This window comes from Dama dama, chromosome 15 (assembly GCF_033118175.1).
Source record: "Dama dama isolate Ldn47 chromosome 15, ASM3311817v1, whole genome shotgun sequence".
In the NCBI taxonomy this organism is placed as follows: Eukaryota; Metazoa; Chordata; class Mammalia; order Artiodactyla; family Cervidae; genus Dama; species Dama dama.
Genome location: NC_083695.1, coordinates 88863224 through 89145784, shown reverse-complemented (window position 1 = coordinate 89145784; position 282561 = coordinate 88863224). Strand labels below are relative to the sequence as shown.

The 282561-nt window shown below is 47.8% G+C and overlaps 2 protein-coding genes and 1 pseudogene across 3 annotated transcripts; 2 read left to right on the top strand and 1 right to left on the bottom strand.

The window, feature by feature from the left end:
* The first annotated feature begins 70142 nt into the window (after nucleotides 1-70142).
* Nucleotides 70143-204807, top strand: CPXM2 (carboxypeptidase X, M14 family member 2). Of its 2 annotated transcripts, XM_061162854.1 has the most exons (14): nucleotides 70143-70440; nucleotides 81957-82055; nucleotides 102248-102357; nucleotides 125557-125696; nucleotides 161022-161106; nucleotides 162083-162233; nucleotides 170561-170649; nucleotides 180131-180254; nucleotides 181832-182028; nucleotides 183163-183342; nucleotides 190401-190698; nucleotides 195935-196074; nucleotides 197951-198050; nucleotides 203461-204807. In XM_061162854.1, the coding sequence occupies exons 1-14, from the start codon at nucleotides 70143-70145 to the stop codon at nucleotides 203712-203714; spliced, it is 2265 nt and encodes a 754-aa protein (XP_061018837.1). In that variant the 3' UTR covers nucleotides 203715-204807. The 2 variants fall into 2 exon arrangements, with proteins under 2 accessions (XP_061018837.1, XP_061018838.1); XM_061162855.1 differs by lacking the exon at nucleotides 81957-82055.
* A 20570-nt stretch (nucleotides 204808-225377) lies between these two features.
* On the top strand, nucleotides 225378-234633 carry LOC133069910 (polypeptide N-acetylgalactosaminyltransferase 11-like; annotated as a pseudogene).
* A 20393-nt stretch (nucleotides 234634-255026) lies between these two features.
* Nucleotides 255027-279147, bottom strand: GPR26 (G protein-coupled receptor 26). Its single transcript, XM_061163185.1, has 3 exons — nucleotides 278480-279147; nucleotides 268309-268422; nucleotides 255027-255258 (listed from the first exon to the last, which is right to left on the bottom strand). Exons 1-3 carry the CDS (start codon nucleotides 279145-279147, stop codon nucleotides 255027-255029), a joined length of 1014 nt encoding a protein of 337 aa, XP_061019168.1.
* Nucleotides 279148-282561: the final 3414 nt, after the last annotated feature.

The following is a 282561-nucleotide window of genomic DNA, read 5'->3' as shown; positions in this document are numbered from 1 at the left end:
AGCCACGCCAGCCTCCAGTTCCTAAGGGAGCAACCCAGGCAGCCTGCATGGACCTTAGGATGCTGGCCAACTTCCCCTAAGAGAGCACGCACCTCACCTCTGCTGCACATTGTCTGTCTCTCTGCCTTTGCTCGAGTCATTGCACCACGAGGAGTGCCCACCCTCCCCATTGTTCAACTGAGTCAACTTCATTGCCCCCATCCCAAGGCCAAGTGCAAGCATTACCTCCTCCTCCATGACGGCCTCCTGGATTCCACCCTGTCTCCCACCTCCTGACCTGCTTGAGGACTCTTCCCCTCCTTGTCTCACCCCTGTCTAGCATGGCGCTGATTGCTTTCTACGTGACTCAGTAGTCTCCCGTCTAGACAGCGGATCCTGGGGGTACGCAGGCTGTTCCTTCCTCCACCCTCAGATACCCAGCCATGGAGCAATGTTCCCGAGAGGGAGGCCGAGAGTGCCTGGAGAGAGAACTGAACTGGGAGCTTGGTAATCTGGACGACCCTGAGCAAGTGGTTTGAATTTCTCTGAGCCCCTGTTTCCCCAGCTTCTGAGCAGGGTGGGGGACCTGGAGGATTGCAAGGGGCCTTTTCAGATCTGCGTTTCTCTTTATTGCCTTTTGAGAACTTGCCACTTTCCCCAAGCTGCTTCCATGCCCAAAGTGTTTTGCAGAGAAAGTGTCTGGAGAAGGGATTGGGGCGGGTGTGGCAACCCCCTCCCCATTCTTCCGGGAGTCCAGGAAGCCCGCCCAGGGAGTCGGAGGCACCACTGACATGCAGCCCTGTGCTGCCCCCGTGTGACCCGTGTGGGCACTGCACCCGGGAAACCTTTCTCACCAACTTCTCCGAGGGCCACCCTGAGAGATGCCCATCACCAGCTCCACCTCCCTCTGTCTTCCTGCTCACCTCTCGCCTAGGCCAGGGAGCTCCTGGCGACCAAGGGCCATCCTAGGATGAGGACGTCCCAGGGTGGAAAGACTAAGATCTCCAATCAGCTAACCAGGCGAGTTGTTCTGGAGGTGCCACTGTGTGGTGGAGAAGGGATTACAGGGGCTCCCAGAGGTGCTCACACATGCTTCTTGGTCTCCAGGCCCTTCCCAACCTCCTGTCTCAGCCAAGAGGCCTGCAGGCCGGGTAGGATCATGCCTGTCGTGCCTTCAGGGAAAGGGAGGCTGGGGAAGGGCCAGACTGACTCCCAGCCCAGTGGTCCATCCACTCCATCCGGGGCCACCAGGACACAGCGCCCGATGCCCTGAGCTGAGACCCCTCCGCCCTTTGGGGCTGTGGTGGTCAGACACCCCCCAGTAGCCGCTCCCCATCTCGGTCCTTCCCACGTGGATGCCTCCCCTTCTCAACCCTGACCCTCCCACCCACCAGCCCTTCCTAGTACCCTGTCCTGGGTGGACCTGAGCTTGGGTCTCATGCACCCTCCCAGGACAGTGCACGGCTCAGGAGAGCCTGGGGGAGCCCTGACCCCCGCCTCCAGGGAGCCCTCAGAGGTGGGAGTGGGGGTGAGGAGGACCGGGCTTGCAGCTTCTGCCTGCAGACCTAGAGCTCCTTCCTCACCCATCGTTGTTCTGCCATCTCCCCTCCCCACAGCATCCTTCCTGGGCTCTCCTCTCTTCTTGCAAAATGGCCCTTGAGGCTCCTGGCTCCAGGGTCACCTCCATAAGCCAGGCTTTGTGGCCTCTAGGCCCACCTAGGCAGGCTCTGCTACCCTTGTCCTTCTTAGATGTGAGGGGGTGGAGCTCAGGGATCCAGGGGGACCCCCTTTCCCCAGGGGATCCTTGCTGATACCTGTCCTGCCTTAGTGTAGGCCACTGAAGTCCTGGACCTCCCCGTGGTGGCAGGTACTCCTCTGGCTTGACCTGGCCTTCCTTCCCCCTTGCTTGCTCTCCCTCCTGCAGTGAGGCGTGTGCTGGATGGAGCAAAGCTGGGCTGGGCTGGACTTGTGTTCCAATAGGCAGGTCTGAGACACATCCACAAGGCAGCTCTGGGAGTGTCCAGGGTGTCAGTGACAAGCCAAGCTTGGCACAGCCCAGAAGCATTGCTGTGCCCACGCTGCCAGGACCTGCAAAGAGACACTGCCTAACGAGCAAAGAAAAGGACCGCACTTTACCAGCAGCTGCTGCAAGACACGTTGGAAGGGTCCAGTTTGTCACGTTCCCTCCACTTCCTCACAGCTGTCTCCCTCGGGCTCCGCATCCTCCTGCTCCTCTGTCCCCGTTGCTCCAGGAGGCTTCTCCCTCGCCACCTGGGGACTGCCCTTTCCAGAGCGTGTGGCCTTCTCAGCACCCCCATCAGCTGAGAGCCGACCCTGTCCAGGCTGCTCACGTTTCAGTGGCCAGAACTCGCCACGTGCCCCCTCCAGCCATGGGACAGGCAGTCTGCCAGGAGCTGGAAGGAGAGTTGATGTCGAGGGTCATCTCCAGTGCCCCCAGTTCCCTCAGAATCCCTACAGGTTCCAGTCTGGCCCTTCTTAGTCATTTTCCCACCTCTCAGTCTCCGTAGGATTTTCTGCCTCCTTGTACCCGCACTGCATTCTGTGAAATTCTCTCCCGTTTATGTCTCAGTTCACCAAATCTTTCCACTTCTCTACATCACCAACTCTGGTCTCTAAACTATTAAGTTTTTCATTTTTAAATGACATTTTTGGGTCATTTTCAATTGTAGAATTTCAATTTGGTTCATTTTCAAGTCTGTCTTTTTTTTTCATAAAACTTTGTTTTTTTAAATATGGGTTTTGTCCCTTCTTTATGTCTTTAATCATTCTAAACATGATTTATCATTTCATTTGAACTTCTCTGTTATTATAAGTGCTTGGAGGATTAATCATTCTGTTTTGTTTTTAATCTGCTGAGGTTCCCTTGTGAATTGTTTCCATGTGTAGGTTGTTATTTTAAAAAATCATTATGAGTTTTTCTTGGGGTATGTTACCATTTTTTCCCCCTAGGAGATCCCCACGTGCCCTGGGATTGGAGCTATTTGCAGAAAGGGCTTTTATTTTTGCTTTAGTCTGGACCCAAAAGGTCACTTCTCTGGAAACAAAGTTTGCAATAACTTTTGGATTTGGGATGCCCTTGCTTTATAGAAGGTATAAATTAAAGCTGTCTATGTGATTGGGAAGGGTTTCTTTTTGTTGTCACTGTTTGTTTATTTGCTGTTTGTTTTCTGTTTTATTCTAAAAAAAAAAAAAAGTTTTTTCTGGAAAAAATCCGACACAATTTATTCTGCTTCCTAGGCTAGGAATTAGAGGACATTTATTTAAATATTTAAAAACAGCTCCCAAACATTTTGATGTCCTTTGCAGCAGAAAAGATGAAGCAGCGCTTTGTCGGCCAAGCTGGTCTCCCCTCCGCGGAGAATGGACCGCAGGGGCCTGGGAAGGGACTGCGGGGAGAGAGCCGGCGGCCGCGCGTCCTCCAGGGGGCGCTCCTGCCGCGAGCCCAGACCCTGGGCACCGTTCTCATCCCTGGTTGTGGGTTTGCAGTGACTATGGGACGCTGAAATTCAGAACGAAAGGAAAAATCCTTACCACCTCTCACTCCCCAAATACGTCTACGTACATTTGCATCGATTCGACTGTGTTTTTCAGCATTTGCCGTGTTTTCCTGACTATTTGAGAGATTTGCTGAATTGGCTGGGGAACCAGGACGGGACACCCGTCCCACAAGCCCAGCTTATGTCCTCTGCTGTGACCCTGTTCACTGGTTGTGCTGCTAAAGAAGTGTCAGTGTCCCTCTTCATCAGACTCATGACCAATACTTCGTATATTGCCTTGTGTTTAAAAAATGCACACAGTCAGGCAGAGCTGGGTTTTCAGGCTTTCCAGTCTCCCCGGCTAAAACCCTCAGGCCAGGACTGAGAAAGGGAGGAGGAGGAGGAAGAAAAAGTGAAATCTTGTGAGTGTATGTATGTGAGTGAGTGTATGTGAGTGTGTATGTGTGTGAGAGTGTGTGAGTGCGTGTGAGGGTGTGTGTGAGTGCGTGAGTGTATATGAGTACATGAGTGAATGTGTACGAGTGCGTGTATGTGTGAGTGAATGCATGTGAGTGCGTGTGTGTGAGAGTGTGTGTGAGTGCATGAGTATATATGAGTGCATGAGTGAGTGTGTATGAGTGCATATCTGAGTGCGCATGTGTGTGTGTGTGAGTGTGTATGTGAGTGAGTGCATGCTTGTGTGAATGTGTGTGACTGTGTGAGTGTGTGGGGATGTCTTCTACCCCCAAGGCTGCCGGGCAGAGCCTGCAGCCTACAGGAAGGAGGTTCCTTTCAGTCAGGGTCCCTGGGCCCGGCAGTGAGACCTGCGTTCACCTCCAGGACAGGTAGGGGAACAGGGCGGGCCCGCGGGAGGGCCCGTCGGCTGCGTTCAGCCACTGCATGCCCACCGGGGACAGGGACGTGTGAGACCAGTGCCTGCCTTAGAGGAGGTGATGCTGTCCTCAGCGGACAGGACACCAGGGTGTAAGCGGCCGCGGTCGTGTCTAGGGCAGCTGGGTGCTATGGAAGCTGGGAGACAGGTGGCTCGGGGCGGGGCGGGGGGAGCTGGAGGAGGGGTGTTACCTGGACATTTGTGTTGATGACAGAGGTGCGGGGGGCCAGACTGCGGGGGGAGGGAGAGAGAGGACAGGATGTCACCTGGGCTGACTTTTAACCTCAGTTCACGTGTCCGGCACAGACTTCTCTGCAGAGCCCGTCTGCCCCCTGACCATCACCACCACCCACCCCTTTCCCACCCCAGGGGCCAACATCTCCATCCTCCCCATGGCCAGGGCCCCAGGCTAGGAGCTGTCCTCAGCTCTCTCCCACCCCACGCTCCTCTGGCCTGGGACCCCTCCGGCCCATCCCTTAACTAAGACCAGACTCTGACCCCCTCTCATCATCTCCACACTGCTCCCCAGTGGCTGGGCAGTGGTCTGCCTGCCCTCAGTGCCCACGCCTGGTCTCTTTACAATCAATCAGCCAGAAGGAGACTTGCAGGTGTGAGCTGGGGGCTGTCACTCTGCTGGAACCCTGTCCAGACATCTCCTCCCCTGGACGACCACTGAGTCCTTCCTGTGGTCCTCCAGCGCTGCATGACCTGCTCTCATCCTCTGCGACCTCCGTTCCTGCCATATCCCCTCCCTCTTTTACCCAGGCCCACGGAGCCCCTGGCCAGTCCGCAGTGCCCAGGATCTCTGCACTGCTGATCACCCTGCCTGGAACTGTCCCGTCACTTGGCAACAAGGCCACCCTGAAGGTTGTCATTCCAGGTCCCTCTGCCTCTCTACGTCACAGCACTTTTCATCTTCTGTATGATCATCTTTCACTGATGAACTTGGCTTACTCTTTTCCCGTCTCCCACAGGTCTTCCCTCGTGGCTCAGACAGTAAAGAATCTGCCTGCAATGCAGGAGGCCGGGGTTTGATCCCTGTGTCAGGAAGATCCCCTGGAGAAGGAAATGGCAACCCACTCCAGTATTCTTGCCAAGATAATCGCATGGACAGAGGAGCCTGGTAGACAGCAGGCCATGGCGTTGCAAAGAATCGGATGAGACTGAGCAAATAATACTTTCACTAAGTAGCACCGTGAAGGGAGGAGTTTTGACTGTAACTCCCTGATATTTCCTGTCTCAAGCTCCCAGGTCAGTGCCCGGCACAGGCTGGGGCTCAGTAGATGCTGCAAATGTTGGATGAACAGGGGGCGCTGGCTGGTCACTAAAGGAACTGGAATTTTTTTCTGGTCACCAGAATAGAGGATGGATGAGTTTAAGCTAAGGTGTCACAGTGAGCTGGGAGGAAGCAGGGACCACAGAAGGAGAAGTGTCTCTAGAACTGAGACACTGCTCCTCCCTGACTTAAGCCTGAGGTGATGGGATTCTGTTAGCTGTTTTTAGATATATAAGGACTTGACTTTCCAGATACGCCCAGGTTTAGAGAACTAATACCCAGGGTGCTGGCCGAGGGAACGCCTAACTAGGCTTTCTTCCAGAGCTACTCAGATAGTAGCAGCTGATTGGAAATCAGTCTGAGAGACTGAGATTTCATTGGTGATTAAGTCTGGGTCATGAAAAGATGTAAATGAGCGAGATGTCTGGTCCTCTGTAACTGTCCTGTGAGATCAGAGTGGGTTTGTAGAGCTTGGGGCAGATGGAGCCAGACTTAAACAATGAAATTACCAGAGGGGGAAAAACATCTCTCCACTAGCAATGTGCTCTCTCCTTAACAGACTGTCACCCCTGTTGGCTAAGCCCTGAGTCAGGAGTCTGGGATCTTAGGTCTTCAGTGCCAATGGCTTTGGAACCTGGGCCACATCTTGCATCAGAAGGTCTCTGACTAAGAATTTGCCAGCAGGGTGTCAAGTGGCTCTAACTTTGAAGGCAGAGCGACACTCTTCTTTCCATGGAAGCTTGAATGGACTTCAACACTGGGGTGGGGGTGACCTGGAGGCTACATCTCTATCCCCTGCTCCTCATTCCTCCCCTCTCTACCCCCAGCTGTGACCAAAAAAAAAAAAGTACCACTCACAGATTTTATACAACTCAAGTAATGGTTTCATTGACACGTGCAATAAACTAAAAGTTCTAGCCCAAAGAAATGGTCAGAATAATGACGAGTGTGTAAGCTATACTGTACTGTGCTTCTGTGCATTGTCAGTTTCTGAACAAGGGCCGAGGAGGGGGCTCTGAGAAGCCACCCGAGGGTGCAGACTCTGCTTCCCCGTCCCCCGATAGGCCCAGCAGAGGGCAGGCTGCAACTGGGGATGTGCTGGCGCCGCTGGGAGTGAGTGGCTGCGGCTTGCTTCCCCGCATCTGGGCCAAGTCCAGGGATGCAGGAATCTGACTCCATCCTAAGGCCCGCTCCCGGCCCGCTGGCCCCCGCCTGGACCCGGCTTGCTCCCCATCAAGGAGATAGTTTCTGAAGGTTCTCGGCCAGCTTCCCCTCCCATGTCCTACAGTGCCTGCTCGAGTCCACCCACTGGTCCGGGCTGGCCTGGCCCTTGGGGGCTGGAATACTGGGCCGGGGGCTGGAGAGAGGGCTGTCCCCCCTCCTCCCTGCTGTCCTTCCAGGCCAGTTCACCGAGTCACCACTCTGTCTGCAGCTCGTAGCCAGCTCCAGACCCTGAGCCCACTTGGCACCCCTGAGCCAGCCCCGTTGCCCACCTGAGCTCCAGCCCTGGGCTACCCAGACAGCCAGGCACAAAGGGTAGAGGCTGGGCTCAACCTCTGGCTCCACCAGTGGCCGAGGGACCTCAGCTCCCCACACCTTGATTTTCTCATCTGTAAAGTGGGACTAAACCAGGTAATATTTGAGAAATGTTCAGGAGAGTACCTGTGATGTCATGCGTGAGAGATGGATAGATAGTGTCAACTGAAAAGAAAATGCACAACCTAAAAGTTGGGAATTATGTTCTATTTGGCAGGACAAAACTGGGGACTTAAACTCATGATGTAGCTTCTCAGATTGCTCAGATGGACTGCTTCAAAGAGGTGAGGGAAGAGCCGGGTTATACAGGAGCTTTTGCAAGAGAGACCGAGTAGTCAGAACATCCAATGATTACCGTTAATTAAAAGAAAACCAGACATCTCAAGCTAATGAATGTAACACTTCTCTGTGTATGAGAAGATGCAAGAATCTGGGCTTGTTGACATCATTCCTTCCATGTGCACTTTGGCCATCTGGGGCCACTATCTGGAGCTTTCTCATCCTGAGTCCTCTCGGGGCTCATTGTTGGTGGGGGGTGGCTTGCAGGGGCTTGATGGCAGCAACATCCTTTGTTTACTGATGAGGCAGGCAACACTTTTCATTCACAATAGATATAAAATTTTCTTAAGCTGTAGAACACTCTGTTTTTCCCATGACACTGTGAGCCAGGGCTGACCCACTCATCAACCAGCACCCCGCTTTGCCTGGGCTGAGCCAGCCCATGGCCAGAGCAGGTGACCCATGCCGCTCCTGGATCTCTGGGCTTCTCGGTCCAGGGCAGCTGATGTATTTCCTTTGGGGAGATTTTAAACTGCAAAGCTCTTATCCCAGTATGCTGTGGAAGGGAAGGGGATGGAGTTTTCCTCCTGTTGCTTTTCAGTGCTCAGAGGTTGAGTTTCCATCCCAGACGCTGGAGAAGTAAGGAGACCCCGAGACTGTATACAGGTCTGGATCATTCCAGAAGGCCCCAGAAGGCCCCAGAGGGTTGCAAAGCTGCTGAGCAGTACCGGGAGCTGCTGGGCCTCCCCTCTGACCTCGCTGACACCGCAGAGATGCTCTTCCGGGTTTGGCTGTGGCCAGAGGTGGGTAGGGCACGGACGAGGCAGAGGACGCTGTGATGTGGGCATCACCGCCCTCCATTTGGGTCACAGTGCAGCAAACTGGACTCTGCATGCAGCCCCTTTAATCTCCCGGGCTGGTATTTACTCCTGAGACCCCTGACCCACCCCACCTCATCCTGGGCAGGCCAGTCTTTCCAACAAAGTTCCCTGGAAGCAGCTCCTGCTCCCTCTCTGCTGAAACAACAAGGGCTGGCCTCTGCTCTGTCTGACCACGTTTCAACAGGCTTTTTATTGTGGAATAACCCCAGGATGTGTGCACCATGTGAGTTTCAGGACCAAACCTTTCTGGTTTCATCATCTTCATTCCGTTTGGTTTCCTCTGACTCATATGATCAAGTGAAATGTTAATTACAAGGGGAAGGCTAGACGCAGAGAGGTGGACATGATTTGGCCTGGCTGTTCCATTTAACAAGGAGGAAACAGGCCTGGGGTAGGGGTGGGGAGTAACCTGGTTCACCTGGGGCCTCCTAGGCCCCATCTTGTTCCCTGGGGCTTCCTTCTGTTTCTCGGCTGACTTGGTCCACATCTGTGATACTGGTTTTCCCAGCAAGTGGCAAAGCACTAGAATGACCTATGTCCACAGGAAGCATCTGGTTAATCTGGAAGCCTCGGGGGTGGTGGTGGGGGGAGCTGGACCTTCTTGGAAAGGAAGCCTGGGGTGGACAGAGGCCACTGTTTGAAATGGCTGTGGGACAAGAGGGAGGCACAGATTCCTACCTTCCCTGCTTGAGTCATTTATTGCAGGGACATCCTGGGCTCATGGGGGACGTGGATGAGGTCCCCATGTCATGGGGACATGGGGATGTGAAAGTGGCAGGTCTGCCCTCAGATTCCATAAGGGAACCCATGCTGGCGGCCGGTGCACGTGACTGCGAGACCGCAGGTACGCAGCGCCATTCACAGCATGCGTGGGGCTGGGGGTGGTGGTGGTCCTTGGGCCAATTAGGACCCGCATTTCCCATCCACAAACAGAAGAGGGGGTCACGTTGCAACTTGTTTCAAGGTGTTGTAATGATAAGATCTCTGAGGTTTCTTTCCAGTTGTTTTATCACAGCATCCGCCCACAGGTCCAGCCCTTTTGGGTGGTTAGAGTAAGAAATTGAAGGATCATGTCACTGATGTAAAAGTAATTAAATCAGGAGGCCATAGACTGAGTGGCTCTGATGCCTGGTAGCCCAGGTAAGCTAGCTGAAACCTCAGCCAGGTCAATGCACTGGAATCCGGGAAGATACACACATAGGAACAAACAGCCAGCTCACTTTTCACCAGGGCAACTGCTAGGGCAACTGCCTAGGCCACATCGTTTCCTTGTTTTGTGTCCAAATCTTTTGTATGAAAACCTTTTCCCTTCTTCCTGTCGGTGGCCGGCTCCTAACCATCTTTGATTTTAATCAGTGTATGCTCAAATGGCTTCTCAGCAGTGAAGAATCTGCCTGCAGTGCAGGAGTTTCAGGAGACACGGGTTGGATGCCTGGGTTGGGACGATCCCCTGGAGGAGGGCATGGCAACCCTCTCCAGTAATCTTGCCTGGAGAATCCCGTGGACAGAGGAGCCTGGTGGGCTACAGTCAGTGGGGTCATAAAGAGTTGGACACAACTTAGCAACTAAAAAACAATGGCAACAATGCTCAAATAGTCTTTTGAAAATTCTAAAGCGCCTCTGTTTATCTCTTACCACTGAGCACCTTTCACAGGCAGACGCCAACAGACTCGTCTACTTCCTCTTGGGGCAACAGGACTCCCTGGGGAGACGAGGCGGGTCTGGCCAGGCTCAGAGCCCTTAAGGTTCTCAGCCCTGGACACCCACTTCCAGGAAAGCCTGCTGGAGCCCTGGTGTAGCCTCAGGTAAAGCTTCGTGGGTGCTTCCCATGCCCTCGGGGCAGGAGGGTCTGTGGCTGAATGCCAGCATAGCGAAAGCTGGGAGAAGCACTGGCTGGCCCCTTCCTTCTGAAATCTGAGGATCAGGCAATGTTTTGTTGTGGAGTTCTGCAGGGCTGGCCAAGAAGTGGACCCCAAGTGTCTGAGGGTGGAAGTTTCCGGGTTCGGGGCAGGCTAGGAGCCACTTCTGAAATGCAGGGAGAATAGATCCAGAATTGGACTGAGGTTTCGTGTAGGGAGGACTTGAGGATTTGGGTACCAGGTGGGAGCATGCGTGCCTGCTCAGTTGCTCAATTGTGTCTGACTCTTTGTGACCCTGTGGACTGTAGCCTACACCTCTGTCCGTGGATTTTTCCAAGCAAGAATATTGGAGTGGGCTGCCATTTCCTTCTCCTGGGGATCTTCGCAACCCAGGGATCAATCCCCTCTTCTCCTGGGTCTCCTGCATTGGCAGGCGAATTCTTTATCACCGAGCCACTTGGGAAGAAGGTAGACACTAACCTTGGAGACACAGAGCATGGACACCCAACAGAGACCCAAGAACCACACCGTGTGCGCTGGACGTTCCTCCATCTGATCAAACCAAGCCATGGACAGTCAGCATCCCCCAGTGGTGGGCGCTGGCCTCCCTTAAACAGCCATGGCCCGAGTAGTGTGTGTGTGTGAGGGTTTTATGGGGTGGTGTCTCGGAGGCGGGGTTGGGAGCACATGGCTTATTCCACATTTAGAAAGCAGTTGTGTGGGAAGATGTCGAGGGCACTGTGGGAAGGCACGGGCTGGTGCATCTCAGGGCCTCAGATGAGGAGTTCTTCATCTGCACCCCGCTGTCTCCAACCACGTGACCTCGGGGAAGCGTTCCCTCTTGAGGGTTTGGTTTCTCATCTGTGTCGTTAACCAACGTTGCTGCAGAATCTCTCCCAGGGCTGGGGTTTGGGGTGAGAGGGGGCTGCCGGGCTTCTTGGGGGGCCAGGTGTCTGGTGGATGGCATCAGAGGAGCCCTAGGGTCCCAGCTGGTCCTTATTCTTCCGGGGCGGCAGAGTGGGGGTGAGGTGGGCTACAGGCTCCGGTCCTCTGTCCACTGGAGGTGCCCCAGACTGTCTGTTCAGTGCTCCTCCTATAAGTTTTCATCTGGATAAGGACTCTGCACTTCTCTTTGTTATTTGGAAACCCTTGGAGCTCAGAAGGCTCTCCTGAAACCTAACATTTGATGATTCTGCAATAAGCCTTTGTTCTCGGATAACAGATCTTCCCCACTTTCTTTGGGACCCAGAGTTTCCTGGACGAGACTCTCAGTGCTGAGACTTGGGGTATCCCAGGCAAGTAAGACGAGCCGGCCACTCTATCACGTTCCCATGGTGCAGCTTTATCTTTCGAGCCACACTTGCTTTGGAAAGCCTCTTTGATGCTTGCATGCCAAGAAAAATGGGATTGGGAGCCCGATCCAGTAGTAAGACTGGATGAGAGGGGAGGGAGGCCCTCCCCATCTCTGTCCGGAAAAAAGCAGCATTTACTTTAATTTGCAAATCACAGAGTGGAAGCCAACAGGGGCCTTCGGCTGGTGTGACTGATGGGAGCCCAGGGGAAGGGGAGACTTTAAAAGGGAGAGGAATTTCACACTGAATCTCTTAATGTGTTTTTACAAAGAGGCTCATAAAATCTTCAAATATAGACTTGGGATCGTCATATTTATAGACGCGGCATCAGCAGCAATGGCAGTGCTGGAGTGTGACCAGAAATTACAGAAACACAGCAGGGAGCGACGTGGATGAAAGTGACAGAACCACCTCCAAGCAGGGGAGGCGGGTCAAGCCGGATGGCTCAGTCTGGCCCCCTACTGTACGGAGGAGGCTGAGCGACAACCCAGTCTGAGGCTCAGGGTCACTGACTCTTGTTTAAGAGCTTGGTCATGACCATCTCTGCCAAGTCTACCCAGGGAGGGGAAGGCAGCCTAGACCTGAGTAAGGTCCTGCTCCCTGAGCGTTTCATCTTCTAGAGGAAGATGAGTGATGTCAACTCTAGACCAGCAGACACTCTTGTGATGGATGTGAGCTGGGATGAAGAGGGAGGTGAGGCTGACTGTGTGGAGGGGGTCCCTGAGGCTCCTTGGGGGGAGGGCTTAAGCTGGGCTCCAAAACATTCGTGAAGGTACAAAGGGAGGGCATTGCAAGCAAGGGACAAGAAGAGCTTTTCGACCAGACTCATCTGGGAGAGATGAACTTGGAAAAGAAGGTGCAGGAGAGGTACCTGCCTGTATCAGGGAGTGACCTAAGCCCACCGAGGCTGAATATTCAAGCAGAATTGGGACAAGTCAGGTCCAAGGGCAGACCTTTCAAATCTAGTTCTCCTCCACTCTTTCTATGTGTTCCCACCACCGCCCGAGGAATCTGGGCCTTGGCATGACTCTGTTAACATAGTGGCTTTTTAATTTTTCCTGTTACATGCATTAAAGAAGTGATTTCCAAACACTGAACTATGTGGAAAAAATGAAGAATCAAGTGTTCCCTGCTCTAAGGCGAAATGTGAAAAATAAAGAAAACATAATGAGTTTTTCATAAAGGTAAGTTGATTCAGCTTAAAGGGGTACCCTCCACACTGATAGTATGTGATTCCTCTTTTTGTCGTTCGGCTGACACCTTCGTTCTTTAATGGGATCGTGGTGATGGGTGGAGGGCAGTTTGGTTGTTGTTGCTTTGTTTTGTTTTTTGTTTGTTTTAAACTGTCAACCCAATGTCAGTCCCCAATTTAACTTTAAATGAAAAGCACTGCTTCTGGAAATCCTAAAGGCTAGGAATGATTTATTAGACTGCTAACTGTCTCCCTGGCTGGAGTGTATGTTGATATAACATGGGATTTTGACTTGCAGGCTATAGGCATCAAGGAAACAGCAGAGTCTGGATGTGGGAGACCAGGATTAAATAGCTGTGCTGGAGAACATGGGATGTTCAAATAGAAGGTGGGTCCCTAAAAGGCGAACCCCACAGCTTCTCTCCTGTTTCCTTGGTTCTGTCCCCTGGAAGATGTGTGCTATCATGGTGGTGGTAGATGGGGATGCATTGTGAGGGGTTTAGCGATATTGTAAGACTGCTGTTGTTTGAGACACTCATCGGATTGGCTGGGAAATCGGGCAGGACACGCTTCACATGAGCCAAGCTTGCGTCCTCTGCTGTGTCCCTGCTCCACGGTCCCACTGCTTAAAGAAGGGTCAGTGTCACTCCTTATCCCACATCAAACTCACGATCAATAGTTAATATATTGCCTGGTTGTTATTCAGTCTCTCAGTCGTGTCCTATTCTTTGTCAGCCCATGAACTGCAGCATACCAGGCTCCCCGGTCCTTCACTATTTTCCAGAGTTTGCTCAAACTCATGTCCATTGAGTTGGTGATGCCATCCAACCATCTCATCCTCTGTCATCCCCTTCTCCCCCTGCCTTCAATCTTCCCCTGCATCAGGGTCTCTTCCAATGAGTTGGCTCTTTGTATGAAGTAGCCGAAGTATTGGAGCTTCAGCATCAGTCCTTCCAATGTATATTCCGGACTTCCTTTAGGATTGACTGGTTTGATCTCCTTGCAGTCGAAAGGACTTTCAAGAGTCTTCTCCAACACCACAGTTCAAAAGTATCAATTCTTCAGAGCTCAGCTTTCTTTATGGTCCAGCTCTCACATCTGGACATGACTGCTGGGAAAACCATAGCTTTGAATATATAGACTTTGGTCGGCAAAGTGATGTTTCTGTTTTTTAATATGCTGTCTAGTTTTGTCATAGCTTTGACAAACTGTGAGATTGGTATCAACAAAATCTTTGTGAAAGTTGGTTTATGTGAACTTGGGATGGGGAAGAGTATCCTCTCCCTTGTCCCAGACACAAGGGAGATCAGACAGAGTCTTGAGAGGCCGAGAGCTGGCCCACTCTGACTCTTCTGTGTTGCCCCTCCCTGGCCTTCCCCTGGCCATGTCCATTCCCAGAGGGTCAAAGAGGCCAAAAACCAAGTTGACATGCCCATCTGGAACCTGTACCCCCTTCCCTCTGGCTGAGGCTTTATTTCGCAGAACCCTGGAATTCTCTGTCTAAATTGCTCCCACTTCCAGGGCTTATACTGGCCTCCTTCCTGAGTCCATCTCCCCCAAGTGGGCCTTTGGTTGGATGAGCATTTCTAGACCCACAACACTGCCAAGGAAGTCTATTTGCAGGATGGGGGAAACTGCTTAGAAGATGAAGAACTTGGCAGTAATCATGTGACGAGAGGTGGTCCAGGGTAAGCCAGGTGTGGGGAGTGAGAGAGAGAGGAGAGTCTGGGGCAGCTGTGACCACACTGCACATCTAGTGCAGAATCCCAAGGAGGACTCTCGGGGATTAAAGACATGGTAGAATACCTATGGCTGATTCATGTTGAGGTTTGACAGAAAACAACAAAATTCTGTAAAGCAATTATCCTTCAATTAAAAAAATAGATTTTAAAAAATGGGAGAAATACATGTACACAATCTACAGAGGAGTCTGAAGAAATTAGAAAAATGGAGGAAGAAAGGAAAATGGGGAAACAAAGGCAAAAAGAAAAGGAAATTAGCAGGTCAAATTAGAAAGTCTAATATCTACAGGAGAAAACCAGAAAGAGAAAAGCAAAGAAAGTGGAGAGAAGAAAAGTATCGAAGAAATAATTCTCAGATTTAGCTGTCAGTATGATGCCTTCATTTGGGTGAGAGGAAGCATGTCAAGACAGTGGCCAAAGCAGAGCTCTGAGCCCTCCCCCATCCCGCTCCCACTGGTAATTCCCTCTAGCCCAATGAGCGTCTCCTCTGATGTCTTGAGGCGAGATGGGCAGGCCCAGGATGGAGAAGGAAGAGGAGCCCACGCCCTCCTGCCATGTTTCCCTCCGTGACCACCTTCCAACTCAGGGAAGAGCTGCGGGTGGGCGGGGTGGACAGCCACACTTCTGGGTGTGAGTCATTGGCAGAGTCACGGCTCCAGGAAAAGGCTGGACTTGATTAGATGCTTTTATGCCTTTTTTCCTACTCACATCTATTTTTTCAGGAGATAGCTGAGCCCATCAAGCTGAGTGACAGTCAGAAAGGAATCCACATAAAACTTATGCATAGATACAGCAAGAATGCAAACAAGGAGGAAAAGGATATGAGAAAAAGTCAGGTGAATAATGTGCTTCTAAAGAGGGGTTTATCTTCTCTTTCTTGGAAGGAAAGCTGTGATAAAGCTAGATAGCACATTAAAAAACAGAGACATCACTTTGTCAACAAAGGTCCATATAATCCACTATATTTTTTCCAGTAGTCATGTTGGGATGTGAAAGTTGGACCATAAAGAAAAGCTGAAGCTTTTCTTCAGCTGAGCGCTGAAGACTTGATGCCTTCCAATTGTAACTGTGGTGTTGGAGAAGACTCTTGAGAGTCCCTTGTACTGTAAGGAGATCCAATCAGTCCATCCTAAAGGAAATCAATTCTGGATGTTCATTGGAAGGACTGATGCTGAAGGTGACGCTCCAATACTTTGGCCACCTGATATGAAGAATGGACTCATTTGAAAAGACCCTGATACTGGGAAAGGTTTAGGGCAGGAGGAGAAGGGGACGACAGAGGAGGAGATAGTTGGATGGCATCACTGACTCACTGGACATGAGTTTGAGCAAACTGCAGGAGACAGTGAAGAACAGGGAAGCCTTCAGTTCGTAGGGTCTGCAGTTCATAGGGTAGCAAAGAGTCAGACACAACTTAGGGACTGAACAACAACAAAGAGGGGTTGTTCAAAGAAGGATGGGGAGAGATCAAATGAATCCTACACAATCCAAAGCAGCTACAGATACAATGGGCTGAAAAACTGAGCTCCAAGGACATCTGTGTGCATTTCAGGGAAGAGATTCTATAATGACAGAAAGAGATGAGAGACAAGTTGAAGCTTAGGAAACAAGTGGGAGGAAAAAAATAAAACACTACAGAGAAGGAAACTGCATTCGGAGCAACAAAAACCTGAAAATACACGTTTGAAGAAATCATGCAAAACAAACCTGTGCAAAGATGCAGAAATGATAGTGGCAGTGATTTACATGGACGGGAAAGGATTGTGGTGCTTCCAAAGAAGAGAACAAAATGAAAGGAAAATGAGACATAAACTCACCAGAAGAAGGACTCGAATCTTCTATTCAACAAAGTCATTGTATTCCAGTAAAAAATGCACAGAGTGATCAATTCTGAATCATAACCTTGTTTAGCTACTGAACACCATGACAAAGGCAGAATCCTCTAAACAAAAAAGCCAAACGAGACAAAACAATACAAAAATCCCCCCACAGTGTCCCAGTGCCTGAGAACAGTGGCCAGGATCTAGAGTTTGGCAAAGAAAGGAAATGCGACCCAGAGCTCCCTGGGTTGTAAAGACAAGGACATTTTAAAATATGAGCACAGTGTTCCTAAAAGCCTTTTTTCTTTTTTTGGAAAAAACCCTGAGGAATCACCTGGTGGCTCATAAGTAAACAATGTGCATGCAATGCAGGAGATGTGGGTTTGATTCCTGGGTCAGAAAGATCTCCTGGAGTAGGAAATGTAACCAACTCTTGCCTGAAAGTGTTAGCTGCTCCGTGGTGTCTGACTTTTTGCGAGACCATGAATTGTAGCCTGCCAGCCTCCTCCGTACATGAATTCTGCAAGCAAGAATACTGGGGGGGATTCCCATGGACAGAGGAGCCTGGTGGGCTACAGTCCACAGGGTTGCAAAGAGTTGGACATGACTGAAGCAACTAAATGGCAACAACGCCTGAGGAGTCAAACTCCAGATCTCAGAAATAAGGCACCATCCTCAAAAGATTGGTGGCGAGCATAGGATTCATTCTACTCTGGAATTAAGACTCAACAGTTCTTGGAATGATGTTATAAAACAGAATGAAAGTGTTAGAGATCTGATTCATGTAAAGGATGATGCATGGAAACACTATCATATCAAAATGTAACATCCTCAAGTTCTTATCCTTTTATACTCCTTTCCTCTCTTAACTTTGAAGAGATCTTTCCTTCTTTTATATATTGCTTAGATTTTGAAAAAATGATCATGTTTTACTTTAACAGCAATAACAAGTCATTATTCTTAAAACATTTCAAGTTTTCTCTTTTCCATATGGTTTGCTTCATTCAAGGAAAAAGAAGAAAGAATTTCCATGCCTTGGAAGGCTCCAGGCCTAATTCAACATCCTCAGGGCAAGGGAGGAGCTGAGGGCGGCACACCGGAGCCCGTGAAGGGTGGATGGGGGTCCTCTTGCTTCCTGCTGGCCAGGGCTCAGGGGGTCTGGGCTGGGCTGGGGAGCTCTGTGAGCACCTGGTCTGAAGAAGAGTCAATGGCCCAGGGCGGAGGGGGGGCGGTGGTGCCTGAGCTGGGATGGGGCTTGTTTTGTCGGGCAGGACCCTGCGAGGTGGGCAAGCAGAAGGTCAGCTGCAGGCCTTCTGGGAGGAGGTCTAGGCCCCTCCTCCTGCTCCTCCCTGATTCCTGCATCAGTGGGCCCTCTGCCTCTCTGGACCAGGTGTGTGGCTTGGGCCTCAGACTTGCCCTGAGCAGCCATCCTGCCTGCTGGCCCCCTTTACTTCCATTTCAACTGTGCCCCCGCCCCCCACCCCCCAAACTGGAGCCTGAGCAGAGAGAAGCTGGGGGTATGTGGGAGGGAAGGGAAGCAGAGAGGGAGAACCTTTCCTTCCTCCTTCCCTTCATTCCTGTGCTGAGCAGCCTCATGTACAGCCCTGTGCAGTCTCTGGGGACTGAGATGGCTCTGACACTCTCAGGCCTCGTGGCTTCTCTGCTGGGCGTGAGGAGACCCCCAGGGAAGCCCTCTCGTGGGACTCAGGGCCCCGAGGGAGTTGGCGGGGGGCGTGGGGTGGAGGGGTGGTGGTGGTGTGCCAGGTACTGTTCTAAAAGTGAGCAAGATGCTGGCTCCAAGCTGGGAAGAGGGTGGCTTCCCTGGAGGACGGCTTTCTCTGTTGGATCCCAGAGGGTAACAGTGCAGTGGGTCACATTGGGTTTCTTCCTGGCTCTTCCCTGGCAGAAGTGCCAGGGCCACTTCCAGCATCCCATGTCTCCCCGCCTCCAGGCCACACTGATTGGTCCAGTGCTGGGAGCACCTGATCTGCTTGGCCCAATCAGACTGAAATGGCAGCAGATTCTGGTTCAGATTCCAGCTCCCTGACGGATTGGTTGGTGAGCTTGGGTAGCCAGTACCTACTCTGTGCCTCAGTTTCCCAGTATGAACATTGGCTTTCAGGAGGATTAGGTAACATAAAGCTTGTGGCACCATACTTGGCACCTGGTAAATAATGACACAGATGCACCTGGAGAATTGGAGGTGACCTGGGTCCCTAAGGGCACACCCGGCCCTGGTTCTGATTCTTCCAGAAGCTCAACTTGTCTCTAGCTCCTGGAGTTCATAATCCAACCTGTATTTTTACGATCAATTCCTCTGTTTGGCGATGGTAATGGTGGAGTTGTGTCACTTGCAATGATGTCCCAGACCGGAGGATGGGGGTGTGCAGAGGGTGTGGGCTGTGGGATGTTTTTTACGGTTTGATGGGCAGGAGCAAAGCCAAGCAAGTTTGGACTCATGCCATTTATCTGGAGCTCAGAGTACTGGAAAGGGCAGAGACCCCAGGACCAGATTCTGAGTGTTGGACTTGACACATGGTAAATGCTCAATAAGAACTGGCTTCCACCCCCTTGCTGTCTGCATTCTAGTGAGCCTCTGCACCCCCAGATCAGTCTCTCCTGTAAGAAGAGATGATCTCCAAGACCATTTCCAGCCAACAAACTTAGTTCTCTGGGGCAAGTGATATATTTTGTGTATGTGCTGTGCTAAATTGATTCAGTCATGTCCAACTCTGCAACCTCATGGACTGCAGCCCACCAGGCTCCTCTGTCCATGGGATTCTCTAGGCAAGAATACTGGAGTGGACTGCCATTTCCTTCTCCAATATTTAGTGTATACAATTTATAAGGATATAACAACACATGAGATGCTTATCTTGACATTCCTGCACAAGCATCATTCTATTTGATCCTCATATTATTATACCCATTTTATAGATGAGAAAACTGAAGCTCAAGAAGTGAAATCACTTGCCCAGTAGTAAGTGGCAGAGACATTTTTACCTGGGCTTTCTAACTCCACATCCCTTGGATTTAATCAGTATATTTGTTTGCTTGTTTGTGACTTGCTTAAATAACAATTATTTTTTCCTTCCAACTGATGAAAAAGAAGGTATCAAAGGGGAAGAACTGCTTCCCTGGTGGCTCAGTGGTGAAGAATCTGCCTGCCAATGCAGGAGACACTTGTTCTATCCCTTGATCGGGCAGATCCCCTGGAGAAGGAAATGGCAACCTACTCCAGTATTCTTGCCTGGGCAATCCCATGGACAGAGAGGCCTGGTGGGCTACAGTCCACGGTGTTGCAAAGAGTCAGACAGGGCTGAGCGCAGCACGGCACAGCAAAGCAAAGGGGAAGAACCAGTCAATTCATGCAGAAAGGAGAGCGGCCCGGAGGAAGGGAGCTCGTAATGAAGGGCTGTGTCAGAGGAGAGCTCTGCCAGGGCCATTTCCCCTTAATTGAGAACGTGTTTGGAAAATACTCCCCTCTCTGCATAATGAAAGGCTGGAGAAACTGGCTTATTTTAAGGGACCATGAGCTAATGCATATGCATGCGAACACTGCTTTGTACAAGCTTGTGTTATGTCTGCCTTTTCATTTGTTTTCTCTGGATGTGTCTGCATTTAATATACATAACAAAATGCCTCCATTGTAATCTGTTTCTCGTTTAAAGGAAAAAAAGAAAGAAAAAACCCAAGTTAGAAACCCAGTATAGAACCAAAAGCTTTTAACCCAGCAATTCCATTAAAAAATAATAAAATCAAATTATTAAATAAGGCGCCTGGTCCCTTAAAGAAGAGGGTGTCATGACGGTCCTGGCCAGCTCCCTCTGTGGGCCGCCTTCCCCATACTTCCCCCCTCCCCCGGCTGTTATTACTTGTCGCACAGAGCCTTCTTGGCCTGAGCTCTCAAGCGGGTATTTGCTGTGTGGATACAGAAGAAATGAGCTCTCTCCTTAGAGAGATGCCAACGATCTGACCTTTTGTACCAAAGACCCATCTGGAGAACCGTAATCATTCCAGCGGAATTGCTCTCGGGTGATCTCTACGACAGCTTTTTAATCTCCGTGATTATGCGGTTTGATTATCTCTCGTAGGTGAACAAGGATGCCGTCCCTGAGATGTTCATTATCAGCGTGGGAGCCAGCGTCCCGTAGTCCGAGGAGAGGATGGTGCGGCTCTAGCTGAGACTGTTTCTGCATCTCACTTCTAAGGAACTGAACTGCACACTCAACCTTGGTTCTTTCAGCCCTGTTCTTGTTGCGGGATACTACCCTGACCTTGCTGGGTCCTCTTAAGCCTGCACTGGTTCCCGCTGGCCAGTGGAGCAGCCAGCATCGACCTACCCATATTAACCCTCACCACCCCTGACCCCTCCCAGGGCACTTCTACAGGTGACCTGTAGGCGCTGGGTGAGCAGGGGATGGTGGGCATCGTTTAGCAAAGGCTTGGGCAGAGACAAGCCGTGTGGTGGGGAGGGGATGGGCATAGTGGACACTTCCAGCAAGAATCTGCCATCTTTCCCAGGGCTGACCTGCCTTTCAGGCTGCCTGCTCCAGGGCCCTCGCTTTGGCCTCAGTTTCCCTCTGGCTTCTCTCAGCATTTCCCTCTTGATAGCTGAGGCAGAAGCATCTGTGACTTCACCTCTGGCTCCTCCAGGGACAGCCCCCACCCCACCTCACATCTCCAGATGCAACGACCATCCTCAAGGAGCTCACGGGACAGTCCCCAGGGGCCCGAGGAGCACAGAGGACAGAGTGTGCAGACAGAGGCAGTCTTCTGGAGGACCAGATGCTGAATAGAGCTTTGAGGGGTGAATGGGAAACCCCTGAGTGAGGAAGGGAGACGGGAAGAGTTCCAAGCAGAAGAAACGGTATGGAAAGGTCTAGAGACACACGACTACACAATTGGGATTCCGGGTGGTTAGACAGAAAGCTCCTGTCAAAGATAGTGACAGGTGAAGTCGGAGCAATGTGGGGCCCAAAGACCTTGAAGCTCCCTCCGAGTTACACCCAGGACCTCAGGGGACAGACGTGTGGGTTGTGCACTGCACCACAGTGGCAGCCTGAAGGACTGTAGGCAAGAGAGCGACCGGCTATAAGCGTGGCTGTGCAGAGTGGCTGGCAGAGACAAGCGTGAAAGCAGGAGCACCATGGTTGGGGAGCCTTGGTAATCCAGGTGAGGCGTGCTCTCGGCGGTGCTAGGAGAAAGTGCGGGGGTGTACTCTGCTCTTGGAGCCTGACAGCATCAGTGCACCAAATAAAGAAAACACCCATCCCTTGTGAAAACCTTCAGTGAACAACAGACTGGTAAAATTAGCTCCCATTCGTCATTGATTTTGCCCCAGGTACTTTCCAGGATTTTTGTCCCCCACACTTTCAATGATGCTTGAAAAAGTTATTTTGCTTATTGCAGATAAAATGCACACTTGGAGGCATATTAAAAATTTTTTTGTTGATGTATAATATTATATAGATTATAGATTGTATCAATACGATGTAATGATTCACAATATTTAAAGGTTATATTCCATTTATATTATTATAAAATATTGGCTATAGTTCCTCTGTTATACAATTTATCTTTGTAGCTTGGAGGCATTTCTTTGTTTCAATATCTCTTCCACGCTAAGATTCAATGCCTTTTCTCTTTTGTGTCTCAGAGTGTTTCATGATTCCTACTACCCTCATGCCATATTGATTCTGGAGCTGCAGGAAAATGTGGATGCTTGAAATGGAAAAAGGCAGCAGAGTCTGGTAGAGTCTGACACCATGAATCTCCCACCCCCACTCACCCCACACAGGGATCAGCCCCCCACCTTCAGCACCCAATGGAGTGATTTCCTCACCTCCTTTTCCTCTCCCAAGGCTGCCCTGGAAACGATCTGCCATGCTTAGTCGTCTACTGACTCGGATGCTCTGCATGGCTGAGAAGGAGGGGCCGGAGTTCCCGAGGGCGATTCAAGAGGTATCAGGGAAGGGTGGAGTTGAAGGGAGGACCCAGCGAGATATGGGGAAAACGAAGGGCTTCTGACAAAGAAACACAGTTCCCATGTTAGTGTGACCAAACAACCAGAATGCCATTCAGATGGAAATACGTGTGGTTGCCTTGGGACTTTCTGTACAAATTTATGTAAGGGAGTTACTGTCACAACAAAATCCAACAAGTAGTCATTTAATACAGGGCAGTTCACTTCCTGCTCTCAGATCAGCCTGGAGGTGGGGAGTGGCTGTCCTCCACGTGGTCACTCAGGGACCCAGGCTCCTCGGTCCCAACCCCATCACTCTCCACATCTCTAAGGGTGAAGAGGAAAGGTCTGGAGAAGAACATGTGGGCAGGTTTTACAGACCAGTCCCGGAAATGACATGCTCACTTCTTGTATTTATTTTTTCACAACGTCATTGAGGTATATTTTATTTATCATAAAATTCGCCCATTTCATTGAGTGTGTCATTGAATGTTTTTTAGTCACTTTAGAACATTTTCACAACCCCATCATTAACCCTGCATAGGATTTCTTGTATCCATTTAATGTTTCTACCTCACTGTTGTTAATTAGTCGCTAAGTCATGTCGGACTCTTTCGTGACCCCATGGACGATATAGCCCATCAGGTTCCTCTGTCCATGGGATTTCCCAGGCAAGAATACTGGAGTGGGTTGCCATTTCCTTCTCCAGGGGATCTTTCCAACCCAGGGATTGAACCCGAGTCTCCTGTATCTCCTGCATTGCACGTGGATACTTTACTACTGAGATACCAGGGAAGCCCATTCCCACCCCATATATAATCACTAATCTACTTGGCATCTGGCTAAACCTGCCTATTCTGAACATTTTGTGTAAATAAAATGATACAAGTTGTGGTCTCTGTGTCTGACTTCTCTCACTGAGCATAATGTTTTTGAGGTTCATCCTGACATAGCTTGGGTCAGTCCTTTGTTCCTTTTTAATGTCAAAGAGTATTCTATTACATCCCTACACTGAGCCAGGGTCACGTCTGCTCTCTTTCCATTGGTTAGAACTCAAGTCATGTGATCAAATCCCACTGCAAGGGCAGCTGGGAAATGTAGTCCATGTGCCCAGAGGAAGGGAGCCTATTATGGTGAACAGGTAGTAATCTCTGCCCAAGCACTCCCTCCTTGACTCCAATTACCTGATAAAAATCTATAAACACACAAATGCCATGCACGAGTTGGGTGTGTGTGTTTTGGGGGGCGGGGGGCAGAAACTGCAGAGTCCTGGTCTGACCTGTTGCCAGTTCTGTTTCCTTCCACAAGCAACAGAGGGTGTACTTGGGAGGAGATGGGAGGGGGCACAGACAGTAAATTGAGGGCCAGAGATGACCTTGAGGACATTAACATAACACCTTCCCTGCCTGCCCAGAGGCGTGGACTTCAGGAGGACAAGGATAAGTGCAGATCTTACCCAGTTCCTGGGAGGCAAGGAGAAGCATGGGTTACAATGAATGAAATCCCTCCAAATGCACTTGAAATAGATCGTGAGAGGGACCTGGGGGCCGGGGGTAGGTAGTTCCAAGTCCGTCGCTTTTGTGCTCTTGGATTGTCACATCAGCAACCTCTTGTAGATTCAGCTTAACTGTTGATACAGACGCATCAGCAGAGCTCCAAGTCTGGAGGCGTAATTTTTAGAAGAAAATATGAACTCTCCTTGCATTCTTAGAATAGTTGTCAAGGGGGAAATGTCTTCCAGAAAAAGCATGGTCTTTGCAGGAGGGTGAAAGGAATTGCACTCCCAGACCTTTCCTGAACGTGATGCTCCTACCAGAAGTTCAGGGTGCAGAGTGGTGTGAGGTGCAGCCCAGGAGTTATTTCAGGACACGTCTTGCCCCTGCGATTCTCAGCAGTGCTTTTCACTTAATATTTTAATCATCTGGCAGAAATGTGGAGGCTGATTCTTTTCATGGAGACAGTGAGTTTCCAAGCCAGAGAATTCTATCACCTTGAATAATAGGCCCAGCCGCCTACACAGACCTGCAGTTGGCTGGCTTCTCTGGGACAGCTGAGTCCCCGCACCTGCTCTGGGAGCCCACAGTCTGGCCTGGGATGCCTGACAGTGGCCAGGCATCCAAATGAGAGAAAGAAGTGCTGCCGTTTCTTCTGTTTGGAGGCAGAAGGCTGGAAATGCAGCCGAGACTCTGTTTTCCGGAGGGAAGTGGCAGCGGGGAGGGTTTAGAAAATTCTGCAGATAACTCTGAGGAGCCATCCTCAAATAAGCTCTGCCCTTCCCAGACATTTCTGTTGATCTGGGGGGCAGGGGTCAAGAGGGAAAGAGGGTCGGGACCGATTTTGTTGAAATCTTGCAGTCCTTCCCTAGAAAACAACTCAGCTTTCCCATGTCCTGACCAATGGCAAGGTGGGATGCTGGAATTCCATTCCTTGTTCAGGTCCCCATATTTTAAAGATACAGAGAGCAGACACGAGTGAGTTTGTGTCAGAGCCAGAAGTAAAACATGGTAAAATCAAGTGCTTTGAGAGCCCACCTAAGACTTCCTATTTCCATCCTATGGAAGGAGCAGGCATCAAAGATCTAGGTAGAGTCTGCTGTGAACCAGGAACACCTCCTATGTTCTCAGGTCATCCCACAACCTGCCAGGGGACACACAGCTGTTATTCTGCTTTATAAACCAGGTAATTTGGATCGATCAACCCCCTTGAGGTCACACCACAGGGAAGGAAGAGAATTTCAGTTTGAACCCAGGTCATCAGCTTCCCACCCAAGCCTGGGCTTCACAGTGGCTCAGCAGGTAAGGAGTCCGCCTGCCATGCAGGAGACACAGGAGACGTGGGTTCCATCCCTGGGTTGGGAAGATCCCCTGGAGGAGGAAGAGGCAACCCACTCCAGTATTTTTGCCTGGAAAATGCCATGGACAAAAGAGTCTACAAAGGACACTACAGTGCATGGGGTCACAAGGAATCAGACCCGACAGACTGACTAACGTTTTCACTTTCGCAGCCTCCAGGCCCCATCATGGATGAAGTGAGTGAGTGTGATGTTTGAGACTTGTGGGCCTGGCATATCCTGTTATGAGCTGTGGAGCCTTGCAGGATGGCCCCAGGTAGAAGCAAAGCAAGTGACCAAGACCTTGGGTGTCTGTAATTAGACCTGCCCCCTCTGCAGTCCTAAGACAGAAACACCTTCTCAAGTCATCAGCTGCTCAGGCTCTTCTGCTCCGTGGGTCAACAGGAGTCTGACCCCTCCATCTGAGGAGATGAGCAGGAGGGTGAAAGTCCTCCAGGCCCAAGGCGGGCTGCGCCTGTCTGGCCAGGTGGCTCTGTGGCACTGGACAGTCTCTCCAACAGCCTCGTCCTGGGTCTCCACCCACCGGGGCTGTCAGCAATGTCTGGCAACCTGGCTCCAGCCCATTGGCACACACAAAGCCCAATCACACAGCCAGCTGGGATGTTCTCAAAAGCCTATTTGTTATTTTTCAGACCTAACCTCATCACTCTGCACTTCGTGAAGCTGAAGTGCTGCCCTTGGGGAGGCCCGAGGGGGCGTCTGGCCTCCCCACAGCCTGCTGGCCATCTGAAGATTTATCCCTTGCTGATCACTTAGCCTGCTGCTGCTAAGTCACTTCAGTCGTGTCCGACTCTGTGCGACCCCATAGACGGCAGCCCACCAGGCTCCCCCGTCCCTGGGATTCTCCAGGCAAGAACACTGGAGTGGGCTGCCATTTCCTTCTCCAATGCATGAAAGTGAAAACTGAAAGTGAAGTCGCTCAGTCGTATCCGATTCTTAGCGACCCCATGGACTACAGCCTACCAGGCTCCACCGTCCCTGGGATTCTCCAGGCAAGAACACTGGAGTGGGTTGCCATTTCCTTCTCCAGTGCATGAAAGTGAAAAGTGAAGTCGCTCAGTCGTGTCCGACTCTTTGCGATCCCATGGACTGTAGCCTATCAGGCTCCTCCGTCCATGGGATTTTCCAGGTGAGAGTACTGGCGTGGGGTGCCATTGCACTTAGCCTGAGCAGCTGACAAATCCTTCTGAGACAACGCTGGAGAAGACAGAGTCCCCTGGAGGTATCACTTCCTGATGGGATCATTATGGTGCAGCTGCTGTCATTTGCGACCACCCATGTCTCAGCTCGCCAGGAACTTGGCCATTCCGTGCTTTACCCTGCGGCCCCGGTAAAAAGATTATTTTTTGAAGGTTAAAGTCATAGATCTAGGAAAATAAGAAATGGGCATGTCAAATTAATTTAACTCATCGTTTAATGAGGAAATCAATAGTATGTTATAACCAGTTCAAAGAAAAATTAAAAGAACAAGCCTAAAGAGGCCTTGAGGAGGCTAGACACAAATTTAGACATTGTTGCAAAACCAGTTGATAGTCACAGGACAAGAGTCTGTGCTATTCCTCTGGACAAAATCCACCAGTTGGTGTATAGACAAATCATTTCCATTCTCTAAGTTGTCTACAACTTCCAGAGCTGTCAGCTGGCTCAAAGACGATGAGAAGTGCAGGCCCCTAGGAATCCGACATCCCAGAAAGCACACCCACAGTCTTGTCCGCCCTCAAATCCTCCCACGTGTGTGCTTATGAGTCCTCATCCCTGCTGATGGCAGGTTCACATCTTGTCGCTGCTTTCTGCCCAAGACAAGTGAGATAAAGAGAGATCTTCGGGCTCCAGACTCCGGCTTTTGAGCTCTTCTGACCTAAGCAGTCCCCCAAGGCAGAGGAAGGTGAAGGACCTCTGAGGTCCCGCCTGCTGCGGGTGTGAGGGTCTTCAGCCTCTGTTCCAAGTCTCTTATTCTGCTTCCACGACCACCACGCCCCAAGGCTGGGCCCAGTCGGCCCTGCCTGTAGAAGGGAAGGGATGCCAGCCGACTGATCCATCAGCTCCCTGTCTCTGAGCGTTTCCCGCAGAGAGCCGGTCATGCGGCTCCCAGTCCGGCTTCCCAGGCAGTGTAGGTCATGTACACTGGGCCCATTTCTAGTCTCCAGCATAGGGATTCTCATGGTAGCTTGAGAACGTACTCCATATTTACCTTCATCTCATTTTCCTGTCTGCCAGGGCTGGAGGGAAGCCGCAATGCCAGCCCCTCTGTGCCCATGGCCTCTACACCCCCCAGACCAGACGCTGGTCCTCTGGCGGCTTCCGTTCCAGGCGCCTGGCTCAGCCCGTCACATATGCAGTCTTGTTTACATGCTAACAATCCTGCAAGTTGGGGTCTATGAGATCGATCCCTGGGTCAGGAAGATCCCTGGAGAAGGAAATGGAAACCCACTCCAGTATTCTTGCCTGGAAAGTCCCATGGATAGAGGAATCTGGCGAGCTACAGTTCATGGGGTTTGCAGAGTCAGACACGACTGAAGTGACTTAGCACAACATTTCATTGGCAAGCACTCTGTCTCGCGGCCGCCTGGGCGACAGGGAGCCTGGGAGAGTGAGCACAGGCCCCTAGGAATGCCTTGCTTTTCTCCCCTCATCATTGAGATGGAAATCGAGGCCGAGGTAGTTCAAGGTCACACACAGGTCAGGGGCCAGGGCAGAACTGAATCCAGGTTTGCCTAACTCCAAAGCTGGGCTCCTTCCACATGACGCTGCTGAGAGCTGCTATGTGACCCAGGAGGTCCAAACCCACCAGGGCACCCGGAGGAGGGACTTTGGGAACCACCCGCCCTCCGCCCACTGGGCTCTGCTCTCTATGCTTTAGTGGTTTGGCTAAAACACCTGGGTCTCGTTTCCAACCTCACCCGAGGCGGGCCCAGGTAGAAAACATCACCAGGGTAACCCTTGTTTCCAAGGGGCCGCATGTTACTTCTGGGAAAAATGCTGCCTTGGTTCCCAACACTTAGTGCCCTGTGGGTCTGCGGGGCGAGTTTACTGGGCACCGCTGCTCACGGCTGGCTCAGCGGACGTGCTTCTCGGCTTTATGTCTCTGTTGTGGTTTCCAGGGAAGCATGTGTGTTTGCTCCCGGAAAGGAGGGAGCCTGGGAGCCGGGGTGTGTCATCTGCTGTCTGATGAGACGGCGGTCTGAGAGGGGCTGGAAGGGCTGGTGCTCTCTCTGGGAGGTGGGGGCACCTGGGCTGTGTCCCACCTGCATCCCAGTGCCACTGCCTGTGTGTGCTGAAGCCTGGCATGACCCCTCTCGTTTGCACCGACCTCTGAGACAGAGAATACAGGAGTGGTCTGGAGCATCTGAAAGACGGCCCTGGTGGACACGGCCGGCTGCTCACCAGCGGCCCTTTACGGTTCTCACTTGCTGAAGGCCTCTGCCATGGTGACCCCTGCTTCCCCTCACCAGGTGCTCACTCTCCCAGGCTCCCTGTTGCCCAGGCGGCCACGAGACAGAGTGCTTGCCAATGAAATATTGTGCTAAATCATTTCAGTCGTGTCTGACTCTGCAACCCCATGAACTGTAGCTCGCCAGGTTCCTCTGTCCATGGGCTTTTCCAGGCAAGAATACTGGAGTGGGTTTCCATTTCCTTCTCCAGGGATCTTCCTGACCCGGGATTGAACTCCCATCTCTTGCATCTCCTGCATTGGCGGGCAGCTTCTTTGCCACTAGAGACACCTGGGAAGCCCAGTGAGATATCAGGGGATGTCTTCTGAAGGTTTCTGGGGGAAGATTATCCCCTTTCTTATAAAAGGAACAGACACGGGGAAAAGAGCCCCTTTCTGCCTCTTGTCAGGAGTCACTCCTGGAGGATTTGCAGTCATCTCAAGACCAGGAGAATCGCAGGCATTGACCATGTGTGTAGACGGTTAAGCTGGAAACAGCCCTGCGTCTCTCACCCCCTGACTTCTTGCTTTGTGACCTGATGGAGTACCTTTCATGGTCTGAGCCTCTGCTACTCCAAGTGTGATCCCCAACCAGCAGCTTTGGAACCACTTGGGAGACACGCAGACTCTCAGGCCCAGCCCTAGACGGACTGATCCCGAAGATACAGTGAAAAAGATCTCTGAGTAACTAACGTGACAGAAACCATGAGGAAGGAGAGAAGAGGGGGTGGGGTGCGGAGGGTGGAGAAACTATTTTTGGAGATTTGTTTTCTTGGTATTTGGTGTTTATGCCTCTCTGAGCTACGAACAATGAAATCGTAACTCTATTTAAAAGGAAGGCAACGCTTCCTCCCTCCTCCCTGCCCTCTAGCCTTTCACCCCATCCAGCCGCAGGGGCGGATGGATGATGGGGTTCTTGCAGGCCAAGGATAGAGGGGCATTTACATTTGGCTTACTGCTCTCAGGATTAGATCTTCCCTCATCCTCTCTGAGTCACTTGGACATCAAGGAGATCCAACTAGTCAATCCTAAAGGAAGTCCTCAATATTCATTGGAAGGACTGATGCTGAAGCTGAAGCTCCAATACTTTGGCCACCTGATGTGAAGAACTGACTCATTGGAAAAGACCCTGATGCTGGGAAAGATTGAAGGCAGGAGGAGAAGGGGATGACAGAGGGTGAGATGGCTGGATGGCATCACGGGTTCAGTGGATGTGAGTTTGAGCAAGCTCCAGAAGTTAGTGATGGACAGGGAAGCCTGGCGTGCTGCAGTCCATGGGGTCGCAAAGTCAGACACGACTGAGTGAACAATAGCAACATCCTTTCTGAAGTCTGGGCTTTACATTTAGAAAGATTAATCCAGCGTGTTCAAAACAGGGGAGCCATGAAAAACAAAAAAAATGCCTGGGGCACTTTGTTTCAAAAAGCTTGTTTCCCTCCTCAGACAAGCCATGAAGATGCTCAGAGAAGAATACGTTGTACATTTTTAGCTTCCAGGGACTGTCAGGAGGCTTTGTGGATGGGGAAGCGCCCTCTTTAAGGAGGGCGTTTGGTTCTTGGAAGAACACATAGAGCTCGGATTCCAGTGCAGCTTCCTTCCACAACGCCGGGATTCGAATGTTTCGCTTTCTTTTTTCTTTCTGACAGGGCTGAACACCGGAGAACCACGCTAGCTCATAGGAGTCTGGCGGTGGAGGGACCTCAAAGTTGTAGACCATGAGGAAGTTTTCTCTGTGTTACAGCAGGGAGGCCCCTCAGCTTCGGCCTCGCTCCCCCCACGTCTGAAGCTCTTAGGGGAACCGTGGCTCTCCAAGCTCCCTTGGCCGGCAGGGGTGGAGTCAAGTCTAGAACCCAAGTTCAAATTCTCCTCTTTACATGTCAGCACCACCCCCATCCCTGCCCCTGCCCCCGCAAGTTATTATGGGAGGAAATTCAGGGTCATCTGACTTGACCTCAGGGTGTCAGGGAGGCCAGGTCCCTGAGACGAGGTGATGCTAGGAACTCAGAATTTTGACAGAGATTCCAACTTGGGCTTCTTCTAACTGACCTTGGCCTCTCTGAACCGCGGTTTCCTCATCTGACTGAAATGGGGAGACGAGATGCCAGGTTTACCCCTTCCTGTCATCTTAGAGAATAGAACTTGAATGGCTGGACTTCTGAATGAGCTGAAGGCGATTGATCAGTCCCATGGAGGAAGAGAGAAGGGTGGCCATGGACTCCAGGACCAGAGTGAGGGAGCGTGGGAAGACAGAGAGGAGGGCAGAGCAGAGGGAAAATGTGGCTGGGTGTAAGACTTGAGGAAAGAGCATACATAGCTCAGTTGGCAAAGAATCCACCTGCAATGCAGGAGACCCTGGTTCAATTCCTGGGTTGGGAAGATCTGCTGGAGAAGCGATAGGCTACCCACTACAGTATTCTTGGGTTTCCCTGATGGCTCAGCTGGGAAGAATTCACCTGCAATGTGGGAGACCTGGGTTTGATCCCTGGGTTGGAAAGATCCCCTGAAGAAGGGAAAGGTTATGCACTCCAGTATTCTGGCTTGGAGAATTCCATGGATTGTATAGTCCATGGGGTTGCAAAGAGTTGGACACGACTGAACGACTTCCACTTTTCAGAGAGTGTGGGAAAGAAGCTTGGAGGGTCCTAAGATGTGGTTCTCCCTGGAGGCAAGAAATTCAGTGAAGACCTTTGTTCCTTTGCAATACTCCTATTGGCAATGCATTTCCATTCTGCTTGGATGCATCTTGGCATTGGTTCATGCCTAGGAGGGGCTTCCCACAGGAGAACAGAGAACCGTGCCCCCTCTTTAGTTTCCCCAAGACAGTCCAAATTAGAAATCAGGCCTGCTGGGCATGTGGTTCACAGGATCTGTTCTTTCACTTGGGATTTGTGGTGCATGGAATTGTGACACCCCCCCACCCCAACTCCCACCAAAATCCATGCCTACCTGGAACCCCTGAATGTGACTTTATTTGGAAGTAGGGTCTTCACAGGTATAATCAAGTCAAGATGAGGTCAAACTCAACGTGTGTAGGCCCGACCTCTGGTGTGACTGGTGACTGCATTAGGTGAGGGAAGCTGGGATACAGAGCCACAGACACGGGGGTGAGAAGGCCGGTGGAGACAGCAGCCAAGCCTGGAGCTACACATCTGCAAGCTGAGGATGGCTGGTCGCCACCAGCAGCTGGAAAGGGCCAGGAAGGATCCTCCCCCGGAGCCTCCAGAGGGAGCACGGGTCTGCCGACACTGTGCTTTTGGACCTCTGGCCTCCAAAACCACGAGAGAATGAATTTCTAACATTTTCAGTGACCAGCGTGTGACGCTTGGTTATAGCAGCCCTGGGACACAGACATAGGCTCCCCTCGCATGTCTCATCAGTTGCCCAGCCTCGTGTCCCCTCCTGCTCCTTTCCTGACACGACCTTCCTTTCGCTCAGAAAGCACCCCCATTCCACGTCCGTATCCCTGGTTGTTAAGCCTCTGTGCTCCCAGTACAAGGGGCATGGGTTCAATCCTTAGTTCGGGAATTAAGATCCCACATGCCTCATGGCACAGTCAAAAAAAAAATTGTTTCGAGCTTCCATGATAGCTCAGTTGGTAAAGAATCCACCTATAATGCAGGAGATGCTGGTTTGATTCCTGGGTCAGGAAGATCTGCTGGAGAAGGGATAGGCTACCCACTCCAGTATTCTTGGGCTTCCCTGGTGGCTCAGCTGGTAAAGAATCCGCCTGCAATGCGCGAGACCTGGGTTTGATCCCTGGGTTGGGAAGATCCTCCGGAGAAGGGAACAGCTACTCACTCCAGGATTCTGGCCTGGAGAATTCCAAGGACTGTATAGACCATGGGGTCGCAAAGAGTTGGACACGACTGAGCAACTTTCACTTTCATTTTCATAGGACTAAAGTGGAGCTGCCTCATCCCACCCCAGTAACCACCCTAATTCCCAAGAAGAGGTCTGATGCCCCCACCGGTGACTGGTTCTGGAGCAGGCATGAGCCAGTCTGGCCAACAAGAGACGAGGGAGTTTGGAGGGAAGGTTTCTAGGAAGGCTTCCTCTCTCAGAAAGAGGCTTGGGAGGAGGTGCTCCTTCTTCTGCAGTCTTTGCATCCCATTAAGGCTGCCCTGGCCTCCCCCAACCCATCTGGGAGTGTGGAAGGGAGGAGATGATGCAGGCAGGACTTGGCTTCCAGTGTGATAAGATATTCATGAGATCATGAATCATCACTGCTTAGGCCATTGTGGGTTGGGAGTTCCTTCTCTTGCAGCCCAAGGCATGCTTACGACGCCCCAGACCTGGGTGCAGAAGTGGTCAGGTGAGAACAGATGCCATGGCCAGGTAGGGGAGCATAAGTCACTGGTAGGCCAACCCCCCCGAAATAGTTGCTGCCCACATGCCGGTGGGCTTCTTCGTTTGTTTCTTGAAGAACAAATGCGGTAACATCAGTTTTCGATTTTCTTCTTGATCCCTCTGATAGCTCATCCATCTCAGGATATCCCCCTCCCACACAGGCTCAGAACATTTGAGGCTTATTAAGTCCCAAGGCAGCCAGTCCTGGGTCAGCGCTAGTTAAGAGGGATTGGGTGCTGGGTGGTCAGTGGACTGGTTTGCCTCCTGCCGCCATGTGGTGTCGCTGATGGAGGCTGGATGGTCCTGCTTGTCCGTCACTGTGATGTCTTTGCTGTTCATTCCTTGTTCAGGCCACAGTGCTGGGTTCCAAGGTCACATCTAGTGAAGTGAGTGAAAGTTGCTCAGTCACGTCCGACTGTTTGCAACCCCATGGACTGTCCATAGATTTCTCCAGGCCAGAATCCTGGAGTGGGTAGCCTTTCCCTTCTCCAGGGGACCTTCCCAACACACACATCTAGGGTGACCTTTAATCTGCACCTCCTTGGTCAGTTTCCCTACCTAATGCACAATCGTTGCTCCAAGGTGGCTTCACCCTGCGATCTCCCTGACTTTGCCGTGGGTCTCAACTCCAGCAGGTGCCAGAGACATCATCTTGTGGAGTTGCGCTCTCAGAGTCCTGTGGTTATAGCTTGCGATGCTTACAGAGCCAGCCCTCCCCGTGAGAGCCATGCACACTCTGTTGAGTCTGGGCCACCAGCTCAGCGTCCTCCTCTCTCCTGTACACTCCCAAGGGGGGGCCTTGGTCTATTTTGCTACCTGCCATACTATTAATGGGGCTTCCCTGTGGCTCAGACAGTAAAGAATCTGCCTGCAATGCAGGAGACCTGGGGTTGGAAAGATCCCCTGGAGAAGGGAATGGCTACCCACTCCAGTATTCTGGCCTGGAGAATTCCATGGACAGAGGATCCTGGTGGGCTACAGTCCATGGGGTCGGAAAGATTTGGACACGACTGAGCAAGTATAACACTTTCACTTTTCATACTATTAATAGAAAAGCATCTCTTTTTCTCCCTCACTTTCCACACTTGCAACTTATGATACAGGCACCGGAGTTCTAGACCCTCCTTCTCTAGAGGCTCTTGTGTTCCTTGTACAAATTGGTCTACTTTGTACTCGGAGCCCTGTGTTCCCAGGGAGAAGCAGCTCTCAGAGAACACCGTCTTAGTGCAGTTGGGGATGAGACCTCGAGTAGGGTGTGGCCGGTGAAGCCCAGGGAAGGATGGAGAGTCAGCACAAAGATGCATCCTTGAGGGGACCAGTGCACAAGGCCCTGACAGCCTGATCTCACAGACCTGCTGAGACATCCATGGAATGTGCCTTCAAACTGTCCACCCAACAAACAAAGGGGGACACTCCTGACGCCATCGATCAAGGGTGTCCCTTGGGCTGTTCACTTGCAAGCTGGGAGTAGGGGCTCTCCGGTAGTTCAAAGCCCACCGAGAGCTGGTTGCTGCAGCCTAGGTGAAGTGAGTGGGGGGCTGAGAGGCCCCCGGAAGGGTGCTCCATGACAGGGCAATACTCCCTGCCTGCAACACATGACAGGGTGCCTGGCAAGGGTGTCTCCTAACCTCGCAGTTGCTGACCAAGGCCTGAGTCTGGACAAAGCACTGGACAAGGACAAATGGCTTCAAGGTAACTGCTGCTTCTGCCTGGAGAGGTGGTAGGCACCATCCTTTGGCAGTTACACCTGCGCCTTCCTAGACTAACACCGTCTCTAACTTCATCAACACCTGTCCTGCTATTTAAAACAAACACATGCAGGCTTACGCTCTGCATGCAATCCTAAATCCAGATTTTTTGTTTCTTAATACTCAGATTCAGTACTTCTCATGTGATATCAGACGCTTGTGAATTTCATCCCTGGTGGCTGCCTGACTTCCTAGTGTGGCACCTGGTCTGAGGAAGGCGGTGCTCCTCTCAATGGTACTCTTGTGACCATCTTTTGCAGAAAGTGTCTTAACTTTGTTTAACTGGTAGAGGGTGACTCTGTTATAATTAGCCTACTGCAATTTGTCTCAAATGAGTGCAAAGGGCAGAGCTGATAAGCATGATCGCCCCTTTTTGATGAAGTCCAATTTATCTCTTTTTGGATATATCACTTCTTTATGTATTGGGAGCTGGCTGCTCTCTCCCAGGTAGTGGGGCAGGAAAGAAGCCAGAATTCTGTCACAATACCAGAAACCCACCAGCTACATCCTCACTCAAGCTTGTCAATTCCCCAGAAGGGCCCTGAAACAGGCTGAAAGCTGTTAAACTCACGATCATGGTTTATTACAGGGAAAGGAGATGTTAAAATCAGCCAAGGGAGGAGGCGTCTGGGGTGGAGTGCAGGAGAGTTCCAGGCATAAATCTCCCCGTGGTCTCTCCCCATGGAGTCATGGGCTTCTTCTGGCAACGATGTGGATTTCACACATGAGATTTTGTCAACCAGGAAAGCTCACCTGAGCCTTGGGGTTCAGAGTATTTAGGGGTGTGCTTGTTGACCGCCCATAGCTGATCTCAGTCTGCAGCCCCTCTGGGGGCTGAGCTGACAAAGCAGGTCCAAAGAAAAGTGAAAGTGTTAGTCACTCAGTTTTGTCCAACTCTTTGTGAACCCATGAACTATAACCCACCAGGCTCCTCTGTCCATGGGATTTTCCAGGCAAGAATACTGGTGTGGGTTTCCATACCCTTCTCCAGGGGATCTTTCCCACCCAGGGATCAAACCTGGGTCTCCCACATTATGGGCAGATTCTTTACTGTCGGAGCCACCAAAGAATAAACCACCATAAATCACACTGTTAGACTATCCACTGTGGACCAGGACCCCCAGGTAAACCAAGTCACTTACTAGCAGGATGTCCCAAGGGCTTAGAGGTCACCTCCTAGGAGCCAAGGGCAAAGCCAGATCTCTCTTTGAGTGAGGTTAATTTCTTATGACACAGTACCTAAGCAGAGACATGTCCATGGACATGCCAGTCTATACACAGACATCCAGGGACAGAAGTTCCATACATTCTGGGCTGTCCAAGGAGTCATTTCTCAAAAGGCCCCCTTCCCCTCCCTGTCACCTTTGTTAAGTAACAAACAGACACCTGGGACTCTCTTCCATCCTAGTCCCCTCCCACTGCTGGTCTCTTGGCCAGACCAGGTGGTGATCAGTTCCTCCCCTCAGGTTTTCAGGACCCTCCTTGACTGATGTCTTAGTTTGCTCAGGCTGTTACGACAAAACACCACAGACTGGGTGGTTTATAAACCAGAGAATTTATTTCTCCCAGAATTGGAGGCTGACTGTCTGAGATCAGGGTGACTGTGTGGTTCAGTGGGAGCCCTCTTCTAGGCTACAGATTCACTGCATTCTCCCCTGGAGGAGAAAAGGGGAGGAAGGCAGGCTCTTCTGTGGCCCTTATCAGGGCACTAACCCCCTTCAGGGAGACCCCACCCTCATGACCTCATCTAATCCCAGTTACCTCCTAAAGCCCCATCTCCTAATACTACCATACCGGGGGGTAAGATTTCAATATATGAATTTCTAGGGGCACAAACACTGAGTCATAACTGAGGGCCTCATTGGTCCATGCAAACTTTTGGGGGTCAGTTGTTGTCCCCATGGATGGCTGAATCCTCAGAAGCCTGGGCCATAAACCAGGACATCAAGGCTCACCCAGTGTGGGTAAGTCCCACACCCCCACACCCCCACCTGCACTCAGACCTACTGTTGTGCAGAAGGAAGATTTATTAGCTCATTACCAAGCTCTGGTGACTTCCTGGGCCACTTATGCTCCACAGTTGTGAGAGGACAGTGATAATTGAACATTAAACTATCCAATTAAAATTGATGTCAGGAAATGCCATTGCGAATTGTTTTGGGAGCATTCTTTTAGTGAGTCGTTGGAGCCACGCTTTGGATGTCTATTTTCCCCCTGGCTTTTACAGCAACAGGGAAATTAAAAGCACATGGCAACTCTCAAGCATGTTTTGAGTTTTTGAATCCCAACCCTCAACTAGAGGTTTGAGTGCTTATCATCTCTGGGTCATGTGCAGTTGGTTGGATGGCGCTAGAAGGCCAGGCTGCTCTAAAGGCGCAATTGCCAGCCTGAGTGAGCTCCAAGAGTCCGGTGAGGGGGCTGGCAGGAAGCACCCTCCCGCCAGCCACTCCTGCAGCCCTGTCCCTGGCAGAGGGAAGGTTGCGTTCCTTGGGAATGTTTCAGGCCCAAGATAAACGAGCTGGAGCCATGGGGCTGCTGGCAGAGCGTGCATACCCCAGTGTTTTCATTCCACTGACAGCACCTCTGCCTGGAGTTCAGATGGTGTGGCAGGAGCCAGCTGATGGCTTTCACATCAACAACTCAAAAGCAGGTCTGGGAGGTGCATGAAAAGCTTATGGGAAGAACTGGGAGTTGCTTTATTGGCTCCCAGTGTGCAAGTGGGCAGGGCTTTTCCAAGGAAGTTTATGGAGCCATCAAGGAGTTCATATGTCAGCCCATCTTTTATTTATCCAGGGTGGGAAGGGGCCAAGGTGTTAGCTGTGCTGAAAAGAAGGGCTGAGCGGGGCTGAGCTGGGCTTCCCAGGGAAGGCAGTCCCCTCTAGGGTCAGACCACGGTGTGTGGAGGGTAGAGGTGGAGGTATTTGTCAAGTGTGCTTCAGCCGGAGCTCGAGGCAAACCGTGGAGGCCCTGGCATGGGGAGGCAGGACAGGCATCTGGGGCTGTGTGTCCCAAGGTCTTACTTTGGCATTCCAGCGCTCTATAATGAGAAGGACATCTTTTTGGGGGGTTAGTTCTAGAAGGTCTTGTAAGTCTTCAAAGAACCGTTCAGCTTCTTCAGCATTACTGGCTGGGGCATAGACTTGGATTACTGTGATATTGAATGGTTTGCTTGGAAATGAACAGAGATCACTCTGTCATTTTTGAGATTGCATCCAAGTACTGCATTTCAGACTCTTTTGTTGCCTACGATGGCTACTCCATTTCTTCTAAGGGATTCCTGCCCACAGCAGTAGATATAATGGTCGTCTGAGTTAAATTCACCCATTCCAGTCCATTTTAGTTCACTGATTCCTAAAATGTCAATGTTCACTCTTTCCATCTCCTGTTTGACCACTTCCAATTTGCCTTGATTCATGGATCTCACATTCCAGGTTCCTATGCAATATTGCTCTTTATAGCATCAGACTTTACTTCCATCACCAGTCACATCCACAACTGGGTGGTGTTTTTGCTTTGGCTCCATCTCATCTTTCTTTCTGGAGTTATTTCTCCCCTGATCTCCAGTAGCATATTGGGCACCTACTGACCTGGGAAGTTCAACTTTCAATGTCCTATCTTTTTGCCTTTTCATGCTGTTCATGGGGTTCTCAAGGCAAGAATACTGAAGTGGTCTGCCATTCCCTTGTCTAGGGGACCACATTTTGTCAGACCTCTCCACCATGATCTGTCCATCTTGGGTGGCCCTACACGGCATGGCTCATAGTTTCATTGAGTTAGACAAGACTGTGGTCCATGTGGTTAGATCGGTTAGTTTTCTGTGATTATGGTTTTCATTCTGTCTGTCCTCTGATGGAGAAGGAGAAGAGGCTTATGGAATCTTCCTGATGGAAGAGACTGACTGAGAGGGAAACTGGGTCTTGTTCTGATGGGCAGGGCCATGCTCAGTAAATCTTTAATCCAATTTTCTGTTGATGGGCGGGGCTGTGTTCCCTCCCTGTTGTTTGACCTGAGGCCAGACTATGGTGGAGGTAATGAAGACAATGGCGACCTCCTTCAGAAGGTCCCGCATGCACTGCTGCGCTCCGTGCCTCCAGCCCTGCAGCAGGTCACCAACGACCCATGCCTCCGCCAGAGCCTCCTGGACACTCATGGGCAAGTCTGGGTCAGTCTCTCATGGGGTAACTACTCCTTTCTCCTGGGTCCTGGCACACATGAGGTTTTGTTTGTGCCCTCCAAAGGTCTGTTTTGCAAAAGTAGGAAGTTGAGAGATACCTGGAGTAACAGGCAAATTTGGCCTTGGAGTACAAAACGAAGCAGGTCAAAGGCTAACAGTGTTTTGCCAAAAGAACACACTGGTCACAGCAAACACACTCTTCCAACAACACAAGAGAAGACTCTACACGTAGACATCACCAGATGGTCAATACTGAAATCAGATTGATTATATTCTTTGCAGCCAAAGATGAAGAAGCTCTATACAGTCAGCAAAAAGAAGACTGGGAGCTGACTGTGGCTCAGATCATGAACTCCTTATTGCCAAATTCAGACTTAAATTGAAGAAAGTGGAGAAAACCACTAGGCCATTCAGGTATGACCTAAATCAAATCCTTTATGATTATACAATGGAAGTGACAAATAGACTCAAGGGATTAGCTCTGATAGAGTGCCTGAAGAAATACGGACACAGGTTCGTGACATTGTACAGGAGACAGGGAACAAGACCATCTTCAAGAAAAAGAAATGCAAAAAGGCAAAATGGTTGTCTGAGGAGGCTTTACAAGTAGCTGAGAAAAGAAGAGAAGCCAAAAGCAAAGGAGAAAAGGAAAGATATATCCATTTTAATGTAGAGTTCCAAAGAATAGCAAGGAGAGATAAGAAAGTCTTCCTCAGTGATCAATGCAAAGAAATAGAGGAAAACAACAGAATAGGAAAGACTAGAGATCTCTTCAAGAAAATTAGAGATACCAAGGGAACATTTCATGCAAAAATGGGCACAATAAAGAATAGAAATTGTATGGATCTAACAGAAGCAGAAGATATTAAGAAGAGGTGGTAAGAATATGCAGAAGAACTATACAAAAAAGATCTTCATGACCCAGATAGCCAGGATGGTGTGGTCACTCACCTACAGCCAGACATCCTGGAATGCAAAGTCAAGTGGAGGTGATGGAATTCCAGATGAGCTATTTCAAATCCTGAAGATGATGCTGTGAAAGTGCTGCACTCAATATGCCAGCAAATTTGGAAAACTCAGCAGTGGCCAGAGGACTGGAAAAGATCAGCTTTTGTTCCAATCCCAAAGAAAGGCAATGCTGAAGAATGTTCAAACTACTGCACAATTGTACTCATCTCACATGTTGGCAAAGCAAAGCTCAAAATTCTCCAAGCCAGGCTTCAACAGTATGTGAACCATGAATTTCCACATGTTCAAGCTGGATTTAGAAAAGGCAGAGGAGCCAGAGATCAAATTGCCAACATCCACTGGATCATTGAAAAAGCAAGAGAGTTCCAGAAAAACATCTACTTCTGCTTTATTGACTATGCCAAAGTCTTTGACTGTGTGGATCATAACAAACTGTGGAAAATTCTTCAATATATGGGAATACCAGACCCCCTGACCTGTCTTCTGTATGCAGGTCAAGAAGAAACAATTAGAACTGGACATGGAACAACAGACCGGTTCCAAATTGGGAAAGGAGTACACCAAGGCTGTATATTGTCACCCTGGTAATATAACTTACATGCAGAGTACATCATGAGAAATGCTGGTCTGGAAAAAACACAAGCTGGAATCAAGATTGCCAGGAGAAATATCAATAATCTCAGATATGCAGATGACATCACCATTATGGCAGAAAGTGAAGAATTAAAGAGCCTCTTGATGAAACTGAAAGAGGAGCATGAAAAAGTTGGCTTAAAACTCAACATTCAGAAAACTAAGATCATGGCATCCAGTCCCATCACGTCATGGCAAATAGATGGGGAAACAGTGGAAACAGTAACATCTTTATTTTTTTGGGCTCCAAAATCACTGCAGATGGTGACTGCAGCCATGAAATTAAAAGATGCTTTCTCCTTGGAAGAAAAGCTATGACCAACTTAGACAGCATATTAAAAAGCAGAGATATTACTTTGTCAATAAAGGTCCATCTAGTCAAAGCTATGGTTTTTCCAGTAGTCATGTACAGATGTGAGAGTTGGACTATAAAGAAAGCTAAGTGCCGAAGAGTTGATGCTTTTGAACTGTGGTGTTGGAGAAGACTCTTGGGAGTCCCTTGGACAATGAGGAAGACTAACCAGTCCATCCTTAAGGAGATCAGTCCTGAATATTCATTGGAGGGACTGATGCTGAACCTGAAACTCCAATACTGTGGCCATTTGATGTGAAGAACTGACTGGTTTGAAGAGATCCTGATGCTGGATAAGATTGAAGGTGGGAGGAGAAGGTGACTACAGAGAATGAGATGGTTGGATCGCATCACTGACTCGAGGATGTGACTTTGAGTAAACTCTGGGAGTTGGTGATGGACAGGGAAGCCTGGTGTGCTGCAGTCCATGGGATCACAAAGAGTTGGACATGACTGAGCGACTGAACTGAACTGAACTCTCCCAAGGTCTTGCCCCTTCCTGGCGTTTAAAGACAGGATATTGGGTGTGAGTGAGAGCTGGCAGGGGGTGGGCTGTGCATGTGTGTGGTGCATGCTTGTTCCAGGAAAGACCTCTTCTCTCTCTGGACTATCATGCAGTCCACAGCTATCTTCCTAGGCAGCAGGTCATGAGGATGTTGCCATTTGCAGATAAGGCTTGTGGGAAGCAGAGGAACACTTCCAGAAGCGGAGGGGGAAGGTGGAAGAGCAACAACCAGAACTCTGGCCAGAGCACTTACTTCAAAACAGGACCCAACAGGGGTGTGAAGCCACTTGTTCAGGGACAAAGAATTTTCTGGTGTCCAGTCTGCTGGCTTCTTGAGGATTCTCCAGTTCAGCCTCCATGTGGCAGACTGCCTGTAGGAGTGCCCCCCGCTCCACTTGGGATCTCGTGGAGCTTCCCAGGCACCCACTGGGACAGCCCTGTGCCCGGTGAGTGTGATTAGCCACTCAGTCATGTCTGTCTCTTTGTGACCCTTTGGACTATAGGCCCTCCAGGCTCCTCTGTGCATGGGATTCTCCAGGAAAGAATACTGGAGTGGGTAGCCATTCCCTTCTCCTGGGGATCTTCCCGACCCAGGGATCAAACCCCAGTCTCCTGCACTGCAGGGGGATTCTTTACTGCTGAGCGACCAGGGAAGCCCGCCTATGCCCTAGTTACTGCTATTGGGTAATAAACTGCCCCAAACTTAGTGGCATAAAACAATGACTTGGTAATCCTTGCAGATTCTGTGGGTCAGGAATCTGGAAAGAAGCCTTTGGGGATGGATGGCTCATCTCTATTTTCTGGCTTGAAGACTCAAAGGTTGTGTTACCTTGGGCAAGGCATGTCACAGCCTGTGTCTCAATTCCTTCATCTGTGTGGTGAGAATGATGCTAGTACTTATGGGGTCTTGGAAAAGGGTAAATGAATCAGTGGTGTGTAAAGGGTTTCTAGGTGTGTCTGCAGTGAGGGCTTATGCTCAGCTGATTGTCGGTTAGAATGATCTCATTCAATTCTCACAGCATTCCTTTGAGGCAGGTACTGTTAGGCTGCCCGTTTTATGGATGAGGACAGAGACACAGGGGTCATTTTGTTGCCTTAGTACCATTGGAGGGTGGGACACAGGAGACTTCTAGAGAAGGAGTCTCAAGGAGACCTCAAGGGAGATCAGGAGAGAACATTCTTTCCATAAAGGGGGCATCGTTTGCCAAGCCCCAAAGTTGAGCTGGTGCATAGGGTACATGTGGAGCTGCCTGTGGAGTGTGGCTGGAACCTCAAAATCAAGAAACAGTAGTGGTGAGAATGAGGAGGAAAGGGTGACAGGCCTTGATGAGGCCCATGTGCTTATCCACAGATGAACATTTACTGGTTCCTATTATGTGCTGGGCCTTGTACTAGGTTTAAGAATATATTAGTAAGTCCCTCCTGTCTCTATCAGTTAGGGTGCATTTGGCTGGGACCCAGGACACCTGAATAGCAATGACTCAAGGAAATAAAGGGATTTTCCTCACATAACACTAAATCTGGAGCCAAGCAGTACAGGGCTGATGCAGCAGCTCAGAAGCCACTGGGTCTCTATCTTCCTCCATCTTTCTGGTACACCAGATTTAATTTGTGGGGTCCATTCTCATAGTTGCAAAATAGCTTCTTCCCCTCCAGACATCACATTTTTAATCCAGGCATAAAAAGTGGGGGAGAATAAAGGACAAAAATAGAAGACAGTTGAGTTAGCTGCATCTGTCCTCTTTAAGAAAGCCCTGCAGAAAACCAGACTATGCTGTGGGCCAGCTGAACTGCGAAAGAATTTGGGAAAGAGAATAGTTTTGTCCACTTTGCTGGAAAAAAATTGATGTCCTTTAAGGTTTGAAGGAGTGGGGAATGGCTGTCTTGGAGGCAGTCAGTATTTTCTGTCACAGGAGTTCAGGTTGAAGGAGAGAGATATACATGTGAACAAATTATTCTAGTAATATGGAAGAGGTAAGTCAAGGGTGCAGGGGAGCTTCAGAAGGGCTGTCAGACCCAGGGAGGGCTCCTTTGGCTAAATCTTAGGAACAGCAAGAGTGAGCAGAGAAGGAGCGCAGAAGGCAGGGGGAAGGGAACCCACCGTAAGAGTAGTCATGGGAAGGTTGGGTTCACGTTCCCAGCTCCTTACTGTGCCTTGATTTGGGATTGACTGGTGACTTCACTTGGCCTTTGGACCACTAAGAACATGATATGGGCACTGCTGGGTTTGCCCTCTGGCCCTCTTGGGACCTGCCATGAGAAGAGCATGTCCTGGGTAACTTCTCAAAAGAAAGGAGTGGAGGATTCGGGAGACCATTTTAACCCTGAAACCCTGCCTTACTTTTAAACGTTATGCAGATGTATGTTTCCCCATGAATTTCATCGGGAATCAACAAAAACAAGGCATTTTTGCCTCATGTACACATCTTGGGGGTTAATTTTGACCATGTTAAACTTATTGCAGTTTGTTGTGGTTCTATCTCTAAATTCCCCAAGTTTTGTTCATCACCCTAGTTTCCAGAACCTTGGTGCTTAACAGGTTGTCAGTAAATATTGGATAATTGAATGGATGAATGATGCACGAGCAGCTCTTTCATTCTAGAGGGAGAGTGAGACAGGAAAATGGAAGATGGAAGCAAGGTATCTTAAGTGTGGAGGGTGGAGAGGCACAGTGCTGTGGGAGCCTCGAGTTCTACCTCGAAATACGCGTAAGAGAGATTGGGAAGATGCCAGTTTTGTGAGCTGTGTGCAACTTACAAATATATTTTGGCACAGGCAGAAGATTTCCAAGAGGATGTTTATGAATCGGAGTGTTTTTTAGATTTACGCATTTCAATTAAATTCAATCTATTATGTGAAATTGTTGTTGCAGCCACTCTCTGTACACTAATTAGCAATCAAAATGCCGACAAGTTGTGCAGATTTAGCAAAGGCTGGCAAAGATGATCTCTGATTTACTGGAAAACAAAGTTAATAAGCGTGTGAGAGTCTTTCTAATAATCTCTGCTTAATGAGTTCTGGAAACTTGCCGAAGATCTAGGCAAGCATTCAAGCCTGATTCCTCTCAGATTTTTCAAAAAGTAGGTGCTGTTTTTATCTGTCATAGATTACACTGAATAGAGAAAAATGGTGAATGAACCCCAAAACTCTCCCTGCTAAAACTTTGTGGGTGAAGGGGTAGAAGAAGTACCAGATGGGGACTTAGGTTGATTCCAGGGGCCACATCTCCCTCCCACCCTTCTGTGGGTGGTGGGCTTCCTCAGGTCAGGGGCCCTGCCAGCCGAGCTTGAGGTTACCAGCTCAGGTACAGTGCTGGGCTTACAGAGCAGGTGCTCATTGTCATTGTTGATTGGATATGTGATCTGTTCAGTCTCTAAGTTGTATCTGACTCTTTGCGACCCCATGGACTACAGCACACCAGGCCTCCCTGTCCATCACCAACACCCGGAGTTTGCTCAAACTCATGTCCATTGAGTTGGTGATGCCATCCAACCGTCTCATCCTCTGTTGTTCCCTTCTCCTCCTGCCTTCAATCTTTCCCAGCATCAGGGTCTTTTCCAAGGAGTCAATTCTTCACTTCAGGTGGCCAAAATATTTGGAGCTTCAGCTTCAGCATCAGTCCTTCCAATGAATATTCAGGGTTGTTTTCCTTTAGGATTCACTGGTTTGATCTCCTTGGAGTCCAAGGGACTCTCAAGAGTCTTCTCCAACAACACCACAGTTCAAAAGCATCAATTCTTCCGAGCTCAGATTTCTCTGTAGTCCAACTCTCACATGCATACATGACTACTGGAAAAAACCATAGCTATATATATATATGTGTATAGATATATATATGAATTACTATGGGAACTGAAGCCCTTAACCTTTAAAAAAAATTGTCAAACTTACAGAAAAGTTGAAAACTTGTACCCTTTACCTAGATTCAGTTCAACATTTGCCGTATTTGATTTCTTTCTTTCTATAAGACTGTATCTGGGCCTCTATATCTACTGTACACAATACACCTATATGTATCATGTGGAAATAAATTCTGAGTATTATGACATTTTGCACCTAAATCCTAATCCTTTACTACAAATCTCCTGAGAACAAAAATACTTTCCTAGATCATCACAGTAGTTTTTCCATTAAAAATAGCGATTGTTTTCACTGTATAATATCCAGTCTGTGCTTATAGTTCCTCAGTTTCTCAGCTCTTCTAAGAATGTGTTTTATAGCTTTTTTTTAAATAATACAAACCAGAATACAGATAAAAACCAGAATCCAGTTCAGACACATGCATTACATTTGGTTGTTGTGTCTCTCATTCTTCTAAACCCAGAATGGTCCTTCCACATTCTTTTTCTTTTCTAAGATATTCCCTTTATAACGTGTGTAGGCCAATTGTCTTGTAGAACACCCCACATTCTTGATTTAACTAATTGTGTCCTTGTGGCCTGACTTCTTCCAGCTTCTGCGTTTCCTCTGCACTGGGAGTTGCTCTAGAGTCTTTGCTCAGCTTCTTTGGTGAAATGATGCTAAGTAGGTGCAGTTGCAGGCGTCAGAGAACCTGGCCAGCATCAGGAAGCCCACAGTGTTGGACTGTGCCACTGGCGGTGATCGCATCACTTGGGTAAGATGGCAACAGGGAGATGGTGCCGTGTTAAGATTGCCTTTTCGTTAGTGACTACTCATCCGTGGGGTGGTACGTTAGCATCCTGTGAACGTCTTCTTCCCAACAACTTCTCGCCAATGATTCTGGTCTGAATCCATGACTGCACTGGGGTTTTGAAAGGGAGCCCTTCTGTTCCTGTTGCATTCTAGAGCTGGGAATATCTCCAATGGAAGAGCTTCCCCACCCCCAGGCCCACCCACTTGAGAAAGTCCTCTCACCTCTTTGAGCCACCTTTTCTCTGGGAGATTAATCTCTGCTCTCAGAAATGTTGTGAGCCTCAGTGAGCCAAAGTAGTTTACCAGCTGGAAAGTTCTGTATTTGCATATGCAAACTGGAGAGATGGTTACAGACTGATCAGGCTGGTACTGAGTGAGGAGCATTGGAAAACATCACGTAATGAGTGTTGTTTCAGTGAATGATGAGTCCCCAAAACGCAGGTGTTCCCGGAGAATAGCAACACATTAACATGGGGAAAACTGCATTATAGCCAGATAGAAGTTTACCCATTTTACATTACAAAAATCTTGAATCTAACATTTTTTTGACCTTAATTCCCTGGGCTCTGTGAATCTCAGCAACCATACCTGTGGTTAAGACAATTGGACCCACCCCTTACTCTTCACCTGGCGGCTCAGACAGTAAAGCATCTGCCTACAATGCGGGAGACCCGCGTTCAGTCCCTGGGAGGGGAAGATCCTCTGGAGAAGGAAATGGCAACTCACTCCAGTATGCTTGCCTGGAAAATCCCATGGATGGATGGAGGAGCCTGGTAGGCTACAGTCCCTGGGGTCACAAAGAGTCGGACACGACTGAGTGACTTCACTTTCACTTTCTTTCACTTACTCTTCAGAAATCATTGCCCATAGGGTTTGCAAAATGGGCCAAACACTAGGATTCAACCAGGGTGAATTCTGCCACCCTGGGGACATTTGGTGAAGAAAGCCTGGATGCATTTTGGGGGGCTTCCCAGGTGGTTCAGTGGTAAAAGAGGAGACACAGGAGACATGGGTTCAATCCCTGGGCTGGGAAGATCCCCTGGAGGAGGAAATGGCAGCCCACTGCAGTACTCTTGCCTGGAGAATCTCATGGACAGAGGAGCCTGGCAGGCTACAGTCCATGGGCTCACAGAGTCAGACACGACTGAGCGCACACGCAGGGACAGGATTTTGGTTGTCACAACTGCATGTGTATCTGGAGGGTAAGTGCCACTGTTACCTGCTGGTTCGAGGCCAGCTGTTCAGTCGCTCAATCGTGTTTGACTCTTTGCGACCCCGTGGACTGCAGCATGCCAGGAATGCTGCCCAACACCCTACAGGGGCCAGGGCAGGCCCACGACTACGGAATACCTGCAGCCAGATGCAAGCAGGGTGCAGGTTGAGAAATCCTGGAATGGAACTTGAGACAGTCTGGTTTAAAGGGAATCGATTCAAGGGGCTGTGCAGGAAAACATGGGGGACAGGGGGCGACCTTGTTGACTTCCTTGCGTTCTCACGCACTCCCCAGGACTGGGTCTACCATGAGGGCAGAGCAGCTAGGAAAGAAAATTAGCAGGCATCCCTCCCACACACTCTCTGAGCTGCAGGGCCGCTTTCCAGGCTCCACCAGTCAGAAAGAACACTTCCCTCAGAGTTTTAAGTGCCTGAATGGCTGCCACGCCCTCTGATGCAAAAAGATTGCCGCTTCACAACTGGAGCCTGTTCAGGGCAGCGCTGGGAACAAAAGGAGAAAAAAAAAGTAGAGCAAAATGGAGTTTTGTCCCCAAACTCTGCATTGCAGGGGCAGCCTTGCTGAGTCTCTGCCCGGAAAGAGAGGATTTCTCTTGGAATTTATACTCTGTTCACATCCGCTGCACAGTTTGGCTGCCTTAGTGTCTAAGACGGAAAATACAGGGGCAGGGGGTGACCCCAGGGCATTCACTGCCATTCTCTGCTCTGCTTGTCATTATTTGCTTTTATTTTGATAGCTTTTCCCACTATTCTATTGGAGTTTTTAGTGGGAGAGATAGAGGGGGTGTACCACCTCTCCACCAGAACTGAAGCCTGTAAAGTTATTTTTCATGGCTCTATCATGTTTCATCAAGCCCATGTGTCATGTGCTTGGTATTTTCTCCTGTTGGGTTTTAGGTCATTTCTATTTGCTTTCATTATTATAAATAAGCCTCCGTGAATATCTTTTTCTGTATTAAGAATTACTGTTCTTGAAGCATCAGCTCCTGCCCAAGAGCTTTCAGCCTCCAGGCCTGCCCTCCAGAATTCAAACTGTTCAGCCCCTCCACGCGTGCATGCCTGCAAAGTTGCTTCAGTTGTGTCTGACTCTTTGCGACCCCGTGGACTATAGCCCACAAGCCTCCTCAGTCCACGGAATTCTCCAGGCAAGAATATTGTAGTGGGTTGCCACTCTCTTCTCCAGGAGATCTTCCCGACCCAAGGATGGAACCCAGGTCTCTTGCGTTGCAGGCAGATTCTTTACCATCTGAGCTGCCAAAGAAGCCCCTCCAGCCCCAAAGCAACATTTGATTTGTTAGAAGACTATTGTCTAATAAATGAAAGGTATAAAAGCGCTCTGAGAAAGCTACTTCATGTAAAAACAAAGTTTAAAGAAGTGGGGGAAAATAATTATTGTCTTACAATAGATATTTAGGCAGGAATTACTAAGAATTTAGGCAGGAGCTACAAATAATATGAACATTTTTAGATCCTTGTGTTTTCTTCTGTCTGGAATGCTCTGCCCTATATTCCTGCAATTGGGCTATACTTGTCATTTATCTCAGTTTAAATATCATCTCCTCAGGGAGACCTCTAATTCCTCTACACTTGCTACATAAGCTTTCTTTTCTCATTGTTCTTTTTTTTTTTAAATGAAGTATGCGTGCGTGCATGCTTTGATACTTTAGTCGTGTCCAACTCTTTGCGACCCTATAGACTGTAGCCCACCAGGCTCGTCTGTCCATGGGATTCTCCAGGCAAGAATACTGGAGTGGGTCTCCATGCCCCTCTCCAGGGGATCTTCCCGACCCAGAGATCTTCCCGTGCGTGCATCTATTATGTCTCCTGCATTGGCAGGTGGGTTCTTTACCACTAGTGCCCCCTGGGAAGTCACAAATTGAAGTATAGTTGATTTATAATGTTTCGGGTATACAGCGAGGTGATTCAGTTATATATACACACACATATATATTTCTTTTCAGATCTTTTTCCATTATAGATTATTACAAGATAATGAACATAGTTCTCTGTGCTATACAGTAGGTCCTTGTTGTTTTCTATTTTATATGTAACAGTGTGTATCAGTTAATCCCAGCTTTCTAATTTACTCCCCTCCCCCCACCCACTAACATGCTCTTGATCACATCGCCCTGTTTTAATCTTTCCCTGGCTCAGATGTCCATCTGAAGTTGTCATGTTCATTGAACGTTCGGACTGTGTTCCCATCATGACATCATCCCTTCCAGTGCAGGGGCCTGCCTCTCTCACTCATCACTGTATCCCCAGCACCCAGCATTGTAGCGGGCACGTAGTAGATAATCAACAAAAACTTAGAGAAAAGATGATATAACACAGTGTTTAAACACATGTTCTTAGTCACTCCAGGTTTGGATCCCGGCTAAGACCTCAGAGGTTGAAAGTGAAAATGAGGTCGCTCAGTCGTGTCCGACTCTTTGTGACCCCATGGACTGTAGCCCAGGCTCCTCCGTCCGTGGAATTTTCCAGGCAAGAGTACTGGAGTGGGTTGCCATTTCCTTCTCCAGGGGACCTTCCAACCCAGGGATAGAACCCAGGTCTCCTGCATGGCAGGCAGATTCTTTACCAGCTGAGCCTCGAGGTTGATGGGGGTGAAAATGACAATGTATGAAAGCTCAGTGCCCCAGGTCTCCTGAGTGTTCTAGGAACACTGGTGTTACTGTACTGTCCTCAAATCTCTACTTCTGTAAAAAGTGGCTAGTGATTCTTCTTCCCTCTTCAATGGACAAAAAGAGGATGTCAGTGAGAGCATGTTTGGTTGTTAGAAAGGAAAGGGCCATTCAGATTGGAAGCTTTATGTCTTTTCACTATGCATATAACATAGCGAGAAAATTTACAGTGGATTGGGAAGCCCATTACAGCCATCTGCCAAGAGTGGCAGTTAAAAGGAAGTTTCTGTCCACAGGCTCACTCCAACTCCCTGATGTCTTTGTAACGTTTCATTTTTAAGGAAAGTGTTGAAGAAAGTCCAGGCTGGGTGTAAGAAATGACTGTGTAATTTCATTATTTTTAATGACATTAAACGTGTTCGTCACTGCAACTTGCCTTTGTGTAGCTGAGCACATCACAGCCAGCCGATCCTTAATTAGAAACGGAATGAAGGCCTTCTTCTATGGGTTTCTCTGGGGAGACGTTCTAGGAAGACGCATGAACTTCCCAGTATTCTGGCATCTGGTGATTGTATGGATCTGTTTCCACCCCCACTCTCGCTTTTTGCCTCAAGCTCTTTCTGAATGTCTGTGCCTCCACCCAACCTCACTCAGTTTCCTGAAAGCCAGGCTCAGCCGTCCTTGCTTCCCTCCAGCCTCCTCTCTTTCCTTCTATCCTTCTTCCTCTTCATCCCCCCCTCCTTCTGGTTCCCCCAAAGGTCCCTTCACCATCAAAGGGCAGGAAGAGGCAGATTGAGGCAGCAAGCTGGAAAAGACCCTTGTGATAACTTGGCCAGACCAAACCCACAGTGACTTTGATGCCTACTGTATGCCAGGCTCTGAACTAAGGGAGGCGTGAGACCCGAGGTCTCTATCTTTGGGGAGCTTCTGAGTTAATGAGATCAGACACCCCTCTGCGTGCACACACACACACATGCATCCCACATACACCGGAGTTTTAACAGGTAGAGAAAGCTTAAGGCAGTTCATGATACATGGCCAGATTCAGTGGATAAAAATTCCTGTGGGACTGTGGGAAGAAGTGACTGTGATTCCTGGCTGGCGTGTGTGTGTGTGTGTGTGTGTGTGTGTGTGTATGTGTTGGGGGTTGCATTGAACTGCCTGTCTTGAAGCCTTGGTTGTCTCAATCTAGACCTGGGCCTTGGATCCCAGGAGAATCCAGTGCCTTAGCCAGCTCACAGCTTGCCAGGACCACTGCCCTAACCCCAAGGGCTCCATCTCCTCCTCTCCAGTCACTAGCCCGCCCATTTCAGGTCCCACAAATAATGGCACTTTGCCCCTTCCCCCCTGGGATGCAATTCCAGCTCCCAGGGTTGGAAATGAGTAGTGGCTGAGATGGGCTCCCATCTTGCAGTAATTCATTTCCTCCCAAAGCATTAAGTGGCCCTGTCAAAGTCTAAGCCTGAGGACAGAGCAAGCCTTATGATATGTGCCCTGGAACCCACAAGCTTCCAGAGCTGATGCTGGTCTCCCAGAGGGCATGGATATAGGCTTTGATCCAGGGGTTAGGCTCTGGTTTAAGGGGCAGGAACCTGCTCAAACCCAGGAAGGGCTTTTCTGGAAGAATCTTGAAGTCTTCAGTGGAACTCCAGGACCAGGGATGCACGCCAGCTTCTAGAGCAATCAGAACCAGAGCTGGAACATCTGAAGAACACTTTCTCGGTCTCCTGTTGTCTCCTGTTTAGCTTTCAGAATCATATTCATTCAGAGTCTACTACAGACAGTGCAGAGAATCAGACACAGGCCCTGTCCTCAGGGAGGTACAGACTAGCCAGGATAGCTGACATTATACAAGGCAACAAGCTTATAAAAAATTCCCAGTTGAGTTAAGTGCCAAGAAGGAAACAGACAGGTGCCCGAATGGAGAGCAGTGGATGGGGCTTACTTTGGATAGAGAGGTGGGAGGAGGTCTCCCTGGGGGATGACGTGCAGACTGAGATGGATGAGGAAGCAGCAGGTGTAGGACAGGCAGGGCAGAGGCAGAGGAATGGTTAGTGCAAAGGAGGGCCTGCCGCGTATTTGAGAAAGGGAAAGAAGCTGGTTGGGAGGGACGCAGAAGAGTCCAGAGCAGCAGCTGTGGGGGGAAGGACCAGGGTGGGTCCAATCACCAATGCCTGAGAAAGGGGTTCACACTTTATTCTTTTGTGATTATTTATTTTTTAAATTGAAGGATAATTGCTTTACAGAATTTTGTGGTTTTTCTGTCAAACATCAGCAAGAATCAGCTATAGGTACATGTGAAGTCACTGAAAGGGGTTAAAGCTGGGGAGAGATATGATTGATCGGTTGTGAATTGATCCTCTGGCCGCTGCTTGGCAACACATTTCAGGGAGTAAGAGTAGAAGTGGGGGCAGTTAGGAGGCCATCCAGCAAACTCCGGCTGGAGAGAGTGGCGGCGTGGATGGGAGTAGCAGTTTGAGAGATCAGCATGGTACTCAGTCATGTCCAACTTTTTGTGACTCCATGGACTATACAGTCCATGGACTTCTCCAGGCCAGAATACTGGAGTGGGTAGCCTTTCCCTTCTCCAGGGGATCTTCCCAACCCAGGTCTCCCACATTGCAGGTGGATTCCTTACCAGCTGAGCCATAGGGAAGCCCAAGAATACTGGAGTGGGTAGCCTATCCCTTTTCCAGGGGATCTTCCTGACCCAGGAATTGAACCAGGGTCTCCTGCATTGCAGACGGATTCTTTACCAACTGAGCTATCAGGAAAGAGAGTCAGAGGATAAAACAGACTCATGGTTCATCTTGGAAGCTGAATCAACAAGATGTACTGATGATGCTCTCCTGCGTGTGTGGAAATAAAACTGAGTTCCGGGTTTTCTGGCTTAAGTCATCAGCTGGAAACAGAATAGTGTTATTTACTGAGAGGAGGAAACGAGTTTGGGGGAGCAAATAGGGAACTCAGTTAGGACTGAAGTTTAAGATGTTGTTGCGACATCTAAGCAGAGACATCCAGGAGGCCGTGGACAAACCAAACTGGACTGCGGACCTGGGATGCAGGGTCGTGTGTGGTATTTAAACCCACAGGAGAGGAAGAGATCCCGTAGAGAGAGGAGGGGAGCTGGAGGAAGAAGGGGCCACCCAGGGCTAAGAGCATGACCCCCTGAAAGTGAAAGTGTTAGTTGCTCAGTGGTGTCTGACTCTTTGCGACCCCATGAACTATAGCCCACCAAGCTCCTCTGTCCATGGGGATTCTCCAGGCAAGAATTCTGGAGTGGATTGCCATGCCCTCCTCCAGGGGATCTTCCCCACTCAGGGATCGAACCCGGGTCTCCTGCACTGCAGGCCGACTCTTTACCATATGAGCCACCAGGGAAGCCCTAGGGTGTCCACAAAGGATGAGGAGACAGAGCAGAGCGCCCTGGCCAGGGTGTGGGAGGAAAGCTGAGGAAGTGTGTTATTCTGGAATCCACCGTGGTAGAGGGTTTGGGAAGCAAGCCATGGTCCTCCGTGTCAAATGTTTCTGAGAGAGTGACTAAGAAGAGGACGATCAGGTTTAGCCACATGGAATCCATGGCTGATCTTGCAAAAGGTCAATGGCCTCGACCTTCAGTTTGACCAAAACCATTTTTCCCTGCTTCTTAGCCTGTAGGGAAACTTAGAGTTCCTCCGGGGTTACACGCTTCATCAACAGGTCCAGCCACCAGCCAACACTGACTGCCTGAACTCCAAACCCCCAAGTGAGAGAATGTGCAGTGGTCCCCCAAGGCCCATCGGCTGTGGTCCAGGGCTGGGGAGAGGTGTAGTGCACGGGCTGAAGGCAGCTCCCAGCTTCCAGTGCCAGGAGGATGCTGCCTCCAGGGTTGGACCGACGCTTGGCAGTGTACCCACTGCATCCAGTTAAATAGTCCATGGCATCTTCCAGAGCCTTATCTCTGTGGACCTGAAGCTGCTGGTCACCATGGAAACAGAAGCTTTTTGTTCACCACTTCCTCTTCTCTTTTCTCCCCCTCCTCCTCCTCCCATTTTTCTTTCCTTCCTGTCCTTACACCTACTCCCTCTCCTCCCTCTATTTTTATTCCCCACCTTCTATCTCTGATTTATCTATCTCACTTGTCCTGATTTCTTTGTCTGTTTTTACTTGTTCTATTTTGTGTAGCTTTGTTAGCCACCTTTAATGTCTCCTGTGGAAATAAGGTGGCAGGAACAAATATTCATTTAAACATCTGCACATACCCACCTACACACATAAACACGTTCACAATGCAGTAATTTCAGAGCTCTTCTTCCAAGTCAGTGCTACCCAAACGGTTATTAGGAAGAGAATCAAGAGTGGGGGAAATACATTCTAGCCTCGTCATTCAACAAATGCTACTTGAAATATAAGGAGTTTCGTCTAGATTATCCTGAGACCTGCATTTAGATGAGGCAGCAGTTCTTTGGCATATCTGAGTATAACTTAAACCAGCCAGGGTTTGATTGCTCCTATTTTAATAAACACAGCAATCCGTCATGCTCAGCTAAAAATACCCACAGCGCATCTTTTATTTTATGTATATACACAACCAATCCAGATTCTTCCAAGAATGGCTCTGCCAAACGCTATACTCATTAATCAACTCAGGGCAGAGAGCCCAGCAGCTGACAAGTCTAAGAAGCATGTGGATTTAGAGTTCCTCTCTCCAGTGCCGAACCCAGGACCACCTCCATCACTAAGCGATCTTCCAGCAGACGGGCATTTCTGGACCACCAAGCAACTGAGTGTGGACTGGTCTTGTTAGAGTTGAGGGTCAAATACAGAAGGTGATAAAGAGACAAAGGCCCTTTAGGACCTGCGGGGCCAGATGAAACCACAGCCACAGAGTGATTGAACCTGCTATTTGACTTTAGAGAGACAAAAGGGACTAGGGGGTCCACTAGATTGAGGATGTTTTCACAGAATATATCAATAGGTCCAAGTGGAGGGAATGGCGAGGGTGGATTGTTTCGGGGGGCCTGACATGAAGGGAATTAATGCCTTAATTCATGGCTAGGTTGAATTGGGGCTCCTGACCCCTGGCAGGCAGTGCTCCCCAAAGAGGGAAACCCCAGAGGGTGTCAAGGTGAAAACAAACTCTGGCCTTCCTTTCCCCTGCAGGCACGGGACTGTCACCTGGGCTTTGGAGCAGAGTCCCAGAGTCCAGCCTCCGCTGCCCCTTGGGGACCTCCAGTGATGAGCCTGTTTCTTCACGTGTGCAGGGGCCATGAGAACCCCTCCAGGGCTCCGTGGGGGGCCCCGGGAGGCAGCAGTTGCAGAGTTTGCCCACAGCAGGTGGGCAATAGTGGTCCCTGTTATCTGAGGCTCTGGGAGCCCTGTTATAGTGAACATGAGCACCTCGGAACTAGAACTGGTCACCAAGCCTCTCTGCAGCCTCCCTGCTCTCCTACTCTGTTTCAGCCTTCCTGTCTCCCCTGAAACTCCTAAAGACACTAGTTCAGTTCAGTCGCTCAGTCCCGTTGGAATCTGCGACCCCATGGACTGCGGCACGCCAGGCCTCCCTGTCCATCACCAACTCCGAAAGTTTACTCAAACTTACGTCCATTGTGTCAGTGATGCCATCCAACCATCTCATCCTCTGTCGTCCCCTTCTCCTCCCACCTTCAATCTTTCCCAGCATCAGGGTGTTTTCAAATGAGTCAGTTCTTCACATCAGGTGGCCAAAGTATTGGAGCTGCAGCTTCAGCATCAGTCCTTCCAATGAATATTCAGGGCTGATTTCCTTTAGGATGGACTGGTTTGATCTCCTTGGAGTGCTTGATCTCAAGAGTCTTCTCCAACAGCACAATTCAAAAGCATCAATTCTTTGGCACTCAGCTTTCTTTATAGTCCCACTCTCACAGTTATACATGACTACTGGAAAAACTATAAGCTAAAGACCCTAAGCGTCTCCCATTCCTAGGCTCTTGAGACTCCTTCTGGACCTCTCAGACTGGAGAGCCAGAATCTGCCCCAGTTCTCAGAGCCATCATCACTTCCTGGGAAGTGGCTTCGATGTTCCAGGACTGGGCAAGGAGCCCCGCCTGGTGGAGGAGCTGCCCTGCCCCCAGTGAGCATCCCTGAATTACACTTCACCTCCGTTATCTGCTCCCTCGTCCACTGGACTGAGAGGCCTGGAGGCCAAGAGGCCCCACCAAGTAGCATGGTGCCTGGAACACAGTAGGTGCTCAATAGATGCTTGTTCAATGCATTAGTACATGAAAGAGTCACCCAGGTAGGTAAATATCAGGGGAAAAAAAGTCATCCAGATCTGTTATGGGATGGAGTGTGTCCCTTCAAAAGGTATGCTGAAGGCCTTGCCCCCAGTATCTATGAATATGACCTTATTTGGAAATAGGGTGTCTATAGCTTTAATCCAGTTAAGGGGAGGTCATCAGCATGGGCCTCCACCCAGCACAAATAAATGCAGTCCTTGTAAGAGGAGGGTGATTTAGCCACAGATTTGGACTCGTGGAGAATGGGATGTGAAAGCACAGAGATGCAGGGAGAAGTGAGATGGTGATGTGAAGACGGAGGCTGAGGCTGGGGGTTCAGAGCCCCAGCCAAGGAGCACCCGGGGCTCCAGACACTGTAAGAGGCAAGAGGGCACCTCCTCTGGAGTGCCTGGGGGGGCCGTGGCCCGGGGACACCCTGATCCCAGACCCCGGCTTCTGGATCCATGAGAGGGTGAACTCAACGTGTTTGAAGTCATCCAGTTCATGACACTGCGTTGCAGCAGCCCCAGGAAAGTAACACAAGGTCCATGGTGAGTCAGAGCATGAGCATCTTTGGATGAGAAGCTGTGGGTACCCGTGCCTTGCATCTGTTACAGTCTTGGTCATTTCCACTAATACTTGTCATTGACTCTTCTGAGCCAAACCAGGGCTTTTATCTGGTGGGCAGTAGTGGGAAGCCTGCTGAGATGCAAAATTCTGGAGCCCGTGGAACTGGGGGGCTGCAAGAGTGCCCCCATCTGCGGGCCTGTCTCTGAGGTGAGGCAGGGACTGGGGGCCAGGGAGCCAATCTCCAGAACCTACGGGGAGGGGAGTGGGCCAGTTTTGATTAATGCTGAGATGACACTGGGAGGGCTCTTTGAGGGTAAGAGCTCATGGTCTTCGTCAGTCACTAAGAGGAGCCCCACATCCAAAGCCATGCATGCACAGAGGGAAGTGGAGTAAACGAGCTCTCCCAAGGCAGGGGCCCAGTTGTGTGGTTTGGCTGGTGTGGCGGGGTTGAGCTCAGAGACCCACCAGGCACTGCAGCCTGGTCTGCAGAGTGGGTCTGTGATGGTCCTATCTACTGACCTCCCCATGGCCCTCCTGGCTGGTACCATCCCTGGACAGGGGAAAGGTCCGCATCCCCCCACCCTCTCCACGATCAGAGAGCTCGGGGCGGGAAGAGGGGGCGTGGAGAGAAGAATGGTATAATCAGTCACTTACTTGTGCTTGGCCTTCTTTGGCTGCTTCTAAATGAAATCAGATGCCTTGCTGAAAGCTGTTCCATGGGGAGCTTTTACTGGATTTCCACTTGAGTCATGCTGTAGACATCGGAGACTGACCGTCAACCTCTGCATTTGGGGATGTGTCAGCGGAGATTTAATAACATGCGATTGGGAAGAGAAATATTCTGGGGGCTTTGAATAACCCAGCAATTAAGCCTCATCGGATCCAAGCAGCCCCGGACCAGGGCGCTAAGAACCAAGTGAACGGCTGGGGAAATGCAGCAAGTGGCAGGTCCACAGGCTTTGATCTATCCAGTGTAGCAGCACAGAACATAAATTACACCGCTGCTTTCTGGGCACGGCACCAGTGAATCACTTTCTTCAGCCCAGATTCTGTACTTTAGCAAAAGATGGTTCTTTAAAAAAAACAGTTGAGCCTAGTGTGGACTGCAGTCTGAATTTATAGAGACAGAATTTGGGTGGGATGGATTTTGCTGGACTCCAGCTGTTCTGGAAGACTCCACTTGGTTGCCTGGTCCCCCTGCAGTGTCCCTGGCGCCTCAGGCAGACGCACGTGGTGGTCCTGAGACTTCTCAGTGAGGGCTTCCCCGCCCAGTCTCATCCCAGACCGGACTCACTCCTTTTCTACCTGTTGGAGAACCTGGTCTTCCCTTACCCTCTCCACCCTCTCTTCTTCCTTTATTCATTACCCATCCTACCTCCATCTCTCATTTCCTCTCTCCCTTCTTTTTCTTTTTAAAGTATTTACCCAAAGCTGTATGTTTTGTTGATATGTTGGTTTATTGACGTTACCCCTTTCCCCTCTAGAACATAAACTCTCAGAGGCAGTGAGGAGGGGTTTGGGGTACCTCTTGGGCACATTGGTGTGTCCTAAACTCTCCCAGGGTCCAAGCCCTCTCAGCACCAAGCCGACACTCACAAACTATTTCTGAGTGCACGAATGAACCTGTGGAAGAGTATCTATGGGGTGATCACTGGAAGGCTGGAAGAACATTTAAAAGTTCATTTCCTGGTTATGTCAAGGCTCTCAGGGACGCTTCAGTTCAGTTCAGTCGCTCAGTCGTGTCCAACTCGTCGCGACCCCATGGACTTCATCACGCCAGGCTTCCCTGTACATCACCGACTCCTGGAGCTTGCTCAAACTCATGTTCATCGAGTCGGTGATGCTATCCAACCATCTCCTTCTCTGTCATCCCCTTCTCCTCCTGACCTCAATCTTTCCCAGCTTCAGGGTCTCTTCCAATGAGTCAGTTCTACACATCAGGTGGCCAAAGGATTGGAGTTTCAGTTTCAGCATCAGCCCTTCCAATGAATATTCAGGACTGATTTCCTTTAGTATTGACTGGTTTTATCTCCTTGCAGTCCAAGGGACTCTCAAGAGTTTTCTCCAACACCATAGTTCAAAAGCACCAATTCTCCGGTGCTCAGCTTCTTTATGGTCCAACTCTCACAGCCATACATGACCACTGGTAAAACCATAGCTTTGACTAGATGGACCTTTGTCGACAAAGTAATGTCTCTGCTTTTTAATATGCTGATTTGGTCATAGCTTTTCTCCCAAGGAGCTCCTAAGAGACAAGTGCACAGGGATGGCCCCATGTCACCCCGTGATCCTCGGCAGGGTCAGGGTGGGCCGTGGGGTGGGGCCAGGGGGCTTGTGGTGGTGACACTGGCCTCCCTCTGCTGTGTGGGGTGGCCAAGGACACTGCGGGTACCCTGCTCACACCCGCCCAGGCGACGTGACTTGCTCAGTGTCTTGTCCATCCCAAGTGAGAGCATTTTGATAATAACATTGTATAAAGCACAGAGATTTGAAGAGAAAGAAAAGATCTGACTTGAATAATAGCCTCTGTGCTAATGATAGAAAAGCTGATGGTTTGAAAGGAAAAGAGTTTTCCATTAGGAGGCCTCTAAAAATAGTCATTGTGATTTGAACCACCTTCTTCAGTTTCAGCCTGAATGTTAATTGCATTAGCAAATCATTCTGGCAGTGGGAACCGGTATCCAGCCTCATCTGGGCTGCCTCCTGTAAACACTCCACACAGAGGGGAACCCCCCCCCCCCCACCCCGGAAGTCCAGCTGTTTGGAACACACAGACACACACATGCACACACCTTTCTAGGGCTTCTCACAGGTGTCTCTCAGCATGAAGTTCACTGTGCTGAACTTGCAGGGGCAGAAACTCATAAATCCTGCTGGTGAGCCCCAGATGGTTAGCAGACTTCCATCCGGCAGCTGCCGGGCAGTCGGAAACTTCCAGTAGAAAACAAGGGCTGGTTATTGCAGGGGAGGCAGCCACGTTAGCTCTGCTCCCCAGCACCATTTGGGGTTCCTTTCATCATTCTGGCGCTTGCTGGTTTGAGACCCTGCTTTGTGCTCTCCTTCTAGAAAATGCTCAGGCATGGATTGAATCCTGAGGGAAATATGAGAGGTTTCCTGCAGAGATTTCTTATCTGTGGAAGAGCCCCAGTCCTTGGGGGAACAAAGTTGGGGGAAATTCAGTGCCCGTGGCGTAAAATGTAGTATTTATTTAATAGTATTTTTTTTGGTTTGACATCCACGGAAGGGTATTTGCAGTGTGACTTTTATGAACTATTGGAGTTTCTGGATTTAATTTAGACAATTTTGATATCATGCACACGGGCCCAGAGGCTCAGAGACAGCTGAGGGAGGTTGACATGATTTATATCGGGGATGTCTGGAGAGGGGCAATCTAGCAGACCCCTCAGGATCCTTAGCTGCTTGGAACGAGAGCTGCTACATCTGCTGGAGTGCAGAGGGCTACTGCGGGTAGGCAGGAGGGATAAGAGAGCCTCGGCTTGGCACTGGCCTGACATTTCTGTGGGGTTTCCAGGGTGTGAAGCATCTTTATTTTGGCTCTCTTCTGAGCTAGGTAGGCATGACTGTCCCATTTTACAGATGAGGAAACAGAGGCTCAATACAGATAATCGAGATAAGTCCATGGTCTTGTCCATGTTCCCCTTCTCTTTCATGTTTCTGAGGAGACTTCTGGAATGAAATGTGGAGATGTGGGAGTCTGGAGTGGGAGCAGGTGGAAGGGCTGGCTGGGGGACGCTTCCTGCAGTTGGTGATGTGGTTCCTGGTGGGGGATGTGGGTGAGCAGGAATGGGGGGAACCTTGGGGATGATGTGACCTCATTTCTGTATCTGGACATTGCTGGTGGGGTGGAGAGTTGGGGGGAGTGTTGGGAGGTGGCTTAGTGCACGTGGACCCTGCGGTTTGGGGACTGTCCTGTGAATGGCCGGGAAGTACCCGAGGGTGTATGCCTGTCTGCTGACTGAGAAGGTGGGGAAATTCAAGTTTCAGGGAGAGAAGTCTCAAAGCCCGATGGATGGAGAATGGAGTTGGGAGAGGCTGAGGGTGGGAGGCAGGGCGGCGGTGAAATGAGGGACATCACTGGGCTGGAGGGGATGTGCTGGTGACACTGGGGTTCACAGGTACCGGGGAGGGGTCGCTGGGTGGACATGAGAAGCCAGATGCAATGGGCAGGGCTGACGAGAAGCAGATTAGACCTGGGGGCAACCGGGAAGCCTCGAAGTCTCTCTCCCTTAGTGAATAAAACCGAGAGGCTAACAGTGGGGGTGAAAAGGGCATAATCTAATCCTTCCCACAGTGAGACCCTAAACTCAGCACTTTACACCAATTAACTCATTTACTCCCAACAAATCTGTGAGGTGGGCCCTATTTTTATTTAATTTGATTTGTTTATAACTTAAAAATTCTTTTCCACTAGGTTTATGACAGGATATTGTATATAGTCCCCTGTGCTATATATACAGTAGGATCTTGTTGTTTATCCATTCTACATATAATAGTTTGCATCTGCTAATTCCAGACTCCCAATCCAACCCTCCCCCACTACCCTTATTTCTTTATGCATTTTCAACTGAAGCATAGAATTGATTCACAATGATTCAGGTGTACTGTAAGGAGATTCAGTTGTGTGTGTGTGTGTGTCCTCTGTCACCCAGATATGTCTGTCTCTTTGCAGCACCGTGGACTGTGGCCCACCAGACTCCTCTGTCCACGGGATTATCTTGGCAAGAATACTGGAGTGGGTTGCCATTTCCTCTTCCAGGGGATCTTCCCGATCCAGGGATTGAACCCACGTCTCCTATGTCCACTGATCCAGGGTCCACTCTCTCAGTTAGCCTCTCTCTTACTGACTCAAGAATCGGAGCCATCAGAAAACAGTGACAAGGTGTTCTGGGTGCCGTGAAGGAAAAGAAGGATGCAGAGCCAGGAAATAAGGGGAGAAGTCCTCTGTGAGACTGAATTTTCCAGGACGGGCTCTCTGAGCAAGTGACATTTAGCCAAGACCTAAAGGCTGAAAGGGATTTCATTGATACAACTAATATCTGTAAAGGTTTCATCTGAAGAAGAAAAGCTTGTATGCTGATTTTCATTGTTATGCTATTTTCATTTCACTTTATAAGCCTCATTTTTTCTTTTTTTCCAAAGAAGGAGCTGAGAGCTGCTTTAGCTGAGATGGGACAGACTCACAAAGCTCTTCTGACTGGGTGGGAATCAATGGGAGACGGACAGGTCCAGCCAGGCTAACCCATGCCAGCGGCCAAAAATCTCCTATTTTTGTCAAGTTGTAGCTGTGTCTGGCAAACCTTGTTTAATTTGGATCTCTGGGTGTTAAAAAATTTCATTGCTTTGGCTCCGACTTTTCCTCCTTTCCTCCTTCAAGAACAAGATCCCTTGTAAAATTTAAAGTGGCCGGGACAGCTGGGGAGTGCTCTCTGTACACAGTGAAGCCTCTCCCCCAGCTCCTGAGTTCCACCACTGGGAGACAGGGAGGAGGGTTCCCTGGTCTCTGGTCTCACTGAAGTATCAGGGTTTTCTTCCTCACATGGGGCACCCATCCCTAGGAGGGCTTCACCCATGTCAGCAGAGGACCAGAGGGCCGGCTGGAACAAAGGTGCCACAAGATGATAAAGGATAGGTGGGTGTCTCAGGTACCAGGCTGCACTGGAAGGCTGGATGGGTCACTTGGAGAAAAATGCAGTTCGGGTGATATGAACTTCGAGAGTCGATTTCAATGCATGACTGCTTACTGAGCACCTCCAGTACGCCAGGCACTGGGACAGGTACTGAAGGGGCCCCAGAGAGCAAGCAGGCTTTTTACGCTGCTAAGAACTTTTCATGCAGACATGCAGCCAACAAGTACCAGGCACCTTCTGCGTGTGGGAGACAAGCCGGGTGCTTTCTGCGCCCTCTCCTTAGAGGAGCTCGTGGGGCAGTGGGAAACTCTCAGCTGCATGATGGTCGTGGGGGCCACGTGCAGGGTGCTGTGCCAGCCTGGCGGGAGGGGAGAGGACCTGCAGTCAGGGAGGGCTTCCCCAAGGAGGGGATCTTGAAGTACAAGCAGTTTTCCAGGAAAGGAAGGGCCAGAGAGCATCCAGGTAGTGGCAAAATCTGTGCAGACGTCAGGGGGAGGAGCGTGGCAGGAAAGATGAAGTGCACGGTGTGGGATCTCCTTTCTCCATTAGACGGTGATGAGTGTGCACCACGTCCAATATGACAAGATACATACAACAAATAAGAGCAGCAGCTTCCCTTCCCTTAGCACCTACTACGTGCCAAGCTTCAAGCTAAGCAGTTATGTGCATCATATTATTAAAGTCTTACCACGATTCTCTATTAGGTCAGGATCAGATTCTCCCACTTCACAGATGCATAAACTGAGGCCAGGATGGCACAGTCGGCCCCTGCTCCAGCTAGTGAGGTGTATACTCAGGGAGAGACAGGCCCTCAGGTCCACCTTGGTCTGCCTCTGATGGGTAACCTATAAGTGCCCTGGGCTGCAGGTCCTCGGATGGGCCTCTCCTGGATGGGTAATCATGTTTGGAGGCTGTTTATACACATGAAATTTAAACACTTGAATATTGAATAGCCCTCACCCACCCTTGGGATGGAGAATGGAAACAATAAACAAACAGGCTTTCTGTTTTATCCACTGGACTTTGGAAGCTTGGTTTTAAAAGAGATTTAAGAATTTTATCCAGGTCGTTATGGCGGCTGCCAATTTTGGCTGGATACACAAAGGATCAGATTTTCAACCTTCTTAGAAGTAGAAATCTGGATTCTTAGCTACAGACTTTATAAGTGAATGTGACGACTTACCCTCCTTTCCACATGGAGGAGAAAACGTGCTGAGGGGAAGGGAAGGGAAGTGATCATGGCTCCCAGGAGCTCCATGCTGTACACCTGAGCCCCTCTAAAGCACTCTGCTTTTCAGCCTGTGATTCACAACTTGGGTCAAGTCATCAGTGAAACCCAGGTGTGAAGGAATGTGCCAAGATTTTTAAAAAAACCGTGTTTCCTGATTGTGCCCTTAAGGGTAGATGTAATTAAACTGAATAATAAAAAAAAAACTACTCTGCTCTGCTTTGGATATATGATCAGTGTTGTGATCTCAGTCAGGTTACTGTAGCTTGAGAACAGGATCTACTTTTTTTTTTTTTTTATTGTTCAGGGTTACTTACATAATACAGTCTCTGCATGGCAAAAGAGTATATATTACAAAAACTTTTTAATATATTGCCCTATTCCTATATCTATTACTTCCTAAAAGTCAATAGAAAGTTATGGAAGAATAAAAGGTTAATTGGCATTACCAAACCATTAATTTTGGCTGACTCTAGAAGATGGTGTCATGTACTTGATTGGTTTATTCAATTTGGTGGAAAAGAAAAAAACCAGTTAAGCTGGTCTTCTGTGTTCAAATGGCAATGTAGACATTGTTTCTGTAATCTGCATCCTGGTTAATACAATATTCTCTGTTGGTACAAGCATTTTAGGGATTAAAAAAAATACTTCTCAGATAGATTTTTCTTTTCCATTGGGTCCATAATCTTTAATGTCTTCTCTTATACAAATAAAGAACACAGGTACGGTGGGCATGAGTTCATTAGGAATGCATTAGGGAAAATGAGTCTGCCTTCCAGATGAAGGTCACCTGCCCCCTTGCCCACCTGCCAAGCTGGTGAGGGGTGGTGGTTGTCCTATAACCTCATCACCAGCACTGGACACTCTCCAGCTTTCTCATTTCTGTGCAGCTAATAGTTGCCAGTTGATGCCTCATCATTTAAATTTCTGTTCCTCTGGTTACTAACAACTTTGAGCATCCTTCTCTCTGGCTGTGTGGTATGCAGGATCTTAGTTCCCCAATGAGGGATCAAACCCATGCCCCCTGCAGTGGAAACATGAATCTTAACCACAGACCCCAGTGAGCTCCCTTTCATGCAATTAGTGATTCCACAGAGATTAATGCTCTTTCTCTTTAAGGTTTCACGCATTAAGTGACCATAGGAGTAGCTCCAGAATTTCCAAATTTGAGGAATTTAGATCCTAAGCAATTCCACTGGAAGGTGGGGCTAAAGATGTGCTAGTGGCTAAAGCCACCCCAAGAATCCTTTGTGACCAGCACCAGGGGCCTGTGCCTAAGTGCATCGTGGACCAGTGATGGGCCAGAGACTAGTGGGAGTAGGCTTAGGTCTACAGGAAGTCATTACTGCCTATCAGCCTGCAGAACAGGAGCAGAGGAAGAGGCTTCCAGAAAACACTAAGATGCAGCCACCAATTGCATCCCTGGGGCCAAAGTGGGGAGGGATGTGGAAGAGTTGGGGGGAGGAGAAGTACCTAGATCTCTCTCTCCCCCATCCTCCTATCTCCTGCTGACACCTCTCACTGACCATAACCAATCAGAAATCATAGGGCAAGGATGCTCATTACAGCAGGATGCAGACAACAGACCACCGGACGACAGACTCACCAAGAGGGATGGAGATGGGAGGGGATGCACAGAGAGAAACCCTCACAAAGGTCAGAGGTGTCATATCTAACATATTATCCTGTACATAGTAGGTGACCAAGAAATGCTGAATTTCCAGGGATGCTAAGCAGCCTCTGACTAATCTGAGTTCAACGTCTCCCCAGGTGTCTGTTGGTATGATTTCTTAACAGTTTTGACAGCAGCATCTTAGTGTTTACAAGTGGAATATCTCAAGCCAAGGCAAGTTTCCCCAGGTCAAACTAAAAATGAAATCGCAAAGCAGAGGCAGTACTGAAGAGAGAAACGGAGCAGCAAGGGGAGGAGGAACCATGAACTAAGAATAAGGCTTATCAAAAGATGCCAAATCTATAGCGTCTAAGAGTGAGAACAAACATGCTGAAAATTAAATATGAAATGGGTAATTATGCCGTAATGAGATTGAGGATATTACAAAGGACACTGCCATTTAAACCACCACATCTCAACAGAGTAATGAACAGGAAAAACCCTGCAGCTTTGTAATTATAATCATCGTTGCCATAACAACTTAGTATCTCTCTTTGTGAGCAGCTATCTTGAGACTATATTTTTAGCAATGACTGTGCCTGAACGTGTATTTTTCTTTATATAGCAGATAATTTTTCAAATTACTGATCTTAAAAACAAAACAATTTCATTTTCGTTCTCTCTGAGTGTAAACGTCTCGGGGATAATTAGGGAAATGAGCAGGTGTGAAAGTTCGTTATGAAAAATGCTATAAAAGTATTGATGTCTTGACAACATTTGCTTCAACAGAATGTTCTCTGGACCTGTACACTCTTATTGTTCCTTGTCAAGCAGCTTAACATATAAATCTTCTCTGTGGGGTTCATAAATATTTGAAAAATGATTAGCTCTGTAAGGTGTTTGAGGATTATTTGACAAGTACGGATTTATGTTGCGGGACAGAAATTGGCTTAGCAGAATCCTGAGTCTCAGGAATGAATGAATGAATAAATGAATGAATAAACATTGGCTTACCTTGCTTCACAGAAATACACATAATAGATTTCCAGCTGAAGCAAGCAATGAAAAAATCAAACAAAATACCATTTGAAGAATTCAGAGAACAGAAGGAGTCCTGAGCTGCCATTTTGGTTTCCAAATCTGCTCCAGCTACTACACCCAGCTGGAAGCTTGGCAAATATCCAAGATAAGTTAGCACTTTACTGAGCTCTGCTTACACTATTGGGAGATGATAATAGCCCTTTGTTAGGGTCTTAGACTTAAGTTAAATAAATACTTTATTAGGTTGAGAACAGAAAGGTCTCAGAAAGAAGCACTCTTTCCTAATGCCATGAAAGGCCCTCAGCCAAGATAAGTCATGCAGCAAAGACTTACCGAGAATTTTCTGTCTTTCTTGTACTCTATTGTGTCTGTGGAGGATGCAAAATAAGCAGATTTCAATAATTACCAGTTTATAAAGAGTTTAAAGACTCTGTACAGGGACAATGAAGAGTACTCCTATCATTGCTGCTGGCTGGCGTGCTGGGAGAACTAAGTTCAGATGAGTATATGAGTCGTACGCAGAGGGGTTGGGTTTCCATGGGCTGGGTAAGCACTTGGGGTTCCTCAATAGGAGAGCAACATTATAAATGGATGTTTCAGGGAGAAAGTTGGTAGCTTCCCATGTGGGGTCAACAAGTAACAAAGACCAGAAGCAGGGGGACCTGCTGCAATTGCTCTGGTAATCTGGGATGGAGTGCTGAACAATGGACCAGCTACTGCCAGTGGGAACAGAGGAAGAGATGATTAATGTGCCAGAAGAAGCAATAGGATCAGGGGCATGTCAGCTCTTAGCAGGTACAGCATGAATGGGGCAAAGTCTTCATCTGGGAAGCTGAAGCATGAGGACTCCTCCTTGGCAGACAGGCTGGGGTTGAAAAGCAGGATGAGACTTGGTGAACAGGAGAATGAGGTCATCTTGGCCACCCCTTTTCCTAAACTTGACGAACTCTGGCTGTGCCCTGCACATTTCCAGACGAGTCAGCCCTAGCGATGGAGAATCAGAGGAAGACAAAGGCGGCTCCAGGAACCGTACAGTGGGCTGCTACGTGTTGAGAGAATTGGCGTCAGTGCCAATTCTTGTTCTATTTGTTCTGCTTGCTTTAATTATGTGCCTCTCCATGGAAAACAAACAAGCAAGCAATAACGCAGAGAACAGCATTTAGTGCGATTCATTTCCTGAATGGAGGGATGTGTTGAGAATCACGTTTGAGTGGGACACTTTCTGATGGTTTACCAGATGTCACAGAGTAGGTGTATGTTATTTTAGTTACCTAAGAGGTGCCAGGAAAGTAACACGTTTTCAAAACCTGTGGGTTTGGGGCCATCAAGATGCAGAGTGCCTGACGTTAGCTGTTGGATCAACGCAGGAAAGCAGGGTTTAATCTGACTGGCTGTAGTTTACTTTGCATCTGTGGGTGACTCTGGGCCTCAGTTTTCTTCCCTGAAGAATGGGAGGCAGAAAGTTAGTCTCAAGCTTTAATTATATCAGAATCATGTGAGGAACTTCTACACAATCCCACCCCCAGGAGACCCTGTGGGTCTGGGGTGGGGCTTGCATATTTAGCCAGCTCTGGGGTCTCTGGTGGAGGTGGTGCAGGGGGCAACCTTGCCTGGAGGATTCCAGGCGATTCTCTTGCTTGTGCTTTGCACAGCCAGCTGGAACTTCTGGGTGTATCACTTGCTGACTTTTTGCCAGTGAAGCTCCGTGTGGACTAATTTGTTGTCTGAAGTGCCTGGCTGTAGATAAAAGAGCCCCTTGAGTGAGCCCAGGAGATAGATCCCAGAGGAGGGTAGGCAAGCATCCAGAGGTGGGTCATGGACCAGCTCGGCCCAGGCCAGCTTGGAGAGTGGAGAGGGGGAAGGAGGCCTTCTTCCTCTTTCACTCTGGAGACCCCTGCTGGCTCTGGGTTCCAGAATGTTCTGAGAGGTTCGAAAACCAGGTCCAGGGACTCCTGGCCCTCAGAGATAGGGCAGGGCCCACTTCAGCTGTACCTCCCACCCCCCAGCCATTCTGCTTTGGCTTAGGCCTGGGAGCCCAGAAGACCTGCCGAAAAGGATGGCCTAGTTATTGGTCTACGTGGGGACAAGGAGAGAAAATAAGGTGGTAAATGAGGGAGGCCAGAGGCAGAGGAGAGCCCAAGTCTGCCCACCATGTGAGCTCAAAAGTGTAGCTTCAAAGAAAAGAGGAGGACTTGCCTGGGTGCCCAGACCCAGCCCAGTGGCGTCCTGGAATGGTAGGGTCCCAGGGACTGGCAGGTGATAGCCCAACCAAGGGTTGAGGGTCAGGCTGTCCCTGGGGTCAGCAGAAAAAAGCCCCCAAAGACACTTCTACCCTAATCCTGGGGCTCTGTGAATCGAGTAGGTTACCTGGCAAAATGTGGATGAGGTCACCACCTTAAGAGAGGGAAATTATTCTGGATTATGAGTGGACCCATCCGATCACAGGAGCCCTTAAAGTAGAGAATTCTCCCCAGCTGGGCGGAGGGAAGATGTGGCAGAATGGGAGAGAGCTGGGGCCACTGGAGGGACTCAGCATGCCAGCACCGGCTCTGAGATGCAGGACCCATATGCGAGGACCAGAGAGAGGCCACCAGAATCTCCTCGGGGACAGCAAGAGGAGGGACTCGGGCAGCTCCCTGGACTGAAGACCGGCCAGCGAACGGGACCTCAGGGGTACCACCTCCGGGAACTGACCTAGCCAGCGCCCCTGTGAGCCTGCAAGATTCTTCCCTGGAGGCCCCACTAGAGAATGCAGCTTGCTAACTGAAGCCTGGATTTTAGCCTGAGGACACCCACTCAGATTCTACCCTGCAGACCTGTCCCATAATAAGTACGTGTTGTTTTAAACCACTACACTTGTAGTAATTTGTTACAACCGCAATAGGCAGCCAGGGCAGGCCACACTTCCCCAACATCCCGGCCGGAAGGGCGAACAGAGAGTTTTATTGGGGGCAGGATGGTACTTTTTTCAAAAGGTGGTGAGCTCCCTGCCAGCCTGGTGGGCCCTGGAGCAGGAATCTGCTCACCCGATGACCCAAATATGCCCTGTGGCTCTCAGTCACACTGGAGCAGTCCTAGGAGGGCTCCAGCTCTCTCCCCACCTGGCAGAGTCACTTCGCAGACGGATCAGGGCACCCGGTGGCTCAGAGGGTAAAGAATCCGCCAGCAGTGCGGGAGACCCGGGTTCGATCCCTGCATTGAGAAGATCCCCGGGAGAAGGGAATGGCTACCCACTCCAGTATCCTTGTCTGGGAAATCCCATGGACAGAGGAGCCTGGCGGGGTGCAGTCCATGGGGTAGCAAAGAGTCTGATACGACTGAGTCTCTTAACAAGAACTTCCAGGGATGCTAGGCCCCGCCCTCACGAACTTGACCCCAAGGAACCTGGGAACCTGGGGGCCATCCACAGTACCTGAAATAAGATCACAGTCAGGTGGAGGGAAAGCTTTGTCTGGCTAGTGGGGAACCCCTGTCTCGTGTGGAACCAGGGACGAGGGAGGGGTCAGGAGAGCTGGAGGCTAGGCTCGGGGCTTGTTTGCTTTAGGACCTTGGCCCATCGTGGGTCACGGTTCCCCAACCTGTAAGCCGGCTGAGCGACCGTCTGGACGGACACACTCCTTGGAGTCTCTGGGGAAGTAGGCTCCCAGCACCGGGCCGGCTTCGGAGGGAGGTGAGGGGAAGGGGAGAGGTTTGGAGACAGTTAACGGGATGGATGGTTCCCAGGGCCAGCCACCGCAGGGTCCGCGGGAAAGGCGGGGAGGAGGGAAGGGCGGGGCCGGCCCCCCTGCGCCCGCCCCGAGCCTCGGCGAGCCCCTGCCCGCCCGGCCCGGCCCGGCCCAGCCCAGCCCAGCCCAGCCCAGCCCAACCCGGCGGGCGGGTCACACGCGCCGCCGGCCTGCCGCCTCCGCATCCCGTGCTGCTGAGCGCCCTGCGCCCCAGCCCCGCGCCGCCGTCCGCGCCCGCCGCCCGCCCGGCGCTCCCGGCGCCTGTGACCCTGCCCGGGGCGCGGGGCGGAGCGGGCATGGCCCGCCGGGGGGCCGCCGCGCTGGCGCTGGCCCTCGCGCTCCTGGCGGTGACCCCGGCCGGGGTCGGGGCCCAGGGCGCAGCCGTCGAGGACCCCGACGACAACGTGCAGGAGACTTGGAGCCTGGAGCCTTCCTACGCGCGCCCGGAGCCCGAGCCCGAGCCCTTCTCGCCGCCGCTGCCCGCGGGGCCCGGGGCGGGGGAGCGGGGGCCGCGCCCACCCCAGCCCAGGCAGCCCAAGAAGGCGACGACTAAGCCCAAAAAAGCTCCCAAGAGGGAGAAGTTGGCTCCGCCAGGTAAGTTAACTCGCGGCGCTGGGCGGCCCGAGGGGGCGCCCGTGGCCGTGTGCCTGTCCCAGCGATGGCCTGCCGGTCCGAGGCGACAGCTGGCTTCCCTCTGCGTGTGTCTGGGATGAGAGAGCCCCGCGAACTCCCCCTATCGTGGCCCCCACCTCCTTAGGCACTGATCGCGCATCCCGCGGGCCCTTCCGGAGCCCCAGAACTGAAACCTGCCCAGCTCCTCTTCTCAGCTGCCTGGGGAGCCGGTCCCTCAGCGCCAAGTTTGAGATTTACTGGGCAAAGGATCTTACTGCCTACTTCAGTCTTCTCTTAGGGCATTTTCTTGAGAGTGAATTTCCAATTTGGTGATGGCACCAGTGGGGGTCTGTTTTGGCTTAGTGGCCTTCTGGGGAGAATTCAGCTGGCCCACCCTTCCCCAGCGAGGGTCCCCTTGCAAGCTCCCCGCTTCGTGATTTCTGTGGGTCCCTTGGATCCTCTGCCCAGGAAGGGGTTAGGATGGTAGCACTTCTGCTGGGGAGCCTTGGGCTGCAGCCCCAGGAGGGGCCAGAGCTGCTGGACTTCTGGAAGCCCAGAGGCCCCCGGGGACCCACCCACCCCTCCCACCCTTCTCAAATGCATCCCCATGTTCTGCCTGCCAATTGGGGAAATAGCTTCCATTCAGTTTCTTACAGTCTTTGTGAATAGAGGACTTTCTCTTAATTGTCACAAATGTTCTTGACTCAAATAGCAAAGGGCTGCCGTCCTAATATTTCAGGATTGAGGAGTGAGAGCAGGACTGTGGCCAAGTTCCCCGGCCGGCCTTGGAACGGCCTTCCCTGAAAGGAGATTCGTGCCGGTGGTGGCACCGTTACACAGCTCCTGGCACGAAAGGCGTCACCTTTGTTTGGTTAAACTGTTCACCGAGGATAGCAGCGAGGCCATGGGGAAGGCGCAGAGATGGGGGTCCAGAACTCCTGAATCGTGGGGGCCCATCGCAGCAGCAACTTTGCGCTTAGCCGAAGCGGCAGGGGTCCTGCCATGTTCGAGTTTGTGTGCTGCATGCTCAATCACTCGGTCGTGTCTGACTCTTTGAGACTCCACGGACTGTACCCCGCCCGGCTCCTCTGCCCAGGGGATTTTCCAGGCAAGAATCCTGGAGTGGCTTGCCATTTCCTTCTCCAGGGATTTGAGTTTGTGGGTGACTGTAAACCTTCGGGCCCTTCTGTGAGTTGTGTCGCCCTGCACAGAGCCAGCAGTCCCCATATTTTCTGGGGAATTATGCCTGTTAAGATTTGTAAAAACCACACTGGTTTAATAATAGGAATGGAAGTGGGAAAAGGCACTCATATTTGTAGACTCTGTGTAGAGTCTGTGTAGAGTCATATTGTGTAGACTGTGACTCTGTTAGGAGATTTATGGGCAACCATCTCATTTAATTCTTCCCTGGGCTCCGAGGGGTGCATATTCTTGTTACCTTGCAGATGAGGAAACTGAGGCTCTGACCGTGTCAGCAGTCTACTCAGGGTCACTTGCTGGCGGCGTGGCAGCTTTGGAGGCCCTTCTCCTGTGCTTTTGACTCAAGGGCTTTTTTGTTCAGTCATGTGAATCAAGCTGGCACGTGTTTTTGTTTTTTAGCATCTGCCACATGGTTAGTGCGGCGCTGGGCATGGTGGGTCGAGGTGGGTGGGAGACACATCTGTTACGTTCTGGTATGTACTGGGGGGTGGCCGGGTGGACGTGGGGAAGCCCCAGGCTTGACTGGGAGTCCGAGGACTGCACTGAATCGCAGTTCTGGGGCTCAGTACTCAGCTTCTTGACCCCAGCATCTTCATCCGCATGTGACGGCTTCCTGGCTTTATTCTGTCACTTGTTCTAGGAGCCTTTCAACACAAGCTCGTGTGTCAGCTCGTGGTGGGGCCGGTCCCTTCTGAGCTGCTCGTTATTCTGCAGGTCGTTACTAGGAGCCTGCTTAGCATCAGGTGTCGGGTGAGGTCCTGGGGGAGGGGAGAGCAAAAAGGCCCGGCCCCACCCTCCTGGAACACACTGGAATCGGATGCTTGGAGGGTAGTTGCAGGGGTTTTGAGAGTGGTGTTGTTGATTCCCCAAATTGAACACAGGTCCCTGTAAGCTCCAGAGACTCAGCCATCAGGCCTGCTGCCATTTCAGGGTGTGTTTCTTAGTTTGGGGCTTTTCAGACCACCTCGCCCCAACTCTGACAAGCAAAGTGTGACCTTGATCCAATACTTCTAGCTCTGATTCTCCCCATCCTCATCTTTTTGGCCCTAGACCAGTGGAACCCTCTATTCTGAACCTGAAGTCAGAGAGGTCAGAGAGTTTGGTTAAGAATAACTTTGCTTAGGGCAGTTAGTGATGGTTTTGTGCAATGAAATTACAGTAAGAAAAAATGACTTTGCCTCCCTTAAGGGGTGGCTTGATATAGGTACTGCTCCTCTGCTGGTGGGTCAGTGGTAGAAAATCCACCTGCCAGTGCGGAGGTGTGGGTCTGATCCCTGGGCTGGAGAGACCCCCTGAAGAAGGAAGTGGCAACCCACTCCAGTATTCTTGCCTGGAAAACCGCATGGACGGAGGAGTCTGGTGGGCTACAGTCCATGGCATCACAAAGAGTTGGACATGACTGAGCAACTAAACAACAACAAACATGACGTAATAGAAGCATTCATCTCTGTGTTGGACCATTTCATAAGCAGATTGCAATAATATCTTAGGATGGTGTTTATAATATCTTAGGGGCCACAATGGGAATGTTTATTGTGAGCTTTTGGACTGGGTGGGTGGTGCACTGTCTAGGCACTGAGGTGGGAGTGAGGGGTTAGATTTAGAGAAGAAGAATGTAAGAGCATATATAACTGCTCATTGAGAATTCTCTCATGTGCTTTGTCTTCCCAAATGATAAAATATTTTCCACATAGCTTGTATCTTACATAAAGGCTGGGCTCAAGAGAAGATGGGAGGTAGATGCTCTGTGTCTCTGGGTCTAGGGGGAGTCTTGTCTGAATCCCATAGGAAGGTTTACTTAAGGGGCCAAGGGCATTGGCGATTTGATCTTGGTGTGAGTTTGGCTTTGACTCTTGGCTGTTTTTTCATGCCACCAATGTGCAATGGCTTTCACAGGTCGACATTCTCCTGGAAGTGGCTTGGATAGCCGAATCCTTTGGTTAATTGAGAGTATTGCATTTTTCCTTGAGTGGCTGATGAATTCTGGAGTAGAGCCCTTATATAACGAATAGAGTGGAATCTTAAATTTTTTTTTTAAGTTTTTATTTGGAAATAAGTATAGACAGGCAGGAAATTGTAAAAATAATACAGCGAGGTCCTGTGTACCCTTCTCCCAACTTCCCCCAGTGATAGCATCTTTTAGAACTACAGTACAAGATTTCTCTACCTTGGGAGTACTGCCATTTTGGGGCTGACGTGTGTGTGTGTGTGTGTGTGTGTGTGTGTGTGTGTGTGTATGTGTGTTTATTCATGGGGAAGGCTGTCTTGTGCACGGGAGGATGTTTAGCAACATGCCTGGCCTTGACCCACAAGGTGCTAATTGCACCCTCCTCCGAGTCGTGACGAGCAAAAATATCCTAGACATTGTCACATGTCACCGGTGGGCTCAGAATCACCACTGTACACAGTATCAAAACAGGAAAATGACATTGGTACAGTACTTTTAACTTTCAGATGATGTGCTAAGTCGCTTCAGTCGTGTCCAACTCTGTGTGACCCTAAGGACTGCAGCCTGCCAGGCTCCTCAGTCCATGCCTTGGTCTCCAGGCAAGAGTACTGGAGTGGGTTGCCATTTCCTTCTCCAGGAGACCTTTCCTACCCAGGGATTGAACCTGTGTCTCTTACGTCTAACTTGCATTGGCAGGTGGGTTCTTTACCGCTAACATCACCGGACATTCCCCAGTTTTCATGTGCACTCTTGTGTGTATGCGGGTGTGTGTGTGTGTGTGTAGTTCTGGCTTGTCTCACGTCTATGGATTTGTGGAACCACCACCCCCATCAGGATACAGGACTGTGAAATCCTTGTCTGTGATTGAGTAGGACTCAGTCTTGTACAGTTTCTGAGGCCCTCGTTGTGAACGTCAGTAAATCCCAGAATTTTAGATCTTCAAGGAACCTAAGTGTTCATTGCATGCAAGTTCTTATTTATTGCAAGATTCTGCCAGCAGACTACTTGGTGTTAAAAAAATGCTTAAAGAAGACTATTTAGGTGATACTAACTTTAGCACTTCATGAAGTGGGCAGGCAGTCTCCTTGTGGGGAATGGCAAAATGGGGCAGAAGGCGGGAAGTTTTTATAGAACAAAGAGCAAGGAGAAGAAAATAGAAAATATCTGGTTGGCTGGGGTGACACAGTCAACTTTGTTTGGGGTGAGAAGACCCAGAGTTGACCTGGCATTTGGGGATTAACTGAATACTTCTGGTCAGGAGGAGATTGTTAGTGCCAAGAAGTTTATGTAAGTTTTAATTTGGTAATGTGGCACTGTGGGCAAAAGCAATTCCATCTTGGGCTTAGAAATTTACTTCAACACTGGTCTAGGCTCCCATGTTTTGACTGATGGGTGCTCACCACCTTGAAAGGCTGCTTGTTCATTGGATAAATAGTACTGATTGCTAGAATGTTCTTCCTCACAAGGACCTGGCAAGCTGCTTCTCTCTAATTTCATTTTTTCAACTGTCTCTCGCCAAATTCAATATTTTCTAGATCCCTGCAGTTGGAGGTCCAAAGAGTGAGTCTCTGGGCCCCATTTTCATCATCCCAGGGTGAAGAGTGAGATGAGGGACCACAGTCTGGGCATGCGAGTGGATGTGCGGTGTGCTTTCCATGTCATCTCCAAATTGATGGCTTTGGTTTGGAACCATACGCCTCTTAGAGAAAAAAAGGCATCAGAGAAGTAAACCATAGTTACATAACTGACCCGCCTTGCTCCCCACCCCAAGAGGCGGTGAAAAACAAACAAGTTCATGAACAAGATTCAGTAGGTGGTTTGAAGATGTTTTATTCCCCCTCTTCCACTGGGCTGGAAGTAGCCTTGAACTGTTGGGTTCCTATTTGTTGGTTGCTTTCTTCAAGGGCTGGGGAGCATGCACGTCTATTGGAATACACGCTTGCCTGCATCACACCCATGGTTCTGGCCCTCTGTCTTGAGCCCATGGAATTTGCAGAGTGAGCAGCGAGCCATGTTTGTTTGTATGTCTGTGCCCAGAATTGGCGAGTTTGCACTTTGTCCTGTGTTCTACTCCGGCCTGGGAAGGGGAGGGGCTGGCGATAATCAGAGAGTTGTTATATGAGCATATTTGGTTGTAAACAAAGTCCTTTCTGTTACGGACTGCCAGCTAGTTGCTGGAAAGAGCTTCACTTTTAAGCTTTTGCTTCAGCACCCTTCAGGGCTTCTTGCACACTCCGCCCTTCGGTTGGAAATGTCTTCTCTTGGGCCAAGCTGGAGTGTGAGGATTAGGAGCATGTGTTTGTAAATGTTTCCCTGCATACTTTAAAAGCAATCACAAGGCTATCGGCACACCTAAACAAATAACAAGGAATCTTTGCAGCGTGGTATTATATTCTCTCTGGAAGAGTTATATCCATTTTTTTTTTTTTTTGTCCAGATCAACTTCCTAGAGAATTCCAAGGGAAAGGACTTTTTATAGAAAAGGTCTTCTCATGTACATCAGCAAGCAGCTTTCCTGAGACACCACCTCTGTTTCCAACATGCTTTCCAAAGTCAACTCTTCGTGCTGGCAGATCTCCCCACCGTGCCTGTGGTTCTAGAAACCCGGGCTTGTGTGTGGGTGATGAAGGGGCAGACACCTGCATGTTTGGAGAAGCTGGGTTTGGAGGCCTGGCTTCTGAAGATAGCCATCGTGTTTCCTGTGTGCCCTGAGCATCCTTGACTGCGGGGTCTCATGGAGGACAGTGCCTTAGGTCTCATGGAAACAGCAGCCTGGGCCCTGGAATCTGGATTTTTTTTTCTTTTTCTTTTTTGGCCTTGCTTCATGACGTGCGGGATCTTAGTTCCTCAATCAGGGATCGAACTCTTGCCCGCTGTAGTGGAAGCACAGAGCCTTAACCCATGGACTGCCAGGGAAGTCCCTGGACTGGAATTCTGAGGTGGGGGTCTTCTCTGGATGTCCTCAGGGGGATCAGGTAGCCTGAGTTCTCAGGCGTGGCATCTCCAGCAGTGGCTCTGCCCTCTCTTACCTTCTGAGGTTCCTGTTGCTTCCCTGGGATCATGAAACCCATAAACTCTGGCTGCCTTGGAATGGCCACGGGAAGGGCTCGTGTCCATAATTGACTGGCATCCCATTGGCTACTGATCTGGGCATCAAAGGAAGGTCAGAGCCACACAGGACACCTTCAGGTGTCAGACTTTTATGGAATACTTGGTTCATGAGAGGCACGTATACAGGTTTGGCAGAGTTTGTTCAGGATTCAGAGAGATTCAGAATCTGGCTGTGCCACTCGTGGGCACAGGTGACGTCTTCACGCCTTGAATCCGTCACTGTGACAGGGGGGTAATAGCAAGAAGAAGAAGAAGAAGCTTCCCAAGGTGGTGTGAGGTTAGAAGGTCGAGGCACAGCCTCCCAGTCTCTCGAGGGACGGGTGAGTGGCAGCTTCGACGCAGGGTCTCCAGGTCCCGCAGCCATTTGAGTCCTGATGGCTTCCTGACAGCAGTGCAGCTCGGGTTGTTGGCACCTCCTTCTCCGAGTCTCACTGCCTTCCCGTCTTCACTTGCTCTTCATGAAATAATCACCTCCCCCGGTCACTCCTGCAGCACAAGGCCTTGTCCCAGGCTGGCTCCAGGCAGAACCCAAACCGAGACTGCAGATACCCGCAGTGCCCCTGGCAGGACCCAGCACACCCCACCTGCTGCTGTTCTGGGGGTGTCTCTTTAAAGGCTGAGGGCTTCTTACTTGTTTGCAAGTCAGGAAGGTAGAGGCTGCCTCCGCTACCTAGAGACTGGGAGGGGCTGTCCCTTCTGCCCCAGGGACCCTGGTGGAGACCAAGTCGTCTGAACAAAAGGCCTGCTCACAGGGGCCAGGGGCTAACTCACTGGTTTCCCAGGGAAGACATGGCTGAGTGGGGGGTGGGGGTAGTGGGTGGGAAGAAGCGCTTGTGATGGATTGATTGGCTGGTTGGTTGATTGATCGATAGATTTTGGTCCAGTCCTGGTTAAAAAAAAAAAAAAACTTAAGAAATTGCACCTGGTGCCTCCATCTCCAGCTCAAACCTTTCAGGTTGCTAGCTAACCGAAGCAAGCACATCCTTCCTCCACTCAACCTTTTGGTCCCCAGGCTTTTACCTGATCCCTGGGAAACCTGTTCCCACCAGGAGCTTGGCCCTCTCAGGTTTGGGATCTGAAAGAGGGCACAGGATAGTCCCCACCCCATGTCATGACCCTTTTCTTGCTAATGCACACAGGGAGCTCCAGTTTCTAACCGCTTAGTTTGGGTTTTTCCTGTCCTCTTGCAAGATCCTTCTTGGTCCCATGGTTGTTTGAGAAAGTGAAATTATCGTCTGTCCCAGTGCCGCGAGGCAGCCTCTCTGGGGAGCTCTGAGAACCCTCAGTGGCTTGGGGCCAGGACCTTCCTCCCCAGGCGGGGTCCTTCACGAGAGCCTCCGGTGAGGGGCTCAGGGCTCAGGGCTGCATCCTTCAGAAGAGAGAGAGAGAGAGAGAGAGAGAGAGAGAGAGCTGATGCTCTGGGGCTGGAATTTCCTGGGGAAATGCAAATATGCAGCAAAGAATTGTTTCAGTTTCTGGGGCTGCTACTGTAAGCTCCTTGTATATCAAGAGGGGGGAAAATAGTTTCCTATCAACCAAGAAGCTTGATATTTATCACCAGGGACCAGAATAGAATGTGCGGCCCCCACTGGCAATTCTGTTTGCTACTTTTAAGGAATTTGGTTTTGTCACGCAGCCCAGATGGAGATGTTGATTTGGCTCCGGCTCCTCCTCTGAGCACTATTTCCACTTCTCTCCTTTCATCTGTACAGACCATATGCTGCCTTTCTCACTGCAAAAGAAGAAGAGGTTGGGAAGGGCCTAGGCCGGGCGTCGGGCTCCCACTCTGCTGCCTCCTGGCTCTCTCAGTGACCTTGGGAGGGTCTCCTCTCCTCTGAGCCTCTGTGTTCCCATCTGTAGGGTAATGTTCACAGCAAGCTTCCTGCCCTCGATGGGTATTTGCCAAGATGGAATGTTTTAATCCATGAGAACCTATATGCGTGTTCAGTTGCTCAGTTGTGTCTGACTGTTTGTGACCGCATGACTGTAGCCCACCAGGCTCCTCTGTCCATGGGATTGTCCTGGCAAGAATACTGGAGTGGGTTGCCCTTTCCTCCTCCAGGGCATCTTCCTGATCCAGGGATCCAACCCACATCTCCTGCGTCAGCAGGCGGATTCTTCACCGCTGAGCCACGGAGGAAGCCCTAATCTATGAGAGGATGCCTTGTAAATTGTGACTCATGGGCCACGTGTCGGCTGTTACTTGCCCAGCCACTGGGATGATGCCCTGTGACCGTGTGTCCTCGAGACGCATATGAACAATGAGAAGAGGGAGATTGTCTTTTATTCACTGGTCACCACTGGTCAGGCACTGCCCCCGGTGCTTGGATATATGTCATCTATGTCCTTCCCATGACTTCCAACGAGGCGGGTACCATGTCTCCTTATTTCAGTGATGAGGGGATGGAGCACAGGAGGGGAGAGGTGGGTCCCCCGAGGACACACGTGGTCAGTGCAGTGGCAGAGTCGGGCTGCCCGGGGCTGGAACCACATCTGTAGGTAAATATCCCAGAAGTAGGTCTTCCTAGAGAAGGTGGCAGGGGCCCTACCTATTTCTGCCTCTTTGCCACTCCCTGTGGGGACTCTGTTTCCCACATGTTGATCTCAGGGGTGACAGGACCTCTGTCCCACATCTGGGCCGTTCTTGGCTTCCCAGAGCTGAGCGCAGGGCAAGGATCCAGCCCAGGGGAGTGAGGCTGAGTGTGTCTGCAGGACCGCGTTCTCCGACTCCATCTCCCGTGTTGCCCGCCGTGGCCCCGGAGGGGGTGACTTGGCAGAGGGAGGGCCTGGGATGAATGTCCGGCTTCTGGGAGATGTTGGATGGAATGTTGTTCCCCAGAACTTTGGCTTTTTCCTCTTACATTGTGTAAGACTCCGCCCCCACCCCACCACCATCTTATCTTTGTGCCAAATCAGACTCGTCCGTCTCTAAAGTTATGGCGCCCAATTTTCCAAACAATCAAGATTTTTACCGACTCACCATCAGGCTCTTTCAGAAGAAATCGTCTTTGGAGATCACTAGCCATGACACCCATCCCCACGAGAATGGGACAGATGCCAAGTGACATCAGGCTGATGTCATCAGCTGCACTCGGGTTGGCAGCCTTCCTCCTCTGGCCTTTCTGAATGTTTTGGTTTTTTGATTTCCTTGACCCGAGGAGGACTCTTAATTTTGTGATTTTTTTAAAGTTTATATTAAAAATGAAAGATACACCCAGCAGGTATCACCCAAGAATATGATGGAGAGAGAATTGCCCTTGGCCAGGCATGAGGCACCCTTGATTTTTTTGATGATGTTTTCTTGATAAATATCTCTTTTTTTTTTTGGTGACTCTAGAATTTAATCTGAAATGACTTCATTAATTGGCACAATCCACTTGATGTTTTTGGTATTTCAGCTTGTTTCTTAAAGTCCAAACTAAGCATCTTTCTCCATAGACCTTCCCCTCCCCTTACTTTTCCTTATTGTTCATTCACTGACTCATAATCATTCATGATCATTTGTTCATCACAGGCTTAACCAGACTCTGGAGGGAGAGCATGAGCAAAACCAGACACAGTTCCTGCCCCCGTGAACAGAACATGTGTTGCACGTGTGTGATGATGTTATCCCAGACCAGGGAGCAGAACTGTAGTGGAGGCTGCTGACACCCCCCCAAGTCCTCTTTCCCACCCAGGCATGCCCCCCCACAGCTGCTGGGGCTTGGCTGTGATGACTCCCAGCTGCTCCCTTCTCTGGAGCTTGACCCTTGGAAGGTGACATCTCCCACCCCCAGTAGATCAGTCTGTAGCCAGAGACCAACCAGCTTGGGAAAGGCGGCCCCTTGTCTCCCGGTGGGCCAACACTGTGTGCAGTGTCAGCTCCAGAGTGCCCCGTGATGTCAGGCTGAGTCAGATTCTGGCTGGGGACCCAGCCTAGCTTACCTCCTTCCTCTGCCTCATCCTGCTTCCTCCCACCTTTTCTCCTTAGAGCCCTCCCTCGATATATTACATGCACTGAACCCCTGCCTCAGGCTCCGCAAGGAAGCAACTTGACCAGAGACAGGTGTTATCAGAGCCCACCAAAGGAGGCAGTGATTTAGGTGGGCAGTTCAGGAAAGCCATCTCAAGGAGGGCATGGTTGAGTGGGATTTGCAAGATCAGTCAGTTCAGTTCAGTTGCTCAGTCGTGTCCGACTCTTTGTGACCCCATGAATCGCAGCACGCCAGGCCTCCGTGTCCATCACCAACTCCCAGAGTTTACTCAAACTCATGCCCATTGAGTTGGTGATGCCATCCAGCCACCTCATCCTCTGTCGTCCCCTTCTCCTCCTGCCCCCAATCCCTCCCAGCATCAGGGTCTTTTCCAATGAGTCAACTCTTGGCATGAGGTGGCCAAAGTATTGGAGTTTCAGCTTCAGCATCAGTCCTTCCAATGAACATCCAGGACTGATTTCCTTTAGGATGGACTAGTTGGATCTCCTTGCAGTCCAAGGGACTCTCAAGAGTCTTCAACACCACAGTTCAAAAGCATTAATTTTTTAGCACTCAGCTTTCTTCACAGTCCAACTCTCACATCCATACATGACTACTGGAAAAACCATAGCCTTAAGTAGATGGGCCTTTGTTGGCAAAGTAGTGTCTCTGCTTTTAAATACGGTATCTAGGTTGGTCATAACTTTCCTTCCAAGGAGTAAGCGAGATCAGAGGAAGTGAAATAGGTGGAGAATGAATGGAAGGATGCTGCAGAGGAGAAACAACACATACTGAGTTCTGGTGGACAGAAAATATGATCTGAAGGCTGAAAAGAAGCTGGTGTTTGTGAGCAGAGAGAGCCCTCCAGGTACTCAGCTGGGACCTTGGAGAGAATTAGGTGGGAGGAGCCCAGCATGGTAGGAAATCTAGCTCCAGGCTCAGAGGCCTGGACTTCCAGCTCCATTTTATCCATTTTATCAGTTAAACATAGTGTCACTCTTGGAGTGCCAGGGAGGGCCAAAATTACTTTCAGCCTTAGAATAGTAGCTACTTGCAGGTGTGCATTGTTGGTTACCGTGTTTATTTCCCTGGGCATTCACTATAACACACTTCCTTTCCTGTAACCACCAGCCTCTCAGGGTTCAAGGAGCCATCACTAGGGTCTGGGGAGGCAGAGGGTGGAGACAGTTGCTTTGCAGGAAAAGATGGTTGAGTCTCACCATCTTGGGATGACTCTGACGTATAGGGAAGTAAAGGCATCTCTCTCTCTTTTTTTTTTTTTTTAGGTAAAAATATCAACAGAAAAGGCGTGAGAACCAAGAGCTCTGAGAAGGCTGCCAGGGATGATCACGGCATCCCCTTAGCCCGAGACACTGCCCGAGAGGGTGAGTGAGGTCCATGATGTGCCTCCTGCCCCAGCTGTGTCTCCGGCCCGGACACAGTAGCTGAGTTCTGAGTGGAGGGGGTGGGCCTGGGGTCTCTGCCTCTTCTGAACCCTCCATGGGGGAAGGAATGAAAGCATGCACATCCTTTCTCTTCTGTGCATACGTTAACCCACAGTCATACTTCCCCCGTAGGCTTGACTGAGGTCATTTCTGAATTTCCTGGAGCTCTTGGTTGCCTTCTCTGCCCTTCCCTCACTCCCTCCCCCTCGAAGACAACCTCATTTCCTTTCCTGTGGGCCCACAGCCTTGTGTGTGCATTTCTTATCGCCCAACAAAACCCAGAGCCTCCAGGGTCAGAGGTCAAGTCTTTTACTCCCAAAGCATGTGATGCTAGGCCTGGCATTTTACAGTCATGTAAAAATATTAGTCCTTCAATTACTTACCTTGGGATAGTCAAAGCCATTAGTTCTAGACTCATGGACAAGCTCTGACTCACTACTTATAGCTAATATTATTATTATTAACTATTACTATTACCATTATTGTATCTGTTACTCTGTAGTATCTCTGAAGACGTTTCTGCTGACATTAGTAATGCTGAACATGTATTAAGCACTTAAGCCCTCAGTAGTTGCAGTGCACCGGGCCTCTTACTTCACGTCTGCTGATGTCCCTCTGAGTATTGTGGATAGTCTTATTATTATCGTTATTATTACCATCATCACATCACAGGTGAGGAAAATGAGACTCAGTAATATGGGTCATTTGCCTACCGTTATGCGGCCTTCAGTTTGTAAAACAAGGATTTGGACTCCAGATTTTCTGATTCTAGGCATTCTGCTTAGCAGCACAGCTGCTTGACATATACAGAGCATTTCACAAATTTGCATTTATAGAGGCAGGATCTGATTTCAGCTGCCATGTGAGCTCATAAACTGTGTAACAGAGTTGATTGTCACAAAGGGAATTGTATATTCCCTTAGGCACATTGTAATGATCTGAGGTTGAGTTTCCAACCAAGAGTTTGCCATCAAAGAAATCATAGATAGGACTAACAGCACATCCTAAAATAAAAACAGAAGTTCCACCACAGTGAACTTCTGCAACCACTTAATATATGGGAATTCTGTTCTGTTGTAAAGTGGGCGGGTGAGCCCTGGGCTCATTGCCCTTGGGAGGACCCAGCATATCAGGAGGGTGTGTGGAGGACCCAGGGGTGCTTGGGCTGTGTTTCTGTGGATTTTTCCTGAGAGTGGAGTCCTTTGGGGGTTTCCACTCAGTGGGTGGTAATGAGACTCCCACGTTGGGTGGGCCTCAGCATGACTTTTTATCCCTTGGCCCCAACAGGCTGATAAAACACCAGCTGTTTCTCCAGAATACAAGCCACAGGGCTAGAGGGGCTTCTGGTCTGGCCTTCCGTCTCTAGGTTCTGTCAGATCTGGGACCAGAGAGTTCTTTCTTGCCTTGTTCATTCTTTGATGCTTTCAAAAGTATTTTTAAAAAATATTTTTCCAGATTTATTTTTTAGTAGCTTTAGCACAAGGGATGGTTTGAATTATCTTGTTTCTTCATTACCAGAGTTGGAAGTTGTTATAATTTCGAAAGGCATTTTCACAAAGATTTTTATTTTTCATTTTATTGAATTGAAGTATAACTGATTTGCTATGTCATTTTGGTTTATCATGTACAGCAAAGTAATTTTATATATACAAACACATACACACATATATATTCTTTTTCATATTCTTTGCCATTATGATTTATTACATGATGCTGAATATAGTTCCACATGCTATATAGTAAGCCCATGTGTTTAGAAAGATCACTCAGAATTTTTAAAAAATCTTGCTTTTTTGTTTATCACAAAGACTTTTCAAGGCCCATTTCTGTATGCAAATGCATGTTCATACACGCAAACACACACACACACAAACACACACACGCGCGCGCACACACACACACACTGAAGTCTGAACTTGCCTCCTGTTCTGCCACACGCCCACTCCCCATCTCCCACTCTGGACCACTGAGGATTGTTCCCCTGGCCTTAACCTCAGTGCCCTGTCTGGACAGCTGGGACCCCGTTCTCAAAGGCAGTCTTTCTGGCTCTGATTCACTGAGTGTCTTAGATGTGATTTTGGCCTGTGGACTTTATTCATAATGCTCTTCTATTAAAATGAAATTGAGAAATTGAGGAAAACTCTGGAGGGAAGAGAAGCTGCAGGGGCCCTGATGTGCAGATGCAGGAGGGAGAGAGACGGTGATGAGGGGAGGTCGTGTGCAGGGGGCAGGTGGCACAGCTTTTGGGAACATGGGTCTGGACCAGGAGCTCCACCTCAAGGTGGAGCTGGGCAGAACAGGGCCTCAGATGGGCAGCTGGGCAGGCTCAGGACCCCTCGTCCATCATTCTCTCAGCATCTCCTCCGGTCGTGCTGGGGCCTTGCTGGAGATGTGGCAGAATGACGGGATGGGAGGATGGTTGTCATCTACATCATGTCCAAGGTGGCAGGTGGAACAGATGGCACTTGCTTCATTTCCAGGGTGGTGGGCAGAACAGATATTAAACACACTGAGCTATGTGAGTGGATGGCATCGAAGGGCTCGGGTCAGATGTGGATTTGAAACCACACAACCCAGATCGGGACTTGAACCCACTGTCTTTCAGGTCCTGTCTCAGGGCTTAATGAAGCTCAGGTTCTTTATGTCTCATCACAGAAAGAATTAAGTGAGAGACAAAGTGATAGGTAAGGAGTAGGTTTATTTAGAGATACACATTTCAGAGACAGAATGTGGTCTGTCTCAAGAAGTGAGAAGGGCTTTGGGAGGAACACACTCCACAGACAGAGTGTGGGCCATCTCAGAAGGCGAGAAGCCCCAAAATATGGGGTGGTTAGTTTTTATGGCATGGGTAATTTCATAAGCTAATGAGTGGGAGGATTATTCAAACTGTTTTGGAGAAGGGGTGGAGATTTCCAGGAATTGGGCCAGCCCCCACTTTTTGGCAGTTTATGGTCTGCCTCAGAACTGTCATGGCCCCTGGGGTGTGTCATTTAGCAACTAATATATTACAGGGACAGGCTTTCCTGGTGGCTCAGTGGTAAAGAATCTGCCTGCTAATGTAGGAGACGTGAGTTCAATCCTTGGGTCGGGAAGATCTCCTGGAGAACGGAAAGGCTACCCACTACAATATTGTTGGCTGGAGAATTCCATGTACAGAGGAGCCTGGTGGGTGGCAGTCCATGGGGTCTCAAAGTGTCAGACACAACTTAGCAACTAAACAGCAACAAGAACAAATTACAGGGAGCATATAATGAATTTCAAGTTCCCCTGGATGTCTAATCTTCCACCATCTTGGAGCTAGTTGGTTCTAACCAGTTTTTGTCAGCAAGTCCCTTCTACTGCTGAGAGGTCAAACCTCTCAATCCTAAAGGAAATCGACCCTGAATAGTCATTGGGAGAATTGACGCTGAAGCTCCAGTACTTTGGCCACCTGATGGGAAGAGTGGACTGCTTGGAAAAGACGCTGGTGCTGGGAAAGATTGAAGGCAAAAGGAGAAGAAGGCAGCAGAGAGTGAGATGGTTAGAGAGCATCATCGACTCAATGGACATGAATTTGATCAAAATCTGGGGGACAGTGGAGGACAAAGGAGCCTGGTGTGTTACAATTCATGGGGTCACAAAGAGTTGGGTGTGACTTAGCAACTGAACAACAACAATGGCTGTGTCATTCTTGTACAGTTTGTGCCCTGCTCCCTTCTCTCCTGTTTTGGACTCACCCTGAGAGAGCCTTAGTTTAAGGGAGAGATGATGTACGTGGCTGTCACCATGACTAAGGGTTAGTGTCATCTGTGGCAAGTCTCTAAAATACATCTTGGGTATTGTTCTTTAACAGCATATGCAGTGGTTGAATTACTGGTGTAGTCTTCACATCTCCATAAATCTACAGTCTTTGCCATGTGACTTTCCAGCTTCCTTTGTAAAAGTTGAAAGCTCCTTGATTGTGGGCTGTCCATGTTCTTTGGAGGCAAATAGAATAAGGTGGACTGAAAAAGTGCAGTTCTGGGCGGAGTGCTTAAGAGACTTTGATCGTTTCCATTTTCTCCTTGTGCCCTGCCATCTTCATGAGAAGAATACACACATCTAGCCCACTGGTCCAAGGAGCCTAGGAGATGAGTGAAGCAGATACGGGCCCAGTCTGCAGCCTGGAGCTACCAGCTGAGCCCAGCTGATCTGAAGACAACTAAGAAATAAGTGCTTCCTATGTGCCACTGGGAGTTTGTGGCAGTTTGTTACACAACAGTAGCTGACAGATACAGTAAAGAAGATACTCATTTTTTAAAAAGTTGCATCGTGTTCTACTGAATGGATGTTCCATAATTTATCTGAACTCTAGGTGATGGACATTTAGGTTGTTTTTAGTATTTTGCTACTGAATGAGGAGTATTACAGTGAACTTACCAGGCACTGGTTGCAGAATAGCTCCTTGCCTGCCATTCAGAGCCCACCATGATTTGACCTATTTTTGGCCTCTGTCTGCCTTTTTTTCCAGCCAGATAAGAGCTTGTTTCTCAGACATGTCCTGTGCTGAAAGCTCGCTCATGTGTTTCCTCCAAAGGGGATTGGGCAAGCATCTCAGTTGGTGATGGAGAAGCAGCTTTGGTGTCAGGCTCTACCCTCACTGGCTGTGAGGCTCCGGGCTAGTTACTATCTCTGTGACCCAGTTTCCTCCTCTGTAAAGAGGGGATAATATCTCCTTTATAGCCTTTTTGTGGAGATGAAATAATGTGTGCAGAGTGGAGCATACGCAGTGAGCTCTCAGCAAACATTAGCTGGGATTTTTATTTGCTGTCTTGGGGTTTTTTTCATGCCTTAGTTATAGGAGTTGGCAGATATTTTTAAAGGATCATAAATATTACACACTTTATTGGCCAGCGAGCAAAGTCGAGACTATTATGTCGGTATTTAAATAACCATTAAAAAATATAAAAACAGTTCTTATCTCATGGCCCTACAGACCCAGACGGGGAACTGAATTTGGCCCTGATGAGGACTGTAGCTTGCTGGATTCTGCCTCTGAACTTGTTGTTCAGTAGCTCAGTCATGTCTCACTCTTTGGGACCCCATGGACTGTAGCACACCAGGCTCCTCTGTCCTCCGCTATCTCCCAGGGTTTTCTCAAACTCATATCCACTGAGTGGGTGATGCCATCCAACCATCTCTTCCTCTGCTGCCCCCTTCTTCTTTTGCCTTCAATCTTTCCCAGCATCAGAGTTTTCCAGTGAGTTGGCTCTCCGCATCAGGTGGCCAAAATGTTGGAGCTTCAGCAACAGTCCTTCCAATGAATAGTCAGGGTTTATTTCCTTTAGGACTGACTGGTTTGATCTCCTTGCTGTTCAAGGGAAGACTTTGTAGAACTTTACAGTTGTGCTACTGCTGACTCCAGGAAGCCCGTCCTGATCACCTGTATTTTGCCTTCCTGTATCTCTTCCTCATGGTCCTGGTCCTCTCCCCTCTCACACCAGAGTGATTCCTGTGCCTGACTCTTCTGTCCTGGAAGGCTGTGAATGCTTGTGAGCAGGATCTGTGTCTGATTCACCTAAGGCTGTGCCCAGTGCTGGAAGAAGCAACTGTTGATCAGAATGCTGTGCTTAGCCGCTCATTCGTGTCTGACTCTTTGTGACCCCATGGACTGTGGCCTGCCAGGCTCCTCTGTCCATGGGATTCTCCAGGCAAGAGTACTGGAGTGGGTTGCCATGCCCTCTTCCAGGGGATCTTCCTGACCCAGGAATCGAACCCAGGTCTCCAGCATTGCAGGCAGATTCTTTACCGTCTGAGCCACCAGGGAAGCCCTTTGATCACACCTGTTTATCAAGCACCCCGCACTGTGTCGCAGCTAGTGTTCAGAGGTAGAGAACAGGTGTCCATGTATGCTGAAGCTGACCGTCCGTGGTCCACATCAGCAGGATGGGCCCTGCACAGGAAGTGCTCTTTGATCTGTAGGAAAGAAGCCTCATTTCCCACCATGATGGAAGTGGGATGGTTTTGCAAAGCGGTACTTGTCGTGAATGGATCACCCTCAGCACTCTGCCTCTGGCCTGGGTTGGGTGAGACTTGAGGCCCCTATCAGGCACCATGCTTGGAGATTTTGTGTGTGTGTGTGTGTGTGTGTGTGTGTGTGAAACTTGAGGGTTTTCTTTGTATCACAGGCTCATTGGAAAAGACCCTGATGCTGGGAAAGATGGAAGACAGGAGGAGAAGGGGGTGACAGGATGAGATGGTTGGATGGCATCACCAACTCAATGGACATGAGTTTCAGCAAGCTCCAGGAGATGGTGAAGGACAGGGAAGCTTGGCATTCTGCAGTCCATGGGGTTGCAAAGAGGGCCATGACTGAGCGACTGAATAACAACAACAAATTTAAAATTGTTTCATCTTCATGGAGAATTGTTTTTTTCTTCTATTGTGTATTGACTTTCTTTAAGTGACTACTTTGTGACTTAAAAAATCTATTTTGTGTGACATTAAAGAAGCTTTATAGCAATTTAGAAAAACCTGTTTAAACTCGGATTATCTTTTTAAAGACCTGGAACCGTGTAGGAACATAGAATGATCTGTTCCTTGAAAGTATGAAAAAACTAGGCTGTAAATTCATCTGAGCTGGACACTTTCCATAGAGGAAATTCTTTGATAATGCTTCATTTTCTTTCATGGTTCTTGGTCTATCAGACTTTCTATTCTTTTGAGTTTGTATTGAAGGTTTTATTTTTCAAGATAAAATTTAATAAATTAATATATATTATGAAATTTGTTCATTTATTTTAGAGCAGTTTTTTCACACTTAGAGAAAAATGAGAGGAAAGAATTCCCATGTACCTCCCCTCCCGCTCTGGCTTCCATTATTAGTAACACCTTGCATTCACATGGAACATTTGTTACAACTGAGTCAAGTATGAAATTAGTGGTAAAGAACCTCCCTGCCAGTGCGGGAGACATAAGAGATGTGGGTTTGATCCCTTTGTTGGGAAGAGGACATGGCAACCCACTCCAGTATTCTTGCCTGGAGAATCCCCATGGACAGAGGAGCCTGGCGGGCCACAGTCCATAGGGTTGCACAAAGTCAGACACAACTGAAGCAGCTTAGCACACATCCACCTTCTTATTAGGTAAAGTCTGTAGTTTGCATTAGTGTTCTCTCTTCTTGTTAAACATTCTATGGGTTTGGACAAAGGCATAATGACAAGTAACTGCCATGTATAACGGAAGAGTTTCACTGCCCCGGAAGTCTCCTGTGTTCATCCTGTTCATTCTTCCTTCCTCCAGACCTCTGGCAGCCAGCGTCTCCAGATATTTGTCTTTTCCAAAATGTCATGTGGTTGAACTCATACTGCGTGTATCCTTTAAAGAGTGGTTTCTTTCATTTAGCAATTTACATTTAAGGTTCCTCCGTGTCTTTTCATGGCTTGCTTCAGAGCTCATTTCTTTTGATCATGGAATAGTATTCCAGTATATGGCTGTACCACATACATTTGTTTATTCATCTGTTGAAGGACATCTCTGTTGCTTCCAAGTTTTGGCAATTAAGAATAAAACTGCTATGAATATTCATGTGCAGGTTTTTGCATGAGCATAAATTTTCAGCTCATTTGAGTAAATACCGGGGATGGTGACTGCTGGATCACATGATAAGAGTATGTTTAGTCTTATAATGAGTTTTGTCCCTTCTATAGTACCCTCGTTCACCAAAAAAAATTCAGTGTTACCTCTCTCCCTTTTTTTGTGGATTTTCAGGGTTTTTTTTTTTTTTTTGTCCATTCAGTATGTACTTTACACATTTGTTACCACATCACTATCACTGGTGTAATTTTCTGCAGTGGTATTTCTGCTCATATTGCTTTGTGTAAAATATTTCCTACTTTTATTGTGAAATAATACATACTTATGGAAAAAGTCTGCTAAATATATGTTCCATTAACAAATATTTATAAAGGCAATCCCTATGTAACCATTACCTTGCTCCATATTGACCATTGTCAATCTCCCTATGCAACGTTGAACCCTTCAAACTTTAGAGGTTACCTCCATCCCAATTTTGTTAACATTTCCTCACCTTTCTTTATAGTTTTACCATTTATATTTGTATTTCTAAATTAGTGTGTTTGACCTGGTTTTGAAATCATCTAAGTGAAATCACACTGTGCACCTTTCTATCAGTGTTACGTTTGTTTGGTTCATTGATTTTTATTCCATCATAGGAATTCACAGCAATTTCTTTATCCATTTTAATGCTGAAGGACATTCGACATGTTTTCAGTTTCTTTTTTTTATGAAAAGGGTTGCTATGAAAACTCTTACCCACACATCCTGGTGCCCATGGGCTTGAGTTTCTCCTGGTGAGTATACAGTTAGGCGTGGAAAGACTGGGTTCACCTTGACTGTTGAACAAATGCTCAGTTGTTTCCTCACTGATCATTTCATCCTAATTTTCCATCAGCATGGTGTGGGGCCGCCATGGTTTCACTTCCCAACCAACTACTGTGTGATCACACTTTAAAATTTGCCAGTCTGTTCTTATTTAGTCACTAAGTTGTGTCCGACTCTTCTTCACCCCCAAGGAGCTTGCCAGGCTCCTCTGTTTCTGGGATTCTTCTGGCAAGAATACTGGAGTGGGTTGCCATTTCCTTCTCCGGGGGATCTTCCTAACCCAGGGATCAAACTCATATCTCCTACATTGCGGGCAGATTCTTTACTGCTGAACCACCAGTGAAGTCCAATCTACTGGGTGTATAATAGTAATTCATTGTGATTTCATTGACATTTCCTAAGTACTAATGAGTTTGAGCATCTCTTCATATATTTATTTGTCATTTAAATATCTTTTTGGGTGAAGTTCCTGTTCAATTTTTTTCTTAGAAATTTATCCATTCAAGTATGAGTTTTGACTTTATAGTCAAAATAAAGTCACTATAAAGTCAAAATATGTATTCTTTGTTTTTGTGGCTTAATTTTTGTTCCTATGGACTCAATAAATGAAAATTCTTAACTATGATGTAGTCAAATGTATCAATCTTCTTTATGGTTGCTACTCTTTATATTGCTTTCTAATGCTTTCTTATACCTTTTTTCTCTTTCTCATTTAGGTCTTTATATACTTGGAATGGATTTTGTTTGTGATATGAGATTGAAGTTCAATTTAATTTTTTTCTTGTAAGTACCTAAAGGGAAAAGTCATTCTCTCCCCACTGTTTTGCAGTGCTCCCCTTATGTGCTGGATATCAAGAGTCTATATATGCTCGGCTTTGTTTTTAGGCTCTCAGTTCTGTTCTTTATCATTAATTCATTTTTATACTCATCCATAAAATATTTCATTATTATTGCTTGATAACAAATCTTGATAACTGATAGAGCAGAGCTTTGTTATTCTTCCATAGTTTTGGTAACTCTTGATTCACTGAGTGTGTCTGCACACACATATTTGCACCATCTAGTCAAGTTCTTTGGGCTTTCCTGGTGGCTCAGACAGGGAAGAATTGCCTGTAATGTGGGATACCCAGATTCAGTTCCTGGGTCAGGAAGGTCCCCTGGAGAAGGGAATGGCTACCTACTCCAAATATTCTTGCCTGGAGAATCCCATGGACAGAGGGGCCTGGTGGGCTATAATCCATGGGATGGCAAAGAGTCAGACACGACTGAACGACTAACACTTTCACTTTCCCCTTTTCAGTCAAGTTCTTTAAAAACTTCCCTGGAATTTAGACTTGAGTTGCATTAATTCCAGAAAGTCAGTTTGGAGAAGATTTACATATTTACGTTGAGTTTTCTAATCCATGAATGTGATATACCTCCTTATTTCTTAGATCTTTTAAAATATCTCTCAACACATGGGTCTTCCACATCTTTAATAGATTTATTCTTAGATAGTTGCTCTTCTGTGATGCTTTTAATTTCAGTTTTCTAATGCTTTATTGTAGTGTTACAGGAGTACAGTTGATCTTTGAATGTTGATTTTATACCTGGTAACCTTGCTAAAGTCTTATTAACTATAAGTTTATTTGTGTATTAACTTAGATTTGGGTACAAAAATCAGTATATACTAAATAATGACAATTTTCTTATTCTTTTCCATTTTTTAAGGTTTTTATTTATTTTTTCCCTACTGCATTGACAAAGACCATAGTTCAAAAATAGTAGATCTTTCTTTGTATGTTTTAATTATATCTTTGGATTTTTAGTTTTTTTTTTTGGCAAATACAGGCCCTGTCTCTTGCACTGCACTTAGGATGAACAATTTATGGGAAGACATTTTACTGGTATCAAATCACATTGTTTCTTTTGGAGTTTTGTGGATGGTGTACCTCTTTTAATGTTCTTCTTGTGGAATTTTTATTCTTCACAGACTAAAAGTTAGTATTTGCTCTTTACTCAGCTTTAAATGAGGCAGTATCCAGTCAGATTTTCTTCCCTGAAGACAGTTTAAGCCTTTCCTCAGATCTGAAGATATTGACCTAGTCAATGTGCAAAACTCCCAGTACAGTTTCCACTTTCTAGCAGCCTTTTCTCTTTTACATATTTTTGCTCTTCTGTGGTGCCAGCTTCTTCCCTCACTGCTGGTTCATAGACAGTCCGACCCGATGGGATTCATGGGGAATTATAACCACCTCCATATGCTGTTATCAGTGTTCTTCTGGTCCCCACACTGCCAGACCATCACACCTCCCCCTACATCCTGTCCAGTTGTGTTTTAAGGATTTCTGATCCAAACAGTTGTAGAAACTTGGCTAGGGAGCGAGGTGAGCACTTGGCCACCTCAGAAAGCCACGTCTGGGCTTTAGAGATAGGTGTCCAATTTTCTAGTTGCTGCAGACCCTGGGTTTCATGAATAGAGGCATGCAAGAGGGTTGAAGGGTTTTTCTGTCTCTTCTCTGGTCATCTTCATTTATTTTTTCTCAATTGTCTCCATTGCACTCACATGTGGTGGATGTTCTTCCACCTCTGGCATTAGGATGAATCATTGTTGGGCGTCTTTCCTTATCTGCATCTTCATAGGATTTTTAGGATGGGTTTGGGAGAGGTTGCAAAATTTTAACCTAGAGTTCCCCAAAGTCTATGATGCCTGTACAGCTGGTGACTTTATGAGTAAATAACCCTGAACACATTATGAGAAGGTTTTTCCTTTTGACATACTTTACAAAAGCTTTTTATTTGAAATAATTGTAGACCCACAGGAAGCTGCAAACAAATGGGTCTTATGTAATCTTCAGTGCTGACATTTTCTGTAACTGGTACAATAACAAAATCTGGCCATTGGTATTGCTACAATCCACAGAGCATGTTCAGATTCTGCTAGTTACACATGTACACACACACAGTTCTATCACCTTAATGCTTCCTGGTGCTGCCCCTTTGTCGTCACACCGTTCCTCCCCCAGCCCCTGACTCCTCAGCCACTGATTTGTGCCCCATTGCTGTAATGTTGTTTTTTTTTAATAATGTTAGATAAATGGAATCATACAGTATACAGCTTTCTTTTCTTTTTTTTAAATTTTCTCCTTTCAGCATAATTCTCAACTGGATACGTAGACTTACTTTTGTATTAGTATGTTGTAATCAACTTCCCAGGTGGCGTTAGTGGAAAGAATCCACCTGCAAATGCAGGAGATATAAGAGACGTGGGTTTGATCCCTGGGTCAGAAAGATCCCCTGGAGGAAGGCATGGCAACCCACTCCAGTATTCTTGCCTGGAGAATCCCATGGATAGAGGAGCCTGGTGGGCTACAATCCATAGCATTGCAAAGAGTCAGACATGACTGAAGCAACTTAGCAAGCACACAGTATTTTGTAATAGTCAGAAAAAGCTAAGCTTGTTAAAAAATTTTTATTATTGAAGTGTACCATGCATACAGAAAAGTCTAGGACTCATAAGGGCATAGCTCACTGGTTGTCACCTACACCACTCCCATATAATGAGAATGCACCATTGTAACTGTCATTTAGATCAGAAATAGAACATGATCAGAACCTCTGAGATTCCTTCTCAAAGATAACCACTGTCAGAGATGATTTTTACCTGTTTTGAACTAATGTTCATGCATTGTATGAATCATACATTGCATTCTCTTTGTGGCTGATTTCTTTCAGTCAGTATTTTGTTGATGAGATTCATCCATATTGTGTAGAGCTATGGCTTATTTATTTTCATTAGTTTATAGTTTTCTATTGCACAACTGTGCTATGCTGTGCTTAGTCACTGACTATCCCACAATTTATTCATTCTCATATTAGTGGACATTTGAATTGTTTCAGTTTGTAGCTATTACATATAGTTCTGCTAGGATCATTCTTACATGAGATTTTTTGGCATATGCATAAACATGTTTCTGTTGGGTATGTACCTAGAAGTAGAGTTGCTTCCCTGGTGGTGCTAGTGGTAAAGAACCCACCTGCAGTGCAGGAGACATGAGATGAGGATTTGATCCCCTCGTTGGGAAGATCCCCTGGTGGAGGGAACAGCAATCCTCTTCAGTATTCTTGCCTGGAGAATGCCCATGGATAGAGGAGCCTGGCAGGCTATAGTCCATACGGTCACAAAGAGTTGGACACAGCTGAGTATCTGGATACAGCACAGGGCCTGAGTATCTGGAGAAAGTACTCCTAGAGAGTTTTCCAAATTGGTTGTACCAGTTAACACTTGTGCCAGTGGTGTTGCTTCATTTCTGCACCAACATTTGATAGTATGCCTTTCTTGCTGCTTTCCCAGCATCAGGGTCCTTTCTAGTGAGTCGGCTCTTTGCATCAGGTGGCTAAAGTACTGGAGCTTCAGCTTCAGCATCACTCCTTCCAATGAATATTCAGGATTGATTTCCTTTAGGATGGACTAGTTTGATCTCCTTGAGGTCCAAGGGATTCTCAAGAGTCTTCTCCAACACCACAGTTCAGAGTTCGAAAGCATCAATTCTTCAGTGCTCAGCCTTCTTTATGATCCAACTCTCACATCCATACAAGACTACTGGAAAAATTGTAGCTTTGACTATAGAGATCTTTGTTGGCAAAGTAATATCTTTGCTTTTTAATACACTGTCTAGATTTGTAATGTCTTTCTAGTTGTATTCATGTTGTTGGGAGTATACTGGTATCTCATTGTCATCTTAACTTGCATTTTCCTGAATGCTAATAACTCCTGTTTACTCACCATTAAGACATCTTCTTTCATGAATGCCTCTTCGGGTCTTTTGCTCATTGTTCTTCTCAATAATAAAGTTTTTTCTTTTTGGTCTGTTTGCTTTTCTTAAAATTATTGTAGATGTGAGTCTTTCATTATACATTTGCATTGTTGTTGTTGTCCAGCTGCTAAGTCCTATCTCTTTGTGACCCCGTGGACTACAGCACACCAGGCCTCCCTGTCCCTGTCTATCTCCCAGAGTTTGCCCAAGTTCACGTCCGTTGAATCGGTGACGCCATCCAACCATCTCATCTTCTGCTGTCCTAGTCTCCTTTTGCCTTCAGTCTTTCCCAGCATCAGGGTCTGGGCACAGCATGGCTCATAGCTTTATTGAGTTATGCAAGCCCCTTCGCCAAGACAAGGCAGTGATCCATGAAGGGGACACATTTGCATAGTAAATACCTTTTTTGCACTCTTTGGCTTTCTTTTTCATTCAGTACTCATGTCTCTTAAGTAACAGATCTTCTTAAATTTAATGTAGACCAATCATCAATATTTCCTTCCTTACTTTTGTTTTATGTTTAAACCATTTTTTAATGTACACGAAGATCATGAATTTATTTTTCTGTGTTATCTTGTAGCAATGAAATTTCTTTTGACATTACATGTTTCCATTAAAATTACTTGACATAAATAAAAATTAAGTAATAGTAATTAATAGTGCATAGAAAAATTCATGAAGATGATACACAAGGGATTGAGGTTTGAGAAATGCTTTTTCAAACCAGTAATTTCTTTTTTGGCTTTATAAGTGATATGTAAAGAGCAGACTGTTAATTTTCCATGATGATGCAGACACAGTGATTGTTAGTTCTGTTGGATTGTAGTACACTTTCATTCATTTACACAGGAAACATCAAGTGGGCTTTGGGATTCAGTGATGAGAACTCACAGTTTCTGCCCTTTGATATTCAGTGTGGTTTGTACCTTTTTTAGGATGAGAGGGGTAGGTGTTGGGAGACGAGGTGTCTGGAGGCTTTGCAAGTGGGGCCACCACTGATCCGGGGTGGGAGGCACTAGACTGCCTGCCGCTCTGGGCAGGCTCCAAGCATGAGAGGCTTCCACCAGCATGAGCTGATACCCTTTCCCCCAGAGTTTCCTCCACCTGTCCCCGGGGACCTGGGAAACAGAATCCTGGGTTTGTGTAGCCTTACAGGAAAAGCAGCTCACTGGAAAAGACCTTGATGCTGGGAAAGATTGAAGGCAAAAGGAAAAGGGGGCGGCAGAGGATGAGGTGGTTAGATAGCATCACTGACTCAGTGGACGTGACTTGAGCAAACTCCGGGAGGTAGTGAAGAACAGGAAAGCCTGGTGTGCTGCAGTTCATGGGGTCACCAAGAGTCAGACACGACTTAGCGACTGAAAAGACAGGAAAAGGACACCAGCCAACCAGGTTCTGAGGGTATCAGAAGATTCATTTGGGAACTTTAAATTAGGGCCTGGGCCCTTCTGTCATCCCATGGATCGCAGTCTCTGGGGAACATTCTGGTGGGCATCTTTTTTTCCCTCCAGAAGATTTTTTTTTTTTAAATCATAGGATTTATTTTTTTAATTGGAGGATAATGGCTTTATAGTGTTGTGTTAGTTCCCGCTGTGCAACAACATGAATCAGCCGTGATGTTGTTGTTTGCTGTCCTTTAGTCACTCAGTCGCGTCTGACTCTTTTGTAGCCCCATGGACTGTAGCCCACCAGGTTCTTCTGTCCATGGGATTTCCCAGGCAAGAATACTGGAGTGGGCTGCCATCCCCTTCTCTAGGGGATCTTCCCAACCCAGGGATTGAACCCAAGTCTCTTCACTGCAGGCAGATTCTTTATCCTTGAGCCCCCAGGGAAGCCCGAATCAGCTTTAAGTATCCATAGATCTCCTCCCTCTGAAGCCTGCGTCCCACTCCCACCCCTCTAGGTCATCAGAGAGCACTGCGCTGACTTCCCTGTGGTGCGCCGCAGCTGGTTTACACACGGGAGTGTGTGTATCAGTGCTACTCTCTCAGTTCTTCCTGTCTTGTCTTTCCCCCACTGTGTCCACATCTGTGTCTCTATTCCTGCCCTGCAAATAGGTCTGTCTTACAGAGCGAAGTAACCCAGAAGATTCTGATGTTGGCTCAGGGTAAGAACTGCTGTCTGGAAGAGTCCAGAAGTCAGGGAGGAGCTTTCCAAGGAGCTTTCCAAGATAAGGCTGGGATTAGCTCCTTTGCAAGACTCCAAGGGAAGCGTGCCCCTTGGGAAGTAAGTGACTTCTGAGACAGGCAAAGAGCCACCGCAAACACTTTTTCTCCAGGGCACCAGGCAGGGCCTCCACACACTTACTGATCAAAGGGAATGTGAGGTTCAGAAAGGCGAAGAAAGGAATGTCCTAAATCAGAGCTATTCGGTTTGTAGGCGACCACGAAAGCAAAGTTCAGGATGGCTGTGAGCCGGCCCCGGCAGTGCCTTCGAGGTCTCGGAGAATTCTTTGCTCTTTTTCCAGCAGACATCACTGCAGGCCAGAAGGCCTCAGACTCAGCTCCCCCCTGCCAACTGGTGAAGCCTGCCTCAGCGCTACTTCCTGTCTTGCATGTGACCCCAAATGCCATCACGAAACTTGCATTTGTATGACATTCTGGAGTTTCCAAGTGAAAGAGAGGTAGTGCAAAGACTGTGCCCGGCATTTTAGGTCACGCTTGACTTTCAAATTCTAACTCAGACACTTATGTGCTCAGTCACTTAGTCCTGTCTGACTCTTTGCGACCCCCTGGACTGTAGCTTGCCAGACTCCTCTGTGCATGGAATTTTCCAGGCAAGAATAATGGAGTGGGTTGCCATTACATCCTCTAGGGGATTCTCTCAACCCAGGGAGAGAACCTGTGCCTCCTGTATCTTCTATTGGCAGGCAGATTCTTTACCACTGAGCCACCTGGGAAGTCCAACCGCTTAAGCTGCTTAACTCTGTAAGCTTCTTTGAGTCTTTGTTTATGTGTAGAACGGGGATGGTATTGGCCATCTCTCATGGTCCTTGTGAAGGTTTAATGTCAAAGTGTCTGCAGAGGCTCTGGCTCACAGTGGTTGCTTGCATTGCTCCCCAAGTCACTATCCTTTTAAAATCATTTTCCTGACTTGACTTTCATAACAGCCTTCCCTCCAGACAGATTGAGGGCTTGGGAGTGGGATGTTGGGATTGATGCTTCCGACTCCGAATTCCAGCTTCTGCAGTCTGTTCTGACTGTGCCCTGTAACTTCTAGGTCACAGATTAAATGCCACGAGCACTTCTGATTTGTTAAAGAGCTGTTTTATGCATGTGGTAATCGACAGCATGATAATAATGAATCTATGCCATTGTGCATGCGTGCTAAGTCACTTCAGTCGTGTCTGACTCTTTGCGACACTATGGACGGTCGCCCACCTGCAGGGCTCCTCTGTCCATGGAATTCTCCAGGCAAGAACACTGGAGTGGATTGCCAGGCCCTGCTCCAGGGGATCTTCCTGACCCAGGGATCGAACCCGCATCTCTTATGTCTCTTGCACTGGCAGGCAGCCACGAGCGCCACCTGGGAAGCATGCAGTGGTGATGTCCATTTTGTAGAGGGGCTGCAAGGCAGAGAATTTTAGTTAGGGACAGATCTGACTGAGCGCATGTGCACTAGTCGGAGAGGAGGTGTAGAATGAGCAGAGGGTCCCCTCGTCGCCCACCTCCTGGGCACGGAGCGCAGACCCGGGCGGCAGGCCCCCCCACCCCGTTCGCACAGGGTGTTCTCAGAGAGCGGTGCTGCCTGGAAGAGAGAAGTCGAGTCATCTCTGATGACTGTCACTCTTCCCTTCAGATTATGACACATCGCCCGTCTCTAATTAATATTTTCCTCAAGTGTTCTTTTCACACTTTTTTTTTCATGTTCTCCTCACCCACATGCTTCTTAGGATGAGACTCTTTTTCCTCTTAGAAATAACACAAATGTGATTTGATGACAAAGGGTGGTGTTTGTTTTTGGAGGAAGAGCAGGGAGCTTTCTGGAGGGCTCTTCAGGGGCTGTTGCTGGAACGAACTGACCCAGGAGTCCTGGCTGAATTACAGTCAGAGCTGCTTCAGTGCAGCCTGGCTGGGCCCTTAGATCACAGGGGCGGGATGAAGAGCTGGGAGCACGTTTCCCATTGATTTCAAGCACTCTTTAAGCCTGGTAATTACCTCCTCCATCGACATTATAATCTTGTTGATAATACCAACATGTTGCACTCCAGCCAGGATGCCAGCGCTCTGCCTGGCCTTGTTTCTGACGGCAGAGATTTAAATCAGGCTTGGAAACACTAGTGTCGCCTCCATTTATTCGATCCTGAAGGCGGCACCCCTGACTTCCTCAGAAATATTTTCTAAAGATGAAGGAAAGTCCTGCTTGTCGGGTGGTGATATCACGATGGACAGCTCTTTGGATGGAGCCGAGTGTATCTTTGAGAATTTAGAGCCAAAGGAATTCTTGCCTCTTGCTTCAACTTCGCGTTGTTTATGGAGCTCCGTGGTGGGTCAAGTAGACTGGGGTCTTTTGGGGGCAGTCGTTGCACAGGGCACTCAGCTCTTATTGTACCGCGTGGCGTATGTGTGTCTGTGTGTGTTTGTGTGTCTGTCACGTTATTCCAACAGTGTGTTTTGCAGGAATCTGAGGTTATGATGGGAGGTGGGTAAATTTTCTAAGCACTTGTTTGAAGATGCCCCTTTTTTTGGCAGGGGTGGGGGGCAGGACAATATTTGGAGATTTTTTTAAACTTTTTGTTTTATATTGGAGTGTAGCCGATTAGCAGTGTTGGGGTAGTTTCAGGCGCACAGCAGAGTGACTCAGCCGTCCGTAAACCTGTGTCCACTGTCCCACAAACTCCTCTCCTATCCAGGCTGCCACAGAGCGTTGACCAGAGTTCCCTGTGCTGTGCCGGAGGTCCTTGTTGGCTATCCATTTAAAATACAGCCGTGTGTACGTATCCGTCTCAAACTCCCTGCCCACCCCTTCCCCCCACCCTTCCCCTCTGTTAAACCTAAGTTCATTGTCTAAGTCTGTGAGTCTGTTTCTGTTTTGTAAATAAGTTCCTTTGTACCATTTCTTGTTAGTTACCATATATAAGGGATGTTATACAATATTTATCTTTCTCTGTCTGATTTATGAAGATGTCTTTTTGATTGTTGACAGACAGTGGGTTTCCCGTGGCCCTTGTCCCGGCAGTTGCCAGGGAGGGAGAAGCCCCGTGTTAGGGTGATTGTCACTCTCTAGTCTCTGGGGAGTCGTGGACAAGACAGGAATTGTGGCTGGGATGGGGCCTCTGTTCCTTTCTGTCCCCTCTGTCCTTCTGGAGTTCGCTTTGAAGATGGCTGACTGATCCTGTAGGTTTTGTTTGGCTGTTTGCTTACTGCCTTGGGGGCTGTGTTAGCAGCGATCCCCTACTGTGTCCAGGTCCAAGCAGCAACTGAGCGGCTGAAGTCCCATAGGTATCCCATCAAGGACCAAGAGGTGGCCTTGGCTGCTGGCCGGGTTTCTTAATCATCTGCATTGCTTTCTTTCCCCTTATTGTTCCATGTTTTGAGTGCGTTCAAGGGGGAGGGACAGCTTATTTTTGCTTATTTTGGATGTCACATAGACCCGCCGCAAATCTTGAGAATCACCACGGGGCCGCCTGAAGCCTTCCGAGTCCTCAGGCAGCATGGAGCCAGTGATGAAATGTCACCTCCCTGGTGCCCTTTACCTCGCTGGGCACTAGTGCTCTGCCTCTCTGTGCCAACCCAGGCAGCCTCCTGGTAGATACGGGCCAAGGAGCAGAGTGGCATCGTTTCATAGCCTGGAGCTGAGAACCTAGAGACTAGGATGTGAGGTGCACTCTGTCACTGGCAAGGATGCCACGGATGGTTCACCTCAAGTCTTGGGGCCTCAGTTTCCTCTGCTGAAAACTCAAGGGGAGGACTCGCCAGCACCTCAGGTCCTGGCAGGTCTGAATTCCTCTGACTGCAGTGCATGGGCCAACTTCCTTACCTGGTGCCTTCAGAGCATCTCCTGCCGTCAGTATGTTGCCTCCTTCAGCATCCCACGACCAGAAGGGCCTTGCCCTGCAGGGGTCTGTCATGGATGGACAGACACCCAGCATCCCCAGGTGTTCCCGGGATGCCCAGAAGGCACTCCCATCTCAGCAGTGACCCACGGGGCTTTTTAAAGTTGCCTCTGTTACATCAGGGACTTCCAATGCTTCTTGTGGAAGTAGATTTTGCTCATTTCTACTCCCAAGTGTTTCTTTTCTTTCCCCCGAGTCAGATGTGAAGGGGAGAGAATTACTTGGTCATTTCCAGCCCCGTGGCAGGGTGGGTGGTGAGACCAGCAACCCAGGAGTCAGGAGGCCCCCAGAGCTGCTGTTAAAGCTCGTATCTGCAGGGACAGTGGGGTGGACTGGAATGATGGCCAAGGATCTGCCCACGTGCCAGCGTCAAATTCCAGGGGCAGCTTGGACTAAACTGTGTTGAGTAGCCATTCTCAGAATTACCAGTTTTGCCAGGAATGCAAGGCAATAGGGTTCGTTTTTTTTTTCTTCCTCTTTCTATTGCTGTGTTCATTAATATGCACAATACAAAGGCCAGAGTTGCTGAACCAAAACCATCAAGTTCTGATTAATATGCAGAACTCAGCCACGGGATCGCTCTGAAATTTCTAACCAATAACGCTCCCTGGCTGAGTCATTCAGCAGAAGGATCCTTAATTGGAAACAGCCTCAGACAGTAGCATGGAGAGCATCAGACAGAGGAATATTAGGGCAGAAACACCCGGAGAGGAAATGCCGACAGGAAAGAATACTGGCATAACGTGGACGGTTGAATCAACAGTGTTTGTCCGGAAACACCAGGCGTACCAGTGAGTGGGCCTACACGGAGCTGGAGCTTAGGGGAAAGACAGAGAAGCAGGTGGCCAGATTTCTCAAAATCAGAAAGTTCGTTTCTGTCCATGTCTGTCCTTGTTTTTAATGAGCATTGTCCTTTCCAGGTTGCCCACCTCTTGGTCTGGAAACCTTAAAAATCACAGACTTCCAGCTCCATGCATCCACTTCCAAGCGCTACGGCCTGGGGGCCCATCGGGGGAGACTCAACATCCAGGTACCCACACCGAGGGGAGGACTCAGGCTGCACCGCTAGTGGCTCTGGCCACCGACATGGCGATGGTTCATTGAGCTTGGGGCAGGCTCCGTGCCTGGCATTTAAAACGAATCAGCTCTAGTTTTCACGACAGGGAGGAGCTTGCTGCTTAATCCGCATTGTATAGAGCAAGAGCCCTGAGACTCAGGATACGTGTCTTCTCCAGAGACTAGTTAGTAAAAAGGATGCTGCCGGTTCCCTGTCCCAGCTTGGAACACCTGCATGTGATCTGTGTGGAAAGGACAGGCGGGGACGCTGACCGCCTGTGACCATGGGCAGGCAGTGACCTTGGTCCTCTCTCGCCTCCCTGCCAGTGTTTCTCATCTCACCACACACATCTCTTCCAGCCTCTTCTGTGGCTCCTTCTGTCATGTTCTGCCAGCTCAAACCCTTAGTGGCGCTCATCATGTCTGGTCTCCCCCCCTGAGGCTCAAAGGCCTCTGTCACCTTCGCCCTGAGTGCTGTCAAGGTCCTGCTCCTGGGAGGTGGGGTCCTTCTGGCTCCCTTTGTGAACTGAGCACTTCTTGGCTGCAGGCCTTTTCCCACGCAGGTCCCCTGCCCGCACCTCCCTGCCCACCACTTTGTCCAAGCACTGTAAACCCTGGTTCATCCACGGCATCGCGTGCTCGCGCTCCTCTAACATCATACATGTAGTCATTAAGCACCGCAGATTTATTCTCCTAGAGTCCTGGAGGATAGACATCTCACTGGGCTCAAATCAAGGTACGGGCAGGACTGCATTCCTCTCGGAGGCTCTCGGGGAGAATCATTTCTTTTCCTGGTCTGGCTTCCCTGGGTGCACGCATCCCTTCCTCTAAGCCAGCGATGGCAGGTCAAGTCCTTCTCAGGCTGCCGTCTCTCTGGTTCTCTCTTCTGTCTCCCTCTTCTGCTTTTCAGTTGTTCAGTTCAGTTGCTCAGTCGTGTCTGACTCTTTGTGACCCCATGGGCTGCAGCACGCCAGGCCTCCCTGTCCATCGCCAACTCCCAGAGTTTACTCGGACTCACGTCTATCCAGTCGGTGATGCCAACCAACCATCTCATCCTCTGTCGTCCACTTCTCCTTCCGCCGTCAATCTTTCCCAGCATCAGGGTCTTTTCAACTTTTAAGGACCCTTATAAGTACATTGAGCCCATCTGGATAACCCAGGACCCTCTCCCAGTCCCAAGCAACCTTGGCTGCATCTGCAGCCTTCATTTCCCTTTGTCACAGAACCTTGAGGATTCACAGCTTCCAGGATGAGCATGTGGACATCTTTGTCGGGGAGGGGGCATCACTCTGCCAACCCATCTCAGATGTCTTTTTCCTCCTCTTCCAACTCCAGCCGATCTGCCTCTTCTCAACTTGGCATTTGATCCCATGCCATCCTGCGTGTTTCTCCAGGAGTGTCGTTCCCTAATATTTTTGCAGTGTTTCCCCAACTGATGCATAACTGTGTGTGGTTTCCAAATCCTTTGGTACATGAACCATCTCAGCCAGCCTCCTGGGAGGGCGGTGGTCCTTTCACGCCCACAGTGGGGGGGCCACCAAGGCTGCACTCACAGCTTCCAAGTGGCAGAGCTGACATCTTATTTCCCCGGTGGTCACTGTAAACGTGCCGTAGGGGGCTGCCGTGCAAGAGTGGACGAGCCGCCTTCCCAGGGAGCCCCTGGGCTTGATGGGGGGACATCTGAGTGGAGTTCTGACACCAAGCTCTCTTCCTTCCTCTTGGCCGCGTCAGGCTGCATCCCTGCTTCTCAGTTCAGATTCGGTAATACTAACTTTTATGAAATCTAAAGTTGTTTTTTAAAAATACCCACTAAAAAAAACCAAACAGCTGTTAAGAAAATATTTGGTTGTGTACAGCGGAACACTGTTTTACCAGAGGGTGAACTTTCAAAGTTTAAACAGGAGTAACTGTTAATAACTCGAGGGCCCCCAACACCCTGCACAGGCCGAAGTCTAGCAAGTAAATAAAGTCAGACTCGAGCAGGGGGCTGCATCCAGATGGGAGTGGGGCTGCCTCCTGCATCACTCAGAGCTGTCATCTGGTGTCTTTGATTCCTTCTCTAGAAATGAAGTCATCCTTCATTAAAGAGGAAGCGTTCAGATTAATAGCTCAGCTGGTAAAGAATCCGCCTGCAATGCAGGAGACCTGGGTTCGATCCCTGGGTCAGGAAGATCCCCTGGAGGAGGGAATGGCTACCCATTCCACTATTCTGGCCTGGAGAATTCCATGGACAGAGAAGCCTGGAAGGCTATAGTCCATGGGGTTGCAAAGAGCCAGATGTGACCAAGCGACCTTGATATTCACATTGATCCATACTTCCAATCAGAAGTGGAGAGGCCCAGCTAGTCCTAAATTTTTGGGGTGAGGGTGGAGGATGGGAGCTGTGTGCTTCCCAGTGAGCTGAGTGGACAGGTTGAGTGTATCCCGGTCAGGCAGGCTGAGTTCAGACTTGGCCTCGACACTTAGAGATTTTGGGACCTTTGAAATAATTACCTCACGTCTCTTGAGCCTCAGTTGTCTCATCAGAAACGTGGGAGTCCAAAGCACTCACTGGATTCCTTGAACAGTGAAATTGGCTGATTTATAGTCAGTGAAGTTAAGTGTGATTTATCCCTGGTGGCTCAGTGGCAAAGAATATGCCTGCCAATGCAGAAGACACAGGTTTGATCCCTGGGTCAGGAAGACCCCCTGGAGAAGGAAATGGCAACCCACTCCTGTACTCTTGCCTGGAGAATCCCACGAACAGAGGAGCCTGGTGGGCTATACAGTTCATGGTGTCACGAAGAGTCCGACGTGACTTAGCGACTCGACAACAACAACAATTTTACAGCATTTACTGGATTGTCTCACTCCTCTGCTGAAGCTGCAAGGACCCCATTTGGCGGGTTCCACCTTCCAGAATTAGTGCCACATGAAGCATGATTGCATCCCGACAGGTGCCCCGGAATGCATCTTCCCACACATGCAGGTTGAGTGCTGTTTAAAAATAACCACATCTTGTCTCACATCTGAGTATTTGGTAGGCATGTCAAGCTAATGGGATTTTATGTGTGAGAAACAGCAAGGTTTTAGCATTAGAAACCATATTTAAATGCATTTAGCGCAGGAGGTAAGCAAGGTCAGGCCAGCCCTTCGCTGCTCTGGCTCTGTGAGCATGAATGTGGTCCACTGAGAATGCGGTCCACTCAGAACGCAGGCTTGGCATGCGCCCTGGCCCTCCTGCTAACGAGCTGAGGGGCTTTAGGCAAGATGCTCACCTTTGCTAACTTCTTGGAATATGAAGATTAAAAGGAGGAAGAAAGAGAATTGTCCTCCTTGATTCTCAAATGCCATTTTCCTTCCCATTAGATCCATTTCCTCACCTGACCATTTTGAAGTACCCTTTATGTAACAGAACTGGGTGGCCGTAAAAAAAAGCAGAGAAGAAAAACTCCTATTTTTTCCATTTCCCCAAGATGCCTCGGTCTCCAGCAAGAAGGAGACTAGGAATCGGCTTTGATGGTTACTGGTGCTCTGCTGGGTACTTTTCCTGTTTCGTTTATTCCTTGACATGCGACAAGGACTGTTATTTTTATCACCTCTGTCTCTAAGAAAGCAGCTACACGGATCGGTGGAGTAACCTGGTTAAGATTTCTCAGGAGAGGAAGGATGTGACTCCAAGCTGCTTTAAACCTGGAGCTGTGGCTCCCAATGACCCCGTAAAACTGCCCAAACCAACAGCTAAAGTGTTCTAGGCCCCTCTGGATGCTTATTAAGCCACGTGCCAGTCACTCTTCTGACCTTTATCTCTCATTGATTTCCTGGGGGGTTACCCTCTTCAGCTTGTGTGAATCACGTTTGTCCGAGATTCCCACACTGTTTGGGCACCGCGTCTGCACATATGTGTGTGCCTGCTGCCGTGCCAAGGGCACTGTGGCTGCCGAGAATGATGGCGTTGTGACCCAGAGGTAGCGTTGGTCCGTGTACCAGTTTGGCCAGTACATCAGTGTCTTACCAGGTACCAGCCCTGACCCCAGAGCACCGTCCACACAGCTGTGGGCAGAAGCCTCCGAAGAACTCAGTCCTGTCCATGGTGCTCGTCACTTGGTGCTACTCTGGCTCAGGATGGCCATGTTGTCCACCCTGGGCTGTTTGCTGCTCAGGTCCTTTGCCCATTTAGCCATTGTGCCCACAACCCACCAGCTTCCACACTTCTCTACACCCTCTTCAATCATACTGCTTTTACCGTGTTTTTTTAAGGTCAAATCCTATCATTTAATGATAGAGTTAAATGATATTAAATTTTATTAAATTTTTTAAAATTTAAAATGTATTAACTTTTTTTTCTTAGCAATTTAACATGTCTCCTTATCAGAACTATTTTTTTTTTTTTTAGAGTTGATTGAGTTTTTTTGTTCTTCTGATTACAGAGCTGCATAGATTTTGAACCTTATTTTTTTCCTGTGAGCTTGGTTTTTATGAGTACAAGATTTTGCTGACTAAGCATTCACTTTTGCAGATTACGCATTCACTGGATAGCATTTTCCATGTTACAGCAGAAACACCTGTCTCTATGTTAGTTTTTTGGAAAGTGCAGTGCAGTGCAAGTCGTGTCCACCTCTTTACGACCCCATGGACTATACAGTCCATGGAATTCTCCAGGCCAGAATACTGGAGTGGGTAGCCTTTCCCTTCTCCAGGGGATCTTCCCATCCCAGGGATTGAACCCAGGTCTCCCGCATTGCGGGCAGGCTCTTTACCAGCTGAGCCACAAGGGAAGCCCAGGAATACTGGAGTGGGTAGCCTATTCCTTCTCCAGTGGATCTTCCTGACCCAGGAATCGAACCAGGGTCTCCTGCATTGCAGGTGCATTCTTTACCAACTAAGCTATATAGTTCGTTGGGGGCTGCTATAAAAACATGCCATACACCAGGTGGCTTATAAACAACACAGGTTTATTTCTCACAGTTCTGGTGGCTGGAAAGTTTAAGATCAAGGTCCTGGCATATTTGGTGTCTGGTGACAGCCTGCTTCCTGGCTCCTAGATGACTGTCTTCTGTGTCCTTAGGAGGTGGAAGGGGAGCTTCTCAGGGTCTCTTTTAGAAAAGCACTGATCTCAACTCCTGGGTGAACACTGGGAGATGGTGAAGGACCGGGAGGCCTGGGTGCTGCAGTCCATGGGGTTGCAAAGGTCAGACAGGACTTAGTGACTGAACAACAGCAATCTCATTCAAAAGGGCTCCAACTTTGTAACCTAATCGCTTCCCAAAGGTCCCTAAAACTATCACCTTGGAGGTTAGGTTTCCACATATGAGTACTGAGGGGACTTATGCATTCAGTCTGTAGCATTCTTTTGTCCTCATTTTAAGCATGAGACTTCGACAGATTAAAAACACCTTATAATTCAACTTCTAAATTCTCCTTTTTACAAGTGGAGTTTTGCTTGTGTCAATTTAATAATATAAGCTCAGAGGAGAAGCCCAGGTTTACATTTCACAGGTATACTGGCACAAAAGAGAGCTTCAGGAATTCAAGGGAGGGGTCCAGTTCATCAGGATAGTCTTACCCAGGTTTAGTCTGGCAGTATCCCAGGGTCCTTTTCTACTAACTCACTTGTGAGGCTGTCTGTGGTCTCATTTAGAAACAATCATTGGCTTCTTCTGCTCTGGGACCAGTCACAGGCAGATTGGAAATTAACATCCCAGATCTCGAAGAGAAAGTCTCGGTAATGAGCTCTAAAATCACACTTGGGGCATTTGTTTGCCTGTGCTTGGTCTTAGGAGATAGCCCTGTATTCAGGTGGGTCATTTAACAGTAGCCATTGCCTGTCCTGTCTCCACAGAATCCTCTAAGGACCCTGAGAGATTTTCCGTGGCTCGTAAATTCAGCAAGGTGGTGTCAGAGACAGCGCCACTCTTTGATTTATCCCACCACCACTGTTATTGGTAGCAAAGCCTTGAGCAGCTTATGGCAGCACTTGCATTTCAAAGGGCTGGGTTTCAGTTTCATTCTTAAGACTCTAAAATGATGGTAAGTATAAGCCTGACATGTGATCCGAAGAAATGAAATACTGAGAGCCTGATTGTACCTCAGGGTGTCATTGTGATTCCTGCCAATAATCAGAATGTAAGAGGCTGACATTCTGATCAGAGTTTTGAAGAAAGAGCTGATGTTTTGAGGTCACAGGGAAAAACATGGAACATCAACACCTTCAGATGTCTTTGCGATGCCCGGTCGTCATTTGATTCTCTCTGGCCCATGACTTGTCTCATGTGTGTTAGCTGTCTTTCATGAGGAAGTCTGGTTATAATAATAGCATCTGTCTGAGCCACTTCTCAGAACCGCTGGAATGAAACCCAGCTCCTCTTGGAAGTCATTCTATTCAGAGAATTCTACAGAGCATCCAGATCCTGATATTAGAATCCACTGCCAATGTTCTGATCATCTTTTTACCTGAAATGAGGTATAAGCCATGAAGATAGTCGATGCCCATGGCTTCAGATATGTGAAAGTGAAAATCGCTCAGTTGTGTCCGACTGTTTGCGACCCCATGGACTGTCCATGGAATTCTCCAGGCCAGAATACTGGAGTGGGTAGCCTTTCCCTTCTCCAGGGGATCTTCCCAATCCAGGGATCAAACCCAGGTCTCCCGCATTGCAGGCGGATTCTTTAACCAGCTGAGCCACAAAGGAAGCCTGATATACCCACGGGGAGTTGATTATAGAGCATTGAACCAGTTTTTATCCTGGTGTTGAAGTTCAGGAGGCTGAGCACATCCCACATGTCTGTCTGCCAGTCCTCTTTGGCCCTGGTGACACCTGGTGCCCACCCTGGCCAAATACGCATGCATGCTTGCTCAGTCCTTCAGGCATGTCTGACTCTTTGCAACCCCATGAACTGTAAGCCCACTGGGCTCCTCTGTCCATGGGATTCTCCAGTCAAGAATACTAGAGTAGGTTGCCTTGCCCTTTTCCAGGGGAGCTTCCCGACCCAAGAATCGAACCCACATCTCTTACATCTCCTGTACTGGCAGGCAGATTCTTTACCACTAATGCCACCTGGGAAGCCCCATCTGGCCAAAAGTGGAGACCATGTTTAACTTGTGGACACCACCCAGGGCAGCTCTGTTTTCTCAGGCGTCACCCTGGGCACCCCGACTCCTGCCTGACGCTGGAATCATTTGCACTCAGGGTCTTCGGAGCCCAAAGCTTGTCTGTTCCTTCACACTGTCCCGGTTCTCTGGACGACAGCCTCTCATTTCTTTCTGGTTGCACAGAACCGTGCTCTAAGCCAACAAGCCCTCCCTGGGGGCTGTTTATGTGCTGGGTGCTGCAGAGGCAAAAGTCATCACAGTGGGTATAGTATCTAAACCCAAGAATGTCATGTTCGTTCCCAGAAAGGGATTTTGTTCTGCGTCTGGCTTCAAGAAACGGTCTGGGACACAATGTCTGGATGCCAGGATGCTGGAATTTGGGGTATTTGGATTTTTATGGCAATAACAGGACCAAATATTTTAAATCATGACTTTCGGAAAATTCAAAGTGAGAATTTGCCATAATGAGATTGAGGTGCTATTGTCATTCTTGGTTGCATCCTGAAGGCAAGTACAGTGAAAAGAACTAGGCTCAGAGCAGGGTAAGGAGGACAAGGGAGCCCCAAGGAGCAGAGACGCCGGGCCTGCAGGTCTCACACCATTCTGAAACTACTAACCCCCTGGTGCCACTTGCCATCTGAATTTTTTCTTTACTATTTTACTAAATTGCACTAAATCATTATTTTATTTCATCTTCAGTGTACTCAGAGGGAAACTCTGGTTTAGAGAAGAGGAACTGAAGTCAAGGGCTGAGCGACCTGCCCTAACCCAATACCTAATAAGCACAGAGCCGAGATGCAGAGGGAAGGGATTTCTTTGCATCTCAGGTGCCCATGGGAAGGTTCAGCTTGTCGTCTCCTCCAGCAACCCCCTTCTGACTCATCTCCCTGACCGCTGAGTCTCCTAGTACCACCCTGGCAGGACCCAGAGAAGTTTAGCGGTGTCAACAGTCGTCCCCATGGGGCCTCATGTCCATTCAGCTGGCAGAAGCCACTGTACCTTTTCAGATGATGCCTTGTGAGGATGGGCCCTCTGGGCTGTGAGCCCAGCCACACTGTCTCCTGGGCACATACGGTTGGGAGCCAGGAGTCCAGGCCCTTCTGAGCTAGGGTTTCAGTGGACACAGCACACACTGCCCAGGCAGAGAAGATTTGTGTGAAGAGAGGATAAAAGACAGGGAAGGGAGAGGAGGCGCGGAAGACAGATCAGAGCAGAGTTGTTCTCGTCTTCACTCATTTCATTCAAAACCCTGCCTCCTGGGAACCTTGCTGGTGCTAGGCAGGCGCTGTCAGATGTCCTGGGGAGACAATGGTGAACAAAACCAGAAGCACTCTCTAATCTTTTAGCAGATATTTAAGGAAGGCCTTCTGTATGCTGGGTCCTGTCCTAGGTCCTTGGGATGCCTTCGTGACCAAAACAGAGACCCTCGCCATCTGACAACTTACAATCGAGTGGGAGTTGTTCAGTCCCTAAATGGTGTCTGACTGTTGTCAGACCCCGTGGACTGCAGCACGCCAGGCTTCCCTGTCCGTCACCATCTCCCGGAGTTTGCTCAAATTCGTGCCCGTTGAGTCGGTGATGCCATCCAACCATCTCATCCTCTGTCGCCCCTTCTCCTCCTGCCCTCAATCTTTCCCAGCATCAGGGTCTTTTCTAATGAGTCACCTCTTGTCATCAGGTGGCCAGAAGGAGTCACATAAAAGCAAGAAATGTAACAGGATTTTTATAGTATTTCAAAAAGTGATAAGTGTGACAAATGTATAGCCAGCAGTGGGGTCGGGAGGGCCACCTCTGGGGAGGGGGCAGGTTATAGTTAAAGGTGATCAAGGTCAGGTTTCAGGAGGTAATATTTGGGCCAAGTTGGCTTAAGGATCAGCAAGGGATGGGGTAGCTGTGGGAGGAGCATTCCGGCAGTGGGAGTGACGTGAGGGTCTTGTGGTGACAACAGGCTGGACATCAGCAGTTAACAAGGAGCAGGGGCGGCTGGGGCCCAGAGAGTGCAGAGGGCAGTCGCCAGCCCAGACGTCACTCTGGGGGGACTTTGACTTTTACTCTTGAGCCAATTGAGGGGCCGTGGAAAGGTTTTGGGTGCAGGAATGCCATGCTCTGCTTTGCAAGTGCAAAGGAGTAACCCAGTCTCTGTGTTGACTTAGGGGAGCAGGCGTCAAAGCAGGGGGCCTGGGAGGGGTGATGTTCAGCACCCCACATGAGCGGTGATGCTGGCTTTGGCCAAGCCAGGGGTGTGGAGGCAGTGAGAAGTGGTTGGGTTTTGGCTATTTTGAAAGCAGGCTTTTCTGATGAGGAGGAGAATGAAGTTCGGATGCGAGAGAGAAAAAGAGGAGTCCAGGATGCCTCCTCCAGTGTTATTTTGGCCTTGGGTCATGAAATGGGGAAATGAAATTATTTTGAAAGAAATCTCATGGGTGAGATCACCCAATGGCAACCTGTGATGAATATGCAGAAGGAGAGGACCAGGTGCATTAGCTCCGGGGGCCTCCGTAGCAAAGTGTCACAAACAGCGTAAGGCAACAGGAATTTATTCTCTCACAATTCCAGAGGCTGGAAGTCTGAAATCAAAGTGCTTATAGGTCTGAACTCCCTCTTAAGCTACTAGTAGAGGATCCTTCCTTGCCTCTTCCAGCTGCCAGTCCTCAGGCATCCCAGGATGGGTGTTCCTGGCTTGTAGTGGCATTTCTCCAGTCTGCCTCTGTGATCACAGGCGGTCTCCCTCCTACATCATCTCTCATCTCTCTGTGTGTCTGTCTCCATAACCAGAATTCTCCTTCTTCCAAAGACACCAGTCATCAGGTTTAGGCCCTCATCTTCATCTGCTAATTTTATCTGCAACAACCCTGTTCCCAAATAAGATCACCTTCTGAGGTTCTAGGGATTAGAGATTGAACCTATGTTTTTGGAGGATATAATCCAACCCATCACACCATGGTTTTCTATACCCAACAAACCTGCCTCAATCTAGAAATCTGGAACACTTTCCTGAGGATGGGCTACAAGGTTTGAAGCAGGATTAAAACTTAAGAGTTTATCAGACAAAGAGTTGACCGAGGGGACAGGAGAGAATTCCCAGTTGAAGGGAACAGTGTGTGCAAAGGCCCCGTGGTGGAGGGAACATGTTATATTTGAAGAACTAAAGCAAAGCCAGTGTGACTGGAGCTGTGCTGTGGTTATGGAGCAATATCATGGCCAATAAACCTAAGAAAGTGCTGTTATCTTAAGTCATCAAGTAAATACAGATTAAAATCGCAATGATATGTGGCTTAAAAAAAAAAGAACAATATCAAGTGTGGGCGAAGATATGGAGCAATAGAAACTTTTATATAGTGCTGGGATCATGAAATAGCACGACCACGTTGGGTACCTGTTTGGCAGTAGCTACTAAACTCAACATTCTTGTACCTGTTAATCTAACAAATTCTTTCTTATGCCTAAAAGAAATGCATTCATACATGTACAAAAAACATGTCCAGATAGGTTCATAGCATTGTTATTCATGATACTCCCAATATGGTAGTAATCCCCATGTCCATCAGACAGTATAATGGATAAGTCATTTGTATATGTGTACAGTGGAGTACTATACAGCAGTGAAAAGGAATAAGTTACTGCTACCCGTAATAATATGGATGAATCTCACAGAAACCACATTGAGCAAAAGGAGCCAGGCACAAAAGAGTTGTCACAGAAAGTTCCATTTATAGAAAAAAGAAAATAGGAAAATCAGTCCAGGGAGATGGATGTCAAAACAATGGTTATGTTAGGGGAAAGGTAATGCCTGGATGAGGCCAATGGTGGGAACTTTGGGCATGCTGGTCATATTCTACATTTTGATCTGGGTGTGGGTACCTGGGTGAGTGCACTTTGTAAAATTTTTAAGATTTTTTAATTTATGTATTTGGCTGCACCAGATGTAGGACCTTTGATCTTCATTGTGGCATGCAGAATCTTTCGTTGTGGCTTGTGAATTCTTAGTTGTGTCAGGGAACTCCCTGATAGATTTTGTTTTTAATCATTTTTCATTTCAAACTCAAGATATTTATTGTTTTCCTTAGCTGGTGCAAGACATTTTTAAAAAGTGGATTTGGGGTTTAAAAATGGATTTAAAAGTAATGAGTATTTCTCTTTAATCAGCTTTATTGATGATTATCCCTTCGTGGATCACAGACTTGTTGTGGCGAAGAGGTTTGCATAATTCACTGAAGGTGTGAGCCACGACATCCAGAGCCGCTCAAGACAGACAGGTCACAGAGGGGAGCTCTGACAAACCGGGCCCACTGAAGGAGGGGACGGCTCCGTATTCTTGCCTTAAGAACATCATGAACATGAAAAGGCAAAAACATGACACCTGAAGATGAGCTCGTATATGTGAACCAAGAACTTCCAGATGTACAAGCTGGGTTTGGAAAAGGCAGAGGACTAGAGATCAGACTGCCAACATTCGTTGGACCATAAAGAAAGCAAGGGAATTCCAGAAAAATATTTGCTTCTGTTTCATTGACTATGCAAAAGCCTTTGACTGTTGAAGCCTTTGTTGATCTGTTGAACAGATCACAAAAACTGTTGAACATTCTTAAAGAGATGGGAATAGCAGACCACCTTATCTGTCTCCTGAGAAACCTGTATGTGGGTCAAGAAGCCACAGTTAGAACCTTATGTGGAACAATGGACTGGTGCAAAATTGGAAAAGGAGTACAAGGCTGTATATTGTCACCCTGCTTATTTAACTTCTATGCAGAGTACATCATGCGAAATGCTGGGCTGGATGAATCACAAGCTGGAATCAAGATTGCCAGGAGAAATATCAACAACCTCAGATATGCAGATGATATCATTCTAGTGACAGAAAGTGAAGAGGAACTAGAGAGCTTCTTGAAGAAGGTGAAAGAGGAGAGGGAAAAAGCTGGCTTAAAGCTCAATATTAAAAAAGCTAAGATCATGGCATCCGGTCCCAAAACTTCATGGCAAATGGAAGGGGAAAAATTGGAAGAAGTGGCACATTTTATTTTCTTGGGCTCCAAAATCACTGCTGAGGGTGACTACAGCCATGAAATTAAAAGATGCTTACTTGGAAGAAAAGCTATGCTGAACCTCAATAGCTAAACTGAAAAAAGCAGAGACATTCCTTTGCCAACAAAGGTCCGTATAGTCAAAGCTATGGTTTTTCCAGTAGTCATGTACAGATGTGAGAGTTGGAGTGTAGAGAAAGCTGAGTACTGAATAATTGATGCTTTTGAACTGTGGTGTTGGAGAAGACTCTTGAGAGTCCCTTGGACTGCAAGGAGATCCAACCAGTCCATCCTAAAGGAGATCAGTCCTGAATATTCATTGGAAGGACTGATGCTGAAGCTGAAGCTCCAATACTTTGGCCACCTGATGGGAATAGCTGACTCACTGGAAAAGATTCTGATGCGGGGAAAGAGTAAAGGCAAAAGGAGACAGGGGCAGCAGAGGATGAGATGGTTAGATAGCATCACCCACTCAATGGACATGAATTTGAGCAAACTCAGAGATAATGAAGGATGGGGAAGCCTCGTGTACTGCAGTCCATGGGGTCACAAAGAGTCAGATACAACTTAATGACTAAACAACAACAACACTGATGATTAAGGTCTAAAGCAGCAGGAAGCTCTGCTTTTTTGCCAAAGGATCAGCTGATTTGCACCCAGGCAGTTTTATGCATATTTCAAAAGTTTATCACAGAGGTTTACCGAAGGTAGATATTCAGAGAGCATTATGGTCTCTTTTGGGAGAGTAGTTACTTACCTGTGTTAATCAGATATCACAGCTAACATTTTTAGGTAATCACTGCCTCCAAAAGGGGTAACTTGTTGGTAACTATAAAGATTCAGCCTCTGTTTCTTAGAATTTTTTTTTCTGAAAAAGATTTAAAGAGAACTATTACTTTATTCTGTTTCAGTCCAGATAGCCCTGGGTTATGTTTACAAAGTGGCAGCTGGGTCAATTATCTGGGAATTGCTGAATTGCTAAATTGTTACACTCACTTGGATATAACTTTTTAATTTGCTTCCAGATGTTTCTGTACTGAGGCAGCCCATGATCATGAAGTATGTACATTGCAGATCAATGATTTCACAACAGCAGAGTGATTTTGAGACTCACAGTTTTCTATATATGCCATAAAGCAAATTGTACCTAGCATAGGTACTACCATAGTACCTAGCACATAGTAGGTGCTCATGTAGACACCTAGAAATTTAAAGAATAGTTTCAAAAGTAGGTTGTATATCATATTTGTGCATCTGTCCATATTCGTCTTCAAAATTGAAAGACGCTTGCCCCTTGGAAGAAAAGCTATGACCAACCTAGACAGCATATTATAAAACAGAGACAATACTTTGCCAACAAAGGTCTGTCTAGTCAAAGCTATGGTTTTTCCAGTAGTCATGTATGGATGTGAGAGCTGGACGATAAAGAAAGCTGAGTGCTGAAGAGTTCATGCTTTTGAACTGTGGTGTTGGAGAAGACTGTTGAGAGTCCCTTGGACTGCAAGGAGATCAAAGCAATCAATCCTAAAGGAAATCAGTCCTGAATATTCATTGGAAGGGCTGATGCTGAAGCTGAAACTCCAATACTTTGGCCACCTCATATGAGGAACTGACTCATTTGAAAAGACTCTGATGCTGGGAAAGATTGAAGGAGGGAGAAGAAGGGGACAACAGAAGATGAGATGGTTGGATGGCATCACCAACTCGATGGACATGAGTTTGAGCAAGCTCCGAGAGTTGGTGATAGACAGGGAAGCCTGGCGTGCTGCAGTCCATGGGGTTGCAAAGAGTCGGACACAACTGAATGACTGAACTAAACTGTATTTGTGCATCTCTCTCTATTTGTGCATCTCCTTTCCTTTCCTCTTTAACATTAAAATTTATTTCAGTCAGTTTTATAAGCAAGTAGTTAAAGAAATCACAGCATTAAAGGATTATAACAGATAAACAATAGAATGGTTGTTGCCAGGGGCTAAGCAGGAGAGGAAATGGGGAGATGTAGGTTAAAGAGTGTATACTTTCAGTTACAAGAAGAGTAAGTTCAAAGGATCTAATATTATTATTGTTATTGTTGTTATAGTTAATAACACAGTATTGTGTAATACTTGAAAGTTGTTGAGAAATATATCTTAAGCATTCCCTCCACACACACAAACAGAAGAGTTAACACTTGAGGTGATGGCTATATTAATTATGTTGGTCTTGGTAATCATTCTATAATGTGTATACCCATGAAATCATCAAGTTGTACTCTAAATATGTACAACTGTATCTGTTGATTACTCCTAATAAAGTTGGAAAAGGCAAAAATAAAAACAAAGCGATGGTCCCTGTAGAGGCATTCCACATTCCACCCCACCCCCTGACCCCCATCAAATGCTGTGAATGGAGCAACTACTTCCAGCCCTTTTTACTTGTTTCTTTGGGAATTTGAATTAGAATTTCTAAATAATGTGCACATATTGAGATATACTAATTTATAAATTTTGAACTTTATTATTTGAATCTTTATTACAGAAGATGACAGTTTCAGCTCATTTCTAATCATCCCTATTTAATCTTTCCAACAAAATTGTATCTCAAATTTTGGGCAAACCTACATTTGAGGTTTTCATTGTTATGACTATAAATACTGCTTACTACTGAGCCAAGAATTATTGTAGTTTTGAGCCAAGAATTAATTCCCATTATATAATTTTTTGATGATTTTTTGTTTTCCTGGAAGTGCTCATGTTTTAAAAATCATCCCATACCCTGCAATAGTCTGGGTCTATAAAACAGCCGTCTGTGTAACTTTCTATAAGGTCAGATCTGTTCAACCATGTTTAGTGTGACTTTTGCTTTTTGTGTTTCTGTAGAAATCCTTTCAGGAGCCCTTTGACCTGCTGTGTTTCTGGATCTTCTGCATCACTTGTATCTTAGGATTTCTTCACCGTCATCCTGTTTTGGAACCTCTGATTTCTCAATCTGACATCTTCCTCTTTTTGGTGTTCTGCCTCATTTTTGTGGAGCATATCCCATAGTAGCTTCCTGGAAATGGTATGAGAGAAATTTTTTTGAGGATCTGTGAATCTGAAAACTGTCTTTTGTGATCAATACTCTAAGTATAAAGTTCTAAGTTGGAAAATCTTTGCTTTCAGAATCTTGGATTTGCTATCTCTCCATTCTATTAGCTTCAGATGTTATTGAGAATTCTGGTACCCTTCTTATTCTTTTATCTTTGTTTTATTTTGTTTATTTATTTTTTCAGTTTTATTTATTTATTTTCTTTACAGTATTGTATTGGTTTTGCCATACATGGATGAATCTTAAATTTATTTTTCAAAATTAATTTTTATTGGAGTATAGTTGATTTACAATGTTGTGTTAGCTTCTACTGTACATCAAAGTGAATCAGCTGTACATATACATATATCCACTCTTTTTAAGATTCTTAACCCATAAAGGTCATTACAGACTGTTGAGTAGAGCTCCCTGTGCTATATAGTAAGTTCTTATTAGTTACCGTTTTTATATATAGTGGTGTGTATATATCAGTCCCAATCTCCCAACTTTTCCTTCCCCTTTTCGTTTTATTGTTTCCTCTTTGAAAGCTCTTATAATCTCTTTATTGCTGATATTTTGAAGTTCACAATGATATCCTTTGGTGTGGATCTTATTTCATTCTTTGTCTCATATTCTTAGTTCTTTGGAGACTTAAGCCATAGAGCCCTGGGACATTTTCATATAGTAATTTTTTGCAATTTCTTCCTTGGGCAGTGGGGGGCGGGCGGAAATCTCTGACTTTACTCTGCTCGTCCTCTTTTTCCGGTGCTGTTTATTGTTATTGGAATTCTCGCATTCCAAGAGTTCTTTCTTGTGTACTGCTATTTTCTCCCTAAGACTCCTAGTCTTGATTCATGCAAACAAGATCTTCTCTTTCAAGGGGTCATAATTATAGTTTCTTTGAGGTTGTTTCCTGTTCTCCATTATATTTTTAGCCTATTTATTTTTTGTTTGTTCTACACTTGGCTGCATTGTGTTCTAGAATTGCATGGAGGAAGAGAGGTGGGTCATCTCACACTTCACTATGCTTGCTGATTGATTTCCACTGAATTCTCTGTACTTATCTATCATATCTGCCCTCCTCTGTGTCCGGGGTTTTCAAATCTAGTCTCTCTGGTTGCCTTTTTTAAGAGAAAAAAAATCACATTTTCTGCAGAAGACTCTACACATGGACATCACCTGATGGTCAATAACAAAATCAGACTGGTTATATTCTTTGCAGCCAAAGATGGAGAAGCTCTATACCATCAGCAAAAACAAGACTGGAAGCTGACTGTGGCTCAGATCATGAACTCCTTATTGCAAAATTCAGACTTAAATTGAAGAAAGTAGGGAAAACCACTAAACCATTCAGGTATGACCTAAATCAAATCCCTTACGATTATATAGTGGAAGTGACAAATAGATTCAAGGGATTAGATCTGATAGAGCGCCTGAAGAACTATGGATGGAGGTTTGTGACATTGTACAGGAGGCAGCGATCAAGACCATCCCCAAGAAAAAGAAATGCAAAAACCAAAATGCCTGTCTGAGGAGGCCTTACAAATAGCTGTGAAAAGAAAAGAAGCAAACTGCAAAGGAGAAAAGGAAAAATATACCCACTTGAGTGCAGAGTTCCAAAGAATAGCAAGGAGAGATAAGAAACTCTTCCTTGGTGATTAGTGCAAAGAAATAGAGGAAAACAATAAAATGGGAAAGACTAGAGATCTCTTCAAGAAAATTAGAGATACCAAGGGAACATTTCATGCAAAGATGGAGACAATAAAGGACAGAAATGATATGGACCTAACAGAAGCAGAAGATATTAAGAAGAGGTGGCAAGAATACACAGAAGAACTATACAAAAAAGATTTTCATGACCCAGATAATCACGATGGTGTGATCACTCACCTAGAGCCAGACATCCTAGAATGTAAAATCAAGTGGGCCTTAGGAAGCATCACTATGAACAAAGCTAGTGGAGGTGATGGAATTCCAGATGAGCTATTTCAATCCTGAAAGATGATGCTGTGAAAGTGCTGCACTCAATATGCCAGCAATTTGGAAAACTCAGCAGTCACCTCAGGACTGGAAAAGGTCAGTTTTCGTTCCAACCCCAAAGAAAGGCAATGCCAAAAAATGTTCAAATTACCTCACAATTGCACTCATCTCACATGCTAGCAAAGTAATGCTCAAAATTCTCCAAGCCAGGCTTCAACAGTACGTGAACCGTGAACTTCCAGATATTCAAGCTGGATTTAGAAAAGGCAGAGGAACCAGAGATCAAATTGCCAACATCCATTGGATCATCGAAAAAACAAGAGAGTTCCAAAAAAAACATCTACTTTATTGACTATGCCAAAGCCTTCGACTGTGTGAATCACAACAAACTATGGAAAATTCTTCAAGAGATTGGCATACCAGACCACCTGACCTGCCTCCTGAGAAATCAGTATGGAGGTCAAGAAGCAACAGTTAGAACTGGACATGGAGCAACAGACTAGTTCCAAATTGGGAAAGGAGTACATCAAGGCTATATATTGTCACCCTATTTATTTAACTTATATGCAGAATACATCATGAGAAATGCTGGGCTGGAAGAAACACAAGCTGGAATGAAGATTGCCAGGGAAAATATCAATAACCTCAGATATGCAGATAACACCACCCTCATGGCAGAAAGCAAAGAAGAACTAAAGAGCTTCTTGATGAACGTGAAAGAGGAGAGTGAAAAAGTTGGCTTAAAACTCAGCATTCAGAAAACTAAGATCATGGCATCTGGTCCCATCACTTCATGGCAAATAGATGAGGAAACAATGGAAACAGTGACAGTGATTTTTTTGGGCTCCAGAATCACTGCAGATGGTGACTGCAATCATGAAATTAAAAGATGCTTTCTCCTTAGAAGAAAACCTGTGACCAACCTAGACAGCATATTAAAAAGCAGAGACATTACTTTGCCAACAAAGGTCCATCTAGTCAAAGCTATGGTTTTTCCAGTAGTCATGTATGGATGTGAGAGTTGGACTATGAAGAAAGCTAAGTGCCGAAGAATTGATGCTTTTGTTTTTTGTTTTTATTTTTTTTATTTTTATTTTTTTGTCTTTAAAATTCACTTTTTTTTTTTTTTCAGTGGGTTTTGTCATACATTGACATGAATCAGCAATAGATTTACACGTATTCCCCATCCCGATCCCCCCTCCCACCTCCCTCTCCACCTGATTCCTCTGGGTCTTCCCAGTGCACCAGGCCCGAGCACTTGTCTCATGCATCCCACCTGGGGTGGGAGAAGGTGAGGGTGGGATGTTGCGAAAGAACAGCATGTATATTATCTATGGTGAAACAGAATTGATGCTTTTGAACTGCATTGTTGGAGAAGACTCTTGAGAATCCCTTGGACCACAAGGAGATCCAACCAGTCCATCCTAAAGGAAATCAGTCCTGAATATTCATTGGAAGGACTGATTCTGAAGCTGAAACTCCAATACTTTGGTCACCTGATGTGAAGAACTGACTCATTGGAAGAGACCCTGATGCTGGGAAAGATTGAAGTCGTGAGGGGAAGGGGACGACAGAGGACGAGGTGGTTGGATGGCATCACCAACTCGATGGACATGAGTTTGAGTAAACTCTGGGAGTTGGTGGTGAACAGGGAGGCCTGGAGTGCTGAAGTCCATGGGGTTGCAAAGATTTGGACATGACTGAGGGACTGAACTGAACTGAAGGCTAGGGATGTGGGGGGGACGTGAGAATCTAATTTTTTTGATACACATTTTGAAACAATTCCCTGTTTTTAGCCCTCTCTCACTCTTACCTTCCAAGATATCTAAGATCCAGTTTTTGAGCTTTCTTAAATTCTGTGTGGCTCACTTCCCATTGGTGTGCCCCTTGGAAGTTAGCACTTCCTTCTCTTATGGAGTTATTCAAGAGCCCTTCATCTCATTTTTATCTTCATATATTGTGATCTGAGTTTTATAAGCATCTCCTAGTTCTATCAGCGGTCAAAGTTGTGTTTCTTTATCTTGTTTTCTTTGTTTAGGGTAACTTGTAAGAGAAGAACCTGGAAAAACCAACGTATTTACTCCATCATTTTGAAATAGAAAATTCCTGTTTGATTGATCGTAAATGGAGAGTATCAGGGTTTCTCTTTGTTATGGAATTAATAATTTCCCCTTTTGCCTTAAGCAAAATCTTTCATCTATTAGATGTCTTGATAGGGATTTTTAAGGGAAAAAAATGATGCATATAAAAATTGCCTTGAGAAAATTACATTAATTCCTAATTTGTTTGGTACTCTAGTAGAAACAATTATTCTATGTAAGTGGTATTTTGAAGACTAGCTTCCTTAAAGTTTAAGGAATCAAACCTTTCATTTCAACAACTTCTGACTGAAATTTCTGCAAAATTTATGAAGTACTTCTCTGCATCGTTAAACAGAAAAGGATGAATGTTTCTAAGTTTCTCAGACGTGTTACTGATGCCATTTTTGGCACTCTGGTGTAATTTGGTGACATCTCTGAGACCGGTACCCCCTCTTTCATTGAATTCTCCTGGACGCTTGCTTTATAAATTTATAATGGATTTTGCAGAGGTGGCTGTCATGTCCCAAAGAGTCAGCTTCGGGCAGGGCTCTTCAGTCCCCTGACACCTTATTAGCCTTAACTGACTGTCTGGTGTGCTTAGGAAGAGCTGAGATTGGCAGCAGAAGCAGAATATCCAGGCTCGCAAAACCAGGGACAGGAACTGGAATGTCAGATCTCAGACGGTAGGCTTTGGTTGAATGGCATGAGGACAGCTGCTGTGAGCCTGCGTGATCTTGGAGGGGTAAACATTGCGAGCTGTATGGCAGCTCTCTCTTGTCTGCTTAGCCCAGGAGCTGGCACGCTTAAGCTCTGCGTGATCAACGTTTGTGGCTGGGCAGCTCTATGTGGCCGGGGCTGTCCCACCGGTTGTAGGATGTTTTGCAGCATCCCTGTCCTGTCTATCATTGCCAGTTGCACACACTGCCCCCAGTTGTCACAGCCAGACACGGCTGCAAGCATTGCCAGATATCCCATGAGGGGGCGGCGGGTGGGCAGCACGGACTCCTGTTGAGATCTGTAGACAGTGAACCTCCTCTTTTTTCAGGTTTTATAGCTCTCTTCTGGATATTTGATGTTGTACACACTGTGACACCAGTTGACTGGAATAGTGTTGCAATTCCCTGGACTTGCGTAAGATGTGAAATAATTCGTAAAACATCCATATTTTCATGATTTACCAAACATTTATTGTTTTAGATGTACTGATTTGTTGTTGTTGTTTAGTTGCTAAGTTGTGTCTGACTCTTCGAGACCCCATGGACTGTAGCCAGCGACAGGCAGTCCATGGGATTATCTTGGCAAGAGTACTGGAGTGGGTTGCCATTTCCTTCTCCAGGGGATCTTCCCGACCCAGGAATCGAACCGTGTCTCCTGCTTGGCAGGTGGATTCTTTACCACTGAGCCAGCAGGGAAGCCCAGAAGTACTGATAACTAGTGTTAACTGAGTGTTCAGCTCTTTTGGCATCCGTGTTAACCAAGTGCCGGCCCCTGTTGAAAGCACAGTCAGCATCCTAAGGGGGAAATGAGCATCGCTCTCACTTGAACAGATGGGGAAACCGAGGCACAGAGCGTTTAGGCAAGTTGCCTGAACTTGTACAGTATGATGGTTGCAGAGCTGAGATTCACACCCAGCTAGGACTTCAGAGCACAAACTCTTAATCAGCCCGCTATGCAGTGGTTGATCTTGAGATGCTGACACCAGAAGATGCTGTGAGGGGACTTTAGTCCGTCTGCCTATTCTGAGTTCCGGGAAAGCAGGTCTGACTCCATGTTTGTCTACCTTTGTATTGCTACTGCCTGGACTACTACTTGGCAAATAGCAGAGGCAAGGTGAAGGTTAATTTCAATAAATAAATGAAACTGTTCTAAGCACCAGTCTCATGGGTGGTTTACGAGAAAAGAGGAATCGCAACAAAAACTCAGTGTGTTTTATGGTTTCTTGAAAGAAGATGAATTGTGATATTGTAAGTCATTAATGGGTTGCAGGCCTCTTCCTTTGGGGGGATAAGTGCCGTAGATGAAGAAAGGGAGCAATTGTGTAATTATAGCCTTCAGATGGAGTTGGTGATCTCCCTGATGACCGGCAGTCCTGGGAAATGAGACGTTGTACTTAAGAGTCGGCATCGCTTTAACAAACTCACTGAAGTGCAGGTAAAACCAGTCACGCACACTTGCAAAATTTAGCTTTTTTTGGTGGTTCTGGAAGGCAAAATCTGGCAACACCTCTAGGTCCTCATTATAGACACCCTGTGTGCCTTCAGACACAGAGGTGCTGGTTAACTGAGAGCGTGGGTTTCTGGAGAATGTTGACTAGCAGCCGTTTTTTCACCTTCATTTGAGATGGGTGTGCTTTTAGAAGACCGTCTAGTGCTCAGTCGCTCAGTGGTGTCTGACTCACTTTGACCCCATGGATGTAGCCTGCCAGGCTCCTCTGTTCATGGAATTTCCCAGGCGAGAGAAGAAGACCATGGTACATTAGTATTCCAACATTTGCTCTCAAAGCTCTTTCAGGATTGCTCCAGGAGTGGACTGGGAATGCCTACCCTATGTTGGTCCTGCTACAAGGCTTGTGATAGCCAGTGCAGTGCTGGATGAGTCTGTCAATAGGACCCCTTGCCAAGCTGTTCCTCTGCTATAGCTGGGCTCTGGATCTCACATCACTGTTGGCCATTAAAATAAAGCTGACGCAGAATTTGAGCTGAAAAGTGCTCAGAGGTAGGGAAGATAGATGGACTGGCCTGTCATTTTCATCTCTTGAGTATCATTCAGACTTTTTCTCATATGATTATGTACTTGTGAAATAGGCATGGGAAACTGAGGTTAATGCAGAAAGTGTCTTAGTAAATTAGGAAGTTTCCCCTGACTCATTTGCCATTTTTTTTTTTAAAACATCAGGGAGTTGTCTCTTCAAATGGTGATAATACAGGGAAAATTCTAGAGCAGAAATTCACCCACGTTGTAAATTCAAATCAGGAGAATCCCTGGTGGCAAAAGCAGCTGATACTCAGGCCCATCAAATGACTTAAATGCAAATAAGTAAATTTCACTAGATAAACCTAACCTTCAACATCCCGTTCGAATACCACCTCTGCCCTGGGGGCGTTCTGTCCATAGTCTCCCCCAGCTCAAGTTAGCTGTGCTGTCCTTGAAAACTCCCAAAGCAGTTTGTTCCTATTCCTGAAATAACACCTGCCTGTTGTGTTCTCACTTACCTATTTTCATGTCTTTCTTCCTGCCTGGATCTTGAGGTTCCAGGAGGGAACGATTCACCTTTGTGCTCCCAGCATCTGGTGTGTGTAGGCTGGTACGTAGGAGACGATCTGTGTCTATTGGATGAATGAGTAACAGGAGAACTCATTAAATTTCATTTTTCACACTGGGCAAGAGGAGTACTTATCATATTGAAATATTTCCAACTTGTTAATAACAAGCAGCTCATTTTTATGATTTAGAATTAAGAGTTCAGGGCACAGTGACTTTTTTTCTTTATCTACTTCCTCATTCTCTTCTATCCCTCCCACCCACCTTCCTCGAAATGTCACAAAAAAACTTGCCTAAATTTTCTTCGAGTATATTCTGGGTCCTTCTGAAAAATGCCCTCCCCCCCTTTTTTTTTCTTTTTAAAGTGTCTGTGTGTGTGTTCAATCACTCAGTCGTGTCTGACTCTTTACGACCCTATGGACTGTAGCCTGCCAGGCTCCTATGTCCTTGAGATTCCTCCTGGCAAGAATACTGGAGTGGGTTGCCATGTCCCTCTCCATTTTTAAAGTGTAGTTGATTGGCAATGTTGTGTTAGTTTCAGGTGTATGGCAAAGTGATTCAGCTCCATCTTTTCAGGTATAGCTTTTTCAGATTCCTTTCCCTGATAGATTATAGCGAGATGCTGAAAGTAGTCCCCTGTGCTACACGGTAGGTCCTTGTTGGTTGTGTGTTTTATATGTAGTATTGAAGAACACCCCTCTCTTTCTTTTCAGGCGGGTATTAACGAAAATGATTTTTACGACGGGGCGTGGTGCGCGGGGAGGAATGACCTCCATCAGTGGATTGAAGTGGACGCCAGACGACTGACCAAGTTCACGGGTGTCATCACTCAAGGGAGGAACTCTCTCTGGCTGTAAGTATGGCTGGACCCGTGCTTAGGCTCTGGGCTGTGAATCTGGAGTTCTAGGGTTCAGACAGAGTCAGGAAAGTCGCAGAGAAGAATCTGGTAACCGGCAGTAGAAGGGAAGAAAGTTACAGGGAAGATGGGAGGCTGGCCTTGCTGTAGACACCCTGGGAAGGTGCATCTTTTGATCCACAGCTTCCCCAGCACAGGAGCAGAGAGAGGGATGCGCAGGTTAGACTGGGGAGGCAAAGGTCCTCTTTGGCAGGTAGTGGCCTTCTTGGATGTGGGGTGAGTTACTGGCGCCCTGACAGGTGGCTGACAAGTGTTCAGTGCGCCCAAGCAGTGAGCAGCAGGTCGCTGGCTCCACCCACTGTCGTGGGGTAGAAGGAATGAGTCTCCCCGATCCTGGGGAGAAAGAGGAAACACATGCAAGTTCCCGAATAAAGAACTTCTAGAGGAGGAGAATTGAAGGATGAACCAGTGAGAATAAGATGGAATCCCACTGCTCAGAATGGAGCTTGAGATCAAGGCTGGGTCAGTAAGAATAGTAATCCCCAAAGAGGCGGGCCAGAGCCCCTTCCAGTGCTTCATCTCGTGGTACTGTGCTGTGGTCCATCACTTCAGTTGTGTCCAACTCTTTGTGGCCCCCTGGGCTCCTCTGTCCATGGGATTTTCCCAGCAAGAATACTGGAGTGGGTAGCCATGCCCTCCTCCAGGGGATCTTCCTGACCCAGGGATCAAACCTGCCTCTCCAGTGTCTCCTGCATTGCAGGCAGATTCTTTACCCCTGAGCCACCAGGGAAGCCCAGTCTCATGGTGGATATATACAATGGAATACTATTCAGCTTTCAAAAGGAAGGGAATTTGACACACACTAGAATATGGATGAACTTTGAGGACATTATGCTCAAGGCAATAAGCCAGACACAAAAAGACAAAACACTGCATGATGGCACTTCCATGAGGTTCCTAAAGCAGGTAAAGTCATAGAGACAGAAAGGAGAAGGAACAGTGGCTACCAGGGTCTGGAGGGGAGGGGAATGGCCTTATTATCTAATGGGTACAGAGTTGAATTGAGGATGATGAAAAGTTCTGGAGATGGATGGTGGTGATGGTGTCACAGAATTGCACGCTTCCAGATGGTTAAAATGATACATTTTGTGTTATGTATATTTTGCTACAGTAAGCAAAAAAAAAAAAAAAAAAAAATCTATACAAACAAAACAAAACCTTTCACTTCATCCCAGAGCTGTTGGTAGAGACAGAGGCAGGACAGTATCTGTGAGGTTGTTCTGTGGCTCAAATTGTGTCCAGAGCAAACATGCGGAGACTAGGGGCTGGGCGAGAGTCAGGAGGGACTGCAGAGCCTTGGGCGTTTTCTGAATTTAAACAAGAACTTTTTAGTTCCTCTGGCATCTGTCTCTATGCTGAGAAGCCAGGAGCACAAACACCCCACACTTAGACATCAGGAAACTGTGCACCTCGTTAGCCAAGCATCCTCCTGGCCTGCTCGGTCTGCACACCCAAATCCCGTGTCTTGACCCCTTTTGGTTTTATTGATTACTGGTTGGCAACCAGGCTTCCCTGATGGCTCAGCAGGTGAAAAAAATCCCATCTGAGATGCAGGAGACACAGGAGACGCGGGTTCAGTCCCTGGGTCAGGAAGATCCCCTGGAGGAGGAAATGGCAAACCCACTCCAGTATTCTTGCCTGAAAAAATCCCATGGACAGGATCACACAGAATCAGACAAGACTGAGCAAATAAACTGACAGAAAGAGACAGTTGGAGGCCATATAAAATCTATCACTGGTTGATTAGATTAATTTGAACTCCTAGAAAGGTCAACATTGATAAATAAACCAGGATAAGTGAAGGGAACCTGGCATCTGTGCTCACATTTAAATGCCTGTCATTGTCACTGTAAAGGGGACTTTCTTATTAGATGACAGTTGTCAGGCAATGACTCATCCTGTTTTCGTCTGAATCCTTTTTTTATTGTAGAGACAAGACTGTAACCACTAACAACGTTTAAAAACATTACTGGTGATTCCACTGTCCTTAGGCAAACAGAACTTTTCTACATATTTGTAATCATATTACCTATGCGATTATTATTTTTAATTTAAAATGTATCCATAACATGTTCATGTTGTGACTCAGATTTCATAATGATCATTGTTAACAGCCTATAATTTACTCAGCTATGCCTCACTCACCATCTCAATTTTCCACTATCATCTATCATTTTGCAGGAGAGCATTTACATACTTTTTTTTCTTCCTTTGAATTACTTCCTTCAAATAAATTTCTAGAGCAGGGATAATTTGTGCATTTTGACAATGTTGGGTTATGTATTTGTGCTAATTTGTGTATCATTTTATTCACTTTACTTTCCAGTAGCACTTCTGTATGTGTTCATTTCTGCTGATGTTTGCTCTGTGGTGTGTGTTTTGCTCATCAGTGGCTTATTACCATAACAATTGTTTTCACTGTGTAGATTCTTAAAAGGCAAGGAATTTAGAAGGAGCAAAGTCGAATTGCTCAGGGAGAATAGAAACTCAGAAAGAAAGACTGATTTGAGATGATCGGTAGGGATGAGAGAAAGGGCTTTACCTTAATGCTTGGATATTAGCCTGTCTAATCACTATCATTAGAGATGCAGTAGTTGGGTTATTATTGGATCAGAAAGAAAGAGCTGGGTAGGAGTGCCACTCCATTCTATTTCAGCTGGAAACACAAGAGGGTTTGGAGTGAATAAGAAATTACAGTAGAACAATATCTTTCTTTGACTTAGCCCGGGACAGGAACATCTAGAGGGAGGCAAGGGATAGAATTGCTTTCAAGAGTCAGTTTTTTAATGTCTAAATGTATTTCAAGTCAAGGAGAATGAAAAGAAATCCAATGAGTTTCAGTTTATCTTACCTCCTGGAATAGAACTATGCACTACGGAGTGAGGAGGAAATGGTCAAGAGTACATTTTGGTATCTGAGCCCCTTTTCCCAGAGGCAAGAATAATGCTGGAGGCATTGGCTGTATTCTGTTATGAGCAGAAAACTTGCCAACAACAGAAACCACCAAATCCCCAAGTAAAGAAGGCAGTAGTTGTCTTTCTTTCCCTCTCCCAGGCTGTCCTTGAGTTGTTCCCCTGTGGCCATCTATGGCATGATTTTTAATATTTTTGTTTATTGGTTTCCACATTTCTCCCCACTGGTCTATGGACACAATAGAGGCAGTGCTTTGATAGTCTGTGTCTCTGGGACCTGGCCTAGTACCAGGCATCTGGTAGATGCTCAATGAAGGATTCTTAACGAATATTGTAAGGAAGTAACAAATTAGCAAAAAGCCATTCACACCGAATACTGATGCGTTAATCAATTTATGAGTGTAAATGACTGAGAGCAGGCTTAAATTGTAAGGGGAGGGGGGAGGGGATGTGAAAAGTTTAGTTGAGGAGTGACGAGGATTTTCAGAGATGAAGGCATGTAAAACAGCGTGGCTTTGGAATTACAGCATGGCTGACTCTTGCTGGTTGTGAGATTTTTCTTCTTTGAACCTCAATATACTCTTCTATAAAGTGGGTTAACTACTGTGTAGCTCATAAAGATGCGGTGAAAGTTAAATGCACTTATGTTAATGATGTTTCAAAATTACCCAGCATATAGTAAGTGCTCAATAGATGGGGCTTTCTTCCCTTTGCACCTTCTTGGGTTTATCTCAAACAGTGGCTTTCAAGCTTATTTTTAGTCATAGATCTTCCTTCATATAAAGTCTTTCTTGGAAACATTTAGAAAACACAGACAGAACTTCTCCCTTGGTCCAGTGGTAAAGAACGTGCCTGCCAATGCAGGAATCTGGGTTCAGTCCCTGGTCCCGGAAGATCCCACATGCCTCGGGGCAACTAGGCCCATGCACCCCAAGTACTGAAGCCTGAGCACCCTAGAGCCGGTGCTCGGCAATGACAGAAACCACCGCAGTGAGAAGCCTGTGCACCTCAACTAGAGAGTAGCCCCCACTCGGTGCAGCTAGAGAAAGCCTGAGCACAGCGACAAAGACCCAGGGCAGCTTTAAATAAATAAATAAACCAAAAAGGAAAAAAAAATACAGGCAGGTGAGGCTGCTTCCTGTCAATCTGGTAGCGGGGAGCATTGCCTGCCTGGCCCTCCCTTCTCCCCCTCCCAGGTGCATCCTTGGAGGATGTATCTATCCAAGGATCGCTGTGTAACAAGCATGCTACACAGGGAGCCTCTCTGCAGGTTACAATCCTGCCAGCTCCTCCAAACGCTGACTGATCCTTCCTGACTCCAGCCCGGTAACAGGTGGATGTGGATTTCAGACCAAAACAAGCAATGGCAGAGTTGGAGTTAGAGTCTGATTTCTTCGAGTTAAATGGGAAGAACATCTGCTAATCTCAAGAGTGCTGCTAATCTCAAGAGTGCTGCATTTTGGTTGGTGATATTTTAGAAATGGAAGGAAAGTGGGGTGATGGCTCCTTCGGGTTGGCCAAACAGATGTTGTTATTTGTAAATAGTGCCTATCTGATTGTTAGAATGCACAAGCACTTTGGAGGATTAATCAGTTCAGTTCAGTTGCTCAGTCATGTCCGACTCTCTGTGACCCCGTGGACTGTAGCACGCCAGGCATCCCTGTCCATCACCAACTCCTGGAGCTTGGAGTATTAATATCAGAACACTGAATATTTTTCATTCATAAAACTTTTGTGGTTGGTATTTTAACATGGACATCCATCATCTTATTTGTTCCTGACCTCCTCTTTATGTGCTTATGAATTCACTCATCTCTTTAGTGAGCACTCTGAACTGAACACTCTGTACAAGAAGTGGCCTGCCTTCAGGGAGCTCTCAGCCTGGAAGAACCCGATATCTTGGCAGATCCACTAGAACTGGCAGAGTCCACACCGTAGGATGGGAAGAGGGACGCTGTTCTCACACCTGTGATTCAGATGTGAAGGGCAATATAGGAGATGGTGATGCTTAGCCACAATCCGGGACTAGCTCATAACCAAGTTGACGAAAAACTCTATGATTCTAGTTTTAATAATTTTCAAATAATTCATGCTATTTGAAAGTAATAAAACATAATTGTTTCCATGATACTGAATAATTTACATTTTTCACCAATATAAATGATTGTTTCCCATTGTACTGCAGTTTAGTGGAATGTTAGTATGCTAGAAAAGGCCAATTTTTCTTTTGCTGATTTCAGAAAGTATATTAGATGTGTGAGTGTCGCAGTTATAACCAATATGGTGACTGAAAAGTTAATTATTCTGCCTGAGGTGAATAGATGCGTCTAATGACTTGGGCGAAATGCAGGCAATTTAAAATAACCAAATGGTTTAAACTTTAATTATTTCATAAACAGGACAATTCTCATCCTCTCTTGAGAGTCTGTAAATGTGTCCTTAAAGAGAAGCAGCTGTTTGATTGATGGGTTTGTAAGGTGAGGGCTGGGGAAAGTTTGTCTGGTTGGCTGAATTTTTTAAAAGCAGTTCGGCTAATTAAGCAGGATGAATGGCTTATGGCTGAGAACCCAGAGATGGTAGGAAAGATAGCTGCAGCCCGAAGAAGCTGGCTTTCAGTCTATTGGTGCAGAATCTTGGCTGAGATTCTGAATGTGAGCTTCCCCTTCGCGAATTCTGAGGGTGGGGAAAATGAGCAGATGGGGTACCCAAGCCAGATGAAGACAAGGTCAAGGAAAGGCCTGTTGCCTGCTCTTTTCCTGGACACAGCCTGGTCCTGGGAGGGACAGGTGGCCGATGGAGCAGGTGCCCCAGGGGTGCAGGTGGTGCTGAGCGGTGGGGCTGATGGGGGTGCAGAGGCTCAGCTGGAAGGAGGGGGTCCACCCGTCCCGAGAGAGTAGAGTTGGGGAGTTGGGGAGTAAGTGCTGAAGTGGTTCAGAGCCTTCACACCAGAGGGTTTTCTGTACTTGATGAAGTAGGAGGCGGGTCCTCTGCAGACAGTGCGTGAGGCAGATTCAGGGGTTGGAGATTTAAGGACAGGGAGCTTCACTGTCCCATTAGAGAAAGGGCTTGGCTGGCCTCCCGAGCTCAGGGAATTGTAATAGACTCAGCAGTAAAGAGTGTGCCTGACTATACAGGAGACTCAGGAGACATGAGTTCGATCCCTGGGTCGGGAAGATCCCCTAGAGAAGAGAATGGCAACCCTCTCCAGTATTCTTGCTTGGAGAATCCCATGGATGGAGGAGCCTGGTGGGCTATAGCCCATAGGGTTGCAAACACAACCGAGCATGCATGCACTCATGCATTTCCCCAGTGTTAGTCACTCAGATGTGTCTGACTCTTTGTGACCCCATGGACTGTAGCCTGCCAGGCTCTTCTATCCATGGAATTCTCCAGGCAAGAACACTGGAGTGGGTAGCCCATTCCCTTCTCCGGGGGATCTTCCCGACCCAGGGATTGAACCTGGGTCTCCTGCATGGCAGGCAGATTCTTTACCATCTGAACCACCAGGGAAGCCTGCACATACGCATTAGGCACCACTGATGCTTTCTCCACTAGAGGGTGGTGGAGTTGGCGGCAGTGCAGCTGAAGTCCTGGGACCAGGCCATCGCAGGACCCGGTAGGACACAGTGTGTTAGGAGTGAAGGGTTATGAGGTTGAGATCCAGGGCTGGTCAGGAAGGAGCCCAAGCCAGAGGCCCGATTCCCTGGAAGTTAAGATCAAGTTCACAGAGCCCCTGGGGGAGATGAGGTTTCAGAAAAGACATAAACTTGGAAGGGGAGGACACCGACCATCTGGGGACTCCACGGGGGCAGTCGAGGTGATGACTGGAGTCAGGGACGGGGGTTGGAGAGGAGCAGACTTCCGGGAATCTTGAGGTCGCAGGCTTGGCTGCTCAGGGCTGTTCGTGTTGGGAGAATCTCCAGGACGCGCTGGACCCTGTATCAGGAGCGGGGATGGAGAGGCCGCTGAGGAGGCAGCGGGGTCTGTGAGGGAAGGAAAATGAAGGTGAGGAGGGACAGAGGCCAATGCAGAGGCCGCTGGAGGACATTCATCCAGAGACCAAGGAGAGGGATGGAACCTTCCCAACAGCTTCCTTGGCCTGGGGTTCTGCCCAGGGGCTGGACCTCTGGTTTCCACAGTGAGAAGTATTCACCCGGCCCCTCCCTGTTTCTTAAACTTCATCTGGTTTTCCACTCCCGGAGGACTGAGCCTTGGCAGTCTGGGCCCCAGCCCTGCAGCAGCGCGCCAGGGTGCAGAGGGAAGGGGCGCCGGGCTGGGCCTGAAGCCCCTGGAGGCAGGGCTCACGGGGCGGCCACTGCGCTTTGTGAATCACCTGCTCTTCTGCTAGCAAAGAGTCGGACAGAACTTAGCACCGCACACACGGCACATCTTCTCGGGAGAGAGCCCGTGTGTGTTTTCAGGACGTATCCGTTTGCGTCTCCTCCCTCACTGGCAAAATGAAATGTTTGGCACCTGTGGGGGCTGGGAGACAGAAGTTTCCAAACTCCTCTCTAACCTCTTTGAAAACCGCCAGTTTCTGAACTGCTGAGCTTGGCTGAAATGGAGGTTTCGATGAAAACATCTCGAAGCTCAAGGAGAAGGCCATCCTATCTCCACTGGGGCTATGTTCCCACCACGCAGGGAGAGTTATTGGAACTGAAACCTCTCTCTTGTGGCTCAGTGGCTCATACTTGGCTTCCTGGGTGCCAGGTGACTAAGGAATCCCTTCAGAAGGTAAAATCTCTGACAAGGAAACAGCGCTAGAACTCCTTCCTGGAGATGAAGCTTCCACCATGGTTTATTCCAGGGCCCTTGTCCCCTGGCTCTCACTCCCCGGGAGACCCTCTGGGAGGTTTCTGGGTGCACTCACACTTTTTCTCATCTGTTCCTGGTGGCCAGGGTCCCCTTGAGGGGGCACCCTCCCCAGCTGGACTTACATAATGCTCTCACAGGTCTACACCCACAGGGCATGTGCGGACTGACTCCCACTGCCGGTTTGACCTCCTTCCCTTTGCTCTTTCATTTCTAGCACAGGAGCCTCATCTTTGTTCTGCAGATAAGCCAGCATGCGCCTGCCTTAAGGCCTTTGCACCTGCCGTCCCCCCTGCCTGAAGGTACACCCTGCCTGCGCTGCCTCATTCCATCATTCAAAACAGCCTGTCCTGATTCTCCCCTCTTCTGAGGCTGGCCAGCACCCCCCCATCCTAACACAGGGTCTGCCCACCGTTCAGGTCAGTTCAGTTCAGTCGCTCAGTCGTGTCCGACTCTTTGCTACACCATGAACTGCAGCACACCAGGCCTCACTGTCCATCACCAGCTCCCGGAGTTTACTCAAACTCATGTCCATTGAGTCGGTGATGGCATCCAACCATCTCGTCCTCTGTCCTCCCCTTTCCTCCTGCCTTCCATATTTCCCAGCATCAGGGTCTTTTCAAATGAGTCAGCTCTTTCCATCAGGTGGCCAAAGTATTGGAGTTTCAGGTTCAGCATCAGTCCTTCCAATGAACACCCAGGACTGATCTCCTTTAGGATGGACTGGTTGGATCTCCTTGCAGTCCAAGGGACTCTCAAGAGACTTCTCCAATATCACAGTTCAAAAGCATCAATTCTTCAGCACTCAACTTTCTTTATAGGCCACCTCTCACATCCATACATGACCATGGAAAAGGGGCCCACCGTAGGGGCCTCTTTAATGCACAGACCGCCAGAAGAAAATAAGCCACACCCTATGGGGATGCAGCTCCCGTATGCCTTTGGTGTCCCTCCTGTTCAGGTGTCTCGGTGGTCACCTGGTGTAGCCGAGCAGATCAAAGTGCAGATTCTCCAGTGAGACTTGGATTCTAGGCTCCCGACTGCATGGCCTTGGGTATGTTTCTGAGCCTTTCTTTGCTTCAGTTTCTTTATCTGGAAAATGGAGATGATAATAGTGCCTGGCACATAGGATTGCTGTGGGGATTAAATGAGTTACTGTGGGCTTCCCTCGTAGCTCAGTTGGTAAAGAATCCACCTGCAATGCAGGAGACCCCAGCTCCATTCCTCGGTCAGGAGGATCTGCTGGAGAAAGGGATAGGCTACCCACTCCAGTCTTCTTGGGCTTCCCTTGTGGTTCAGCTGGTAAAGAATCTGCCTGCAATGCGGGAGACCTGGGTTTGATCCCTGGGTTGGGAAGATCCCCTGAAGAAGGGAAAGGCTACCCATTCCAGTATTCTGGCTGGAGAATTCCATGGACTATATAGTCCATGGGGTCGCAAAGAGTCACACATGACCAAGCGACTTTCACATCACTTCAGTGTATGTCAGGCTATAAAGACCCTCCTTGGCACATGGTGAGTGCCTGACAAGTGTTTTAGGATCCCTTCCCTTCTCTGGTGGGGGGCTCCTGCTCACACGCTCCCCTCCACCCCAGCCGCCATCCCTCTTTCTCCTCTCTAGTCAGCGCCTTTACTGTCTCTCCTGTCCATGATGGCCCTCGCTCCCTCTGTGTGGTCTTAGGGATGTTAATGTGGGGGGGGGGGGGGGAACCTGAGTGGGTGGGTGTTCCTGGTGGTCTTCTTAGTCTTCCAAGCCTCAAGTTTCCTGGCCGGTGAGAAGAGCTTATTTTGAGCCTTCAGTGAGACGCAGATGGAAAGTCCTGGCACATTCTGGACCCAGCAGATGCTCAAGGAACCATGGCTCCTGTTATTTATGAAGTGGCCTCATGGCACCCCTCCCTGTCTCCGAGCCCCCAGCCCCCCAGCCATCCAGAGTTGAACCTCCAGAGATCCAGTGCCCCTGAGGGTGCCAGGAAAGACTTCAGAACCGAATGAATCCCATCGCAGCTGAGGAGAGCTGGACACTTTGTGAAATTCCTCCTGTGACTCATCTGTATGTTGGTGGACACTTTTGGTCTGCAAGCAGGAAATTCCTTTAAATGAAGCTCCTAGACTGGGGCTGACCTCTCGTGGTGTCTCGGTGACTCTGCCTGGAGGGTCCCTTTCTCGTCCCCATTTTATGGATGAGTAAACTGAGGCTTGGGGAGCTTGTGGACATGCTTGTCCCTTCTGCTGCCTCCTTCCCCTGCTATCACAGTTTTCATCAGGCCTCAGGCCCTGTGAATGGCTCGGGTGTACTTCGTCTGAGCACTTTATCAAGGGACATTGTATGGCTGCCCCTAAGGCTGGCCTAGCTGTCAGACACAACAGGCACCGTGCCTGGGACCTTGTGACCCTTAGGGACTCAGCAAAGGGTTGAACTTCTTTTATAATCTGGAGAAAGTAAATGAACTTTTAGGTCAAAGAAAATGTTTTAATATGTTAATACATTCATCTTTATATCAATACAGTAGGTGGCTCAGATGGTAAAGCATCTCTGCCTGCAATGTGGGAGACGCGGGTCGATCCCTGGGTCAGGAAGATCCCCTGGAGGAGGGCATGGCAGCCCACTCCACTATTCTTGCCTGGAGAATCCCGTGGACAGAGGAGCCTGGCGGGCTACAATCCATGGGGTCGCAAAGATTTGGACATGACTGAGCAACTAACACACACACGCCGTCATAAAATATGATTAAATTATTCCTTTTTTAAAGAGGAAGGGATCTCTTCTTCCTCCATGTTGAAGACCGAGTCCCCAAAACCTTGAATATGTTAGGTTTTTATAGCAAATGGGACTCAAGGTTGCAGCTGGAATCACGGTAACTAATTAGCTGATCTTTAAACAGAGAGATGACCCTGGATTATCTGGGTGGGCCCAATGTGCTCATGAAAGTGAAAATGAAAGTCACTCTGTCATGTCTGACTCTTTGCAACCCCATGGACTATACAGCCCAAGGAATTCTTCAGGCCAGAATACTGGAGTGGGTAGCCTTTCCCTTCTCCAGGGGATCTGCCCAACCCAAGGACCAAACCCAGGTCTCCTGCATTGCAGGTGGATTCTTTACCAGCTGACCCACAGGGGAAGCCCAAGAATACTGGAGTGGGTAGCCTATCCCTTCTCCAGCAGATCTTTGCGACCCAGGAATCGAACCCGGGTCTCCTGCATTGCAGGCAGATTCTTTACCAACTGAGCTACGAGGGAAGATGACATTTAAGGGTCCTTAAATGTGGGGCAATGAGGGGAAGAGAGAACCAGAGAGCTGGCAGCGTGAGTGAGCAGGACCCCCTGTTGCTTGCTGTGAAGACAGAGGAAGGGGCCATGAACAGGGAGCGTGAGCGGAAGCTGGAAAATGCAGGAAAACAGTCTCTCCTAGAGTTTCCAGAAGAAACGCAGCCCTGCTGAAAACCTCGATTGTAGGACTTCTGACCTCCAGAACCGTAAGCTGATAAATCTGTGCTGTGTAAACCACCGAGCTGGCAGAAAATTACAGTGGTCCTAGAAAACTAATAGATCCACTGGGGCAGAAGTAGCCACAGCCCACGAGAGCCCTCCTGTGCCCTGGCTGCCCCCGGCCCCACGCTGTCTCTGGTGTGAGGCCGTGGTGGAGACCTCCAGCTGCCGACCGTGCCTGCCAGGCAGCGTCATGCTCCACTCCTGATATCACAGCAGAATCGGGGCCAGTCCCCCTCTCTGCGTTCTTTAGGTTTCCTGTGGGCCGTTTCTTTGGTTCCTTTCTTCTCGATCTTTCAAGTGTCTCTTTCAGATTAGGAGGAATTTAAATACCTTTCTTTTTTTCTTTTAGTTCTCTGCAGTGGGACTTAACTAGGAACTACCTCCCTCTTTACCCAAATTTATTGAACTTGGCCCCCAAAGTGGCATTTCCCCACCCCCCTCTTTCCCTGGTAGACAATTTTTACTGGAGGTAATGGAAAATAGATAATATTTCTAAGTTTATAACATTCCCTCCAATGGTCTGGATTCTCAAATAGCCATGGTAACCAGTCTGAAGTGAAAAAAATCTAATAAATCAATGGGCTGGTTTCTCAGTGTCTAACATTTGTCTGCCCTGAGAATGTGGCAGAACCATTTAACTGTGACTGAGGTTCCAGCAGACAGAGGAGGAGAGAGAGAAAGAGAAGAGAGTCAGTATCACTCTCGTTCTTGAGTGTTGGGTGTGCCCATGCTTGCTGTAGACCCCCAGATAAACCTTTTCCTCCCATATTGTTTCTGGAAGTCACAAAGGCAAGGTTAGACCTCTGGGGAATAGTGGTCTTGCCCAGAGTTACAACTGGGCCACAGCCAGGATTTGAGGCTGCTAAGCTCTGTCAAGGAGAAGATGGACAGGAAGAGGAAGCTGCCAGCTTCCAGCAGAAAATTGGCATAAAAACTAGGAGAGAAAAGGGATTTAACAGTGCTTCCCCTACTTGGGATTTGGCCTTCCCTGGTTCAGACGGTAAAGAATCTGCCTGCAATGCAGGAGACCTGGGTTTGATCTCTGGGTTGGGAAGATCCCCTGGAGGAGGGCACAGCAACCCGCTCCAGTATTCTTGCCTGGAGAATCCCATGGACAGAGGAGCCTCATGGGCTACAGTCCATGGGGTCGCAAAGAGTCAGACATGACTGAGCAAGTGATAGTTTCCACAAGAAAGTGGACAATACCCAATGCTGTTCACAATGGAGTGAATTAGTTGATGGATGCTCATTTACCACATCAGAAGATGTGTGCTGAAGCTCTTGGTGGTTGTTTTCAAGGTTTGGGGAGATTCTATCTCTTGTGAGGTGGAGAGAGAAGAATCTGACTTTTTGTTTGTTCAGTTGCTCTCGTGTCCGACTCTTTGTGACCCCATGGACTGCAGCACACCAGGCTTCCCTGTCCTTCACCATCTCCCAGAGCCTGCTCAAACTCATGTCCATTGAGTCAGTGACGCCATCCAGCCATCTCATCCTCTGTCGACCTCTTCTCCTCCTGCCTTCAGTCTTTCCCAGCATCAGGGTCTTTTCTAATGAGTCACTTCTTCACATCAGGTGGCCAGAGTATTTGAGCTTCAGCTTCAGCATCAGTCATTCCAGTGAATAGAATCTGACTAGTAAGAGTTTGCCGTGAAACTCCAGTGTGACAGACCCCCAGTGCGCACCATCAGATCTTACTTACATCCACTTGATATTAGTCCTTCGACTGATTTGAACTACTCAGGCTTTCCCCAGTTATTCTCTTTCTTATCATTTTGCTTAGGGTACCTTCCCAGGTACCAGAATTTTGAACTTTTATATGGTTACCGTAATCATTCTCTTCAGGTTTATGTCATGCTTAGAAAGACCTTGTCCCTTCTGACAATACAGTATAAGTGGTGGTGGTCGAGGTTTAGTTGCTCAGTCGTGTTCGACTCTTTGCGACCCCACAGACTGTAGCCCACCAGGCTCCTCTGTCCATGGGATTCTCCAGGCAAGAATGCTGGAGTGTGTTGCCATTTCCTTCTCCACAGCGTAAGTAATTTCCCCCATATTTTCTTCTAGGATTTTTGGATTGCAAATTTTACATTGACATTTTAAATCGTGTAGAATGGATTTTGATGTAGGTTATACATAATAGATCAGGATCTTTGTACCTTCACATGGCCATTAAGATGTCCCAACATTATTTTCCATATAACCTCCAACTGCTGTGGTCTAAATATTTGTGTTCTCCCCAAATTTAAATCCTCATGCCTGACGTGATGGTATTTATAGGTGGAGCATTTGGTAGATGATTAGGTCTTGCGAGCAGAGCCCTCATGGTTGGGATTAGCGCTCTCATAAAAGAGACCTCCAAAAGGTCCCCAGCCCCTTCGGTCATGTGAGGACGCAACATAAGGTCTGTGACCCAGAAGAGGACCCTCACCTGACCGTGCTGGCCCCCTGGTCTCGGACTTCCAGCACTGTGAAAAATAAACTTTGTTATTTATCACTCCCTAGTTTACGGTGCTGTGTTACAGCAACCTCAAGGGACTAAGACATCAGCTAAAGTGCCCCAACATGATATTCTAAATTCTCGTCTGCTATGGGGTTTGCTTCAGGACTTTTTATTCCGTCTCTTTGCTGTCTCTACGTACCAGTACCACACTGCTGTATCGTTACTATAGCATGTCCTCTTACTGTTCCCTAGATCTAGTTCCTCCTCCTTATTAATCTTTTCAGAATATTTCTGGCTATTCTTGCCATGTTCTTTTTTCATATGAATTTTGCAAGAAGTCCAAATTATCTCCAAAAAGAATTTTGGGTGATGTGTTAGAGGGGAATGCCTTAAGTAATTGTGTTCCCCTCTAACTGGCATCCTTAAGACCAGAGTGTCTTCCTCTTAAATGGCTTTTCCCTTGTGTTCACATATCCCTTTCTAACCCTATGCTGTCCTGTGTTTTTTTAAAACTGTTTTCCCCCCAGTAGTTCTCTGTGTTAATTGCACGGTTAGTTTTGTAAGAAAGGCTGTGTTATTTTCCATTTGGCAAACAATGTATGTGATCCAGGGTCTCTGAATCCTCTCTAGTATTTGGTCTTGTCACTATTTTATTATTTTAGCTATTCTCACAGGTGAGTAGTGACATCGCATCATGGTCTTTCTTCACATTTGTCTAGTAGCTGATGGTGTTGAACATCTTTTCATGTACATATCTGCCGTCTATGTCTTCTTTAATGAAATGTCTCTTTGTATTGTTTGTCTATGTTCTAATTGCTTTGTTCATGTTTTTACTGTGGTGTATTGAGAGTTCTTTATCGTTCTAGATATGTCTTTTGTCAGATATGTGGTTTGCAAATATTTTCTTCTGGTCTGCAGCTTCTCTTTTATCTTCTAAATACTAGCTTTCACACTGGTTTCTTGGAGAAAAAGTTTGTAATTTCAATCAAGTCCAGTTTACTGATTTTTTTCCTTTATGGATTGTGCTTTTGGTGTCATGTCTAAGAACACTTTACTGAAGTCTAGATCCCAAAGATTTTCTCCTTTATTAACTTCTAAAGTTTTGTAGTTTTATGTTTTACATTTAGATGTGATTCATTTTGAATTAATTTTTATATAAAGTGTTAGGTTTAGTGAAGTTTAATGATACATGCTGCAAACTAATGATATATAATTGTGTGTAGGTACATAATAATTGTTCCCGTGTTATTTGCTGAAAAGACTGTCCTTCCACCATGGAACTGCTTTTGCATCTTTGCTAAAGATTGGTCAGTCATATGTGTATGGATTTATTTCTGCGTTCTCTGCTCTGTTGGGCTGCGTTTCCGAGGTGGCGTTAGTGGTAAATGCCAATGCAAGAGACATAAGAGAAGAGGGTTTGATCCCTGGGTTGGGGAGATCCCCTGGAAGAGGGATCTCTATATTCTTGCCCCTCTAATATTCTTGCCTAGAGAATCCTCATGGACAGAGGAGCCTGGAAAGCTACAGTCCATAAGGTGGCAAAGAGTAAGACATGACTTGCATAGATCAATGTGTCTGTCCCTCTACTAATAATTAGTTCAGTCTTGATTACTACACCTATATACTATCATGAAATAGGGTAAATGGATTTTCCCACTTTATTCTTTTTTAAAATTATCTTAGCTATTCTAGTTCCTTTGCCTTCCTGTATTAATGTTAGAATCATCTTGCTTGTATCTGTAAAAGAATCTTGCTGAGATTTGATAGAAATCTCATTAAACTGTGTATCAACTTGGGGAGAATTGACAACTTTACCATGTTGAGTCTTCCACAAATACAGTGTTTTCCCATTTATTTAGATCTTATTTTGTTCTCTTTTATCAGCACTGTATAATTTTTAGCATACAAGTCCTGATACAGGTTTTATTAATTTGCACTTAATAATAAGAATTTCATGAGCAGTTGTGAATAGTATTATTTGCTAATATTTTATTTAGGATTTTTGCATCAATATTCAGATGTGACATTAGGCTACAGTTTCCTTTCTGTGAACAGTTGTTATTGGTTTTTGGTATCAAATCTTCCAAATGAGGGAATATTTCCTTCCTTTTCTATGCTTTGAATACATCTAGACATGAGGTCTCAGGGGAGCTGGTAGGGAGCTCTTTGATGACTGGCCCTCTTTTTGTTATAGCACTCAGGCTGTTCAGATTTTGTCTTTTACATCAGTTTTGATAAATTCTTTTGTCCTAGAAAATTTGTGTTTTCAAATATATTTGTATTTGATCTAGCAAAGCCCAGAATTGTCTTAAGGATTTTTAAACTTTTTTTCTGATTGATTATTATTTTCTCAGTATTTTAAAGTATTTGTGAATTTCTTCTTTTTCTTACTCAATCATTTGCCTATTGTTTCTTTTCTCTTTTTTAAAGAGCAAGCATTCCTTATAATTATTTATTAGTTTGGCTATTTTTCTGTTTTTGAATTCCTTATTTTTTTTTTTAGATTGATTCTTTCCCTTTTTAAGAATTTATTTTATTGTTCTGTTAACTTCCTGAGTTGAACTCTTAGTTCATTTTTCTTTCTTATTTAGTGATATGTTTATAAGTTTGAGAAACTTGTGCTGACTACTGTTTCTGCTTTATCTTGTGGGTTCTGATATAAAATGTTTTTTTATCACTAATTTCTAGACATTCTGCAGTTTCAATTTTGATTTTCTCTTTCATCAAAGATTGTTCAGGAGACTGATTTAAATTCCCTGAGAAAAGAGGATTTGCGATTTTAAATTTTATACATTTCTCATTGTATATGAATATCATCTCTACTTTCTAATTTCATGATGTTTTGAAAGTTTCTTTTGAGACTTAAACTGGAGACAGTTTTTCTCTTAAAGCTCCATGAATGTTTGAATAAAAAGACTATATTTGTTTCCAGACTACAGAACTTTATGTATAGTGGTTAGATTCATATTATTGATTATATTATTTAGTCTCCTTCTTATTAATGATCCACCATGGCCTAGTGACACCTGCTCTCTTTCCTTGTATCTCCAGTAATTTGTTTCATTAATGTTGATGCACAATTGCACTCATCTCATATGCTAGCAAAGCAATGCTCAAAATTCTCCAAGCCAGGTTTCAACAGTAAGTGAACCCTGAACTTCCAGATGTTAAAGCTGGATTTAGAAAAGGCAGAGGAACCAGAGATCAAATTGCCAACATCCTTTGGATCATCAAAAAAGCAATAGAGTGCCAGAAAAACATCTACTTCTGCTTTATTGACTACGCCAAAGCCTTTGATTGTGAGGATCACAACAAACTTTGGAAAATTCTTCAAGAGATAGGAATACCAGACCACCTGAGGTGCCTCCTGAGAAATCTGTATGCAGGTCAAGAAGCAGCAGTTAGAACTGCACATGGAACAACAGACTGGTTCCAAATACAAAAAAAGAGTGCATCAAGGCTATATATTGTCACCCTGCTTATTTAACTTACATGTAGAGTACATCATGTGAAGTGCTGGGCTGGATAAAGCACAAGCTGGAATCAAGCTTGCTGGGAGAAATATCAATAACCTGAATACACAGATAACACCACCCATATGGCAGAAAGCAAAGGAGAACTAAAGAGCCTCTTGATGAAAGTGAAAGAGGAGAGTGAAAAAGTTGGCTTAAAACTCAACATTCAGAAAACTAAGATCATGGCATCTGGTCCCATCACTTCATGGCAAATAGATGGGGAAACAGTGGAAACAGTGAGAGACTTTATTTTGGGGGGCTCCAAAATCACTGCAGATGGTAACTGCAGTCATGAAATTAAAAGACGCTTGCTCCTTGGAAGAAAAGTCATGACCAACCTAGACAACATATTAAAAAGCAGAGACGTTAATTTGCCAACAAAGGTCCATCTAGTCAAAGCTATGGTTTTTCCAGTAGTCATGTATGGATGTGAGAGTTGGACTATAAAGAAAGCTGAGTACCGAAGAATTGATGCTTTTGAACTGTGGTGTTGGAGAAGACTCTTGAGAGTCGCTTGGACTGCAAGGAGATCCAACCAGTCCATCTAAAAGGAAATCAGTCCTGAATATTTATTGGAAGGACTGGTGCTGAAGCTGAAACTCCAATACTTTGGCCACCTGATGTGAAGAACTGACTCTTTGGAAAAGACCTTGATGCTGGGAATGATTGAAGGTGGGAGGAGAAGGGGACAACGGGATGAGATGGTTGGATGGCATCACCCACCTGAGTTGGAGTAAGCTCCGGGAGTTGGTAATGAACAGGGAAGCTTGGCGTGATGCAGTCCATGGGGTCAAAAAGAGTTGGACATGACTGAACGACTGAACTGAATGTTGACGCTGTGGTTTGGTGGATAACTGTTTAATGCCTATTGTGATACGTACCTTTTAGAATCATGTATTGCCATTCTTTGTCTGGTTTAATGCCCTTTTCCCAGTGAATTCAACCTCCAGATTTTTACATTTGCTGTCTCAGCTCTCTCTGTATTTGCATTGGCTGATACTTCTGTGCCCATATGTCTGTTTCAATCCTGCTGAATCATTGTGTGTCTCTTGTGTATATCCACAGAGTTGTGTTTCCTCCGATAGTTAAGTTCTGTAATATAGCTCTAGTGGCTCTCTGGCTGATTACAATTTTATATAATGTTCCAAATATAGTATTTCTCCAGCTATCTGTTAACACCCTGTTATGAACCAATAATTAAATTTATGTAATTCTTCATATCTTATCCTCACCCTCTAACTCCTTCCAATTTTAACTAATTACCTTTCTTAGTGTTTACCTTTACCTATTAAATGTTCCTAAACTCTACTGCCTGATTTGTTACCTTTAATACCTTTTAACCACCCTTCTTCTTCAGCTATTAAAGGCAGGTTAAAGAGAGCCAGGGTACCTGGGTGTGGGTCTCATCCCACCTCTAAGTGAATGGGAAAGCCCCTTATACTCAGTGCCCGGTGGAGGGGAGACAAGGCAGAGGGGAGCATGTGGAGGAGACCATAAGCCTACCAGGGAGAGGCAGGAGAACTTTCCACTTTCCGTCTGACCCGTGGTGAGGGCCGACTTCTTGTGCTTCTGTTTCCTTCTCTAAAACAAGAAGAAAATAGCGCTTACCACATAGTGTTGATTAAACTAATTCACATGGTGAGAGCGGTGTCTGGTCCACAATCAGCATCCGTAGGTGTTCATAGTTACACCGTAATGATCGTGACTACTGGAACTAGACGAAGCTTTATGGTGCAGAGGATGGATCACAGAAGTTGTTCATGTTGATTGCAGCCGAGAGCAGTTAGGAAGCTATGGCACCCTTCTCACCCCGCAGAGCCCTTTCTGTGGTAACCCATCCGCCTGTAAAGACCTCACATTTTGCAAAATTGTACAGTTAATAGAGCTTATTTGGGCTGGCCTCATAAAACCAAAGCAACTTGGAACCAGAACATCACTAAAACCAACAACAATCCTAATAAAAATATCAGCATAGCTAAGGACATGTTGCATCCTGTGTTCAGATACTTAAAAGGCACTACTTTTCACCACAAAGTGGAGTCGCTTGGAAGGGTGGGAGCTGCTTTGTTATGCTCATGGAGACAAGGATACACGGGCCTTATCATCTAAGGGCAAGTAGGGGGGTTTGCAGCTGCAAACTTTGCGAAATGTGAGACCAGAGACGAAGACTCCGGGTGGTTATCTTTTGCATACTCTTTCTGAACAAAGATAGTAAATAACCGTGCATTCAGCACTTCCAAGTCAGAGCACGTGGCCAACCTGAGCAGCGGAAGGTGGGCATCGCACACCATGCTAGAAACTTCCGTGGCCTCTGCCTTCAGTTGAGTGGGTGTGTCTTCCATTTGGTGGCTGTGACTTGGTGGTACAACCATGGACAACGCTAGAAAGCCATCAAGTATGAACCAAGACGACTCAGGCCTTTTATGCATTATTGCTGCCCCCTTTCTAATGAGTATCTTCCATGTACACGCATTGAATATCTGTGTGGAACACATGGTGTGATAGGCCCTCATGAAGACTCCCCAGTGGATTCTCCCCTTTAAGAAATCCATTCCCAATTGTGGTTAAGGCACAAGTTACGTCCAGAATACAAATGCTTTCCCATCATTGTCCTCTACCCAGAAGCTTCTGGTCTTCCTGGAACTTCTGGTAGGTGTCCAAGCATCTCAGCAGAAGTTTCCAAACCATGTTTGGTAGTTTTGATTCGGGAGCAAAGGAGACTTTCACATAGGCAAAGACAGGATTCCTCTGGGTGCCGGGCTTTCTGCGTTGACCCCGCCCCTTCCGGTCAGTCCATCCAATGACAGTCAGCTGAGCGCTGGAGTCCTTGCTGCCCCGTGTCCTTCAGCCCTGGAAGATGTCACGTTTCTTTCTCAGTCACAGCGAAAGGATCTACCTCGTGTTGAGCTGCTTCAGTAGTAAGCACGTTGTATGTGTTAAGTTAGTTCCTTACAGCATCCCCGGCAGTCAGCATTTATCCGCTTATTCTTGCAGAGAACTGCAAAGGCCAGAGGTGGCACGGTCAGTACGTGGCCAAGTGAGTCTGTGAGCCCAGTTCTTGTTTCCAAGGTGCCATCCAGCGTCAAGAATTGTCTTCAGATCTCTCTGCTCCCTCTCCGTGGCTCCAGTTGAGACTGAGGACGTACAGGGCTCCTGTGTGGATTTTGCTTTTATGATACCGCCTCTCCTGCTCTGTAGGATTCTTCTATTTTCCGCGGAGACCTTTCTTACTTGGAGGGGAGAGTTTTCATTCTTCCCTAACTCCCATTCAGGTTGAGAGAAGGTTGAACCCGTGATTTTTCTAAGCATGTTTAAAAGTCAAACTCTTTGCTAAGTTTCAAAGCAGTCGTTATTTTTCTTCTTTTTCAGTAACCTTCTGATCTTCAGTTTTCCTTTAAAGTCTGTCTGAAAAATAACATTTAGTGTGGCCAACAGAGTAGTCAATTGGCAATAACACATCTAGAACACAAAGTGGGCGATGGGAAGTAAAAGGCAAAGTGCTTTCCAATTTTGCTCACGTCAAATTCCACTGACTTTCTCTCCAGAGTAACATAGTAAAATGCGAACTCTTAAAAGAAAAAGAAAAAAAGAAACTCAGCTTTTTAATCCTGCTTTCAGTTTATAGCTGAGATACAAATTGGCCTCAATTCATGCCTGCGTTGGAAGAAAATGACCCTGAACTGGGTGGAAAGAAACTGAGAAAGTGCCAGAGGAGTGAAGCAGAAATGAGAAATAAATATGTGGGTTTATCTTGTAATTAACAAATCATGTGTGTAATTTAAAGATCAACTAGCCCTACGTGCAATTAAAAATAGTTGCCCATGTCCCCATACCTCTTGGTCCTGGTTCCGGCTGTCTTAAGGCAACTATTGCAAACCCTTTAGCTGTTTCTCCTATTTTATTTTTATTAAACCCTGTGTATTCTGAACAAAATGGTTTTAGTACTCTTTCTTGATTCTTTTAAATTATTTATTATGTGTTGACTTTCAACTATGAAAGGGGAGAATTTAAATCTCTTATTGAGTTGGCTCTAACACACACACACACGCGCGTGCACATGTTCTCATTCTGTCTTTGTCTCTCTCTCTATGTGTGTGTCTCTGTCTCTCCTCCCAAAAGAGTTAGTTATATTATCAATTTTAGCTAAATCAACATTTAGCTAAAATGTTTCCCACATTGCAGGTGGATTCTTTACCAGCTGAGCTATCAGGAAAGCCCCAGTTATATTATCAATTTTAGCTAAATCAACATTTAAATTTTTCATCATGATCATTGTTGAGCTGTTATTCATAGCTGGGTCACATGGTATGCTATAATTAAATTTCCTTTCCTGTGCAACTTTTTTGCTTTTACTGGAGGTAGTAATCACTACTTTTTCATGGTTTCCTTCATTTTCTAGTTACCTCTTAATAATTCATTCTAAAACCTTCTGATAGATCTGAAAAGCTCCTCTGAATGTGTGCATACTAAGAACAAGTCACTGTTTTTCTTTCTGAAGGTATCCTTCCTGGAGCCATGTGGGCTCTGCTGGCATCTGAATTTGTTTGGTTTTCAAGCCTATTGCATCGCTCTTGTCTCTTTACCATGCTTGTTGGAATTCTCTTCCTGTCTTTCCTGAGTTCTATTCTCTATTTCTTAGATCCCAGGACTCTCTGTTTTTCTGTTTATTTTAGTGGTACATAGCTTCTGGAAATGGAACTTGGGAGATAGAATTTTGGATTCCTTAAGTGTCTGAAAATGCGTTTTTGTTGACCTCTTGACAGGTAGTTTGGAAGCAATTTTCTCTAACAATTTTTAACAGCTTTACTGAGATAATTCCCATATTGTACAATTCACTCATTGAAAGTGTACAGTTCATTGTGTTTAACTTATTCACAGAGTTGTGATATCATTACAACATTAATTTATTATATTTCATTGTCCCCAAAACAGGCTCTATACTTCTTATCCCTTATTTTTTCCATTTCCTCTTTATCTTCAATTTTATAAAGAGCTGAGGATATTCATACTTTAACACTCTTGAATTCTTTTTCTCAGTAAAGTTTTAGGGCTGTTTCTATATCCCTTGTGCTAACAACTGTTCAATGTTATGCCATGTTGTAGCTGGCATTTCTTTTTCATTAATTTTTGGCCACACTGCGTGCCCTGTGGGATTTTAAGCCCCTGACCAGGGATTGAACCTGTGCAGTGAAAACAGCAACTCCTCACTGCGGGACCCCCAGGGAATTCCCTGTAGCTAGCACTTGGTGTGATCTTGAGGTATGGAAATTTGTATTTTTCAGTTCTGGGAAATTCTTCTTTGCCTTCTTCTTCTTCCTCCTTTTTATTCTATCTTCATTGTCTCCTGTCAACTTTAAAAAAAATATTATTTGCATGTTGACTCTCTCGTATTAATTTTTTTTCTTCACCCTGTTACTTCCTTTTCATCCTTCACATTTCAGCTCAGACACCACCTTCCGGGAGCCCTTTCTCCATCTAGCCTTAGATAAGTCAGCACGGCCCTCCATTTAGAAGTTCTTTCTTTATTTCTCGTCTGAACAACTTCAAGGTTGCAGCTTAATAAGTAATTGTACAATTAATTTTGCAGTCTCTGTCTTCCCTAGTAGACCGTGAGCTCCCTGAGGCCAGCGCTGGGTTTGTGTTGAGACTCACTCTGGCCCAGCGCCTGGCACCCTCCCTCTTCTGGGGCTGACACGTGTTTGGTGCTCGAGTGAACATGGGTAGCAGCTCTCCTGGAATGAACATGATGGGAGGTGAGGTGGGCACGGTCTGTAAGGACAAGTTTTGATAAGCAAAGGCACAGTGTCACCTCGTTCAGGGGTGTTCCAGAACGCTTGAAAGAAAACCAGCTTCTGTTCACTGAACATCTTCTGTTCATCACAGCTTCTGTTCATCACATGTGTCTGTCAGGCAGCCGAGCCACCTTCCATGAACTCACTCAGCCACCACTTTCTTCCTTGGTCATGTATGTGTTTCTGAGTCCTTCCTGGTATGTAGGCAAATCAGCAGGAGAATGTGGAACAAGTTTTATTTGCCAGTATCCATCCTGGTATTTAAAATGTCATGAACCCCTGAAAAATCACCCCCATCTCAGTTTTCTTGTTAGGAAATTGCCAATAGCATTTACCTCAAAGTAGTTTGAATGAAACAGATGGAGAATTGCCATCTTGTTTTTGACTTGTTTGGAGTGGGGTTTCTTGGCCTCCGCACTCTTGGCGTTCTGGGCTGGATAACTTAGCTCTGGGCATCTATCCTGTGCGTTTTAGGCTGTGAGTGGCATCCTGGCCCCTGTGCACTTGATGCCCTCCATTGTAGCCCCCGACTTCACCCCCTACCCCTAGTCATAACATTCAGGAATGTCTCAGACCTTGCCAAATGCCCCCCAGGGAGCAGAATCACCCCGCATTGAGAACCACTGCTGTGAGAACCTTGCAGATCTGGGTCTCTTCCCAGACATGTACAGTTGGTAGCACTGCACTGCCCAGGGCCTGTTGGCATTCCCCAGAGCAGGGGGGGGTCCACCCATGTGGTGGGTGGAGTGCTCAGAAGAGCACTCAGAAGAGCGTATCGGGTCTTGAGCTGGAATTGGAAGTGTTTCTAGAAGCCTCCAGTGCCAATATGATGACCTGCTTGTTCTTGCCAGTTGGGCTCATGATGGGTAAAAAACAGACTGTGCCTGTTTCTGGCACGTGGCTTCCAACATCCCATAGAAGGAACCAAATGTTTGGAGAAATACCAAGAGACTCAACTCTGATAAGTGGATCATGAAGTTAAACATTGATTTGTCAGATGGGAAGGAATTTCCTGAGTGTTGATTTGAATTCTGATTCCACCTTGGGAGAGAGACTGACGTGTTGAGATGGGCAGGGTGACTTAGATTTCTGTGGCTGTGGTTTTTCTGGCTAAGCCCTGAGCTTCGCATTCATTGACTGCAGCTAGGGAACCGTAGTTTTATCCTGGGGAAGGAGAGAAAGGATTGCAATGAGTCTAAGAATGGAGCTGGAATCCACGTGGGGCCCTTGTGGTGAGCAGGTGTCACCCCCACCAGATGTCCACGTTCTGATTCTGGGACCTGTGAATCTCTTCTCTTTCATGGCAAAAGGAACTTTGTAGATGTGATTAAGTCAAGGACTTCGAGATGGGGCAAATGTTCTGGACTGTTCACGTGGCCCAATCAAAATATGGATTCAGTTCAGCTCAGTTCAGTCGCTCAGTCGTGTCCAACTCTTTGCAGCCCCATGGACTGCAGCGCGCCAGGCCTCCCTGTCCATCACCAACTCCCGGAGTTTACTCAAACTCATGTCCATCGAGTCGGTGATGCCATCCAACCGTCTCATCCTCTGTCGTCCCCTTCTCCTCCTGCCTGCGTTCAACCTTTTCCAACTGTGCCCAGAGAAGACGTGACTACAGTAGAAGACTGGTTACAGAGATGCAACACCACTGGCTTCAAAGATGGAGCAAGAGGACCACTAGCAGAGGAAAGTGGGCGCCTCTAAGACCTGAAACAGGCGAGGAAACAAAAGTCCTTCCCTGGAGCCTCCAGACAGGAACCAGCCCTGCTAACACCTTGACCTTAGACCTGTATTTTGCAGAACTGTGCAATAATATATTTCTGTGGTCTTAAGACAGTAAATGTGGTAATTTATTACAGCAGCCGTAGGAAACTGACATAGCTCTCAAAGTCTAGAGGTCAAAATGAGAGTCCAGTGAGCATAAAGCCCAAAACAGGGGGACTTGGGAGCAGACATTCTGGAATGAACACTGATCCTTTGATTCATGTGATAACTGTGGGTCTACTAGATGTGTGTGTGTGTGTGTGTGTGTGTGTGTGTGTGTGTTTATGCATGCGTGTGAGTGGGCATGTTTGTCCTGGCCAGAATACAGAGCTTTGCAAGCTGGAGAGACATGGCCTGCTCTGGGCAGAAACCAAAATTCCAGACTACTGGGAAAGCTTTATATCCTATCACTTACAGTCCATCATCCAGACATATCTGTTCCAATTTGATACTTAGTTTTCCTTGTCTGGTCCTATTATTTTTATCAGGAAGTTTGAAAGAGGATGGGATTATATTTCCAGTATATCTGCTATGTTCCTGAGTACCAGCGTTGATGCATATCTATACACGAGCTCATTTGGTCTTCACAAATGACAGTTGTTAGAGGATAGTGATGATGCAAATCTGCTTTCTGACTGCGTTGTGTGTTGCTCAGAAGCACAGTGAAAGATGTTGGGAAGGATTCATGAGATCAGGTGAGATCAGGTTGGCGATTGATCTGGGGGTACTAAAATTCTGTACCCAGAGTCAAGGGAAAAGAGGAATATGATGAAAACCAAAGACTGGGAGACTAGAGCTTCCAGGATGAAGAAGCAGGAATGAACAAAATCTGACCCTTTCCTCCCAGGTCGCAGCCACATCCTTGATGAGACACTTGACTTGTTCTTCTGAGATACAGTAAGGTCATGTGTATGGAAACAGTTTGTAAACTGAAGGCTGGGGGCGTATTAGTTATTATTAGGAAATGTTAGTATAGTTGCTCTTTCAAAGAAGGGGAAAATTGTATATTTATAAGAAGTTGGTGGTGATGGTTTAGCTGCTAAGCTGTGTTCGACTCTTGTGATCCTATGGACTGTAGCCCAAGCTCCTCTGTCCATGGGATTTCCCAGGCAAGAATACTGGAGTGGGTTGCCATTTCCTTCTCCAGGGGATCTTGCATCTCCTACATTGACAGGTGGATTCTTTACCACTGAGCCACCAGGGACGCCCCTTATAGGAAGTTACCAGGGCAAGTATTTTTGTTTTTTCCTTAAAGTATGTTTTTAAGAGTGAATGTAGCATCTTCACATACATCCTGTCCCAAGAGATGATTGGACCTTTTCCCTGTGCAGAAGCTTAGCCCACAACATTCAGATAAATATTTTGTCTTTCTCATTGTGTAATGTTTGATGGATACAAAAGCCTTTCTGTAATATACACTTAAATGTGTGCATGCTCAGTTGCTTCCATCGTGTCTGACTCTGTGTGACCCTTTGGACGGTGACCCACCAGGCTCCTCTGTCCATGGGATTCTCCAGGCAAGAATACTGGAGTGGGTTGCCATGCCCTCCTCCAGGGGATCTTCCCGACTCAGGGATTGAATGCATGTCTTTTGGTAGGCGGGTTCTTTACCACTAGCGCCACCTGGGAAGCCCATATTACTTAAGGTAGTAAGTATCATAATAAAGGACTTCCCTGGTAGCTCAGACAATAAATAATCTGCCTGCAGTACGGGACACCTGGGTTCGATCCTTGGGTCAGGAAGATCCCCTGGAGGAGGGAATGGCAACCCACTCCAGTATTCTTGCCTGGAGAATCCCATGGACAGAGGAACCTGACTGGCTACAATCTGTGGGATCACAAACAGTCAGACACGACTGAGAGACTAACATTTCATTTTCATCATAATAAAACCAACAGTCACAAACCCACCGCACAGCTGAGGAGCTGGAACATTGCCAATACTGTTGAAACTATTTATGTTTCAACATAAACTATTTCCTCATCCTGCCTAGATGCTTCTTCCCAGAAGTGAAACTGTTCTCTTTATTATTTATCTATTATCCCCTTGCCTTTTAAAAACAATCTTATCACACATGCAAAAATTTTTCTTTTTTTGAGATTTATAAAAATGATTTTGTACTTTATTTAGCTTTTTTAACTTGTCTTCCCCCCAAAATTATGCTTCAGAGGATCATTCATGTTGCCTATAATTGTAGTTCGTTAATTTGTTCTGTGTTTGACCTTGTAAATTTGTTGTTGTTGCTCAGTCACTAAGTCATGTTTGACTCTTTGTGACCCCATGGACTGCAGCAGACCAGGCTTTTCTGTCCTCCACCATCTCCTGGAGTTCACTGAAATTCACGTCCACTGAGTCAGTGATGCTCTCCAGCCATCTCATCCTCTGCCACCCTTTCTCCTTCTGTGTTCAGTCTTTTCCAGCATCAGGAAAATGATGACTGACTTTTCTAATGAGTCATCTCTTCACATCATGTGGCTAAAGTATTGAAGCTTCAGCATCAGTCCTTCCAATGAATATTCAGGGTTTATTTTCTTTAGGATTGACCATATGCCACCATTTATCCGCTCTCCTTCATGGAGATTGGATTGATCCCTTTTCAGTTTTTTATTATTTTATTATACATTTTTTTGGTCTTAAAAATAACATTGCTGTTAACATTCTTGTATATATCTCTTGGAGCACATGTACAAGGGGATCTTCGTGGTATGTTCTTGGAGTAGAACTGCTGAGGTGGAAAGTATGTAAATGTTGAGTTTAGTGGAATAATGACGAGTCATTTTCCAGAGTGCTTGTCCAAGTAGCCTCTCCTTCTTTAGTCGTGTTTTAGAGTTCTTGTTGTTCCACATTCTCACCAGCATTTGGTATTGCTGTTCTCCTAAATTTTCAATATAAACATTGTCTTTTCAATATGAAGCAGTATCTTCCCTTGTCATCCAAACTTTCTTTTCCCTAATCACTAATAGGGTTGAACTTCTTTTCCCATTTTTACTTGCCTTTTTGTTACCTTTACTGTGAAATACCTACCATGTTTCTTGCTGTTTATGTTGTGTTTTTCCTTTGTCTCATTGCTTTATAGAGTTAAAAAATACATATCTTGAATACTAATCCTTTTGTTAATTAAATGTGCTCAAAATATATTCTTCCAGCTTAAGGTTTCTATTACTGGTTTCTTTATGATGTCTCTTGAAAAGTGAAAATTTTTTATTTTTAGTTAGTTCAATTTGTTTGTATTTTATGATTATATTGTGTCATGTAGAAAATCCTTTCATACCTCATGGTTACAAAGTGATTCTCCCATATGTTCTTTAATTTTTTTAAGTTTCGCTTCTCACATTTAGTGGTTGATACTTCTGGTTATGACTTTTGTAAAAGATGTGAAATATCAGTCCAGCTTCAACTTCTTTTTATATTAATATCCAGTTGCCTTCAGACAGGTTTTGTAATAGTTTATTTCCCATTGCTTCCCTGATAGCTCAGTTGGTAAAGAATCTACCTGCAATGAGGGTTCGATCCCTGGGTTGGAAAGATCCCCTGCAGAAGGGAAAGGCTGCCCACTCCAGTATTCTGGCCTGGAGAATTCCATGGACAGTATAGTCCATGGCGTTGCAAAGAGGTAGACACAAATGAGTGACTTTCACTTTCACATTTCCCATTGAAATAAGACATCTCTGTCAAGTTTATATGTGCGTGGGTCTGTTTCTGGGCTCTCAATTTTGTTCTATTTATAATGTGTCTTAATTACTAAAACTTTAGAATAAGTCCTCGTATCTTAATAGGGCAATTCATGCTCACCCTGTTTCTTTTTCCTGTGAAGGGTCTTGATTATTTTCTTCCATGTAAGTTTTAGTATCAGTTTGTCAAAGTTTCTTTAATATGCTATTGGGATGTTTTGCTTAGAATTGACATACTTTTCTCTTCATGGGCATAGTATATAAATCTTCACTTATTTATGTCTTTTAAAATGTCTTTCAATAAAGTTTTCTCCATACATGCCCTGTACATCTTTTGTTTTATTTCTATGTACTTTATTTTTGGCTGCTGATATATAAAACTGTGGTCAATTTTTGTATAGTTGCCTTATGTCCAGTCATCTTGCTGAACTCTCTTATCAAGTCTAGTAACTTTTCTAGCTTCTTTTGAGTTTTCTTTGTAGATTGATAAATTCTTTGGGATCTGAATTTTTTGCTTCTTGCTTCTGCTACTTCTTTCCCATGGAGGATGTTTCCTTGTATGTTTAATGATTTTTTAATTGTGAGTGTTTGTATAGTGGAACTTATTGAAATTGTTGAGAACCTGACTTGAAGATTCTTTTCTTTAGAGAGGATTCGTGGGTGCTTCTTTGGGGAGCCAGGTGGATGCTAATGTTTTGAAGCCATTTCAGCCCCTTTTGAGAGCCCAGGAAAGAGTCCCTGAATCAGCTTTCCTGTCTTTTGTTGTCCCCAGGCTGTTTTGATTCCAGCACTGCTATATGCATTTTTTTCTGGGGCAACTCTGTTCTTTTTGTTTGCTCACTGTTCATGTTTTTTTTTTTCAGTTCACAAATCTTTTTTTGTTTTTGTTTTCCCCCTTGGAGATTTCCTTGACTTGCTTTCTAGCACTCTGATGTTTTAAAACATTCAGTTGTTTTAATGTAACCAGCATCTAGTTGTAATGAAGTAGAAAGCTGTGTAAGTATTTAGATGATGGACGTTCTTGACTTTTATTTCAACCAGATTAACATCAAGTTAATTATCTGAATATGTTCCAGTTTTTTTTTTTTCTTTTGTAGCCCACCTCCTGTTTCCTGATCTGAAGTAAGGCTGGTTTGGTGGGAATCTCATATAAGGATAGGATTTGGGGGGGGGGGCATTGTTTTTTTTATTTCTGTTTTTGTTTTAAGTGAGGGAGGTGGCTGGAGCCCAAAGGAGCGTCAGCGTGGCCTCTCAGTCTTTCTGCAGTTGGAAGTCTTTGACATTAAACCCTTCTTTACTTGGGCTGCTTTGCTTTTAGTTGAAATCTCCAGTCACAGAGAATTAAATGTCAAGGTGGTTTTGTGATGTGGAAAATCTCTCTGAGGGAACTGGAAAAAAGCCACAAAGTGCTGTGAATTTCAAGCCTTCCCCAAGGATTAGGAGACCAGGAAACACTGGGCATTATAGCTCTGATTTTTGAAGCTGGGTCTCTAATCACAGTGGATGTGTCTGTCACAAAGAATGAAATACGTGACTTTTTCCTTCGATAAGGAGAATGTTGCATTCATTAACCTGCCCCCTGCCTCCTTCATTCCTCTGGGCTTTCTCTGCCCTGCCACAACTTCCTGCACTCACCTCATCACAGCACTTAATCACAGTCTCTTGAAATTTCTAGTGTACTTGCCCCTCTCCCTCATTAACCTATAAATATCTTGAGTAAACAGATCCCTCATTAACCTGTAAACATCTTGAGTAAATAGATCGTGTATGCTTTGTCTTTGCAGTTCAGAGGCTGGAATGGTGTTTGCAGCGTAGTAGCTGCAGGGTTAGGAACAGGACTTAACACATTCCACGTTGCCTTAATCTTTTCAGGCAGATAGAACTTTCAGACACAATTCAATCCCACCCCAACATTACTGATTGGCAAATCTCTCTCTTCTATCACTCTGGATTATCGACCTTCTTAAATTTAATTCAAAAGTAATTAATTCTTAATTTCTTTATAGCTGTGACAGCCCCGATTGTTATCATTACTAGGGCCTGAAGGGTTAGGCTTGGATATCAGTGGTTCTCTGAAAGTGTCTGAAGGGAGCATCTGAGTTACGTTTACAGTTCAGTTGATAGTCCTGGATGCTGATATAGCATTTGGCAGTATATTAATTTTGATTTATTGTTCATGTGAAAAACTCAGATTTATGGAGCAATTATTATGTTCCAGGCACTGTGCTCCTGCTCCACATGCATCACGTCATTCATCCCTTACTCACTGTGCAAAGGCGTAGAGTGACCTTACAGTTGCCTTGCGGCTGGAGCTCAGAGGTCACGACTCTCATGAAAGTCCCAATTGCTAAGTGGAAGGACTGGGAGTTTAGTTTGGGCTTCTTGACCTCAAAGCCTGAGGCTTTAATCAATGTGCTATAGCATCTCTCAATGTATAAATGAATATATATATATATATATAAAACTTCCTGGTAGGTAGCCTTATTATTTTTGGAAAGATTAGGCAGCTTGTCAAGTGTATGTAGTTAGTAACCAACAAAGCTGGATTTAAGCTGAAATGGTTCGTGCTCATTTCTCTATTCCCACTCTTACTGTACTTGTACTGAATGCCATAGCAATAGTTTCCAAATGTGTGTGTATAAATGAAACGATGCCTCAGAAGCCAATGAAATCAAATTTTTTAAAGTACTGAAAGAAAATAGAATGTCCATCTAGAACTCCCAGAAAAGATGTCATTCATAAATGAAGGTGAGAAAAAGCCTATTAAGACAATAAAAACCTAAAAACTTATTGCCAACTTATCAGCTTTAAAAAGAGTATCAAAGAATGTTCTTCAAGCAGAAAGAATATTGTCCCAGATGGAAATATGAAAATGCAAAAATAAATGAAGGCTAGCATAAAGGTTAAATAAGTAGGTTTATAATTACTAACCATACAAAGCAGTAGTAGTAAATATCTTAGAAAATTTAAAGAATTTATAGAATTAAAAATAAATTCCAAAATCATGCAAAAGGCCGAGGGATTAATGGACTTAAATCATTGTATGGTTCTAGTATTATCATGAAAGTATTAGACATTAAAATTTGAATAAGACTACTATTTCAAGGATACATGTGTAATCTCTAGGCTAGTTGTGAAAAGAATAGTGTGAATATTTAACTAGTCAGTTAATAAAGGAAAAAGATAGAATAATAAGAATATTTGATCATAAAATGAAAATTCAAAAAGGAAACTGAAATAGATGGGTCAAATAGAAAAGAAATAGTAAGGTGGTAAATATAAATCTAAATATAATACTAATTAAATTTAAATGAACTATATTATCCAATAGAATAATAATATTATCATACAGTACCTAAGAAAAAAATCCATGAGAGACAGAGACACAGTTTAAATAGTTTAAATTTAAACTGTGTCAGAGGTTAAAAGTAAAGGATTAGGAAAAATATCAATCTTAACCAAAACAAAGCGTGGTTAGCTATCCTACTGTCACACAAAATAACTGTAAGGCAAGAGGTATTGGTAGAAATTAAAAAAAGATATTTCATAATCATAAAAGTCAATCAACAAAAAATATATCACAATCTCAAGTCTGTATGCACTCAACAACATAGCTTCATAGTATATATAGCAAAAGTTGAGAGAACTAGCAGAAACAAATAAATTCACAGTCAGTTTGGCATTCTTTTTTACATACTTCTTTCTATAACTGTTAGAGAAAGCAGATAAAAAAATCAAGGATGCAGAAGACCGGAACAACATAGTTAATCAGTTAAGCTCAGTTGCTTTAGTCGTGACCTGCTCTTGGCAACCCTAGAGACTGTAGCCCAGCAGGCTCCTCTGTCCATAATAATCTCTAGGCAAGAATGTTGGAGTGGGTTACCATGCCCTCCTCCAGGAGATCTTCCTGGCCCGGGGATCAAACCTATGTCTCATGCCTCTCCTGCATTGCAGGCAGATTCTTTACCACTGAGCCACCAGGAAAGCCCAACATTTGTTCAAAATTATATGTGTGGAACATTGCATGCAGCAGTCACAGAACTGCAGTGAGTTTTAGTGCACATGGAACGTTAGCCAAAGCTGCCTACATGCTGAGCCATAAAGGAAGTCTCAACAAAGGATTTATGATTCACCATGATTCAAAGTATGTTCTCTGTTCACAATGAAAGTAAACTAGAAACCAGCAGTAAATAGATAACCGGAAAACCTCTAGTACCTGGAAATTTAAAATTGTACTCTTAAAATAGTTCATGATCAAAGAAGAAATCACAACTGAAATTTGTATTTTGAACTGAATCCTAATAGTTTAAAGGCAAACAGGGGACAGGACAGGAGGAGTTCAGGCAAATGCAACCGTGTGTGCAAAGGCCCTGAGGCAAGAGAGAGTGTAATCAGTATCAGGAATTGAAAGAAAGAGCATGGAAAACAAGAGGTAAGCAAGGGTTTTGTAGAATACGATGAAGAATTTGGTCTTAATGCTAAGATAAGAGTGATATTTTAAGCAGGGGGTGATGTGATAATATTTCATTAAGAAAAGTAAGCCTCCGACTGCAGGATAGATTGAAGGGCAGTTTAAATTTCAGAAGACCGTTTAGAGGCAACTGCAGTAGTCCTGGCCGGAGAGAACGGGCTGGATGGTGGCAGTGCTGCTGGGGGACGTGGGAGGTTCTAGAAAGCTCTGGGAGGTAAAATTGACAAAACCTGGTGATGAATTCAGTATCGGGGAGAAAGGGAGGCTGGGGAACCAAGGAGGACTCTGGGATTTTGTTGCCCTGGGTGGATGGCAGTATTTTTCCTGGGGCAAGGGCTCCCAGGTTGGGGTACAGAGTGGACGAAGTGAATCAGTTGGTTTGGGTGCAGGTTCAGTTTGAGACGTGGCTGAGATGCTAAGTGGAGAGGTCAGATAGGCAGGAGGACGGGATGCAGGAGTGCAGGTCAGAAGAGAGGGCTGAACCACCTAAGCAATTAATCACCCTTCAGACGCAAGTGTTGAATTGGTTCATGTTTGTTTTTTATTAAGTTTGAGAAATTATTATTTGGTTTTCACTCTTTTTTTTCCTCACTCTCCTTTCCTTTGGAGAACTTGTTTGAATTTTTCTTTCCATCCCTCTCTTTTTGTTTATGTGCTTCTTTTGAGCATGCTCAGTTGTGTCTGACTCTTTGCAACCCCATGGACTGTAGCCCGCCAGGCTCCTCTGTCCATAGGATTTCCCAGGCAAGAATACTGGAGTGGGTTGCCATTTCCTGCTCCAGGAGATCTTCCTGACCCAGGGATCGAGCACGTGTTTCTTGTGTCTGCTGCACTGGCAGGCAGATTCTTGACCACTGTGTGACCTGGGAAGCCCAGCTTCTTTTGAGAGGCTTCCTAAATTCATCTCCACTCTGCAGGATACACCCCTCATCTCTGCCGCCTGCCTGGCGGGGTCACCATGGGGCATGATCAGCAGAAAAACAGATGGCAAAGGAACTAAGGATGCAAGCCATTGGGAAATGATTTGAATGTGGGAAACAGGTTGCTATTTGGGGTGAAGATAATTTTCCAGTGCAAAGGATCTGAGCACTTGCTGAAGTGCCTTTCAGAAGGTTTGCTTATTAGGCCTTCACACGCAGGCATGCGCCCAAGTCCTTAAGCTCCCTGGGAGGAGCGTGTTACTTGATAAATCCTGGCTTCCAGCAGGTACTCACACAAAGCTGGTGGGCAGGCGAAAGAAGAAGGGAGAAGGTTCAGCTGAAGATTAGTTCCCAAGCTTGTGTAAAAGCATCTAAGAGTAGTAACTTCTGGGTTTCCCTGGTAGCTCAGATGGTAAAGAAGAGCAGGAGAACGGGGTTCGATCCCTGTGTCAGAAAGATCCCCTGGAGAAGAGAATGGCAACCCACTCCAGTGTTCTTGCCTGGAGAATCCCATGGACAAAGGAGCCTGGCAGGGGAAACTTCTTGCGATCTATCTGGATCCTGAGTCCAAGGAGATTTCACAGTCAGAAAACAAGGATTCCAAATGCTTCAGCTGGTGGAATGTTCGAAGAGATTAGTCCACAGGTGCTTTTAGTTCCAATATTTTAAAAAATTTAAAAAGGAAGATGCTCGGGAAGACTTTTCTCCATTGCTTTAACAAATAATGTTACAAAAAACTGAGGCAGAGGGGGGAAAAAGTCTTTTTTTTTTTTTTTTTTTTTGCCTAGCCTACCACATTGACCTCCATGCTGGGAAGTCAAATTTTGGCTCTTTTTCCCTCAGTAATTTCTGTGCAGTAGGATGTGGTGACAGGGGTCTGGCTTGGGGCCCGGATATCTCTGGATTATTGCTGAGGGTGGGGTCAGGGAATTGTTTGCCCGGCTCTGACAGCCAAGGAGAAACCTACTATCTCTCAGAGACTCAGGCTGCTGTGTTTGTGGTTGGTGGGATCTCATTTGTTACATTCCCAAATCAGTTTTCCAAATGGTTTCTAGACTGACTTTTCCACTTTTACTGAGATTACTTTTCCATGTGGAACTCTACTGCTGTGTGTGACGTCAGTGTTCAATATAAACAAACATGCAAGTATTTGTGGATCTTATGTGCGTGACAAAGTTTTAATGTTTATTGGGGGCCAAGCATTATCCTAAGTGTTTAAAGGGTATGAAACCATTTACCGCTTACATTAATATTTTAAGCTTGGTGCTTTTGTGATTCCCATTTTATGGGTGAATAAACTGTAGCATAGATGGGTCACTGAACTGGCTAAGGCCACAGGGAGGGTGAGAGTTGGACCAGGGTGTGACCCCACGCTGTCCACCTCTGGGACCCACTTTGCCCATTGCTGTACCTCTGTGTGGAGAAGGGAAACCTTTTGAAGTGCGTAGTCCCAATGATGTTTTATTTTTTCTTAGGAGTGACTGGGTGACCTCCTATAAGGTCATGGTGAGCAATGACAGCCATACGTGGGTCACTGTTAAGAATGGATCTGGAGACATGGTGAGTCCCCTCTAACCATGCCCTGGGGATCTGGCTGTCAGGGCTCTCCAGAGAGAGGCAGTGGACACCCAGCCAGTGTTTGCACCTAGATGTTGGCTGATTCTGTGCCAACTCAAACCAACCATCCAGTCTCATGGATGATGACCCGATTTCCATGCTCTGAAACTCAGAACCACATGGTCCACATTCAGGGCTCGTGTAAAAGTCAGAGTTGCTGGGATGTGGTATCTTTCGCAGGTCACAGGTCAGCCCTGGAAGATCAGTGGCATGTGGGTTATGTTGGTGCCCACACGGCTCTTCAGTTATAATAGTTCCTGAGCTTACTTTAATTACCTGGTCTTTCAGCTCCCTGCCTCCCTCCAGGTTAGCTAGTTCTGATCCTGTCACCCTCTCTCTCGGGTTCTCAAGTTCCTATCACAGTGCTCAGTATCGTCCACAGTCTGCCTGCAGCCTCTGTTTTGACCTTCTTTCCCATTCTCAGCCCCCTCCTTGTACCCACTCCTCTGTGTTCCCGTAAAAGTGAGACAGTTGCTCTTCTGCTGAATCCAGTATCTGGGCTCCTCCAGCCATCACTTCCTTTCCTCTAGAATCCCTCCCATTCCTGCATCTCGAGTTTTCCTTCAAGGCCGATTCAGACAGCACCTCATCCCCAAAGCTTCACCTGGTTTTTCCTTCTTCCAAAATCCCAAAGTTCTGTGGCTGTCTCTCTGCCATGACGCCAATAGATTGCACCTATGATATCGAAGTTTAACCCTCCTCCTCCTCCCTGCTCCACCCCCATTAGATGAGTGCTTCCTGAGGGCAGGGTCCAGGCCTGATCCATTTCTCCTCCCCATCCGCACCCCCGCCCCAAATGCCAACCTCACATTTAGGTGTGCCTTAATGAGATCTTGTGGACTGAGTGAATTACTGACTCTTTCATGACTTGATAATCAAGCTCTAAAAGAGTCTCCTTTTCCCCCTTGTGCATACATAGATATTTGAAGGAAACAGTGAAAAGGAGATCCCTGTATTGAACGAGCTGCCTGTCCCTATGGTGGCACGCTACATCCGCATAAACCCCCAGTCCTGGTTCGATAACGGGAGCATCTGCATGAGGATGGAGATCCTTGGCTGCCCATTGCCAGGTGGGTCCGCCCTTCTGTGCTTCCTGCAGGGAGGGAACGCCAGTGGAAGACAGGTGCTTCGCCAGCAAGGTGAATAAAAATAAGCCACACAGTCTTTTTCTCATCTAAGAAAATTGCCACATCTATTGCAGAATATTTAGAAAACATAGGCAAACAAAAAGAAAATGAAAATCTCCCAGAACCCCACTCAGAAACACCATGAGCATTTGGGGTATTAAGGTAACATACCAGCTGGGGTTTTGTCCACTGGGACTTTAAGATGATGCTTATTTCAAGGTTGAAAATTCACCCAGCGCTGCTGCTCAGAAGCAGGCAAAAAATTACATAAAAATTTTTTTGGTAACGTGTTTGTTGCCTTTGAGTGCTCTTGCCACACTGGTTAGAGGACATGGCAGAAGTTGATTTCAAACTTGATCATGTATATAGTCTTTTTCGGTTTACGTGGTGAAGTCTCTTTCTGTTTAAGTACCTTCACTTGGATGCCTATATCTTTGGGTGCTTGTTCCTTTAGGTTGTGTTCCCCTTGCCCTGTTTTCACATGATGGAATTGGGTGTAACCCCAGGGTAGAAGGAAAAAAAGGGCTTGAATTAACATGCACTTTTTGCATGTGGACCTTTGCTGATGTCTGCTCTGGACAAGCCTATCTGGTCTGGTTTGCAGTTCTGTCGGCCTTTCAGAACCTAGGGATTTGTGCCTGTATAGAGCCTTTTGTGGGCTTCCCTGGTGTCTCAGATGTTAAAAATCTGCCTGCGATGCAGGAGATCCAGGTTTGACCCTTGGGTCAGGAAGATCCCCTGAAGAAGGGCATGGCAACCCGCTCCAGTATTCTTGCCTGGAAAATCCCATGGACAGAGGAGCCTGGCGGGCTAGAGTCCTTGGGATCACAAAGAATCGGACACAGCTGAGCTACTGACACCACTACCACTGCTGGAGCCTTTTGTGGCGGCTTCTTCATCCTCACCAGACATCTCCAGGGGCAGGAAGCAGGCCTCCAGGACATTCCTAAGGCCTTTCACCAGAGCCTCTAGGAATTTCCACCTCTTGTCCACCCACAGTCAGGCCACAGCAAACAAGGAGCACAGCTTTGGGTAATCTCTACGATACTTCCTCCTCCAGGGAAGTCTCAGCATTCTTGTCTTATCTGAAACGCACGCCTTACTGTCTCTGGGTTCCCCCTGCCAGGAGGAGGGTACCACCAGCCTTGATGCTCTCAGGTGCCTCTTTACCCATCATGCTATTTCTGTAGCCATCCCACCCCCGCACCGTGAACTTACACTTACTGAGTTTTTGGAGCTGTTTCATATCATTTACTGCTTTTCCCTCAACCCTCTGCTATCCATGATCTTGCTTTGTTAAGTATGAATTTACTCAGAACAAACTCTATATTGGTGAGAAAGACAAGTCTGCTCATGTACCGTCTACTTACCCTCCCACCAGACAGATTCTTTGTTCCTTATTTGTACTTAGTAGATTATAAACTTTTTTCATGTCACTAACACTATTAGAGACCATCTATCTTGGTGCGAGTTTTTATCCACCACATCTCAGGTTTCCAAACTGCCTCTTATAGTTGGAAATTCAGTTGTTTGATTGAAAAATTGGAAATATAGTCCGAAAATCAGTTTGATTCTAAAGAGTTTCACAGTGGACGTCTTCATTTCTGTTTCATTATGCATGTTCAAAATTATTGGGTGAATTATGGGATTATTGCTTAAGTTAGATGATGGTACAAAAGACCCTGATGCTGAGAAAGACTGAAGGCAGGAGGAGAAGGGGACAACAGAGGATGAGATGGTTGGATTCAATGGACATGAGTTTGAGCAAACTCTGGGAGATGGTGAAGGACAGGGAAGCCTGGCGTGCTGCGGTCCATGGGGTGGCAGAGTTGGACCCAACTAAGCAATCGAACAACAATGAGAGGTGGGATTGCTTATGGGAAAGCAGTGTGTGTTTTCAAGGCAGGTCCAGAGAAGACGTGAAGGCCTCCCAGTGTTGGACCCGGGCCCCCTTCTGTGGCACATTCATCCTGGGGTGGCGATCACAGGGCCCGCCCGCTGCTGCCAGGGTCCCGCTGGGCTTTGCTGAGCTCACTGCGTCTGCAGACACAGACCCAGGCAGGGGACTGTGAGGCCGGCTTTGTGCCTGGTTGCTCAGCGCGGCCTCACTCTGCTTGCTTTAAACAGCAGGGTCACAGTTTCTCTCTGAGGGCAGGGATTCATCTGTGGTTGGTTAAGGGCAAAGGGCAGCCTGTGAGAGTCTCATGAAATAAATATTTTCCTGTGAAGTTATTCTTGGGGTGTGTGTGTTTGAAGACAGGTCCTGGGGGCAATTTAAACACAAAGACAGAGTTACAGTGTGAAATCTGGACGGGTTTCAAGAATGGCCTTGGAGTGGTTCTATTTTCCAACCCCAGATATTTAGGGCTGTTTTTCTTCTAAAAGTTACTTAGCAGTCTGCCGAGAGGGGAGCTGGCCTTTGTACATGCCACCTGGTGGTCACATCTGAGGTCCTGGGGTGGCTCGGGGGTCCCCAACGTCCATGTGGGAAGGGGAGTCTTGCTCATTTGCTTTGCTGTCGACACGGTTCCTTTGTGCAAGTTAATGAAGCCAGGGGTGACCCAACCAAGTCAGTCACTCAGCCCAGCATGACTGGTGCTGGTAATGCAACTGCCCAGCATCTGTTCTTCCTGCAACTCTTGTTCATGAAAAATTCATTTACCTTTGCTTCTGCTTCTCTTTGTTCTGTCCTCACTGTCTTCCTGTGAGCCCTCAGGTTGGGGCAGAGGAAGGGGAAGAAGCTTTTTAAGTCTTCATGAATAATGTTTTTAGAAATTTTTGAACTAGAACATGAACTACCTTATACAGGGCCAATTCATTAGCAAAGACCCTGATGCTGGGAAGGATTGAAGGCAGGAGGAGACGGGGACGACAGAGGACGAGATGGTTGGATGGCATCACCGATTCAATGGACTTGAGTTTGAGCAGACTCCAGGAGATGGTGATGGACAGGGAGGCCTGGCGTGCTGCAGCCCAGGGGTCTCACAAAGAGTCGGACACGACTGACTGAACAACAGCAACAGCAAAAAAGCTCAAAACTCATAGAAAAGGGAGAGGGTTGTTTAATGGTTATAGTTTCAGTTTTGTAAGCTGAGAATGTTCTAGAGATCTGTTTCTACAAGAGTGTGAATATATGTAATGCTACTCAACTATACTCTTGAACACGGTTAATCTGAGGATTTCCTGGACTCGGGTGAGCAGCCTGGTGGAGATGCTGTGAGGTGGGGTTGTATGACACGGGGCAGAAGATAAGAATGAATGATGGCTCTGTGCAGATGCGGCGAAGTCGGGTTACATGAGATGGGGTAGAAGATACACGAACGACGGGCTGCCCCCTCCTTGGAGCCACGTGGAGCTGTGGGTTTGATGCTTTCACTGACAGTAATGACCTACAATCAAAACAAGCTCTGCCAGGGGTCCACATCTCCCCTTATTCCTCTTGGAGAGGCCTTGTCATGAGAACAGTCGCGCGGGGTTGGACAAGTGCAGCTTCTTCTCATTAGGGAGCCAAGCACCTTGCGGAAGGGGTTTGGCGCCATTTGTACTGGTGCCCGGTCATCTGTGCTCCGGAGTCTCTGCTGGGGTGTCAGGGCTTAGGGTGATCATAAGGCCGTGAGTGAAAGTGAAAGCGTTAAGTCACTCAGTCGTGTCCGACTCTGTGTGACCCCATGGACTGTAGCCCGCCAGGCTCCTCTGTCCATGGGATTCTCCAGGCAAGAATACTGGAGTGGGTTGTCATGCCTTCCTCCAGGGGATCTTCCCCACCTGGGCATTGAACCCAGGTCTCCTGCCTTGCAGACAGGGAAGCCCCATAAGGCTTTAGTAGTGGGCATTTCCTTGGGTGAGGGGCTGGCCTCGTGTCAGGGAAGGAAAAGGGCTGTGGTGGCTACATTTCTGGTGTCCCGTTAGTCCTCAGAGAGCACTTTGAGGTCAGCCGTTGTTTTCCTTTTTAAATGAGGTGAAACTAACGTAACATGGAATTAAACATGTTAAAGCATACAGTTCAGTGCCACTTTGTGTATTCACAAGATGGTGTGATTGCTGGCTCTCTCTGGTTTCAGAACTTTGTCATGGACCCCAAAACACCCTGAACCCACTTTCAAATCACTTTCAAATCCCCTTCCTACAACTCTGGGTAACCTCTAATCTGCAGTGTCTATGGATTCACCTGTTCTAGTAAAGTGTATCATGAGCTCAGGGACTGTAGATAGCAGTGAGCCCCTGGTTCAGCAAAGGTAGCCCTTTCCTCTCCCAGTTGAGAACTCCCTCCCATCAAGCAAGATCCCAGCCCACCGAGCAGCAAACAGCTGAGCGGAATGGTCCAAGAGCCGGGGTGTTCCCTTGGATGTCCGCTAATGGGGTTTGGTCTGCAATTATGACCATCCAGTGAAGTGAGCTGGTGCTGGCTTTGGGAGGAGAATAGCGTGTCCATGTCAGTGAGGAGCCAGGGATATTCAGGGCGTGGAGTCATTTCCAGGGCTGCCATAATTCAGCACCAAAAACTGGGTGGCTTCGGATAACAGAGTTACCATCTCACAGTTCTGGAGGCGAGAAGTCCAAGATCAAGGTGTAGCAGGGCGGTTTCTTTGGGAGACCGTGAGGCAGCATCTGTTCTTGCCTCTCCCATGGGCTGCTGGAGGTCTGCTGTCTAATTTTTGATGCTCCCCAGCTTGTGGGTGCCTCACCCCCGTTTCCGCCTGCATCGTCACATGGTGTCCCCTGAGTGCTTCTGTCTGTGTTCACCTTTCCGCTTTGGATAGACACAGTCCTAATGGAATAGGGCCCACCCTAAGCACCTCATTTATACCTGATTAGCCCTGTAAAACCCCTCTCTCCAAGTAAGGTCGCGTTCTTAGGTAGGTCCTGGGGGTTAGGACCAACATATCTCTTTGGGGTGGGGACAGCACTCCACCCAAAATGGGCTGAATGAGTAGACCTGTTGGGATGGAGCAGAATTTTGAGTCGTTGAGTAAGAGAAGTGAGGCGGGGAGGAGTTTGTAGACTCCACACTCCCCGTCTGGAGTCTATTTCCGTAACTAAGGTGTTCCAGAGGGAATCAGCTGGCTTTCAGTACATCTGATGCATGAAGCCGGCCACATAAAAGGAATCAGGAGGCTGATTCTCCAAAGCGCCCTCTGTGAGAATAAGGTCTTGCAGACTGAATCAGGACTTCTGCTTCAAACGTCGGAAGTGCTGCTCAAATTCGCTGAAGTAAGGAGGGGGAGAAAAGGAAAATTTTAGTTCACAGTAATAAGAGTTCCAGAGGTAGATGTGACTCTGGCTTCAGGCAAGAAAGGATCGACAATCTCGGGGTCTTCTTGATGCAGTCAGGGCTCCCCTCCTCACCAGCTTGCAGTCAGGGAGCTTGGCCACTAACACCCCGAGCTCATCCACTATGTGAGTTGACTCCGGCAGGAGGCCCTCCTCCTTTGGCTCTGGGAGGAAAGTCATCTTATGAGCCCAGCTTGTATCCTGGGATCATCTCTGAGCCAGTGGCTGTGGCCAGAACATGTGTACTTTCACTGGCTGGACTTGGGTCACATGCCCATCCCTGTGAGTGCTGGGCGAGTCTGTTCCATCAGACGCATCTGGAATAGATTTCACACAGGAGATAGGGATTCTTTTATCCACAGAAGAAAAAAGAGGACAGTGGGTTTGGCTGAATAACGGGGCATGCCTGCAGACTCTGGGCCCCAGGGTGGGGTGGCTGGGCTTGGTTCTCACTTATTACCTACAGTGTTGAGCTCCTAGGAGGGTCTCAGTAAAACTTCATCCAATCAGAATAAGTGGAGAAATAAAGAAGCATTTGTACAAAAGGTGGAAGGTGGAACGTTGTGAAAAATGCTCACCTGGGGTTCCGAGACAGTTCTGGAACTTGGACCTGTATCCTCAGACAAATTGGTTAGTCTCAGGGAAGGAAGTTACAAAACATGGAGATATTTCATATGTACAGTTCTGAGCTTTCCTTCAATCCTTTTTAAGAACCTTGAAGGCATAACTTGTGTTTGAAGACAAAAGGGGCTTTGCCAGAAGAGTTCTAGAAAGAGGTTCTGGGGACTTGGAGGGTGGTGAATAGCTCTGAGGAATCAGCTTATGGGTACATTCAGTGTCAAGTCTTGTGAAAAATGTGCTTGACTTTGAAACCGACAGGTTTGGAAATCAAAGGACAAGTGGCTTGCCGGAGAATGCAGTCAGTCTGCCCTTCCCAAAGGAGAGAGCTTGGAACAGAACTGGGGCCTTGTGCTAAACCCGAGTTGCTTTTGCTTCTTTTCTGAACAGAATACCAGCTTGCCCCAGCCCCTACCCCTGCATACATTATTTGCTTCTAATAGTGTTACTGGAAACCCTTTTGTGATTATTAAAAGCCACCTTTTTGGCCTTCGGGTCAGTATGTGTTTTTCAACCTGTTGCACGTGGCCGCAGTTCTCCAGGGTGAAGCCAGTCTTTAAGGGAACCCCGGGGCTCTTTCCACGTGGCAGTCACACCCTGTGGCCATGGGATGCAGACAGGTAGCCGGCTCAAGTGATCTCAGGGTGTGTAATATTGCTGGCAGTGTGCTCAGTACTTCAACATGGTGCTTCTCAAGCTTCTGGATTTTTTAAAAATGTGGATTCTGATTCAGTAGGTGTAGGCTGGTTCTTGCAAGCAGCTGGTGTTTCTGGTCTGTGGCCTTGTTTGGTGGCACGAATTGAGACTCTCCATTCCTGACCCCACTGGGAGCAATTGTTCCTCCTTCCATCACCCGCCATGGCCACCACCTGCAAACTGTCCTTGGAGCCACTTGGATCAGACCCCTGCTATGGTTCCAGCTTTGTTCACGTGGTTCCTGAGTTCATAGGTTGACCTGTCTAAAGTACCGTGTGCTCTCTATATTGCAAGGAGACCTAAGCTGATCATGATTCCTGGCTGCATGGAGATGGAGGTGAAGGTCGTCAGCCTGGCTGAAGCTCTGTAGACCTCGCAACTTTTTGTCAGGTCAAGAGGGAGTCCTCAGGGCCCATGGGATGGTCCTTTCCCCCTCATCCTTCTTCTAGCTCTTCCTGCTCCCTCTTCCCTCATTTATTCTGAGTGTTCTTTGTTTTTTGGACTTATATAAACAGTATCAGCTTATAAGAATTAAAGAAAGAAGTCAGTGTATACAGAAGAGAATCAAGTCAAGAATAGACGTCTCCTCCCCAGTCCCCAGAGGTCACCACTCTTAATATGTCCTGATCACACCTGTTAGGGTGCTTTGGCTTCAGCAACAGAAACCCAGCCCCCCCTGGCTTAGCAGTTCAGGCAGTTCTGTATCTCACATGACTGAAAGTCCCAGGGGAGGTTGATGGGGATCTAGGGTTGGTTCACTCAGTAACTACTGAGGTTCTCTTCTCACTCTCTCCTCTGTGCCATGAAAGGTCTTGCCTTCAGTGTGGACTAGTAAGAGTGACCACTAATCACTAAGATTGGCTTAGACCAGTCATGTTGTACCCCTGCAGCTGAGGGCATGAAGTCAGTTTCCTAGAAGTGGAGAAGCAGGGATTCCCAACAACACAGGACTCCTGTTAGGAAGGATGGAAGCGGACTGCATGTTGGGTGAGCAACTGATAGTGTCCACCACACTTCCAAAAATCTCCATGCGGTTGTGATGTTCATTCATGAATTCCTTTATTCATTCACTATCCATCCCTTCCTTCATTTAATGTGTCAGTTTGCCAGACACTAATACTAACAATTTTATATTATTAATATATTATATATAATACATATAATTATATTATAATAAATTGTTAATAGCAATTTATTAACATTGTTAATAAAATAACAATGGCATCACCAACTCAGTGGACAAGAGTTTGAGCAAGCTCTGGGAGATGGTGAAGGACAGGGAAGCCTGACCTGCTGCAGTCCGTGGGGTCACAATGAGTCAGACACGACTGAGCTATTGAACAACAAATACTAACAATGAATCAGTGAGAGAGGTACCACTGTTCCCCTGTTTATGGGTGAAGACATTAAGGAAAAACTGCTCTAGTGACTTATCCAAGGTCACGCAGCTCACGAGTAGAAGAGCAGAGATTGGAACCCAGGCATTCTGGCTCCAGGTCTGTGCTTTTCCCCACTAGGTTAGTTCTCACTCTTAAAATGCTTCTTGAAATTTGGCTCTTTCACCTCTGTGCGAATGCTAGAAGCTGGAGGTTGGGCTATGTCCCCACATGAATCAGGCCCCTAACAGAGCCACCATAAGTAAAGGAATGATGTGGATGAATTCAAAACCATATTTCTGTCCCTAGATCCGAATAACTATTATCACCGACGGAATGAAATGACCACCACCGATGACCTAGATTTTAAGCACCACAACTATAAGGAGATGCGTCAGGTAAGACTCAGGTTTGTCAGAGGGAAACCTGTCTTGTGCCCAGGAGCATATAGGTTTTTGTGTTTTTATGGTTTGTTGAGGCCACACTAAATCTTGTGGTTTTGAGATTAAGAATGCCTTGTTGGGGTTGGGGGACCCAGAAGAGGCCTCTCTTTCCAGCAGGCGATTGAAGCAGAATTCGACCCAAAGTTTCTGATTTAGTACTGTAGTTCTTCCTCCTATGCTGTTGGAAGTGTAAAGTGGTGCAGCCACTCAGGAAAACAGTATGAAGTTTCCTTCAAAAACTAAAAATAGAGCTATACCGTGTGACCCCGCAATCCCATTCCTGGGTGTATACTCAGAGAAAATGAACAGTTTAATTTGAAAAGATTCATGTGTCCCAATGTTCACTGCCATGTGTTCATCAACAGATGACTGGCTTTAAACGTTGTGGTATATATATATATGTACAATGGAATATTAGCCATAAAAAAAGAATGAGCATTGCCATTTGCAGCAACATGGATGAATTACGAAAAAATTGTCCTTACTGAAGTACGTCAGGCAGAGAAAGGCAAATGTTATGACACCACTTATATATGGAATCTAAAAAATAACACAAATGATTTTATATGCAAAATAGAAACAGACTCACAGTCATAGAGAACAAACTGTGGTTACTAAAGGGGAAAGCGAGGGTTGGAAGTATATGTTAGGAGTATGGAATTAACATATACAAACTACTGTATATAAAACAGATAAGCAACAGGATTTACTGTATAGCGCAGGGAGTTACAGTCAATATCTTGTAATGATCTATAATGGAAAATAGCATATGCATTATATATATGTATAAAAAACTGAATCACTTTGTGGTACTCCTGAAACTAGCATGATATTGTAAATCAAGTATACTTTAATTGAAAAAAATACTGTAGTTCTGAAGAATCACTGTGGGCTTGAGAGGTAGCACTGATTCAAGGACATCAGTCATGTGCAGAGTGGAAGAAGAAAGAGAATCTAGAACAACACGAGTGATGGTAAGAGCAGGAAGCTCTGACATAGTACCTACATCTGTTTCCCTACATTGGGAATTTACCTGTGTTAACCTGGTCAGCCTCTCTAACCACCCTGGGGCAATGCAAGACTATTGTTGTCTTTATCTTACTGATGGAGAAACTGAGTCACCGAGGGAATGTATAACACCCCCTTGTTATTCAGATTCTCTGATTCTCAGTATTAGAATCACTGGAAGAAATCTGAAAAAAATATCTATACTTGAAACGTGCCTCAGGCCAATTGAAGTAGAATCCTTAGGAAAAGGGACTGGGGATCTAAAGTTTTAATGAAAGCTCTGCTTGCGGTTCTAATATCCAGGCAGGTTTCAGAACAGCTGTCTGATTCCTTTATTGCTGCTAGCGCTTTAGTACTATTAGGAGGAAAAGACTTTACAGATGAGACTGTCCTCAAACATAAATACAGAAACCAGGTACTCTGGAAGTAAGTCAGAAAGAGGAAAGCAAATCTCACATACTATATGATAAATATATATGGAATCTAGAAAAACGGTCCTGATGAATCTACTGGCAGGGCAGGAATAGAGACTCCACAGAGAACAGACTTATGGACACAGTGGAGAAGAGGGTGAGACGAATTGAGAGAGTAGCATTGAAATATCTATGTTACCATGTGTAAAATAGACAGGTGGTGGGAAGTTGCTGTATAGTGCAGGGAGCCCCAGCCTGGTGCTCCGTGACCACCTAGAGGGATGGGATGCTGTGGGAGGTGGGAGGGAGGTCCAAGAGGAAGGGGACAGTGTATACCTGTGGCTGATTCATGTTGATGTCCGCAGAAACCAACACAGCATCGTAAAGCAATTATCCCCCAATTAAAAATAAATAAATCATAAAAAAAGAAAAGTAATTTAAAAATAAACATCTCCACCATAATTAAAAAAAAAAAAAAAAAGAAACCAGGTACTCCTGAGCTGCTGACAGCATTTGCACACCGGGTGTGGTAATGCTTTATTTGAAACCCCTGTTCAGAACTCCCCCAGCCTTGTGCTAGAAAGCCCAGGGAAGTGCTGGCACGTGGAGAAGTCCTTAGATATCGAAGAATCTGCCGGAAGAGACAGAGCAGAGAAGTAGGCCCACAAAGGTGTTTGATGAACAAGCATTCACCAAAGGCCAAGAGAACATGGCTCAAAGCCAGGGCTCAGAGGTGCCAAGGGAGGGGGCCAGCCACCGCACGGCGGCAGGAGACTTCCCTGAGGTCGGAGCAGTTAGGCTGCGCCACATGGGATTCCTCTCTGCCTCAACGTAGGGAATCAACAAACCCGGGTTCGTCCTGATGTCATTTAATCTGAGATCCTCACACACAGCTTCCAGACACCTGTCAGCACAGACGTGGAGGTGGGACGTGCTAAAGAGATTGTCTTGCTGTCTGCTCTGCAGAAGCGAAGCTAATGTGCTCGGACTTGAGTCTGTGAGTCATCCCTGCAGCTCTCCATCTTCGGGTGTTGATGTGATTCTGCTCACCCTTCCATTTTATGAAGTGTTTCTCAGCTTTGCTCAGTGGGCATCTCAGGACATCTTTGTGTCCAGAAATTAGGCAAATATCAACTCACCTGGTACAGTTAATGTCAAAAGCAACCTATCTAAATGCATTGTAAAACGAGCTCACTGCACAGAGTCTGGTATCTTTAAACAGTCGTCCCACGTGGAGAATAAGGGCTCTTCTCATATGAAAGAGCTAATGGATGTGCTTCATTACCCTAGGGACTCTGGTCCCCATCATTTGGTAGATATCAGAGCTAAGAGGAACCCGGGAAGGCAACCGACCCCTGCAGGGGACAGTGGGTGACCACTCCGAGGTCCCCAGACCCCACAACTGGAAACTGTCCTGGGAGGGGCATCTATCAATCCCGAAGTGTTCAGGCCAGAAGTGGCTTGTCATTTGGATTCCTGGCTCCTGGGGATGGGAGAGAAGCCAGCACTTTTAGCAATACCCTGTATAGAGTCTGCTAAACGACTGCAGAAATCTTTCTACTTTAAGTGGGGGTACAATGTTAGTTTATACTAGTATTCAGAGAGACATTTACAAAAAACATAAAAATGAGAAGCAGACACAGGAGCAGGGATTGAAAAGGAAACAGAACAGCTGTTGCATTGGAGGGGAAAATCATGAGAATGTGAGCAACTCGTAGGGAAATTCTTTCTAGAGCACTGGCTTATAAGACACTGTGCTCCCCACAAGAGGGCCCCCGGGGGGCTGGGGAGGGGAAGAGGGGATGGGGAGGCTGGAGGCAGTCATGCAAACACTGATGTTGTGAGGCAGAGTGAGTTAATTGTTCTGAGCACTGAAAAGACTTCACACCTCCTGTAACCATTTATAATCGCTTAGTCATCTCTGTGTCTGCATGGGCATTTACCTTTCACCTTCATTTGGGACCATGAGGGCAGACACTCAATCATTTTAAATCCATAAAGTGTGCTGGATTCATTGTTGTTGCAGGGATATTTTTGGGGGACAGGAGGGAGAGGTGGCTGGCGTAGTTGGCTGTGGTTGGGAAGGGATGGGGTTGCAGGTGAGGTCAGCTGTGGTCCAGGGCCTGTGGCAGGAAGAGACAGAAGGAGGGGGGTCCGAGCATCAAGGACAGGGGAGCAGGACCGTGGAGGTGGGAGGGTTGGCACCCCACCAACCCTCTTTTGGTTTCTGGGACAGCTGGCAGTGCCGGGAGAGGCTCTGGTCCTGAGTCTGAGAAACAGGAGGCTGTTTCTGGGAGCAGAGTTGGGTTTGGGGAGATCCATATGAAAGCTCTATGGACAGTAGGCTGGTGAACTCTGGCCCTCTGGCAGGAGGGGAACCTTCTGGGCCTGAAGAAGATGGGGTGGGGAGGTGTTTCGCAGTGGGGCTGGCAAGTTCTAGGGTTCCTCAATGAGACGGGGAGAGAGCCGGGTCTGATGTGCTTCCCAGGGACTGGGAGACCGTACATAATGGGAGGAAAAGTAGTGATTTGGGGTAAAGGTTTGGGGAACACATGTATACCCATGGCTGATTCATGTCAATGTGTGGGTAAAACCACTGCAATATTGTAAAGTAATTAGCCTCCAATTAAAAAGAAAAAAAAAGATTTGACTTTGGTTGGAGGCTTGGTGCTGTCAAGGCCCAAATGCTCAGAAAGTTCTGGTCAGTTGGCTGATAAGGAAGGTGTGAAGCAGTAAAAGGAGAGACCTTGGTTGGGAGGCAGCCAGCTAGTGGTTTTGATTTCCAGGGCAGCTAAGGCTGGTCCTGGGCAGCAGGCTGTGGGACCGCTGAGCTCTTGACCGAGGGGGTGGCGATGGTGGCAGCAAGCCAGGGCAGGCCCGCAGGCTTGCAGACGCAGACAAGCCCAGCTTCGCGCCCACGGGACACTTCTTACCTCGGCTCTCTTCCTCTCCCTCACTTTGGAACTCCTTTTCACTTGATCCAGACACAGCAAATGAGTTAAGATGATAGAAGAGGACTTTTTCTCTTCTCGTTTCTTTATTTGTTTTTTAAATCCATTGGATAAACAACATTGGATCCATATCAAATACAAACTCAAAGTCTCAAGGTTAATCCTCCATGAACCCGTGGCTTTCATCCCCACTCCATTTCTCTCCAGGGTTTGTGTTTCTGTGTTCACAGAATTCATGCGATTTTCATCAGAGGATGGTTAACCACTTTGCCCAGACTGTCTCACATCATGTGGGATCATTAGCCATGTCTCATGCTGGCTTCGTAATTGTCCCTGAAATGCTGCAGGATGAATCAGGGTTTTCTCAGCTACCTTCCTGCTCTGGAGCTTCGGGATCGCATCCCACTTGTAATGAATAGTGAGAGAGGATGAAACATGCTATGACCAGTGTCATCATACATGTAACTTATGCTCTTTATGAAAATTTCCTCTGACGTATCCCTAGACACTGAATCACCAGGAAAGGGGCTCTTTCTTCTGTCTCCTTCAGGACCAGAGGGAAGCAACGGAGGCGGGGAGTTCAGTCGCTCCCAGGATGTGATCTGTTCAGAGATGAGGAAACAGAGTCTTGAGGACACTGAGCATCTTACAAAACCCACTTCTCTCGAGGATGATGTTTCCCTACTGGCCCTTTGTAGACACTTTTCCTAATTACCCATTATATTAAAAACTAAGGAATAAGATTTTGTTGGGTAAGATTGCACTTTGGAGGGTCATAAAGCTTGTAAGAGCTAAGATTTTTAGCCCCCGGAGAACCAATTTTCACTTCCTTTGGGGTGATGCCACCCTTGTTGAGGTTGCATGCTTTTAAGGCCATCAAGAAAATTCTGTCTCTTTCACTTTAAACTTCAAGACCCAAACATTTACCAGTAAGACTCAAACTCCAGGATGTCCTTTTTGACTCTTTTCAGGAATAAGCAAGATGGATCACCAGCTGAGTCTTAGATGGTGCCTGTGGCCCTCAGAGAAACACTTCCTGGCATTGCAGGGGCCCACCAGGCTTGGTGGCTCAGATGGTGACGAATCTGCCTGCAATGCAGGAGAGCTGGGTTTGATCCCTGGGTTGGGAAGATCCCCTGAAGAAGGAAATGGCAACCCACTCCTGTATTCTTGCCTGGAGAATCCCATGGACAGAGGAGCCTGGTGGGCTACAGTCCAGGGGTTGCACAGAGTCGGGCACAATGAGCAACTTTCACTCACTCTCCCTAAAGGGAGTCTCCAAATGCCCGTATTCTCATTCCTGTGTGTGGAAAAGATACTTGTGATATCACAACACCGAGAGGAAAACCTGACTGGTATAAAATTACTGCGGTGGTGGGTGGGGGATGAAGAGGTGACTCTGATGACTCATGGTCGAGAGTCATCCCATCCTGAGATGCCGTGTCCCTGGCTGACTGCTCATCCAAGGGAAGATGCCATTTGTCTTTTTTTTTCCCCACTATCAAGGTCGTCATCTCCAGTACAGGGAGGCTCAGTTTTCAGGCAGCTCTTTGAAACGGGAAGGAGGGTAGCCATTAAATGACAGCCAGGCTCTGTGCTGATCACCTGGGTAAGGGTGAGCCGAGTGGCTCTGTGTCTGCAGAACCGGTCATTGATCTGAACGCAGGACAGGGGACCACCGGCTGGCCGGGATTTGGGGAGGTCTACACTGGTAGCGGAGAATGACTGTGCAGTCAGCAGGGACAGGTATGCGAGACCCAATCAGATAGTGCTTGTGCTGGGGCCATCCTCCAGAACAGCCCCTTGTAAAGTAGACAGAAGAAGTGGCAGAGCTGATTTTGATTGCTTTACTACACCTTCATGGACAGAGTGCTAGCAAAGTAATGCTCAAAATCCTCTAAGCTAGGCTTCAAAAGTACATGAACTGAGAAATTTCAGATGTTCAAGTTGGATTTAGAAAAGACAGAGGGACCAGAGATCAAATTGCCAACATCTGCTGGATCATTGAAAAAGCAAGAGAGTTCCAGAAAAACATCTACTCTGCTTCATTGACTATGCTAGAAACTTTGACCATGTGGATCACAATAAACTGTGGAACATTCTTAAAGAGATGGGAATACCAGACCACCTGACCTGTCTCCTAAGAAACCTGTATGTGGGTCAAGAAGCAACAGTTAGAATCGGACTTGGAACAACAGACTGGTTCCAAATCAGGAAAGGAGTACGTAAAGGCTGTATATTGTCACCCTGCTTATTGAAATTATATGCAGAGTATATCATGTGAAATGCTGGACTGGATGAAGCACAGACCGGAATCAAGATTGCTGGGAAAAATATCAATAACCTCAAATATGCAGATGACACCACCCTTATGGCAGAAAGCAAAGAGGTACTGAAGAACCTCTTGATGAAGGTGAAAGAGGAGAATGAAAGAGCTGGCTTAAACTCAACATTCAAAAAGATCATGGCATCTGGTCCCATCACTTTATGGTAAATAGATGAGGAAACAATGGAAACAGTGACAGAATTTATTTATTTGGGTTCCAGAATCACAGTGGATGGTGACTGCAGCCATGAAATTAAAAGATGCTTGCTTCTTGGAAGAAAAGCAATGGCAAACCTAGACAGTATATTAAAAAGAAGAGACATTACTTTGCCAACAAAAATCCGTATGGTCAAAGCTATGGTTTTTCCAGTGGTCATGTATGGATGTGAGAGTTGGACCGTGAAGAAGGCTGAGCACCAAAGAATTGATGCTTTTGAACTGTCGTGTTGGAGAAGACTCTTGAGAGACCTTTGGATTGCAAGGAGATCCAACCAGTTGATCCTAAAGGAAATCAACCCTGAATATTCATTTGAAGGACTGATGCTGAAGCTGAAGCTCCAGTACATTGGCCTGGTGCAAAGAGCCAACTCACTGGAAGAGTCTGATGCTGGGAAAGATTGAAGGCGGGAGGAGAAGGGGATGACAGAGGACAAGATGGTTGGATGGCATCACCAACTTCAATGGACATGAGTTTGAGCAAGCTCCGGAAAATGGTGGCTGACAGGGAAGCCTGGCATGCTACAGTGCAAGGGGTCACAAAGAGTTGGACAGGACTGAGGGACTGAACAACAACAACAACAACGTGGACAGATAAGAACCCACGAGTCCAAAGCCCTGGCTCCACCTGGTTCCAGGTGGGTGACCTTGGGCAAACCCCTCAACGGTCTCTCTGAGCCTCAGTCTCCACATCTGTAGAATGGGTTCAGGCTCCTTTGATTATACTTCACTGGTGTTTGTCATGATAAGACTCAGTAGAGAAATAGAACTTGCTGTGACTAATGACGTCAGTACCGAGTCTCTTAATAAAACTTGGTGCTACTCCTCTCTGGCTCCACTTCAGCCCCATGGTGTGTATTCCTCATAGACAGAGATGTGAAGCTACATCAACCTTGCTTGCATGTGGTTCCTCCATGGATGGTGGGTTTCCATCTCTGCCATGGTTGGAGAACAGCCCTATGCAGTGGTCTTTCTCTTTCTCTCACCTAGATATTATAACACAAAGTGGGTTATCATAAATCAAAGCATGTTTCCCCCTCACAGGAGCAGTGAGAAAATTAGACCTTGAATGCCTGACCAGGGCTGCAGTTGTAACACCTCGTAGGTGTGTTATGAGAGCCAAGCTCCAGCAGCAATGAATCTTCCATTCCTTTAGGGATGCCCCCCAATGCCCCATGACTGCCCTCCACACATCAGTGCAGAATGCAAGAAAGGCAAGAAATGCAAGGAGATTGCAAGAATTGCAAAGAAATTGCAGAATGCAAGAAAGGCAAACCTGGTATGATGTCACTGCACTCCAATTGAAGTTCTACCTGATACCAATTTTCCAGTTCTCATAGCTTTCAACCTACTATAACGTTTGCAGAAGACTTGTTTATGTACAATTTACCAGGACGGTCTATAGATCATTTGGCTGATAGGAATGATTTGAAAGTTGCATCGAGTTTGTCCAGGCCCACACTGCCCCTCTGTGAGCTCTATCACCACTAGCCCAGCTCCTGCTCAGCTTGATTAAGGACGGAGCTCTCCCTGGTAGGCACGCGCCCAGGCTGGGATGCCCTTGCTCACTGCTTGCAAGGCACCCGAGCTTCCTTCTTGGTCTGTAACACTCGTGTACCCTCCTGATGCCACCACGGGGAAGCATCACTGGTCTGGTGCCTGGCAGGAATGTCCTTTGAATCAGAGCTTCTTTCCCTTGGGGATGGCACAGAGGTTTCACACAGAGAGTCAGGGCGACTTACCAGCTCACCCACAGGTACCCGCTCAGAGATGGAGGCACGGCAGCCTAGGGTGGATATGCCTCTGTTCTTAGCCCCTGTGATTAGCAGACCCTCATCCCCTCCTCTGGAAGCTTGTCTGATGAGCTCAACTATCAAAGCAAAATTCAGGAAATGCCTTGTGTGTATTTGACTTTTCCATGAAGCCTGTGTCCCCCACCCTCTCACGGCATGGCTCCCGTTACCTCGTGCCCCTTACTTGGCACCAGTGAAGTGACGATGGTCCGACTCCGTCTGCTGCCACACTATGGGCTCCAGGAGGGCAGAGCAGCCAGACGTCATAAACGCTCATTAAAGTATAAGAAAAATGGTATTCAGTAATAAATACTTACTTAGGCAAGGCTATGGCTGCCCACTCCAGGATTCTTGCCTGGGAAATCCCATGGACAGAGGAGCCTGGCAGGTTACAGTCCATGGGGTTGAAAAGAGTCGGACAGGACGTAGGGACTAAACCACCACCACCACCATAGAGAGAAAAGGCTCAGTCTTTAGGTAATGAAGCCACCAAGGGAGGTGATACCACCACCCAGGGAGGTGATACCGTAACTCAGGGAGGTGATAAACACAAGCCAGAGGTGCTGGGAGACAGGGCAGAGGGAGCAGAAGGGGAACATTCCAGAGCACTGGTGTGTGGGAGGGTGGGTATGCAGGGGGCCGTGGGAGGGGGCTGTCTCCTTGAGAGCTCTGCCCGCTTCGGTGCATGGCCATCATGGCTCAGAGCCGTGAATTCATCTTATTCTGCAGTTGATGAAGGTCGTGAATGAAATGTGCCCCAACATCACGAGGATTTACAACATTGGCAAGAGCCACCAGGGCCTGAAGCTGTATGCCGTGGAGATCTCCGACCACCCCGGGGAGCACGAAGTCGGTGAGGCTGCCCGTCTGCAGTGCCCTGGCCCTTCGTGTCTGGTGTTTTCTTAAAGAGCGAGGCAGAGTTCACTCTGAGAACATTCATGAAACAGGGCAGGAGCTGGCCACGCCCCCAATCTCGCAGATAGGTTCTGCCAGTTTTGGTTCTGTTTAATATACTCTTGCCTGGAGAATTCCATGGACAGAGGAGCCTGGGATGCTACAGTCTATGGGGTTACAAAGAGTCAGACACGACTGAGTGATTAACACTTTCACTTTGGGGCTTACCTCGTGGCTCGGGCTATAAAGAATCTACCTGCAATGCAGGAGACCCGGGTTAGATCCCTGGTTCGGGAAGATTCTCTGGAGAAGGGAGTGACAACCCACTCCAGTATTCTTGCCTAGAGAATTACATGGACAAAGGAGTCTGGTGGGTTACAGTCCATGGGATCACAAAAAGTCAGACATGACTAAGTGACTAACACTTTCAGTTTCACCCCACATTGTATGATGTAGGCTGTCAAATTATTTAAGCTAGAAGTACCCGACTTTTCTCCAAATGGACCACACTTAATTCTGTTCTTCTCTGAGACCAGTCACACTAACCAAAAAGGAAAATGGCTGAGATGCTTAAGACAGACTCCTTTTTCTGGAGAAAATTCTGGATTCCCTGGTCATTAAGGGTTGGAGTTAGAGGTGGTTCCCTTAATCTTCTTTTAAATTTCCATCCTGTTTTCAAGCATTTCCTGTTTTTAGCCACTTCTCATTTAATCACTGCCAAAATTGTGTTCTCCTACAGGTTAGGGGATGTAGGGTGGGAGTGGGGATGGGTGAAAGATTTTTCTTTTTGCTAAAATTGTGAACCCTTTAGAAGTCCGCTGGAAATGGATTTAATGTAGAGATTTGTCTGATTCTCTTGACTTGAATGTTCATCAGTATTCCAGGAGTTTCTCTCAGGAATGTCTTTTAAAGGGTGAGGGCTTTATCTGTGGGTAAAGTCACATTTCCTCCAAAGCAGTAGCTTGGCCAGTGAGGGAGGCAGGAGTGCTGTAAGCTCACGCCCAGCACTGATAAATCCAACAGTGAAAAAGCTGAGCTTTGAAAAGAACAAGGTCAAAGACAGCCCCCCTTTACAAAACTGTGTCATTGCTGACTTCCCATGACACTGTTTTCTGCTTGCATTTGTCCATCTCGGTATCGTTATAAAATTAAATACAAAGTCCTTTTAAGAAAAAGAATTACCTCCCCAAATAATTGCTACGATTTGTGCTTAATTTGTAACTTTTAAACCCTAAACCGTGTGTTATTTTATCTATTCTTGCCAAATAAGAATAAACAGTCTTACTTTTTGGCTGTTACCATCTAAGGTTTTTCTACACATTTTCTCATATACCTCTCTGGGAACTAATAAAAATTGTACTTATATAACTTGATGTGCAAGTTGTGTGCAAGAAGATGTGCAAGTTGATGTGCAAGAAGAGATAAAATTGCACATTTCTGTTATTCAGAGATTTCTTTCCTAATACAATATGCTGAGGACTATGTTGCTGTAAGCATCTGATATGATCGCCTGTTTTTTCCTATCTTTGAGTAAAGGTGAGCCCGAGTTCCACTACATCGCGGGGGCCCACGGCAACGAGGTGTTGGGCCGGGAGCTGATGCTTTTGCTGATGCAGTTTCTGTGCCAGGAGTACTTGGCGGGGAACTTACGCATCATCCGCCTGGTGGAGGAGACCCGGATCCACATACTCCCCTCCCTGAACCCCGACGGCTACGAGAAGGCCTACGAGGGGGTAATGGATGGCTTCCCTCCCCCAGCACAGCAGCTGCCCCTCTGCACACACACACACACACACACACACACACACACACACACACACAATGCACTGAGCCAGGAGTTGACCTGAATTCCACATCACCAGCTTTCTTTTCCAGCGTCTTTCTGCTGAGACGGGGGAACCCACAAGGTTTATGAAAGATGCATTGCACTAATTGAGCATTATGGGGACCCTGAAAGGTGAACACACTGACAGACTGAATAAAAGGTTGCGAAAAATAATGTTGTTATATGTACAGTGGGGCCAATAGGACAGAATAATAATAACACCTAACATTGATTGAACACTTAATCAAAGCATATTCTAGCCTTGATGATTACCTATAAATCCTCTCATCAGTTTTCTGAGGACAGCTGTTTTTATTATCCTGATACATGGTTTATATTTTATGTGCTGGTTAGAACATAGAATTTATAGGTTATAGTTATATATAGAACATATATATGTATAGAATTGTGTAGAGATTACACAATTAATTGTGTAGAGTTAGTATAATGTTGTATCATGTATTCATAATTATATCACAGTATCTGGGAATAAAATGGCAATCTGTACTTCAAACAATGGTACCCATCAAATACAGATTTACAGTGCAGATTTTTGCTTGTGTTTATTGGTGCAAATGGTTAGAGATTTGTGTTGCTAAATCATGAGCCAGAATTGCCAGGTGAACATATTAATGTGGCGGCTCTTGATTTTTGCAGTGACAGAGTCTTAAACTTATTACTACTTGGAGTTTCATTCAACCAGTTTAGAAGAGATGATGGCAGAGGAGGCAGGAGAGAACTAAGTCTTTTCTGAGGACTGCTCTGTGGCAGGATGACTCAATACATTCCCTCTTCGGAGTGGGAATAATAATGACTATATAGAGTGGGAAGAATAATAATAATGACTACATTATCCATCATCCACCAAACATTAACAGATTATTAGCCAAATAGTCTCCCTTGGATGTCATCTTTATGTCAGAGGGTGTTTGGAGGCTTCGAGGCATACCCCAGATGGAGATCGAGATGGAGCGGTCTTGTGTGTGAGAGACAGGAGAATCCAGAGGTCTGTGGGTCCCTCACATTCTGAATTTTCTCCCAGGGTTCCGAGCTGGGAGGCTGGTCCCTCGGCCGTTGGACCCATGACGGAATTGACATCAACAACAACTTTCCTGACTTAAACACGCTGCTCTGGGAGGCAGAGGACCGACAGAACATCCCAAGGAAAGTTCCCAATCACTATATCGCCATCCCTGAGTGGTTTCTGTCTGAAAATGCCACGGTGAGTAAAAATACCCCATCATCTGTAAAGCAGAGGAGGCCAAAGTAAACACCCACCACTACTGGCAGAGGGTGTACAATTTAAGAACAAGACGAAATCATTTTTTTCCTTTCAGGTCTTCTCCAAAACGAGGGAAGTGTGCTAGATAATAACTACCTATTAAATTGAAATGTGAGGAGATTCTTCCCAGAAGAGAAATCATTTAATTAGATTCCTTTGCAGTACTTTCAAAAAATAGAAAAACCCTTCACTTGAATTGTGCATGTTCATTAATGTCATTATTACCCTTATGTTTGGCAGTGCTGTGAAATTTCAGTGACATTGTCCTTAGACCTCACTGATTGCTTGAGATATCTTATTTTTATTTCATGAATCCCTATGGATTTATTACTCATGGTGCTTCTTTGGAAAGAAAAATGCATTTGGATGGGAAATATTTCCCCCAAATTTCTTAGGTCTCGTTAGCAAAAAGTATTTTGTAGAATAAATAATCTTCACAAAATTTCCCATGCCTCTTATTGTCTCCTCTACTCACTGTAAATTCTCTTATACCCTTAGTCTTTGGCCCTATATGCTCTTTAAAAAGGTCTGCCTTGATTGCTATATACATGAGTATTAGGTTTGGCTATACCAACAGAAAAAGTGGCTTAAAGAGGTAGAAATATCAACAACCTCAGATACACAGATGATACCACTCTAATGAAAGAAAATGAAGAGGAACTAAAGAGCCTCTTGATGAAGGTGGAAGAGGAAAGTGAAAAATCTGGCTTAAAACTCAAATTCAAAGCACTAAGATCATGGCCAGTCCATCCTAAAGGAAATCAGTCCTGAATATTCATTGGAAGGACTGATGCTGAAGCTGAAACTCCAATACTTTGGCTACCTGATGTGAAGAACTAACTCATTGGAAAAGACCCTGATGCTGGGAAGGGTTGAAGGCAGGAGGAGAAGGGGATAACAGAGGATGAAATGGTTGGATGGCATCACCGACTCAGTGGACATGAGTTTGAGTAAACTGGGAGTTGGTGATGGACAGGAGGCCTGGCGTACTACAGTCCATGGGGTCGCAGAGTCAGACATGACTGAGTGACTGAACTGAACTGAACTGAAGATCATGGCATTCAGTCCTATCACTTCATGGCAATTAGGTGGGGAAAAAGTGGAAACAGTGACAGACTTTATTTTCTTGGACTCCAAAATCATTGCTGATGGTGACTGCAGCTATGAAATTAAAAGACACTTGCTCCTTGGAAGAAAAGCTATGACAAACCTAGACAGCATATTAAAAAGTAGAGACATCACTTTGCTGACGAAGGGCCACATAGTCCAAGCTATGGCTTTTCCAGTAGTCATGTAAGCATGTGAGAATTGGACCATAAAGAAAGCTGAGTGCTGAAGAATTGATGCTTTCAACCTGTGGTGCTGGAGAAGACTCTTGAATCCCTTGGACTACAAGATCAAGCCAGTCAACTCTAAAGGAAATCAACCCTGAATATTCATTGGAAGGACTGACACTGAAGCTGAAGCTCCAATACTTTGGCCACCTGATGCGAAGAGCCGACACGTTGGAAAAGCCCCTGATGCTGGTAAAGATTGAGGGCAGGAAGAGAAGGGGATGACAGAGGATGAGATGGTTGGATGGCATCACTGACTCAATGGACGTGGGTTTGAACAAACTCTGGGAGACAGTGAAGGACAAGGAAGGTGGGCATCTTACAGTCCATTGGGTCACAAAGAGTTAGACATGACATAGCAACTGAACAACAACAACAACGAGGTAGACTTTTTTTTTTTTTTCTTTTTTCACATAAAAGGACCCTGGGGGCAGATGGTTTAGGGCCAGGCAAATGGGAGCCCCATGATCATCAGGAACCCAGAAGTCGTCTTTCTGCTTCCACATGTTAGCAGTTGGACTTTCATTCTCAGGGTCCTAATCCAACATGGCAGTTCCATCATGGAACCTCAGCTGTCATGCCTTCCGAGGAAGAGTAGAGAAAAGGTTGAAAAAAAAAGTCCTCTGCTCAGATAAGTCAACCCACTCCAGTCTTCTTGCCTGGAGAATCCCAGGGACGGGGGAGCCTGGTGGGCTGCCGTCTATGGGGTTGCACAGAGCTGGACACGACTGAAGTGACTTAACAGCAGCAGCAGCAGCAGATAAGTCAATGAACTTTAAGAGGCATTCCTAGAATTCCTACATAATACTTTGTTTAAATCTTATTGGCCACGATTTAGTCAAAACATGATATCAGTGCACCAAAGGGAAGGCTGGTGAATGCTATATTTTAGGCAAGCACATTTGCAGTCTAAAAAATAATTATTAATTGACTTCTCTTCTTGAGGAATCAAGGGAGAAATGATGGATAGATAGAAGGCAGCTCTCCAGTTCTTTCTCAGAGCTCCAGCTCACATCACACGTGGGTACCACTTCGTGGAGGAGAGCCAGCCTGGTTGCCTCATTTAATGTTGCACAGGATGGTGTCATCTGGTCTCTCAAGAAGCAAATGATGGGGACAGACAGGGAAGTACCACATGGTTTAGTTAGGATGCCCAAGGACGGCTTATGGGGGATAAAGAACTTGGACCCTCTAGGTCTTCTGAATCCTTTCTCACGTGCTAATTCCATCCTAGAAGTCTTCTTTTTTAAGCTAACATACTAGTGACATCTGGCAAAGCTGAGGATTCAAGTGATGTTATAATTTGGGAACCCTTGGACCAAAATTGGAGCATGGTTGCCAGCTTTCTTAGCCTTGAGGTGCTAAGAGAGAATTATTTTAGCACAGTGATGGGAAGTCCATGAATTTCAGTCTTTGCATTAAGATCAGAATTTAGTTTTTGAGCTTGTTCTTTAGAAACACAGGGAGAATTTCACAACCCCGCCATCACCAACACCTTTCTCAGTTATGGACAGGTGTGATAGATAAAGTGATGATGATGGAAGCGTTGTCCCTTCAGTCATGTCCGATTCTTTGTGACCCTGTGGACTCTCGCCCACCAGACTCCTCTGTCCATGGGATGCTCCAGGCAAAAATACTGGAGTGGGTTGCCATTCCCTTCTGTGGGGAATCTTCCTAAGCCAGGGAACAAAGCCAGGCCTCCTGCAGGTGGGTTCCTTACTGTCTGAGCCACCAAGGAAACCCCCTGAGATAGATAGAGATTTGAATAACAATTAACAGCCTTGACATAGGAAACTGTAAGAATTCTACAAGAAGCACGAGTATTTATTGTTCTAAATAATCCCTGGAGCATTTTCAAACATTGATGGCACTCTGGCCTATAATGGAAACCTCAGCAAAGTTCAGAAAATGAGAGCCAGGCAGACCATGATTCTTTCACCACCATACAATTAAACTAGCAGACAGTATGAAAAGATCTCTTAAGTATTTAGAAAATTTAAAAAAAAAGAAACTTCTCAGTAATGGGTCAAAGAAAAACTTCACATTGGCAACTAAAAATAAGTAGAAATTAATGATAATGAGGACATTAAATATCAAAATTGGTGGCTGTTGTTCAGTCCCTCAGTTGTGTCCGACTCTGTGACCCCACAGACAGCAGCACGCCAGGCTTCCCTGTCCTTCACCATCTCCCGGAGTTTGCTCAGACTGATAGCTATTGAGTCGGTGATGCCATCCAACCATCTCTGCTGCCCTCTTCTCCTTTAGCCTTTAATCTTTCCCAGCATCAGTGTCTTTTCCATTGAGTCAGCTGTTCGCATCAGGTGGCCAAAGTATTGGAGCTTCAAAATTGGTGGAGAACAGCAAAAAATGCTTTCAGAAATTTATACTTTTGAATGATTACATGTCGAAAGAAGAAAGATTGAACATCAACTAAGTTAAGAAGTAAGAAAAAGAGTAACAGAAGAAACCCCAAAAAATGTAGAAAGGTTTTGATTAAAAAGAGCAGAAATCAATGACATGATAGAAAAAAACCAATAATTTGTCTGCAGAAAGAAGCATTTGATAAAATTTAACAACATTTACAATGATTCCTCAGGGTGGGGAGAACAGTTTTAAATGGCATTTATTATAGAAAATTGGTAAGTTCAACTACATCAAAATAAGGAAGCCCATTCATCAGAAGATTTTCAAAACTATCAGAAGAGCAAATTAAAAACTGAGGTGTTATTTGAAAATTATTTAATTGGAAAAAAACTAGAATTTTTAAAAGAATAAAGAAAAACAAATGAGAAAAATAGAAACAACAGAAAAATGGGTAAAAGATATGCAGAGGCAATTCATGGAGGAGGAAACATATGGTCAGAAAACAAGGAAAGATGTTCGGCATTACTAGTGCTAAGGAAATGCAGATAAGAGAACATTTGATCCATTGATTGGGAAAATTAACAGTAGCCAAGCGTTGGGGAAGATATGGGACAGTGGATCTCTTACTCATAGTGAGAGCTTAAATTAGCACAGTAACTTTGGAAAATAACTTGATTATTTTGTAAAGTGAAATATGTATGTATCTATGGCTGCAGCTGTACTTCTGGCCATTTATGCAATATAAATTTCGGCACAGGTATAGGAAATCTGGATTCGATCCTTGGGTTGGGAAGATCCCTTGGAGGAGGGCATGGCAACCCACTGCAGTATTCTCGCCTGGAGAATCCCCATGGACAGAGCAGTCCATGGGTCACAAAGAGTCGGACTTGACTGAGCAATTAAGCACATCTTAGCACAGCCCACCAGAAGACGGAGCAAGTTAAGAGCAATGCTGTTCACTATAGCAAAAATGGAAAATTTTCTACATGCCCATCATAACAAGAACAGATAAATGATGAAATCTTCATATTGAAGTAAAAAAGACTGAACAATATAGCTTTATGCAACACAGATTAGTCTTACAAACATGTTAAGCGGGAAAATTTACAGAAGACAATAGTATGTTACCCACCCTTTTTTTAGATCAAAAGAAAATAAAGCCAAGTAATACATATGTGCATGCATGCGCAGTAGCTCAGTCATGTCCAGCTGTTCGCAACCCCATTGACTGTGGCCCACCAGGCTCCTCTGTCCATGGGATTTTCCAGGCAAGAATACTGGAGTGGGTTGCCATTTCCTCCTCCAGGGAATCTTCCCTCACCCAGGGATCGAACCCTTATGCATACATGTATGGAGTTAAACAAAAGAGACTCAGAATCATATTGTTTAGGGTATAGTGATTACCTCTGAGTGAGAAGCAGGAGGATGGGAATCACAGATGTGTGCAGAAACGGTCAATAAAAGCTGACCATTAGGATGGATGGTAGGTTCACTGGTGTTTATTATATCAAAATATGAAAGAAGAGGATGAAGCATGGATCCATAATGATCCTGCATTGTGAGCTGAATTCTATGCTTCATCCAACTCAAGGCCCTGATGTGTTTAGGAATAAAAACAAAGCTTAATGAATCCTTCAGGTTACTTTCATTCCTTAATCAATTAGCTATACAGCACAGTTAGACCATTTCCAATGTTTATTTCTTTTCCATTATTAGTTTTTTTTTTCTACTGGAATTATCTTCAGAGATATCAGTAACTTATGACAAATATTTGATTCATTGATCAGTATTTGACCATATCAAGTTTTCCAGTTTTAGCTTTTGTTTCCTTGCTTTCTTCTCTCCTTCCTTCCTTCCCTTCCTGCCATTCACCCTCTTTCCTTCCTTTTTTTTTTTTAACTTTTTAGTCATAAAAAGTTCAGCATACAAAACTAGAGAGGGAGCTGTAGAGAATCCCATCCATGTACCCATCTCAACATCAACACTTATAAATTCACATTTCGTCTACATATTCAGTCACTTTCTCCTCCTCCCCAAGACTATTGAAGAAAATTCCAGACATCATGTCATTTCATCTGTAAATATTTCATTAAGTATCCTTAAAAGATCTGACTCTCTTTTAAAGCCATAAATTACTATTATCATATCAAAATAAACTATCTCTTAGTATTATAAAATATCCAATCAGTGTTTGCATTTCTCCTATAATCATTTTCCATTGCTCTCTCTTACAGTCTGTTTTAACTGGGATCTAATTAAAACCCATTCATTCTGATTAGTTTATAAGCCTTTCAACCCTTCTTTAAACTGTACTTTTCTCCTGTATCACTTTCTCCCTTTTTTCTTGTAATTCTATTGTTGTTTATTTTGTAACAGCTATAATATAAGCAACTAGGTTGTCTTCTAGCATTTTCTACTGTCTGGATGCTGCTAACTGTATTCTCGTGATGTAATGTAACATATTTCTCTGTGTTTCTTATAAATTAGCAGTGAGATTCAGACCACTGGGCCATGTAGACTAGAGAGGGGTTGGTAACGTAGGTCTCATCCCGCCCAGGCCTGTTTCTGTATGGTGTTTTACTGGAACACAGCCATGGTCATCATCTGGGTATTGTCCAAGGTACCAAACTGCTCCAGGGGTAGAGTTGAATACTTGCTACTGGCAGACTTGAGTAGTTGCAACAAGAGCTTCAGGGCCCCCAAAGCCTAAAATATTTCCTATCTGGCCCTTAATAGAAAAAGTGCTGACCCCTGCACTAGAGGCTTCCTCACACGCAAGGTGGGTGGATTTTTAGGTGTGTGTTCTTTCATCAGGAGAGAATTGTGTTTGCTTCCCTCTCTCTATGCTGTTTATTACAATTCACTTCACTTCAGTCACTCAGTCATGTCCAACTGTTTGCGACCCCATGGACTGCAGCACGCCAGGCTTCCCTGTCCATCACCAACTCCCGGAACTTACTCAAACTCATGTCCATCGAGTCGTTGATGAACATTAATTCATTGACTGACCCATGAATTCAGTGAAGTTGCCAAGTGCTGATCCTTTAATTCTGTCATTCCCTCTTTGCCTACTAACTGGAGTATTCCTCCAATAAGAAATTTCTCTGATTTCTCTTTTTATCCATTATTTCCATAGTGGCCAGTTTTCCCTAGAAAAATTTTGAGGTTCTAAATTTTGCTCCAATGATGCCATAAAATGACTGCTTTTTCAACTATGTCCCTGTTTGGAAAGCTCAGGAGAGAAGGCAATTTCCTTCTGCTTTTATTTCTCAAATGTGCTAAAATTGGGCATGTTCACAGGTGGCCGTGGAGACCAGGGCAGTCATAGCCTGGATGGAGAAAATCCCCTTCGTGCTGGGTGGCAACCTGCAGGGGGGCGAGCTGGTGGTGGCCTACCCCTACGACATGGTGAGGTCCCTGTGGAAGACCCAGGAGCATACCCCAACGCCCGACGACCACGTCTTCCGCTGGCTGGCCTACTCCTACGCCTCCACGCACCGCCTCATGACGGACGCCAGGAGGAGGGTGTGCCACACGGAGGACTTCCAGAAGGAGGACGGGACCGTCAATGGGGCTTCCTGGCACACTGTGGCCGGAAGTAAGTCTCTGATGGTCCTGCTGTCATCGTGGGGCCCAATGACAGTGGGCCACTGGATGGAGGTTGGGGGGACCCTGTGGTCCAGCTCTCCATCTGTCCTTGTTCTCAGCAGAGTAGCTACTGTAATTAACCATGTATAAGGTGCGAGCACCCTGCCTAGTCTCTTCTTTTCACCTTAACAGTAGTCTTTAAGCAGATGTGGCTTACTCCCCTTGTTATTAAAGAGGTAGCCAGGGCTTTGAGATGGGAAAGGGATCTGTCTAAGCTCCCAAGGAGCAGAACTGGGATCTGTCTGACCCTGTGGTCTACTCTTAGTCGCCGAGCTGTCTGGATGTTACAGGGTCAGAGTTGGTAAGCGTAGTCTTAGGGGAATTATTGGCCAGAAAAGCAAATCCAGCGAAGGGGCAGAGAGCACACTGGTGCTTTGCAGCCAGGGCGCTGTACCCGGAGCCATTCCCACCATGGGAGACGCCCCGTGCTGCCAGCCCTTGGAAGGAGGGGGCAGGGGAGCAGTGAGCCCATGCTCAAGACTTTTTCAAATCTCTCATTCACCGGAGGCCCACCCCCCACCCCCGTCCCACCAGGGCGTCTGGTCAAAGTCCCAGTGTTGTGATGCAGGAAATGTGATGTCCTGTCCCCAGCATCCACTGAAGACAGAGAGGAAGCCCAGCAGAGACTTCAGGGATTCTTTCACAGCAGCCGGAGGACCTCGTGGTCCACGTTTCAGGATCAGCCCTTTGTTTCCTGGGTCAGGGCTGCTCCTGGCCCAGAGTTCTCGAGTGAGGAGAGTTGAAGACATCACATTCCCTAAGGTGTCTCCGCATTGGGATGCCAAGACCCCAAATGTAATGTTCATTGTTCATTGCTTATTTTCTTGACTTTGTGAAGGTTGGTCAAACTTCTCCGTGTCAGATAGACCTCAGTTCAAATTCTAGTTCATCACATAAATGTTTTGTGGCTCTGGACAAGATACTTTGCCTCTCTGAACCCCCGTATTTTCCATTTGTAAAATGGGCTTGATGTTAATGGCAATGATGAGGACGACGATGATGGCCACCCTGGGACTGTTGCGAGGATGACGGGGATGGTGGATGTGTGTTCTGTGTCTTGCTTGTCAGCAGCGCTGTTATAAATTCCCACCCCTCTTCTCCCCCCTTTTCTAGGAGCGTGCTCACCATGAAACCTCTTTTATGAGCATATCCCTGTTCTCTGTTTTACTCTACTGATTCACTTTAATATTATTTTTCCTTTGCTAGAGATTCAGCCTTCACAAACTTTTCAGGTATGTTTCCACTCTGGGGGAAAATTTTTTTAAAAGAGTAGGCATATTTGTTCCCTTGGCCATTTTAAAAAACTAAAACATGCAGAAAGCTTGCCATTTTTTCCTTGGTTACAAACCAAGCAGAGTTGTTTTATTTTTCTCCATCATGGCTTTGCTCTGTTCAAAGTAAAAAAAAAAAAAAAAAAAAAAAAAACCCTAATTATCAACTATCAATACCCCTAGCCCTGTCTATCAAGAAAAATATCCTAATAGCCAAAAGCATGCTTGCTTGTTCAGCTCTAGCCCTAAAAACCTCAATAATCTTTATGAGGAGTATCTGCTTAGTTTTTGTGGCCGCTGTGACTAAATTAGGTTCGGACACTGCGGAATTTGTCAGCAGCAGGTCAATAACACCGTTCTGAGAAGTCGGTTGCTATCTAATTACATGGGCAGCATTTGATTTGTTTCTATCCATTATATTTTCCATTATGCCGGGGACTTTTGTGGCAGAGCCATGTGGTGGCTCGAGCCTTTTTAATCATTCTTCCTGCAGGCGGTGTGATGAAGCCTGCAGATTCATTTCTTTGTAGACTAATGAGATGCGATTTCTAATTTCCTTTCCTCTCCCCGCCCCTCCACTCCTCCTTTGTGTTCGGGTCTTGCTGGCTCATTAGCGGTGACCAACAGGTCTTAGCTAGTGGGAGTGGGCCGCTGGGGAGAGGGTCCAGTCCTGCTCAAAAGGCACATCGTTTGCCGTGTGTGTGTTTCAGCTCCAAAGAGATCTGAGCCCTTCTTTGTGTCAGCTGACGTCCGGCGTCCTCTCCCCGATGAGGAAGGCAGATGTTGTGACAGCTCTGGGCACACGGTGCTCTAAGGAATGTGATGTCCTGTGTTCCCGTATTGAAGCCGTGACTAGAGCAGGATGCCAGGCCCAGGGAGAACATAGAGGAGGTCTTGCCATCTCCAGCCAGAATCCGAGGCTTGGGAAGTGCTATCAGGGTCGCCCCACACCTTCTGCCCACACGTTTCACCTTTGAAGCCATTTCTTACCCAGGATTCTCTGCTGCACCACATTCACTAAAGGACTGGAATTCGGTGTTAACCATAGCCTGACTCAGGCTTTCCCACCGTTCTCCTGGTTTCTCATCATTTTGCCAATTCTTTGAGCACTTCCAGTGCTGTTGAAGATACACACTTATTGCAAAGGGGCATCCCAGGTGGTATAAGTGGTAAAGAACCCGCCTGACTTTGGAAGAGACATCAGAGACGTGGGTTCGATCCCTGGGTTGAGAAGATCCCCTGAAGGAGGGCATGACAGCCCAAGCCAGTATTCTTGCCTGGAGCATCCCCAGGAGAGGACAGAGGAGGCCTGCAGGCAGGCTACAGTTCATAGGGTCACAAAGAATTGGAAACAAGCAAAGTGACTAAACATGCATGCATGCGTACATGCACTTACTGCAAAATGGCAGGCCCACCTCAGAGTTTTAAATATCACATTTATTTTAGTACTAACAAGGTCTAAAGGTTGGGATAATGAAAAGTGTGTGTGTGTGTGTGCGCGCGTTTGCACGCGTGCATGCTTGGAGCAGTCCTGCAATTCAGGAGGACCTGCCTGTCATGCTGCTCCATGGGCGCAGTCCACAGGCCACCCTGCACTGTCTGGGATTCCACGTCTCAGGTTCCGCTGAATGAGCTGGCCTGGCATTTTGACCAACCTCCTTCAGCCAGACCAGGCCCTGCAAGGGATTTTCCATGAACTTGACATTGTTCCAGCCTGCTTATCCCCCTGCTGTTACTTTCCATATTTTATCACAAATGTGATCAAAGGTCCATGGCTGCTGACATGTGAATGGTTCAAATCTGGAATCTGGTAGAGAGAGAGAGAGGCTGTATGTTTTGCACCTTTTTCTCTGTGACTCGACCAATCAGGCAGCAGGTTGATATAGAAGTGCTGTTAACACCCAAAGCTGTGATGTGATTTTTATACAGACTTTTGTGCTTTAGGATGCTCCACTGAGCACTCCAAGGAGGGAGGGAAGATGGGACAGGTGAGGCTGGTGGAAGCACAGGAGGACCTTTTACCCCCGTCCACAGAGGAACCAGCCCTGCCGACTCCTGCTGTCTGCGGCCTCGACTCTCAGAACCCAGGGAAGGCTCGGTGGAGGCACCTTCTATGGGGAGAATCCTCCTGGATGTCACTTAGGACACAGTAGCACTGTGTTCTTGCTAATCACCCTGTCGCCCAAAGCTGAAAATGTTGGGTAGAGATCCCCTGAACTTCATGCCATCTGACATCCATTTGTTCATTTTGCAAATGTTGGGTACTTTAGTGGGATGGGGCCCCCAAAAGATATGTCCACTTCCTAATCTCTGGAACTTGTGTATGTGACCTTATTTGGAAAATGGGTCTTTGTAGATGTCATTAAGGATCTCAAGATGAGGTCATCATGGGTTGCCCAGATGGACCCTAAAATCAGTGACAGATGTCCTTATAAGGGACAGACAAGGAGAAGACACAGACACTGAGAAGGCCCCGTGAAGACAGAGGCAGAGGTGGGAGTGGTGTGGCCACAAGCCAAGGAACACCAAGGGCCATCGGGAACTGAAAGAAGGAAGAGCCTTTGGAGGGAGTGTGGCCTTGCCAACACCTTGATTCTGGACTTCTGGCCTCTAGAACTATGAGAGGATAAGTTTCTGTTGCTTTAGACCACCCAGTTGGTGGTCCTGTACCAGCAGCCCTAAGAAATGAACACAGGGACCAAGTCTTATTGTAGGCATGTCAGGATGTATGTGGCTGTCTGCTCTCCAGCTGGGTGGAGAAGGCATTTGTCCTACAGTCCCTGAGCAGGGGTGAGCAAGTTCTAGGCAGTTGGGGTTCAAACCCCAGCTCTGTCCAGATGTGTGATTCTGGATACATTCCCTAATGCATTCCTGGACCATTCTCTGCCTCAATTCTCTTGTTTGTGAAATTGGGCTACAACTACCTACCTCTCTGCTGGTTTGTGATGAAGAGTAAGTGAGCTTGGCTGCAGCGCGCTAAAGACAGGTTCTGGCTTATGTAGGAACTCAGTAAATGGTGAGATGGATAGCTATGTTCACGAGTTAGAATAGACAACTACAGGTTTCATTCCACAGTTACAGAGCTGTAGCTGAGAGCAGCACAACGCCTGAGCTAAATTTAAACACTAAAAATACACATTATTAATGATACCTTTAAAAATAGCAAAGTAAAAAGCAACAGAAACAAAAGAAAAAGAGACAACAAGAATTTAACAAGATAAAAAAAGTGGGGCTTCTCTGGCGGCTCAGTGGTAAAGAATCCGTCTGCCAATGCAGGAGACACGAGTTTGATCCCTGATCCAGGAATTTCCCACTTGCCGTGGAGCAGCTAAGCCCGTGGGCCACAGCTATAGAACCTGTGTCTGGAGCCTGGGAGCCACAACTACTGAAGCCCTCGGGCCCTGGAGCCCGTGCTCGGCAACAAGAGAAGCCACTGCAATGAGAAGCCTGCTCCTCACAGCTGGAGAGTAGCCCGTTTGCTGCAACTACAGAAAAGCCCACATAGCAACAGATATCCAGCACAGCCGAAAAATAACTAAAATGATTACAACAAAGTTAAACAGGAAAAAGAAGGGATACCTCTATCCTAAAAGTAGTATTAAACTGATTTCAATAAAATGAAGATGATTTTTATCTAGAAGACACTTATCTCAGTCCCCCGTTTCTCAGAGATGTTCTGCATATGCCTATCTTCCCCCTAAACTGTTCCAGCTGCATCTTGTCTCTCTCTCAACACTGCCCCATCCCCCTTTCTGTTCCCCGGCAGTTGCTCTAAATAATGTTTTGTGTAGCATAGATACTTGATGCCTCCTTGTTCAAATGAAATCCTCGGAGTCGTGTGCTTGAATGTTCTTGCTGTCTCTCGTGCCCCTCTGAGCACCGGGAAGCTAAAGTGTTACCTGGTTGGCTTGGCAGGTCTCAACGATTTCAGCTATCTTCACACAAACTGCTTCGAGCTGTCCATCTACGTGGGCTGTGATAAATATCCACACGAGAGCGAGCTGCCCGAGGAGTGGGAGAACAACCGGGAATCCTTGATCGTGTTCATGGAGCAGGTAGGACGTGGACACTCGGCGGGGATGGGGGCTCGCTAGGGAGCGAAGCCCTTGAGATGGCCAAAAGCCTGAGGTCAAAGCTCGTCCCATCATCCTGGGCTGGCGACTGCGGTGTTGTCTCTGAGTTCTGTGTCAATGCCAGTCACTCCCGCTGGTTTGTGGTGAGTGAGACTACGTCAGGGGCTCCAGATTGCTGCTCCGTTGGGAGGGGTGATTTGTGTCCAGCCAGCATGCCCAGGCTTCCTGTATTCATCTGCTGGGTCTAACATCACAAAACACACAGGCTGGGAAGCAAGAGAAGGCTGGAAGTCCAAAATGGGTGTGTCGGCAGGTTGGTTTCATTCCGAGCCCTCTCTCCTTGGCTTGCAGGTGGCCACCTTCTCAGTGTGTCCTCACATGCTCTTTCCTCTGCGTGTGCACACTCCTGGTGTCCCTGTGTGCCCAGGTTCCCTCCTCTTTTAGAGACGTCAGACGATAAAGCCCACTCGTCTGGCGCCATCAGTTCTTTAAAGATGCTATCTGCAAAAGCAGTCAGCTTCTAAGGTTCTGGTGGGGTGGGGACTTCAACATATGGATTTGTGGGGGACACAGTTCAACCCATAACATCAGCTCAGAGGCTGAGGGCTAACTGCTGCAGGTAGCAGAGTGCCCCCTGGGAACAGTTCTGAATCATGCTGGCTAGGTTCTGCTTGGAGCTGGTGAGCATCTGCTTGTAGCCAGTAAGGAAGCCTTGCTGTGTGTGCTAGGACCTTCACACACCTTTCTTTTCTTCTGTTCTCAACGACACACCTGTCTTGTAGTATTGGGCAAATTGGCTTTCGTTTGGTACTAAAACTAGCCAAGTAACATCCATTTCCCACTAAGGAATAGACTCACAGAAACCTGAGAGAGAAAAATGAATGTTGAACTTCAGATGACTCTACCATGACTCCCATTCATTAGGAAGTAAGATGCTGAGGCTGTATTGAGAGGTTGCCCTTCTTCCATGGGTGGCTATAGACGAGTCAGAAAAAACATCTTAGCCAACAGCTTGGGCTGCCAGCTTCCTGATACCTGGCACCTCCACATGGGTGGCAGAGGTTGGCACCAGGTTATATCAATAGCATCCAAGTCTGATCCATGAGGGTCCTCGGAGGGTCAGTGCAGCCCACAGTGCACCTTCCTGGCAGAGAAGGCTGTGAACCTGTTTTCCTTTCTTGGGAAGCCATGAGCACACTTTTCATCCCCACTCTGGAATTCTGTGGGGGAAGTTTCCTTTCTCATCTTATATACACAGAGAAAGAAAACCCTAGTCATTCTAACGTGATGATCCCAGTTTAGCCAAAGAACCTCCTAAGAATAAAATGCCCAGGTGTAGCAGTACGTGTAAAGAGTGTCACTGGAAGTGATGGTGTGTCACCTTGGATCTTCAGATGGGGACACCCAATCGGTGTGTACCACATGATGCAGCTCATCAACGGGAGGGCCCTGGGGACTGAACTGTACGTTACAGGAGCCTCTTTGAGTCTTTCCTCTCCTGTTTGATTCTTAGAGTCAATTTTGTAAGTCTGTAGAGTCCAGGAAAGTCAAAATAAATGTGCCTGTAAAAATTAAGTTCCATTTTTATGGGTTGTGTTTTTTAATGAACCATCTCAGATCCTCATATTTTCTCAACCTCTGGAACATTTTAACTCTGGTGGAAGACTTTCCAGTAGATGGACCTGAAAGGGATACAGAAATTTGCACACCAAATCCACACAGAGTTGGGGAGCTTTTGAGCCAGACGCGGCTCTGAGGGGGTTCTGGGCAGCCCTGGGCTGGTGGTAGGTTTATAGCCCCGTTCGCTGTGCCAGATGGTCTGTGAGCTCCTCTGTTTCCCTTCATGTTCACCGAGTAGGTCCATCGGGGCATCAAAGGCCTGGTGAGGGATTTGCACGGAAAAGGAATTCCAAATGCTGTTATCTCCGTGGAAGGCGTTAACCATGACATCCGAACAGGTAACTGCGAGTGTCTGTGAACTGTTTCTTGGGAGGAAATACCCAGGTTCTTGAAGTGTTTGGCTTGCGTTAGAACCACAAGGTGAGGTCCGGAAACTTCATCCTCTGGTCTACCTTATCCTCTTTCCTCTAACTTTCCGTGGGAGACGCTATAAGCGAGGTGTTCAGCCTATGCTTTCTGCCTTCTCTCTGTCCCTCATTCAGGTGGAAGCCAGATGCTCAGAGAGGCTGGAGGACCCACTGAAGGTTCAGGAGGCTGGTGGGGCTTGGGTTGAGGTGTGTGAGCAGCTGCGTGCTGTGTCCCCACTGGTTCCAGAGCTCCCGAGCTGGTGGGAGGGCAGCCTGCAGACACCAGGCACCTGCCCACCGGCTGCCTTCTTCTCTGCTGATCAGAAAGTGAGGTGAAAACACGCCCAGGCTTTCCCTTGGGCCCCAGAACTCCCATCACCTGGGATGGCACTTGATATGTTCAGGGGGAAATGTGAAACAGAGACCTTGATTTTTGATGGACGATGTTGGCGCCATGAGGCAATGACAAATGCACGTAGCAGAGAATTGCTTGGATGCCTAAGTCAGATTGTCAGCAAGAGTTCTGCTGGAGATGGCGTGCCCACAGGCATGTTCAAACTGACACGCGGACGTTTTCGTAGGGGTTGGGGTGACTTTAGAGGGCGCTGAGTCTGCGAGGCCAACGCTTTGCTGTCAGCGGCAATGAGCAGGGCACTGGGTCCTGCATTGGCTTCCCATGGTTGCCATGACAAAGGACCACAAATGGTGAGGCTTTAAAGAAACAAAAGTGTATTCTGTCTCTGTTATGGAGGCCAGGAGTCTGCAGTCCTGGTGTCGGTGGGGCTGATTCCCTGGAGCCCCGGGAGGGTCCTCCCTTGGCTCTTCCAACTCATGGTGGCTTTGGGTATTCTTACGCTTCCTTGGCTGTGTCACTCCAGTCTCTGCCTCCGTTTCCTCCTGGCTCCTCCTCTTCTGTCTCTTCTGAGGACACATCGTTGGATTTAGGACCTACTCATGTAATCCAGGCTGATCTCATCCCAAGAGCCTGAATTACATCTGCAAAAACCCCTTTTCCAAATGAGACCAATTCGCAGGTCCTGGGTAGTAGGATGTGGGCCACTGGGGGGTTAGGGGGTGTGGCGGCATCACTGGACCCAGGGCAGGTCCTGCCTAGGTGTAGGGAACGGATGCACCATCAGCAAGAGGGAGGAAATCATGCTTGTCATAAAAAAAAGACTTCTTCAATCACAAACACCCTTGAACAAGGGGAGATGAGACGTGACATGGACTTGGCCTGACCTGAGCCTGGTGGTCTGAGAGCTTACCCTGCGCCCAGGCAGCCAGCCACCCTGGTCATGACGTGGGGTTTCCCAGACACACAGGGAGAGGCTGAACGGGCACGGAGCCAGGGTTTGAGATTCTCCATGGCATGCCCTTCCCTTGTCCATGCTGTTCCTCCCGAAGGAGAGAAGGGGCCTTTTCCCCACTAGCTGATCACACGCGTGGAGACACTGTCCTCCCCGAAACGATCCCGTTTGACCTGCAGGGAAGCAGAGGCTCTGGGCAGGGAGAGGCTGGGATTTGGTACATGTAAAGAGTGTCACCCTGGCCCAGGTGTTCTTCGATGCCAGGCTGCCCGCTCACGTGCCTGACAGAGAAGGGCAATTATTGTGTCAATGGGTGACACGCATCTGAAATGCCATGAAGCAGTGGACTACGGAGTGATGCCCTGAATCACCTTCTCTCAAGGCAGTTAACCTGTTTCTTCATGCAGCCATTACTTCCCGAGCATCACACCTCTTGTTCCCCAGCATATTACATCTACTGACCATGAGGCTGCACACTGGGCCACATGGCGCGTGGTCCATAGGAGCCCCACTGAACTGAACTGAACTGAACCGAGCCCCACATAGACAGGCACACACTGATCCATCCAGTCATTCACTTATTCATTCACTCATTCCACAGATGCAGATTGTAAACTTGTCATGGGCCAGACAGGCAAGGGACGGGTAATCCTTATGGATCAAATGGGCTGCCTGATCTGGTTCTGCCCAGAACTTGTATTTTAAACATTATTAATGGGCTCCTATAAAAGACTGATTCGTTAAAGAGCATGGAACAATCCTTGGACCATTAGCGCCTTGTAGGCAATGTGAGAAAAGGAGAGTTCTAAACAGAGTGGGAGATAAAACGCCCGCGGGGCCCCACAAGACAGCAGAGAAAACTCTGCTTGATGAGCTCGGAATTTCAAGCCCTTGTCATCAAGGAGAGTTTTGATGAGCTAATGGGAAACTCAGCTCGCCTTCCATTTACTCCCCCAAAGTAATCTCCTAGCACCTTCTCATTACAGAGGAATCCCGTGTGTCACGGACGGTTCTTCATTCTGTTAGTTTCAGGGTCCTCCCGTGCTCCACATAAGCTCTGAATCTGCCTTGATTTCTGTCTGAGGCTTATGTGATCTGACAAGTTTTATTCCAGGAGGGATTTTGCATAAAATAAGCAGGCGTATGAAATGGAATTCCACAGGCAGTGAAGTTGGTAAGGATGCTTTTTAAATGCATGTAAATGTGCTGCCCCACACCTGGCTCAGATTGCCACGTGACTGTCTTTTGTTCGGGTGACACTAACCCAACCTGCTAATGAATAGCCCTCCGTTAGGACCCGGCTTCCATCCACCCATGCCGGGCAGTGCCAGCTGGGTGCCAGCCTCCCCATGCAGCCCCGCAGAATGCTGCCCCCAAACACATACCTGGCAGGGCACCATGATAGAAAGGCTGGCACACCAAAGACAGGGGGGTTGAGGAGGGTGTGAGAGGGAGCCTCCTGCTGTTGCTGGGAGAAAAAGAATCACAAAGCCATCTTATAAATCTGAATTAGTAGTGCTGACAAGCATGTATTCTTTATGGATTTCTTTCACTCCTCTGGCCCCCTGAGCACCCGTCTTGGTGAGAACTTGGGCTGCCCCTTCCCAGGGGGGTTTCAAACTGACCTCCTGTGTGTCCTTGAGGTGGACACTCCCACTGAGAGGTCTCACCTCCAGGGGCCTCCATCAGGGTAGGCAGCTGTTGGCAGGTGGCCGGTTCCTGACCTTAACTAATCCACCCCTGCGTTTGTGGGGAGAAAGTACCCACAGTAGTTGAGACGTAAGATGTTGAACTTCTCGCAGGAATAGGACATTTGGGTTCATGTTTGTGTGACTGTTTGTCTGCTTCCTGCTCAATCCAGCTGGCATGCTTGGAGGAAGCACTGTTGAAACCCAGGGTTGAGTGGGAAAGAGGAAGCACAGGCCATATGGAGCCCAGGGCTCAGCGCGTGGCTGGCACGGGACAGGGGGGCTGCTCACACTCGGGGCATGAGGTCTGGAGGAGCAGAGGTGCCCCCGGAAGGTGTGCCTGGGAGCTGAGGGTTTGGAGGAATGTCTCAGGGGATGCCTGCCCTGCCCAGGAGGTTGGGGTCATCTGATTAACTAGACAAAGATAGCAGGATGCGGCTCTTGGTCTCTGAAAAACCATGAAGTGAAATTTTATGTAGTTGAGAACCTTGCATTTTCACTAGAGAAAGATGCAGGTGCTGAGAAAGGCAGGGAGGTGCCCGCCTGTGTTCTCTGCCCGGGGCTGTCACGTTGAGGCCTGTTTACCAGGTAGCGGACTCTGTGAATGTGTGGCAAACAACTGCCTGTGTATTTCATTTTTCACAACATCTTGTGCTTTTGTGAGCTCACTGCATGCATTGCATGGGCCGTCTCAGATAAATAAGAGATTTGTGATGTCAGTTTAAACGTGGTGCTTCAAAGTGTTATGTGTGTGTGTGTGTGTAAGATACATATTCTCGTCCATCCATTAGAGGACTTCTGGACTCGTTCAGATGAGTAAGCCTTGCCCAGGCCTACATAGCACTTGATCAAATCCGGCCTTTTCTCTTTAGACCAGACAGGACAGATTGTCATAAGAGAGAAAACAAACCTGGCCCTGGAAGACCAGCTGATCACTAGCGGTGTGACCTTGTGTAGATGTGACACTTCCCTGGGTGTCCAGTTACCCCTGTAGAAACAGAGATTGCCGCACAACTTACCACGGAGCTCGACTTGGCCGGTCCGATGGATTAGCGCTTGTCTCATCCTTCTGTGCGCTGTGTCGGAGTTGACATTTCCTTTTTGGTCCGTCTAGTCAAGGCTATGGCTTTTCCAGTAGTCATGTATGGATGTGAGAGTTGGACCATAAAGAGAGCTGAACACCAAAGAATTGATGCTTTTGAACTGTGGTGTTGGAGAAGACTCTTGAGAGTCTCTTGGACTGCAGGGAGATCCAACCAGTCCATCCTAAAAGAAATCAGTCCTGGGTGTTCATTGGAAGGACTGATGCTGAAGCTGAAGCTCCAATACTTTGGCCACCCAATACAAAGAACTGACTTACTGGAAAATACCCTGATGCTGGGAAAGATTGAAGGCAGGAGGAGAAGGGGCTGACAGAGGGTGAGATGGTTGGATGGCAACACCAACTCAATGGACATGAGTTTGAGCAAGCTCCGGGAGATGGTGATGGACAGGGAAGCCTGGTGTGCTGCAGTCCACGGGGTCGCAAAGAGTAGGACACGACTGAGCAACTGAACTGAACTGAACTTTCTATCTCAAAGCCTCCTTAATGTCAGGGATCCTAGTGATCTCAGCAGGTGTGGGTCCTCTTGAGAGGAGTGTCCTTGGCCTCAGACCCTGCTTTATTCAGCAAGAATCTAGCCTTGAGCTGAGGATGGACATGGGTCTAGTTAGATCCCTGTTGAATGCCTGATCAATGGTGTCACTGAGGGAGGGTGGGGAGGAAGCAGGGGACACTGCTGCAATGTGTACCTGCCCCTGAAGCTCCAGTTTTTCATGGAAGACCATGGAATGAGGTGGAGACATCTGGGACCTCCTTCCAGGTCACTTGGCCCAAGTCCTCTGTAGCCTTTTCCTTCTCTTTTTCAGAAGTGAAGAGCCCCACCCTCATACTACTATTCTATATTTATAGCCATGTTAAGGGAAGCCAGGAAACCAGGCCCAGATGGCTTTTCAAGATGGCATTCTGTGGCAAGGGCATACGGTTTAGAAGTTCAAGTTCATAATGAATGGTGTGTATTGTCAGAGAGAAAGGAATGTTAGCGATCATGTCTCCATCTCTGCTCATGTGTATTAACACTGCAGGGAGCCTACACCCCAGTCCCCTTCCTGTTAAAACCATTAAGGTAACGTCCCAAAAGGAAAACATCTCGGCGTCCAAAATGCACTAAGAATTTGCATCTGCCGGGGCTCGAATTCCACACTGCCTGCCTCCAAGTCTCTCCCTCCCAGTCTTGGAATAACAGGGCTGGTTGGTATCTGTGTTAGAAAGGCGCTGCTCTCAATTCTCCTGTTTTCTTTTCACAGCCAGTGATGGGGATTACTGGCGCCTTCTCAACCCTGGAGAGTACATGGTCACAGCCAAGGCAGACGGTTTCACCTCGTCCACCAAGAACTGCATGGTCGGCTATGACATGGGGGCCACGCAGTGCGACTTCACGCTCAGCAAAACCAACCTGGCCAGGATCAGAGAGATCATGGAGAAGTTCGGAAAGCAGCCCGTCAGCCTGCCAGCCAGGCGGTTGAAGCTGCGGGGGCGGAAGAGACGACAGCGTGGGTGACCTCCCAACTCTTGAGTCCTGTCCTGGACCCCTGCAAAGTAAACCACCTTGGTTGTAGCTCCATAGAAGACTCACTCCTTGTTGTTTTCTCTGTAATTCATGAAGGCCTGGGAGTATGTGTGCACTGCAAAGCTGGTCCCCAGGGGGAACTTAGGATAGTTTCTTTGTTCTCATTTATCCAAATAACTTGGGCAAAGCAGCAGAGGAAGGCTGGTAGAAGTGAAATAATTCAACAGGCCAACCTGGGACTTGAGAGAGAGAGAGGGAGGAGCTTGCCTGTTGAGGGTCTCCGGGCTCTACGGGAAAGGAAACGGGTGCTTCTCCTGATTGCGTGACAGTAAGAATTCCCGGTGCATTTGCAGTTTGCACAGTGAAAATCTCAGCATTCCCAGGACTCTGCTGTCCCAAATGTTACCAGCTGAGATGCTCACAGGCATTCTAAGAACCCACCCTCTCTGGCCCCAGGACATTCTGAGCTGCTGCAGATGAATCCTGCACTCTGTTGACAATAGAGACATTACCAAGTGAGCATCAGCCTCCCTCTTAATTTAGCTTAGTTCCCCTTTCAACAAAGGATCATGCTCATAAAAGGAGAGAAAGGCTGAAATAATTCAGGAGTGAATGTGGGCAGCAGGCGTGCATTGGGTCTCGTGGTGTGCAGTGGGGCCCACAGAGAACCCCCCCAAACTTCCTGCTGCTTCAGTTGGGGGCTCCCTGAACAGAGACAGAAGGAGGCGCCAGCCTCCCTAAGGAACCAGAGCAGTTAGCCTGGCTCTCTGACCTGCTGGGACTTGAAAAGAGCAAAAGAGGCTGACCGCCAGCCCTCCCTGTTCAGTATAGTCCTCCTTTCCTGGAAACAAGCACTCCTAAGCTGGCCTGACATCACCCTGGCGGTTATTTTTGGTATGTGGGATGCTGGGCCATCCAGATTAGACTCCATTTGATGAAAAGCTCTTAGAATTATCAGGGAGCGTTGGTGTGGGAGGGGTTATTGAATCTCCACGCAAGAGCACAGTTTGTCTCGCTTTTTATTAATGTTGCTGCCTCACTGACCTGGGAAGAAGAGAAAAATAAAGCAAGTGCTGAGATCCTTCTAGTCGTGTGGTTTTCTCGGGTAGACTCGCAGCCACCCAGACGCCGTGCCCCACCTCCTGTCTCTGCACTTGGTCACCCTGGAGAAGGTGCCTATTCTAGAGGGGCAGCCTGTACCCGGCTCAGGGTCCATAGAGGTGCGGCCAGCTCTGTGTCCTCTGCCTCCTGCCCTGGGGTGGGGATGGGGGCGCCTGTGCTGGGGTGAAGTCATCCTGACACTTGGGACCCACTAAGTAACTCCCGGAGCTGCCAGGGAGCGCCTTCCCAGAAAAGAGTCTCATGTCACTTTTTGAGAATCTACACAAGAGATCGGCAGCCTCATAAAGGATCAGATCGTAAATATTTTAGGCTTTGCAGGCCATAAAGTCTCTGTCACAAGTACTCAGCTCTGCTATTCTAGTACAAAAGCAGACTTACACCATATGTAAATCAAGCGGGCGTGGCCGTGTTCCAGTAAAACTTCATTAAAACATGTGGCAGAGACTTCCCTAGCGGTCCAGTAAGGGTAGGACGCTATGCTTTCACAGCAGTGGACCAGGTTCAATCCCTGGTGGGGGAACTAAGATCCTACAAGGAGGCCAAAAATAAAAACATGTTGCGGCTGGGTTTGACCGCAGTCTGGGGCATTGTTAGCTGACCCCTGCTGTTCACTAGAACCCTCTGCGGTGGTGGAGATGTCTGATTCTGTGGTACCTAACGCAGCAGCCACTAGCCACACGTGGCCTTTGGGCACTTGAAATGTGACTCATACAACTTGGGGAAAGCATTTCTAGTTACATAATTTGAATGAATTTAACTTTCTGTAGTCATATAGCTATTCACCACGTAGCTCTCCATGAAGCCTGTTGTAGAAAAACCTTCCCCTTGCAGCGTTAGTTGTGACAGGTTGACAATAGAAAGCCCTTGAAATGATCAACCAGCCCTGCAGTTCAGAAAGATTAGCATTCCAAGGGCAGACGGTGGATCGGCAGGTCCCTGCTGCATCCTGCTGGGAAGCCTGGTCCCTGCACTTGACACCGAGATGACTCATTGCCAGCATCTAGCTCTGTAACCCGTGGGGCTGTGGTTCACCATCTACCGTGTTCAGCAATTCTTGGCCCTCTGCAAGCATATCTTCAGACTTAGCCCATCCACAGGTGTCCGGTTTGCAGGCTGGAGCTGTGGCTTCCAGGCCTGGCACTGCCCTTTAGTATGTGATCTCTGGCAGGGCAGCCTCTCTATTCTCTCCTCTGCTCCTATGGAGTAAGCCCGTGGGCTTGTGGACTGTGAGGGCCCGTGGGGCTGTGGTGTCCCCTGATCTCTGGGGAGAGGTGACATTCCAGATCCTGATGCTCTGGTCTGTTGGAGCTGCCCCTCTACTCAGCCCCTTTGGTGGGCTCCCCGTTGGCTCCGTAATAATTCAGCAGCTTCTCCTCGCTGAGCCTTCAAGCCCAGACCATATTCCTTCACCTAGTTCCTGGGGCTTCTCTCCAACTGGACTTCTCTCCTGCTTTCCAGCCAGAATTACCCCTCCTGGACCTTGCTGAGAGGTGGCCTTGGGCCTCTGCATCCCTTTCTCTCCCCACAGCTGGAAACCTTCCTGCTCCTCTCAAAGCCGTTTTCAAATGCCACCTCCTACAGGAAGCCTTCCTTACTCTCACAACATGGATGTGTTGGGACAGATCACCAGGGCCCTCAGGGCCTCTGGTTGTCCAACCCTTTCTACTAGGACTCGTCTCATGGCTGATTTTCCTGGCCGGTGTCCCAGAATCTCCCCAAGGGCAAGAATGATGTCATCACCCTGGGTCTCTACCCCACATGACTGGCTCGGCTTCCTCCTCACAGCGCGTGCTCAGTAAATACGTGTGGAACTGAACTAGCCTTGTGCATGCGCTGCTTTTTGGTTGTATGTTTTTGACCACACAGCACAGCATGCAGGGTCTTAGTTCCCCCTCAAGGGATCAGACCCGTGTTACCTGCCCTGGAGGCATGGAGTCTTAACCATTGGACCACCAGGGGAGTCCGTGCACTGCTTTGTAAGATTCCCTTAAAGGTTAAGAAGATGTGATTTCAGAAATTGAAAAGCTGCAACATGGATTTATTCAGTATGTTATTACCTCTTCAAGAGTCTTCGCTTTTATAGGTAAGTGTTAAGACTTGACTGAATAGAAACATGTCTGAAAGATTTGTAGAAGGTTTTGCTTTCCATCTGGACATCTTTCGTTAGAGTAAAATCAACACAAAACATCTGCTTCTGGCAGCAAATCCTCTGTTTATCCTTACTCTCCCACTCAGGGCCCAGGTGACCACTGCAGCCCTGCTGTTTTTAATGTCACCTGTGTTTTTGGTGAAAGGGCATTTAAGGAGCTGCTCAGATCAGGATCCTTCAGGGATCACATCTCAGTTTCAATGACTTTAACAGGAAACCCTGAGACTTATCCAGTGTTTGTGTAACAAAGACATTAAGAACAACTTTTTTTCCAGTATTTTTTTTACTCAAGTATAGTTGATTTACAATGCTATGTTAATTTCTGCTGTGCAGTAAAGAGATTCAGTTTTATATATATATATATACATACACACACACACACACACACACACACACACACATATATATATATATATATATATATATATATATATATATGGGCTTCCTTGGTGGCTCAGCTGGTAAAGAGTCTGCCTGCAATGTGGGAGACCTGGGTTTGATCCCTGAGTTGGGAAGATCCCCTGGAGAGGGGAAAGGCTACTCACTCCAGTATTCTGGCCCGGAGAATTGCACGGACTGTATATAGTCCATGTATAGTTGATAAACAATGCTTATGTTAATTTCTGCTGTGCAGTAAAGTGATTCAGTTATATACATACATACATACATATCTATCTATCTATATATATACATATACATTCTTTTTAAATATTCTTTTCCATTGTGGTTTATCATAGATAATGAATATAGTTCTCTGGGCCCTACAGTAGGACCTTGTTGTCTATCCATTCTATAAATACAGACTTACATCTATTAATCCCAAATGAACAACTTTAAAGATACAACATTTTGTTAATGTCCAAGTCACAATATAGCATAAAGGATGTTTTATTAATATTTACGTGCTCTTTGGGTGGCTGGGCCAGAAAAGTAGCACAGATGTGCAGGTTCAGAATTGGCCCTGGTGGTCCCGCCCAGCCTGGAGAAGCTCACATCCCCACCCCACTTCGTGTTGACACCGCCATGCCCAATGGGGGAGTCACAGTGGTTGGGGTCCCTGCTACCCACAAAGCCTCACCTAGAAGGACTAACCAGAAAGCTGGCCAGAGACAAGCTCCCCACAGCCAGATTCTGTAGCTGAGCTCTGGGTACCAGGAGCAACCTCTCCTGAGGCTATGGGAGTTCTTCTTCTGTCCATCTATGCTCTGCCACACAGATACAGCTCCAAGTTCCTAGCCAAGACACAAGGTGTCCAGAAAAAATTAGAAAAAAAAAAAATCAGAGCACTGGAACCCGTGGGATAGAGTCTCCAGTGCTTGCTGGTGTGTGTAGAGGAGAATGATAGGTCTTTAGAGCCAAGGGGCACCTCAAGACGAATGAGGTTTCCCGGGGTGGAAACCATGTGTCCCCTTGCAAGCCAATTCTGATCCATCAGTAAGTAGCTGCTTGGAGCCCTGTGTTGAGAAAGATTCTGAAGCAGAGCCCCGGCTCAGCGGGAAGCGATGCGACAATTGGTTAGCTATGTCTGCTCTGGGTCTGGGAAGGGGTGACAGTACTGACGCGCCAGGCTTCCATCCTTACATAGTCCCGTCCCCCTGGGTTTAGAAATGGGAACACCGAGGTCCAGGGAGAGGCACAAAGTACCCTGGGCTGCGTGTCAGTTCCCGGCAGAGGCCGGACTCTCGGAGCAACGCCCTCCCCACCGCCCTCCGGGATCACCCTGATTCTCCCCCGCTGCTCTACGGGAACACCCTGACCCTCCCCACCGCCCTCCGGGAACGCCCTGATTCTCCCCACTGCCCTCCGGGAACGCCCTGACCCTCCCCGCCGCCCTCCAGGGACACCCTGATCCTCCCTGCCGCCCTCCAGGGACACCCTGACCCTCCCCACTGCCCTCCAGGGACACCCTGATCCTCCCCCACGGCCCTCTGGGAACACCCTGACCCTCCCCGCCGCCCTCCAGGGACACCCTGATCCTCCCTGCCGCCCTCCAGGGACACCCTGACCCTCCCCACTGCCCTCCAGGGACACCCTGATCCTCCCCACTGCCCTCCAGGGACACCCTGATCCTCCCCCACGGCCCTCTGGGAACACCCTGACCCTCCCCGCCGCCCTCCGGGAACACCCTGATTCTCCCCACTGCCCTCCAGGGACACCCTGATCCTCCCCCAGGCCCTCCGGGAACACCCTGATCCTCCCCACTGCCCTCCGGGAACACTCTGCTTCCGTCCCGGAGCAGCCTCAGCCCTGTGCCTCACAGCCTTTCTTAGCAGCAAAGAAAGTGATGGAGTCGAGGTGAGCTTGGGAAATCAGAGGACAGAAGATGGGAACCCTGGTCTGATCAGCTTGTCTGGGAAACCGTTGGGGAGAAGCCAATGGAACGTGCGGCGCAGCCCCGAAGAAGCTGCTGGGCTTGACGCGGGGTGCTCCTTGCCGTGGGAGCCTCCGTCCACATCAGAAGGCCTGACAGCTGGATGCTGCCCTCACTCCCGGCCCCGTTTTGATATTCAGTTGGTGATGCTCACTGGGGGTGCGGCTCTGTGTCCTTCGCAGCTTCTTCATCTGCCGGAGGTGAGCATCACCCTGGCACTCATCACCTTGTCACCTCATCTATCATGAGAGCAAACCTGGAGACAGGAGGTAGGCTCCACTCACGCTCCTCAGTGCCTTTGTTAGTGGACCCTGTCTGCATCTGGTCCATTGGTCATTATCTGTGGGCGGACCTCTTTCCAGAGCCCCCTTTAAGCCCCTCTCACTCACCTCTGACTCATTTTAGAGCAAAATGTTTAAAAGCATCTTCCTTTGGAGCCAGGAGATCAGGGTTGTACTCCCAGCCCTGTCTCTTACTCTCTGCACAACCTTTGTTAAGTGATAATTACCTCTGTGACTCAGTCTTCTCATCTGTAGAATGTGTATAATAACAGGGCCTCCCTCACATGTCTGTGGTGAGGGTCCACCTTGGGGGCATTTAGGCTGGCGCCTGGCACACAGCAGGCACTAAGGGGCAGGGCTAAGTCATGCTGAATTGCTTTGGTTGTGTCCGACTCTTTGCAACCCCAAGGACTGTAGCCCACCAGGCTCCTCTATCTATGGGATTTTCCAGGCAAGAATATTGGAATGGGTTGCCATTTCTTTCTCCAGGAAAACTTCCCGACCCAGGGATCGAAACCACGTCTCTTATGTCTCCTGCATTGGCAGGCAGGTTCTTTACCACTAATGCCACTTAAGAGGCAGAGAAGAAGCTAAGTACTTTTATTCAGGTATTATGTCCTCAGCACCATGCAGAATGACTTTTAATCCTAGTTAAGTATAAAGTGTTGCTCAGTCGTGTCTGACTCTGCAACCCCATGGACTGTGTGTGACTCTGTCCATGGGGATTTTCCAGGCAAGAATATGGAGTGGGTTGCCATTTCCTTCTCCTTAATCCTCATAGCTGCACCTAGAGATAAGTATCATTGCTATTCTCCAAATGAGGAAACTGAGGCTGAGGCCCGGAATAAATAAGTATAGCCAGATCATCTACTTTGATTGTTTTTTATTTTTAACAAGTTAATCACTACTATGGAAGCAACCGTCTTGATCTACTCCTTAATTTGCTCTGGGAATCTGCGTTAGCAGAGCACCGACGGAAGAGCTGAGCTGACGAGACAGACACTCCCAGAGCTACAGAAGCAGATCTGGCCGCGGAGAATACTTACTGCACGGCGTCAGCTTTCAAGGAATTTTCACCGAGAGTTGCAGTTTCCTGTCTGACTCTGCCTCACCTTTCTCTCCAGACATGTGCTCTAGCTGTCAGGCTTCCCAGACGGGGACAGAGCAAAGGCCACTGTCCTTCGGGCGTTGTCCCCGTCAAGCTCTGGGAAGTCCAGAGACTCCAGGACGTCAGATTCTGGTTCTGTGCCTTCAGCAGTTTCCGTCAGAACACACTGCACAGGGCCAGGGGGATTCTTCAGGGCAAGAAGAAAGGGGGAACTTTGAACCCCACGGAGAAAGTTCTGCTGGCACCCCCAGGCCTGCAGAGGAAAGAAAGAGCCCTCCCATAGGTCATGGCCCGTCTTGGAAGGGGGGCAATGAAATAGAGAGGGAAGGGATGGGGCTTTGGGGGAATGGGCTTAAGTGTAATCCTTGCTCTGGCCATCTGAGTGGCACTTAACAAGCTTCCTTATCTCTCTGAGATCTCCCACCGCCTAAACGGGTGTAGTCATCCCTGCTGCTTAAAGATACTGTGGAGATTCAATCAATGTTAATGTATCTAAAATGTTTGGAAGTTTCAGCATCAAAAAGATCTAGAAACAAAAAAGGGCTATTTTTAGAGAAAAGTGAAGCTGCTTTAGGAAACAGTCTGGCAGAATTCTTAAAATGCTCAACACGGAGTTACCATATGATCCAGCAATTCTACTCGTAGGTAAATACTCAAGAGAAATGAAAACTTGTCAACATAAAACTTGTGTGGGAACGTTCACAGCAGCATAATTCATAGTAGCTAGAAAGTGGAGACAAGCCAAATGTCCATCAACGGCTAAGTGGTTAAATGAAATGTGACCTAGTACTAACAATGGAACATTGTTCAGTCATAAATGGGCATGAAATACTGATCCATGCTACAACGTGGATGAACTTGGAAAGCATTTTGCCAAGTGAAAAAACATTAGTCATGAAAGACCACATGTTGTACGATTTCATTTACATGAACTGTCTGGAATAAGCAAATCCATAAAGACAAAGCGATTAGTGGTTGCCTAGAGCTGCAGGGATCAGGAGGTTGGGTGGAGGTATTGGCTGAGGGGTGTGGAATCTTTAGAGGGTTATGAACACGTTTTAAAATTGATCGTGGTAATGACTGCACACACCTGAAAAGTCATCTAATTGCACACTTTAATGAATTGGATGGTATAGATTATATTCAATAAGGCTGTTGCAAAAAAAAAAAAAAAAGTTCATCCCAGATTAAATAAGAATCATTTTCTCATATGACATTCCAGACAAGACCTTGGTTACATAAGTAATTTTTCCAATTATATCTTAGTAAGAAAGAGACCAGGTTCCTACAAAACCCATGCAAACAACTATAGAGCCATTCAAAATAGGGAGACTCAGTAAGTTTCTGAATTCCACTGTTAAAAAATAAAGCAAATAAAATTCACTTTGTAAGTTTATCCTTCATTAGCTCCTCCATATCCTGGAACAAACTGACACTGACAGGTTGCTTTAGGGCAAAGCTACTCTTTTCCTTGAAAAATAAGAGCATGTACACAGCTGTATTCCCCTTATCACTGTTGCTTCTGGTATAGTCTTAACTGATTGTGTCCATTATAACTTTTAACCAAAGTAAGCAACTTCTTTTTTATCCAGCAAGCTGTGGGGTGGTTAATTGAGAACCTTGTCATTTTAGCAACTAGCAGAGCTTATGTATCAATTTAACAACTTTCTGTAGCCACATACCTCCCTTAAAGAATCTCTAAAAGTAGCAAAACTGTTCATGTTCATTAATATAGCCCAATGAATATAAAAATAAGAAGCAGAGTTCTATCAATGCAAAACTGTGCTTAGTAATCATTTCAGCATTCATCTTGCTTAGAAATGATCTAGGCATCCAATGATTATCCTTTAGTTAATGCAATTTAGTGTCAGTCCCAGGGTTTAAATTACTTAAAGATCTTGGAAATTATCTTCATGCTGACGTACTACAAAACACAATTGCTGTTGAAATAGAGAGTTTGACAGAATAATGATTCAATTTAGTTGAATACCAACTTCACATTTTTCAGAGCCTGAAATATTAACTAGGGATAATGTTAGCATCTTTGATAAGTAGAAGAGAATAAGTCTAAGAAAAAACACCCTTTAGAATAAAAGTCCCCTATTGTACATAGCATTAATCAATTAGAGAAGACATAGTATTCTTTATTAAGTCAAAATCATTAAATTAGTATCATTTGCCAAAGATTTACCTTGGTTGTATGGATTCCTAAAATGTTTCTAAGTTAACTTTAGCCAGCATATTAAAGAATTATAAGTTTAAGGTCCTTATTTTCTGATAACTGTATGAAATAATTTATGTAAGTGTTTATCTCTATAAACCAATCAGATCCTTGCTCCTTTCATTTCAGAGACTTTGTAATTTTACTTATTAGCAGCTTCTGAAGATAGGAAAACATCCCATACACATTTAAAGGTAAAGTCCTTTCTGAGCTACAGACATGGACATAGGTACCCATAGAAGGCTGACAGCTTCAACACTACCATCTTAGCCACTGTTCATAACAACACACAGGTTCAAATAGAAAATTGCCGTTGTCTTTCTTGAAAAGAAAGTGAAAGTGAAAGTCACTCAGTCATGTCTGACTCTTTGTGGACTATACAGATCATGGAATTCTCCAGGCCTGAATACTGCAGTAGGTAGTCTTTTTCTTCTCCAGGGGATCTTCCCAACCTAGGGATTGAACCCACATCTCCCACATTGCAGGTAGATTCTTCACTAGCTGAGCCACCAGGGAAGCAGATGTACAATTCTTAATTGATTTGGGTTCAAAATATACAGATGACAAATGAAAGACTATAGGTGAGATCTTACTTCCAACAGCCAGCAATGGTCTTTCTAGGTTTGGGGATACCCTCCAGCTTTAGGGCTTACTTTGCTTGTCTTTGCAGAGCCAGAATAGTGAGGACATTTTCTCCCCTGGGTATCGCCTCCCCAGTGTGTGGTAGGTGTGAGTGTGTAAGTCCTCCAACTGCCTGATCCTTGAGTTGAACGTATATCCTCCCCAGGAGTCCCAGAGGGGCTGGTCAAGCTCACTCTTGATGGCACTTGGCTTATAACATGTTAGTCCATGTAGAAATATAGCTGCAACCTAAAAGTTGAGAGATGTTTTATTCAGCAGAAATTTTTAGGACTTCAGCCCAGGAGATAGCATTTCAAGTGGCTCTGAGAGAATTCTTCCGAGGAGGCAAGGGGAGGAGCCAGGTTATATAGAAATCTTACAACAAAGGGCAGGTAGTCAGAACATCAAAAGATTATTGTTATTTAAAGAAAACCAGATATCCCAAGTTAAGGAATTTAGTGCTTTTCTGTGTATGGGAAGATGCAAGGGTCTGGGCTCACTGAAATAATTTCTTTCACATGCATCTCAGCTATCTGGGGCCAGTTTCCTGCGTTTACCTAGGTGCTCAGCAAAGGGGGTGGCTGCAGCCCAATGGCTGCTGGATCACAGGTATTGTTTTCCTTCCTGGTTTCCTTAGGTCTCAGAAATTCACATTTGGAGGGCCGTAATCAGGATGACTGTGACATCCTTGTTTACTGATATGGCAGGAATACTCCATTTCTCATGTCCTTGCTTAGAAACCTTCATTCTTAATCCAAGGTCTCCACACTCTTACCTCATTTTCCTGGACTCACTTCCCAATGAATCCCTTTCACAGAAATCCACGTTTCTGAAGCTGCTTCTGGAAAACCCAACTCAAGTGTTTGCTTAATATCTCCCTCATGTTTAGTAACTGAACCCTGAGTGTATTCAAAGGCCATTTTCTTTTTTCTTTAAAGGGCATTTTCAATGGTTAATAATATGGACAAGGAAAAGGCCACATTTCTAAATTGTCCTTGAGAGTAGGAGTGGTACCATGTTTGTAAGCTCTGGATAATGAGATGTAAATGAGAATTCCAGGACGTGCAATTAAAAGGAGGGCTTGCCTTTTTGTTTTTTTCTTCCTCTTTCTGTCAGCCTGGAACAGAGACATGAAGGCTGGCACTCTAGCAACCACCTTGGATACGGGCCTCAAAGACAGAAACCCAGCCCTGAGGATGGCAGAGCCTGGGGCCTGGGGATGCTGAAGTGCCACCGTGTCAGTCCCCAGCCGTCTTCCTCTGGACATTTCCCACCTACCTCGTTTCAGCCTGCATTATCAGGGGGCTTTAGGTTATATGCAGCTGACCTTTATCCTAAGTGACGCAGGCTCAAATTCAAGTCTCTCTGATGGGAAAGTTAGCATCTGCAACCCTTCAGCAACGCTGAACTCAGGAACATTTTTGCATATATTTTTCTAATTTAGTCTGCCTCGGGACTTCAGAAACCAAAAGCCAAAATGCTAAATGGTGACTAAAAAGAATAACTGTGTTGCTGGGGGTATTTTCAGCTCCTCTGTTCAGATGTTCCATTATGCACCAAGGTCCTTTGTGGACAACCTCACCGAATTGCTTGCTATTTTTAATGTTTCTCAAGCTGTCGCTGGGCACCACCCCCTAACTCAGCAGCCATTGTTAAGGACTCTGGAGTGTAAAAATGCTTTACTTCACTGACCTTGATGGAGCCGTGGATGCTACTGTGGTCACACATTTGAGTGGGAACTTTCAGCACGGTGAATCTGTATCAGTGACCTTGGATCATTTTGCCAGTGCAGAAAATACAAACATACTATTTCAAAACACTGCTTCACACCTTCTAGCTGATCAATAAATAAAGAATTTTCAAAATATTTCTTTTGGTTCACAGAAAGGAAGTCTTCCCCGGTGGCTCAGACAGTAAAGAATCTGCCTGCAGTGTGGGAGACTGGGGTTTGATGGCTGGGTCAGGAAGACCCCCCTGGCAACAGGAATGGCTACCTGCTCCAGGATTTTTGCCTGGGAAATCCCATGGACAGAGAAGCCCTGTGGGCTACAGTCCACGGGGTCACAAAGAATCGGACAGGACTGAGCGACTAACACTTTCAGTTTCAAGGGTCACCCTAGGGTGCTTGCTTGCTTGCTCAGTTACTTTAACAGAGATTAAATTATCTGTGTTCTCCTAAAACCCTAGTAAGAAATGTGTCCTGCTATAAAGGTCGGGTTTTGAGTCAGGTGGTAGGGGGCCACGAGAAACTGAATGCATGAAGGCGCATCAGTCAGAGCACATGTAAACGCTGGATCTGACTCACAATCTGCAGCAGCCAGCCCAGGAAATCAGCCTGCTCTCTCTAAGTCAGATCTGCAGGAAGTCAGAATGCTATCTCTTGTAATAATTCAGGAAACCAAACAAAAACCCCTGTAAATGATCAACCCATAATGGCTAGGGCTTGATGAATCACTGACACCTTCCCTAATTTCTGTCCCTACTTCTAAGTTGGAACTAACCAAGGACAGTCCAGTATGCTCCCGGCGTGGTCAGTCGCTAAGTCATGTCCGACGCTTTGCGATCCCATGGACTGTAGCCCACCAGGCTCCTCCGTCTGTGGGATTTCCCAGGCAAGAATACTAGAGTGGGTTGCCATTTCCTCCTCCAGAAGATCTTCCCCACCCAGTGATCAAACCCACGTCTCCTGCATTGGCAGGAGGATTCTTTACCTCTGAGCCACCTGGGATGCCCCCTAACCAATCCCATACACTGCTTGCTTCTCTTTAGTTCACCTCCAGCCTCCCCAGGCCAACAGCCTCCCATGAGGGCACACCTGGAGTCTTCCCTGTTCCACTAGAAAGCTTTCTACTCCTCTGCCTGCCTCTGAATCTCTCCCAAAATGCAAACGGTGGTGGCTGCCTCCCTGCTAGAGCCATCTCTGAAAAAATAGCCCCTGCTAGTTCTCATGTAGGTGGTCTTCACTGATTGCACAGGAGAGAGCTTGGACATTGGAAGGAGAGAAAAGTGGATTTGATTTCAGACTATCATTCGCTATCATATGACTCTGAGAAAGTCACTCGATCCTGCTCAGACTCAGTGTTCTCACCCACATAATGGGCCAGCAATGATGATCACACAGAGTCCCTTTAGTGATCCCAAAGGTGATGAAACAAGCATCCTGCCTGAGGCTCTCTCAGAAGGAACAGACTCGCAAGAAATGAGGGACCCTCAGCTTTATGGAAATCACTTCCTAAGAATCAGCTCTATCACCTTCAGTGTTTTCTTCTTTTTGAAGGCTTGTTGTTATTGTTCAGTGTCTCAGTTGTGTCCAACTTCTCGCGACCCCATGGACTGCAGCACACCAGGCTTCTCTGTCCTTCACTGTCTTCCAGGGTTTATTACACTCATGTTCTTTGAGCCTGTGATGCTATCTAACCATCTCATCCTCTATCACCCACTTCTCCTCCTGTCTTTAATCTTTCCCAGCATCACGGTCTTTTCCAATCAGCTCTTTGTATCAGGTGAATACAGGGTAAAAAAAAAAAAAGTATTTACATGGCATTTGGTAGTTTACACAGGACTTGTACAGCCATTGTTTTATTTGAACCTCTCAGCAATGCCCCGGGGGAAGTTGTTATTGCCTCTATTATGCAAATGATGGGAGCTTCCCCTGGGGTTCAACTGGTAAAGAATCCACCTGCAATACAGAAGACACAGGAGGTGCCGTTTAGGTCCTTGGGTCAGGAAGATCCTCTGGAGGAAGAAATAGCAACCTACTCCAGTATTCTTGCCTGGAGAATCCCCACGGGCTGAGGAGCCTGTCGGGCTATGGTTCATGGGTCACAAAGAGTCAGACTTGACTGAGCAACTATGCATGCACACAAACAAATGAGGCAAGGAGATCAGAGCACCTTAGGGTCGACTTGGTTGCTTGGCCAGCTAGTAAGGGCTGTGCAGGGGCTGTGCAAGTCTTCTACCTACCCCGAGCCCTTTTACTACAAAGAGGCAACCCAAAGGTGTTTGCTTGGCTCATGGGAATGTTTGTCTAGGATTGAAAGCCTTCAATTCAATGGACATGAGTTTGAGTAAACTCCGGGAGTTGGTGATGGACAGGGAGGCCTGGCGTCCTGCAGTCCATGGGGTCACAAACTTACCCCATGGTTGGACACAACTGAGCGACTGAACTGAACTGAACTGAACTGAACTGAAAGCCTTCAGAGAATGATATGTGGATTTGGAAGATGAACCGGTCCCACTGACAGACCAAGAGAAGAAGAAAAAGGGTAGGTCTCTCCAGGGAGAGGGGACAGTTTGTGCAACAGGCCAGATACCGGTGTGTTGTATTTGAGGAGCTAGAAAAGGATCTGACCTGAGAGAGGGAAAGCAATTTGCAAGGAAGAGAAGCTGATGGTGGCAAAGAGGAGGCAAGGAGGATGGTACCAGGCCTCAGATGCTGGGCTGGGTTTTGAGCAGAGCCTTGGGGGTGCTCCAGGCCCGTGGGGAGCTCAGCAGAGACCACACAGATGGTTCCAAGAAATGCAGGAGAGCAGGAACACTCTTCTTGCTGAGAAGTAATGGAAACATTTCAGAGAGTGGCTCCTTCAATTTACAAGTGTGTCGTGGGCTTTTGTTGATCTTCTGCTTCAACTCCCTTAAAAGGAAACAAAAGAATGCACGTAGCCCATCTTGACTTTAGGAACATCTCAGAAGGAGACAGCGAAAGAAGGCAAAATAAATGGTACTGTGCTTAGACAGGACAGCAAGAAAACCTTGGGTCCTTAGTAGCATTGGGCTGGTTGCATAGAGATTTAGCTGCTGATATCAGATTGGCTCCTCCACAAAGATTAAACAGTATTTGCTTAGTAAACACAAAAACAAAAAAATGCAAACAAACAAAAAACCTTTTTAAAAAAATAAATGGAGTGGAAAAACTCTTTAAGTGTTAAGAAAGATAAAAATGTTTTTTTCTTTTCAATTAAGAAATTGCAGGATAAGCTTTAGGATCTAATTGCAAACCTAATTTTGGTGAATCTGGTCCCTTTGTAAGCATTGCAGGCATCAGCTTCCCAGTGCTGTCCCATAAGACAGCAGTGAAATGGGAAGACTGGTGTGATTATTTCCATTATACTGAGGGGGAAATGAAGCCTGGGAATGGTCAGGAACTTGCCTAAGCTCTTTTCAGTTTATTGAGAAGCAGAAATTTTGAGGGAGTAGCATGTAGTAAAAGGATAGATAATTAAAAGGTTTGCAAGATGGGAACAGAAAAAGCCCTCAGTGAGATATTTTGTCTAACTGTATGCCTTGGCTTGGGGCTCCATGAAAGTAAAGTCTAAGGCAAGAATTTGGGTGCAGGGAGTTTTTTAGGGGGGTGCTCCCAGGAAACAGAGGTGAAGGAGCTGAGTAAGTGACGCAGAAAGGAGATGCCAAGGTAAGACTACTGTTGTTGGCGATGGCTGTTCACGCTCCCAGCATCTTTGAGAAGCAGGCAGATGCCGGCCGCTATCATCTGCGAGAGAGACAGGAGGCTGGAACTGGTGTGAGCCTGGTGGGCTCCTGGGTATCAGAGAAGGGCCTGAGTGTGAGACATAAGGCACAGAGCCTTGAGCGGGGCACTGCTGGCAGGAAGTAAGTGTGAAGCGCAGGTGACAGGTGAATGGACCTAAGGGCGCTGGTCACTGAATGCATCCCTGAGAGAAGCACATGTGAGAGGTGGGACCAGCAAACTGACTTGGCCATGTGAGGATGAGGGGGTGATGCTCTGAACTGAGCACCGCCACGCCCTGCAGTAGTGAAGACCCCAGTGATCTCTGCCCCCTCATTTGTCTGATACGCTGCTGGTTACAAGGACTCCTGGACTGCTGGTTGTCTATGAGTCGAAAGGATAGAATATAAATCATTCTTTCATCCACGTGCAGCAGGCGTTCAGGATGTAAGATACAGAGTAATCCATCGGAGAGTAGCAAGTGAACTGGAGCTGGGCTGCACATTTCTAGTCATCGACTCATTTGCTCAACAGATGGACTGGAGCCTACTGTTCCCCAAGCACTGTGCTGAGGCCCAGGGGTGCAGCAGGGGCGGAAACGTTACCACATCAGGTCTGGCTGCTCGCCACTCGGAAATCAAAGAGCGAGAGAGAGATGTTGGTAGAAAGGAAAGTTGCTTTTAATCCAAATGTCGGCAATCTGGGGAGACAGTGGATTTAGTGTCTCTCAGAAACCACTTCCGAAGATCCTGCTCAGTCACGATCGTTTTCAAAAGGAAACAGGGGAGTCACGTCAGTTAATCATGGAGATGGGGGTCAGCGTCATCACCGTCTCCCACTGTGTGCAGGCTTGTGGACAGGCTTGTTGACTTCTTGTGATTTCTCTTTCGAGGCTGTTTTCTTCACACAGTTTATTCTCAAGATTACTGAAGGGGAAGCTGGGGGAGAAATCTGGTCATCTGTTAACTACTTGGTCTTCATTTCTACTTCTTTGATCTATGGACGGAGCCAACAGGAGGCAAGGAACTGTGTGATGAACAGATTTGAAAGGTGGGCTTGGGCCAGAGATGAGTAGTACATGGGGGTACTCGGTTTAAAGTCAGGGGCAGGACAAAGTGGGTGCCGGCTGCAGAGAGCTCTTCTCGGCCAAAAGTCGCTTTCTGTCTTCATGGAAATGGTTCTTTCCAAGTGTTCTACTGGGTGTCCCGGTGAGTGTGGTCTGGTTTGAAGACTATCCTTGAGCTCACAGGTACAGGAAGTCAGGTACGGTAATTCCTTGTCAAATCTCAGCTACTGTGCAGGTTAAAGCCATCCAGGAAGGACAAAGAGGTCTGCAGGATGTAAACATCTGCATCCAAATAAGTGAATTTCTAGAGGCAGATAGGAAGCCAGTAAATCTCAAGCCTTCCTAATGGATATACGGTTAGTCCTTGTCTGTTCAAGTATCTTTGCATCCCATAGATCATGTACCGTTTATACCCTAATACCCTTGTGAAGTCCAAAGAGTCAGACACAACTGAGTACACATATCCAACCTACTCAGGGAAGATCCCCTGGAGGAGGAAATGGCAACCCACTCCCGTATTCTTGCCTGAAAAATCCCATGGACAGAGGAGTCTGGTGGGCTACAGTCCAGAGGGTCAGACACAACTAAGCACGCATCACACCCTTATGAAAAAGAAATGTACTTTCTGTGGGAAGGAAGTAGCAGTGCCCTGCAAAGAAATTATGTGTTTTCCTGGGGATGCGTCAATCTACTGAAAAATTAATGCTATCAGCTTACACATTTAAGTTACTGACTATCAATCATCCCACTCAGCATAAATGCCAGAGGCTGATTTACATTCTTGTTCCTGACATGAGCTCTGGATGTAACATTTATCAGGCAATAGAAAAATAACTGTAGGCGAGAGAAATGGGAAGTTCTTCTAGGGTTGTCCTTTAATGGGCACCGCTTGACAGTTTCCAGCCTTCATGCCATGAGAAGTGGCCCTCCTGAACCCCAAAGCCCCTGGAGAGCTAGGTATTAGTGCAAGGCCAGGTCAGAGAGTCATTTCTACAAATTCTCATACATTCCTTGAAAGGTGAATCACTGCCCATTTTAGCAGGTTCCCAGACCAGGCAGTGGTTTGCGAGAAGAGGCACCGTCTTGCTCTTATCCAAGCTGAGACACAGGCACAGAGGCAACAAAAGGCAGCGCCAACCTAGGAATGCACCCCGCAAGCCCAGCCCCTGGGGACAACCCGCACCACTGAGCCACCTCCAGAAATGCAGCCATTCCACCGTCTGATTGGAGGCGGCCCCGCAGGGTCATCGGGGCTGCCTTTCCTGAAGACTTTCAGGAGACTGATTTGAATTAGGACTGCCCTGGTGGTCCAGTGGTTAAGACTTCACCTTCCAAGCCAGGGTGTGTGGGTTCGATCCCTGGTCAGGGAGCTGGGATCCCACGTGACTCACAGCCAAAAATAAAAAAACAAAACATAAAACAGTAACAGTGTTGTAACAAACTCAATAAAGACTTGAAAAATGGTCCACGCCAATCTTTTTTCCCAAAAAAAGGACTTCCCAATCTCCGTCTTCTAACTGGACCCCTTTTTCAGGAAGAGTGTTATCTGAGCCAGCCTCAGACCCTCTCCTGACAGGCTGGGGTTAATAAACCCCATGCAGGCCTACCTTCTCAAGCCCAAGCGTGTGGCCCATGCAGGGGGGAGTAGGGTGGAGGAGACAAGACTAGAGAGAGTCTGGGGAGACTCTCAAGAGACTAAGAGGTTCAGGGGGAGGCAGGGCCTTGCTAGAACAGCCGCCACCCTTCTGCTGCCAGCGCCAAGGCTGCGGTCACTCTGCATGGGATCCGTGTGCCCTAACTGGCTGGCTTCCCAGATCAGGGCTGGTGTTTCGTGAGGGGAGGTGCCATCTTGCTTTCCTGAGATGCAGGACAGGGCAGCAGCTAAATATGCCAGGCTAGGAACAGGACACATGCATCGTGCATGCCCAGTCCAGAATTACCAGCCATCCCACTAATTGAAGAGAAATGAAAGAGCCTCTTGATGAGGGTGAAAGAGGAGAGTGAAAAAGAAGGCTTAAAACTCAACATTCAAAAAATTAAGATCATGGCATCCGGTCCGTCCCATCAGTTCATGGCAAATAGATGGGCAAAATGTAGAAGCAGTGGCAGATTTTATTTTCTTGGGCTCCAAAATCACTGCGGACAGTGACTGCAGCCTTGAAATTAAAAGATGCTTGCTCCTTGGAAGAAGAGCTGTGACAAACTTAGAGTATTAAAAAACAGAAGCATAACTTTGCCAACAAAAAGCTATGGTTTTTCTAGTAATCATGTACCGATGTGAGATGGGGCCACAAAGAAGGCTGAGAGTTAAAGAATTGATGCTTTTGAACTGTGGTGTTGGAGAAGACTCTTGAGAGTCCCTTGGACTGCAAGGAGATCCAACCAGTCTATCCTAAAGGAAATCAGTCCTGAATATTCATTGGAAGGACTGATGCTGAGGCTGAAGCTCCAATACTTTGGCCACCTGATGCAAAGAGCTAGATCACTGGAAAAGTTACTGATGCTGGGAAAGATTGAAGGCAGGAGGAAAAGGGGATGACAGAGGATGAGATGGTTGGATGGCATCACCGACTCAATGGACGTGAGTTTGAGCAAACTCTGGGAGATGGTGAAGGACAGGGAAGCCTGGCGTGCTGCAGTCTATGGGGTCTCAAAGAGTCGGACACGACTGAGCGACTGAACAACACCACCACTAAGACGTGGCCCAGAGCTACCAGCTTGGCTAGATTTTTAAGAAAAGTCCAAAATTGAGATTTTTACGGGACTTACATGTTGGTCACTAGTTTAAATAAAAATAATGGCTGGGGTTTGTGGGGATGAGTTTATGACTTCTGATTTGACTCAGCTATGTTAAATTTTTGTTTCTTTTCCTTTCCTCCTCCCCATCCCAACCCCAAAAAACTAGTGCATAGAACCTAGGCCTCTAAGATCCTATCAGTAACTCTAGAAAACAAGAGGAATCTTTGTTTGAACTTTATAGAGTCTGATTCAATCTTTTCAAAGCATTTAACTCAATTACAGCCTAAGCCAGTCCCCAAAACACTGTCAGTGGGAAATATGATCTCTAAGAGGAGGTGAGGTTACCAAGATCACTTTTAAGGTGATTTGTATTAACCTTTTGGGGGAACAAGTAACATTGCCTTCAAGCGATTAAAATAAAGGCACTTTTGTCTTCTAAAGTTGTTTATAACCCCCACTGTCTACCAATCCACTAAAGGAAAAGCTGTGTGTATATATATACATATATATATATGTGTGTACATATATATCGCTTTTCTGTCCTAAAAAAGCTCAGTAAAATGCTTTTGCTGCTTAGTCACTTCAGTTGTGTCTCTTTATGACCCCATGGACTGCAGCCTGCCAGGTTCCTCTGTCCATGGGATTCTCTAGGCAAGAGTACTGGAATGGGTAGCCCTGCCCTCATCCAGGGGATCTTCCCCAATCAGGGACTGAACCTGGGTCTCCTGCATTGCAGGTGGATTCTTTACTGCTGAGCCATACCAGGGAAGCCCCAGTAAGATGCTACATGTTGCTTTCGCGTGATTCTTCTCTCCTGGCAAGCATACAGGAAGGATAAGCAGTCCTCTGGGGTCAGGAGATTAGGTGAGAGGCTTCTCCCAGAGTCGGGGTTCCTGGCACCAAAAATGACTCTGAGGGAAAAGGACCAAGAGAGGAATGGCTCCCCAAAATGGGCTGACAAAGGAAAAGGACTTGGGATATTGGGGGTTGAGGAGAGGTGCAGACGGGGGAAGGGAAGTAGCATTAGTTATGGGGATGGAGAAGAGGAGAGAACTATTAGCTGGCAGTGGTCTGAGTGTAAGTGGAGGTCCAGTGGAGGAAAAGGATTTGATTTGTTCCTTGACTTTGCTTCTCAAGGGTATCTCCATTTGAAGGGGGTACATAGGGCCATCCCCATGAGAGACGTTAGGGCTCTTTCAATTGCCTGTGATAGAAGAGCAATTGAAATGGGCTTAAGATGCAAAGGAATGCCTTAACCAATGCAACTGAAACTCAAGGAGTGAGTGGGACATCACGTATAGCTGGATCTGGGTGCAGATCATGAGGAACCAATCTTCATATGTTGTCTCTGATTTTCTTTGAAGTTGCTTCATGGGGGGAGAGTTCTCAACATGTTTTATCAGAGATGAGCCTTAGCAATGCCAGACCTTCATTTGGCCAGATTAACACCAAGAGAGGAGAGATCCTTTCCCTAGTAACTCCAAGAAAGCATTTGGATTGCCCACAATTCTTCAAATTTGACCTGTGTTGAGGAAAAACACACTGTTTTCCTTTACCTTCCTACTACATACTTCTGACACCAGATGTGGGTTTTTTTTTCCCCATGCCAATCAATTCTGACACCAGCTAGATGTCCTACTCAGTTCAGACACTATCTACTTGGAGCTAAGGGCTCAGTCCCACAAAACTACCCCCGTTTCAGAGGCCACTCACAGATCCCAGGTTATCATCTGTATTTCTGATGGACTGGTTACAAATTGGGGTTCCCACAGTCTCCTCCTTGGATTTGACAATTTGCTAGCATAGCTCACAGGACTCAAGGAACCATTCAGTTACACTTACCAGTTTGTTACATTATAAACCACCTGATAAGGGATACAGATAAACAGCCAGGTGAAGAGATACATAAGGAGAGGTCTGGAAGGGTTCCCAGTACATGAGTTCTGGTCCCTGCGGAGTTGGCGTGCCCTACCCTCCCGGTACATGGATGTGCTCACTGGCCAGAAGCTCTCTAGGATTTCCATGGAGGCTTCCTCAAGTAGGCATGATCAATCATTAACTTCATTCCCAGTCCCTCTCCCCTCTGTGGAGGTTTGGGGCTGAAAGTCCTAAGTTTCTAATCATAGTTTCTTGTTTCTGGTGACTAACTCCATCCAGAAGCCCACCCAGAGATGCCTCGTAAAAAATGAAAGATATTTCTATCACCCGGGAAATCCCAAGGGATTTAAGAGCTCTGTGTCAGGAACCAGGCTCCAAGATCAAATATTAGCAGGCACCGAGAGCAGACACATGTATAAATATAAATATAAAAGCTTACAGGGGCATGCCCAAGTTGGACCCAGTGTCTTTGGCACAGGGGATGCAGTGCTCCAGGTGGCCAGGCCTAGGTCACACGTCCACCACCTCCAGGGCCGGGGGAGGGGATCACACTCATCCTAAGAATACGGTTAGAGAACTGGGGGAGAGCGTGGTTCTACAAAGGGAAACTGAGTCCTGTTCCCAGAAAAAGAGGATGGCTGGCCTGCAGAAGCAGCCTATGGGCCCCGTGAAGACTGGGATCCTTGCAGCTTTGTTGACCGCCGTGTCCCTGGTGGAAGGTATGTCCACTCTGTTTACCCTGAGCTTGTCTGGGAGAGGAACACCGTGACCTGGTCTTGGCTGCATCAGGTTCTTATAGGTGATGTTGACGAAACTGTCTTTTATCATTGAGCCTCTGTGTTCCCTTCAGGCACTAAGATTGTCTTTGAGTCTGATTCCTGAGATTACACACAAGGAAATGTGTCTCCCTTCCTGAAGCGTGTACACCATGCTTGTGCTGTGTAGGGGTGGGTGGGGGAATGCATGTATAAGCCCCCAAGTTAATTACACTCTGAATTAGAATAGCCCCCATGTTGGTGTTACAGGAACAGCATCTGTGGGCAGGCATCCCAGGCCTACTCTTCTCTCTTCTAGCCCCACTGTGATCCTGGGAAGGCCCCTTCCCCTTTGACATTTAAGGTCCCTGAAGGACATGCCATTTCAGGGAGAAGAGGGCAGCAGGGTCTTGGGAAAAACTGGATGAGGAAGGAACAGGCTCAGATGACACATTTCCTTGGTTTTGGTCTTGCTTCCGCTTCAACTCACAGTGGCACCTTGTTAGCTTATATTTTCCAAATCCTCTCAATCTATTGATGAGCTTTTGCATGGCCCATGGAATGTCTTTCCTGACTATCTGAGACAATCAGAGGAAGAGAAGAATGCTTGAACCTGTAATAGTACCTTTCTGCCATCAAAACTCAGGCTGTGGGTCTGCTTTTTTAATGAGGAATTTTTCTGTAAACTGTACTTTGCAATGTCAAGATGGTTCTGACTGTGGATCAGGGTACAGGAGAGCCTGAACGAGGACATCATTTGAGGGTCTTGGGAAGGATAAAATCACAGTCCTGAGAGGCACCATAGGTCATCCTGTCTTCTCCATCCTCCTGCTTTCTCATCTCCTGACCCTGAACCTGACCAAGGGTAAATTCAGTTTTAGAAACCAGGGACACGACTTTGCATCATCTCCATGGAAATGTCTTGGCAGTGTTGAAAAATTCCTGGAGTCAGATATCCTAGAGTGGGGAGATGTGTCTTTACTTGTGCTTTAGAACCAGCTGATCCACAGGTGAGCTCGAGGCTGAGGTGGTATGGGATGATCAACAAACAGAATAGGTGCCATATTAGTTTTCAGCCAAAAGCTACAGTCCAGGAAGACTGGAGAAAGGATACTGGCTGGACCAGAGTTCCCTGGGGCAAATGGATATAACTTGGGGTCCCCAAGCAGGATAGGCTATTGCTGAGTATCCCCCAAAGACACCCACTCCTTGCATGCCCTGGGCTGGACCTAAATGCCTGCAGGAGAACCTGCCCATAGCGAGAGCTCCTCAGCACACACTCCACTGTCCCACTCCAGTGGTTCAGGTGCAGGCAGTCCAACCAGAGAACTGGGGACTCTTCACTGTGCCCCCAAGTTCCTGCTTCCCTTTTCCTACAGAAATCTCTCTACTAACAGTCAACATCAACACCATCTTGGATGTTCTAGCTCAGTAAAGAGCCTCTTGATGAAGGTGAAAGAGACTTTATTTTCTTGGGCTCCAAAACCACTGGGGATGGTGACTGCAGTCAAGAAATTAAAAGACGCTTGCTCCTTGGAAGAAAAGCTATGACCAACCAACCTAGACAATGCCGAAGAAATGATGCTTTCAAAATGTGGTGCTGGAGAAGACTCTTGACAGTCCCTTGGACTGCAAGGAGATGAGACCAGTAAATCTGAAAGGAAATCAACCCTGAATATTCATTTGAAGAACTGATGCTGAAATTGAAGCTCCAATACTTTGGCCATCTGATGTGAAGAGCCGACTCATTGAAAAAGACCCTGATGCTGAGAAAGATTGAAGTCAGGAGGAGAAGGGCATGACAGAGGATGAGATGGTTGGATGGCATCACTACTCGACGGACATGAGTTTGAGCAAACTCCGGGAGATGGTAATGGACAAGGAAGCCTGGCGTGCTGCAGTCCGTGGGGTCACAAAGAGTCGGACACGACTGAGAGACTGAACACCTGGCACCTCGCTTGCCTCACCCTTGCCCCAGCCCTGGGGGGTAAAAAAGAGCCTTCTGGTGAGTACCACCCAGACATCATCACGTGGTACAGAAGTACCTCCCTGATGATCCCAGTAGAGCCACAAAATCCTGAGAGATAATAATTGTTGATTTAAGCCACGAAGTTTTGGGGTGGCTTGTTATATAGTGATAAACAACCCGAACAGGTGTCTAGCAGTTCCAAACCTACATCCTCACAGGATTGACTCAGGCCAAGTGTCCATGAACTGGTATGATCGTAGTCAAGGAAGGAGCTGGCCAACCAGACCTGGGTCACACATCTAGCCCTGGAACTGGGAGGCAATCAGCTCTGCCTGTCAACCCAGACAGAGGGCAGGGAAGTGCCTTTTCCAAGGAAGACCAAAGTGTGGTTACCAGAAAAGGGCAATGGTGTCGGGCAGAGCGGATCCAAGCAATAGTCAGCTACAACTGGATGTCCGGAGACCCCAGCAGAGGGAGGGGACCACTGGACTGGGAACCCTGAGGGTGTTTGTGTAACCATAGTGACATCTATCCTTGTGTGGATTACAGGAGATAATTTTAGGTAAATTATTACATCCAGTGCCTGACACAGAGTAAGTGCTCAACTATGGATGGCTATTATTATTTTATTTCTGTTAGTGCTATTGAATAGTATCTATATCATATGAATTGATATTCCTGTCTCTGAAGACACCAGCCTGAATTTGGTCCTAGCACAGATTATATTCACGCAGAAGTGCATTTGGCTCTATTTGAAGGACTGTCTCTGCTCTATGCAGCCCAGTATTTAGAGGCAGAGAAGTGTAGTGCTTGTTTATTTGAAAGGTTGTCATCTTATTAACTCTTAGCCGCAGGGCCTGGACTCTGCTGTAGCTCCTTATTCAGGAGACAAATAACTCAGCCTGGCCTAGTCCTGTCGGGTTTCAAGGTTTCCATGGAGACGGCGGTCCAGACAGAGGTAGCTTCAGAAGACTCAGCACCTTCCCATGCAATCAGGAGACTGGCAGTTCTTGTTCTTATGCATCTTCTGTGTTGAGGGATGCGTGTGTGTGTGTGAATACAAATGCTTGTATGTTAGAGACATGTCCACAAGTGCACAAGTGACTGCCTCTTGAGAGACACATGCACTCCTGGAAATCACAATGAAAAGTCACCATGCGTGCCATGGATGATGTAGGAGAAATCTCCAGGAGAGTGGACCACAAATCCTCCTATTAATGGGGTTCCACTGCCGAAGGCTGGCTGGGTTACTGGGTCCTGGTATTTCTTAATCTTTAAGGTCACAGTTTCAGTTATGTGGATGCAGACAGCTTGGACAAGCACTTGGTCTTCCAGAGGCAAAGGTAGGAGCTGTGACTTTGATCTCCTGGAACCTGGATGCATGTGGTTTGGGAGCAGAGATGACAGTGTGTGTCTCTGGGACACCTGCTCCATCTCAGAGTCTGTGTCTCCTTCACCGCAGTCTCTTTACTGAGCACCTATTGCTCTCTGGCCACTGATCCACACACTGCTCAGTAAATGCAACTTTGTCCTTCTACAGGCTCACAGTCTACATGGGGAGACTGACAACAAGCCAGGAATCAGAGCGAACAAGCTGCAAAGGGCTACAGAGCCAGAGAATAGAGCCGCCTCCCTGCCCAGGGCTGGGAAAGTCTGGCGCATTTTGAAGAGACCTGTCGAACTCCCTATTTTGCTTCTAATACGCAGGGAATGGGACATGCGACTTTTCATAGGACTTACCCCTCCTCAGAGTTGCTGACCACACAGTCCCCCATCCTGGCCTGGCCTCTCTCTTCCCTGCTGTGGTTTAGCAACTGAAGCCCATCATGTCCCCAACTTCTTTCCCCAACCTAGACTGGGGCTGTTTCCTGATACTTGTAGCCCCTAAAACTCTGTTAATGTAGGAGGGGACTTGTGATCTGGTTCCTGAGTGAGGTGGACTTGTCAGCTGGAGAAATGGGAAGAGCTCTTCAAAGAGAGGAAGCAGAGTATGCAGAGGATGGGGAGGGATGGGATGGCAGGATCAGGCCGGAGGAGGCTTGGCAAGGTTGGCCCCAGGGGGCTGGGGACATAGCTTAGAACTGGACTGTGGAGGCTTTTTATGTGCAGCCACATAAAAAGCATCACCCAGTATCTGCTAAGACAGTGGATGTGAACCATCTTTGAGTGATTTTAAAAGTCCCCACCAATATCCATGTATTGTTATTGGATCACAGATTCATCATTGAGATTGGGGGCTGTAGGGGGCAGGACTCAGATCTTAGACCCCTTCCCTTCTCCAATTCTGTTCATCTCACGCCATCAATGACTCCAAAATTGGTATCTATGTCCAGACCACTCCCTTGAACGCAGACCGTCTACTCCTCTGCCTGGGAGACATCCCCACTTAGGAGTGACCTGGGCATCTCAGAGTCAGCCAGCCGAGCCCCTGACCTAGCCTCACCCCCTGCCTCTCCTACATCTTTCCCCACACCAGGTCAGTGGAGAGTCTGCCCTTCTGGTTGCTCTGGCTAAAAGTCCTGGAGTCATCCAACCTGATTCCCTCTTTCTCTCTCACCCCCAGACCACCCCCAAGTTCACCTCCTTGGTGCTTCTTTTCCAAACAATTCCAGATCTGATGGACAAATATCACTTCATGTCTAGCTATATCTGCTATAGACCATGCTCGCTACTTCTGCCCCACCTCCATCTATTTCTCAATCCAAACAGCCAGAGTGATCCTTTTCAAACCCAAGTCACACCACATGATTCTTCTTCTACAAGGCCCTCAGTGGCTTCCTCTTCACAAAGATGGAGTAAAGGTCAATATCCTAACCGTGACCCACCGCAGCTGCCAACACCAGCAGCTGGAGGTGACAGTACACACTTTGGTCCAAGAATAGTGGTTCCCAAGCCTGACCAGGCCCCAGGATCACCTGGAGTGATCATTCCAAACATGACTCTGGGGACCAGTCGCAAACCTGCATATCCATGAGCAGTTCCTCAGTGGGGATGTTCTGCTGGTATCAGGGCCAGTACTAGAGTGAGGCACCTAGGGTGTACATTTGCAGGAAACATTCACTCTGAAGTGTTAATGCAAAACTGTCGTGGATTTGAAAACGAGCACCTCCTTAAATTCCTGTGGCCTCCAGCACTTCACTAGCCTCACCCTCGCCCCAGCCCTGGGTGGTAAGCTTTCTGTTTTTATTTATCTGCGTGCATGCGTGCTAAGTTGCTTCAGTTGTGTCTGACTGCAATCCTAAGGACCACAGCCCGCCAGACTCCTCTGCCACGGGATTCTCCAGGCAGGAATACTAGAGTGGGCTGTCATACCCTCCTCCAGGGGATCTTCCTGACCCAGGGATCAAACCTGCATCTCTTATGTCTCCTGCAGTTTAGAGGAGAAAAGAAGCAGATTCTTTACCACTTGTGCCACCTGAATCCCAGAGATGCCCTTGCAGCTTCCTGGGCCCTCCATCCTGACCTAAAGCAAGTACTCAAAGTGCAGACCAGGTTGAGTGCCAGAACCCTGCAGTCGGGTTCACTTTGGGTCAGCCACATTCTGTTGGGAGGAAGAGGATCGCTCAGAGGTGGCTGTGTGGGTGTTTCAGGGGACCTCACTATCCTTGTGATGGTAGAGGTTAGACCCTAAATTTTCATCCTCTCATGTTGCTGACAGGTTGACAGGAAAAGAAAGGCGGGAAAAACCAGCCAGCTCAGGGGACCTATGTAGTCTTGTTAATTACACGGGAAGAGCAGAGTGTGGGAGTGATCAGCTCCCGACGGTTTGTGGTTGTAAAGGGGCCTGCTTGCTAACACGCCCAGAGAAGTCACCCTGAGGCTACTCTGCAGGATAAATCAGATGGTTCCTTGTATCTTACAGGCTATGTGGGGTGGAGGTGGGGAGTGGGGGGTGGAATCCTGAAGGAGATGAAAAACATAGTCTGAAAAATTGAATTTCAGCTTCTTTTGGTTTTTCACATCTTATTTGAGGGACCTTATTGGTGCTAGTGGTAAAGAATCCGCCTGCCAATGCAGGAGACACAAGAGATGTGGGTTGGATCCCTATGTTAGGAAGATCCCGTGGAGCAGGAAATGGCAACCCATGCCGGTGTTCTTGCCTGGAAAATTCCATGGACAGAGGAGACTGGCGGGCTACAGTCCATGGAGCCACAAAGAGTCAGACACAACTGAGCGACTGAACACACACACACACACACACACACACACACACACACACCAGGAGGACCCTCACGCCCTTCCATTTTCCAGTATTTTATTAAACAAATGCTACAATTCATCAGAAGTCTGCCTGGAGCAGGAGACCGGCAGTTTTCATGATTTAGGAGGTGAAATGGTTTGTCTTCATCAGCCAGATATTTAATTAAACACTAACCTAGGTGTTGCTGGGAAGTGGATGCGGTTCACATCTATGCTCAGACGACCGCAGATAAAGGAGATAATTGCCCTCAATAAGGGCAAAGGTTGCTCATCCAATCAGCCGGAGGCTTGAAGAACAAACACTGAGGTTTCCCGAAGAGGAAGAAATTCCATCTCAGGACTGTGACTCCTCCTGCCTGCGTTTCTGGCCTGCCAGCCCTGTGAAGCTCAAACTTGCTAGCCCCCGTGATCACATGCTCTAACTTCTTAAAATAAATCTCTTCATACACTTGGTTTTATTTCCTCGGAGAACCCTGGCTGATACTGGATGCCTTTACATTCTTTTTTTTTTTGCTTTAAATAGATGAAAGGCAAGAATCTGAAAGCCAAGTGACTTCAGCACAGCACACGCATGCACCTCACACGCTATGAGGTTGGAAAAAGAAGCCTGTGGGCCAGAGAGGAGCTGGAAAGCAGGGACACTAGTCTTTATTATTTTTTTAGCTTTATTTAACGTGTAGAGGGGCGCAGCCGCTTCAACTGTCGAGGCCCTGCTCTCAGCTCTGTCTTCTGTTCTCTGACCTCCACCTCATCCTGCTCCTCAGATGGTACCTGGCCCAGTCTCTGCAGACTCCTCATTCCTCCGGCCTGGATTATTGAGATGGCTTCATCCTACTCATCTTTTTTTTTTTTTTGCCACATTGTCTTTCTCTAAACTTCTCCACTCCCTGGTTTAGGCTCCCGCGGTCTTTTCTCTGCATCTTCTCTCTGTTTGCTTCCACCTGCCCCAGAAACATCCACTGAACATCCACTGAACACCCATTTGCTGGGTGGGTGACCTTGTCACTCAAATAGTTTGAACCACCTCCTAAATCGTGATGCTTCTGAAGCCTTGTCTCTATCCTAGAACCCTCCCCACTTCTTCAAAAGAGCATCCAACCAACTGCACACTGAACTTGTCCACGCAAGTCCCCTCTGAATCTCAGACTTGGCATATTTACGGTAGACCCATCATTCCCATCCCTGTGCTCTTCATCACGGTTGGCAGAGTTTCCATCCAGAGCTGGCACCTCCCCTAACAAGTCAGTCATTCTTGTTCACACCCGATTTCCTTAAGAGCAATGTAAATGCTTTGACTTTATTGAAGTGATGTAGTTAGAGTCCTCTGAGACACGATCATTATTCTTGGTACATGATTTCTGTAATGGGATAAGTGGCTGTCTCTGCCCCTAGATAACACCTGAAAGAAGTAATATGTGCACCTGTGTTTTTAATCAAACTGAAAAATAATAACCAGGGGCAGTCTAGAGGCACAGTAAACGTGTTAGCGGTGCTTCTGGTAAGTTCATGGTGGCGGGCAGCTGGATTGCATCTACGTGAGTGAATGACAAGGCAAGATGAGTGGAGATGGACTCCTCCGGAAGTGCAGTGATTCAGAATCTGTCTGCCAGTGCAGGGGACACAGGTTCAGTCCCTAGTCTGGGAAGATTCCACATGCTCTGGGGTAACTGAGGCCGTACGCCACAACTACTGAGCACAAGCTCTAGAGCCTGTGCTTCACGACAGGAGAAGGCACCGCAATGAGAAGCCTGGGCACCACAACAAAGAGTAGCCCCCTGCTCGCTGCAACTTGAGAAAGTCCACGCAATCCCGGAAGACCCAGCACAGCCAAAAATGAATGAATGAATGAAAAAGACCAGTGGAGAACAGAACTCAGAGGGGCTTCAGGCCTTCACAAGGACATGGCCTTTGTCCTAAGTACAGTGGGAAAGAATTGGAAGGTTCTGGAAGGGTTGTGAGATGATCAGACCGAAGTTTTGGACAACCTGAGCTCCACATGGGACAGGTGTGGATGTGGCCAGAATGAAGCCCAGACTCCAGGCTCTGATTCAGTTGGTCTTGGTAGATGGGAGGCATCAAGGAGATGTAAAATTCCTCATATGATGCCAGTTTGGAGCAAGGCTTCTCGGGGTGAAACTGCAGAAGTGTGACCCCGCCCCCAACCCCCAGCCTAAGACTGCATCCCCAGAGTTTCTCACTCCCTCGCCAGTCCAGGCCCAGCCTCCAGCGCCAGTTTACGGCTCCAGCAGATTCTGCTCCAGGACATTGAAAGAGGCCCTTCAGCTACGCTGGGTCTACAGAGGGAAGGGTCACTGTGTGGATGGCCTTTTATAACTGCTACCTGGATGGTTTTGCTTTTAGTTTATTTCAACTTCAGTGAAGTGACTCAGCCACTTAAGAATGGGTTTATCAAGGTGTCTGGCTCCCATGGATCACTCTGCACCAGCCCCCACCCCCCACACCAAATTCTATCCCTGCTTAACTCGAGGTCCAAGTTGAATATTAGAATGACAATTCAAAGCAAACAAAGTCAATTATGTCATAAATAACCACATTGAAGATCCAGAAGAAAGATGATGTGAAATTCTGTTCTTCATTGGGTACAATTTTTAATGAAAGTGATCAGGCATTGAGAGACCTGGGTTATCAGAAGCATGCCTTCAGTAAGCTTCTGAGTAAGGGCTTGGCTATTGCAGAGATGTGCCACACACGAGGAACACAGCGTGTAAAGACAAGTCTGACTCAATGGATGTGTGAGCGGCTGGTGGTGTTATTTGTTTCTACAATGAAGTCTGTATGCCTGGCTCCGGGCCATCCATAGCCTCCTAGACCACATGCCAGCCCAGCTTCTTTGGGAAGTTTTTCCTGTGAACAGCAATTTGGATGAAGAACTAGATGAATATGTTCAAAACTAACTCCCTGGAAAAACTGAAGTAATAAATACAAAGCATGGGGGATTGATCTGAGGATGAAAGGGTCAGAGCAACTGTGATGTGACTGAGTCCTTGCTGTCTGTCATCCAAGAGGACTGGGTGCCTGGTGACCAACACCATCAGTGTTGACCCTCACCTCATTTCAATCCCCTGTGTTGTGGGGAGGGTTCAACTGGGGGCTGCCCTTCAGATGGGATCTTATTCCCTTTTCCAAGCTGGGGGAATCAGCGGGAGCTACTTTACAAATGAAATCACCTACAGTTGCTGGAGAATTGTTTTCCTTGAACAGAAACTATTTCATTGAACTGGACAGTGACAATGGCACAAATATCTGGGAAGGAGAAAATTTAGAAATACCATGTTGGATTTGGATGGTGGAGATCAACTCTTCTTCATCCCTCGCTTGAAAGTTGGACACATGTTTGGAAAAAGGCTACCATACAGTTCTCCTGAAGGTCAGGATATCGTGACATGCATGAGGAGACTGGCTCATGTTTAGCTGGATGAATATGAGAAGTAGTACTTTTCCATAAGACCTGACCTGGGGTCCAAAAGCTTTGGAAATATCAACAAGCATGTTGAATCGGGGAGGAAGTTGGGTTGTAAATCACTTCAATGATATTTGGATAATGTTTACCAAGAGATGCATATATCTGAGCCCCATGCCAAACCCTTGCGACCCAATTTTATCAATAGAAGGCTGAAACCGCTCAAAGCTATTCAGTGAGAAAGGCTCTATCACCTCCAGATCAGTAAGTGTCTGGTGACCCAGGGCTGCGTAAGTCAGGAGGGAGGCCTAGGAGTGCTTAAGGGGTGTGGTTATGGTGACCCAAGTCTGATCTGAATTTATAATGAAGAGCATGGATTGGTTTTAAATAATCTCCCTTGTCTGGATATGTCAGAAACACGTTCATCAAGAGGCTCATGAAGTGTCATGGGTCAGGAGGAACCCAGCAATTGACTTTGGGAAAAATAATTGGCTGTTCCAGGTACCAGCTGGACAGTCCCTGAGAGTGGTTGATCCAGAGTCACAAATACTGTGTTGCTATGTCGACCTGTGTTCGCATCTCCTGTCAATGGTGGCATTTGGAGGGTTAAAGTGGACACGGTGGCTGGAATGGGGATTCATCACACATGTCCTCCTTGGACAGAGGCGCCTGAGAAGTTCAGTGGAGGCAAGACAGCAAATACCCTGGGGACTGGAGCACAGAGGGGCCACCAGTAGGTGAAGAAGTAGGCTTCACCAAGACATTACGGTCACTTCTGAGCTGCGGTTACGGAACTTTTTTGCTTATGACAGAAAACCAGAATACAATTTTAACTCGATAAAGAGTCAAGTTTGTAGAGAAGGACAAAACCCAGGAAATTGACATGCTTATTCAAATCTATTTATGCTTCTTTATTTAAATCCATTTTAATAATGGAAGGGCATTTATCTGATGAGAAATTGTTATGATTTCCTTTCTTAGAAGACTTCATAGGAGACATTTTTTCACTTCTATCATCATGTTCTAAATAGATAATTTTAAACAGATTGCATCCACATTCAGAGAAGGCAATGGCAACCCACTCCAGTCTTCTTGCCTGGAGAATCCCAGGGATGGGGGAGCCTGGTAGGCTGCTGTCTATGGGGTCACGCAGAGTTGGACATGACTGAAGCGTCTTAGCAGCAGCAGCATCCACATTACCTTCAACTCCAGAAGGCATCGTTTATAAGATTATATTTAAGAGGCAGTTAACTATTATAAATTATTTGGTGAATTATAGGACTATCTACATTTAAAGGATCCTTTTTATTACTAAAATAAATAGTCGCTCAGTCATGTCCTACTCTTTGCAACCCCATGGACTGTATGTAGCCCGCCAGGCTCCACTGTCCATGGGATTTTCAGGCAAGAATCCTGGAGTGGGTAGGCTTTCCCTCTCCAGGGGATCTTCCTAACTCAGGGATTGAACCTTGGTCACCTGCATTGCAGGCAAATTCTTTTCCAGCTGAGCCACCAAGGAAGTGGCTTTTATTACTAAAAATAATAGTATGGAACTAGATGAAATTTCCTGCACTATATGAAGTCTTCCAAAACCTGAGACCCTATTGCAGCCCCACAAGAAAAATTCCTGCAGGGACTTCCCTGGTGGTCCAGTGGTTAAGAATCTGCCTGCTAGTGCAGGGGACACGGGTTCAATCCCTGGCCTGGGATGATCCCACATGCCGCGGGACACCTAAGCCCGAGGGCCCTAGAGCCCGTGGTCCACAAGAGAAGCTATTGCAGTGAGCAGCCCGCTCCCCACGACAGTAGCCCCCACTCGCCGTGACTAGAGAAGCCCACAGGAAGCAGTGAAGATGCAGAGCAGCCAAAAATACATTAATAAAATTTTTTTTATTAAAAAAAGAAAGATCCCTGTAGCCTGAGTTTCTTCAGCCCAGCAGCCACAGAGAAATCATTCCTCACCGAGGCAACCTGGTTCTCCTTCAGGCTGCTCCGATGTTGGAAAATTCTTCCTTATTTCAAAGACCAGATCTTCTCCATGGGTTCAGCCTTGCCCTCCGCGCAGAGCACACATTCCAGTTCTTTTAACAGCCCCACCCATGAGCTGGTGTCAGGGACCTCTGTGTCCTTCCCTTTCATCTTCTTTTTCTTTAATATATTGTGAAGGCACGTGAGAGTATAAAAGTAAGATGAAGGGCAAATAAGCCAGACCTCCAGGCTCTGGAATCCTCCCCAAAGAGACAGTCATGTTACCGCTTCCTAGCTTTTCAAGAGAATTCTACTCACTTGCAAAGTATACACATTATTTCTTTTAGGCAGAAGTATTACATACACTATTCTGCACCTTACTTTTCCTAAACCTAATAATAAATTTTGGAGATGATTTCACATCAGAATTTAAAGCCCCACCTGACTCTTTTTAAAACCACATTTCATTAAACCAGTCCCCTGTTGATGGACTCTAGGTAGCTTCTAATCTTTTGCTACTGCAAGAGAAACAACCATGAATATCCTTGCATTGCACGTCCCTCTTTGTACGGGTTATCCGTGTGATAAGTTTAGAGCAATGCAATTGCTCGAACGAAAGATAAGTGCATTTAAAATGTTAATACACGTCACCAAATTGCCACCCAGCGAAGCGGCACCAGTTTGCTCTTCAGCACAGTCGGTGATGCCTGCTGTCTCTCACGGTTAGGAGATAAGCCAGTTTGTAATGCCGTCTTGGAACTGTCTTTCCCTGAAACGAACCCACTGTTTCTGTGTGACCCAGTGACCTCCGTGAGGGTAAAACGTCCTCTCTATCATGCGAGTTACTCTACTGGTCATAAAAAAAAAAAAAAAAAATCTTCGACACTAAAGCTGGCATTGTGACCAGGGCCACATCGATGACACTTAGTCACTAAGCTCTGTTCCGCAGTGTAGCTGCTGACAAGTTTCTCCCTTGTGGGGCCTGGGCTTTGGGATTTTTGTAAGCAAGCTGCAGAAGTTTCCATTTACCTGTGTATTTTTTTCTTTTTGCTGGTGTAATCAGTTACACAAATTTGGCACCTTAAAGCAACACAGACTTATTGTCTTCTAGATGTGTTGCTGCAAAGTCCAAAATGAGTCTCAATGGGCTAAAATCAAGATGTCAGCACTGCGTTCTTTCTGGATGTCCTAGGGGAGAACCCACTTGCCTTCTCCAGCTTCCAGGGGCTGCCTGCCTCCCAGGGATCCTTCCTCCACTCAAAGCCAGCGGCGCAGCCTTTTCAGTCTCTCTCTGGCTCTGACCCCTGCTTTCTTTGTCCTTTCCTGACTCTCCCACTTCTTCCTTCTCTCCATCTTTTAGGGACCCTATGATTACATTAGGCTTGTCTAAGTAATCCAGGATAATATTCCTGTCTTAAGATCCCCAACTCAATTATATCTGCAAAGTCCCTTGTGCCACATAAAGTAACATATTCATGGGCTCCAGGGATTATCTTTAGGGAGCCATTATTCTCAGACCCTGATCTGCATAAAATACTATCTTGTAGAGGTTAATTGCTTCAAAAACTATTTGGACATAAATGGGCTTTCAGGGAGGGGCTGGGTATCCTCCCTTCTACTGGGATTTTAAACTAAGTATCAACCAGTACATGGTGTTGAGCTGAGTATCCTTGGAGCTAGAGTGAAGAAGACAAAACAACTAACAGGTGGATCGGTGCTTGGCAGTTTATAAAGAACGTTACATCCATTACCACAAGGTATTTCTGTTCGCCACTGTCAGGTAAGGAATCTGCCTGAAGTCACATGGCAGGTGCATGTCAGCGAGATTCTTCAGGCTCCGAAGCTGTAGCTCTTCCCATATCAGCTGCACCAAGGTCATGCCACCAGCCCACATGGAGTCTCCAATAAAAGTTCTTGAGAACTCTGTTCCTCTGTGGGTTTCCAGAGCTGCCTGTTCCCATAAAAGACCAATTTGATCTCCTTTTACCAGGAAAGATTTACTTAAATACCACCTACTTTAAAGATTTACTTTACTTTAAAGATGCCATTTACTTTAAAGATTTACTTTACTGGTAAAGGTCTCCTTTTATCAGTTTATAGAGCTTGTTCTTACACCTTAACTCCCCGGAACTCAGCCTTGTCAGCTGAGCAGTTCTGGCCTGGAATGGTGTTATCACATCTGGGATGGCAGCAGGGAGATGGAGACCCAGAAGGATCGGGACCATGACCAAGGTCACAGGGGACTCAAACCCACAGGTCTCCTCTCCCTGAGACACTCTGGCTCTTCCAGAGAGACAACCCTGAAAAGCTAGCAATTCCTAAGCTCCCCAGTAATCTGACCTTCACTTCAGAGGACATTGTGGAGTTCTCGGAAATTGGAGGCTGAGTAGGCAGCCATGAAATTCAAAGACACTTGTTCCTCAGAAGAAAAGCTGTGACAAACGGAGGCAGTGTATTAAAAAGCAGAGACATTACTTAACCGAGAAAGGTCTGTATATTCAAAGCTACGGTTTTTCTGGTAGTCACGTATGGATGTGAGAGTTGGACCATAAAGAAGGCTGAGCCCTGAAGAATTGATGCTTTTGAACTGTGGTGTTGGAGAAGAGTCTTGAGAGTCTCTTAGATAGCAAGGAGATCAAACCAGTCCATCCTAAAGGAAATCAACCCTGAATATTCATTAGAAGGGCTGATGCTGAGGCTGAAGCTCCAATACTTTGGCCACCTGATTCGAAAAACTGACTCACTGGAAAAGACCCTGATGCTGGGAAAGACTGAGGGCAGGGTGAGAGGGGAGCGACAAAGATGAGATGGTTGGCTGACATCACTGACTCAATCGACAAGAGTTTGAGCAAACCCCAGGAGGTAGTGAAGGACAGGAAAGCCTGGGGTGCTGCAGTCCATGGGGTGGCAGAGTTGGACATGACTTACTGAACAACGACAATAAGGAAGCTGACATGCATGGAGTGCCTACCGTGTGCCAACTCTTCCCAGAGATAGCGCATTTGCTCTTTCTAACAGTTTGGGGGTTGTCATCACTGTTTTACTGATGGTGGCTCCAAGAGGTTAAAAGTCCCAAAGATGGCAATGAGTGGATTCCATATCGGGTCATTCTGATACCGAAGTCCATGACTTTTCCTCTTGCCCATGCTGGAAGACAAGCTAAGCAGGATTCCAGGTTTAAAAAAAAATCTAGCACCTGCTTTATGAGAGTCTGGAGCCCTCAAATGCCCTGGTTAGATTTGCAGCTGATTGGATGAAAGTGAGTGCAGCTGACGGGAGAGGCAGGGAGGGAAAGTGCAGGCCAAGTGTTCCCTGGCTTGTGTCTGGTGACCTGCAGCCCTAGGAGCAGGTTCCAGAACCCTCTCCCAGCCAAGAGGAGAGAGAGGAGGTCCAGGGGTGGGGGGGAAGTCAGAGCCAATCAATCAACAGGTAAACCGAACTCTAGCTTGAGAGCTAGAGGCTTGCCCAGAACAGTTCTCAGGACTTGCTCCAATCACCATTTGAGTCGAGCTTCATTTCCATTTTTCCTTCAATTTAGACCCCATCTGCTCCTCTGTTTGCCTGGGCCCACCGCTAGAGACACAGGCATGCAATTATCCAACTCCTACGCGTTTTTCTTGTTCTCTTTCTCTTTGAGTTTAATTTCCATCAGAGGCTCTGCCTTGAGCTTGCTTAAAAGCCTGCAATTACGAGAAGGCAGCTAATGAGACCAGGAGCAAACTTCTGTATTGTGCGGCTACTTTTTTTTAATGAGATAAACAGGGAAAATGTCAAAGAGAGGGATTTCTATGTCACTCCTGATGACTGAAAGTTTCCCCAGTGTTGCAAATAAACAGGCTGCAATTAGCATATGGAGGGTTAGAGGGTGGTTATTCTCGCCCCTGGGGTCCTTGGGCTTCTTGACCTTGCCCAAGATGTAACTGGCAAGGTCAGTTACATAACTGGCTCTTGTCCGGCAGAAGATCCACTGGCCAGGTCGTGGTCAACAGAGAAGCTCCCAGAAAGGTCACTGCCTGTGGCAGCAAGGCTCTGACCTCGGCCACACGGCTGAGTTTCAGAGAGCGGCTTGTTTTCCTCCTCACACACATTATGGGGTAATGACTGGGATTGTGGAAACTGCAAACAGCGTGTGTCATAATGAGTATTTTGACTTAGAATGCAGCATTCTGAGCAGCTCCCGGTGTCTGTGGAAACTCAAGAGGTGACAGAAAAAAAAATCTGTCGTGAAAGCGCCTCTCACGCAGTATAGCTGATAATGGAAATTCAATTGCAGGAGCATTTATTTAGTGCCTTCTATGTACCTGGCTCTGGGCTGGGAACTTGGGATACAGAAATGAGTAAGATGCAGCCTCTGACCTTCTTTGGACCTAACAGAATCGGACAGCTAAAATGATGCTTTACCTAAGGAAGTCTCCCTGCCATCCCCTCCCTTGCCCCGCATCCCTTAGGTCTGGATTTTCCAAACGAAAAGGAAAGATCGGCTCAAGGCTTACAGTTCTCCTTGAACTAGCACCTATTTGAAATCTGTTCTCCCGCCCCAAGGGAAGAACATTCTCCTGCCCTCCCGTCTGCCCAGCACACCATGAGAGCCCAGGGCAGGGTCCAGAGGTCCCGCCCTGCCCCTTCCAGGGTACACCGGGGAATGGCTCAGGGCTATGGTCCCTGATCCTGGCCACACACTGGAGAGCCTGGGTTGCTTAGCAACAGGGCAGACGCTGGGCCCCTGGGCAGAGGTTTGGGACTGGTCGCAGGGGTTGTGTTTAGAACGATTGCAGGGGATTCTGGTACCTGGTCAGGCTTGGGAACCACTAACCGAGGACCAAAGTAGTGTTTTGTCACCTCCAGCTGGTAGTGTAGTCCGGCGCCTCCTCCTTTCTCCTCCTTCCCTTTCTCCCATCTATAAAGTATATCTGGTGATCTCTGAGGCCCGCCCTACCTCTAACCACCTGGGTGTCAGAGACAGGGTACCTGGGGGCCCCCTGTGATGCCCGGCCTCCTTCACACCCCGCGTCTCAGGGGAGAAGAGAGCCTGAGCCTGAATCAGGTCCCAGCCCCTTCACCTGCTTCCTGGTGACCCAAGCTGGGTCCACTCCCCTCCCTGGGCCTCGGTCCAGGGTAAACCTATCAGGAATTTCAGCAGGTAACCACCACTTTGTGTTTCTTTCCCTTGGGGAATTTTTCAGGGCAAAAAAGCAAACCACTTTGAAGGCAAAGCTGGGGGCCCTGGGTGGAGGCCACCTTCGAGGCAGCGAGGGCCAGAGGGGTGGCTGTCGGGGGGTGGGGTTCTGGGGGTGGTCCTCTCCTGCCATTGTGATGCAACCCACCTGGGGGCACTGGAGCCGAGTGAGAGGCGGGAGGAAGGGTCTGTCCTGGGTCCAGCCTGCCTCCAGGAGAGCCTGGACACCAGTTCACACCACTCTGAACTCAGCCAACCCATCCTTCGGCCAGCGCTGTGGGGAGAATCCATGAGACCCCCTCATTGTACCCCATTTCAGAGAAGCTACTTAAAGGAGAAGGGAGGTTAAACCAGCCCTCCATGAGACTTCTAGATGGACCCTCCTCACGCCCTTATTGCTCATCTCCCAAATTGCATTTCACAGACAGAATCCAGTCTATGAATTTGGGTGAAAATGTCCTCGTTTCCACTAAAATTTTAGCATTACCTTCAGTTACAAATGAGTATTAGATTATAGAGGGTATTAATTAGCCTATAACTTTATCACCAATGGAAATCACAGGTAACTTCACATCACTTTATAGTTGATACAGATATTCCAAGGAGATAAAACCAGTCAGTCCCAAAGGAAATCAACCCTGAATATTCATTGGAAGGACTGATACTGAAGCTGAAGCTCCATTACTTTGGCCACCTGATGCCAAGAGTCAGCTCATTGGAAAAGATCCCAATGCTGGGAAAGATTGAAGGCAGGAAGAGAAGGGGACAATAGAGGACGAGATGGTTGGATGGCATCACCGACTCGATGGACATGAGTTTGAGCAAACCCTGGGAGACAATGAAGGACAGGGGAGCCTGGCGTGCTCCATGGGGTCGCAAAGAGTCGGACACAACTGAGCGACTGAATAATCACAACACAGATATTCCAAATCTTGTTTGGGCTCATCTTTTGAAATGAGAGTAAATTCTGAGATTGTCACTATTCCTTGTTATTTAATGTGTTAATAGCAAAGCACATATATCACTATACTGCAAACATATTAAAATATTTTGACAAAATTTTAATATGATTGTTTTCTTTCAAAATTTTATGTGTTCATTCCCTTTAAAAATGTTATTTGGAGGAGCCCACAGGGTTTGCAGGTTGCCAACAAGTCCACGGTACGTTAAATTTTAAAGACCACTTCTGAAGACATCTTAAGATGACTCTGAAGATGGGGCACTGTGGAAAAGTGAAGAATTCTCATTAATGGTTAAAAAAATAATAATTCTGAGTATTTGTCAAGATTTCCAGGAGCTAGAATAGATCTTAGAGATATACAGCTTCACTTGTTAAATTGACATTATTCAGCTTTAATTTATATGAAATAAAATGCATCTTTTTTTTTAACCATGTGCTCACTGTTTAAAAATTGTGGCAAAAAACAAATAAGGATTACCATGTTAACCATTTTCAAGTGTTCAGTTCAGCTGTCTTAAACATGTTCACGTTGTTATGTAAAATGCACTCATTAGAAGCATGCAGTTTGATCAGTTAAGACAATAAACCCGAGCATTGCCACTACAATTAAATACACAGCATTTCTGTCTCTCCCAAAATGCTTCTTTGTGCCTCTTTATTGTGTCCACTGCCCCAAATCTAAGTAAATATTGATCCACTTTTTGTCACTACAGACTAGTTTTGTCTTTATTAAGTCAACCATTTCACATGCATGGAATCCTACAGAACATACCCCAACTGCTTATCTGCCTGTTGATGAATGTGTGGGTTGTGTCAAGTTTTGGATTATCACAAATTTACTATGAACACTATTGTACACGTCTCTGCAGACATGTGTTTTCACTTATCCTAGGAAAGAATCCAGGTGTGGAGTTACTGGGTTATATGACAAGTGTACGTTTACCTTTATAAGAAACGACCAAACTGCTTTCCAAAGAGCTTGCATCATTTTGCGTTCCCAGCAATTAGGTATGGGAGTCCCATTTGTTTTCTCTTCTTCCCAATACTTGGTGTTCTCAGTCTCTAATTTCAGCCATTCCCTGTGTGCTGGCATCTCATTGTGGTTTTAATTTGCACTGTCCTGGTGGCTAGTAATGCTGAATGTCTTTTTGTGTCTGTGAGCCATGAAAGACTTCTTTGGAGGAGTCTAACTCTTTTGCTCTTTCTTATTGGGTTGTCTTATACAATCTGGATGCAATTTTGTTTTTTTTTTTTTGCTAGACACATATATTACAAATATTTTCCCCATTCTGTAGCTTGCTTTCATCTTCTTAATGGTGTTCTGATGCAGACCATTCATTAGATTTTTATTTTATGGTCATGCCTTTCGTATTCTATCAAAGACATCTTTGCTCCCAAAGTCACAAAGATTTTCTCCTACATTTTATTCTGGAAGTTTTACATTTTTAGTCTTTATGTTTGGGTCAATAACATGTTTCAGGGCTTCCCAGGTGGAGCCAGAGGTAAAGAATTTGCCTGCCAAAGCAGGAGACAAGAGATGAGAGTTCAATCCCTGTTTCAGGAAGATCCCCTGGAGGAGGGCATGGCAACCAACTCCAATATTCTTGCCTGGAGAATCCCACGGACAGAGGAGCCTGGCGGGCTATAGTCCATGGGGTCGCAAAGAGTTGGACACAACTTTGCATGAATGCACAGTGCAGAGGATGGAGTATGGGTCAAAGTTTATTATTTCTTTTGGCATGGGAATGTTCAGATCTTTGAGCACCATTTGATGAAAAGACTCTCCTTTCCCTGTTGACCCCTCTTAGCACCTTTGTTGAAACCAGTGGACCACATATGTGGGGGTCTATCTTTGGACTCTAAGCTTTCCCACGACATGTGTCTAACCTTATACCATGTGTGTGTGCATGCTGAGTCGCTTCAGTTGTGTCCAACACTGGGATTGAACTCCAATGTCTAACATCTCCTGCATTGGCAGGAGGATTCTTCACCACTTGCGCCTCCTGGGAAATTAGAGCTGAGAGAGGAAAACGCCTTGTACAAGGTCAAATCAAATAAGCCAGAGGTCAAGATCAATGTGACTTGTGTAAATAGTCATTTTTATTCAAGTTTTCCTTTCCATTGGCAATATCAGCACTGCCCACAGTGGCATCCACCAACCATTGTGAGAAAAAGATTCTATAGAGAAACAGAATCGCACACACGTATCTTTGTTATGTATGAAAGGAAACTTATTATAAGGAATTGGCTCATGCAATTATGGAGGCTGGAAAGTCCCCACAGTGTGCTATCTGCAAGCAGGAAGGATGGTGGTGTAATTCAGTTCAAGTCCAGAGTCCTGAGAACCAGGGGGTGCTGAGGGCAGGAGGAGATCCATGTCTCAGCTCAAGCGATCAGGCAGGAAGGAGCAAATTTCTCTTTCTTCCTTTTTGATCTATTTAGGCCCTCAATGGGCTTTCCTGGTGGCTCAGATGGTAAAGAATCCTCCTGCAATGCAGGAGACCTGAGTTCGATCCCTGGGTTGGGAAGATCCCCTGGAGGAGGGCATGGCAACCCACTCCACTATTCTTGCCTGGAGAATCCTCATGGACAGAGGAGCCTGGCGGGCTACATACAGTCCGTGGGGTTGCAAAGAATCAAACACGACCAAGCTACTAAGCACAGCAGAGCACAGACCCTCAATGGATTGAACAATGACCCACCCACACTGAGGAGGGTAAACCAACTGACCGAGCCCACCCAGCCAAATGTTAATTTCATCCAGAAACACTCTCAGACTCACCCAGAGAACAATCACATCACATCAGGTAGTTGCTCAGTGGTGTCCAACTCTTTGCCAGCCTGTGGTCCGCCAGGCTCCTCTGTCCATGGGATTTTCCAGGGAAGAATACTGGAGTGGGTTGCCAGTTCTTTCTCCAGGGGATCTTCCTGACCCAGAAATTGAAGCCAGGTCTCCCGCATTGCAGGGAGTTTCTTGACCAGAAAATAATGTTTAGCCAAATATCTGGATACGATTCAGTCAAGTGGACACATTAAATTAACCATCACAGTTCCTCAACTGAAATATAGGGGTAAGAATTAAGCCACCCTAGGAAACACAGTAAGTCAATGCAAATTTATTTCTCATAGTTCTGGAGGCTAGGAAGTCCAAGATCAAGGCACCAACAGATTCAGTGTCTGGTGACAGCTTGCTTCTCTAGTTCACAGACAGTGTCTTCTAGTTCACATTAGTGTCCCCCAGTGGCTGAGGGTCAAGAGAGCCCCCTGGGGTCTTATTTGTAAAGGTATCAATCCCATTCACGAGGGCTGCACACTCATCACCTCCTCGTGACCTCACACGGCAGATTAGGTCCAACATGTGACTTCCGGCCCCTCTGCTGGTGCCCATGGACCTCTCCAGGCAAGAATGTGTGCTCTATTGGAGTGGGTACCCATCCCCTTCTCCAGGGGGTCTTCCCGACCCAGAGATCGAACTCGGGTACTCTTGCATTGTAGGCAGATTCTTTGCCATCTGAGCTACCAGGGAAGCCCCCCATGAATTCTAGGGGGGACACACAGTCAGCGTGTGGCAGGTGCCTGGCACAGGGCCCAGCACACTGCAGGCGATCATCAGATGTGGGGCTTCTTCCCTTCCGAGGTCCTTCCTGCTCTCCTTCTGGAATCTGAGCAGCAGTGAGTTTTCGAGCAAAGCTTGAGTAGCTGGGTCAAAAGTGGCCAAGGTTGCCTGGTATTGAATATCTGGGAGGCTGGGGGACAGGTCTCCCAAAGTCAGGCAGTCAGTCCCTGGGCAACTGTGTCCAGGAAGGGTAGTTGCTGGGGGCTTGGGCAGGTAGAAAATGGTCCCAAAGGATGAGCGCTATCCCTGGGAGGCTGTGTGAGGGCGAGGGGCATCTGAGGTGGTGACAGACAGTGGGAGAGAAAAGAGGATGCAGAATAGAAGATAGAAAGATAAGTAGAAAGAAATATAAACATTTCCCACCATGAAATTATGAAATCGCCATTTCTGACAATTTACTTGTGTGTAATAAAAACTATGTTCACACCAGGTCAACAAAGTGTGGATGAGATTTTATAACAGGAGGCTTTATTGGACAGAATCTCAATACATATTTTCCCCTGTAGGAACTCTCAATTCTCTCATAAAAATTTATTACAGCATTTGCTATGTATGCACTAAACACAAGCCATTGTAAACAGGGCAGGCAAGACTGGCCTTGGAGCCTCCAATCCTGAGTCCCACTGCAACAGAAAACAACTGTCGGCAAGTGTATCGCATGAAAGGTTAACAGTGCCACATGGGGAGGGCTTCTGGCAATTATTCTTAATGGAGCTATACTTCTGTTTAATAAATTAGGAGAAAATAAAGCTAAAACTCTGATGGAGACAAACACTATAGAGGACGGTAACATTTTGCTTCGTTTGTTTTATGTTCGGGTTGCAGCTGTTGGTGAACAGTTGCCCATATGCACACCCGCAGGGAAGCAGTCACGTGGGCACACGGTGACGGGCACGTTTGGTCCAGCATAAGCACACAGATGTCCACCCCTTTTCCTGTAGGTCTGACTTCAGAGACAGAACATTGTACAGGAGCCAGGCATTTGCAGCTCCCTCTGTCCCCTTAAAATAAAATATCTTTAGTTTTTCTAAATCCCAGTTTCCAAAAGTGTTTTTGAAGCATCTAAAGATACAGTACATTTCCATGTGGAATGCTGAACTAGCTGGCACCTACCTTAGGTTTCCTGAGTACAGGCTCCCTTCTGTTCTCTGGACGCCCCCCCCACCCCAAGCTATGGATAGTGTAGGTCCCCCCACCTCACTCTGCACAACCCCCGCCTCCTCCCAAATAAAGAAGTCTAGTAGCTCAGACGGTAAAGTATCTGCCTACAATGCAGGAGACCTGGGTTCGATCCCAGGGTGGGGAAGGCCCCCTGGAGAAGAAGGAAAGGGCTACCCACTCTAGTATTCTTGCCTGGAGAATTTCAAGGACAGGGGAGCCTGACGGGTTACAGTCCACGGGATCGCAGAGTCGGACACGACTGAGTGACCCACACACACATGAAAAGTGAAGCAAAGAAAAGAATTCAACTTGGGTGCACTCATAACTTGGAGCTACCAGGGTTCAAAGGGTAGCGTCTAACCAGTCTACTGCAGGAAGGTGGTGGCTCCCGTTTGTACACGGGGTGGGATGAACCTGTGTGTGGGAGATGGCCGTGCTCCATTAGGGAGGATGGGTGTTCAGACTAGGCAGTGGTTTTTAGTTGCTAAATCATGTCCAACTCTTTGCCACCCCATGGACTGTAGACCACCAGGCTCCTCTGTCTATGGGATTTTCCAGGCGAGAATACTGGAGTGGGCTTCCATTTCCTTCTCCAGGGGATCTTTCCCACCTGGGGATCGAACCTGGGTCTCCTGCATTGCAGGCGGAGCCACTGGGGAATAGGGTGGCTGAAATGTCCACTGGCATCTGCTCCACAGGACATCACGGCAGAGGGACAGATTTATGTCCTCCAAGGAGCTGCCTCACCACAACAGACAATGAACATCCAAATGGCAAAGGTCTGAATTCCTTCTCGCAAACTAGCCTAAGAAATTACAGACTGGCCTATCCCAGTGTTTATAAAAATTGCCCGTGTGGTAATGAGGGTATGGCAAGGCAGCTCTTTTATTTGTCCCTGGACTTGCACGGTTTCCCCTGAAGAAATCCTGATGGGGCTGGCGAGACACTGAACTCCTTAAATGTCCTTCAAATGTTCCACACTTGAGGAAGTATGTTTACACATTTGTAAAACAGCGTCGTTGAGGTTTGGAATGATTTCAACCTGTAAGGGAACTTGGCATTCGAATACAGCATGGGCTTTGGTTACTGATAATCCAAGCAAAGGTTTGGCATACATGGCTTGAATGCTGGGCCATGGTGGACTGCGCCTCTAGGGGCTGGTTGTTTGGTACTTTAGGCAGGCAGGAGCCACCTCTCTGATCTGGCCACTGGGAGACTGACTGGCTCAGGTCAATCAGTCAGTTGTGCACCATCGCAGTAGCATCTGATACTCCCTAAATACAGTCCCTGTGAGTCATCTGGGGTATTTTGGAGGCCTTGACGACTCTAATCTGACTCTCAGGAATCAGTGTGGGATTCCTGTCTCCAAGTACAGGTTTTAGACTCTTCAAAATGTGAACTTCAGTTTCTATTAAACACTTGCAGCCAGGCTGCCCTGGTGGCTCAGTGGTAAAGAATCCACCTGTCAAGGCAGGATACATGGGTCCCATCCCTGATCTGGGAAGATCCCACAAATTGTGGAGCAACTCAGCCTATGCTCCGCAAGTACTGAGCTTGTGCTCCAGAGCCTGGGAGCCACAGCTACCGAGCTCATGTGCTGCAAGTACTGAAGCCTGTGTGCCTAGAGCCCATGCTCCACAAGGGAAGCTATTGCAATGAGAAGCCCGCACACCACAAGTGGAGGGAAGCCCCGCTCGCCGCAGCTAGAGAAAAAAAGCCCTCAAAGCAAAGAAGACCCAGCACAGCCAAAAATAAATAAATGAATATTAAATATGTAAATAAATAAACATTAAAAAACACACATGTGCAACCACTGTTCCACGCCAAGGAGTAAGATACTGACTATCGTCACTAGGCCTCCAAGAGAAAGGACACAGGAAATGCCCCCAAGTCAGTGTCCCTAAGAGAGCACGTGCTCCAAAAGGCATGAACACAGTCTTTTCAGTCAAAAACTTAAATTATTTCAAAAGTCCCTTACATGTGGGTATATGTGGCAAACTATCACACGGCTGGGAAAGATTGAAGGCAGGAGGAGAAAGGGGCAACAGAGGATGAGAGGGTTGGATGGTATCACCAACTCAATGGACATGAGTTTGAGCAAGCTCCAGGAGATGGTGAAGGACAGGGAAGCCTGGCGTGCTACAGTCCGTGGGGTCGCAAAGAGTCGGGCACGACTGAGCCACTGAACAACAATATCACATTGCTAAGACTGAGTGGATGCATAATGCTGGAACGTCAGTGCTAAACACACATTCACATGACATACCACGTGAACAAATTCAATACCCCCCGCCCCGCCCCCAGAGATGGGTATGAGTGTGAAGGGTGGAAGGGTGGCCAAACTGTTACTTGGCACAAGGGTGACTTTTGCAAATCTGGTTGTTTCTGCTGTGAATTCTTCCAGTTGTCCCCAGGGGTCATGGGCCCTGCCCACGAGGACCCTGTGTCATTATGGAATGTGTACACACCCTTCTGAAGACATAGCTTCATTCCCACTCAGGTGTATTGTCAGCGGATGCACCCTGGTCAATGAGGTTGGTTTCCTAAGAATGAATCTTGCTTGGTCTCCCAATTCACTGTATAATGTGGATGCTCCACAAAAGAAGTGCAATGCATTCAGCACCTCCCACCCTCCCACCCACCCTTCCTTCCTTCCTTTCTTCTCTTTCTCTTTCTTCCTTCTCTTTTTCACCAGCTAAATCATGTGGATTTCCCCCCATGTCTTCTTTCTAAAAGAGCTCTAATTTTGGAACTCCCAAGTTCAAGACCTCGACACCCTCCCCTGGGTCACAGATCACATGCACTCTGTCTCTCACCACCTCCTCAGCACACACCTGATCTCACTCCTGGACACACATCTAGCTCTCTTCCCACTAGACTGCACACCAGACGTGCTTCACGCCTCCCTCCTGTCTTGTCACACGATCTTCCCCAGTGCGGGTTCAGGCCCAATGTCACCACCTCTAGGAACCTTCCCGAGCCCTCGTTCCCCACTGTCAAGCACATCAGCCCTCCCTCTGTGCCCCTAGCCCCGTGCACAGACCTCGAGGGCAGCCTCAGCCTCCGTCCTGTAGAGTAATCCCGGTCTCCCCAGAGCCCGACCCAGCCCAGGGCCGGACACACGGAGGGTGCTCTGTAAATGTCAGACTGAGAGGCGGGCATTCCTGCAGTGCTGGGCTGGAAGCCATGGCTGCCGTGGGCCGCTCTCCAACCTCTCCAGAACTCGGCTTCCCTGGACCTTCGCAGACCACAGTGATCAGTCCAGGTCAGGCTGAGCGAAGCCTCGTGTCCTAGCCACGTTCCCTTCCTGATGCAGATTACCTGGGAAGGCAGGCATTTCCACTCAAGGGGATTCCTCTCTCCTAGATAGCTGGTTCCCAGAAATGCCCAGGGCCTGCTCCTTCCACCTGTATGTGTGGAAGGAGGCCGAAAGAGGGCTTTGACTTTGTGGCTGCATCTCAACTGGAGAGGCTGGAGTGAGCCTGAGGTCCCTACATCTCTTCCTTCCACCAGCAGGGCAAAGGCAGCTGGCCAGAGGTCAGGCTAGCTCATTGAGGGCTTCATTACAGATGCTGTGGATCTCTCGGGAAAGTAGCGGGAGCCCCAAATACATCCAGGACCTTTCTCCTCCCCCTGGTGCCTGTGGTCCAAAGGACATGAGCGGATGCAAGGAATTTTTGGCACCCGATAAAACATCCTCATTAAAATCATAGGTAAATTAGTGGATGCTGAATTGGGGTAAATTCTAAATATGCACAGCCTGTGGTCCCCCCCAACCCACAGGGTCACAGTACAGTCCTGCAAAGACATCATCCATGGGCACCTAAGTATGTAAAAGGACAGAACCAGGACCTGGACACGGCCTGATCTTTCCATCCTCTCTCAGAAAGAAAGGCATCATGAGAAAGGAAACTAATTTCACAAACATGAGGACAGAGGTTTATTGCTCACGGTGGCAGAAGGCTAAGCTGAGTCCTAGAAGGAAGGTACAGTTGGTGTGAGAAGAGTCAAGGCAACTCCCCCTCCTCCCCCACCACCGTGACGTCTCCGGAAAAGCAGGCAGGCTCTCAGGGGAACATCTTTGGGGGGTCGGCTGACCATAAGACACACAAACCCCCAAAGCCATGACCCTCACCCCTCAGCGGGTCCCAGGGCTCTGAAATCCCCTCCTTCAAGAAGCAGCATAAAGAAAAGTTGTAGTTGCAGAGTGACTGAGAAAGCCATCGTGGGTGGAGTTTAAACCTACAAGTTCAGAGCATGTTTGTTGGGCTAGGAACTGAGCCCTGTATGTGGGTTTAGGATCTGAGATCCTCTCCATTCTAGGCTCTGTTCTCTGGCTTCTTAAAATACTTTTACATGGGGCCCAGCTGTCCAACAGCGCTCAGGCCTTCAACATCAAGCCATCCGCTGGGCTGCTGTCAAGGAAGTCATCCCAGGCCCTTGACAGAGATGCTGATCTGGACCTTCCTAAGTGTTTTACCTGAGAAATCCATGTGACATTTGATAAATTATCAAATGAGGTAGATAATTCTCTTGGGAATAATGAAGCCGGGGAAGTTTTATAGACTGTATATAGATGAATATAAACATTTATCTAAAGGTAATCCTAGCAGAGTTGGTGGGTGTTGATCACTAATGAAGTGATTTTCTTCTCACTTCTCCTTGGGTTTTGATACCTGTGTCCTAATAATAATGAAAATACCCAATCAGCTGGCATATTTGGGGGGCTGTCACCATGATGCCAAAACAACTGGTTCTGTTGGTTTATTGGCAGTCCTAAGGTTTAGTATAAATTACAAAATGCCTCTTCTCAAGATATGTGACATTATAGGTGACAGATCTTATTTTTTTAGCTAAAGAAGAGGTGAAAGGAATCAAGTTGCTTCTGGGAGTATAATTTGTTGCTTGCACAGAGCAAGCAGGAAGAGAAGTTGACAGTTATTCCTCCAACCTGACATTGATGAAAACTTGATTGTTTGAATCTGACTATTGACCTCAGCCACTGGGTCACTACTCCTCCGCTGCCCAAACAGTATTTGTGTGAAAGAGAGATGGTCGGATTCAGTGGTGCATATTTTCCTGGCTCTTTGCTTGTCTTCAACCTTACTGATGCTTTCGGGGTTGGGAGAGAGAAGAGGGAACAGCTGCTTGATGCTAGGAAAGCACAACAAAAGTGAGTATCTGTTGTGATTCAAACCAGAGGGGCCAAATGTGTGCTGAACCAGAGCAATTTTGTTTCAGGAGCACACAAAGTCCTATATGGGCAGTGATGTGCTGGGAGATGTTTAGCAATGAGTTTTCAGTGGAGAAAAGGGCCTGGTTTGTAGCCTTTGCTGACTTTCACGGTATAAATATGCCCATCACGGCTGATTTCAAGCTACCAGGGTGATGTCCCAGAACACAGAATTGGGAAGGGCTGTGAGCCACTGGCTCCTCTAAGCAGGTGTGAGTATACCTCCAGCTGCGGCGGGGAGGCATCAAGGCTTCCAAGGCTACGTCGGTCTCCATGGAAACTTAGAAACAAGACAGGAGTAGGCCAGGCTCAGTGATTTGTTTTCTAAATGAGGAGCTAAGGTCAGTAAGACGCCATTTTTTCAAACATGCACACACTTGGCTATTTTTTCGATACTGGGGCCACTCGGCAGTGAAAAGCATCAGGTTTTTCCTGGCTGGCCCCTGTGGAACGGGGTCCTCCTTTCCACGTCTCCAAAGTCAGGCTGTGCCCAGAAAAGGAAGGGCAGAAGAAGCCCTCTGAGCCTTTTGCTCCCATCCTTTCCACCCTGGAGGAACCACTTGTTAGGGTGAAGGATGGCAAAATAACTGCTCTTAGCATGCACACATCATTCAAAATGGTAAAAAGACAAATGGGAGGAGAGCCTGGACACTCATCTTATTTTTATGAAAGCAAGATGGTGGCTGCTAGTGACTCGGCATAGTTTTCCGAGTTACGGTTTTCGGTAAAAATTTCACTCTCCTGTCATGGGCCCAGGGCACTTTCTGGATCACCTTGGGAAGCCTCTACTGTCTGTTCATGACTTACAGAAACTATGATATTGAACCCTAGGGATAATGGAACTAAGTGCCTTAAAATCAGGCTAAAAACCTGGTGAGGTCAGTTCTTCTCCAATCACCTCAAAGAACATGCTGGACAAGACACGTGAGACAAGGTGAAATGCTGCCTGCGAATTCAAGTCACAGACCAGGGTTTGGGGACCTGCCAGGCACGTTCCTCCATCCTCTTCTTGGCTCCAATAGTTATGACATGTGAATCAGAAGAAGATGACTTCGGGTCAGACTTCAAAGAACATTATTACATGTAGTACCTGCCTATTGAAAACCATTTTCATGCTAAGGTTGTCTACACACACACACGTTAGCTTTGGGGCAGGGGGAGGGAAGAGAGAGAGAAAAGTTGAATCCAATATAACCATGTCTAACGCAGCTTGTCAGCCACAGTTGGGTAACACTGGCTGTTAAACATTTTCCCCTTGGGCTTGGGGGCCCAAGGTCCCAGCTGAGCATAACTGAGTTAGTACCAGCTGAATAATATTTGGATCAAAGCAGCCACCACTGCATGTGGCCATGCCAGACGTGGGGCAAACGGCCACTGCCAACCTCGCTCTCCGGGTGACCGATGCCCCATGGAGGTCACCGCTTCTTTTCAGCATGAAGCCCGACGGTCCCGGGGCGAGCAAGCAGGTGGACACCGTGCTTCCCCGCCTTCCACCAGCACTGTGTGTCCTTGATCATGACCGCACTGGGAGCGACTCCTGGGGAGTCTCTGCTGAGTCTCGGAGCTCAACGGAGCTTCTCAGAAAGAAAAGCGAGCGCACACAGCGCGCGCCTCGGTCATCCTTTGGTGATAAACGGGCAGTTCGACGTCTGCCCTGCGGGCACCAGGAACCAGGCTTCAGAGCCGCCCCAAGCCAGGGGTCCAGCATCCCTAGGCTTGGAGGTGGCGGCGGCGGGCTGTGTCCACCCAGGCGCCCCGAGCCCCGCCCTTCCCTTCTTCTCACCAGCCGCCTCCTTCCAAGCGCTCCAGCGGAGCAACGTGCTTCACTCGGAGACCGGCAGAATGTTCTGGCTGTGGGAGTCCCGGGTGAGGCCGGAGGAGCGGAGCGATCGCCGCTGGAGGACCCTGTTCAGGATCTCTTTGCAGCTCTTGCGGTACTGGTGCCGCAGTAAGGAGTACACGAAGGGGTCGGACGCGGCCTTGCTGTAGGCCAAGCACTTGGACAGCACCCCCCAGTGGGAGCTGATGGGTACTGCAGAGGACAGCTCCACCAGCCTGTGGACAGAGACCGGGAGGATGTTGGGTTATCACAGCGCAGCCGGGCGATGCCCGCGCTGCCGCCTGAGCCCGCGACCCCAGCTTCCGGTCAGAGATTCGGACTCTCTGAGGCTGCCTCCTCCAGTGACAAGGACAACAGCAGTAACAACCATTACCAATGGTGGCCACTCACCAGGCACTTCTTTTAGGCCAGGTACTGTGCTAGTGATACGTATTACACCCGATTTCATGGAACCCTGGAGGTTTAGACATCTCCATTTTACAGGTGAGGAAATCGACATCCAAGGACGTTATGCACTTTGCCAGTAAGCTGTAAAAGCGGGATTTGAACTCAGGTCTGTCTGATTCGGGAACCCATGCTGATCTGAGAAACGCACTTAAGAGTTTCATTGCATCCTGGCCACTGGCTCTAACTCTCCTGCTGACTTGTTCTGTGACTCTGGGCAAGTCATTTGCGTTCCTGGGGCCTGAAAGTTTTATACGAAAAGTGAGAAGCCAGATAAGCTCATCTCTATGATCACTGCAGGCAGAATAGATGGATTCTTTGCTTCAGAAAATCCTAGCTCTGCCTTCCAAGGGAGGTTGCCTGGGAGGAAGGGCTGGGAACAGTTTTCCAAATATTCGGCAAAGCTCAAAGTATGTCTCACAGCAGGGAAGAATCTGCTGGTGAGAAAGGCTTCTTCCCAGGGCTGGGATCTGGGGGCCCCTGGCAATAGCAGCAGTAGGAGATGCCCTAAAGTGACCTTATTCTTTAGAAAGAGGTAAGGGAAGAGGCGGCTTCCGTGTCAAAGGCGCTCAGTTCTGAGACCCATCTAACAACTCCATTCAACAGTGCTAAGGCCATGCCATGAGGGACTGACAGCCTTCCTCTATGTAAATGGAAAGAAAGTAAAATTGTCAGTCGCTCAGTCATGTCCGACTCTTTTCAACCCTGTGGACTGTAGCCTGCCCAGCAGAGTGTCCATGGAATTCTCCAGGCAAGAATACTGGAGTGGGGTAACCATTCCCTTCTCCAGGGGATCTTCCCGACTCAGAGATCAAACTGAAGTCTCCTACATTTCAGGGAGATTCCTTACCATCTGAGCCCACCAGGGAATTCCCTCCAAATCAAGCCATTAATTCTTTTCTCCCAAATGCATCCAGAACCTTTGGCTAAATTTCGAAATTAACCAGCATTAATATAAGGTACGAAAGGCCACAGAGCTGGGAGGGAGCTTGAAAATTATAAATTACCTTCTCCCCACCCACTGTCAAATGAATAAATTAAGGCCCAGAGAGGGAAAGAGGTTGCCCAACATCACACAGCAAGCCTGTGATGGAGGAAGATCCACGAACTGGGCTCAGACTGGGATCTGGCATCTGTATCCTACCTGGGAGGCAGGGTGAGGGAGGGGTCTTCAGGATGGAAGGCAGGGTGGCTCTCAGGGTGGAGGGCTGCCCTGGTGAGAACCCAGGTACCAAAAACACCCAGCTTGGGCCGCAACCCTGTGCTGCCAACTCGAGTGATTTTCCTGAAGGCTTCTTTGGGTTTATGTCATGAGGATGAGCTCATGAAAGGAAGGAAGCTGATGGGGTGACATTCCCTGTTGCAATGATCCCCTTTTTGAACAGGTCCTTGATGTCTCCATTCTGAGGCCCTTCTATCTGGCATCCTGTTTCCAGCACCACTATCTGCCCTTGCCCTCCTACCCCGAGGGGGAATGTGGCCATGGTTCTGCTCCTCTCCTTGGGAGTCTGAATGGGGGAAAAAATGGAGCTGTTGGCATTTGGGAAACCTGTACTTTTAAGAAATCTACGTTGGGAAGTGATGAGTATAAAGGAACCAAAACCCCTGAATCTAGAATTCACACCTAATAATAACAATGAAATAGCGGAATGCCAACACATTGTCGCTATGTGATGCCAAATTGCTTTTCCAAAATGTCTAGTCTTCTCCATATAGATAAATTCAGTCTGAGCATTTGAGCTCTCCTAAGAGGACTTATTAAGAGCCAAATAGCATCAAACCATCCAGCAAGATAAAAATTATTATTTGCAGGTTCTGTAGATTTCACAGAATAAAATTTTTGAGGACAATTTAAAATTTCACCATTGAGATAATAAAGAGGTAAACTCTATTGCATTTGCTTCTCAGAGATTTTATGTCCAGTCTGAACATGCCTGGCTCAATAATAACAGCTCCCAGTTGAGTATCTCCTTTGGGCCAAATATGAGATGTGCACACTCTCTAATCCTACAGTTACCCTCTGCCGAAGACGTGTCATTCGTCCCACTTTACAGATGAGGAAATCAAGGCTCAGAGTGACTGTGCAACAAGCCAGCATCTCCTCAATGGGAAGCCCAGTTGCATCTAACTGCAGCCCACGTCTTGCCTGGGTACCATCCTGGGATTCAAATCTCTGCATTGCTGGTTGGACAGGGTGAGTTCTGGGGTCTCTCCCGGCCCTGAGAACTCCCTTTCCGTGAAGTTGCTCTGCGCTACCCAGCACTTCTGTCACCCCATCCACAGTGCCCAGGACTTCTATTCCAAAAAGCCAGCGTCTGACCTTCACAAGGCCTCCAGGCAAAGGGATGCTTCAGATCAGCCTGGGCCTGGGCACTGCTCCCATGGGGCCCCCGGGGCCAGGGTGAACCTAGGAGGCTCCTTTCTGTGACCGGATGTGGCTGCCTGACCTGCTTTCTGATTTTCCTGCGCATGGGGGTCCCCCCTGCCATGTGCCCATTTGGCTGGCTTTGTTCTGTTCCAGCTCTGACAGTTCCAAGTCCCTGCTGCTTTAGGGGCCTGGGCAGGGGCAGGGGTTTCTGTGACGCTACAATTGCTTCTTTCTAACTTCATATCTGGGCAGGGGATGGCCTCGTGGTCCCCTCCAGATGACCTTTGAGAAAGGGAATGCTCCAGCCTGTCTTCCCATGCCAGGCCCAGCCACCTCCTCTGAACACCCTCCCCTCCAGCAAAGGGACATTATTATTCCGATCAGTCGCAGTTTCCTCGTGAGCAGGGTCACCGTGTGCTCAAAGTGGCCTGCCACGCTCCGCCTCTCCTCTGCCACTGCACATGATGGATTATTGAGCTCCCCTGTCCTGCCCCTGCCTGCAGGTCTGACCCAAGAGCCCTGAGTTTAGGGGTTATTGGCTCAGGTGTTAGTTAATTAAGGGGGACTTGGTTTCCTTTCTCCCTAGCCCCCTGTTGTAGGTTGAACTATGTCTCTCCAAATTCATAGGCTGAAGTCCTAACTCTCAACACCTCAGCTGCTGCTGCTGCTGCTGCTAAGTCGCTTCAGCTGTGTCCAACTCTGTGTGACCCCATAGAGGGCAGCCCACCAGGCTCCGCCGTCCCTGGGATTCTCCAGGCAAGAATACTGGAGTGGGTTGCCATTTTCTTTTCCAATGCATGCATGCATGCTAAATTGCTTCAGTCGCATCTGACTCTGTGTGACCCCAGAAAGGGCAGCCCACCAGGCTCCTCTGTCCACAGGATTCTCTAGGCAAGAATACTGGGGTGGGTTGCCATTTCCTTCTCCAAGCAACACCTCAGAGTGGAACCTTATTTGGAACCAGGTTTTTTTGCAGGTGTAATCGGTTAAGATGAAGTTCTGCTGGAGAAGGGTGGGCCCCTAAGCCCATGTGATGACCGTGTCCTTACAAAAGGGGGGAATCCGGGCACAGATGCATGCAGGGAGAATGCCACAAGATGAAGGCAGAGATGGGGTGATGCTTATGAAGCCAAGCGACACTAAAGATGGCATGTAAACCATCAGAAACTCCAGGGGGCTGGCGGGGAGGCCTGGAAGAGCCTCCCTGGCAGCCTCGGAAGGACCCGCCTGGTCGGCCCCTTGATCCTGAACTTCCAGCCTCTAACTGAAGCCGCACAGTTCTACTGTTGAAGCCACTCAGGGAGCAGCAGCTAGCTACAGCGGCAGGGCTGGGAAACAGACCTACGTCCACTGAGGAGCCTGTGTGTGTGCAGAGGGTGTTAGGCAGATCTGGTTGTTCATGGGCCCCTGGTCATAACACCTGCATAGCGCCAAGCCCTTTGGAGCTCCTGGAGCCCGTGGGCACCGAGGGTCAACTCTGTGATCAGCAGAGGTCAGCAGCCCCCGGAGCAGGGCACTGTCCCTTCCTTCCCCTCCAGGAAGCAGGGTTTTTTCCCCCCCACAAGCAGGGCTCCCTGCCCCCTGCCCCCACTGTCCATTAAGCACCAAGGTGACTTTCCAGGTCCCGCCTGAGGTGTGTGCCCGAGAAAACTCTGCCATCGGGCAGTGTGCCGGGGGAACATTTACGCTTCTGTGCTTTGAATGCACACGTGCCTGTCCTGGACAACCTTGCCACAGCTCCCCCGAGGAGCCCTTGGGCTGAGCGCACACAGGCTGGGCGGCCGGTCAGGCTGGGGACTGAGGGGGAGGGGAAGTCAGGAGGCCGCTTTCCTGAGCATCTTGGGCGGCTCAGAGACGGCTGTGAGCCCCTGGGGGTACCGGGGCACAGCCTGGCTGCGGTGGGAGCTGTGAGATGCTGCAGGGTGTCGCTGCTGCCAAGTCAGAAGCTGAGTGTGGAGATGGGTGTTTATCTGACTCAAGGTGACCCAGAGCAGACATCCGTGGTCCTGGCCTACCTGCCTGTCCCCACCTCTGGACCCTCTTTGTTCTGTATCTGTTCTGGGGGACCCCTCCAGGGAGCAGCTCCCCTCTCTCAGCACAAGGCCCTCTGATCCGGGTCCCAGGGAGGTCTCTGGGCTGGCTGTCACAGCAGAGGGCTGACAGTCGGGAAGCCGCCCCCTCCGCCTTCACTCACAGGGACCTCTCACCCCACCCAGCAGCCTGGCCACCCTGGTCCCGGGAGGAGGATGGAGGTACCCTTGCCAGGACTCCCGGGCAGTCTCCAACCTCCCCCCTCCTGGAGAAACCAGTGTCTCAGCTCTGGTTGTCGATAGCAATCTGCAAAGAAACTAAATTCTGGGGGAGAGAACAAGACCAGTAACAAGACCAGTAATCCCAGACCCAGCTCCTCCTCTGGGTCCTCAGAGGCTCAGAGCTTTGACAGCCACTTTCACAAACAGGGTCCCAAGCTCCCCTGGCAGCGTCCCTTGCTCTTCACACGACAGGGCGGGAACTGAGGCAGAGTGACAGGCCAAGGCCACGTGGCCTGGGCATGGGAGAGCCAGGATTGAACCCTGGACCATGGGTGCCAGGCAGCACCTCCCAGCTCCTTGAATCAGTACTAGGGTGCAGCAAGGGCCTTCACTTTCAACCCTTGAATTTAAAGTGGTAAATTGGTGCCCCCTCTTCACACCTCCATCGTATCTCCCACACACGCACTCACACACATATTCACACATGCACACACATGCACATGCTGTGTACCAGTACAACATGAGCCACAGAACATCCTTTGGGAAGCAATCCCGATGTCTTTGGAAGACATCTGGGGAATATGGTCTGTGTATGTGAAGATATGTAAGTAACAAGCTAGGCTTCCCTGGTGGCTCAGCTGGTAAAGAATCTGCCTGCAATGCAAGAGATCCAGTCCCTGGGTTCGGAAGATCCCCTGGAGAAGGAAATGGCAACCCACTCCACTACTCTTACTTGGGAAATCCCACGGGCAGAGAAGCCTCATGGGCTACAGTCTACGGAGTAGGAAAAGAGTTGGACATGACTAAACAACAAGCTGAGCTTTAAATGTTCATGAGACATTAGCATGGAAAAGGCCTTTGATCAATAGAATATTAACACTGGGCATATTAAAGCCCTCTGCTGTCATAATTCCATGACTCTGAAAAGCCACAATAATGCTGCTGTCATATCCACAAAGGCCTCAAAGCCCCACTCCGATGATCTGGGACAATCATAATTACTTGTAAGCATATATCGCTGGGGAGACGATAGCCTTACAAATGCTTCTAGAAAGTGCATGCCAATTCAGAAAAGTGTAATTCGAACTTCTGGATGAGAATCTGTTGCAGGTCCTCACACTCTGCTCACACACTCTGCAAGGAGCCAGGCTTGGCCCACTAGGGCTTTTGGTGTCAGTGTGTGAACAGAAGGCAGTGACCCCTATTAAGAGTGAGGGTGGGGGGACTTCCCTGGTGGTCCAGTGGTTTAGAATCTGTCTTCCAATGCAGGGGACCTGGGTTTGATCCCTGGCTGGGGAACCAAGATCCCACACGCCATGCCTTAGGGCAACTAAGCCCACGTGCCGCACCTACTGAGACCACACACTGCAACTAGAGAGTCCACACGCTGCAATGAAAGATCCCGTGCGCCGCAACTAATGCCTGACGCAGCCAGACAAATAAAAAGAGTGAGGGTGGAGGCTTCCAATGCATTCCTCTGTCATCTGACATGCCCCAAAATGCAGGTGCAATGGGCTTTTTGGTTGGTTGGTGCAATGCGGGAATCTGAGAGGTATGCATGCATGGTCAGCGTTGGGCCACCCAAGTCTGCTGATGACTCCAGCTGCCAGCAGTGATGGCCTCCGGGCCCGACTCCAGGTCCACACAAGCCGCTGTCAGCCTGGTGGGAGGTCAGAGGTGACTCCATGCAAACATTGCTGCTTCTAGTGAAAGGACTCACTCACCTACCTGCTTTTATTTTTTTTCACCTACCTGCTTTAACCCACAGGAGTCTGGATACTATGTTCGGGTTCACGCCAAGATGCCTGGGCCTAAGAAGTTGAATCAAAAGCCTACAGACAAACATTTCTATATTTTCAGTGCCTGGTCCCCAGGCTTTGGAGATGTAACATGGTTGCAGGGCTAAATTTTTGCCAACAGGCCTGGCACTGGCCTTGAACCCTTGGATCTGCCAGTTGCTACTGCTATGGCCATGGGCCACTCATCTCACCTCGTTGATCCTCAGTAAGTGGGGATTCTAGCACTCACCTTGAAGGCGAGCTGTACAGAGTACAATCAGGTAGGTGCTGGTATATCCTGACTGCACTATAGGTGTTGAATAAGTGATAGGTATGGTTATGAAGGGCCTTCCCAGGTGACTGCTAATGGTAAAGAAACTGCCTGTCAATGCAGGAGACATAATAGATGAGGGTTCGATACCTGGATCAAGAAGATCCCCTGGAATAGGAGATGGAACCCACTCCAGTATTCTTGCCTGGAGAGTCCCATGGAGAGAGGGCTACAATCTGTAGGGTCACAAAGAGTCAGACACGACTGAAGTGACTTAGCACGCACGCATGGTTATAGAGACTCCACATCCTCCAATAAGGGAAGTCGGAGAATCTATTTGAAGACTTGAGTGGTCTTAACCCAAGAATGGTGCTTCCATCAGATAACTGATCTGAGACAGTTATCAGGCAGATGTGGACAGACTGGGGATAAGGAGAAGGAACCTCCTCCCCGCCAGCTGGACCTTCCTGATCAGCTCAAATTGGGGGCAGATGTCACAACACAAGCTCTTTCTCTTTCTTGATGTTCTGATTCTGCTAGCTCCCAGTGTTTGCCATGGCTGATCTAACATCAACCCACAGGCTTGCCCATGTCTCCACCCATGAGAGGAATAGCAAGGCAGGCTGCATAGAAGGAGGTTGTCCTTGTGGAGTTACCGGAAATAGTAGTATCTGTACTGACAGCTCAATGAGAGGTTTAAGTACCACTCGAGCACCTTGATCCTAATCCTCGCAGAGGCTGCAGCTTTGTGGTTCTGAGTGGGTCATGGCAGCAAGTGTCTTCCTACATCCTCTGGGAGGAAGGAGAAGCCTCCATGCAGGGCAAGGGGCCCCCCGCGTGGGCTTTGGCTCCAGGCAGACCCTGGCTGGAACCCTGGCCGAGTCACTCACAGGATTGGCCTCAGAATCCATCTCAACAACTGCTGGCTTGCTACATGCAGTGGATCCCAGTTGGCCTGCAACCAGCTCACTCTCCCTGGATGACTGGCTGCTAGAGAAACTACCATTTCTATAACCCATGGCTCTAGGTCTTCCATGGGGAATCATCTCCCACAAGAAATTAAATTCTCAACTACTTTTCCAGAACAGAACCTGACTTTGCTCCTGAGACCAAGGCGATTGTGTCCACACTTGGAAACCAGCTTGGGAAGAATAGGAGAAGAATCAACTGACACCAAAAATATGAGCGGTCCTGATTCTGGTGCTGGGGATAGTGGCGGGTACACCATGAGGAAGGCCTTGCGTGGGTTATTTTATGCATTCCTTCCTAGAGTCTGACTTCTCCCCACACAATGAGTGTGCAGTTCTCAGCCCCGACTCGGTGTATACGATGGGAGAGTTTGGGTCCGGCTCCTTGGAGGTGGGGGTCAGAGCAAATTCTGCCCCACCCCCAGTCTACCCACCTCACCTGTTTTAGCAGTTCCACCACGCTGTCATTGGAAGTGTAGGTCGGGTGTGACCCTGGACTTACCCAGCACACACCTGGAGCCCATAAGGTCCCCTGCACGTGATGAGCAAGTTCACACATGCCCCTCTCCCTGGGGTGTGCCTGGGGCCCCTGCTACCGCAAAGACTAGGCCCCTCGTGGGACTCTGTCTTCAATCATGGAAGGGGAGTGGGGGTAGGGCATGGGCAGGGGAAGGTGGTTTCAAGACGGATGTCATTTTAAGAGGATTAGCCACAAGGATCTGCCGGCGACAAAGTCCCTCCCCATCACCCTGTCTTGGGACCTGACGTCCCCTCATTCAGACCCTTGGAGGACTCCTGCCTCGATGCATTTGATCTACAGAGGAAGCCACTGATTCGGCCACTGTTTATTCTTGCCCGTCTAGCTGCCAGCACTGAGCAGGGTGCTGGACAGGGGAGGAGGGGAAGGAGGGCGTTCTGAGCACTCTGGGAGCGCGGCCAGAAGGACCACCCCAGGAACCAAAGTGCTCCTGCTCAGAAGAGAACAATCTAGAGAGGTCAAGCTCGCTGGTGGCTCAGACGGTAAAGCATCTGCCTGCAATGCAGGAGACCCGGGTTTGATCCCTGGGTTGGGAACATCCCCTAGAGAAGGAAATGGCAACCCACTCCAGTATTCTTGCCTGGAAAATTCCACGGATGGAGGAGCCTGGTGGGCTACAGTCCCTGGGGTTGCAAAGAATCAGACGTGACTGAGTGACTTCACTTTTTTCAGAAGTCAAGGGGAAGAGGGAGCTGGGAGTAAGAACACAGGCATGCCTGGACCCCAGATTCTCTGACTAGAGGCCAGCACTATCTGACAGAAAGAGAAGGTGAACCACAGGTGTGAAAAGAAACATGTGAAGTTAATGTTAATTACAAACCTTATTTAATTCAATATATTCAAGATTTCACTATGGAATCAATACGAAAAGTTTACATTATACATATATTGGTGGTTTAGTAGCTGGTCCTGTCCGACTCTGGCTACCCCGTGGACTGTAACCCACCAGGCTCCTCTGTCCATGGGATTTTTCAGGCAAGAATCCTGGAGTGGGATGCCATTTCCTTCTCCAGGGGATCTTCCCAACCCAGGGATAGAACCTGTGTATCCTGCATTGCAGGCAGATTCTTGGCTGCTGAGCCACCAGGAATCTCATATATACATATGTGTGTGTAGTCGTGCTAAGTCTTGGAAACCCAGGATGCATGTCATACCTACGGCACATCTCACTGTGGACAAGTCATGTTCAAGTATTTCAGTGGGACCCGTGGTTGGTGGCTCCCCTGTGGGGCTCTAGACCTGGCCCACGCTGTCCCTTCTGCTGGGATTGTCCCCCTGCATAGCCACGCCCCCTTCTCTCACTCCTGCCTCAGAAGTCTGAGACGTTTCCGGATCAGATGCCGTGTCGTGGTGGTCCATCCAGGTGGGAGGGCCTTATCTACAGGGTCACATGCCCCTCGCAGGGGTCTCCTGCAGAACCTCACCAGGCCATGCCTCCCCTAAAGGGTCTCCTTCAGGCTCCGCACAGAGAAGGTGCTGGGGAATATGTGTCAAAATGAAATGACGGTATGTTTTCATGTTTTGGTTTTTCCAGTAGTCATGTATGGATGTGAGAGTTGGACTCTAAAGAAAGCTGAGTGCCGAAGAATTGATGCTTTTGAACTGTGGTGTTGGGGGAGACTCTTGAGAGTCCCTTGGACTGCAAGGAGATCTAACCAGTCCATCCTAAAGGAAATCAGTCCTGAATATTCATTGGAAGGACTGATGCTGAAGCTCAAACTCCAATACTTTGGCCACCTGATGTGAAGAACTGACTCATTTGAAAAGACCCTGATGCTGGGAAAGATTGAAGGCGGGAGAAGGGGACGACAGAGGATGAGATAGTTGGATGGCATCACCGACTCGATGGACATGAGTTTGGGTAAGCTCTGGGAGTTGGTGATGGACTGGGAGGCCTGGCGTGCTGCAGTCCATGGGGTCACAAAGAGTCAGACACGACTGGGTGACTGAACTGAACTTGCATGGTTTCTGAGCTTGGTTTAGGATGGTTCCTTTGCGCACACAGGAAAGTCAAGGCAGTGGCTGGATGGGGTGGTGGCAGTGGGGTGGGGGAGGGTTTCGCAGAGGTTTCCTAAGCATTGCTTTTCCTCCCCTGTAAGTTGCCATCTGTCCCCACAAAAGATGAATAGTTTTATGAGTGTTTTTTAAAAGTCCAAATGCACCATGTCCATTTGGAGAGAACATATTGAGTTGTGAACCGACCGTCAATTTCACTGAAACAGTTTTTTTTTTCTTTTCTGGGCACCATTAGAGGGAAGCAAGCTATAATCAGAAAAAAGGAAAATTTTGTGGGGAAATGCGATTAAGCCAAGGAAAATCCAATAGCTTAAATTTGGAGTTGAATTACTTTTTGTCCTCTGAGGGTTCAAGTTCACCTCATTAGCCCGCAAGTCCCCTTTACTGTGGGAGCTAAGAGAAGGGGTGTCTACATGCCCTCCCTTCCTGATTCATCTCTCCTCCCTCTATCTAAGCCCCTTTAGTTCACACAACAGTCAGTCCCAGGCCAGGCACCGTGGCTGGTGCGGTAGGTAGGGGAGGGAGGGGGGATGCATCCAGACCAAGCCTGTGACACACGCACGCTCCCCAGGTGTGAAGCCCTTGAACGCTTACAACAACCCTAAGGGGCAGGCACTGCTCACTTCTGGTTTATAGATGACAGGTTGGAAGCTCAGAGAGGCAATATCACTGGCCCAAGGTCACACAGCTAGCAGGAAGTAGAGGAGCTGGAATTTGAACTCCAGAGCCCAGGCAGACAAACTCAGCAGTCCACCCTCGGAGAGCAACTGAAACCCACTCTCCTGTGTTCTGCCTGGGCTTCGTGTCCCACAGAAACCCGCATCTCTGCAAGTTCTGACATCCTGGCTAGACATGGCAGACCTACACCAGGGGCTCCCACCCAGGGGTGGTTCTGGTCCCCAGGTTGCCTAGATCTGTCAGTGTCTGGAGACATTTCTAGTTGTCAAAACTCGGAGCAGGAGGGAAGATGTGCTGCTGGTGGGCAGTGGTAGATGACAGAGGGGCTGCCAACATCTCATGATGCACAGGACACCTCCACCCACAACACAGACTGTCAGGAGTGCTGAGGTCTAGTGGGTAGTTCCAGAAGGAAGAACTGATGGATCTGCTCTGCTCAGGACAGACTCATCCAGAGACCTGCAGACTGTCTGACATCCTACGTTTAAAGTAAGAGGCAAGCCCACTAGCTTTCCCCCAGAGGGAGTGGCTACCACAGGAAAGACAGTGAGAGATGCTCTGGGCTTATGCTGTCTGGAGAAGAGAAGATGGGCGCTGCTGAGGGGGGAGCCCGGCTCACTGCCAGCCCATCATTAGGGCCCCCAGGACAGACATCCTCCTGGACTGCAGAAAGCAGGATTGGCAGCATGGGTGGAACTATGGGGAGCCAGGTTTCAGCTCAGTGTGAGGAGGGACAGGGAGAGACAGAGGGACCTGGGAAGTGAGCCTCTCCTCCCTGGGGGTGGTGAGTCAGGGCATCCCTTCCAGGTCCTGGCCACCTGAGGATGCAGGAAGATGCTGGGGGATACTGAGGGTGCTGAGGGATACTGGGGGATACTGGGGATGCTGGGGGATGCTGAGGGATGCTGAGAGATGCTGGGGGATGCAGGAGGATGCTGGGGGAAGCTGGGGGCTGCTGAGGGCTGCTGAGGGATACTGGGGATGCTGGGGGATACTGAGGAATACTGGAGGTGCTAGTGGATACTGAGGAATTCTGGGGATGCTGAGGAGAGGCTGAGGGATGCTGAGGGATGGGCCATATGCTCCCTCTTTCACACACACACACACACACACACACACACAGACACGCCCACAAAACCCTGCACAGCTCCTACTGCCCAGGTTCAACATCCACTTTCCAATAGAACATCAAAATCCTTTCCATTTTCACCTTTCCAAATACTTAAGCCATTTTGGATACAAATTTGTGTGTGCAGGGGTGTTTCCTCTCCAGTGAGCAAAACTGACTGGGTAATACATTTTTTTTTTTTTTTTCTGGCTACAACATGTAAGGAAAATTCTGTAGTTGGAGGAGGTTGGCTTCTGGAATGTACATCCCTGAGGCCATGGTACTGCAACCTTGACTGGCATGGGGGATGGGGACAGGGAGAGGACGTGACAAGCCACACCGCCTGGACTCACAGCGGCAGATCCCGGAGCCGTGGGATGGGTGGGCCCCTCTGGCTGGGCATGGAGCATGCGCCCTGCTCCCTGGGCAGGTGACACCCTGGGGCCGGGGATTCCAGGCAGCGCTCTCCTGCACTCAGTGGGCAGTAAGAACCCACCCCCTGCAGGCTGTTTTCCCCCATCTCTTCTCCCTTGTCTCCTCCTTTAGAAGTTCCTGGGTTTGGGGACTGAACGTCAGAATGATGTGCTTTGAAGTCAAGTGGGGAGTCTCACCACCTTTCGGTCCTAAGTTTAATCCAGAAGAATCTGAGGCTGAAAAGCAAAAGCATATGGCCTCCTTCTCACTCATCTGTCGAGTTCATTCTCATCCTCTGATCCACCCTCTGGAAAACATGTGGCCAAGAGAGGCCCGCCACGGCTAAAGGCCACATAGGCCGGCGTGGCTCTCTGGAGCCCCACGCCCAACCCGACCCGCCCCAAGCTCTTGGCGCGCCGGCCAAGCTCACCTGGTGATCACGTAGGGTGCAAAGCATACGAGGAAGGTGCCTATGAAGGTGCTGATCTTCCTGCTGGCTCGCTGCCGCCGCCTCTTCTGCTCCTCCAGACAGCGTTCCCGGACACTGCGCATAAGAGGGGGGAAGGTGAGTCCCGGGGGGGCTGGCCAGTCACAGGGGCTCACTATCGCGCATGCAGGTGGTGGCTGTGAGAGCGGGAACCTGGCCACGGGGCCAGAGAGACGCGCGCTCAACTGGGCTGTGAGCACGTGACCTGGGGTACCTTGTCTGACATCACTGAGTCGTCATCTGCAAAACATGCACAGTAATACAGCAAAGCTCTGCCCACAGGGGCAAGGGAAGGGTGGGACCCACTGGGAGATCAGGACTGACAAATAGACACTGACGTGAAAGTGAAGTCGATCAGTTGTGTCTGACTCTTTGCGACCCCATGGACTGCAGCCCACCAGGCTCCTCCGTCCGTGGGATTTTCCAGGCAAGAGTACTGGAGTGGGTTGCCATTTCCTTCTCCAGGGAATCTTCCCGACCCAGGGATCGAACCTAGGTCTCCGACATTGCAGGCAGGCGCTTTACCATCTGAGCCACCAGGGAAGTCCTGGTTGGGTATACACTACCATGTGCAAAATAGATAAGCTCGTGGGAAGCTTCTGGACAAGAGGGGTACCTCAGCGTGGTGCTCTGTGATGACCTAGGGGGCGCGATGGGGGGTGGGGTGGGAAGGAGCCACCAGGGGGAGGGGATTCGACACAACATTGTAAAGCAATTGTTCTCCAATTAAAAAAATAAAAATGAGATAAAATGTTGCAAAAGGCTGCTTTGAGAATTAAATGCCTGAAGCAAAAAAAGCAATTAGCACAGTGCGGGAGCAAGTGCAAATAAACACACTCCCTGGGTAGTATCTCTAATTCTTCCCTTTACCTTATCTAATTCTGGTCTCTAATTCTTTATCTTTTCATCCTGCCAGGTAGGTGTTACTTATCCTGCTTTACAATGAAGACCACGGTTGCAGAATTTGAATGCATGTCTGGGTGACTGGAGGCAGGTTCCCTCCAGCTGGGGCAGCCTGGACTTTGCCTGCGGTGTGGCCCGGGCTTCCTTTCCTCCACACCTTCAGCCCTATTTCTTCCACCCCAAAGCCCCAGCCAGCCCAGGGCTACAGACATCACATTATCAGGTGACTGAAGAAGTTACCTGATTCCTTCAGAGATGAAACTCGGTGAAGATACAAGACCATTAAGTCCCTGGAGAATTGGGGACACAGCTCTGAAGATGCCCACCTGCACCTCTAACCACACCCTGTTCCTGACTCCGCTCTGCTCCCCACCTTTCGAGAACTGACATCTCAGGCCAGTTGGGAGCAGTGCTTCTTGCAACCCCTTTCCTGCAGCCTCATGAAAGTGAACAAGCAACAGCCAGGCTGGCTATCTCCACAAGCAAGGCGTCACGTCCTCCAGATTCCAGGGCCCAACGTGGCCATGTGTTCCTACTGTTTACTTATTTTTCTTCACAATTAAAAAAATACTGATTTATTTTAATTGGAGGATAATTACAATATTGTGATGGTTTCTGCCATACATTAGTATGAATCGGCCACAGGCATACATTAAAATAAATGACATGATTGCAGAAGTGGACAGGGAAGAAGACTGTGGATAGAATTTTCCAGGAGTGAAGATAACTTGGCAGAAGTCAGGCCGGGGCTGCAGTGTGTGCATGCGTGCATGTTCAGTCTCTCAGTTGTGTCTGACTCTTTGCGGCCTCATGGACTATAGCCCACCAGGCTCCTCTGTCCATGGGATACTCCAGGCAAGAATACTGGAGTGGGATACCATTTTTATCTCCAGGGGATCTTCCCAATCCAGGGACTGAACTTGCATCGCCTGTGTCTCCTACATTGGCAAGAAAATTCTTTACTACTGAGCCTCTTGGGAAGCCAGGCTGCAGTGACCTGACACCAAAATAGGTCAGTCTGTTCAATGAAAGCAAGGAGTGGGGAGAACGTTCATGAGCCAGACTTGTGAGCAGCATGAACACCAAGGCAGCCCCCACTTCCTTCCACAAGAACCAACATCTTACTAATTAATCAAGACTCTATCAGATTTCTGATCACAGATGGACAATTCCATGTTAGTTTGGACTGGTCCCCTAAAATTCCTGCAGAATTTTTTTTCTCCCTTGACTGTATCCTTCCAGGAATTTAGAAAGCTGAGAACTGGAGTCTGGCCCAGTACAGACAGATTTCATACTGGCTGAAATGTATTACTCATGACTCACATCATGAATTAATTTCTAATAACGCATATCAATAGCCACCCACATTTCTTGAATCTTTAATATATGCACCATCTTAGATACTGTGATAGGGTTTCATTTGCATTCATTGATTTGATACTCACATCTCTATAAGATAGTAAGTAAAGTCGCTCAGTCGTGTCCGACTCTTTGCGACCCCATGGACTGTAGCCCACCAGGCTCCTCCATCCATGGAATTTTCTAGGCAAGAATACTGGAGTGGGTTGCCATTTCCTTCTCCAGGGGATCTTCCTGAACCCAGGTCTCCCACATTGCAGGCAGACGCTTTACCGTCTGAGCCACCAGGGAATCCCAATCCTATAAGATGAGGATTGATAAAACTGTAATCTTCACTGTTTGAGATAAGGAGACTGAGGCACAGAGAAGTTAAGTAACTTGCTCAAGATTGCACAGTGATCGGGAGAAGGGTGGCGAAGGGTGACCGACCTGCCCGGGGAAATCAGGACTGTCCCAGGTTTAGCACTAGAAGTCCTGCAGCCTGGATGGGACACACAGGACCATCTGGTTTTCAGACAGAGGGTCTCACATCTGAGGACCCATCTCTGTCTCGGGCAGCCCAGGATAGTTGGTCTCCCTAAGTGATGGCAGTCGTTGAGCCCAGTCATCTGACTCTGAGTGTCACCTGTCAACTCACTGAGGTCATCACACCTCCCTGAGGAGGTATGCACATCATCTCTTTCAGAAAATCTGAAGCATACATACAACCAAGGAGGCAGAGGACAGAAGGGCGATATTGCCTAAAGTCACACAGCAAGAGTCATCGTCAATCTCTTCACTTTCCAGTTACACCTGGGAGTCTGTAGCATCTTCTTGCAAAGACCTCTGGCTCTTGTGACTTGTGCAGATACAAGTGGGCATGGAGAGAAGGCACGGGTCCCTACCCTGGAGGTCTGGGTGCAGTGAGGTGACCAGCCCATCTTGCTATGCCTGAGACGGTCTTGGTTTTCAAGCTCAAAGTTACACATCCTGGGAGCCCTCGCAGTCCCAGGCCAATCAAGACAACAGTCACCCTCGCGGCGTGTCTGGTACATTCTTTACAACACAGGACTGCTTGTTTTAATAATGAAATCCTTCTCTCAAAACTCTCGGTGCAATCAGTGTAGGAATTGCAGGAGATGTGGGGGTGTGAGCTGAGAGTCCCGAGTCATCGCAGTACACTCACCCACTGAAAGGAGTTTAGGATTCTGGACATCTCCTTGAAGGTGAGGATCAAGGTCATACTGTAAATGACTCATCAAGGGGCAGCAGAGAAACTGGTGGTGACCTGGAAGCTGACCCTCCTCCGGGGTGTGACCCCCAACCATATTTTCCATTTCTCAGACATTTTAGAGTAACCCTGATCAGTGAACAAGCCCTGGCTATGTGTCCTAGTCCCAGCTGTGCCCTCACAGCTGTGTGGCCTCAGAGAAGTCACTCAACCTCTCTGAATCTGGTTCCTCATTTATCGGAGGTGGATTTCACAGTTAGGACTACAGCTAGAGCGGCCACTTAGCAGGGACAAAAGTGACTCACCTGCTACCCAGCTTGGAGGAGGGAGGTGCTTCCTCTGCCCCCCAACCCCACCCCTGAGGGGGGACGTGGGTTCCTGCTGAGAACCTGAGGACCCAACTGTCTCCCCAGGAGGAGCATCTCTTCCTCCCACCACACCAGACAATCCTGACCCTGAGCCTTGAGCAATATTTAAAGACAGACGTTGGTTAAAGCTTTAAAGGTCCTCAGAAGGATAAACAGAAACATCTCAGGGACTCTCCAAGGAATAAAACAGACCCTTCGGAGGCTAGTATGATCAAGGGCACTCTTCATTGTAAAAACCTGTGGGGAATTCATTTTATCGGTTCCTGCAAAGCTCTGTGTAGGAGAGAAGGATTAAACAGCAGACACCCACAGACACATTCCTTCTTTGAATTCCCACACTACGAAGCTCAACATCTTGTACCCAGAAAAACGTAACGAGAGTATGCCATTTGAATTAATGAACAACCCTTAAGAAAATTAATACTCAATCATTTTAAAGTGACCTTATCAAAAGAGACGATAGTAGAAATCTGCTCTAGCACAGATTTTTTTTTAAAGCTGAGACTTAAGAATCTTGAGCCTTTCAGACAAAGCAAGGCTTATCAATAGATGTCAGGCTGTGAACCCTTCCGTGGCCTGGAGTCCTTTCTGATTAATACTGAGTTAATACTAACACACAAGTAGCACCAGAGCCAGACCTCTGGGCTTAAATCTGTGCATCTTGCACTGACCTGTTGTGTGGCTTTAGGCAAGTTACACAGCTCTTTGTGCACCAGCCTCTTCATTTCCAAAATGGGGACAATGCAAGTACCTGTGTGGCAGGATCCTATTGAGACTAAGTAAGTAAATGCCCCAGAAGGAGCTAAGACAGGGCTCGACTCAGAGTCAGCACTCATTCCGTGTGGATCCTAAGGACTGTTCATCCCGCACAGATCTATGAAGCAATAGCTATGGTCCAGCACTACCTTGAAGCCCCTAACTCCCTCCCACTGGAAAAATTCTCTTCCTACATTTACGAGAGAGAGCGCACTGGGACTAGACACTGTTGCCAGGTAAGGTCTGAGCTTGAGTCTGGGCTCCCAGGCAGTGCAGAGGGTGAGAGGCTCGAAGCTCTCTTGGCCAGGTTCATTGGCCCAGAGTGCAAGCACAGTGCTTCTGTGTGTGTGTGTGTGTGTGTGTGTGTGTGCATGTTGGGTGGGGGGGAGTTGGTCCCAAAGGCTGTGACAAGACACAGCGTTCCCTTGAGCCAAAAGGAGACGGGCTCTCCAGCATGGTAACATGTGGGGTCAAAGACATGTTCCCCAGGAGGCTTCAGGAACGGGGTAGAGGGATGGATAACCCTGGGGATATCTGAAAAGTCAGTACATGAGGCGACTGTAGCTAAAACATGTGGGGTGGGTCCTGACTGACCCCCAGAGGAGAGCAGCTGGCCCAGGACTCAGAGAGACATCTGGATTTGCCTTCTGGCTTTTAGGAAAATGAAACAAAAGGCTAGGAAACAGGTGGGCTGATGGTGGAGGAAAGCCTCGAGTTTGGGGTCAGGACTGGTGTGAGCAATCCTGCCCTGAGACCTGAAAAGTGGGGGCCTGTCCTGGACCCTGGATACTGAGGGGCCCAGGTCTCCCCAGGAAATGAAGAGTTTGGGGCTAAGGGGATGGGCACACTCAGAGCCCACATGCTCCATCCTAGACTAAGCTCAGTGTGTGTGTGTGTGTGTGTGTGTGTGTGTGTGTGTGTGTGCTAAGTCACTTCAGTCATGCCCCACTCTTTGCAACTCTGTGGACAGTAACCCACCAGACTCCTCTGTCCATGGGATTCTCGAGGCAAGAGTACTGGAGTGGGTTACCATACCCTCCTCCAGGGGATCTTCCCGACCCAGGGATCGAACCCCAGTCTCTTGTGTCTCCTGCATGGGCAAGCTGGTTCTTTACCACTAGCACCACCTGGGAAGCCCAGACCAAGCTCCAGGGACATGGGATTTTTTGCCCCAGTGCCCTGGTCCTGCTTCCAGAAGGTGTGCAGGCATCATCCTTGGGCTCGTCCTCCTAAGGGTGGACTGTGCCACCTCTGTGCTCGGCTGAAGACCAGAGACATGGCGTCTGTGACCAACACATGGACGCAAATCCTGCAGTATCCACCTTGTACAACGGAGGCCCCTTTCTGTGCTGGGGGACCCAGGCTGGGGGACGAGGCAGGCCGGCTGTGTGCACAAAGCCAGTTCTGCTCTCCCCGCCGCGTCCAAGCAGCCTGAGAACCCTCAGTTTGAACGCAGCCTTGCAAAGCGTTATAAATGTGTACTTCTCAAGGCAGAAGGCTACAACATCTTTCATTTAACAGTTTATAAGCCCCGAAGAATTGATGCTTTTGAACTGTGGTGTTGGAGAAGACTCTTGAGAGTCCCTTGGACTGCAAGGAGATCCAACCAATCCATCCTAAAAGAAATCAGTCCTGAATATTCATTGGAAGGACTGATGCTGAAGCTGAAACTCCAATACTTTGGACACCTGATGCAAAGAACCGACTCATTTGAAAAGACCCTGATGCTGGGAAAGACTGAAGGTAGGAGGAGAAGGGGACAACAGAGGATGAGATGGTTGGATGGCATCACCGACTCAATGGACATGAGTTTGAGTAAACTCTGGGAGTTGGTGATGGCCAGAGAGGCCTGGGGTGCTGCAGTCCATGGGGTTGCCAAGAGTTGGACACGACTGAGCAACTGAACTGAACTGAACTGAAGTTGAATTTAGAAATTCTCAATATTCATGTAGATGGCTTGTGAAACTCCATTTGCACTATCGCTACATAATCCATAAATCTTGGGGCAGACCTAGGTGTGAGATTTGGGTGGAGTCACAATCTAGGTCTGTTAAATATGGCAAGTGCCCCCTCTTCCCTGGGGGTCGCAACTTCTTCATCTACAAGATCAACAGCACAGGGAGGGCCCTCCATTCAGCTTTGCACAGTTCTGACACTCTCCAGCTCAGCTCTCACCCTGTAACCCCTGATCGCAAGAATGTGTGCTTCACTAAAGGTCCAGTCTGAAGTCATGAACTGGTGCTGGCGAGTGGCGCCCTCAGCTGGACGCAGAGAGCAGGGCTGCAGCATCAACACCAGGGGTCCCCATGCAGGGCCCCCCATCAGGGCTACCCATCCAGGGCTCCCCGTCCACCTCACTGAGGGCACCAGAGACAGGATCTGACAATAGTCGGTTCCAAGTTGTGATCTGGGAGAACTGAACCCAGTAGATGGAGTGGTTAGAGACCAGGTGGGTAAAAACTATTAGTAATTCCCAATTCCTTCACGACTGCAGTAACCCGAGAGACCACTCCAGAAAGACAGGAGTAGAGGAGGTCTCTCGGGGTCCCTGATTCAACTTAGAGCAGAGAGTCCCTGACCTTGAGGTGGTGCTGAAGCAGAGGAATCCAGCCCATCATTCTCCCTGTCAAATGCTCCGCAGGAAGAGCCGGCATCACTCAGGAGCTTCCTGACAAATGCCACCCTGGGCCTCAGGGAAACTCAAAATTAAATCCCAGGAGGCCAGCAGAGTGGTGACTCTGAAGGGAATCTTCCAAAGTCACCTTGACCCGCCGCCCTGCACAAGCAAGCCTGACTTCTACTGATCGGGACTGGCCTCCCCCAGCTCCCAGCACCAACTGGCCCTGGAAGCTGCCTGAAGCCTTAGTGCCAGAGGTTTGGGGGGGGCTAGGGGCAGCCTCCTCCCCTGCTACCCCAGAGCTAGCTCTGCTGCTTCTCACTTGCGGGGTGGAAGAGTTTGGAGCCTCCAAGAAAGAAGCCTGTGGATCCACTGTCCGAGAGGTGGTGCCCTCCTGTGTGGCCACCGCCCGTGCTCTCCCTCTGGGAGTGGACCCCATAGAAAAAGGCAGGCTGTGGTCGCTGAAGGGACAGTGCTGTCGTGCCCGCCCACTCCTCGGTAACCTCAGGCCAGCCTCCACCAGCGGGGCCTGTTGGAATCAGCCAAAGACCATCCCTCCAACCCCCGGAAAGCCCTTCCTCTCCCTACTGCAGGCTGCCCTTGCTCCTTGGCCCTGCAGGACCCCAGGGCTCTGGGAAGAGGGTTTCCTTGGGGCATCCTGGGGCTCAGAAGCAGTGAACATCACCCTGGAGGGGCCTGGAGGAGGGAAGAGAGGCCCAGAAGCCAGCAGAGCAGCTGCCTCTTCTCCTGACTCCCCTGGGAGCTCTCTCTGTGGTGTCTGGTCTGGAGTCCATGAGACATTTGCAAGATTGGAGGCGACCCAGGTGGCGCAGTGGTAAAGAATCTGCCTGTTAATGCAGGAGATGCAAGAGATGCAGGTTCGATCCCTGGGTTGGGAAGATTCCCCTAGAGGAGGAAATAGCAACCCACTCCAGTATTCTTGCCTGGAAATTTTCATGGACAGAGGAGCCTGGCAGGCTACAGTCCATGGGATCACAAAGAGTTGGACATGACTGAGTAGCATCTTAAATGGGCTGAAAAGGAGCCACCGTCCTCCTGTTCTGGAAGTTGAAGGGAGAGAGGCGATGGGGTTTGTACTGGTCTAAATAAGAACTGATTCCTTTCCTAGCTGATTCCCTCCTCCGCTGTTAGGTTCTCGACGAGTGGGCTCACTTGTTCAAGTTCCGGGAGTTAAACACTGCCTACAGCTTCTAGAGCACTCCCCGTGATTGTCCTAGGGAAGACGCACCTTCTCAAGTGAGGTCTCTCACCCCAGGGTGATGGGAAGGGGAACAGCGCTGCGATCCTTAAGTGACACTGACCCATGCACGGCCACGTGCCGCGAGGCAGGGCGAGGCTTTGCGTCGGTGTGCTGTGGTCTGTAATACATGCAGCTGACACACAAGCACGCAAGCCTGTGTGTGAGAAGCTCACACACTTTCATACATGGTTCACACGCCCTGGTGACTTTCACATGGACGTGGTGTACATGATTCTGGGAGGAAGATTCTGCAACTAGAAGCTCTGGGCCGGCATGTAATCTGCAAGGACCATCCTGAGGGGAACGGTGAACACAGGCTTACATGCCCTTCTGTGTTCAGACAGAGTGAAGCTCAAGGTCTTTGTTTTTTGCCCATGCGCAGAATAACTCGGAACTGAACGAGCCTTTGGTCAGACTGACTCCCCTCACCTAGGAGCTTGCTTCTCCCCGACCGGGGAGGCATTCGCACCCTGGGGACTGAGCTCCCTCCCTGGCCCCTGGCCTCCCATGCACCGGTCCTCTCTGCCTGCCTCACTTTTCACGCCATCTTGACACCAAACCCCCCTTCGAGGGTCCGGAGCGTCAGGACGTAAAATAGCAGAGTCTACAGAACAGGGACCCAGCAGCCGCTCCCCTCCTCACTTCCCGCTCCTGCTGAGGAAAGCCAAGGTGCTCTCGGGACAGCTCAGCTAAGAGTCTTTCCGCCTTCTGTCCCTGAGAGGCTCGGGGGTGGGGGGATGATAGGACTTGCTGGAGTCGGGGAGGGGGAGGCACCCTAACCCGCACTGCCCAGCCCGAGCTGCCTTCCTGAAAAACAGCAGCCACGGGAGGATGGGGGTGGGTGGGCAGGTTTCGCCATGGGAGTCTCAGGATGATACCCTCCCTCTGCGGGGACTCCAAGTCCAAGAGACACCAGAGAGCGCTGTCTGGGAGGGGCAGGAGGACCACCCCCACCCCCACCCCCAGAGCCCTTCAGAGGCTCCTTTAAGGACCACAGAGGAAGGGGCCGCCCAGGACTCTCTCTCTTCCTCCCTCTGTCTCTCTCTCTCTGTCTCTGTCTCTCTCTCTCTCTCTCTCTCTCTCGCTCGCGGACACACACACACACACACACACACACACACACACACGAGCAGGAGACAGAGGCAGTGCCAGGCACCGGAGAAAGGAAAGCGCCAGCAGAGCGGCACGCTGCTGTCTGAAGAGCTCTTAGCAGCACCCCAAGCATCCCAGCCAGGCTCTCAGGGCCTGATGAGAGCCGTGCAAAGGCCTTCAGCAGTGAACAGAGATCACTGCCTTCCCATATGCTGCTACTTAAAGTGAACACTACACACGTAAAATAAGAAGTCCAGCAAAGTTCCGATTCTCTGTGGTTTCCATCCCGATGAGTCACGGAACGTATGCATTCATATCTCACCCACCTTTTGGGTGGCCCTGCTTGGTTGATGCTCTAAGCATCTGTCTTGAGACCCACAGCGTGGCCCCTTTCCCCCACCTCAGTTTTCCAAAGAGGACACAGAGGCTAGGTGTTACAGGGGCTTGCCCAAAGCGGCACGATGGAGCACGGGGGAGTCAAGGACCCTGTTTCCCCGACAAAGATCCCCCCCACGCTCCTCCACCGAGTCCCCTGCGCGCGTCCTCACCTGGGGTGGATGTCCACCAGCAGCACAAGCGTCTGCATGGTGATCACGTCGATGCGCTTGCAGTGGAAGCGGGCCACCCTGAGCACCTTGCAGTATGTGCAGCAGAGCACGACGAAGGAGAGCAGGAAGCTGAGCGCGTGGAAGGCGCCTGTGAAGACGGCGAAGCGCAGGCGCTCGTCGGGCCGCCGGCTGCAGAGCGTGCAGGACGCGTAGAGCTGGTGGAAGCCGAGCCAGGACAGGGCTAGCGCGGCGGCCGGGAAGGTGAGCGCGTGCAGCCACGTGTAGGCCACCATGAGCGCGGCGTCGCGGAGGCGCATCTTGGCGCGGTAGCTCAGCGGGAAGACCACGGCCACCCAGCGGTCGATGCTGAGCGCAGCCATGCTGAGCATGGAGTTGGCGGCCAGGAAGGTGTCGAGGAAGGCGGCCAGGCGGCACAGGCGGTCCCCGGCCGGCGGCCGCTGGGCCACGACGCCGGCCAGCGTGAGCGGCATGTTGACCACGGTGCACAGCAGGTTGCCGCACGTGAGGTTCAGGGTGAAGAGCGCCGGCGCCTGGCGGCGGATGTCGGCGCTATGCAGCAGGCAGAGCAGCACCAGCGCGTTGGACAGCAGCGAGACGCCCATCGTGCCCACCAGCAGCCCCGCCAGGCCTGCGTCCCACGAGTTCATGGTGCGCGCCCGCCGCCGGCGCTCAGGACCCGCCGCCCCGCGCCGCCATGGCGCAGCCCGCCGCCGGCTCAGCCCCTCGGCGGCCGCGCCGCCGCCCCGCGCCCCCCGGTCCCCGCCGCCATGGCTCCCCCTCCCCGCCCCCCGGAGAGGGCGCGCGGCCACCCGGGAGCCCGGCGCCACCTCCCGGGCGAGCGCCCGTGCGCCGCCGAACCCGGAGCTTTGCGCGCCCTCGGATCCCGGATTGCGGGCGCCGGCGGCCGCCTCTCACCCCATCCCTCCGCGCTCCGTCTCGGTCTCCGCGGCCCCTCCTGCAACCTTGCTTTCTCTGCCTCCCGTCTCTCTGCTGCTTCCTCTCTTCGCTCTTCCTCTCTGCCTTCCTCTCCACTTACTCTCTCTCCCCTCTGCTGTGCTTTCTTTCTCACCCACTGCTGTTCTCTCCGTCTGTCTCCCGCACCCCTCACCAGTTTTCTCCTCCCCTCTTGTTCTTCCCTCTCCTCTCGTCTGGCTCACTCCAGAATCTGGCTGCTTCTATCACAGAAATTCCCCGCTGAGGCGCGCGAGCGCGCGCGCACACACACACACACACACACACTCAGAAAAGAACCAGCCCTGAAGGCTCCGGTGCGGGGTGATTGGCTCTTGGTAGCTTCCTGTCTCCCACCCCCACTCCCCAATCCTCCCCGAATGTGTGTCAAAGACAGGCTGAGTCAAGGAAGTCTGCCCGAGAAAAGGGAGGGATGCCTGGGCACCTTTATGCCGCAGGGCTACCCGTCCGAGCCCTAGCGTCAGCCTGGCCAGACGGGGACGGGGAGGTCCTGCCCCACCTGTCCCTCGGAGCTTCGCGGCGGCGCTGAAGTTTCTCCCTCTCTGGGCTGAGCCTGGGGAGCTCAGGTGGGCTCCCTTTGCCAAAAAGGAAACAAACACACCTCTCTCCAACCTCTGTGATCAAGGCCCCGGCCCCGGATGTCTCCCAGGGCCTCCCCAGCCTGTCCCCAGGGCAGCTGCTACCCTCCTGGGGGCGCTTGGTTCATGGGGCTGTCTTCCCGCCGCCCTTCAGCCTGGGCTTCAGCTGCATCCTCAAGCCTGCTGGGGTGATGCTGAGACATCCCCTAGACCAGAGAGGCCTTTATCTGACCCTGAGCACTCACAGGTGGATGGATGGCTCTGCCTGTCCAAGGCTAGTCTCAGCAGAGCCCTGGGGTGGCTGATACTCAGCACTCCCAGCCCAGGCTCCCCTGTGGCGGTCTGCCAGCCCACACACCATGTGCTTTGGGTCTGTGGGGCAGCTGCTTCCAGTCTGTGAGGGACCTGAAGGACACACCCTGCAGGAACTCTTCAGAAAAAGGGCAGGAGGGTGGCTGGTGTGGCTTGGTGGAGACCCCGAGAACTCTGAGCAGGCAGGCTCCCAGCTCCTCCCCGGGAAAGCGTGCACGAACTGTGCCCCTTCTGTCTTTCTGTCAGGACCCCAGGAGGAGGGCTTCTCGGGTGATCCAGTGGCTAAGAATCTGCCTGCCAATGCAGGAGACGCAGGTTCAAACCCTGCTCCCGGAAGATGTCACACGTCAAGGGGCAGCTGGGCTGGTGTACTGTAACTACAGAAGCTGCACTCGAGAGCTCTCAGGCTGCAACAAGAGAGGCCACCACAGGGGGAGGCCGGTGCCCTGCCACTGGAGAAGGGCCCCCACTCGGCACAGCTAGAGAAAGCCCACGTGCAGCAACGAAGACCCAGTGCAGGCAAAAATAAATCAATAGATCTTAAAAAAAAGATCCCCGGGGGAGGGTGTGTGGATCAGGACCCCCCTCTTACCCTGTGACTGAACCTTTACCAACACACCACTGATGTCACAGGATCCTGGCAAGTTACTGGACCTCAAGGAGCCTCATTGTCCTTCTTCACCTCTCAGGGTTCTGGTAAGAAATAACAAGACGCTGTGTGCGCAGCGCTTTGCCCACCAGAGGAGGAAATGAACCGGAAGCCAGCCATCTCCTCATCGCTTGGCCCATCAGGTGGCCTGCTGACTTCAGGGTTGGCTATGTCTTCATTAGATACTTGGCATCAGAGTGAGATATTCACCTGCATATCTCCCCTGCTCCCAAAGACGTTGTTCCCACAAGGAGCCCCTAACAAGAGACAGGTGACCAGGTACTGTTTGTGGAATAAATGCCTGAGCTATATACATTGCTATGAGCACCGTTGGATCTACTCTCCTTGTACTTCAGGGTTTATCAGAATCACCTGAGAAACTTGGGGTGCTGGTTAAGAGTTAGATTCCTGGGTCACACTTCTGAGGTCGGTCTGGAAATCTGCATTTAGTGAGTTGTTTAGGTGATTCTGATGAGGGTGGTTCATGACCATGCCCTGAGGAGCTAACTCCAAGAGAAGTGGTCAGGTCGTGGGGGATGGGGCGGGGGATCTGGAGGCCAGCTCATCACGTGGTACATCCTCCAGCAGTGGCCTGATGCTCTGGCCTGGAGGTTCCTGCTGGAGGGTCACCAGCGTGTGTAGGAAGTGCAGAGTGAAGAGTTAACTAATCTCTTACGGCACAGTGGAGTTTATAAGACACGTCCAAACATTATTGCACTCCATTTCATCCCTGCTACAATGACAAGAAAAAGAGCTTCTCATCCACATTTTTGAGATGAGGCTACTGAGACTCAGAAAGGTTAAGTGACAGAACTGGTCAGGGATGAAGCCAGCATCTCTAACTCCATAGATTGCCCCCCTTCTGCATACTCCAGAGGTCCTCAGTCACTTTCTTAAGTGGGTGTCCTTGGTCTGGAACTTGAAAGTATCTCAACTTTGCAACATCAAAATGATCTTGGTGATCAGGTAACCAGGCACAACAGCCATAAACCAAAGAACTCACACACACACACACACACACACACACATAATTTTGAAAATCATTTGCTTTCTGAATTTTAAAGGCAAAGGTTAAGATGGCAGAAAGATGCTCAGAACATTTTAACTCAGTTTCCTAAAGAAAAGAAGCCCCTTTTCCTCTGGTTGTGAACAATATTTCCTTCTCCCAGGGTGGGGCCAGATGGGGGGCTGCTGTGGGAGGGCTGGTCTCCTTAAGGACCAGGTCCTCAGCCCCCAGGCTGGGCTTCACTGAACACACATCTGACAGCTCCAGACCAGCAATGAGGTCACACTCACCAAGGAAGCAAGATGCCTGTCTGTGTTCAGGCTTTGATATGGGGTTTCTATCGTTCCTCAGGAATGGAGGCCCACCTGGCCAGGAGATGAATCTTCAGGGCCTGGAGTGTGCCTGCCAGGGGGCTACACTGTGGCCAGATCTGCACGTCATGCTTCTCTGAGCTGGAGAGAAGTGATGGGGTATTCATGACAGTGTTAACATGAGTCATTAAGTGCTGTCGCTGGGCCCCGAGGGAGGGCTCAGCAGGGCTGAG

Coding starts and splice junctions, on each gene's coding strand:
- CPXM2 (XM_061162854.1), top strand. CDS start 70,143: ATGGCCCGCCGGGGGGCCGCCGCGCTGGCGCTGGCCCTCGCGCTCCTG. Junction 82,056..102,247: donor CCGAGACACTGCCCGAGAGG/GTGAGTGAGGTC, acceptor TGTCCTTTCCAG/GTTGCCCACCTCTTGGTCTG. Junction 161,107..162,082: donor AGAATGGATCTGGAGACATG/GTGAGTCCCCTC, acceptor GTGCATACATAG/ATATTTGAAGGAAACAGTGA.
- GPR26 (XM_061163185.1), bottom strand. CDS start 279,147: ATGAACTCGTGGGACGCAGGCCTGGCGGGGCTGCTGGTGGGCACGATG. Junction 268,423..278,479: donor CTGGTGGACATCCACCCCAG/GTGAGGACGCGC, acceptor TCTTATGCGCAG/TGTCCGGGAACGCTGTCTGG. Junction 255,259..268,308: donor GCACCCTACGTGATCACCAG/GTGAGCTTGGCC, acceptor CTCTGTCCACAG/GCTGGTGGAGCTGTCCTCTG.